General features: G+C 46.0%; 23 protein-coding genes, 2 long non-coding RNA genes and 1 pseudogene across 45 annotated transcripts in view; 16 read left to right on the plus strand and 10 right to left on the minus strand.

Annotated features, from left to right (window-relative positions):
• LOC101063067 (splicing factor, arginine/serine-rich 15-like) overlaps window positions 1-11,250 on the plus strand; it is a 12,658-nt gene extending 1,408 nt beyond the window's left edge. Inside the window, exons 3-18 of the mRNA XM_011608603.2 lie at window positions 24-68; window positions 171-332; window positions 410-524; window positions 610-728; window positions 809-943; window positions 1,034-1,107; window positions 1,235-1,298; window positions 1,487-1,567; window positions 2,255-2,328; window positions 2,738-2,910; window positions 3,029-3,129; window positions 3,226-3,339; window positions 3,504-3,660; window positions 3,745-3,830; window positions 10,107-10,245; window positions 10,336-11,250. Of these exons, the coding sequence (XP_011606905.2) occupies window positions 24-68; window positions 171-332; window positions 410-524; window positions 610-728; window positions 809-943; window positions 1,034-1,107; window positions 1,235-1,298; window positions 1,487-1,567; window positions 2,255-2,328; window positions 2,738-2,910; window positions 3,029-3,129; window positions 3,226-3,339; window positions 3,504-3,660; window positions 3,745-3,830; window positions 10,107-10,245; window positions 10,336-10,712 (2,016 nt within the window). The 3' untranslated portion in view covers window positions 10,713-11,250. The remainder of the gene's footprint in view (window positions 1-23; window positions 69-170; window positions 333-409; window positions 525-609; window positions 729-808; window positions 944-1,033; window positions 1,108-1,234; window positions 1,299-1,486; window positions 1,568-2,254; window positions 2,329-2,737; window positions 2,911-3,028; window positions 3,130-3,225; window positions 3,340-3,503; window positions 3,661-3,744; window positions 3,831-10,106; window positions 10,246-10,335) is intronic.
• Window positions 11,251-11,571: 321 nt separating this feature from the next.
• ppp1r13l (protein phosphatase 1, regulatory subunit 13 like) lies at window positions 11,572-20,273 on the plus strand. Of its 2 annotated transcripts, none has more exons than XM_011608605.2 (13): window positions 11,572-11,799; window positions 15,505-15,614; window positions 15,695-15,807; window positions 16,198-16,714; window positions 16,821-16,910; window positions 17,066-17,154; window positions 17,308-17,677; window positions 17,751-18,202; window positions 18,286-18,423; window positions 18,507-18,640; window positions 18,734-18,900; window positions 19,088-19,281; window positions 19,362-20,273. In XM_011608605.2, the coding sequence occupies exons 2-13, from the start codon at window positions 15,578-15,580 to the stop codon at window positions 19,395-19,397; spliced, it is 2,337 nt and encodes a 778-aa protein (XP_011606907.1). In that variant the 5' UTR covers window positions 11,572-11,799; window positions 15,505-15,577; the 3' UTR covers window positions 19,398-20,273. The 2 variants fall into 2 exon arrangements, with proteins under 2 accessions (XP_011606907.1, XP_011606908.1); XM_011608606.2 differs by having other exon boundaries at window positions 11,573-11,799; window positions 17,751-18,196.
• A 4,734-nt stretch (window positions 20,274-25,007) lies between these two features.
• tmem91 (transmembrane protein 91) lies at window positions 25,008-34,227 on the plus strand. Its single transcript, XM_011608694.2, has 4 exons — window positions 25,008-25,439; window positions 28,959-30,331; window positions 31,709-31,855; window positions 32,445-34,227. The coding sequence occupies exons 2-4, from the start codon at window positions 29,897-29,899 to the stop codon at window positions 32,598-32,600; spliced, it is 738 nt and encodes a 245-aa protein (XP_011606996.1). The 5' UTR covers window positions 25,008-25,439; window positions 28,959-29,896; the 3' UTR covers window positions 32,601-34,227.
• A 102-nt stretch (window positions 34,228-34,329) lies between these two features.
• On the minus strand, window positions 34,330-36,608 carry exosc5 (exosome component 5). Its single transcript, XM_003968578.3, has 6 exons — window positions 36,434-36,608; window positions 35,834-35,947; window positions 35,349-35,470; window positions 35,101-35,241; window positions 34,645-34,734; window positions 34,330-34,511 (listed from the first exon to the last, which is right to left on the minus strand). Exons 1-6 carry the CDS (start codon window positions 36,528-36,530, stop codon window positions 34,416-34,418), a joined length of 660 nt encoding a protein of 219 aa, XP_003968627.1. The 5' UTR covers window positions 36,531-36,608; the 3' UTR covers window positions 34,330-34,415.
• A 140-nt stretch (window positions 36,609-36,748) lies between these two features.
• Window positions 36,749-42,631, plus strand: LOC105417082 (uncharacterized). Its single transcript, XM_011608607.2, has 13 exons — window positions 36,749-36,923; window positions 37,375-37,553; window positions 37,648-39,267; window positions 39,361-39,500; window positions 39,584-39,758; window positions 39,871-39,975; window positions 40,062-40,251; window positions 40,340-40,872; window positions 40,965-41,100; window positions 41,202-41,433; window positions 41,657-41,785; window positions 41,928-41,978; window positions 42,050-42,631. The coding sequence occupies exons 1-13, from the start codon at window positions 36,853-36,855 to the stop codon at window positions 42,416-42,418; spliced, it is 3,930 nt and encodes a 1,309-aa protein (XP_011606909.2). The 5' UTR covers window positions 36,749-36,852; the 3' UTR covers window positions 42,419-42,631.
• Window positions 42,632-42,873: 242 nt separating this feature from the next.
• bckdha (branched chain keto acid dehydrogenase E1 subunit alpha) lies at window positions 42,874-46,060 on the plus strand. Of its 2 annotated transcripts, none has more exons than XM_003968579.3 (8): window positions 42,874-43,155; window positions 43,981-44,157; window positions 44,245-44,331; window positions 44,393-44,501; window positions 44,609-44,770; window positions 44,842-45,048; window positions 45,118-45,259; window positions 45,378-46,060. In XM_003968579.3, the coding sequence occupies exons 1-8, from the start codon at window positions 43,042-43,044 to the stop codon at window positions 45,718-45,720; spliced, it is 1,341 nt and encodes a 446-aa protein (XP_003968628.1). In that variant the 5' UTR covers window positions 42,874-43,041; the 3' UTR covers window positions 45,721-46,060. The 2 variants fall into 2 exon arrangements, with proteins under 2 accessions (XP_003968628.1, XP_029699703.1); XM_029843843.1 differs by having other exon boundaries at window positions 43,996-44,157.
• Window position 46,061: 1 nt separating this feature from the next.
• Window positions 46,062-47,979, minus strand: b3gnt2l (UDP-GlcNAc:betaGal beta-1,3-N-acetylglucosaminyltransferase 2, like). 2 transcript variants are annotated; one of them, XM_003968639.3, is made up of 2 exons: window positions 47,712-47,813; window positions 46,062-47,612 (listed from the first exon to the last, which is right to left on the minus strand). In XM_003968639.3, the coding sequence occupies exons 1-2, from the start codon at window positions 47,773-47,775 to the stop codon at window positions 46,249-46,251; spliced, it is 1,428 nt and encodes a 475-aa protein (XP_003968688.3). In that variant the 5' UTR covers window positions 47,776-47,813; the 3' UTR covers window positions 46,062-46,248. The 2 variants fall into 2 exon arrangements, with proteins under 2 accessions (XP_003968688.3, XP_011606910.1); XM_011608608.2 differs by lacking the exon at window positions 47,712-47,813 and adding an exon at window positions 47,822-47,979 and having other exon boundaries at window positions 46,148-47,612.
• Window positions 47,980-48,384: 405 nt separating this feature from the next.
• On the minus strand, window positions 48,385-53,350 carry napab (N-ethylmaleimide-sensitive factor attachment protein, alpha b). Of its 2 annotated transcripts, none has more exons than XM_003968640.3 (12): window positions 53,202-53,350; window positions 51,724-51,860; window positions 50,874-50,953; window positions 50,673-50,789; window positions 50,539-50,585; window positions 50,357-50,434; window positions 50,213-50,268; window positions 50,031-50,115; window positions 49,830-49,934; window positions 49,689-49,757; window positions 49,543-49,593; window positions 48,385-49,424 (listed from the first exon to the last, which is right to left on the minus strand). In XM_003968640.3, the coding sequence occupies exons 1-12, from the start codon at window positions 53,250-53,252 to the stop codon at window positions 49,323-49,325; spliced, it is 978 nt and encodes a 325-aa protein (XP_003968689.2). In that variant the 5' UTR covers window positions 53,253-53,350; the 3' UTR covers window positions 48,385-49,322. The 2 variants fall into 2 exon arrangements, with proteins under 2 accessions (XP_003968689.2, XP_029699704.1); XM_029843844.1 differs by lacking the exon at window positions 53,202-53,350 and adding an exon at window positions 51,953-51,976.
• Window positions 53,351-54,277: 927 nt separating this feature from the next.
• Window positions 54,278-61,493, plus strand: bicra (BRD4 interacting chromatin remodeling complex associated protein). The gene is made up of 13 exons (XM_029844158.1): window positions 54,278-54,318; window positions 54,421-54,466; window positions 55,149-55,214; window positions 55,452-57,527; window positions 59,853-60,039; window positions 60,124-60,197; window positions 60,306-60,440; window positions 60,516-60,562; window positions 60,657-60,805; window positions 60,886-60,980; window positions 61,081-61,183; window positions 61,287-61,366; window positions 61,434-61,493. Exons 1-13 carry the CDS (start codon window positions 54,278-54,280, stop codon window positions 61,491-61,493), a joined length of 3,159 nt encoding a protein of 1,052 aa, XP_029700018.1.
• A 453-nt stretch (window positions 61,494-61,946) lies between these two features.
• On the plus strand, window positions 61,947-64,140 carry LOC115251471 (BRD4-interacting chromatin-remodeling complex-associated protein-like; annotated as a pseudogene).
• A 325-nt stretch (window positions 64,141-64,465) lies between these two features.
• ehd2b (EH-domain containing 2b) lies at window positions 64,466-69,875 on the plus strand. The gene is made up of 7 exons (XM_003968580.3): window positions 64,466-64,948; window positions 65,864-66,334; window positions 66,411-66,587; window positions 67,491-67,588; window positions 67,892-68,304; window positions 68,384-68,548; window positions 68,705-69,875. Exons 2-7 carry the CDS (start codon window positions 66,114-66,116, stop codon window positions 69,248-69,250), a joined length of 1,620 nt encoding a protein of 539 aa, XP_003968629.1. The 5' UTR covers window positions 64,466-64,948; window positions 65,864-66,113; the 3' UTR covers window positions 69,251-69,875.
• Window positions 69,876-71,333: 1,458 nt separating this feature from the next.
• nup88 (nucleoporin 88) lies at window positions 71,334-73,754 on the minus strand. Its single transcript, XM_003968581.3, has one exon. It carries the CDS (start codon window positions 73,666-73,668, stop codon window positions 71,524-71,526), a length of 2,145 nt encoding a protein of 714 aa, XP_003968630.1. The 5' UTR covers window positions 73,669-73,754; the 3' UTR covers window positions 71,334-71,523.
• Window positions 73,755-74,040: 286 nt separating this feature from the next.
• psmd8 (proteasome 26S subunit, non-ATPase 8) lies at window positions 74,041-77,433 on the plus strand. The gene is made up of 8 exons (XM_003968641.3): window positions 74,041-74,055; window positions 74,588-74,779; window positions 75,268-75,340; window positions 75,446-75,548; window positions 75,641-75,806; window positions 76,029-76,129; window positions 76,712-76,823; window positions 77,172-77,433. Exons 1-8 carry the CDS (start codon window positions 74,041-74,043, stop codon window positions 77,307-77,309), a joined length of 900 nt encoding a protein of 299 aa, XP_003968690.2. The 3' UTR covers window positions 77,310-77,433.
• A 1,256-nt stretch (window positions 77,434-78,689) lies between these two features.
• Window positions 78,690-84,680, plus strand: spred3 (sprouty related EVH1 domain containing 3). 2 transcript variants are annotated; one of them, XM_029843961.1, is made up of 6 exons: window positions 78,690-78,945; window positions 80,352-80,517; window positions 80,669-80,837; window positions 80,916-80,977; window positions 81,107-81,265; window positions 81,377-84,680. In XM_029843961.1, the coding sequence occupies exons 1-6, from the start codon at window positions 78,935-78,937 to the stop codon at window positions 82,379-82,381; spliced, it is 1,572 nt and encodes a 523-aa protein (XP_029699821.1). In that variant the 5' UTR covers window positions 78,690-78,934; the 3' UTR covers window positions 82,382-84,680. The 2 variants fall into 2 exon arrangements, with proteins under 2 accessions (XP_029699821.1, XP_029699822.1); XM_029843962.1 differs by lacking the exon at window positions 78,690-78,945 and having other exon boundaries at window positions 80,358-80,525.
• A 226-nt stretch (window positions 84,681-84,906) lies between these two features.
• On the minus strand, window positions 84,907-90,815 carry dhx34 (DEAH (Asp-Glu-Ala-His) box polypeptide 34). The gene is made up of 16 exons (XM_011608611.2): window positions 89,832-90,815; window positions 89,416-89,727; window positions 88,939-89,193; window positions 88,735-88,837; window positions 88,364-88,581; window positions 88,103-88,277; window positions 87,811-88,004; window positions 87,588-87,689; window positions 87,238-87,498; window positions 86,934-87,107; window positions 86,747-86,852; window positions 86,337-86,443; window positions 85,896-86,162; window positions 85,511-85,702; window positions 85,221-85,362; window positions 84,907-85,130 (listed from the first exon to the last, which is right to left on the minus strand). The coding sequence occupies exons 1-16, from the start codon at window positions 90,525-90,527 to the stop codon at window positions 84,985-84,987; spliced, it is 3,450 nt and encodes a 1,149-aa protein (XP_011606913.1). The 5' UTR covers window positions 90,528-90,815; the 3' UTR covers window positions 84,907-84,984.
• A 326-nt stretch (window positions 90,816-91,141) lies between these two features.
• Window positions 91,142-98,477, minus strand: st14a (ST14 transmembrane serine protease matriptase a). Its single transcript, XM_011608613.2, has 19 exons — window positions 98,050-98,477; window positions 96,629-96,788; window positions 96,244-96,374; window positions 96,064-96,134; window positions 95,803-95,969; window positions 95,661-95,696; window positions 95,338-95,572; window positions 95,009-95,151; window positions 94,798-94,901; window positions 94,531-94,643; window positions 94,313-94,449; window positions 94,140-94,244; window positions 93,954-94,061; window positions 93,756-93,872; window positions 93,476-93,598; window positions 93,186-93,369; window positions 92,682-92,953; window positions 92,097-92,233; window positions 91,142-92,022 (listed from the first exon to the last, which is right to left on the minus strand). The coding sequence occupies exons 1-19, from the start codon at window positions 98,089-98,091 to the stop codon at window positions 91,864-91,866; spliced, it is 2,544 nt and encodes an 847-aa protein (XP_011606915.1). The 5' UTR covers window positions 98,092-98,477; the 3' UTR covers window positions 91,142-91,863.
• Window positions 98,478-99,976: 1,499 nt separating this feature from the next.
• aplp2 (amyloid beta (A4) precursor-like protein 2) lies at window positions 99,977-130,489 on the minus strand. Of its 4 annotated transcripts, XM_029843590.1 has the most exons (18): window positions 130,203-130,489; window positions 114,764-114,937; window positions 114,212-114,338; window positions 110,103-110,215; window positions 109,378-109,589; window positions 109,062-109,258; window positions 108,547-108,714; window positions 107,368-107,501; window positions 107,070-107,144; window positions 106,684-106,842; window positions 106,083-106,211; window positions 104,719-104,818; window positions 104,061-104,234; window positions 103,449-103,484; window positions 102,554-102,636; window positions 101,529-101,606; window positions 100,748-100,903; window positions 99,977-100,609 (listed from the first exon to the last, which is right to left on the minus strand). In XM_029843590.1, the coding sequence occupies exons 1-18, from the start codon at window positions 130,272-130,274 to the stop codon at window positions 100,508-100,510; spliced, it is 2,289 nt and encodes a 762-aa protein (XP_029699450.1). In that variant the 5' UTR covers window positions 130,275-130,489; the 3' UTR covers window positions 99,977-100,507. The 4 variants fall into 4 exon arrangements, with proteins under 4 accessions (XP_029699450.1, XP_029699451.1, XP_011606916.2 ...); XM_029843591.1 differs by lacking the exon at window positions 101,529-101,606; XM_011608614.2 differs by lacking the exon at window positions 103,449-103,484 and having other exon boundaries at window positions 130,203-130,488.
• A 1,728-nt stretch (window positions 130,490-132,217) lies between these two features.
• On the plus strand, window positions 132,218-140,194 carry prdm10 (PR domain containing 10). Of its 4 annotated transcripts, none has more exons than XM_029843885.1 (24): window positions 132,218-132,281; window positions 133,314-133,450; window positions 133,620-133,781; window positions 133,949-134,008; window positions 134,079-134,183; window positions 134,308-134,482; window positions 134,577-134,818; window positions 134,947-135,147; window positions 135,224-135,296; window positions 135,377-135,494; window positions 135,579-135,693; window positions 135,912-136,184; window positions 136,292-136,303; window positions 136,470-136,814; window positions 137,038-137,193; window positions 137,297-137,476; window positions 137,551-137,661; window positions 137,759-137,959; window positions 138,053-138,196; window positions 138,293-138,466; window positions 138,862-138,999; window positions 139,070-139,244; window positions 139,340-139,437; window positions 139,565-140,194. In XM_029843885.1, the coding sequence occupies exons 2-24, from the start codon at window positions 133,379-133,381 to the stop codon at window positions 139,751-139,753; spliced, it is 3,519 nt and encodes a 1,172-aa protein (XP_029699745.1). In that variant the 5' UTR covers window positions 132,218-132,281; window positions 133,314-133,378; the 3' UTR covers window positions 139,754-140,194. The 4 variants fall into 4 exon arrangements, with proteins under 4 accessions (XP_029699745.1, XP_029699747.1, XP_029699746.1 ...); XM_029843887.1 differs by having other exon boundaries at window positions 138,883-138,999; XM_029843886.1 differs by having other exon boundaries at window positions 135,915-136,184.
• A 107-nt stretch (window positions 140,195-140,301) lies between these two features.
• LOC105417084 (uncharacterized) lies at window positions 140,302-143,856 on the plus strand. 2 transcript variants are annotated; one of them, XM_011608618.2, is made up of 9 exons: window positions 140,302-141,183; window positions 141,301-141,556; window positions 141,638-141,708; window positions 141,869-142,007; window positions 142,285-142,376; window positions 142,462-142,642; window positions 142,726-142,809; window positions 142,885-142,989; window positions 143,055-143,856. In XM_011608618.2, the coding sequence occupies exons 1-9, from the start codon at window positions 141,056-141,058 to the stop codon at window positions 143,340-143,342; spliced, it is 1,344 nt and encodes a 447-aa protein (XP_011606920.2). In that variant the 5' UTR covers window positions 140,302-141,055; the 3' UTR covers window positions 143,343-143,856. The 2 variants fall into 2 exon arrangements, with proteins under 2 accessions (XP_011606920.2, XP_029699748.1); XM_029843888.1 differs by having other exon boundaries at window positions 141,304-141,556.
• A 19,711-nt stretch (window positions 143,857-163,567) lies between these two features.
• LOC115251478 (uncharacterized) lies at window positions 163,568-167,244 on the minus strand. Its single transcript, XR_003890031.1, has 3 exons — window positions 167,132-167,244; window positions 165,340-165,438; window positions 163,568-164,485 (listed from the first exon to the last, which is right to left on the minus strand). It is a non-coding gene; the product is annotated as an uncharacterized lncRNA (long non-coding RNA).
• Window positions 167,245-176,675: 9,431 nt separating this feature from the next.
• Window positions 176,676-178,145, minus strand: LOC115251441 (uncharacterized). Its single transcript, XR_003889998.1, has 2 exons — window positions 178,021-178,145; window positions 176,676-177,583 (listed from the first exon to the last, which is right to left on the minus strand). It is a non-coding gene; the product is annotated as an uncharacterized lncRNA (long non-coding RNA).
• cdon (cell adhesion associated, oncogene regulated) lies at window positions 177,036-199,994 on the plus strand. Its single transcript, XM_029843756.1, has 19 exons — window positions 177,036-177,475; window positions 187,837-187,975; window positions 188,503-188,781; window positions 189,093-189,239; window positions 189,798-189,941; window positions 190,016-190,306; window positions 190,383-190,655; window positions 192,661-192,929; window positions 193,204-193,378; window positions 194,063-194,179; window positions 194,684-194,887; window positions 195,166-195,347; window positions 195,751-195,856; window positions 197,017-197,139; window positions 197,387-197,578; window positions 197,663-197,943; window positions 198,035-198,114; window positions 198,989-199,248; window positions 199,354-199,994. Exons 2-19 carry the CDS (start codon window positions 187,903-187,905, stop codon window positions 199,506-199,508), a joined length of 3,351 nt encoding a protein of 1,116 aa, XP_029699616.1. The 5' UTR covers window positions 177,036-177,475; window positions 187,837-187,902; the 3' UTR covers window positions 199,509-199,994.
• Window positions 199,995-209,593: 9,599 nt separating this feature from the next.
• bcl9l (bcl9 like) lies at window positions 209,594-220,843 on the plus strand. Of its 4 annotated transcripts, XM_011608621.2 has the most exons (10): window positions 209,594-209,919; window positions 209,999-210,178; window positions 213,800-213,969; window positions 214,176-214,572; window positions 215,644-215,766; window positions 216,073-216,223; window positions 216,333-216,417; window positions 216,591-218,787; window positions 218,908-219,150; window positions 219,222-220,372. In XM_011608621.2, exons 4-10 carry the CDS (start codon window positions 214,251-214,253, stop codon window positions 220,370-220,372), a joined length of 4,272 nt encoding a protein of 1,423 aa, XP_011606923.2. In that variant the 5' UTR covers window positions 209,594-209,919; window positions 209,999-210,178; window positions 213,800-213,969; window positions 214,176-214,250. The 4 variants fall into 4 exon arrangements, with proteins under 4 accessions (XP_011606923.2, XP_011606922.2, XP_011606924.2 ...); XM_011608620.2 differs by having other exon boundaries at window positions 209,594-210,178; window positions 213,902-213,969; XM_011608622.2 differs by lacking the exon at window positions 209,999-210,178.
• On the minus strand, window positions 220,723-222,769 carry cxcr5 (chemokine (C-X-C motif) receptor 5). The gene is given in 2 exon segments (NM_001246300.1): window positions 220,723-221,918; window positions 222,665-222,769. Coding segments are annotated over 2 exon segments (1,095 nt in total). The 5' UTR covers window positions 222,695-222,769; the 3' UTR covers window positions 220,723-220,853.
• A 292-nt stretch (window positions 222,770-223,061) lies between these two features.
• On the plus strand, window positions 223,062-229,921 carry ddx6 (DEAD (Asp-Glu-Ala-Asp) box helicase 6). Its single transcript, XM_003968583.3, has 14 exons — window positions 223,062-223,218; window positions 223,935-224,484; window positions 224,563-224,626; window positions 224,741-224,845; window positions 224,990-225,119; window positions 225,238-225,384; window positions 225,492-225,586; window positions 225,660-225,782; window positions 225,865-225,993; window positions 226,212-226,328; window positions 226,402-226,465; window positions 226,536-226,637; window positions 226,712-226,891; window positions 226,962-229,921. Exons 2-13 carry the CDS (start codon window positions 224,288-224,290, stop codon window positions 226,885-226,887), a joined length of 1,449 nt encoding a protein of 482 aa, XP_003968632.1. The 5' UTR covers window positions 223,062-223,218; window positions 223,935-224,287; the 3' UTR covers window positions 226,888-226,891; window positions 226,962-229,921.
• Window positions 229,922-229,995: 74 nt separating this feature from the next.
• On the plus strand, window positions 229,996-233,124 carry treh (trehalase (brush-border membrane glycoprotein)). Of its 6 annotated transcripts, XM_003968648.3 has the most exons (15): window positions 229,996-230,130; window positions 230,226-230,326; window positions 230,387-230,513; window positions 230,581-230,668; window positions 230,767-230,867; window positions 230,949-231,041; window positions 231,116-231,232; window positions 231,328-231,450; window positions 231,526-231,575; window positions 231,653-231,853; window positions 231,943-232,160; window positions 232,357-232,468; window positions 232,546-232,658; window positions 232,732-232,785; window positions 232,920-233,124. In XM_003968648.3, the coding sequence occupies exons 1-15, from the start codon at window positions 230,054-230,056 to the stop codon at window positions 233,052-233,054; spliced, it is 1,710 nt and encodes a 569-aa protein (XP_003968697.1). In that variant the 5' UTR covers window positions 229,996-230,053; the 3' UTR covers window positions 233,055-233,124. The 6 variants fall into 6 exon arrangements, 2 of the variants coding, with proteins under 2 accessions (XP_003968697.1, XP_029700137.1); XR_003890107.1 differs by lacking the exon at window positions 232,920-233,124 and having other exon boundaries at window positions 232,305-232,468; XR_003890108.1 differs by lacking the exon at window positions 232,920-233,124 and having other exon boundaries at window positions 232,308-232,468.
• The last annotated feature ends 42,745 nt before the right edge of the window (window positions 233,125-275,869 follow it).

Below are 275,869 nucleotides of genomic sequence, written 5' to 3' on the forward strand. Positions count from 1 at the left end.
TTTTTGTGTGTGTCTTTCATCAGCTTTACAAACATGTTGTCCAGATTGTGGAAAAGTTTATCAAGAAGGTATGTACTGAGATGTTGTATGTACTTAACCTAAAGTTCAAAATACAGTCCAAATAGCCATTGTGTAAGGAAAATAATTATCAATTTTTTTTTTTTTTCTAGTGCAAGCCAGAATTAAAAGTCCCTGGGTTGTATGTGATTGATTCGATTGTTCGACAGTCACGGCATCAGTTTGGTGTCGACAAGGACGTGTTTGGCCCCAGATTCCTGAAGAACTTCACTGAGACTTTTCAAAACCTTTATCACTGCCAAGGGGAAGACAAGGTTTTCTATATTTGTGCAGCTAGAAATTTTATTGAATTTAACTGAATGTTGTGCTGAAACTCTCTAACGTTTTCCAGACCAAAATAGTCCGCGTGCTGAACCTGTGGCAGAAGAATGGGGTGTTTGACACAAATATACTCCAGTCTTTAGTAGACATGGCAAATGGAAATATTTCTCCTAATATAGTTGAGGGTAATTAAATGCACATATTCCTTTTATCACAGTGATTTAATACTCCCATGTACACACCTGATTTGCCTTGTTTTAACTGTCCCAGCTGCTCAGACACAGCTGCCCGTCACTAGTCCCACAGTTGTGTCCAGTGAGCCCCAGCTACCCACGACTGATGCCTTAGCTGCTGTGGCACAGCTGTTTCAGTCACAGCATGGACAGGAGGTAAGTTTATTTTTAAGTGCCCCTTTATTTTTTTTAATCTTGGCATTTCGGAAGCTTTAAATGAATCATCTATCTTCCAGCTGCAGAGAATACTCCAGAATTTCCAGCAGGCAGATAAGACTTTTGCAAACAACAGCCTGACCCCACCACATATGCCTGTGACCCCGCTCGGCTCCTACAATGCACACAAAGAAAAGAAAAGCTCTTTAGCAGAGGTAATTATTTGGTTATCTCAGCGTTATTACATTCATTTTGGGGCTCCTGTAAACTTGACATTTGTGTAACATGTAACTGTATTTCCTTAGAAACTCCTGGACCGATTTGAGTATGATGATGACCCAGAGGATGTAACTGCTAAAGAAGGAAATACTCAGCCACAGTGAGTACAAAAAATCTTTAAACTTTATAGTCTACTGGGTCTAAATTCTATATACAATCTTTTTTCATATATTTTTCTGATTTTCTTTATTTTTTGTAATACCTTCATACCTGTTTTCTAATTACAGAGGTATTTCTGAAAAACTGATACTTGAGAGTGTTCATATGTTGGCCCAAGCCAGTGGTATACAGGTACCAAATATAGCTTTTGTTTAATAATTCTTATTATGCACTTATTTTTCAATTATAGTTAATACTGTAGCTTTATCGAGTTTAAGTTTTAATTGTATCAATGTTTTGGTTTCATTCTGTAAAATCTCACCTATTTGATGGTGCAATGTTTATTTCTGGTTTATTGTTTTGTTTTTTGTTTTTTTCAGGATGGTAAAATGAGTCATGCTGAGCATCAAACACTACCAGACAGATACCATCCCATAAATGATGCTTATTCATACTGTGAGGTAAATCTTAAATACAAAGCTCTACTCTGCTATGTAACATTTACATATAATTTTAAGCTTAAAATGTGATCTTATGTGTAATAGTCAAACAATGCCTTGTACAGTTTCTGCCTCATATTGCAACACATCCCCTTATCGTTTCAAGAAATAATGGACAGCTGACTGTAGGTTGTTGAAGGTTGCATAGTGTTTATAGAAATATGTTAACTTAAATTAAATGGGTCACTTACTATGAAATCATCCTCATCGAATCTATCGTTGCGTAGTGCTACGAATGCCAGTTTTTTGGTCTTCACTCATGATTAATCTGATTATCGTTGTGAGGAAGTGACTGAAGTTTCCACTCGATAGCCTGAGAAAATCGAATAATTACCACTGGTAACAACATCTTTTTTCTGTAGGTATATTAATATAAGTATATATTAATGACATAGCCTGCAGATCTGTTATGTCTGTCTACCACAGATTAGCTGGCCTTTATAATAAGATGAATCTTACTATTACTTACTTACTGTTACTATTCAACATTATCTTTAAATTTGTAGATTACTGATTCTGTTTTCTAAAGATTGAGACATATGAGCGTGGTGATATATGTTTATTGTCAAACGGTGATCTTACTGTCTTTTTGCACTTAAATTTGTCAAAAACCTGCTGCACAGTCATTTTGCCATGTTGTCACTTTAGGGAAGTTCAAGAGAAGATTCGGGTTTTATTCAGGAAGGGAGACACAGAAGTTATAACAGGCGATCAGGTTCGAGGTAAGAATTTAGATTTACTTTAATGGTTGTAATGTTACTTCTGTAACCTTCTGGAGGGTAGTAAACCAGTGTTGTAAACAAGATGGAGCTAGGTCCAGCATGATTCAGTGATTTGAACAATAAAGCTCTCGATTTTCCTTTTGGTTGTATCTGGTGCAATAAATCCCGACAAAGATGAGGACTGTGTGTGTTATGTAAAAATAATGATTTCAGGACATGTCAGACATCCTCATTTCATTTTTTTCTCAGGGGTGAATGAATTTATACCTGATCTCACAGCATAACATTAAACTAATGATAAGAATCCTCAATGCTGTGTATTTATGTCTTCTTTTTCTGACTTTATTACAAAACTATTATATCATGTAGTGTTATTTTGTGACACCATGTCCAATATGGTGTGGTTCAGATCTCCAAGGAGAAGAAGATCAAGATCGTCATCCCGCTCCAGGAGGGGTAGGCCTGAGCATTCCCGACCCAGGGAAAGGCGTTGGAGGTCTCGTTCTGGTGACACAAGTGAGAGGGAAAACAGAGAGCGCAGACAGAAAGGTCTTCCTACCATAAAAAGCCACACTCTCAGCGGTATGTACCACTGCCAGCAGAGTCCAGTGTGTGAATGTATCATCCAGTCAGGTATCAAAGCTTTTTCGGATGCTGCCTCTTGGAAAATGTTGCTAATGCAGTTTTGTTTGATTTCTAGTTTGCAGTACTACACTATGGATTGGACAGCTGGACAAGAAAACCCAGCAGTCTGATGTGGTGTCCCTTTTAGAAGAGTTTGGCCAGATTGAGTCAATTAATGTGAGTTGGGGTGGTTCGTACGTCTGAGTGTCTGTGCTACTTCAGCCACGCAGCGTTAGGTATCTGGAGTTTAAACTTTGCTTTCTTTATATCCAGATGATCCCTCCGAGAGGCTGTGCTTATATCGTCATGGTTCACAGACAAGACGCCTACACAGCCTTGAACAAGCTCAGTCGGGGATCGTACAGAGTCAACCAGAAACCAGTGAAGGTACGTAAACTAGAGTTTATCTCCAGTTATTAGTGATTGAATGGAGTCTTTCACACATGCATTGACATCCTTGTCTGTTGAGTCTTGTCTGTTGCTTATTGTTAAAACCACCATAACTAAATATTCTATTCTAAATATTCTTTTCTAAATAATGTCTAATGTAGATCGCCTGGGCCTTGAACAAAGGTATAAAATCAACTCACAAAAAGTTCTGGGATGTAGAGCAAGGAGTTACCTACATCCCCTGGAGCAAGGTCAGAGTTGAGGATTTGGAGAGCTATCGGGAAGGTGGTACGCTCGATGCAGACACTTTAGATCCAGGTAAAAGTAACTACACTTAATCCCTCATGAAGACCATTGGCTGCAATCCCCTGATCTTTTCATTTCCCTTTCTATTGTCCACAGCCTGGAATATTGCCAATGACCTTAAAATGGTGGCTGCAAATGGAGCATTGGAAAGTATGTCAGTAGATGGAGTCTCGCAAGTTCAGGTAATGATAATGCAGACATTCAACACCTTAATTTTGATATTCCCAGTTCTTTCATTTAATTTGGTTTCATTCATATTGTATTGGAGGGTTCCAAATTATTGTAGAGTATGAATGGGAAAATGAAACGCATGAGCAGTGGAGCTTATCTGTTCTGCCTTCTTACTTTCTCTCTTCAATAAAGGTTCCTACAGAAAATCTATGCATGTAATTTTGAACTTCTCACCAGATGTGAGAAGACATTGTGGCAGCTTCTTTGGAGAAATACTTGCTCATTTATACACATTTCTTTAACCTTCATCCGCATCCTTACAAAAAACGAGTCCTTCCTTGGCATCCGAGAAACGGTAACTTGTCATGATTAACCGGTAATAAATGTCAATTTTCTATCAACATACCTCAAAGAGCAGCAGAAGGTGAAAATGAGAGCACTCTTAGGGTGTTTGCAGGCTGTGAAAGTGAGTCAGGAATTTAACACTAAAGACTTGACCAAACGGAAATCTTCTCAGTTAAGGTATGTGAACAAATGCGGTGTCTTAGGTTCTACTCCTTTTATTACCTGTATGTATATATATATTTTTTTTAAATAGCATAATTATTAATTAATGAGGTAATAGGCGATATTCACTTATTTGCCATGATCCATTAATTTCAGTTTCATCTATATAATAAACTTCCTGAAATAGAAATCCCATAAGCTCCTCTGCTGAGTCACATTCAGCCTCAGAAATGACTGTTGCTTTCTTCACTTCCTAAAAAAAAATGCATTTTCACTTACCTTGCACCCTGCAGTAACATATTCAAATAAAGTATGACAATAAGACAACCTACTGTGGTATATGTAGAGGGCACCTTTGTAAACCTTTCTTTGTTTCCAGGAACAGCCCATTCTTCAGAAAACTAGGATTTGGTCATTTGTATCGGTTCCCCCCTTTATTCTCAAATTCTGCTATCAACGGGCAACAGATAAGTTTATAACATCTGGGTGACGATGTGCAAACATACAAGCAGATGTGAGCCTTAATAGTCCAATCATTCCATGATAAAGACGCCTCATGAACAGCTGCTAAATAAAAGAAACTAGCTTCACGGTCATCCGGCCGCCTTTAGCTGGGAAAGTTGCACTCTTCAATGTGAATGGTTGCACACAAACTTTGAGCTCATGGGTACGTATTGGATGCCCATGGAATTTAAAGGCCACGATGGAAGCAAGTGTTTTCCAGTGACAAGGAAAAGGTAAGCCAGAATTCCGCCAATTATTCAACACGTCTCGCCAGAAAAATCAGAACCTGGACAGGCTGCAGTATCTGCTTTTCTTGTTCTTCACAAGAGGAATGTTGCCAGGTTGAGAATCTGTTAATGGATGGAGGGCAAGAAACCCAAGGAACATCCTTCATGCCGTAGAATCTATGATATCCTTTTCAACGGTGGTCTCTGGCTTCAGGTTCACCTGTAAGTTGTAACATTTTGTATAAATGTAACATTGGTGTACCTAACAGAAGCAGAAACAAGCCAAGAGACGTGTGAGGACTCAGTCCACTTGAGATAGATATTTATTACATTTATTTATTAATTAAATATTCCTGAGCACACCGTAAATGATCCTAAACCAATGTTACGAGAAGCAACATTCTTAAAGTTAAGCTCACTGCTGTGATGCTCTACAGTGATTTTAGTGTCACATTGGTTGGGGAACACGATCTTTATTAGGAACCGGCTTGTCGTCATGGCCACACGTCTCTACATGTCTTATAGGTTTTACTCTTGGCCTTCTCTTTAGATCTCAATGTAGTAGAAAATATCCCAGGGTTGACACTGAACAAAAGCTTTGACAACATTCTGGTGTTCCAAAATTTGCTCACTTTTTTGAGGTCTCTATTAGACATTTTGTCTAATAGGTGCAAATTTTAAAGGCCCTTATCTATATTTCCTGTGCATCAGAGATTCCGTGGCTCTTACCTGAATAAGTAGGTGCTGGTTACAAAATGATCCTTAACAGGTTTATCAGGGACTTCTATCCTGTGACATTCTGACTTTCACCATTCTATTTAAACCTTTTGCATTAATATAACTGAGTGAGACACCGCCAACTCCAACAGCTTTACGATACACGGGGAGAAGTTTCTATCTTTGTATTAATGTATATTCCACAGAAAGGTGACAGCTCCCTCTTTCATGACTTGGCTGGTTTGTTATTTGCCTGATGTGGCTGGCACACCTGGTCTGTGTCGGGGTGCAGATTTTTAAAAGGCTACATATCCAGGAAGTGTCACATTAAACCGATGAAGGTTCACTTGTGCTGCGGAGTGGAGCAGGGACATGGTCAAGAAAAGTGATAATGAGGCACGTGGATGGAACGCAAGGCAGAGTTTGGTGGATGCTTGAGTTGTTTTTGTCCAAAAAAAGGAAATGCAAGTTAACCATCCTATTTCAGAACCTGTTGCAGTATTAATCATGATCAGTCCCAACTGTTCAAAGATGATGTCCACCTGGGTGGGTTTCATTAGTTCTGAACAGCAGCCCTGTTAAATTATCTCAGTTATATGTAATGTGATAATCTGCAATTTTTATCATTACCTTTAAGACTGCGCCCTTATATTTGAAACCAAACGCCACCTATTGGACGAATGCTTTATTTGCTGATGATGTTTTGATGGGCAACGTCACACAATGAACATTCTGTGTGACAATTATTAAAATATGCACCGTACAGTTTGCAATATCTTAGAAACCATGATTTTTAGAGGTGCAGTGCTGCTCGTGGCTACACAAGGCTTTAACTGCTAAAATAAAACACGGCAAAGTAAAAAGCTACTGAACTTTGCCTGGTTAATGCCTTGTTTTTAAATCTGAAACACTTGTGAACTTAAATTATGAAGCACACTTAAAAATATCAATTATGAATTGCAAGTTGATGTTGCACCCTCCACACACACCAGCCAACATGCTTTATGTAATCTCCTCACTACCTTCAAATGCCTCTCATGACCGCAGTCTGTATAAAAAGCTGAATGCCAGCGGGGAGCCCATTTCACGGCAGCACACGGGCGTTAACTTTTCTGGCCAGTCCAAGTTTGTACATGCGGATCGTGGTGTCGCAGCTCGTTCTCGGGGTTGCCTCCCCAAGGGCGATGTGGGAGCGTTTGTATCCTGGATGTTATAGCTTCATTTCTGCACTGTGGGAGAAACGGCAACATCCGTATCTGTTGCATCTCATCTGGAAGCGGCATACTTGAGGTTTGTCAACACGTTCAGAGCGTATTTGATGGCAGATGAAAGGATCGCTTCAAGACTCCGGTTGACTCTTTTTTTTCTGTCTTTTAAGCGCGGCCCCTTTTTGGCCAAATGTTTAAAGCATTGCCTGCATCTGCTGCCTTAATACACTTTCACAGAAATGTCAGCGCTTTGATCAGCCTGAGAGCAATTTTTTCTGAATCTGCAAACACAAATATGCAGGCTTTTGCATTACAGGACTGCAGAAAAACCTTTAGAGTTCGCTGCATCTATATGTGATATAAACAAGGCCTGTTTGACCTCTGCAGCCCTCTGTGCTCAGGGGGATCTGGGATGGGTCCAGGCAGGGATGTGAGCACCAAGACGGCCAGAAAATTCGGTTTTCTCGGACGCCTTTATCTCCGAATGCATTTGGCAATAATGCATCAGTTTTAAAGTGCGTGTTTGTCATGGCATGAGGTGTCCTCCATTAACTGGAAATTGACGCCCATGTGAAGAAACAAACAGGTTCTGGAGCAGAATGTGCTGCTTTAAAACATCCTTTACTGGGGTGTATTTCAACATGACCACTGAAATACTGACAAGCTGACACTTTTTTATTATTTATTTATAATAAATAGTTACAGCAGCTTGCCCTGTCAGTGCCTGCAAACCTTTATGTTTTAAAACCCCAACATAAATATGAATTCCTTAACAGGAATGAAAGCTTTAAATGCCTGTTTTGTGTTCAAAATTAATCTACAGTGTCTAAAGTTCACCGTTCAGAACAACACTGTAACACGCGGTCCAAATTTAAATTTAAAAAAATCCAGCATGTCAGTTTTATTGTTAGAAGTCCTACTTTTAAGAAGCAACAAAACACATCTGGGGCAGTGAGGACCCATCTTTCAGTCGTCCCCATCTACCTCCAACACATCACTGTCTACGTCTCGTTGCTATTTTATACATTGATTATTCAGCACATTGGTTCATAGTGAACTCTCATATCCTGTAAATAAGCTGCATTTTTTTGTTTCTATCTCAGTAATGGAACAAGGAAGCATGCTTCAACAGCTTTACTGAACTGCATATATATATATATATATATATGTATATATGTCTGTGTGTGTGTGTGTGTGTGTGTATATGTATATATATAATGTGTGTGTATATGTATAGTTACATGTGAGATTGTCCTGTGCGGTCTCATGGGAACAAATGCTTTAGTCTTTTCCTCTGTTTTGATGCGAGGTCACTTTTCAAGGATATGAGGTCAAATTTTCAGTTGCCTCAAGTAATCCAACAGTGTTCTCAGTCCGCGCGTGGAGAACGTCAGACTAACACACGTCCTCACAAAGGTGAGTGTTCCACAGACGGTCTGACTGGACTGATTTGGGGTGCCCCCCCGCCCTATGTGTCACAGGTTCATGTTGATCTGAGCTGCCTTAATAAGAGGTAGTTTAAAGAAGTATGAGAAAAGAACTTAAATAAGCTTTTATTTAATCTACAATCTTTGATATTGTGCTTGATTCATGAACTTCCTGAGGATTTCCTTTAATAATGTCAGATATCTCTTATAATTTGCCTCCGCTCAGTATGCACAGATGGAATATAAACTATATGTTGTGTGAGTTAGTTATCAGCAATTAATAGACGTAATATAGCTCCAAATCTTGTCAGTTTGAAATTTCATATTTGGTAAAGAATGTGAGGAATCGGACATGTCTCCAGTAGTAAATACCCAGAAGAATTTCAACTATAAATGGAGTTGGATTAACATTCAAATTTTATGTCTTCAATGATGCCTTTATCTCTTATATCTAACAATAAGGAAACCCACAATAAGTTGCAATTTTGGCTCTTCAAACATGACTATTGATTTAGGTCATGGATGATTTTTTTAAAATAATTATGAAGATTTTTCTGTCATGTTTGAATAATGTGCAGTTCAGCTTTCATGTTTTAAATTTCTCTGAAAAACATTTGTATGAAGAAGATTATTTGTTTCTGTTCTCACGTTCTTGATAAACCAGTGTGGAGTCTGATTTTCTGAGCTCCCAAAGCGTGAGGTCAAAATATCTTTGCTGCCCCCTTGTGGATGAATGTGTATGTAATAGCCCCTTCCCCTCTCTAATTATTGAACAGCAATTTTAAAAAAGCATCCAATGCCAACAAAACCTTAAGCACCAATATTCTACCAAGGTTTATATTTTTATTAGTTTTCACCTGGTAGACGTGACAACATCATGACTGATGTACGACTAATCTGCTGGTCAGTGTTTGGATTGAAAGTCTAAAATAAATTTATTTTGCAATTTTATATTCTTCAAAAAAAGATTTATATAACATGCAAATATTGTGTTGATGTGTTTTATTGATATGTCCAGTTTACGTAGAACAAACCGCTCCACTGTGTTAATACTGTCAGTTAAGCTTATTAAACTGTATGATTATGAGCCTAATTTGTAAAACCTTCCACTAGAGGGAAAGTGTCCAGTTCTGTTCATAAATAGAACATTGACAGCGTTCTGTGCTAGGAACAGGAGTTCTTTTCTTTGGAGCATCTACCTTTATGACAGAATGGTTCTAAACGTTTATCTTTCACCATCTAGTGGACTTTGGCCTTTACTACATTTGACCGTGACTTTTTTAAACACTATCTGAAGCAAATCTAAAAAAAAAAAAAAGATAAGGCAACTGCAGGTACAGTACAGTTATCTCACTGACACATATTGACCGTTATATATAATCATAGCTTGTAAAGTCAGTGTTTTGATTATTAACTGTAGAATGTGCATGTGTGTGTCACAACTCCATAATCCACACTTTTACCTTTTTCTAGGGCCTATCAGGTATAAATGTTGTATTAAAAGGGGAAACACTAAAGTATGCATTGTTGTTCATGTGTTTTCTTTCATCTGAAGCCTTTTTCATTTTCTGCCAGCACTTGAAACTGGTGGAAATAATATAATCAGAAGCTGTTGATGCCGTTCTTTCCTTAATTTGACTGCTTTGTACTTAAGTTTCAACCCAATATCAATGATATTGTGCATCTTTGTCTTGCAGACACAGCCCCTTGATCAGGCAACACCCATCGGGAGTCCGCTTCGCTTCACTGGAGCCGTTGTCATGCCCCCTGCATCCATGCCCCCTGCAGAAACTGCTTTCATGCACGTGGAGATTGAGCGGACAGTGTTGCCACCAGGTAAGCCATTTTAACAGAGATTAGAAAAGATAACCTCCAATGCTCTACCAGAATATGTTTTTGAACCTCTCTCGACTTTTAACTCTGCAGGAAATGAAGAGGATAGTAAAGCAAACGATATCCTTCTCTCCATGCGTATGGTCAACCAGCTGGGGACTGTTTTGACCATTCCTGCTCCCCGGTCAGGTTTCCCTCATCTGCAGCCTCCTGCCAGCACCCCTGGGCCTTGCCCTTCGCCGTTTCTCTCCCCCCCATACATGCCACACTTACCGCCACAAATGATGCACAGGCGGCCCGTGTTCCCTCCCGGGAGGTACAGCGTGGCCGTGCCCTTCCCTCCCCGCGACCCTCTTTTTCATCAGCACCCTGCCATGGAACCAGAAGGCATGGATGATGGAGAAGTAAGGCATTTTGGAAATGGAAATCCAAGGTTTCCACATCCACGCTTCCACAGAGGGAGTTGGTAGATGCGATTCTTCTCTCTCTCTCTATTTTTTGAAAGCCAGGAATGGACATTGTCCTGAACCACTGTGACGCATAGTATCGTGGGCTACTGTCAACCAACTTTTTGGAGACATTTCTACCAGAATCATTTTTAAACTCAACATTCTGACATCTCAGGACTGGACAAGAAACTGTCCTGTATGTTCTGTAGTGGCTCGATATTGGTTGCTCTCATTTTGTACAGTGTATTTAAAGTATAGTGTCATTTGTCGCAGTCTGTAATCCTGACAGTTGGTGATGGATTCAAAGACAAAGTTTGTATTTTTTGCTGTTTTTGTCGATGAAGCCACCATAAAACTCTTTCATAAAGATTTCATATTTGATATTTAGAAGAATGTTAATTATTCCACACTTGTGCTTACATTTTCTTTCAGCAGAGAAGTCAGATATGTTTGTAGGAGAGAGAGTTTTGTCCTTTAATTAAAAGGCAGGGTAAATTTAACACGGACGGCCTCTGCTGCTGATGTACAATCTACTATATTAAAAACTGGTATAAACTAATATCATGGTGATTTTATTTTGTTGCGGTTAAAAAATATTGTGCACTTGGTTGATGAACACATTGTGTTACAAAACAGCTAAAATGTCTTTGTGCTAACTAATTGTTAATATCATGATAACCGCTAGCTTTGAATTAAATAAAAACGTACTGGCCAAAGCGATTACTAAAATATGAAAGTATTGCGTTAGGATAAAAAGAAATTAAGTCAATTCTTATTGGCGCCACCTGATTGGCTGACTACAATGAGTGGTAGCCTCCTAGTCCAATTAGATGACGTCCGGGAGGTTTGGCCCCGCCCCCACGGAGCGGAGAAGCGTCCTCTGTCAGTAACCTGTTCCAGCTGTGGCAGAACTCCTGGCTCAGGTTACAGCAGCGCACAGTTGCAGGGGCAGGATTCTGGTTCGGAACAACTCCAGTCAAGACGCAGCCGTGACTCCATGTCTGGAGAGGACGAGGCTGGAGACAGCTCTCGACTTCTGAGAGGAGGAAACAACTCCTGGACGAAATCTGGATGGAACGAAACTGCGACAGGACTTTAATCTGTTTGAGTAAGAGGCTTTAATGCATGCGATCTAGATGTCATAGTTCAGCCAATGCCTTCTAACATTAAGCCCTTGTAGGTGTCGGTGTCTGAAACCGTCAGCGTCTGATCACGTCTGATGTTTCACTTATTGCGCAATCGCCACTCGAAAAGTGTGTTTCATTCCCAGATTTCCGCGTTTGCTCCGACGGCAGCGACGGTTTCTAATCTTCCTTTTCCTTTTCCTTTTCCTTTTCCTTTTCCTTTCTTTTCCTTTTCTAATGAAAACCAGATGTTAACCACCATGTCCGTCTTGTATAGTCTGCAGCCACAGAAGGAGCCACATTATACACCATCATTCACCACCAACCGTGCAGAGACTAAAGGCGTGGGGCAATCATACATTAGATTTGAGCCATTCTGATCACATATCATGCACAGCCGGATCAATATTTATTTGCCACACTGTGACACAGTCATGACTTTGTAAATGTGTGTGAGTATTTGCCTGACTTTTTAGTCGAGCAGATCACTCAACAAACGCCAAGCAAACCAATCCTTCCTGTCAGAGCAGCTCGTAAGTTTCCAACATTGTTAGCCGTGTGGTCAGAACTAGACAAGCTGCATTGCGTGATGCACTTGCAGCAACCTGTTGGACCTATTTGTCCTGGTCGAAATGTCCCATCATGTGGTAGTGACGCTGCACATTGTGGCACAAGGAATTAAAAGTAAATTGTATCTTCCAAGTGTCCAAGCAGATAAAGTTCCCTGTCTTTGCTTCTCAAAATGAAAAAGAGGGGTCGTGGCTATCAAACAGAGCGTGTAACTTGTTGTGCAGGACTGTGAGATTCCTCAGTCACATGCTTTAGTGAGAGGAGTGTTGCCAAATGGAACTAACAACATTAAACAGTAAAAAACTGCATTAATGTAGTTCTTGGGTGGAGGTTTTGCATAGATTACAAATGACAAAGAGGATTCGAGGGGACTTCATGACTTCCAGAGAAGCCTGATTTAATTAGAAGCAACCAGTATTTCAGCCTGTGGCAATTTATAATCCATGAATTCAAAAATAGTCTCTAGATGGGGTATACAGATAGTTTCCAGTGGCTCTTTTTTGTGTGTACAGTTCCCATCATCATCTTTCTCACTCTTCTACCCAGAAATGGCAACAAACTCTTTCAAGCGTTTTTGTGGAAGAGTCACGAGTCAATGTAATGATTGCATCGGCTCTTATTTTTAGCAGTAGGCTCCTGGAACGAGCGTTCAACAAAGACGCCCAGGCAGCATATCGCCCAGCTCATTTGAAATGGCAGCTTTCTGGAGCTGCGGGACATTTATCTGCCACTGGAACACAATTTATGTCTCTATAATGGAAAAAGTAGCTGGAGCAGTTTCAGGGTTTTCATGCCCCACCATGACAAAAAAAAAAGAAAAAAGGCATGAAGAGAATGCTTGGTTGTGTCAGTGGAATTCCCTTCAAACCCCCATCGTGACCAAATTCCCGAACAAAGGAAAGGAAGGATGTGCCAGAAGTTATTGTGAAACATCATCCGAAACCAGTTCTGAAGGACATAAAAGGGAAACAGCAAAGGCCTGTATGTAGTTTTTGGTTAAACACACCCTGACATTGCCTACAATCCATAAAGGTTTTTTTTTTCCCACAAGATATTTGCTTTCCTAAGCTGCCAACTCCTATTCAGAGGCAGCCAGGGCTTTTGTGCACTAGTCTTGGCTTTTCTCCCGTAAAGAGCCAATTAATTGTAAAATGCTGGAACCAGTGGGCATTGTTGCGCCTTAAAAGAATCTGTGTGAGGGATTAAGAATTCAGCGGGCAGTCAAATGTCATCCAGAAAAGACAAATCCATCTAGTCCACAATTTGCTAGGTCAAACCTTAACTGTGGATGACGTTTACTGCAAATCTGGTAACATTGTGCGCATTCCTACTTTCAAACACAGAGAAAAATGCCAAAAATGATCCCATGAACCACAACAGATCCTCGATAAAGAGAAGGAGACAATCCAGTAAATCACGACAGGTTTGCCTGTTAAATATTACGAACAAATATTAAGTTAAATTAAACAATTTCATGGACTTGTTGAATTATTGACTGAACCACCTCTAAGAAAACGAGAGGAAATGACAGTGAAATCCAGTTTGCCACAAAATCAACAAAGAGCAGATGGAAAGTGCTACACTGGCACGTTGAAAACGATTATGGTGAGGCAACGGGCGGGGCGAAAGTGAAGCAACGGGCGGGGCGAAAGTGAAGCAACGGGCGGGGTGAAAGAATTCCTGGACAGTTTAATGTGTGAGTGATCAACCTGAACTTTGTGACAGTTTAATCTCATCTCCTGTCAGCCACTCTTGACCAAGATAAGAGTCCTAAGGAGTGTGAGTGAGAGGAGCGGAGAGGAATGTGAGCCTGTACCAGCCACTGCTAAACATGACAAATCCCAGTTACAGCAGCATGCAAACACACCACGTGGGGTGGACCATCATGCACCGCAGGCGGATTTAGACATAAAACTCCTCTCTCCTCTAAAACTCCTCTACATTAGTCACAACTAATGCTAAATGTTATATAAGAACAGATAGGTTGTCATTAAAAGGTATTTCTAGGTCTGCCAGCTATTTAATAAAGATGCGGATCAACAACAGTTCTGTTTACAAAGTGTTTCCTATGAAGAACTCACACTCAATTGTGAGCTAAAGCATTTTTCCCCAGAATTGCTGTGAGTCAATAACAGTTGATTCTTTGCTCCAGGCAAGGACTAACCTCACCCTCTGCATGTCTGCACCTCTTTGTCATTCAATTTTTCATACGCTCAACCACCTCAACATAGACAGTATGGGCGACTGTACATCATAGATTGTTACACACAAAATAATCAATCTCGATTTGAAAGATAATACAGAAAAATGCAAGAGGATGCCACCAGATATGCTAACATGCCCATTTATATATTAGTACTACTATTATATTTTATAAAAGACCTGAGTTCTTGTTCATTTCTTGCTCGAAATGTAAATATTGGATGTGCTTGGCAAGGCAGTGCACAGTGGTATTGGTGAGTTATGTCACCAATGGATACCAAAAACCACTAAATACGTACGACCACCCTTTTTCAGCATATTCCCTCAGGCTTTGAGACTGTTTCCAGTATTTCTGGCATTCCATTAGATATTTCTTTCGTTTCCTGCGTCGCTTAAATGGATACTGCTTTGGATTTTGTGAAACATCGCTGCAACATAAAATGATAAATGAACTTTGACCCAACGACGGGTTTTTCCTGTGACCACGAGCACATCCGTCTGCTGCTGGCATCCAGACAGACAGTGATATGTGTAAGAGGCATTCTCACCTGTGTTTTTGTCTCAGGAAATTAAACACTGGCATTTTTTTCTTTTTTCTTTATTTCTTTTTTGTGATATCATGTGGTAACAGACCTACAAGTGTTACATGCACTGCAATACAGCCATGGTATGAGGAAACTCACATGTTTGGGCATGTAGACAAACCAGGTGGTGTGTTTCTGGAGTGAGTAGGTAGAAAGGGAAGGGCTGAACTGATCTTTACGATGCAAAGCAGTTAGATCTGTTCTACAGTTCAACGGAAATTGAACTGAGAGCTCGAGCCAGTTCATAGAAACATTTATGCTCTTTTCTGTTGGATTTAAAATGTATAAAGTGCTGGCTGTGACTCTGTCTTCTTGGATTGTGAATATTCACAGGTGGATATGATGCCCTCCAGACGGCTGTGATGCATGTTCATACTTTCCAGAAGCAATAAATCACCTCACCGCCATGAGTTCCCAGACAAGTTTTGGCAGCAACATGCTGTGTAAGTTTTGCACAAATCTCATTTTGGTTCGTTTATTTGAGGAGAATGCAAGCAAATTTTTGTCTTTGTTTTCCCTGAAGTCCAGTCCATTAACGATGACCTGAACGCATCACTGGCCACAGCAGATGAGTTATCGAAAGAGTTCAACTCCCTGCTGAAGGAGGTGTCCTCGGAAGAAAAGACTGGAACACAGGTTCAGTACCGCTGTTCTCCTTGCAGCTCTTTTATTCTCTTTAGTGTCTGTGTGATTCTTTAAATATTATTTTAAAATAAACTAAAAAAAGGATGTGTTGCCACGAATGCCCTGTAAACATAATACATTTGAAGGGCCACATTAAAATACATTGTGATCATTTATTCATTATTGAATAATAGATGTTTCTTCAAAATTCACTTAGAATCATTATAATAGAATAATCTTAAAAAGATTCTCTTAGCAATTTCTCTCATACAACTCAGCTATATGTGTCAGTATTGATTCACTATCCACCTCGGTATCAATATTGTTATCTGACTAAAGTACAAAATCCCATTTGTTCCACAGAGATATTTTCACTTTAATCAGTCGTTTTTTCCCCATCAGACCAGCCCTCGAGTTTCCAGAGAGCAGCCTCGGTCCATCAGCCCCAAAGTTTCAAGCCCACAGCGGACAGGCAGTGATGGAAGCTCCAGCTCTCAGCCCTTCTCTTCAAACTCAACAACTTACTATTCCTCTGACTCCATCTCCAGCGCTAAAAATGTCCCATCCTCTCCGGTCTTTACCACAAGCCCGCTGGCTTCCCCCAAGAGCCAGAGGCACGCAGCTTCTCCACTGCCTCGGGCTGGGTCTGACAGCTACCAGCATGGCCAGTATAGCCCCATACAGGCTCCCCGTAGCCCGAGGCCGCGAGGCCCGAGTCCTTCTCTGAGCCCCACAGCTCTTTCCTTTGGCCAGTCCTCACGGTCTGCCACCTTCCACCCCTCCCCGAACTTGTTGAACCCATACGATAACACTCAGATGGGCCGCAGGTCACCCCGGCGGGAGAGAAGCCCCTCCCCTCTGTCTATGAACCATCCCATGTCCAGCACGCTGCCACGAAATTTTGGATATCGCGATCCGGGTAGGTGGCGTTACTGGCAGCCGGCTAGCTGCTGCCACGTTTGTCAGTGGAAAATGAATTACATATTCTCAACGGTAATCACTCCTTTTCTCTACCCCTCTCAAAGAGGGTGCACAGCAGCACAAGAGTCCCAGCAAATGGAACGAAACAGATCTGGATGTGTCCTATGAGAAGAAACCTCACCACACCTATGACAGTTGGTTGATTTTCTAGCTCAGCTCATCCACTCTTTTAACATCTGTACTGCACAGTAGGAGTTGTATAGTGACCCAAGGACAGACAATTGATTAACAGACCAAAGGAGCACCAGCCCTCGACTCTGTTTTCATAATGTAAACTTTTCTGTTCCAGAGACAGAGTGGGTCCGGCCGACTGTGCCAAGTAGCAGCTGGAGGGAATCTGACCTTGATGGCCCACCACCAGCTCCAAGCCCCAAAAAGGTATCATCACTTTTTGGGGTTTAAACACAAAGATTCGCCACCACTAAAACCATCTGCAGAATTGTAATAAGTGACTAGCATAAACTGATATAACGCAACCAGTATTAAGTGTCTTAGAAAAAATGTTATCTCTGTCTTTTCCTCCCGCTCCAGGATACTCGGGCTAAAGCTTTGCAGTTCTCCCCCAGCTCACTTCCCCGTAATGCACGAATATCAACACCTCCAGAGATTTTGTCTCCATCCCATTCCTCCTACACCGTCCAGCCCATCGTCTCCCGTATTTCCATTCCTCCGACCTCCATTCAGGCCCGCCAGCACAGGCCTATCCCTCTTTCTGTCATCATGCGTCTCCAAAATCCACACTGGGGGGCAATGTCAACCCGCCACCCCAGACTGGGAGGAGAAGGCGATATGGCAGCATATCAACCGGCTCCGCCCATGCCGAGGGAGTTCTTCAAAGAGCCCTTTTTCCAGCCTCAGAGGCATCCACCAGAGTTGAGGCAGCCAGCCGTGTACAGCGATGGTAAAACACGTCCACGAGACAAGTTTAGATGTCGGGTAACTTCAGCTAACACATGTGCTTTTTCTTTGTTTAGCGCTCAGCTCAGGGGATGTAGACGCTGAGTTGGAGCGGCTGGACTCGCCTCATAAAATGGCCGTGATTTCGGAGCATCCGTTCACCCAGTCTGAGCAGGCTGTAAGCCCAGCTCCCCGGCCTCTCAGCCCCACCAGGTTACAGCCAATGGTGGCTCCAGAGGCTCAGAGCCAAGAGATTCCTGACATAGAAGAGTTGCTCCGCATCCGGGCTGAAATTCCCCGGGCTTTGAAGAGACGGGGCTCCGTCGACCAATCGCAGCCCCTAAAAAAAACCTCACATTACCAGCCAAACCAGTACAAAACTCTAATCGACAAGCTGTTTAGGAAGAAGGAGCGCCGTTCGAGAGGAGAGCAAGGCAGTGACGCCAGCAGCTCTTCAGAAGGAGAGGAGTGCGCTATGCCTCCTTCTTTTACACCTAAAAAATCAACTGTGATCCCCCAGGAGGTCAGAGTAAGACATTCTCCCATGTAAGCATCTCAGTATAAATAAAAACGCCTGAAATTGTTGAAAGTCTGCTTCTGTTACGACTTCAGAGCTACAATTCCATACTCCGGAGGCCTAAAAAAGAACGTAAAAGTTCTGGGAAGCGAGCCCGGCTCAGTCCACACGTCCTGGCGTTAGATGGAGCACTGCACGGCGAACTGGAGACAGTGCAGAAAGCTGTGCAAGAGGTGCGTGCAGAGCTACTCTACACTAATCAGTGCCGCCTTCTTTCTGTCCTTGTTCCTAACTAAGCAAATCTGCTGTTCTGTAGATGACCGACCCGAGCCAACCCAACGACGAAGGCATCACCGCCCTTCACAATGCTATCTGCGGGGGTCACTACAACGTTGTGGACTTTCTGGTTCGCATCGGGGCCAATGTCAGTGCTCCAGACAGCCACGGCTGGTAAATATTCACATTCTTTCCGCCCGGTCATGTTGTCATTGCGATCGGCGACGGAGTCTCGATGCACGTTGGTGCTGACTCTTTGTCCCTCAGGACGCCGCTGCACTGCGCGGCCTCCTGCAACGACCGTCTTCTCTGTGAGTTTTTGGTGAGAAACGGCGGGGCGGTGATGGCCATGACGGAGAGTGACGGCGCCACTGCCTCCCAGAAATGTGACCCGTATGCTGTCAGCTTTGAGGAGTGCGAGAACTTTCTGAGAGGCGAGGAGTGCACACACACCTGCACACACACACACATGCCCTATGACATTGAAATGATTCTTGAAATGATATTTTGAAAGACAAGCAGGTCACGGTCGAAGTAACGCATCCTGTACAAACAGGGCGTCTACTTCTCTCTCCGGGACAATAAGACGTGCTTAAATATGTTGCATTCATGTGATTCCAGGTATGGAGGAGGCCATGGGTTTGGAAAACAGCGGGGTGCTGTATGCGCTGTGGAGCTACCCAGCTCAGGCGCCTGATGAGCTGAGCTTCAAAGATGGAGACATGGTCACCATCCTGCAGAAACCTGAGGGCTCAGACTGGTGGTGGGCCTCACTCTGTGGCAGAGAGGGCTTTGTGCCAAACAACTACTTTGGGGTAAGATGCAGCGATGATGTTTTAGACTATTTATCCCTCACTCCCTGCAAAAAACATTAATATAATTGTCTGTTTTTCAGCTTTTCCCAAAGGTTCGACCAAAGACTCTCTGCTAATCCATTTGTTAAAACTTAAATGACGACTTTGTATTCCAGCATGACAGAGTTGTTGAAATGAACTGTCTTTAGTATGATTATAGTTCTTCTGTGGGGCGGGTGAACAGTTTCTGATATTCCAGACAAGGAAATACTCAAGTTTTTGTGACAGAATATACTATTTGCAATGTATATGCTAAAAATTCTTTCCTGTAAAACTAAAACTAGACTTACATCGTGTATGTAAAGCCAAGGTCAGACTCTGCTTTTTAACAATGTTCCACGCATAAAGTCAACTTTTATATGTTAATGACAGATTAGAAATGAAATACTAAACTGTGGCTGTAGTGTTTAGTGTCCACTGCGTGTTGCTACATTTGCCAAACTGCTCTAAATGTTGGATCAAAAAAGAAAGGAAAAATAACAGGAATGATGGTCAGATGACATGAAACTGTATAGTTAGTACTGGCTTGAAGGGAAATGATGATTAAAGTTGTCCTCCAATGTGACTCTAGAATTTATTAGCGTATAATAAATATATTTTTAAAATGTGTTTGTCACGCGTGTGTGCATTTCCTCGTCAAGGGAATATTCACAGCAATATTCACAGCAATATTTAATCACCACGGGACCATTTTTCATCATAGGCCAGCAGGTGTCGCTGTAGTAATGTACAAAATGACAGATATTTGAAGACGGAGAGCAGATAAGATATTATTTATTGTTTGGCACCCGGTTTTGCTTTGTATTTGTTATTTTTTTATTGCTCTTTCTTCTTTGAAGATGATTGGTTTTGTCTTACATCACAAATGACCCAGATGATTTCTAAGATTTGTAATTAATCGTTTATTATTATGCATAAGGGTTATTACAATAAAAGCCTACTTACACAGTTAATATTTTTTAATGAAGTCTTTTGATCTGTAGCTCTCTATCCCACAGAAATTTAAGAAAACCAACAACTCTTGCGTCATCACAGTCCCTTATGCCTACGAGTGTCAAGGCTGCTTCATGCTGGTTTCCATTTTAACATTTTACTTATTTTAGTTTTAGGCAGATTATTAAAGAATAATCAGGATGTTAATGGGAATTCTTGTGAAAAAGAGAACTTAATTATACTGGTTCACATGTGGTAATCTTGTTCCGTGTCCAAACCTTTTCCGTTGAATAATCCAGCTGATTTCCACTGCCTGTAGCCTCATACATGATATTATGATTAAATTAGTCAAGAGTGCCAGATTTTGATTCATAAAAATCCTCTTATTTGCTTCTTAGATAAGTTAAAATGCTAAGATCTGCTAAACGAAAAAGATATTCCAAACTGAAAAACAAACAATGGCTTTAATCATTCTTTGTAAATTAGTTCTCAGAAATGAACCTTATATTCAGCTTACACAGGTGCTTGCTCTTGTTGTTCCTGGAGTGCAAGTGTTTGCAGCAGTTTCATATTTTTGGTGACGAGCAGTGACTGTGTTCAGGCCGAACTCATTTGATGGTTCATTGAAACCCCATTACGGCCTCCACCAAGCAAAATGAACTCTTATTGACACGAGCTGATGCCACTGAGTCCGAGGAGGGTGGGAGGAATCCGCCCTGCTTGGGAGACTTTTTAGTTTTTCTCCTTTTTTTTGTCTTATTCTCTTCCACTCACACTGATTTCAGAGATGTTGCTCTTTGCCCGTCAGGATCTGAAAATACTACCTGACCCAACAGGCCAGTGCTGCAATCAAGAAAACATGCAAGAGCAAATAAGAGAAGAGGGGATTTACAGACAGGAAAGGATGGAATGGAGGAGAAAAACACTCAAACTGTCACCAACCATAGTGCGATGAAGAGAAATAAAGAATACAAATGGAACAAATGCAACAAAAAGGATGTTTGTTTTCCCACCAACTGTCATCTCGAACCGTTGTGGTCATTAACAAGTGACTTCGGCGAGCAATGTTGTATGTTTTGGAAAACGTTCCTCTTGATGATACTTCTGAGGAGATTGGTTTTGTCAGCTTGGAGACATGAAAACGTACCACGGCGTAATCTGGGCACAAGAGGGCTCCATTATTTACACACAACAAAGAAGCCAATGCATTTTATCGCTACCACAAACAACTGGGTGAGATGAACGTCAGCATGGCGTACGATATGTGTGTCTGCGTTCCAACAGACTACAGCGGCCCTTTATTTGAGAGTATTGTATGTGACAGCCAGCAAACTGCCTTGAAGGAAGAGTGTGTGTGTGTGTGTGTGTGTGTGTGTGTGTGTGTGGGTGTGTGTGTGCGTGAGTGTGTGTGTGTGTGTGTGTGTGTGTGTGTGTGTTCTCTGCTCTTACACTAAGGTGAGCGGACAGATCTGTGACCCAGCAGAAGCTCTTCTGGAACCAGCCAGCTCTACATAAAGGGCACGCACCAAAAATGGTGAAACAACAAATACGGCAACATCTTACTGGACTTGTTCTGCTCCACCACTGCTAATTTCTTTCCCTCCTTCCTTGTTTTTTTTTTTTGTTAATTCAGATCCGTGCCGCCACTTTGCGCTCCCGTGGAGTGGTGAATAATAGAGGATGGCTCGTCCTCTCTCCTTTCCGTGGTTAATCAGAGCTCGCCTGGCCGACCCTTATCCGCCTCTCCTCACTTTAATAAATCATTCAGGCCTTGATGGGAGAAAAAAAAAAGCCCTTCATTGTAGGCTAAGCAGGGTTCTCTGGCACGAACCTTCCAACTCATCTCATTGTTAGACAGTCAACTTAAAACCAACCATGAGACCGTCAGCCACCTTCCTCTCCTCCTTCATCACTTTCAAAGGGGCTGGCTCTGGACCGCCCTCCTCTGGTTCCAAAGCATTTTAATAGTTATTTCATGCTGCCAACTAATGTGTGATGATGTCATTGCATCCATCTTCTGGATTTGGGGTCATTTTGGGATGATTTGAAAGCTTTTGCAGGAATCTTCTTTGGTTCCACATCCTTGAAAGCACTCCTTTCCTCCTCCTCTCATCTCATCCCCTCTGTCGATACATCTCAAGATCCACTCTGGGTTTTAGCACTTGTGAATACTCCTTCCTGTCCAGCCTGTGTATCCTGCTGTCTTTAAGTGGTTCACACACAGATGCCAAGCAGTGGTTGTTTTGGGTTTTTTTTTCTTAATCTGGCTACATTAACTTGCCTTCATCCTTCTTGGCAGAAGGATAGTAATCACTTTAATTGGCAAGAGACCCGAGCCCATCATCTTTCTTCCTCTCTCTAAATGTTTATCTTACTGTCTTACTCCAAATCTCCTTTTATTCAACATTGAACAGTAAAATGGACACTTTCCTAAGATTTCACAGAGCCTGAGCAGATGGAGGTAAAGTTATCAGAGAATATAAAAGTATAATCCCACCGGAGGCGTTTACACGATGGCAACCTCCTTTTTCACTTGTTGATCCCCAAAGTCACACTTGCTTTTTGTCCCCTCACAGCTCAGCGTGTAATCAATTTATCAGGACATTAATCTCTCTCTCCTCTGGAGAAAACATCACACATTCCCCCTTTCTCTCTCTTTTCCCAGTTGGTTTATGGCAATTGAATGGTGTGAGAGTGCGCGTGTAGTTTTGTGTGTGTGTGTTCACATAGATTTATGTAAACATTTCAGCATAAGTGTGTGGGTTGGAGGTGAGGCCTAAGATGTGAATGTGTGTGGGTGTGTTTGTGTATTTCACTCTAAGCTCTCTCCATTTCATTTGTCCTTGTATCCCTCAGCGTTTTCCCCTTATGTAAGATAAGTAATTCAAAGACAAAAAACCTGTCCGTGCATTGTCTTTGCAGGAGCACAAGGCTGCTTTCCCTTGAATTGGACCTGCCCCAGCCGGCCGCACCAGATCCAGCTGCTGCATTTGAACTTGATTCCGATTATTCGTAGGTTATTTTCTAATTTCTTTAAATCTACCCACAGGATCTGACACTTTCTAACATTAATTAATCTTTAAAACCCCAAAGTGATTTGATTTCCACTCCTCTGTGAGAATTAGATTAACTGTGTATTCCCTGCTGAGCTACCCCCCCCCCGGCTTTCTGCTAATGCTACCCTCCTCGGCCTGCACCATCCTCCTCCAACAGGGTTGTTGATGTGTCCATCCATGCATAAATGTTGCAACAACACTGGAGAAAAGTGCATGCCTAATTAAAACACGCCGACTAATTTGCACACAGCCTGCAATATATTAGAAGTGACCTAATTTTACATCGAGTAACATTCACTTAAAAAGCCACTGTACATGCACGTCTGTGCAAGAATAAGTTGCCGTCTTTTCACCTTTGTGCAAAATCCCCGGTTAGCTCATTACTCTTCAATCAGCTTGTGGGAAAAGGTCAACCTTTAAGGAGATAAAGGTCTTATGACACTTTGTTCAACACCGGGCACTGGCATTTACACATTATTAACCACAAAATGATTGATTAATTAGTCAAAGAATGGCTGGTCATTGGTAATGACTGAGGTCAGACGGCCTTGTTTGTGCTTGATATCTTGAAATGCTCAGTTTTGTATTTCAATGTACCAACAGGCCTGTGGCCAACACCAATCAAATCTGCTCAAGCAGACGACAGAGCTTATTATACTGTCTGGTCAACTGCTGTTCTTGAACAAAGACGTAAAGCCAGAGCGCAGGAGAGCAGAAAAGAGGGTAAATGTGCGACAGCAGGTGGATGTGCCCGGGCTAAAGAGAGATTATTGATCTTTGCTTCATGATGGAGTGAGAGGCTGCTGTCGCTCTGGCCGCAGGTTGACAAATGGAGCGTCGGATAGGCAGCTTTGTGATCGCGCGGACCAATTGGAGAAAGCCGAACGACAAGACGAAAACAAAAAGCAGCCTAAAGGTTAAACCATTTCTGGGAGATGGGGATTCTAGCTGAGAGCAGTGCACCTCATTAAATACTCAGCGTAAGCCCTGTGGATTTCATTGATTGCTGGTGTCCAGCGATGCCTGAGCTTTATCCCACGTACCCTCCAACGAAAGAAGAGAAATGAGCACGAGCCTGAAGCAGGGATGATTGTTTTTGCATCTTCTGACTGGAGATCGTAACGTGGCCTGGCTTGGTTGGCTAAACTGGGTCATATAGCAGAAATATAGGGGCTGACATGAGGTGGAGTCTTCCTCGCTGGGGGGCATCCAACTGCCTCCACTCTGTAATGGCACAGACAAATTCCCTTTGTAATACCACCCTCCCCTCCCTGCAACTCCCTGTTTTTTTCATCTTTTTTATTTATTTATTTTTTACTTTGACGTTTGTCCCACTTGTATTTTTGAATCCCTGGCATTGTTTTTCTTGCTTGCACCTAGCTGTGTGCGGTGGATATCGCATTTGCAGCTTGTCTGCTAGATGATCTGGCATCCCGTTGAACACCATAACAACCTTATATCCCTATAGTCTTAACCCCAATCCTTCAAACCTAAAATGACCCCTCTAATCCTCTTAAAGAAGTAAGAAAATGCAAAATGCCCTCACTTTGCATTCATTCTGTCCTTATGGGGACTTTAGAGTAATTAAAATATTAACCAGCACATGCTAGTGCACTAAGTAGAAGGCTTTAGGACCCAGTATTTCTGTCCTCCAGTAATCAGAGATGAGAGATGAAGGAGGGCGAGAGAGAGAGGAGAGGTTGAAGGGGGAGAGGACGAGTGGAATTTGGAAAGTCCTGTCAGGGAAGAGCTGGGGTGTCAGGGGAAAGTTGATACGTTGTGATTTATGCAGCAGTGAGGATTAATGGGAGAACGGACACGCAAGCGATGTGCTGGTTGAGGGGGGGTCAGTCACCGCACTCAGGTGTATTAGGAGCATCTGCGTATTTCCACATTCATCGACCCAGGAGTCCCTGCGAGGTCGGCCTTTGCGTTCTGCACCTCTGTCGACACGTGTAGGAGACACATATACAGGCGGACCTACCTTCTGCCCACACTCAGAGCAGGGTGGGGGGGCAACAGGAGCGGTGCGTGGAGCAGCCTTCATCCCTGAAGATGACTGCATTCCCGCATTCTCCCAAGCACCGTCCCACAGAAAGGACAGGACGGATCTGAGGTCCCAGCATAAAGGTGAGCTTGCGTTTTACTGACAGGACACCTTCAGCTGCAGGATCAGCGGGGGGACAAATAACGCCGAAACCACCGTGTTCGCCCCGCGCTGTTATGGGTCGATCATTATCGGCCAGCGCTGCAGAAACGTCGTTAAATATTTAGAGATAATTCTACTGTTATTGTTCCACCACCCCACCCCCACTCTTGCAGAAGAGCAATCTCTAATAGGGATCACGAAGCATATAAAGGTATTTAACATAATTCCTACCTCACTATGAGTGTGTGTATATATGCATATGCATTATTTAATAAATCGAACACTGGTTGTGTCAGAAGAACTGATTGTAAATAATATTGAGTAATATTAAGGAAATGTCTCATAAATAAGCACATGTGGTCTATTTTCTCTTGACGGGGTTAATATAAAAAATGTGTCTATGTCATTGTCAAGGCGATGCTCTGATAATGACCATCATTTGGCTCTAAGCTGCATGCACACCCTTGCACACAAACTTACTTATGGGAGCTGCATTGTTTCATATTTGCTCCACAGAGACTACATTATCTTGTCTTTTTCTGTATGCAGTTAAAAAAAAAGGGCTTTAAACGCAGACAGCATCTATCCACTAATCCAGGTTACCTGCTCCAGAAGCTCTTTTTGACATTTTTAACACTTTAATTGATGTGGTCTGTGTTCTGTGGAGATGCTGTTGCAATATCTGATTATCTACCAAATGATAATATAAAAAAATAGGGGTATGTAACATCTTTATGCATATGAATGTAGGATGTCTGTGTAGATGTAGATGTCTGTGATGATCTCAATGTAGACTCACTGCATGCCCATGTGGCCATTTTGTGTTTTAACCATTTTTTCAGTAACTAAGCTTACATCACCATGTCATATTGTGTCTGTACCAATATTAAGGTGAGCATACATGTAAGCCCAGAAAAATGGGGATGAGATTCAGGCACTGAGACAGGAATACAGGATACAAAAATGAGTACACAAACAAGGACTTTGAGAATTTAAGCTTGTAGTGGGTGTCCACAGCAGGGCAACTGAATAGGATGCACGGTGTACAATACATTTTGCACGAATACTGAATACAACATATTGCAGAATCTTATTCCTTAGGCCTCATTGCACTCAAGCCCCAGCTGTGCAAACAGTGTGTTTGTGTGTGTGTGTGTGTGTGTGTGTGTGTGTGTGTGTGTAGCGTCAGAGTGGGCATACAGTGAACTGTTTATTGAGTTGGCTCTGTAAAACACAAAGTCTGCAGAGGGCGTTCAAGTAAGGGCAGAGCTCATGTGTGCGTGTTCATTAATGTATGGAGTAATTCAGTGGAAATGATTCTCCCTCTGCTGTCTAATGTGACAGCAACACACTCTTCCTGGAAGGAACGGCTGGAATTATCCCATCCAGTTATTATCAAGCTGAGCAGAAGAACAATTCTGAAATGGCAAATTAGCCCCTGGTTCATTTATCCCACAGCGAGCGCTCCACTCCATGGTGAATTTGTTTCCATAGGAACAGGATGTTACTTTGGGCATCATAAGCTGTATAACACCCTCATGTAGCTGCCGTGTTTTTCTTTTTTGTCAGGGATCTTTTCTTCCTGTCAGGCACGGTGCAACAAGATAAATACAACAGGAGCATTTTTAGCAGCGATATTACCAGCTCAGATTTCCAGCAGCAACGATGCTATTTCCTTTCTCAAAATGCGCTGGGCAAAAAAAAAAAGAATAATAATACAGCAATTACTTCCAGCTCTGTGCACGACTGTGTTTATGCCAAATGGCAGAGAGTTACTGCGCACCGCGACGACTGCAGAGTAGCGGAAAATCTCTACAAGAGTCAGTAGCAACAGTTCTCTCCTTCTGAAACAGCACTATTGTATTTCACTTTGGCTGCACATTTCAAGCCCTGTTGTCAAGCAACAAGGACTGAAGGAAAATAAAGGGCCATATAAATAAATGGGCTGCATTCTATGGCAATGCAACAGCCCAAAAGGAAGATGAATGCAAAGGAGAAGCATGCGTGAAAGTGTTGATAAGCACTTGCAGTGTCCTTGCAGCCTTTCCGCCACCCGACTGGATGGTTTATGAACATTGTAGGTTTCCCGAAAAGGAGGTATAGCTGATAATACAGCCGACAGAAGTCTTTTTACGGTGGATGAGCAGAGGTGCAGGATGGAGGTGGTGTAGGGGTGGAGGGATGGATGCGTAATAAAGCTGAGTGCATCTCTCCTGCAATGGAGCCACAGCAAGTGGAGAGGACAGAAGGGGGGGGCGGGGGGGTGAAGTGTTACAAATGTAATGCCGGGGGTGAGTACAAGTGCGTGCGCATCGTCTGGCGTTTGTTCAGAAGTGTGCGCCTGTGTGAGTTCAATGGCAGTGGAGTTTGCTCAGAGCCGTTGCTGACGTCAGCAGCGGTCGCCCGGCTCGTTCAGCAGGAGAGGCACTCTCCTTCCATAAAGGGGTGTGTGCAGTGGGGAGGGGGGGCAAGGTCTGGGTTCCACACCACGGAGCGGTATCAGGGTACGAACGAGCATCTACCGGGGAAACCTGAAAGACGCCCAATTATTCCATTTAATTCTGTGCTGTGCAGCGAAGTGCGTGACAGTGAGTCACTGAATTGATCTGGAGCACTCTGCCAGGCAGGGTGAATACATACTGATGAGGTATTATGTCATTTACTTAAATTACACTCCCTGGCAAGCAAGGAGATACCCGTGGCACACCATGTAGTCTCAATGTTTCTTCACAGTGAGATTTCTCCAGCATTTATTTGCTCTTTCTTCGATTAATCCAGGTTGGATTACTCCATAATACTTAGCTCACCATGTAAAGTCACCTACCACTGAAATGGTATAGAGAATAACGTGTGTATGTCCAGCCTTTTACTCATTATTTTGATTTTATAAGCAGCTTATCCTGTGGGAGGCTGTTGAGACAAATCCTAACACGCATGAGGTGAGAAGAAGGCTGCCTGGATGGATGAACACTGTAAACACCTAAACAGCACACACAGTAATGCACAGTATACAAACATACATTAACCTAAATAACTCTTCATTTGCCTTGAGTTTTGCTTTTTTCATACTTACACTTTTTATATAAAGGCTATATCCAGCTGTGGTGTCGAGGTTCTGTCTTGTTTGTTAAAAATCCGATGTCTTTTCAAGTTTACTTTTATTTGTCAATTGTATGCATTTCAATGGGAACAAAAGATATTTAAGATATTCAATTTGATGTACAGAATGCAAAGCAAATGGTAGATAATACAGTGAGTCCCTTGTGTTCTCCCCTCAGTGTACCCATCAGATAAAATACCAAGCGACTGTTTTACAGTATCTCAGCACGTGGATGCAACCTCTTGTGAACTATATTTGCTTTTGTGTTACCAGTATCCGAACACTGTCTAATATAGACTGGTTGTACGGCGTTTGCTCAGAAGTGCAGCTCTCCTTGAGTGCAGAAAGCTGAGCTTACACATCCTAATGTTTTGCCTGACCTTGTCCCTTTACTTTACAGACTGCTTGCCCTCACTGGAGAGCTGAACAGAGTGCTGTCCACTGTCCGCCTTAAAGGAAACAGCGTGAAGGTGGACCCAGCGCATAAAAAATACACGTCCAGAGGGAACATCGCTGTGGCGAGCATCAACCTGCGTCCCTCAGACAACAGATTTCTTCATGATGACTTCATCTGGCAACAACTGACCTGCATGTGTGCACCATAGGATTCTATTTGTGGAACCTTATTGCTTTTACAGATTAACCAACTCCTAATATGGCCCAAATCTGTTCATTGGGCCACTAATTTGCCTGCAGTTAGACGTTCTGCATATTTAAGGACTTAAAAAGAATTGTGCCAACCCAGTAATTCCAAAGGTCGGTGACTTTGTCCTGTTTTATTGGGATTTGTTGCCATTTTTTTCCAATTATTCAAGAAAACCAACAATGATCCTTCAAGTCACAACAATCTGAAAGCCATTTTCTATTCATATTTGTTGGTTGCATCCAGGTTTACTCTGAACACATAATTTAACAGATTGTGCTGTACGGAGGAGAAATTCGCTTTTTTGCCTCTGCATCCGAGTTATTCATTTCATAGTATATGAGGGAGGAAGAGTCAACACTGACAGACTAATGTGGAACTGAAGACATGCGACAGGAGCCTTCAACTCTTAAAATAAATGACATCTGAACAGACAAGTAATCTAAGCATAGCTTTCGGACGCAAGCCGATGCCTACATCCCATATATTGCGGACACTTTAGTCACAAACCCAGCTGGTGTTGCTGCTCTTTGACTGAAGCCATATATTAACAGAAAGAATTAATGGGCGATCACTGAAACACAACAGTCAGCAGCTGCCTCGGCGCAACCCCACACTCTCTGCAGACTGATTCGTTGCTCACCTTCTATTTTTGATGCAGTGGTCTGTTGTGTGGTCATTGTCATTAGAGAGGGATGGAGAATCTAGATGAACTGGAACACCCTCTTCTGGAAGAAAGCCTCAATAGTAATCCTGCATCAGGCCAAGGACCGGGGCCTGGAATTGGACAGGCCCCCAGCGGACTATTCAAAGGCATCTTGGTTAAGTGTGAGGAGGACATAGCTTACCCACCGTTTGGTTGGAGAAGCCATTGCAGACCTCCTCCTGAGCTGCAGCAGCAGCAGCTGCTGGACCCTTGTTCCTTACCTTGCACACTGGAGTCCTTTTACCCATCAGCCCCTATTTGGGGCCATGGAGACACCATGCTCAGCAAAGACTACCTAGAGACCACGTTTGTGGACATTCGGCCCGGCTCCACGCTGGAGCGGAAGCTGTTGGCCGAGGCTCAGGACTTCCACAGTGTATCCTACAGCATGGACGACGAGGATGACCTGCTCCCTGATTCTGATGTAAGATACCCCATCCGTTGAGATTATTTAATGTAGTGACAATTAATATTTAAATGCTTCATGAAATCAAAAATTGTGAAATGGACTATGACAGTAAGAAGAAACAAGTTCTTCTAATAACAAATTATTAGGGGCCAAGAATGAAGAATAGTGAACATTCTTGCATGGACCAAGTTCTTAAGTCCAGATCTGTTTCAAGTAAAGAATATACAGTATGCAAAGGTTCCAACTGGCCAAAATGAAACTGAATTGGGAACTTTTCTGCATGACTTTCAATCAGACAAGCAATGAATATTAAATACCAGGCAATAAATATTTCCTGCTGTGTACCCTTTGCGGTGCAGTGAGTAAGCATGTGATATTTTGAGCACAAAATTCCTCAAAGAGGATCCTAAAATAGATGTATTTTAAGTTTCTAGAAATATCGCGTTTGTAGTGCTCAAAAGTTTTCCTGCTGCAGTGCAGATAGTGGCATCAGAATAATGACATATCACAGATTAGATAGTAAAGCTAACACTGGAGTGTTTAAATTAGCCTGAAGTCCCTCAGGAAACTGATGAACAATAGGCTCAAAAATTAGAAGCCGTACTAGGTTGTATAAATGGTTCCCCAAATGTCTTATTAAATGCTTCATTCTCTTACCTTATGTGAAGTTTGCTCTGAGAAAATAGGATTAAAATAACCCTGAACCTACTCTATACATGTAGTATTGCAGGGATATAAAGGCAGAGACCTCTGGGAATAAAAGAAAGGGGTTAATTTACCACCTAGTTAGTAGTTTGCATTCACAACAATAGTGCTCTCTTTAGATTGCCCCAATATTTCTCATAAATAAAACATGACTAAATAAATCATCAGGCAATCTGACAGTGGCTGAGTTGAGGAGGAAGTCGGACTGGATATGCAGATGTTTTAAAAAGATGCATGAGTCATGAATTGCCTGCAGCACAGCCAGCGCAATACAGACTAACCTCATTCAGTCACATTATCTCACAGGCACCAGCAAAGTTATGCAGCTGTGTGGAGGAAATCAACGCAACATAACGAATGAAACATTTCACAAGGTCCATCATAGTGAACCATAGAGTGTATTACAGTATATCTGTGTGTTAATGTAGGAATCTCTCATTCTCCTTTTTTCCACTTGAGTCATTGTGGACATTTGGCTGTTAGTGATCAAATCCCCAAAAGAAAATAAATGTTATTGTTTATTAAGCTTTTGGCAAATAAATGAAAAAGAAAACCTGAGAAATGCTTTCTGATGATGGTGAGTAATGCTAGCAAGACTAAACTAATTTTTATGAAAAAGAAACTGCCGTGCATTGGAAAGTTGCTGACCAAAGGTCAACCTCTCCCTGCATGCTGTGTGACTCTCAGGACTCATCCATCGAGGACTTTAGCGACACAGACAGCGAGAGCAACTTTCCTCTGATGATCCCTCAGGACTATCTGGGCTTGGCCTTTTTCTCAATGCTCTGCTGCTTCTGGCCTCTGGGCATCGCTGCCTTCTACCTTTCACAGAAGGTACTTTCAGTCTCACACACACCTGCGTTCCTTAGAAACTACTTGGCAGCATCATACGCCGCTTAACAACACCTCCAGTGTCTTGAATACAGGAGGGATTACATCTAGATTTACAGGATTATGCTGCAAAAGCTTTGAGACAAAGCCAGAGGAGGGACCCGAGAGGGTGTGCATTGTAGTGTTATTCATTAAGATGATTTAGAAATGACTATTGAAGGTCAAACCACTTTCTCGTTATTTACACAGAACCAAAACACAACCACCCACACATGCACTGATTTAAAGTGTTATTGTAAGGAAAATGTATTTAACGGCAGGTGTGACTTCTGAATGTAGTTAAATATACTCAAACACGTGCACAGGTGTGTGTCAGTATTGTTGTTATTGTTGTATTGGGGCAGGATGTCGACAGGACAGGTGTGATTCAGAGGTGGGACAAACTGTAATATGGGTTTAGAGTGTAATAAGTATGAGCACAGGTAAGTGGAGTCCAAGGAGGACCTCGACAAATGATGATGAATGTCTTCTCTTCTCTTCCTTCTGCCTCTAATTCCTATCTCCATCTGTTTTTTTCTCTTCCATCTCTCAGACCAACAAGGCGTCAGCTCAGGGAGATTATCAGGGGGCAAATGCGGCATCCCGCCAGGCGCTGTGGCTCTCAGTGCTCTCCATTGTGTTTGGCATCATAACATACATCTGCGCCATCGCGGCACTCATTTCATACCTGTCTGGAAAACCACCATAATGGGATCTGTTATGAAGATACACCTGCAACAAGCCACCCCATACCGCTAACATCACCTGTAAATATAAAATAACCTCAGTCTTTGTTTAAACAATCTCATTTAATACACAAGATTCGGTCTGTAAATGTGCTTTATTTTGCCAATGTGGACTTTAGACCTGTGCTGTAGCTGTCATCACATTATCCATTAATCTACTTTGTTTTAAAAAAAATGCAGTGCAGATGTTCTGATAATACTGTATAGAAAACACTGTCACAGCCAGCAAAAGAGTAATGGGTGTCAAGACAGGTGATGTGTGGCCTCATCTACCCAGGAGGAGCTACGTGGAGGCAGTGCACAGGGGTGGGATGTTCAGATTTATGAGAAGGTTGTAGCAAGGGCGTAGCAGCAGCGGAATCCTGATGGTCCTTGCTCATTGGGGGCCTAGGCCATCAGTGTCATTTGCTGGGTTAAAAGCTTTATTTTATCTTTTTTTTTGTAATGACAAAATAAGGGGCCAGAATACCCAGAATTTATTGCTCCACTCTCACCGCAGACCATCATGAATCCACATTCCACATCACCGATCGCTCACCTGCGTTGATATTTTTCAGTTAAATAAGTATCTCGAGGAATTTCTTGTAAATATGTTGTTCAGAAAGCGTCACATGAAATGCAAAGATGCAAAAATATTTAAACGCTCCTGCATATGTTGCACAGCGGTATGCAGACGTGCAAGTGCCAAAAAATACAGAAGTGGCTCAAAAGGATTATTCCATTAATAGAAGCAAGCAGGCTGCTGTACTTTGTGCACCCGATATATTCTTCTACCTCCTCAGTACGGGGAACTTAAATCCTTCAAGAGCTTGCTTTGTGCGGTATGACATGTTTTTAAGTTATCTTCTCAGACTGAGGTAAAGCAACAGAGATGAGCAGAGGTTAAAAATAGCCTGAGAAGACATCCAGTGCTCTCTGGTGTTATGCATGAGTCAGTAGTGTCTCCAACCTGCAACAGAAACCTGTCTGATAAATCGGCACCTCGTTGAATGCAGACTTTATCCACAATTTGGTTTTTAATTTAAAAATAAAGCTTTAGGAAAAAAAACACCATATTGGTTTGAAATGAAATGCGCAATCAACAAAACTGTGACAAACCATTTATTTATAACAAAGAAGGTGTAAATGTTGACATTTTCTATTTAGATATATAGTTTTTATAGTGCACAAGCAAACAAAGCCAGAGTTGTATCAAGACTACAGCGATAGATTCCAGTCACTCTACTGTATGTGGCAATTGTGGACACCAGTGATTTCTCAGCCTCTAACCTTTGTCAGTGATCACTGCTGATGTGCCGTGACGATGCTACTCACGCACCGTGTTGTGAAGTTCTGACAATCGTGACCTGTTCTTCCTCCTGGATATGCAAGCATTAACTGTGGGCTGCCTTGACTGCTGTGCTGGCCCTCAGTTAAAGGGCAGATTTGTCTCACTTTGTCTAACCTGCGTAAACAGCACCTGGACACAACAGCGCGAAACAATAGTCGATCAAAAAAGGCCCGTTGCTTCCCAGTGCACACCCTTGTATTACATGTACATTTTAGGCTAAAAAAAAGAAAGAATTGATGACAATAAATCCACGGTTTGACTTTAATCTCTCTCTTTTCTGTAGTTCATGCAGGGATTATATGTCCATCACCTCCCACCTCATTCACTTTGTCCACAGCACAGCTCAAGAACTGGAGCAAAAGTAGCCAAAGCAGGTGCTCATATTTTATTACACCAGGAATAGTCGACATAAAAACACAGTTAGAGAATAGAGAATTTAGCCTTTTCCTCAGAGGTTTTTGGAATATCGTCGCTGGACAGAGTCTCTGTAGAACTGGAAGATCTTCTCAGATGCTTTCTGACTGATTGCTATACACTGCTGCAGCTGTGGCAGGGGACAAAAAAAGTTTAAATAAAAAATAAAAGGCACACAAGGGTGATAATATTACTTCAGAATGAGCAGAAATGCATTTTTTCAGATTTTGCAGGGCAACATTTAGTCATTTAGATTTTCTCACTTCTTGAACTGAAAAGGATCCTTTGGTTGATGACATCATTACTCTGCATTTCTTACTGTCAATAGCAAAAGTCAGCAAAGCTCGACATTCCTGTTGAAAGAAAAGATTTAAGAAATACATTTTACAGAAAGCATAGCAGCACTGACATTCCAGTAATGTGTTTATTCAATATATTGAGTTTGATGGAGGAATTGCCACTTAGTCTTTTAAATCTCTCAATAATTTGATAATTTAATAATCCAGTTAAGTTAGTTTTTTTTTCTATTTTAGGATTTTCAGGGGGTATCGTAGCAACTAAAAATAAGAAAACTCTTCTTTCTTAGTTGATTTTATATTTCACTGCACAATATGCTTGTCCACCACCCATCCTGTTTAAAAATTAATTACACAAACAATATAATCATGTCACAATGCCTTAGAGTGATGTTTAATAGAAGATGTAAGCCTCAGAGTCACCTTCTCCTGGGCTGCAGTGGGGTCAGTGATGATTTCACCATCGACTGCAATAGCGCACGTTACTCCGCAGAACAGGCAGCTCATGGGCAGACCTGCGTCCATTAGGGCCATACAGGCAGCATTCAAAAAACAGGATAATAACTGAAGGGCCGGTCAAGAAAAACACAGCTCACCAGGTAACTCCATTTATAAAGTAGCAGAAATGAACAGCACACCATGACTGTAAGTTTTTTTTATCTGAAGGATACTGAACCATCATCATGTAACACCTGAAGAACAAGAGTGAGCGAGGAGCGAGGGTGAAGTGACAGGAGCAGAGATGCCTCACAGGTCTCTCGCACATTCTGCTCTTGTGATCGCTCCTTCACGCCTAGAAAATAAAGAAATAAATGTCCTTAGATCTGCCGTTCTTTTGAGGGTTGACAGGGTCTCACTATTCCACCATGTGGTGTGTTCCTGTATAACAGCTTTAACACAGCAGAAGTGGTGGAAGGTTAAAAGTGGTGGTTGCATGTTGCTTCTAAATGAAACAATAATGACATGAATATGCCACGATATATGGTGTACTATTTTAACCAAACTGAAAATCAACTTTTACCATAACAATAATATGACAATAGTGCTGGAAAGCAAGCATTATGAACACTTCAACATTCAATGGGAAAAAAAGACTGCCCCTGCAGTTTAAAAAAAAAAAAAAAAAATTATCTTGTTTATTTGGAAAACTGCTTACTTGGTAGTCCCACTTTAGGCTGTATCAACACCTCCAGTGTTGCACGGTCATAGATTTCTTTGCTGACTTTCACTTCAGCTGGTCCATACACCCCAGCCAACACACTTGTGTCCCCTTTGCGTGGAATTAAAAGATCATTAAAATAATAATAATAATAACAATAATGAAAGAACAAATGACTTCATCTTTTCAGTAAACGTAATCAATCCAAAACCAATACTAGATAGTTGCAAAAATGTAATGGCTGTTTATGTTTACACTGTACATAAAATACAGTGTGTGGCCCATTCAAGGTACTAGAATGTTGGACCATTAAGTTATTATGTAAAACTATTGTTTTGCTTTTGACTTTTCCACACAAATGTGTTATTTTCTGTTGGAATGCAAACCCTCGTAATGTAAGGTAGATGAAAAAACGACTTATATGTAACTAACTCAAGTAATAGAATTAAACGTCAAAAACACGATGCATTTGACATTTCTCGATGTGTATACCTGCGATGCACGAATGCAGAACAGTGGCACATTGGGGTAGCATGTTTGCAGAATAAACAGTCCCACACGGAGACACAATTTACTAAGACATATATGAATTTGTACCTTGCATAAATGACGATGAACCGTCAGGACGAGACAACAAACTCTGTTCACAACTAAAATCCCTGAGAGTAACATTTGAAATGCCGCACACTTCCATCACGCCACCAGAACGGCGAAAAATTCCAGTCGCTGATAAAATACGTCATCTATTTTTCTATTACGGACTCCTAATGATGACGAATGAGTATGTTTACACAGAAAATCATTAAATTTATATGAAGGCAGACAAAAATATAAAAATAAACATAAAAAGACGAAAAATAAAGAAGATTTTGTCTAATTGTCTTTTAGATTGTTAAAGGCAAAGTTTTTTCAATATTTTTAAACGTTGTTAAAAAAAGAGGCGTGTCTGACAGGCGTATCTCGAGACTGCAGAGTCTCCAACAACAGACGATCCACTTCTACAGTTACCAGACAAAATGGCGCAGCCTTTCGGGGCGTGTGGTGATACCAAGGCACCACGACAGCAGCTTTGTGGGCGTGTTGAAAGGTAAAAAAAAAAAGTCAGTAAATTAATTGATTTATATTTTTGCAACCTGCTCTAATAGATGGTTATAAATGGTCACGCTAGGATACCTAGGGCTAGCTTATTTAGCATTCGAATACGAGCCTCATGGCAAAGCTCTGCACTAATTTAGGCTTTGGGTGCGTGAGGTGTCCTCATTGTTTCCTTAAAAGAGACGACGATGATGAGGATTATGATTAATACGTATTTATTTCTGCAAAGACTAAAATAATCATTAATGCAGTGAACATATCCGTGTGACTTATTTTTATATCGACATTAAAAGAAATATCACATGTTGTTAAATCGATCAAAAAAGGCAAACAAAATCAAAGAAGTCACTCTAAACATTTTTATTGATGCCACTGTTACATTTCTACTCATTCTTGCAACTAAAGCGTACATTTTATTTTTGTTTTGGCATCTTTCTCTCAAGGGACCCAAGAGTCTCCATCCGCAGACAATCAGAAGGCCGGATAAATCTGGAGTTGTGCAAGAATTGCAGTCTGTACCACTGCCCCTTCTGTAAGACATCAGTCTACAAGCCAAAAGCAGACTATGGAAGTGTTTGGACACATATAGAAATCCACAGAATAAGAGCTGTTAAACATGGAGGTCAGAATATAAGAGCTTAAATGCAAACATTTATTTTGAATTAATATACAGCTGCTCTCTCATGTTAATGCACATTCATTTGTTTTTCTTGTAGAATTTAGCATCTATACTTGCAATTTGGAGTGCAGAGAGGAGCGTCATTTTCATTGCCCATACTGTGCAAAGACAATCACAACAAAGAGACAGTTTGAAATTCATCTGGGCAAATGTGCACAAAGTTCAACACACAGCAGCCATTGTCTCGCTCCACTTGACCGAGCTCATTTGCCTACTATGGCCGTTGGCAAACCTGCCCTCCTAATGCTCAATTTTACTCCCCTTGCCCAGCAAGTCGTTTCAACGGGACAGTCTTCTGATCTAACAAATTCTTCACCTGATCAGAATCCCGCTTCAACTATTGAACTGAAATCTACAGTAGACCAACAACAAAATTCAACTGCGTCCCCTGTTCACCCAAAATCCCCAGTAAACCAGCAGTGCATTCAAAATGGCCCCCCTGTTCAACTGAAAGCAATAGTAGACAAGCCACCTGCTTCATCCACCTCCCCCATTCAACCAAAACCAACAGTCGACCAACATCCAATGGCAACTTATTGCTTTGTTGAACCCACCGGTGTGTCTGACCAGCTCGCAGTCGCACTAGCAGTTCCAGTCCAGCCTGTAGCCCCAGTGGTTTACTCCTCTTCTTATCCAGCAAACACTGTCCAGCAAGCGCTTCAAATATCAGGTCGAGCAAAGCAAAAAATTAAGTGCTCAATATGCAACCTATACTTGCATAAAAAAAATCTAAGCAAGCACAAACTCAGAAAACACCTAATTTCAGACACAGACATAACAGCCAAAGATCATCTAAGAAGTCAGTGCATTGACTCTCATAACGGGGTGTACACTGTGTCCAAGTATTACAAAACCACTGCTGTTCCGGTCCACGTCATCAAAAAGAGATCAGCCGGTGTCGTCAAAATGCTATGTGAGGAAGATCGGTGTGAGGTCATCTTCCAGTTTAAAAAAAAAGGAGGTTTGCCATACAGCCAGTGTCCCCATTTACGCTCTGTCGATTTTTGTATAAGTCATGCAAGGCAGGAAGATGTGGACCCTTCTATACTGGAGGAACTGGTGACCAATAATTTAATTGGAAAGGAAATGATGGCCAAGTGCCAGAAGCATCGCGATCAGGCGGCTCAGAACTCGGCTCCTCTTGTTGCTCTTGTGGATCTTGGTGGAAATCATTGCCTGTATTTCTCTGTGTTTGAGCCCAAAGCGACGCACTACAGCAAGTTCGGAAGATTGTTTGTGACGTATAATATACGGGGAAAGTTCTGGCACTGTGACTGTTCTCAAGGGAGAATTTACTGCCTACACAAATGCATCGCTAAATGGTATCTCTTCCAGACCAATCAAAAGTTATTTTCCTCAAATGCTAAACAAGACACAGTGCTTGATGATGCTGAAACGATGGAAGGCACACCTGAAACCCTACTTCCGCCTGGAGATAAAAACCTAGAACAAATGGCAAAATATGTTTATCACCACAAGAAATTACCCTCTGCTCTTCCTGAAAATCTCACCCAGTTTGAGTCTGAAATCCAGTTTTCAAAGCACCTGATTCCAGCTGAAACTGTGTGCCAAGAGTGCCCAGGTCAGGTTTGCTTAACGGAGCCAGTGCTGGTTACTGACAAAGCCAGGGTCGTGACATCCAATGGAGTGATCCAAGGTGTGTATGCAAATGTGCCTGTTATATAATGTTGCATCTATCTTTGTGGTCTTTGTGGCAATCCTTGTAAAATTCTGCTTTTATATCTTTCAGACAATTCCACCTTTTTAAAAAAGTGTCCAAAATGTGATTTAATGTACCACTATCAGGAGTGGAGCGAGGGGCTGCACAATTACAACAGTCACATAATCCTCAGTTTGCAACTTTGCATGCTTCTGCAGAATTTGATTCAGGTTTTTGTGCTTCAGAAAATAAGTTAAATATTCCGTTTTCAGTGAAACGTGTTTGCTACCCCCCATTTTCTTTATGTTTCTAGAATCACAGTGCGGAGGATGGCCTGGCAGTGGTGCTAAAACAGACTGTAGGTGACATGTCTTCCTGTGGCATGGAAGTACTGCAGGCCTACCTGCACTTTGAAGCTCTTCGAAGCCACGAGTGTCCTTCTCTGCTCATGATAGATCTTTATCAAAAGGGGATTTTCAACATGGCAGGTGTGCACTTATGTGTGTGTGGTGACATTTAACGATTTCTCTCGGCAGCATAAGTGTAGGCTTTTGAAAATAGTTGATATTTCTCACAGTCAGGTGATTGCTTTTTTTGTAGGAATTGAGATCCACGGCATGCCCGAACCCTTAACAGGGGAAGTGAATGCAGAGGAAATCTGGGATTCGGTGTGCAAGGAGATAATAACAAGTGGCCTGAATGCGCGTAAGTGTGACCCGGACAGTTATGACCGACAGCGTTACAGGGCATTTTTCATTAATCATTTTTCTGTGCATCTTTCTTTAATATAGATGATATTGTATATGTTGAAACAAACAATGTCATCAAGGAAGCTGCAGTTTCTGCTGTGACAACCCCGTTCAAACTATCTGAAGGTAGGCGATTGAACAAAAAAAGAACGGAGCAGTGCCACAAGGCCGTGACCAGGTTTCTCGTAAAAACCCTGCAACCCTTGTCCACGGTGGAGTCTCCCTGGTTCAGGTGGGTTGCACTGATTCATGCATTCAATACACACATGGGATTATTTCCATCATCTTATGAGGCATTTTTGATCTCTGCTTTTCTTTAGAGATCTGACAAAAACGCTCAACCCAAAGTACCGACCACCTTCCATTGATGAGCTCAGGAAGACCTTCATACCTTCCTGGTACTCAGCGGAGAAGAAACGAGCTGTTGAAGAGCTGCTGGGAGTAACTGAGGCTGCACTGACTTGTGATTGGTGGTCAAATTCTGCTCATGACCATTACCTGACAGTTAATCTGCACTTTATTATGAAAGGGCAGATGATGCACAAAGTCCTTTGTACAAAGCCGGTGTACGATGCGTCTACAGCAGAAGCTCCACTGATATATCCCATACTGGAAGAATTTGGTGTCCGAGACAAAGTCGTTGCTGTGACAGTTGATAACATGGACATTTCCATCAACAGCTTACACATCAGGAAGTTGAAATGCTTTGCATGTATACTAAATCTTGCAGCACAGAAGGTGTTTACCTGCAGCAGCGTGGTCAGATGGGTATCAAAGATACAGGCTGTCCTTGCATGGATCAAATCTTCCCTCCCTGCTCAGAACATTCTCCAAGAACAACAGAAGATGCTTAGTAAGTGTCTAAAACTGTCTTTACATGGTGATCAGTAACAGGACAGACTGTAGGTCCCAGTGTAAGTGGCACACTTGTGTTTCATCTTTCAGTAATGAAGCAGCAGCTCCTCTTCCAGTCCAGTTGGGACTCATTGTATCTCATGGTGGAGCAGTTTGTGGAGCAGTTTGCTGCCGTCCAGGCCACTCTCACAGATCCGCAGGTCCGAGAGGCCATTGAGGAGAAAAGGTAATGTATCAGTATCAGAAGTAAAATGTCATTGTATTAATATTACAATAAAAACATTCTTTATGTTGTTTGGGGTGGGGTTGCATGAATTTGCCTGGAAGGTTGGAAATGCTCACTGAGAATGAGTACCAAGAAGCAGGGGAATTCATCCGGATCCTGAAGCCCCTGTACACATCTTCGCTTTGTGTCTCTGCCGAGAAGAGTCCAAACTGTAGTCAGATCTTTCCAATTCTGAAAAAACTGGAGGCGCACTTAGAAACCCAACATGAGGACACTCCGTTCACTAACACACTGAAGAGAACAATCTGGGGCGACCTGTCCACACATTATAAGGTACAAGTACGTTTATCCAGTATTTAGACAATGGAGCAGGCATCAGTGTGTTTAAGATTCGAATTTTAATTTGGCTATGGCGTTCTGTTAACATAACATCTATTTATAATTGCTGCTTTTAAAAAAAGTGTAAAAGTCTACATTTACGTTGTGTAAAAGTCTTGATTATACTCTGAGATTAAAAAGTTCAAATTTAACATTAACTTCATTTTACTGTTGACAGGATGGCGACACTTGGAATTTCCTACAGGAGGCGAGTGCCTTAGATCCAAGATTCAAGAACAGAATCGACTCAGATGAGATTTGGCAAAGGGTGCTAAGTGCTGCTTGTGATCTCCCAGTGACAGGAGAGGTACTGTAGGGTTCTACCTTTGGGTACCATACTAACAACCACCCACAAAAGCCACAAACTAGACATTGATGTTGGTTTTTCTAATACTCCTGTTCAATTGAATCTAAAGATATTCACATCTTTATGTGTATTTACCATACAGTTACCAAGCGATGCTGTTTCTGAGCACAATGATGCTGAGCATTCAGAAGAGGTAATCTAAACATTTTTAATGCTTGATTCAGGATTTCTTGATGACTTTCCCCCTTCGTTTTCATCTTCCAGGCTCCGTTTTCTAAAAGGCTGAGGTTATCTGCCCTGGAGGAGCTCTTTGAGGCAGAGGACAGAGCTCTGAAGAGTTGTGCAGATGCAAGCAGTAATGTTTCAATACCTACAAGACTCCTGCAGGAGATAGAGTTGTACAGAAAAATTCCTGCAATCCCCACATCAGAGGACCCCCTGGTGTGGTGGTGGGACAGACGGGACATGCTGCCTTTCCTCTATCAACTCTCCAACTCCTACCTGTGCATCCAGGCCTCGTCTACTCCACATGAGAGAGCTTTTTCCACGGAAGGGGACAAGCTCAGCCAAGAAAGGTCGCATGTTCTGCCTGAACAAGCAGACCTTTTAATTTTTCTACAGAAAAATTGTTAAAATATAGTGTCTCTCTTGTTATATTTTACTATTAAAATTCATTGGTAATTGTTAAAATGAAAGATTATTAGTTATGTTTCTGGTGCATTTGGAAGATTTTTTACTTTTTTTAAATCTTTGAGTCCACATGTAAATTGAATTGACTGGATATGAGTTGGGTACGAATATGGAAAAGAATAAAATCAGTCTTTCTTGAGTACAAGAGACACACTATACAGCGGCATTATCTTGGGGTTGACTGGGACATTTTAACTTTATAAATCTAAAAATTCCCCTATAAAATGATAAGGTTAACAATGTCAAATTTATTTTTGGGGAAGTAGCCAAAAAAACCCTCATCAAAGCAATATCTATTTCCTGATATTGCAGAGCTGGTTCCGTGTTCCACTGACATTGTGCAACACATCGAACACTGAAGTTTGTCCAAGTTGAGTTGCCGTAGGTTGTTGCCCAAGTCGACACACTTTTCTGCGCATGCGCAAAGGAAATCTGACAGTGCGAGGTAGTGCTTTAATTTTGTGCAGACACCAAACAGCCAGTATCGTGCTTGTTGCTTGCTGTTTTTGTGGGACTCTTCACATAAATTGTCCAAGTACCGGAGAGCCGGTTAAGTCGAAGCACAGATGGCGGCTCTGAAAACTATGAACAGAATGTATGAAGTGTGTTTCAACGCAGCCCGTCAGGCGGCAGGACTGAAGACGTCGAGACTAATTCAGCATCGATCCTTCAGGATCAGTGTGAGTTATGGGGAAATTACTCCAATATCCTGCTCGCATTAAGCTGTGTGCAATGGAAATGGGTTGGCGAATTTAAAGCTAAAGTTAATGCAAATACAACCTAACCCGTACGTTATTTATTAAGTTGCCCAACACAGTGGAATTAAGTATCCAGGTAAACAGGCAGCCAAGATGAAAAATACATTTGTGGGCTCGTCGAAGCTCCACATATCACCGTTGCAATCCTTGTGCAGACATGCAATCCGATCTTCGGCAATTAGCTAGCTAGCTAAGTTGACAACCTTGCTTATATTATGATCAAGGTCTTATATCGGTTATCGAGTTCTCTGACTCCGCAGTGTATGCTGCGAAGGGTTTCTGATATCTGCATGATATAGGTCAACTGTTGTTTGTTCTAAAAATAATTATTGACCCTGACGTAGTTGCACCTTGTGTTTGTTGTGATTGTTGACTGCTAGCTAGCAGGCTAAAGTATTTGATGGTTAGTTCCCATTGGTGGATCAAAGGGGCGTGAGGCGAAAACGTACCATCGGTGGTGACATCGAAATAATCGTCATGCGAAGTGGAAACCGGATTAAAACTTTAATTTTTCAACAGTTGATAAAATTAATATTGAAGTTTTATTGCTGGTAGTTGTGTAACATTGACCCTTGATGCCACATCGGTATGGAAGTGTATTGGCAACATCTATCAGAATCAGAATCAGAATCAGAAGCAGATTCTAAAGCCAGATTCTAAAATCAGAAGCAGATATCTAAAGCCAAACAGCCAATGACGACTTTAAATGTCATTTAAAATAAATAGAGCTTGTATTTAATTTCTTAGTCTGCAAAACTGCAGCAGCCCTTTGACTCATCGCTGGAGAAGCCGCAGTTTCCAGGAGCATCAGCCGAATTTGTGGACAACCTTGAGTTTATCCAGCCTAATGTTATCTCTGGAATCCCAATATACCGGGTCATGGATAGACAGGGAAATATCATCAACCCCTCCCAAGACCCTCAGGTACGCTCGACTCACTTCCCTTCCTGGTCACTTTAACACATCCAGTGTCCTAAAGCTTATTTTTTGTGTGTGTTTACTGCTCCTCAGCTTCCCAAAGAAACAGTTTTGAACTATTACCAGAAGATGACTCTGCTAAACACAATGGATCGCATTCTCTACGAATCGCAGAGACAGGTGAGTTTCTGCTCTTGGATCCTGGAAAAGCTGAAAAATGTTCTAAATATTTGCGTTGCAGGGCCGCATCTCCTTTTACATGACCAACTATGGTGAAGAGGGGACACATATTGGCAGTGCCTCTGCTCTCGACCCAAATGATTTAGTGTTTGGTCAATACAGAGAAGCTGGTAAGAATTTACTTAATTTCTTTCTACCTGATCATTTTCTTCTAAAGGTTTTTAAACCTTTTCCCTACCCCACGAGCAGTGTTGTAATTCTTGCCCTGGCCCTGCAGGGGTGCTGATGTACCGGGGCTTTCCTCTGGATTTGTTCATGGCTCAGTGCTATGCTAACGCCGATGACCTTGGGAAGGGCCGGCAGATGCCCGTCCACTATGGTTGCAAAGACCTGAACTTTGTCACCATTTCCTCCCCTCTGGCCACTCAGATTCCTCAGGGTGAGTTGTAACTCAAAGTTTGCTTGGCAGTAATTGACAGTCACACATGAAAATTTATTTTCATCTTCCAGCGGTTGGAGCTGCATATGCATTTAAGAGACAAAACATGAACCGTGCCGTCATCTGCTACTTCGGGGAGGGTGCGGCCAGCGAAGGAGACGCACACGCTGGCTTCAACTTCTCCGCCACCCTCGAGTGCCCGCTGATATTCTTCTGTCGTAACAATGGCTACGCTATTTCTACTCCCACCAATGAGCAGTACAGAGGAGATGGCATAGGTACCAAGCTTCAGAGATGACCCTCAGCTGCTCTCGTGAACACATTTAATTCACTGTCGTATTTCGCAGCTGCTCGCGGTCCGGGTTACGGCATGCTGTCTATCCGGGTCGATGGCAACGATGTGTTTGCTGTGTACAATGCCACGAAGGAGGCGCGCCGCAGGGCTGTGGCTGAAAACCAGCCTTTCCTCATTGAGGCTATGACCTACAGGTTAGTTGATGTTCTCTATATATGAAAATTAAGCAAACTGTTAACAGACTATAAATGGTTGGTCTGTAAAACATACTTTCGTGTTAATTAGCTTTATTTGTTTTCCCCATATCCTCAGGATTGGCCACCACAGCACCAGTGACGACAGCTCGGCTTACCGCTCGGTGGATGAGGTGAACTACTGGGACAAGCAGGATCACCCCATCTCGAGACTGAGGCATTACATGACAGCCCGTGGATGGTGGAGCGAAGACGACGAGAGGAGCTGGAGGAAGCAGTCCCGCAAGACTGTGATGGAAGCCTTTGAAAAAGCGGAGAAGCGCCTAAAGCCCAACCCTGAACTCCTTTTTACCGACGTGTACGACGAGATGACACCCACTCTGAACAAGCAGAAAGAATCCATGTGGAGGCACGTGCAGCAGTACAAAGAGCACTACCCTGTCGACCTGTATGAAAAGTAAGCCCTTAATGGAGGGTTTATTCTGGTGGTACTGGGATGAACTGTTGCTAACTGCATTTATAAAGTAGTTTCAGGTTTTCTGCACAAAACGGAGAGCAAAAAAATTGTAACATACTTGATAGATGGATTTTGGTGCCTTAAATACCTGTATTACTTCCATGTAAGCGTGAAAGAAGTCTGTTAAGTTTTTAAGGTCAGCCAGCAGATTCCAGCAGGTGTGTCCATTCTCCTTTCCACTCATGTTTGACAGATGCTGTAGGTGTTTTTGTTACACACTCCCTTAATCCCCAAATTTCTGTTACACGGTTGACATTTTGTGGAAAATAAACTATGAAAATTCAGTTGTTTTGCTTATTTTAATCGAAACTGAACTGAGTCGTGGTGACGGATTAGTTTGCAAGAATAAAAGGTGAAGTTTTGACTTTGACATTATCCTCAATATGAAAATGGAAAACAAATCCCAAACACCAGGTAAAAGACAGAAAAATAAACACCGCAGATTAAATGTTCCCATCTCATCCGGTCATTTTCAACAGGTCAGCAGGGGGTTGTGAATGCCGTTCCACAGCTTCTTTATCTGCTGTGGGGACCGCTGGTGAATCAGGATGAGGTTTTTGTACACGCACAGGTTCTCTCGGTCTTCCTCCTTGATATCGAAGGTCTTGAAGCCAGAGTTTTCCACAGGAGAAACTCCGACAGCCTGAAGGCACATACCTGTGTACACATCATCCATGGGAAACAGAGGGATGATGCGTGAAACAGAAGCCAGAGGCCGCAGCAGCTTTCCAGAGATGACAAAACCACCTCCGCCCACATAAGGAGGGTACGAGCCATCATAGAAGCTCAGGGGAACGTAGTATTTGTTTTTTGAGTCCCTGAAGGGGACTGACGCCTTTAGGACCTGTCCGACATATAGGTGAGAGGCTTTTGAAGGCTCCAGGGACTCCAGGAAGGTAAATAAAGCTGGAGAATTTACAAAAACATCATCATCCCCACTGAAGATGAAGGAGACCTGAGGACAGTGGTTCAGTGTCCACTCAAAAAAAGCATTCAGTTTGTGAGTCAGGTTGAGCAGGGATTCTTGTATGTCCCACAGCAGGAGGTCTCCAAAGTACTGGGATTCAAAAGACAACAGTGGGTCAAGGTCACCCTGAGAAGATTGGCCCAGGAGGAACAGCGTGTGCACCCTCAGGCCTTTCTGGAAAAGGCCCTCTTGGCCCCAAGTCTTCCTCACAGCCTGCCTCTGCTCAAAATTACCTGGAACCGATTTGATGCCAAAGAGAAGGAGGGTCTGGTTTTCGGCCTCTCTGCCACTGGTGCACTTGTTGGGCTGGTTGATCAACAGTGGGGGGGACCTGCAGTTCATAATCTGGAGAAAATCCTGCAGCATGGAAGAATACGAAAGGATGTCGTGAATGTTGGTTTTTAACAGCTCCTGGTTTGACTCCCTGCAGCGAGACCAGTCAGAGTCCCGGCTGAGTGGATTCTTTCCATTTTCCACTTGTTTGATGGTGGAGTAAAGCAGACGGTTCCAGTATGCCCCGTTCTGAGGGATGGCCTGTCTGAGCTTGTTGTAGATGGACAAACTCGGAGTAATTGAGACAGCGGCCATCGCCGGAGTAGAGGTTTTCACATCGCCTTCCTGGATCCAGAGCCTTCGGAACTGCTGCACATCCAACTTGCCCTTGTGGGTCCTCTCCAGGTACAAGGTGGAGTAGAAGATGAAGACAACTGTTACCAGGAAAGCTACAGCGGTGATGTTTTTTACGGGCTTCATTGGGGTGAAGGTTTGAAAAAATGAGCTCTGGTGGACTGTTTTATACTCAGCTGGACTCTTTAGTGCGTGGCACAAGAGGTCACTGCAGAGAAAACTACACAGACCAGAACCAGCATCTGCAAAACAATAATGGATCGTCACAATGAGCTTCAGAACATGTTGAAACGCCATCATTTCATTTTACATTGACAGAACAACGCAACAGAAGGCCTTACAACGTCCTTTCAAACGAGGCATCGTGTTGAGAAAACCCGTCGTTACCTCCTGCAACCATCTCATCAAATTGTCATAAAGACAAACATGTTTAGCAAAGGTCTTATCTCACCTGAGATGAAGGCACACCCGCCAGAAGCTCAACGCAACAAAATGGGATCGGGGACGCAGGTGCGCAAACCCGCATCATTTGGTTTTCCAGGCCCGGCTTTTTTTTTTAATGACGTCGGCTCGGTCGTGAGTGGAGCAGACACATGTGAAGGCAGGTGATGAGCTCGCACACCTCACACAACTTTTCACAAAATTTCCACCGATCTGCGGGTTCCGACAAGCGTCCTTCAAAACGGTACATACACCTATTTAAAAAGTTGATGTTAACTTCTTTCTATAGAGACAAATACGTTATTTGATGCATTTTCTGTAGGTGCATACCTAATACATCCTATTTATTATTCTCAGAAGTCGGCTTTAATCTCAGACCTCGATCCAGTTTAAGCATTTGAGTATCCACCGGTAGGGGGCGCCAAAGCAGAGCCTTTTTTCTTTACATCAATTTGATGTCTTTTCTGTTCCGTGTGTTTTTGGAAAGCACAATTTCCTTTTCTAAATCAAATGATGCAATCCTTGTATGCTTGACTTAGATTAAAACTCATAAGAGCTGGCATGTGATCCAGCTGCTGTGTCCAAGAGATTTATTTAAACATCTGACAGGAAACAAACACAAATGTACAAATGGTTTAAGACACACTCGCTGGTAAAAACATTATCAGGTGAGCACAGTGTTCAGATCTGTAAAGCTAATTTCTTTTTCTTATTGCATCCTATGTCGACTGAAAAGGTTTTTTCCAGCCTGAATTGGACAGAAACACAAGACAGACCAAATAATCACAACTAGTTGATAAGTAACTCGTCCACATCAGGGAAAATTTTGCTAAGTTTTTTCATTCACAACCATGCAAAGGCTAGACACTTGTTTAATAAAAGTAAAAGCACTTTGTACTGAAAATAAATGATGACATTTCTCAGTTTTAATTGTGTGAGTCAAATCTGGTCACTGTTCAGGTCCTGAGAGCCTTAAGGCAGATGAAACCTTGTTGAACCTCTGAAACTCCTTTTTCAGCCAGGATGATAATTAATTAGAGACGCCTCGCTGTGATCTCACACAAGCACCAAAACCAAATGGCAGTGCTCGTCTCTACGCAGGCATATATCATAACATCTGATCAAAGATGCTAATTATTTTCAAAAATAATTCTAATATTATTGAAAACAGGCTTAAAGTGTTGGCATCCTGAAATTCCAGAATTTCCTGAAATTAATATTTGGTACTGCACCCTTTTATTTAAATACACACCTGACCAGTGGCTCTATCATAAAATAAATGTAGTATTCTCTGGGCAGTGTGCACTAGTGTCCATATCTGCAGCACTGAGACATTAAATGGGTTCAAGAGACACATCTAACATATAGAAGGAGAGAAAACATGTCTGTGAATAATAATAATGGGGCCACTGGTCAGTTACAGATGGTGCTAAAATGGAATCGAGAGGCTCAAGGCAGAAAGAAGGATGCAAGACTTTTGCTGAGGGAATGAGGACAAGGATGGAAGAAAGTCAACAGAGATCGTTCTCTTCATCCTGTATGGTTTTCTTGATGCGCAGGAGCATTGTGGTGAGCCACTGGTCCAGCCGGGAAATGGTGTCATATTCCTTCACCTGCCAGCACAACAGGAGAAATACTAGTTATGGTGGAGGTGAGGTAATGGCTGTGTCAAATATTGCAAACAGTATAGGGTGCTGTTATTTTGATGAAAGTCGACTTATATGGACTGACCGCATCAGTGAAGGCATCCACGTTCTGCTCCTCGTAGGCATCTAGAAGTTTCTGTTGTAATGTGATAAATAGAACCCATTTTTACCAAGTCTATCCGTCCGTCGTTATCACTGTATATTTCATACTGAAGCAAAAACAAAGCGTACCTTCAACAGTTTGCATTCGCGAGAGTCCGAGAAGGCTGGAAACATTTCTGTATACTTCTGCTCTGCAAGCTTTTAAAGAGGGGAGTGAGAGTTAGACGTGTGGCTTCCATGAACACAGACAAAAGTTGTGTTATGGTTTACTTTTGCGTTCAGCATGTCTACACAGAAGTGACAGAGGGCTGCCTTGAAGAAGTAATCCTTGGCACTGTATTTGAGAAGTGTGCTGTCCATAGCGTAGGTTCCAACCTGAAATCACAGGTGGACACTCCTCAGTGAACAGGTGAATTCAGGCCGTATCACAACAACAACTGAGCCGATGTTTGCTGGTCAGCATCCTCACACCTGTTCAAAGATCTCGATGGCTTTTGGGTACTGCTCCAACTGTGCTGCATAAGTGGCTACTTTCAGGAGGCACTTGTTTGCTGAACTGAAAAGAAAAAAAAGAGACGCTATTCACAGTCCATGTTTTGACAACAGTGTGGCAAGGCGAGGAACACCTCATTAAAAATGCAAGAGAAAGTCACCTGATAGATTCTTCACCTTTGTAATAATCTCCTGCTTGTTCATAATGGGCAATGGCCTGTAAAGGAAGGAGGGGAGAAATATTACAGGACATGAACAGTGTTTTACTTTAGTCACAATTAGTTTTGTAGCAGAACTTTGCAGACCTTATCAACGTCAATCAGCTCTGTCTCATATATTTCAGCGATGTGCATATGATGTTTGGCTGCGATGACGAAGCGTCCCTAGAACCCAAAAATTATTAGAAATAAACAAAGGCATTGCATATACAGCTATAAAAATATATAGGCTTAAAAGGTTCCATGGCCAGTCTCACTGCTAGACTCACCATATCAGTGTATATCTCAATAGCTCTGTTTAGGCAGTTTATAGCTTCTGTTGATCAAAAAAAAAAAAAGTATATATATATATATAGGTAAAATATTCAGCCATAACGCCAGAATGGTGGTAAGTAGTCATTACCTTGTGGATCTGCTTTTTTGAAGGCATTTCCAGCATCTATGAAGTTAGTAGCAGCATCGTGTTTGCTCTGCATCTGAAGATGGAGCCGTGCAGCTTCAGAGAAGGCATTTCCCGCAGCTGGAAAACAAATTCTCATGTTTAGACCGTTGCACATAGATTATCACATATATTAACTCAGAGGGGGAAAAAAATTGTTCTTACCACACCAATTTTTGGCCATTTTGTACATGTTGGCTGCCCGCACATACAAGTCACAGGCCTCTTCCATCTTGGAGGATCCCCTGTACAAGAGGACTTTAATTACAACAGCATTCATGCCGATCATATAGGAAGGGCCACGCAGAATAACTTTGTGGGACAATGGATGTTCAGTCACTTCATAAAGCCATAAAATATTATTAATTACTATTAAGACATAAGGCTAAACAATAACAATGATTCCAGTGCAGTGACTTATACAATTTAAAAATTATATTGCTAAGAATTTTTACTTTTTTTATAGATGTTTATCTAATCTATGGTACATGAGTGAATCTTATAAACCTATTTAAACACACAAATCACACTTTAATAGTGTAAATATTTGAATTATTACGAAGGTTCTGATTGCTGTCTATACTCGTCAACCACTGGGTGGCGCTATATACACAACAATGTTGCTTATTATTCACTTTAGTACACTAAGGTTCATTAAATGTAACACGACTTGTGAAATAAGCCTCAGTCACAAAGTGATCCTATACACAATCAAGTATTGAGTAATTTGTTCGGTCTACATAGCTTTTTATGTTTATAAATTCACCAAAGTGTTTAGATGCCATCCAGAGCTCTATTGGCAACACAGCTAACTTACATCGAAGTAGCGGCGTCTGCGACATTAGCAGAACACATAATAGTGTAATGCTGCATGGTTTGACATAAAGGACCTAGTACAATCGAATTAAGACTGCATTTAACCTGTTTTATAATCTGTTTGGTTCTAAAATTATTCTGCCTGGTTGGCCCTTAGCTTGACAGAATCGTCAAAACAGTAACTCCATGATATGCTCACCCAAACAGTGCTCCAAAAAACGACTGTGACGATCTCATTTTCTTTTCTGCCTCAGCTATTAAAGCCATGGCCTCCTTTTCTTTGCCACTATTGTCCATTTTCTTTGCTCTGTGGTGATGTCTGGGAAGAGCGAAGAACTGCGAAAGTGAACAAACTCGCTTCAGTTGTGCTAACAGAAATGGGTTGGCTAGCCGTGTCACGTCATCAGCCGCAAAGCAGCCTGTCATACCCGTGTCATGTGACTCGGGAGCGACGAAAAGGATGCTGCGTTCAACGTTACTCTTACAAATAAACTCCGCACCTTTGCATAGTCGGCACAAAATAATAAACATGTTGATGACAGCGTTTGAAAACGAAAGAGGGGTGATTCGAAGTGAAAGTTAAACAACGATTTACTGTTATGATAAACACTTTCGCTCCCTTATGCGAGCATGTCAACATTAAATGTATTCGTGTATTGTCATTCGTTTTTAACTTAAACGTATTCTTGGTGGTTAGTAGTGAGCGTCTTATATTATCATTGCTGCAAATTCTTTCTTTTTTTGCTGTTCTGGTCATTAATTAATAAGCGTTGACAAAAATGTACGTTTTTAAAAACATTTGTTTTCGATTGCAGCTAAAGCCTTTTAATTGGCTTAGTTTATCAATTATATTGTGTTTTAGAATAACCATCGTTCAATAACCAAAAATGCATTAAAATCCCTTCTATCTTAGGTGAACAATTAGTACAAAAATAGATTTTGTACACCGTAAAAGAGGGAGTTTATGTGTTGACAACACACACGGATTTCATTCAGGCAAAAAGAAAGTCCCCCGTTTCCTGTCTGTAGTTGGGTCCTGTACAGCAGCCCGTGCGAGGCTGTCCTGGAGACCCCGCGCTGCCTGCACCTCTATCATCTCGGGTGAGTTTGTTACAATGTAGCAATTTCTCTATAAATCCGAATAACTGCGCAAACGCTGCAATATTCGCGTACTGCAATGAACCCGTGAAATGCACGCCTACTGCAATCGAAACGCCCCATTACTGTGCGACCTGGTAAACATAGTAATTTTCCAACGAATTCCCAAGCATACCCCCCTTATCCAAGAGTATTCCAACATTAACTCATATTTTGCTTGCAAGAAGAGATAGATAGCTCGCTACGCAGTCGCGTTTACACGTCTAACCAAAAATCGCCACACTGTCTTGGCTGAATTTTGCTGCCAATGTACCGTTTGATTGTTTAAATTTTGCCACACAGTGGTTTGTTTTGAATGTCAAATGCTCAAGCTAGCTATACGTCTTGTTGATAGCTGGTTGGCTAAGCAGGCTAGCAAGGCAGGGTAACGAAATCTAACCCAGTTGATCAAAAAAATCTCAAAGGAAAAGTGAAACTATGGTTTGAACCGACACGTTTTGTCACACCAGAGCCTTAAGTCACTAACAAAACTGTTATACATGATGTATTGTAAGGTGTCGACATAATATCCATGCAAACCTCTTTGAAAACAGCAGCTAGCATGTTGCAAGCCGCCTGCAGGGTCTCCATTCATATCCTGCGTACTGCTTCTGCGATCTCTGAGCAATGCCTATCATCCCTAGTCTTTTAGAGGTGGAAAATGATGTTCCTTCTCATAGGCACTTTTGGGTGTATGAGTGGAGATTGTTGCGTCGGTGGAGAGATGCACCACGCAGTCTCGCTTTCAGCAGCAAGCTTGCAGCGGATTCTTCCTAAACTGCGCGAAAACCGCGCTTTTTCAGTTTGTTGTCTGTTGCCATCCGCTGTTGGCCAAGTGCAGAAAACATAACATCACTTTACAATAGTCGTATTTAATGTGTCAAGGCATAGTGTATTATATGTGCGTGGCTTTGTATTTAACATTGATTATTGTTCAAGACGTTACACTTTCTGCAGTGTCACTTATTTAAGACCACAACATCCAGCAGTCTTTTTAAAATTTTCATACCCAAGAGCAATAATCTGTAATGTTTGAATCAGAACGAATAGCCGGAAAGCAGAGCTAAACGGTGTTTGGAAAATAATCCCAATCAGTTGAAATTAATTTATCAAAATTTGTTTGGCCAAATATCACTTTTTCCTGTACTATTTAACCTATAATTGTTAATTAAACGATGGTGTTATCGAACCCAGAATTTGAAGTGATTTTGTAATTATAATGACAGTATAAAGTAGAATGCATTATTACATATTTTATAATTACTACAAGGATATTTTGAGATTTCCTGAATTATTTCCGAAGTAAAGACTGATGTTTTAGAAACATGGCAGAACAATAATTGTAAAAACATGTTAATACTTTATAGCATGACAGCTAATATGGAATAGGACAGTCACGTATAAAATTAAAAATTCACTATGTCAAAATTTGAAAGTGACAGTCGTGTGGCTCTTGACATATATGATGAATATGGGGTTTAAACATTTTTATTTGTGTTGTGAGGGGAAAAGCTGTTATATTAAAGCATATGTTTGTAATTGTAATGTGGGAGGTGGTTGATTTATGTAAAGAATACATTGATGAAATGGAATTGTTTCTGTATCTAATAGTTGTCATGGATGATGAAGATGGCAGGTGCCTTCTAGATGTAATTTGGTAAGTCATCGCTGATACAGATGTCAGACACAATGGATTTTTGTTGGAACATTATTTTGTCAGTCATCTTTAGCACTAAATCAATATTACTTTCTTCTGCAGTGACCCAGAAGCTCTTAATGACTTTCTTCATGGATCTGAGACCCATGTGAGTATGAGAATCAAAAGCCTAATTGGCTTTACATGCCTCATTGTGAGTCTAAACGGTGCTGTTCCTCTCCCACGTAGTAGTGGCCATGTTATCCTCAAGCCTTTCCGTGTCAGTGGAGTTTATACCTCACGTCTTTGAGTTCCCCCATCATGCAAATTTCTAGTATTATGCGAAAATAGCTTCAGCAATGCTGAGCAAAGTGGCACAGCTATTTTGGAGAGTTGGCCACAGTTTAGGCTGCAGATAGAAGAATGTTCATATGTTTCTGAGCATGATGCTTTATGTATCCTCAAAAGGTTGAAAGTTGTGAATTGCAAGACACATTTTCATCAGCTATGATTGCAAGCAGAGGCACGGGTCACTTGATGGTTTCATTTACTTTGATTTTGCAACTTCTTTGGTTCCAATATTATGTTTTTTATGGCTGAGGCTTGCATTTTCTTTTTTATTTAGCTAAGATTTTAAATGCTCATACTAACACTTCCCCACCATTCTGTCGCTCCACTGTTGCTTATTTAGCGCTGGTTTCTGCGATCTAATTTCTATCGACTGTATTCTGTCCTTTCCTTGCCCTGCTCCTCTTTGATGGGTTGTGCGTCTTCTGTCCTGGTGGCTTTTGCCTGCTTGTTTGGGTGATTTTGATTTCTGTCTGTCCTGTCCTGGTTGGGTATGTCTGTAGTTGGACACTGACGACCTTTTGGATGGTTCGAGCGACCCCTCCAGCTCATTCTTCTCCACCACTGGGGTGAGTAACATCCCCCAAAACTCTTCCCTCTGTAGTCTCTGCGCCTCTGTAGCATGCATTTTCAAATAACCCCTTTTCTCACTAACATTATGATCCTCTACAAGCTTTGATTTGCTGTATTGATGTGGGGTTTCTTTGTCTGCGTTTAGCGTTCACAGGGTCACACTTCGCGGGCATGACACTGCTGTTTAGTCATTGAAATTTACTTTCCTATCTCGTTCCATCCTTTTCTTGAAGGGCCACGTTCCAGAGGTCCAGCCTGCGGTCCAACTGTCAGCAAATGAGCCTTCAGGCTTGCCAAGGGTCAGTGTTGACCTGGACTTTCTGGAAGATGAAGATATCCTTGGAGGATCCCCAGGTGGTGAAGGTGGGAGCAATGGCATTGGGACAAATCATGAGCCATGTGACATCCTGCAGCAAAGTCTGGCCGAAGCCAACATCACAGAACAAAGCCTCCAGGAAGCCGAAGCTGAATTGGACCTGGGCTCCTTTGGAATTCCAGGCCTTACGCAAGTCGTTCAGACACTGCCTGATGCCAGTATCCCTGGGGCAGAAAGCACTGCTGTTGGTGTAGGCATAGGTGTTGGTGTTGCAGGAGCAACAGCAATTTTCCCAGGGTCTACCCCAAGTGCCACCGCCACTCCTCCAAATGCTACTGCTGATATGCTGGGATCAGTGCTTGCTCAGCAGGGCCTTCAACTTCAACCCCAGGTCATGAACAAGGCCATTAGTGTTCAGCCATTTATGCAGCCTGTCGGCCTGGGAAATGTGACCCTTCAACCCATCTCGAGCCTTCAAGCTCTGCCGAACGGGAGTCAGTCTGGACATTTAGGTATCGGACAGATTCAGGTCGTGGGTCAACCTACAGTCATGACCATCAGTCAGTCCGGACAGCCGATCTTGGCTAAAGCTATGGGTGGTTACCAGCTGCACCAGAGTGGGCCCGAGGTATCAGCCGCTGGTTCTCAACCAGGGCTTGGAGGTTCAGGGGGTGGACTTTTGATACAAGGCCATAAAGCCACGTTGGGATCTCCAGCTTTAAATGGACCAGCTGTTTGTGTCAGCAGCACAAACAGTAGCAGTACAATGAGTGCTCCTACTGGAATTGTGGGTTTTGGTAGTACCCCAATAAGTTCTGGCATTGGACCCCAGACACAGACTCAAGGCCAAATAATGCAAAATGTTATCATTCAACGCACGCCAACACCAATTCAACCTAAACCTCCTCAGGGGGGAGCCATTCAACCGAAACTCTTCAAACCGCAGCAGCAGCCTCAGCCAGCATCCCAGCCCCTGCAAAACGATGCCCACAAGGCGCTAGGGCTGCAGCAAATTCCGGTTTCCACTGCTCAAAATGTAGCCTTTCTGACGGGAAAGCCTGGCTCCAACGTGGTCTTGAGTACTCAAGCAACGACACAAGGGCCTCAGTTCCAACAAGCCTTGTTTAAACAACAAGGAGCACAACCATCTGGCAAACCCCTCAGTGTACACTTGTTAAACCAAACAGGCAGCATTGTCATTCCTTCTCAGACAGTTCTACAAGGACAGAATCACCAGTTTCTTCTGCCGCAGTTACAGGCAGGTGGACAGATCCTGACCCAGCATCCAGGGGGTCACATCATTACAAGTCAGGGTCCTGGTGGACAGCTAATAGCAAACCAGATTTTAACTGCAAATCAGAATATTAATTTGGGACAGGTATTGACTTCACAGGGCCACCCCGGCGCCGCCCACATCCTCTCTGGACCCATCCAGCTCCAGCCTGGGCAAATGGGCACACCCACCCTTTTCCAAATGCCCGTCTCCTTGGCCCAGAATCAAAGCCAGACACAAACCCACACAGTATCAGGTCCTGCACAGACAGTAATACAGGGAATGCCAATCCAAAACTCCCTGACTATGCTTAGTCAGGTGGAGGGGCTGAGCCCTGCAGTCAGTCTTCAGCCAGCCCTACAACCCCAACCAGGTGGAGTCCCCAGCAACAGCAGTAACAGCAGTACAGGAGCGGTGACAATGGCTCAGAACCAGTCTGGAGAAGGTGTCACTGTGCTTGGGAGCTCCACAGACCAAGCTGCCCATCCTACTCCACAGCATGTACCACAATCCTCTATCCTTGCCATGCAACCACCTTCCTCTGTATCCACGGCCACTTCGGTACCCTCGTCTTCTCCATCCATGTCTGTGTCCACCTCTGTCACGACAGTGGGGCTGGTCCCCCCTCAGGCCCAGCACAGTCCAGGGAGGTTGCTCTTCACTAACCAGGGCTCCAGTATGATCCTGAGCCAAGAGTCTCTGCAGATGTTTCTGCAGCAGGTCAGTGTTCCATTTGTTGAATTACTTTGTGTACAGTTTACATTTTCTAAACAATGAATAACATGCATGGAGTGAAATCTTGGTCTGATCTTTTTTGGTTTACTATTTTACTCCCCCCTTCCCTCCATTCTCCTTCCTCCCTCCCCTCCTTATCCCGAAATGGTAAATAAACTCCTGTTAGGAGCAGCAGCACCACCAAACAGAGAATGAGTCCACCCCCTCTGTGGGCGTACCAGCATCTGTAATCGTCAGCAGCAACAGCATCACTGCTCCGGCCCCTGGCCATGACACTCAATTAACTGACTCCTGGGTGGGTCAGGGCAGCAACCCTTCCCCAGGCCCTTCTCACATGACAGCAGTGGTAAATCAGGTAGAAAATGCCCCTTCATGTCGATCCCCACCCACTTGTTGCTGCTGCTGTCACATTTTTTAGAGAATCTGACCTTTCCCCCTGCACTTTTCTGCATTAAGTATTCTTTCTCTGCCTCTCACATTTTCTATGCCTAAGCTGTAAATGTAATAATTTGCTTGCAATTCTATGTCTTTCATTATTTAAATGCATGGTCATTCCTGTAGTTCGTATAATTGAATTCTATATTAAGTGATTGCATGTCTGCAGTGCTTGAGTTGGGCAATCAGGAGCAAGTTTTTAACTTAACTGTTGAACTTACTCTGCATGTATGTTTCAATGCATTCTCATTTTAATTTTACACCACAATATTGAAGACCATGCTTGTAATTGAGACTGGAGCTGCCATGCTCCCAAATGCAGTTCACTCCTTTACTAACACCTACAGTTGAATGCATCACCTCACTTACCATGTTTGAGCCAACAGACTCACCTTCATCTTCTGCATTATTGACCAGTGACTGATCGATACACTTGCCCCTCTCAAAATTGCATTTCATTTTTATTCTTATGTGCTTACAGCACTTGTCCCGTGACCAAATTCATGATATCAATCCCACAAAATAATAATTACACATTCCCCTCACCCCAGTCCCCAGAGGCTTCAGAGCACCCTTTAGTTCACCATCACAGGCCTGAGGTCCCGTGCCCAGATTCTGACTTCTTGCTTTTGTGAACTTTCCATTTTTGTCCTTTTTAACTATGTGTCTATTCTTTACCTCAAATCAAGAAAATGAATCAGAAGGTTCTACGTCAAAGTTTCTCACTGTTTTGCTTCAATGTTGCTTTAACAATATCCTGTAATTGTATGTCGGCTTGGTTAATGATTCCATATCTTTTTCATATTATTCTTTTCACTGGAATTGTGTAATAATCGACTATCATCTATTTATGTATTTAAGTTATCTATAGTTTAAATGTTAAACAAGCAACTTTTGATCACCTCAAACATGATTAATATTTATTACTTAAAGTCTGATTTGTTATTACAACTAGATTATGCTTCTCTCAATTTCCTAAGCATTGAGTCACAATCACATTGAGTAGCTTTTATGCTGTGTGCATGCAGAATTATCTGAGTGGGTGTTAAGCTACTGGATTTAAATATTGTTGTATAACCATATTGATACACTGTGATTCTGCTTCTTCAGGTACCCTCTAGTGGACATAAACAGCCGATCAAGATCCAAGGCATGTCCCCCTCTCCAGCCTTGACCACTCATACCCCAGCACCCCCAGTGGCAGACAGTCCCCAGCCTTCCCAGTCTCCTGTCACATTGAGCCAGCAGATCCAATCACCGCACCAACAGCAGCAGCCCCATTCTTCTCAGCCACAGTCTCAAACTCCCTCCCGCTCAGGCACACCTTCATCTCACCCTCCGCTTTTTATTATCCATAATCAGATAACTGATCCTCCCCAAACGGCCACACAAGGCCAGCCACAGCAGACCCAGGCACAACAGGCACACATTCAAGTTCAGCCTCAGCCAAGGCCACCTTCTCAGCCCGCCCCTTTTCCACAAGAAATGCCTCCTGTGTCTCAGTCACCCAAGCCTCCCGCAGCATCAGCTGCACAGCACCAATTTACGGTTCCACCTGTGAGCACTTCTCCTGGTGTTGTCAAACCCCCAATTCCCATCCACTGCTTGACAGCAGAGCAGCAGCAGCACCTGCAATTAGTAGGAGCACAAATTCAAACCCTGTCTGGCATCACACAGCCTTCACCACAACAGAAACAGCTGCTGGATAAACTGCATCAGGTACCAGTACGCCACAAATGTCTTAATATGCAATGAAAGCTCGTTCTTAATCGGTGTACAAAATATGTCTCCCATCATCTGGGAAACAGTTGTTTTATTTGTCGAGAATAGATCCTTTAAAATACAGTATGTGTAAGACAGCTGATGTGTTTTAAGGCCCAGCAGAGCATCCTGCTGCAGGCCAAGCAACCTGCTCAGCCTCAGGCCACCAGTCAGTTCAGCTCCCAGCAAGATGTGCCTGCTGACAAAGTGGTGATTGCATCATCAGACAGCACCGGTACTCCTGCCCAGCTTCCCTCGGTGTTGCAGCCTACATCAGTGCTTGTGACAACTCCTGCTATAGGTTGGACAGTATTGTAATGCAAATGTCCGAACTTTTCAGAAGTCCCATCGTTTCCTGTCTGATTTGATCTGTTGACTTTTTCAGCCTCCAATGAATTGCAAATATTCTCAGGAGCCCAAGGGTCAGCTGGAACAATTGTGAATCAAACGGTCACTCCTGTAAGCCTTACACAGCCTACACAGGTGATTATTACCACATTCCTCCCTCACCCACTCCATAAATGTTTTAATGTCATCGCTCATATATAAATTGGCTGATTTCTGCAGGTTCAGCCAAAGCCAGGAGTCATCAGCTCAGTTGGAGGTCTGAGTCTAGGAAAAGGTGCTGTGCAGATACAGGTGTTGGGTGCAAATCTAACTCAGATATCTGCTCCACAGGCTCAACCCACATTACAAACTCAGGTAAATTTCACTGCATGTTAACAAAGAGCTCCTACTTCTTTGCACAGCACCTGAGGCAGTTTGTTTATGTTACAGACAACTATCAAGATGCCTTTTAGTGCCGAGCCCAGCAAAGAAGCCAGGTGTGTCTCGCATGCAATGAAGTGTATTCCTTATTTTACTTTCTTTTTTTCCCCCACAGTTGAGTTTTAAATTCTGCATTGTTTAACACTACAGGATGCTCGAACAGCTGAGGAAACAGCAGGGTTCTGTGCTACAGCCCAACTACAGTGCTCCTTTCCACTCTTTTGAGGACACATTACATCGACTGCTGCCTTACCATCTTTACCAGGGAACTGCCAACTCTCCTCAAGACTATCAAAGAGGTAAACTCAACAATCAAACTGCAGTCCAATGCTCCTTTAACATTTTCACATTCATAAACCATTTGCTTACTTTTACATAGTGGATGATGAATTTGAGAAGGTCTCCTGTCAGCTACTCAAAAGGACCCAGGCCATGCTGGACAAATACCGCTACCTGCTTTTTGCTGAGTCAAAAGTAAGTTTTAACACCCAGACAAAGTTCCTCTTTGTTGTTCTTATCTTTTTGAGTCGGATTGATTTTGAACTGATGGATTTGGTGTCTCGTACCCGAGCAGAGACTTGGCCCTTCAGCAGAGATGGTGATGATAGACCGGATGTTCATTCAGGAAGAAAAGATTGCTCTTAGTCAAGACAAAGTCTTGGCAAAGGAGAGACCAGGTACTCTCAACGTTTATGACATGTTTGTGCATGTTATTATTGTGCTCATCTTCAGTTAATGTAACTATGTTAGTTATAAATAATCCTGCTGATGTCTTTGCAGAGGAGTTTGTGGCAAATGTACGCATGTACGAGAGAGTAGTCGCATCCCATCAGAAAACATCTTCTCCTGAACCTGCTTCAGTGAGTGGAAGCGTGGGTACTATGGTCCCCGCGCCTGCTCCCGCTCCTGCACCCGATCCGGTTCCAGTTCCAGTACCTGCTCCAGTACCTGTATCTGCCCCTGCACCTGCCCCCGGACCTCATCTAAACAACACCCCAAATCCTCCTCCGGGTCCCACCCCAGCTCCACATCCACCATCCACTACCGCTCCGTGTGCTAACCCTTTTCCACCTACCAAACTAGTTATAAAGCAAGGCGGAGGTGGCGCCTCTGTGTCCTGGTCCAGCAGCTGTCCTCCACCTGCAGCTGCTGCAAGCAGGCCAGAACCAACTAATCAGAGCTCCTCTCTCAGTCAGTCATCCTCTACGTCCTCATCCTCTTTCAACTCTCGAGTGGTGGACGACGACGACGCTCTGCCACAGAGAACCAGCAAACCACCAATCAAGACCTACGAAGCTCGCAGGCGAATTGGCTTGAAACTCAAGATCAAGCAGGATCAAACGGGGTTCAGTAAAGTAGTTCATAACACTGCCTTAGACCCAATACATACACCTCAATCTCTGCAGAGCAGCCAGTCCATGTCCCAGACTCAGTTTGAAGTTGCTGCACCACAGTCAGAGTCCCATCGTGTATCATCGCCTCCTACAGTCATCAGAACTCAGTCCCCTGTATGTACTGCTTCTTCTGCCTCATCAGTCACCATGGTAACTACTCAGTGTAATCCAGCTATGAGAGGCAATGTCCCCCACAGTGGTGCTCCATCTTCCACTACCTCTCACAGCTGGCCATTGTCGTCCTCCACTACCACCACGACCACCACCACTTCCTCCTCATCCACCGCTCAAATGAATGGGACATTGGATCACGATGACGCGGGCGGGGTCAAACAGAACTCTGCCTCCAGTACTGCTCCCTCACAGAAAACGTGTCGTCTCCCCCTTCGAAAAACCTACCGAGAAAATGTTAGTCCCCGGGTCAGACCCGGTGTCCCAGGTGGAGGAGAGGAAAGTTTCTTGTACCCCAAAGCCACGCTGTCACCTACAAAACATAAAGCCTCGTCTCCTCCTTCAGAGCGGACAGTGATAGCAAGTGTGAAGGTGGAAAAGAGAGGCAGGGACTCTACGCACAAGGAGTCGAGCCACGAAATGGGCCGCTTAGGGAGCGCCATGAATAGGCTAGATGAAATGGATGAGATGTTTAGCTGTGGTATGAAAACCACACAGCATCACCTCCCGCAGCTCCTGAGTAGAGAAGTGGCCAAGGACAGAATGGAAGAACACGCAGACCAGGAAACAGATGTTAGCAAATACAAGCAGGCAAGTGCAAAAAATATACATCGGGCAGGTGGGACATTTAGAATGGACCAACATGCCCCCGGGCCACCTTCTCCTGAACCTTCCTTTATGCGAGACTCTTTGCTTCCCGCCAAACGCTGCAAGTCAGATTCCCCCGATATGGATAATGCTAGCTTTTCCAGCGGCAGTCCTCCAGACGACTCTCTGAATCAACACCTGCAGTGCGCCATCGACAGCATCCTAAACCTGCAGCAAGAGCCCACCGCCCGTGAGCATCACTTAAAAGGGGGTAGTAGCAGGTCCCACCAACACCAAAGTCAGCGCCCCGGAAGTTCTGCAGCCTCATCCCACAGATCTTCAATTCTTCCCTCTTCTGCATCGTCCTCTTTGGCCCAGCACCCTCAGGTTGGTGGCCGCGGCCACAACGGCAGCCTGGTGCCCCAAACTCAAAGCAGATAACAGCCCCTTCTCCCGGCTAAGAGACAGAAACGGAGGCAGGGCATCGGGGACACTGTGAAAAGGGACAACGATACTACTCTGCCTGACTGCATTGGCTTTGTTTGTCAATTTGAATTGTCTAAACATGCTTGTCAGTAATTTACAGCTTGGGGAGTTGGTGAAATGTTGTCTTTAAGATGGAGACATGACGATAAGCCAGTCACATGTCAGAATGAAATGCCAGAAAATGATGTCCACTTCTTGTTCACTTTTTGATACCTTGTTTGTAATTCAGTATTCACCCCCCTTTTTTTCTTTTCTTTTTGTCACGTGACCTGAGCACCTGTCTCCACAGAGGCCTTTCACAAAAGTACCTGTCCCCAGTTAAACATGTCGCAGTGAGCATCAGGCAGCTCTTCATACAGTTCATTTCTATTTGGGTAACAGTTACTTATGAAGCACCAGGTTTATACTGTAAAACATCATGTTATCCACTCTTATTCAAGAAGAAATCACCAACGCCAGGAATTAAATTCTTCAGAATTTATGCAGAAAAGATCTGAATAACCATGTTGAGGTATTTTGAGAGTTGTTTTCATTTGAAATTGACTTCAGGACATCAAAGAAATGCAAGGAAATTGGTTCTCATCCATCCTCTGTGTGTGAAGCTTTCATAAATCATGAAGATGAAATTATAAAACATTTATCCTCTATGAAGCCAGTTTAGGCAGGCGTTATCCATTTCAGTCAACAGGGGGCAGTCCAGTTTTAACTCTTCATTTTCTGTGTTCTCAGGCTGTTCGGTTCAACTTTTCTGCCACTGTATCCCTGCCTCCTGTGTGTTTATTGTGTTTTTAAATCCTGGTGGACAATTCAAACACAAACACAGCACAAGCAGTAAAATAGAAACGGAACAATGTACAAAAAGATCGTAAGAGAATTTGAAGTATAGTATTACAGATTAATTTTGTATTGTATTTATTGTGTATAATGACACTTTTTAAAAAGAAATGTACATTTAGTAAAACTGTAAATTAAACCTTGCTTCTTTTATGAAACACAGCATGCAATTTGGTTTTCATGGTGCATTTAGGGAGTCCACTGTTCAAGAGGAGGTGCCGAAGGTAACAAGGGAACGGTGGGGTGTGTTTGGACAACCAGCAGATGGTGCATGGAAGTGGAAAATAGTTCTGCCTTGTGTGTTCCTCTCCCTGGAAGGTTCAGGGTTTGGGAGGAGCAAAGGAGTTTAGGCTGATGAGGAGAACCGACATCTATATTTTTATAATGTATTACAGTAGACTCATCAGGAAAAAGAAGGAAAAAAGAGGCGGGCGATGCCAGTCGTGGCAGTCGGGGTTCGGGGTGTGGCATTTGAAGGCTGAAGTTGTTGGAAACATGTTTCCAACCAAATTATTTAATCAGAAACCACCCCCTCCCCACATCCACGCCCTCAAACCAAATGCAGATCATCCCTGTCCTGTGCAGGGTGTTAGTGTTGCCAAGCATCCCTGGAAGACCAGCAGAGCTCAGAAGGAAGACACTGGTGAGAAGAAAACCTGGTCTGCCTGTAGGTTTGGGTGGTTTTTTACTCTGCAAACAGAGTAAGAATAGTTTCCTGAGCTGAGGCTCTTCTGAAAAGCACTAAACTTGAGGAAACAGAGCTCCACTGTAATCTAGCTGCTCTCCACTCAGCCTTCCTATTTGCTGTCAGAGGTACACCCATGCATGTAGCAGCAGCTCCTCCAGACTGCCTCTGTTTTTGTCCTCTCAACTCAAAATATTTTCCAAGATCCCGAGGGCAAGACTGAAGGTAGGGAGTCATCAAGGTGTTTGAAGAAATCTGCTGTGCTTCTCACGACTAACGACTCGGTATGTACTTTTTAAAAAAAAAATAACTTTTAGAAACAAGATTTCAGGTCATATTACTCTGTGCAGTTAGATTGTGATAAACCAGCAGCTGCCACTTGCTATTACTAGACTTTAGTCTTTTTCCTGAATTAATTAATTTAGAGTACAACTTTGTTCCACTTGTGGGGAAAAAGGGGGATTTTCCACATTACTAAAATGTTTTAAGCTTGCTGCAGAGTGTTTACCACACATAAAAACAGTCTTTACTGGGCCAGCTGCACTGACACAATGCTTCACTGTGTAATGGCAGTCAAATCAGTTGATTTCTCTCTGTTGATCTTCAGGGCTCAACCATTTTTCACAAGGCTCTTTGCAGGCTGATCATATGATTTGTTTGGCCTGGGCCGGTTAATTTCCTCAGATTTTTTTTTAAAAGGATTTAAATTAAGTTTAGTTTCGCAAGAGAGAAGCTCACCGTAAAGACCCCACTGACACGTGTCTACCCAGAAGAACACTTTTTGTTGTCCCATCTTTCTGTTTTTTATATAGCTCTCTATAAATCGTCTAGTGATTTGAGGATTATAGTTGTTTTGGAGTTTCTTCTCCTCGGGAGCAAGTGAGCCATTCACATATTTCATTTTGGAGCAACGTGCGGGGGATAAAAAGAATGTCTCACTTATTGAGCTGGAAAGCTGAGCTGTGCCTGTGCAAACCCTGCCACAGGGCTGGGTTTGCAAGTTTTCCAGAGTGAATGCTAACTTTTTCCAGGCATGCACTGACAATGCTTGGCAGAGCTCTGCTGCAGAGTTACACACTCCACATCCTGAGTATCGCCCGGGCTGTACAGTTTACCGCAATTACCGTGTTTGTCATCTCGTCATCTCCTTTTTTTTTATTGCATCTTGCTCATCTCTGTCTGTCTCCTCTGCACATTAGGGGGTTCAAAGCTATCAGTTTGGCAGCTGCTTCTAGAGTTGAGGATCCAGACTTCAAAGAAAAACTCTGCCAGCTCTTCCTTCTTGGCATGTGCAGAGGAGGTTTCAAGGACAAGTGAACGACGGTCACATAAATACAGGAAACCCCAGAAGGTTTTTCCAAGGTTCAGTGACAGGAAAGAAGATCAAAAAAAAAAAAAAAAACCCACGTTTTTCTAAGGAGCTCCCTATTATCCCATAACTCTGTCGTCATGTCACGCTGGGGGCGGAAAGATGTGAAAAAGGCACCTGAGGTGATCCGCACCGTGACCGAAGGCCTCAAGTCCTTGTATCGAAAGAAGCTGCTGCCCCTGGAGCAGTACTATGGCTTCCATGACTTCCACTCTCCCAGTTTGGAGGATGCAGACTTTGACAATAAGCCAATGGTGTTAGTAGTGGGCCAATACTCCACTGGAAAGACTACTTTCATCAAGTAAGACTACCCATGTCTCATTTCATTCATCTGCTGTAGAAAAAAACCAAATTCACACTTTTTGTGTATGTGACAGGTATCTACTGGAGCAGGATATTCCTGGCAGCAGGGTGGGACCTGAACCAACCACTGACTGCTTTACTGCCATCATGCACGGGGAGGTGGAAAGTGTCATACCAGGGAATGCTCTCATTGTTGACCCCAACAAGCCTTTCCGCAAACTCAACCCTTTTGGAAACACCTTCCTCAATAGGTGAGAGCATGATATTAATTCACAGGGTGCTGTTGACTTCTCCGAGGTGGCCGAGGCTAAATCGTGCAGCGGGTGTGTGTGAGAGAGAAAGAGAGAGAGAGAGAGCAGAGAAGGAGAGATAACACAAAGTTCTCTGGAATTTCACGTTCTTGTGCCAAATTTCAGAGCAAGGAGGCACTTGCCTTATTTGTGGAAAAACAGAGAAAGGAAGCGATATCACAAGAGAGGGTAATGAAAGCCAGTGGTCTCAGACAGGAACTGCAAAGTACGCAGATTCAAAGGCGAGGTTAGAGGGCTGTGCGGCCTCATGGGGCAAAGACAAGTAAATGGCGTCACAGATTTAGTGGGACTTCTAGAACCCAGAGGGGAGAGGTTAGCAGACGTTCCTTCTTATATTACAGTAATGGATGGGCCGCAAGATCAGACGTAAACCACAAAATGGTCACCCTTTTTTCCAGTAATGTGGTACAAATGTGTCCATGCAACATGATGTCCCCTTGTCCCTCTACGGGCTTTGTTTGTGAGCGCATTTACGTCTGTCCTTATGCTTATGCTTCCTGTCCTGGGATCCGCTGGGCTCGTTAAGCTCATACGCCACAGGAAGCGGCTCTGTTGTTCTAAGGCACACATCGTTAGCAAACTTCATTGTTTAATCCTGGCAGTGATGGTCATTTTCCTTCAGGAAGCCAAGAGCAATGAGAGCCCTGCCTGCATACAATGGCAGCAGTGAGGCGGCTTTGGGTGCGGAGAGGGCCAATCTCCTCCTCCCATCACACAGACCTCTTTTATGAGAATCAAACATTTTTCACATGACCCTTTTGCGACAACACTGCGTCCGAACGTTCTTATCCCCATCTATCTGACATTTTTGTTTCAACCCAATGATGTTTTGATAAACCACAGGTTTCAGTGTGCCCAGATGTCCAACCAGGTGCTGGAGAGCATCAGCATCATCGACACGCCGGGAATCTTGTCTGGTGCTAAGCAGAGGGTGAGCCGAGGTGAGAGAGAGGTGACAACGGCGAGGAGAGGGCAAAGGAGGCCTACAGAGACACCCGCCTGACAATGACCACTCACAAACACATCTCTTTGGCATGCTGAGCTAACTCGTGACCAGTTTACACGGTCACATTAACAGCAAACAAGAACAGACACAGCGAGAACACCAAGATGTCATAAAATCTGAGTTAAACCAAATAAAAGAACGAAGGGCTTGGGTCCATGTGGACCATGTGGAGTGCATGTTCTGCTTGCAGGGTGCAGCATCTTGGCATCTCACCGCCGTTTCTCTTCTTTTTGAGCAGGCTACGACTTCCCGGCTGTGCTGCGCTGGTTTGCAGAGCGCGTGGATCGCATCATTCTGCTGTTCGATGCACATAAACTGGAGATATCGGACGAGTTCTCCGAGGCCATCGGCGCTCTAAAAGGCAACGAGGATAAGCTGCGCGTGGTGCTAAACAAAGCAGACATGGTGGGGACGCAGCAGCTCATGAGAGTGTACGGAGCGCTCATGTGGTCCCTGGGGAAAGTGTTTGGCACCCCGGAGGTTCTGCGCGTCTACATTGGCTCCTTCTGGTCCGAGCCTCTGATGGTGGCAGACAACCGTAAGCTGTTTGAGCTGGAGGAGGAAGACCTGTTCGCTGACATCCAAAACCTTCCTCGCAATGCAGCTTTACGCAAGCTCAACGATCTGGTCAAGCGCGCACGCCTGGTTAGGGTAGGTGGGGTTTGTTCCAAAGTTTACGTGAACTGGTTGCCTTTAGTCGTTGCGTGTTAAAAAACCTTTGCCCTCCCAGGTCCACGCCCACATCATCAGCTATCTGAAGCAGGAGATGCCCTCTGTCTTCAGAAAGGACAATAAAAAGAAGAGTCTGATCTGCCAGCTGCCGGTTATTTTCTCCAAAATCCAGCTGCAGCACAACATTTCTGCTGGAGACTTCCCAAATTGCGCTAAGATGCAGGTTTGTCTCAGAGTTTTCTCTCCTGAGCCCATCTGGAGGCACTTCAAAAGCGGTTTCTCTTTAAACATTTGGTCATATTTCTCAGGCCTGTCAGGAGTGTCTTTGAATTCACTTTACTCACGTTTTTTTTTTTTAACCATTCCCCCCCTTTTCAAGGAGCAACTGATGGTTCACGACTTTACCAAGTTCAAAACTTTGAAGCCTAATCTGATGACGGCTTTGGATGAGCTGCTGTCAGGCGACATCGCCAAGCTGATGCCCCTCCTGCGGCAGGAGGAGCTGGAGGCTGGCGAGCTGGGGGTGCAGGGCGGCGCCTTCCTGGGGACCCGCGGCGGACCATTCGGGGAAGGCGACCCCTTCGCCGACGAGAATGAAGAGAGATGCGAGGAGGAGGAAGATTGGGTGGTGACAAAAGATAAACCCAAATACGATGAAATCTTCTACAACCTCGCTCCCAACGAGGGGAAGCTGAGCGGCACCAAGGCTAAGGACTGGATGGTCAGCTCCCGCCTGCCCAACTCTGTGCTGGGCCGCATTTGGAAGCTCTCAGATTTGGACCACGATGGGATGCTGGATGATGAAGAATTCGCTCTGGCCAGCCACTTGATCGAGGTCAAGTTAGAGGGCCACGGTCTTCCTCCAGAGCTTCCGGCACGTCTGATCCCGCCATCCAAACGCAGACAAAAGGGTTCTGATGCATAGACGGGTTTCAAAGTCCTGCAGAGACTGTCCTCTACTGGCTGTCACGCTTATGCTACTGTTTGTATTGGCGCTCACTTAGATGCATTTGACACTGATTTTAGTCTTACACAATGGAACTTGTATCAAAATTCAAGGAAATCCTTTGTGACCTTCAGGCTCACTGCAAAAGACTTTATACTCAGAGTCACGCTGGTCTGGTTGCTTCTTCCCTTCAGCTCTTAAAGGTTAGCTTTAACTTTAAATACATATCTACTTGGTTTTACAGTGCTGAAAGACATAAAGTATTTAGCTTTTAATGCGACAGAATACAGAGTGAAGAATATTACTGTATTCCCTCAGTGACTAGACTGCAGTATTATCGAGGCCATTATTTTCGGGATTTTTCCACCGTTTAGTCATGTCCATGAGAGATTTATGTTGCACAAAAGCAGCAAAACTCAAACTGATAGCACCGATCAAACATATTTCACTTTGGTGCTTTTCAGGACATGGTTTTCATCTGTTATATATATTTTTATTTTTTTTTAAAAAGGAAATGCATTTCAGCTAAAGTGGAAGACACATTACTGACTACTGTACACAGCTTTATGACTTTAATATAACCAAATAAAATTCCACAACTGTGCCTGGTCTGTTATTGGATGATTTCTACGGTAGAAAATATCGATTTTAAACTCTAATGTCCACAGGCTGTGACATCAAATGTAGAAAATGTACATTTAATTAGCTGTGCGTAAAAGTTTTTCCTTTTTGTCCACTTGGTCTCTATGTGCAGACCAGATAAACAGTGACTCATGTTCTCCGCTGCCAAGTCGCAGCACCACTATTTTCCAAGCTTCCTCCCCCCTTCATGATTCGAAGCCTTTTTTCCCCCTACTATGTTATGCGAAAGTTCGGCTAATTTAAAGCCCATTTCGCTCATTTATTTTCAGTTGCACATTTGCCCCGTTCGTCATCCATCAGAAAGTATCAGCTCAACCCTGTCCAGGTTACAGCAGGACTCCAGGGTGAGAGGAGTGGTCTTGCCTCTCTGTTCCACTCCTCCATGGAAAGAAACACAAATGAGAAGCAGAGGCAGCAGAGCGCTCCTCTCTCCGCTCCCTGACTCAAGTATAAAGAATGTGGTGGGTTGGCTTAGGAGTTATTAATAACCCTTTTCTTTGGGTCCACTAAGTTTCCTCAGGCTCATGCACAGGATTCAGACACTGTACCTTTATGAAAGACTTCACATCCCCTATTTGGAGAATTCCTGAGCTGAACCTGCGGCACACCACACCCTCCTCTGCTTTAGGCAAAAAAGGGGCAACGCTCGAAAAGTACAGTCAAATTCAGACAGATGTTGAAAACATTGCCACTAACATGATTTATATAGCTTATTAATCCCTCGTTGCCACTGAAAAAAAAAATGTAAGCAATGCACATCTGTTCCATGTTCCAGCTGCTCCGAGCAGCTCCCCATCTGTTGGCCAATTGTAGTGATGCCACCGGGATGAAGAAACAGCCGCAGGGCCGAGCAGCAGCGGACCATCCTGACTACCAACATCAGGCATCCCCAGATGTGGGATATACGTCACTCTGTGGTTGATGGGGGAATTCCTCATTCGCAAATGCGCCAAAGGAGACAGTGTGATGACCAAGACGCGGCTGACATCTGCTGGTCACAGAAATATGAGAAACCTCCACCGAAGCTGCACTAATAATGTTCGACGCTAGGTGGCATCGTAGAGTCGGAGTATTAAAGTGTAACCAGAGGTAACGTAAAATGGGATTTAAAATATATTACGCTTAAATTTATTATTAAATTTACTTCTAATTGCTCCTGATATTTTGTACTCTAAAATGTTGATTATTGTGATTTTTTTCCTATTTAATAAAAAAACGTGTCAGTATTTTAACAGCACTAATATTTAGCCTTTTACAGTGGCTCCGATACTTGTGTATAAAAATACTTTCAATTTATTTATAGATCTAAATTTTAAGTAGCAGAATGTATGAACTAACTTTGATTGGTTCATAGAAATAGATTTAAATAAGAGAAAATAGATTCAAATAATGGCAATGAATCAAAATAAATGAGAAAAGCCAGAGGAAAGGTGATCTTTATTGACAACCCTGGTGAACATGTGAAACATATCTACTCAAGATACTCAGAACGTTTGTGCTACATGTCAAGATATTCCGCTTCAACGACACTGGTGATATAAAATTTTGAGATAAGTTGAACAGAAGAAAACAAACTAAATGGCCTCCATTTGAATCGTTTCAGCAGAAACTCAGAAGTCGAAGTTATTTTTGACGTCTTTGATCTGTTTCATGGCGTCACCGATCTGCTGCCCCTGCTCCCGGAGGATGTCCTGAATGACCTTCTTCTGCTGGGCGTTGAGTAACAACTTTGATCTGGACGCAGGTGCATCTTTGTCCACCTGTGTCTTCTGGTACTCCATCTTCATGTTCACCTGTTTGATGCAGTTGTCCAGGTGTTTCAGCTGATTGCTGATGGTCTGCAGCTCCTTCTTCATGTCCCTTTCACTGTGGGACAGAATGGGCAGCTGGTTCTGCAAACTCCCCAGGATCTGTTTCATTCTGCCCAGGATGAGGTCCTGGCGGTACTTTGCATCTTCATACTTGTCAGCCAACATCTCCGCAGTCTTTCTTAAGCCGAGCCTCTCCTCTTTGCACAGGCCCAGCTCTTCCACCTGCTTGCTCTTCTGACCCTTGAGGAGTTTCACTCTTCGTTCCATCTCTTCGTGGGCCATGTCCTGTTTGAGGATGTACTCCTCCCTGAAGACCTGAGTGGCTCTGCTGAGGAGCTGCAGGCACTCCGTTGGCGGCGGTGACGTTTCTTTGTCTGCAGCTTTAATCAGGAGAGGGTTGGTGGAGCTGCGCGCCAGGATGTTCCGGATGTGCTGCTCGAAGGTGTTGTCGGCGAACCTGCGAAGGGGGGAGCTCCCCGAGCTGGGACCGGGATGGGAGCAGAGCAGAGGTGGGGACGGAGGCCGGATGGAGCTCAGCAAAGGCAACAACATGCATTCATAAGTGCTTGTGATGCAAATCATGGTAGCACCCAAGGACAGATCAGACAAAATCAAAAAGCCTCGAACTGGGAAAGACCGACTGGTGGGGAGCGGTCTGGTACAGATGATGTGTTCGACAATGCATTGCTTCTCGGCAGCCAGCTCCTGGAGACTGTCCTTGTTTTCCTCCACCGACTGGAGAAAATTCTGCAGTCTATTGACCCAGATGAGGCCCACACTGTGCACCCCTGCTTCATGGGTACAGTGATATCTGTGTGGACACAGGGGGTCCACGTGGAGCTTGATTGGGCACGTGAAATCAACTTCTTGAGGCTCCTCATCCTCCCCAGTGGCGACTTTAAGGGTGAGCTCGAGCTCCACACACTCAAAGACATAGAGAGCTGGTGCTGCCTCTGTCCCACGGATCCAAGCTTCCACCGTTTCCGTCTCGTCCTCCTCTTCCGACTCCAACACCACGCAGTGATACAACGTGCCCGTTTCTGTTGCGATGACCAAGGTACTCGGTACAGTGGGTAAGCAGAGAATGGCACAGGCATCGTAGCCATAATTATCTTCTGCGGCAGGATGCATCGGCAGGGGTCCACTGGGTTTGGATGCAGTCACCCCGTTTGTCTGGGATGTGTAGCTCAGATACGTCTCCCCGTTTCCGTAGAGGATGTATAAAGGATAAACAGGTCGTTCAGTTGAGCGCCTTGACAATTTCCGTGTGGATGACAAGGGTCCAAAGTCAAAGGCTACAGCTATCTCTCCAAGGGATGCTGCGTATGAACGGGCTTGAGGATACACGATGCTGTCATCTTCAGACTGCGACAAGGAAAGGATTTTGGACAATGTTTGGGGCGACTTTAAGCTGTAGAATCTGATGTTGTTGTCGGATGTGAGGAGCACCAAATGAGGATCTCCGGCCTCGCTGGGGTACCAGGTCGCCTGTCGCAGGGTGACCGAAGGGGAGCTGGTGAAGAAGCGCTCCGCCACCGGTGTAGTTTTGCAGTTGATTTTGCATTTGCCACCTTCGAACTCTGACCGCTTTCCCCACCGCTGGGGAAGTTCCAACACAGACACCCCTCGCTGTCCTATGAGGGCGACGTGAAGCTGCGATGGACTCAGCAACACCTGGTGCACCTCGAAAAGAGGAGGGTTGATGCACAGCAACTTTTGATAGCTTCCGCTCTCCTCTGAATTTAGTTGCCGCAAGTTGGTCGTGTAAAAAACGCGGTCCGTCTCGTCCCAAACGAAGAAGTCCCCGCCTAAACAAAATATTAGGCTCTTGGTGGCATTTTCTTCATTCCTAGGCGGCTCCGAATTTAATTTTTCGCGTATCTGTTTGAAAATGCCATGGTTTGGTAAGCCTTCCAGCCAACGATCTGCGATTGTTGCCGCCATCTTGATCAACTACGTCAGTGCCGAGAGGCGCCGAACACGAGCTAACCCTAACCCAACCCTGTTCGCTTCTGCGCATGCGGAGAACATGTACGCACGCGCAGTCGTTCTCATGGCATGATTTTTTTTGCCCCCCAATCTTTATTTATATCAAAACAATGGGCAAGACAAAAGACAACATAAGACGTCAGCCAATATTGTAAAAAGTCATTATACATTTTTAATCGAAGCAAGAGAAGAAATTAACTTGAAAAAATAACTATAAATTAATATGCAATAAACAATCAATAATTCATCACAAAACAAAATGGCAATTGAAAAATAGACGCAACATTTCAGTGCACACCTCTGCAAGTACGTACATATTTAACAGTGATGATCAAAGTCAAAGTTTCTCCGGAAACTGGAACATCACCAAAAATCAATGAGCTCTTTCTTGGCCTCTTATCAACATTTTCTGAAATTTTTATTTAAAATCCGTCCATAAATTTTCGAGTTAATTAGCTAACAGACAGGCAAAGGCTGTTAACCTGGTAATAACGAAAATAAAGAGGTTGACTATGACATTACCCTTAGGAAGAGGAATTTTTCCCAATATTTGTCATCAAAGCAATACTGTTTTAGTTTTGTAGAATAGAAAATTCTTTCCAAAACAGCGCAAAAAGCGGACAATAAATAGACGGATAAGACTTTCAGTCTCATTTCTACAAAAGCGAAACTCTTTTAGAAACGTAACAATGTGTCGGATGGATATTGAGAAACAATTTGAGATTTGGTTCTTTAACTTTATTTAACAAGACAGACAGAGTACTTTGTCATGGAACAAGGAACAAGTCACGATCTTGGTTTGTAATTCGTAAATCTAATCACATTTAAATTAGTACTATACATTTACCGTGCATCACCGACGCATGCGCCGTAGTTGACAGCGGTAAAGTGTGACTTTTACGACACCTTGCGTCTTTTAACGTATTACGTTGCTTGGTGTCGTAGATTTTGCAGAATCACCATGGCGTTGAAAGAGACTACGGGGCTTTATGAAACACTCAAAGCAGAATGGAACAAGAAAAACCCAAACTTAAACAAATGCGGGGATATTCTGAGCAAACTTAAGGTAGAGTGCCATATGGATTGAGGTTTTATTTCGTTGAGGGAACTGTTAGACACTTAAAAACGTTTGAGGTGCTAGCAAGCGTGCTAATTTCGGCTAACCTAATGTAGGTTTACTACTTTTTGATGCACAATGTTAATGTAATTGATATGAAAGGTAGTTGGTTAAATTTACACCAGTAACGGTTAGTTGAGTAATCAACTAAAGCAAAAATCAGCTCAAATACATTGATACAGTAAATCCCTGTCGCATCTTGCATTTGCAGTTCATTGGTCAACTAAATACAACAAATTTTAAGATATATGCCATTAACCGAAGTTCATAACATCTTCTGATAAAACATGTTTACCATCAGCGTTCGTTGCATATATTAGTATTATATAGTTTATCAGTGTTGTGGATGGTGAATGCCATCGTTTTAGGTTGACATACACGATGTACTGAGTCGTGTTGAAAATAGCAATTTTTAAACTTGAGCATTTTCCTTACAGGTGTCACTGTTGGAGTTAAACTTTTTACCAACAACTGGGTCAGCGCTCACCAAGCCACAGCTTATTTTAGCTCGTGAGTATTTTTTTTAAATTAAAGTCAAGCCTGTGCGTTGACATTAATGATCATGGTCTAAGTTATAAAGAGGATATTGTTAGTTGAGTTGTTTGTGTGTTTCAGGTGATGTCCTGGAAATTGGAGCATTATGGAGTATCCTCAAAAAGGACATCCCATCCTTTGAGAGATATATGGCGCAGCTCAAGTGTTACTACTTTGATTACAAGTAATGTGATGTTGCTTTTCTAAATTGAATACGTAGTTGGATCGTCGGATCTTGTGACCCGTTTAACATGACATGTTTATTGCCTTCACAAGGGAGGAATTGCCAGAAGCTGCCTACATGCACCAGCTACTGGGACTGAATCTGCTCTTCCTGCTATCCCAAAACCGCGTTTCTGAGTTTCACACAGAACTTGAGAGGTTGAGTGCACGAGACATTCAAACCAATGTCTACATCAGACATCCAGTGTCCTTAGAGCAGGTAAATACTTTTATACTTTTAAATACTTTTAAATTTAGGGGTTTGATATTTCTTTGTTTTGTTTATTTGCATGGCCACATGTAATACATTGTTTACAGCGCTTATTTACAGATATAAATTAATTCTTACACCACTTAAAATGGGTATTTTTTTTCTCTATTTTATGTATGAAGTTCTGTTTTGTTCTAAACCATCTTTAATCTATCATGACATTTTTTTCAGTACTTGATGGAGGGAAGTTATAACAAGGTTTTTCTCGCCAAAGGCAACATCCCTGCAGAAAGTTACACCTTTTTTATAGATATTCTGCTCGACACAATTCGGTAAGCATCAGCCCTGACGCATTATATTTATATAGTGAGTTGTTTTTTCTTCCGTTAAACTTAAGTTTTCAATCTTAAATGCATGTTTTGTAGGTTTAGTTTCATGTAAGTAGTCATCCAAAAAATATTCCCAAGTTAGGGTAACTTATGGGTGGAATACAGACACAAGGATTTTAGAAAACTCAGCATTCAACCAAACACAAAAACTGTATCTTCCCAAACGATCTATTGTCTATTGATCTATTGTATTGGATTAACAGCAGATTATTTAGCCCAAGAAAGTTATGCCATAAAAGCACTCTAAAAATTGTAAATTTGAATTTTTAGGAAATGTTGACAATGAGCCAAGGAACAAATGATTAAATTTTAGTGAATTCTGAAAGGAATTTGACCTTTTGTTCTTTCAAATCAAGCCAAGGGGCTTCTTTGATCTGTACCGTTGTAGCTCTTCCAGTGCTTTTTCTGTAGTTATGTTATAAAACTACTGTTGAAATGTTTAATACAATCTAAATCAGGAAGAACTGTCAAATGAAAATGTTTTTATGATGAGTCAAACCGCAACTGTGACGTTTTTGATTTCAGAGATGAGATTGCAGGTTGCATCGAGAAAGCATACGAGCAGATCCAGTTCAGTGAAGCTACCCGCGTGCTATTCTTCAGTTCCAAAAAAGAAATGACTGAGTATGCCAAGAAGGTATGTTCATTTCCCATTGTGGCATTAAGCAATCGTGAAGTACATAAGATGAACTGGTATTAAAGTAATGCTGCAAGGCTGCATCTTGGTCTCCTTTTTCTGATTTTTAGTCTTCTAAAAAAAAAAAAAAAAAAAATCTTTCCCTTGTCCTTTTCCCCCTGCCTGGTTTCTTTATCTTCAACATCTAGTCTATCCTTATCCCTCTGGAAAATTCCAGTCTCAAACTGTCCTCTAGTCAATTTTACTGACCTCAGAATTGATAAACACCCTCAACATCATGGAAAATGAAATAGTCATTTTAATGGCAAAATATAATTAAGAGTTGATTTCAAACCTATGTAATTTCAGAGGGGATGGATTTTGAGTCCAGACGGCTACTACTCCTTCACCAGTCAGCAGCAACGTACAGAAGAGGTCACCATTCCCTCTACAGAGCTTGCACAACAAGTCATCGAGTATGCGCGGCAGCTGGAAATGATTGTGTAACCTGCTCTGAGGACCAAAACTCCATGTACAGACACTCGGCTCGCTGGTCTAATCCAGTCACCTCAAATGCAATTTTAAAGCAAAAGAGGATTTCATTCAATAAAATTTTTTCCCAATCCTTCACAAATGTTTTTCTACTGTGTTCGTATATTGTTATTTTTCTGTCTGTCCGCTTTTGTTTTTAAAGTAGGGGGAGTAAACTACCAGAAAAAAACATCTTGTAGAGCGATATGAATAGAGACAACAAACATTTCTCCCAAATCAAGCAACTCCTTTGTGAACACATTAAACCTTCTCCCTAAAAGACCCTTTTTTTTTGTCCTACTTGTGAGAATTACCATTAATAATTGTCAGGGTTTCCTGCTGGCACTGCCTCTTCTGTCTGAGATGGTTTGTTATCTGGTTGAGGTTTTTTTTTTTTTTTTTTTACCATATTTGTCAATAAAAAATAAATCCAGACCATTCTGACTTTTCTGGCAAAGAAATAATTTACCATTTAAAGAAACCAAATATTTATTACAAAGGATCTGTGCTGCGGAAAATTCAAAAATCCACCTTGGCTAACCATGAGGGAAAGTCAAATTTTATCACCAGGTTTTCCCAAAGTTGTCAAAGCCATTTGTATTAATGTTCCTGGCTAGATTTCAAAGTGACTGCCTTTACCATCACTGCAATAGAAGAGTCGGAAAATTTGGTGAACACACTTGGGGCTCATCCGGGATTTGAACTCCTCACCCTAAACGAGAATCATACACCTAGAACAACGAGCCACCTCCATTTCGCCTCCATTCCATCCTAATTCTACAATTAGAGCCATAGGAGTTACTGGTTACCTCAAAATGTATTAAATGCCTAAAAGTGAGCTTTGAGGCTTTCAGCAGCAGGGGCTCCTTCCACCGACCTCCCCACCCAAATAAGACCGGCCCCGCCGCTGCTGTCCATGGTGCTGAAACGTCTCTGCCGCCGGGATAGTTTCAGTCCAAACTCAAGGTTTATGAATGAGGGGGGAAAGGTCTGAAAGCTCGCTTGAAATGTGCACAAACGCAGATAGATGTGACCATCGTTCTGCTCCTCGCGAAAATAATGTATATGCGACTTTCCTGGTTTTATTTAAACGACTGCTACAATTCTTGTCCCGGATGTTTGCTCTGTGACATCCAGGGGATCGTCCGGAGGTCATTGATGGTTTACTTTGGTGTTCATTCACCACGCCAGACTCTCCAGGAACTCGTGATTTCAATTTTAAACCACATGGCAAATCGGATAACTACTATGATGTCGATGATTAGTGTGGATGTGCTGGCACAGTGGCAGGCGGACTAAAAACGGGAATAGATGGAAAGAGAGAGAGGGAGGGAGAGAGAGGGAGGGAGGGAGGATGCTGCCAGCGGAAAATGGCTGCTGCAACCTCAAGCCTATCCTGATACACCGAAACGACATCAAGGTTGAGAGAGAGAGAGAGAGCAAGAGAGGGAGGACGAGAAAGATTAGGAAAATGAGGGGAGATGGAGAGAGAATGTAAGTCTTTGGGCTTTTCCTGAAAGGAGGATAAAGAGAGAGAGAGAGGGAGAGAGAGAGAGGAGACCCTGGGGTGGGCTGCTGCAAGCGGCGGGCAACACCGAGCCATGGAGGGCGAGTAAGTCCTTACATTTTCATTTTTAACATTGCACATATTCAGCCATCCGCCAAAACGGATAGAGAGATGAGCACCGCCATCAATGTTACACCAACCCAGCATCATGCACGAGTGTCACAGTCGGTGCTACTGTAGCCGCTGCCGAGAATAAAAACACCATTACGTAGTCTTGAATCAACAGCATACACCCCGTTTCTGATATATCCACGACAATATGTGGTAAATGATGGTGAATGTGGATCTGTGGTTCAGGTGGGGGGATCGACAAACACTCCTCGCAGACACCGGAGGCACATAAGCACGTTGGGGGGGAAATGTAACATCGGCCGTGCATTAATTCAAAAGTAAATGCGTGGTTAGCGATTGGTAAAAACAGTCACGAAATCAGTCAATGAGTAAAATACATGGCTAAAAAGGACATTTACGGCGAGTTTTTGGTCCAGCGTCGCGTCATTCAGTTCATGGCTACAGTAAATCGAAGGAGGGATGGAGGCGTTGTGATTTTTATCAACGTGTCTCGGGGTTTCATTATGATTTTTTAAAGCCAAACTTTATGAATGAAATGTGATTTTTCTCTCTCTCCCTCTCTTTCTCGCTCTCCTTCCTCACCCCTCCTCCCTTCCTTCCTTCCCAACCGCCCCCCTCCCCCTACCTCTCGTTTTCTCTCATTCTCTCACCCACTCGTTCCCCTTTCCCTTCCTTTTTTCACGCGCGATTGCGTTGCGTTCAGGGCCTGGTATGATTTCTGTCACATAATAACATCAGTTGCAGCGCGGTGTCGAATGTGGCCCCGCGCTGTCCCATTCATAAAAATATAACATAACACCGAGGTGTGTTAATGAGTGCGTACAGCAGGGGCGGAATTCACCAAACCAACGGCTAAGTAAATAATTGCAGCCACGAAAACTCAGTGTGATTGTGATTGCAATAAAAACGACGCCCGCATGCCTTCCGTGCACACAAACTGCAGTGCTGAATAATTCAGCCGAACGGCGAGGGCAGAGCTTTTTTAGCCAGGATGCCGGGGCCTCTGATGGCGAATGGGTGCGTTCATTGATACATCTAACTGGGAAACATTCATTCTCCCTCCCTCCTCCCGTTTAGACGGTTCTCTCAGCGCTGCCTCTCTCTTCAGTCCGTTTGTTCTTTCATCCTCGGTGCCCGCAGTCGCTAGTTTAACACCTAGGTTCACTTATCCTCGCCATTTTTGTGGCATTTGTCATAATAACTGTCATCAGCTGCTGATTAAAAATGATCTCTTGACTGACATGAGAAGAGATGATTAAACCTGCGTGACTTGAACGTCCTGAATTGTCTTCTGCAGCCATGCAACGATTTTCTTTTATGCTGAATGAGTGCGTGTGTGTTTAATCAGCCTCCGCTCACTCTCTTGGCTTCCCTGACAGTGTGCGTGTTCGTGCAGTGGTGATGACACGTGACGACTCCAGTGGCGGTTGGGTGCCCCTTGGAGGTGGCGGCCTCAGTCATGTGGTCATATGTAAGAGGAGGAGCCAGGACAGCAGGGGGCGGAGAGAATACATCATATGTGGAGAACGGCTGCGAGATCGAGCAGTGAGTGTGTGCGTGTGTTATGGCGGTCTTTGGTGCCACAACGCTTCCCAACACCATGACGAGGCTATAGATTCATGAAATGAGAGGGCATGAGGATGCGGGCTGCGAGGTGTGTTTTAATGGACGCTGGGGCGGCTGTTTGTGTCTCCAGCCGGTGTTGGAGTGTGCAGTGCAGAGAGGGTTGGTGTACAACAAGGTGAACCCCATCTTCCATCACTGGCGGGTCGAGGATCGAAAGTTTGGCCTTACGTTCCAGAGTCCTGCCGACGCCATCTCCTTCGAGAAAGGGCTGCAGACTGTCATAGACAAGCTGGACAGAGGTATTTCATCAGCCACGGTTCAATCTACTCGAAAATGATTGTGGAAAACCTCAAAACCTCCTTCTTCATCTGATCCAGGTTCTGACTCACCCTCGTCCTCCACACCAGAGGAGGCTGACACAGAGGATGACGGACAAGCTGTGAGTATGACTTTTCCCCGCTTCCTGTCTTTATTTTCCTCTGTACAAATGGGACGCCAATGTTGATGTCACACTCTAAATCATCATATTAATATCTCAACTTGGGGGATAACATGCAGTCTTTGCCAGTCTCATACAGGAAGCGAGTCGTCATCCAACAGCAGAAAGGAGATGCTTCCAAAACCGATCACCATAGTAACGAGTGAGTCGTCATCCACCTGCTTTGTGAGATCAGAGGAATTTACTTTTGGATCCAGCCATGCTGTCACTACTCAGACACCTGCTCAGGTATCACGACGCCGCCATTTTGATTTTGATTTTGAAATGAAAGGCGGGCTAATTTGTGATTGCCAGTCTAACTTAACACACTTAGTCTGTAATTCCTCACCTTCTCCGCAGATCCACACCAGAGCAGGGCAGCACCAGCTTTCACAAATGACGACCGTGCTGAATCCACCTGCGCCCCCGCCACCGCCTCCCGCCCCGCCTACCCCCCCTGTGGGCCCCCCAGCCTCATCGCCTCTCTCACCGCTGTCACCCACGATTTCCCTGTTAGAGGAAGGGGACCTGCGCAGCGTGGACCCTTGCAAAGACCTGTGGGGTTCCCGTGGCTATGAGGACTACCGACGAGCGGGCGCCACGAGGACTATGGTCGGGGGCCTGACTGGAGGTGTAGTTGTGGGCAGCGGAGGGAGTCTGCAGGATAAGTCGGAGCTGTGTGTGGTCCGCTTCAAGAAAGACCTGGGGGGAGTAGGGACGGCGGGCTGCGATGTGACAGTGACTCTGGACAGCAAAGCCACCCAGCGTCTGTCGTCATCCTCGCCCACGTGTATGTCCATGCCCAATGCTGTGTCAGCTGCATCCTCAGGTGCCGGCTCACCCCAGGAGATGGGCAAAGGCTCACTCTCTCCATGCTGCATCCACACCTCACTGGCCACGCCCCGGTCGCGGACTCGTAAAAGAGGAGGAGGGGCCAGCAGCATTGGTGACCCAGGGGCAATCTCACCGGATGATGACAGTCCGTGTCCTCAAGCCTCGTCATCCTGCTCGTCTCGCTGTGTGTACTGCCGCTCTGTGTTCAGCGCTTCGGAGAACGGGCGGGGCCGCTGCAGAGATGCCCCAGACCCGGCCCTGCACTGCCTACGCCAGTGGACCTGTGTGTGGTGCGCGGAGAGTCTACTGTACCACTGTATGTCGGACTCTGAGGGAGAGTTCTGGGAGCCCTGCTCCTGTGATGACTCGATGGGGGGATACCCACACCCCCTGTGCTGTGCCCGCTGGTTGGCCCTCCTGGCCCTGTCGCTCTTTGTGCCCTGCATGTGCTGCTACCTGCCTTTGCGCGCCTGCTTGCGGTGTGGGGAGAGATGTGGCTGCTGTGGGGGAAAGCACAAGGCGGTCCGATGAGGCCAGGTGTGGGGCAAAGGAGGGATTCCTTGGACTGGGGACCTTTGGATGCTGAGAAGGGAGAACACCTGTAAAAGGGGGATCTTGGCAGGAAGGGAACAGTGTTCTTAGAAGACCCAGATTTCTGATGAGGCCCTCCAAAGCCCTACAACGTTCCACTGCATTCCGCTTTTTCACTTTTCAATTTGGGGCCTTCCGCACTGGTCTGTGTCTGTCGAAGGTGCACTCAGACCAGACGTTTGGGAGCCATCCAGAGCCTTTACAGTGGATTTACTGAGGTTTGGTCAGTCTCGAGGAAGAGATCAGAGACTTTTTGACTGAGGGAAAAGCAGAGGCAACAATGGTGTGTACACAGTTTCAAATGTCTGTTTTCTTTTTTTTAATTCAGAAAGAAAAACACACAAAAAAAAATCAAAAGATGTTTATATATTATTGCTATAATTTTAATTGGTATATTTTATTAAATGGAAAACATTTTGACAGAATCCCCCAACGGCACATCTTGATCACATCTTCACAAACATTCGATCTTGGGGATGTTGTGTTTCACTTCCGTCTGTTTGTCAGTCAGACAAACAGGCGTCACCCTTTACCTCTAAGTTTACCTCATATGTTTGTCAGACTCTGGTGAGGAAGTGACAAAGAGAAGGAGAAAAGAGGTTTGGTGAGCGAGCACGACACAATCAGAGTTGTCTTTTGCTTAAAATAGAAGGCAGTAGAGACAATTAAGGGATGTTGCAATGACAACCACGGAGACTTAAAAGTCTTAATGTGATCCATTACGGTCCTTTTTAACCAAATACTCTTTTAGTTTTTGTTGTCTTTAAAAAGTGATCAAGGACGTGTGTCTGACACTCTCCCCAAGTTTATACCTTTGGTCATCTTTGCGTGTATTTTGGATATCAATCATAGAAATGATCACATTCCACAGCTGCACTTTCTGAACAAGTCAAGGTGCTGACTACTGAGGCTTCTGAGTGAGTCTATTCTACCTAATGCACACACTGAAATTACAATCCCAACCCCAAAGAAAAACAAAAAGAGGACCCCGTGCTAACGTTGATTAGCCTTAGAATGAAACAAAAAGAAGTGCAATGAAAGGCCTGAAGAGTATTTTTCTACCAGTTGTTCATGTCAAGTAAAACAGAAGAGAAGTCAACGTGTTGGATATGAAAACAGTTGTGTTTTTGTGTTTATTTTCATGCAGAAAAGGTCAACACAAATTAAACTCTGATCACAAGCACGTGGTATTGACCTTTGACCCCGTGGTACGATAGGAAATGCGTTCTGATTGGAAACGATGAACGGCAGTTGGGAACAGCTGGGATTAAAAAGATGCATTTACCCTGAGACGGTTTGAAAATCAGCAGGTGATGCACCTTTGCATTACGAAATTCAACTATGTTTCGCTTTAAGAGGTGACTGACTGAACAATTAAGGCTAATGCTTGTTCTCATTCACGAAGATGGAGTTCACACCTTTAACAGGGTTGAAGGAACTCGAGTTGTGCTTGGCGGAATGTCATAAAATAAATTCACAAGCAAATATTGTAAAAGGAAAAGAAATTCACTGGGTATCACATCAGCACGTGTGCGCGTGCGAGTTCTCTCGTCAACCTAGTGGTGTGAGGGAAGTCAGCGTCTTGTGTCCTGAACCCAGGGTAGTCTGGAAGATGCTGAACCATAACAGAATGAACCTTTCAGAAGCTTCACCAGGTTTACATTTTACGTTTAGCCAAGAAACTTTTCCAAAGTGGCTTAAAGTGAGTGGACCAGCAGTCGGGCTCAGCCAGGTGTCACATGACTGCTGATAAACATGGCCCTTGACCTTTCTGTTACAGGATGGCGGTCTGCACTACTAGACCAGCCTGCCAACAGTGTTTTGTCCACTTATGGGAAAAAAAAGAAAAGAAAAAAAAGACACCCTGTCACACTGGCAGGAAATATCGTTCACGAACCGACCACAGATTCTGCACTGCACACACCTGCACAGACACACGCACTCAGTGGTGCAAACAAACTAGTAAAGCCATCGCACTGTTCACTATTTTTGGTTCAGAAATGGTGTTAAAGTACAGTAACGACAGTCATGCGATCACAGTTGCAGGCCCCATTCTTACATGTGCCTTTTGATTTGAGTAATCAATTAACTTATGATTTTAAGTAACTGTGTTAAGTACTATTTCCTTTTTGGACAATTGATTTTTGCCAGTGTGCATATTTCAAATATATGTATTTATTAGTTTGAAAGTAATTAATGAGATATTACCTGTTTATTTATTGAGATATTTATTCTGATTCTTTATTTTTTTGAGACAGGTTTTTATCTTCCTTGCTGTCTTACTTCTGACTTTGTGCCAATGTGCTGCTTTGAGGTGTTACATATCGTGGGTTTGTATCATTATTAAACCCTCACTCTATATTTTAAATGAGTCTCTCGTGTGTGCATGTCTTTCCCCCCCCTGTGGATTTTCAGAAACATTGTCCTTGAACTCTGGTGTCCTCATACAAAAACAAAGAGAGACATTACATTAGATGGAAACTTTAATCTATAAACTCGTTAAGGGACAGAAGCAATCATCTCATATGTTTCAGATGTTCTGGTCAGTTATTTGCAGAATACATGTGCTGCCTTTTATGTTTGAGGATCTCCGTAGAGGTGAGAGTCAGGTCTTTGTTACATATGTCACAGTGATAAACTCTACTAAGGCTGGACATTCCTGAGGAGCTCTTCTGCCCACTTTCTGGCTCTGAAACCACAAAACATTTAAAGATGATTAATTTATCCAATGATAGCTTCATATAAATACATATACACATTGGTAAATATAAATCCGGACCTGCTTCCTGCTGCTGTTCTCCAGCTGGCCTGCAGGAGGTCTCATGCTGCATGCGTTCTAGTGGCGTCAGAGGCATGTAGAGGTCACAGTTAGGGCAGGCCCAAAAGGTGCGCAAACACTCGCTGTAGAGGTCCCTGGAATCCTGCACATCAAAGAGAACCAGCAAATGATTTATCCGTCAGTGTCACTGATAACGTTGTGACTACAAATGTGAAATAAAAGTCAATCCGCAAGCTTTTTACAGAAGCTGCAGCTTTAAGAAAATGTGCTTCATTCTCAGAAAAACTCACAGCCAAACAGTTGTAGGTGAAAAAACTGGTGACTTGAAGACCTCCTTTAATGGGATCAGGCTTGGCCTCGGTTCCTGGAGACAGCGAACCGAGACCTGGCGATTTTAGGTTAGACAGCCCCGACTCTGTCTGTGGGCCGATATACAGGTTTTGCATCTGCAAAGCTGTGATTCGCCGCAGGCTGTAAATGACCTGTGAGGGGAGGTATTAAGGAAATAGAAAAAAGCCAACAGTTATGCTGAACAGAGGGTAAAAAAAACAATATAGGTATCAAAAATGTCCAGAACACCCAAGATAAACATTGACTTTTTTTTTCCTGCATGTTTGTCTAAAATGACATTTTGCATTTAAGTATGGATTTAGTGGTAGATCCTTCTGTGGGTACCTCAGTGTACATCAGATAGCGAACCAGGCCTTCGCTTAGCTTCTCTGTGGTTTTGCGGGACACTCCCTGGGTTGACTCCCCCCTCGATGTGTTATGATCCAGCTGGGCCAACAGGAGGCGCTCCCACTCAGCCCTGAGGGTTAGTGCTGAAGAGAGCACTTTCAGAGCCTCCTCTGGATTTCTCAGCTCCAACTCCAACCAACCATCCACCACCAGACGTGTACAGTCAGCATTACTGTCGATAGTGTTCGCCACCAGCAGCAAAGTCTAACGAACAAGTGAAACATCAAATTACAATCTGTTTAACATAATCACAACACAAGCCACTAAATAACACGCTGACACAAAATATTTAAGTCTCTATTTACTGCCACTTCCACTTTTTATTTAAAAACACTATTTACTTTAATAAACACTGTTACGGTCACACTGTCCACCAACCTGCAGTGCAGGAACCCGAACACAGTTGGTCAAATATGGTCTGTTGGTCTCCAGTAAAGTGACAAAAGCTAGCAGCTGGTGTCTGCTGCTCTCTCTCTTATTAGCCTCTTCAGACGGGAAACAGAGTCAAAGCGGGAGGAACGGATGAGACGTGACAAAACACATGCACCATCGAAAAAAAGTTACAAATCAGGCTCTTTGAGACACAGAACATGCAATATGTGAAGTTCAATGTATAGCATCTGAGAATCAAAACAATGAATCACAGAAACACCATTTTAGTGAGATGGATGTTGATATGAAAACTTTAAGAGAAAGTACAGAGTGAAAGACTGAAATATTAGCGAATTCATCAACAGCAAAGCAGGTTTGATCTCCTCATTATAGAAAGTGTGTCGAAATGACATTACCTGTGTCTCTGCTCTCCTCCTCAGGCACTAGTAACACCTCTGGGTCAGTGGCAAACACACTGGTTGGATGCATTACCACTCCCTGCTTGTTCTTTGTATGAAACACCTACTCCATTTAAATAAAAATAACATTTACTCATCGTATGTTTGCTATATCAATCAGAATGGCTGCTGGAGAAGGGCCGACCTGGTCAGAGTCTTTGCGGGAGGTGTTGTGTTCGTCTGGCAGTGCCATTTGAGGATAGAGGCCTCTGCAGAGCAGGAGCTTCAGCAAAGCCTGCTGTCGGGAGGATAAGTCCTGACTGACACTGACCGCATCCTGCAGCTCTGACATGTTGTGGCGCAGCTTGAACTTCACCTCCTGTTTTACAGAGAAGAGTCCAACACAGATGTATCCACCTCAAACATACAGGTCAATACTTTAATAGCAGATGCAAACAGCAGCATGTACCTAACATAATGTAGGGAAAAACTTTTTCGACTGAATTCACCTGTATGTCCACATTTGATCCTGATCCCTTCTTGTCTTTTTTGCCCCTGCCTGTTTTCTCCGTATCTGATCCAGATGAGAATTCATCTTGACCTTCGTTCATTTTCAAGACCTTCCGCTTGGTGCTCTCATGCTGCTCGTGGTCCCTCTTCATCTGATGTAGCTTCTTCCTCTCTGTGAGCCTCTCCCTACGTTGTCCGCGGTCACCATCAGAGGAAGTGCTGAAATTTGATTCCAGCAGGCCGTGGTCCTTCAGCAAATCCTATGAGGCAGAGAGGATGTTAGTGAAATAATGTAATGGTATGAAAAAATACCAATACTTGACATTATAATTAAACTAAGATGCTATGCCTTGAACTGCCTGCGTAGGTTGACCATTTCATAAAGTCGCTGCTCTTCCAAGCCCCTCCTCCTGCACCACTTCCTTGATCCACCGCCTCGCTCTCCTTTTATCTAGTCAGATCATAATGAACAATATGTTTATTGACAATTATGAACATCCTATTCCCTTTATTTTACAGCAATTAATATACTAGAGGCAAAAGGCCTCAGACACACTATATCACTTGCTAACCTCCACCCAGGCATTGAAGGTGTTGAGCAATGTGAAGGGGTCTCCCTGGTTGCTGTGCAGAGATTGGCGAGCAGTGGCACAGTCTGGGTTATGTTGTGAACTCCGCAGAAACGGTGACTGAACACTGAGGGCTGCTGCTACGGTCAACACTGACTCCACCAGGTTAAACAGGGAACCCAGGACTAACATCTTCCCTGAAAAAAACAAACAAAAATGAGTACTTATTAAACAATCAATGGCATCTAAAAATATATATAGGATAATTCTGAAGTCTTCCTGCAGGGACTTTTACCTATGACCACATCCACAGGGAGTTGCGCAAGCAAACTACCAATAGAGGTCAGTTCACCACGCCTGTCCAGTGCCCCCTGTTCTTTTAGGTAAGTAATTGCAGTCTGAATACTCGCAGCTGGAGGAGGATCAATAAAGACAAAAGAAAGCGGGTCTCCAAGATCCATACTTTTCATCTGAGGAAACAAAATAACATTCATAAAGTTGAGGAGTACCCATAGAAACTCCACCATTATCACAAGGTTCTATAGGGTCTTGATACCTGCAGAATGAGGGAATCCAGCGACACCCTGTGGATTTCAGGCACAGGATAAGGTGCAAAGGCGTCGTAGTCTGACTCCGCATACAAGCGGTAACACACTCCCGGGCCTGTGCGGCCCGCTCGACCTTTCCTCTGCTCAGAGCTCGCACGACTGATCCAGAACTCCTGCAAACGTTGCATCTTGGCTTTAGGGTCAAAACTCATTTCCTTCACCTTTCCTGGTAAAAATAAAAAACTTAATGAATATCTTTAGGACATTTTAGAGAGCTCTATTACATCTGATTCCACAGAATTATATAAAGGATTGAGTGACTTGCAGATCCAGAAAATTTCAAAATGTAATCACAATATATACGTAAAGTGTTCTTTACCCGAGTCTACTACAAAGCGCACACCGTCTATCGTAACCGAGGTCTCAGCAATGTTGGTCGAGATGATGCATTTTCTCACCCCAGTAGGAGAAATGTCAAACACCTAACAAATAACAAGAGGAAGTAATTACATCTGAAAAACACATACAGTGTGTATGAAATTTAAACAAAGTATGACTATTTTGATCCATAATGTGACTGTGCCTTGTCCTGCTGGGCTAGGGACAGAGTGCTGTGCAACGGTAAGACTATCCAGCGACGTGTGTGTGTGGCATAAATCTGACAGGCCTCCTGGATGGTGGAGATCTCTGCCAAACCACTGAGAAAAATCAGCAGATCACCCCGTTCCTCAGGAGGGTAACGCTGATCTATACCCTGCAGGATCCGCAGATATGGTCTGGGATCCATTTTCTCTGAACGTGAGGCCTGCTCTTCAGGTGGAATGGGCTGGTATGTGACCTGGTAAGGGAAAAAAAAGATGGGCTTCTGACAATTAAACAGAACAGAAAGGCATATTTGTATTTATATATTTGTACTGTAATCAGCAAATTTGAATGAATTATAACTCAAACTTTTTAAAAGAAACCTCTGTGAATGAGAGTCTATTACTCTCAAGCCTTTCACGGGGACTGAGTGAAAGCAGAACGTAAACCTTGTTTTTTTGCTACGTTCTCTACTAACCTGAATAGGAAACAGCCTGCCAGGTACCTGCAGCACAGGAGCACTGCGAAAATAGTCTGAGAAAAGTTTAATGTTGATGGTGGCTGACATGAGGATGAGACGCAGATCAGGACGCTCGGCCACCAACGTACGCAATACGCCAAGCAGGAAGTCACAATGGAGGTGTCTCTCGTGGACCTCGTCTACTATCACCACCTGATATTGAGCCAGTGTCCTGTCATGCTGGATCTGTCGAAGCAGCAGCCCCTCCGTCAGAAACAACAATTTGGTGGCCTTTGTCCTGGTGGTCTCAAAGCGTATCTGGTGCCCCACCTGCAATATTTTGATTGAGTTTGGTAAGCTCTACAGCTTTGATTACTAATATACATTTTCTAACCAAGCAATTAAATATCGCTATCTGATCTGTCAGTACAAACCTTTGAGCCAAACTGATTGAGACTCTCAAAGCTAACCCTCTTTGCAAGGGATATGCAGGCAATACGTCGAGGCTGAGTGCAGGCTATATGGCTGAAACCAGCTGACAGAAGATACTGAGGTACTTGGGTGGATTTCCCGCAGCCTGTGTCCCCGGCCACCACCACAACGGGGTGAAGTCGTATCAGGTCTACGATCTTGTCCCGGTACTGGAAGATTGGCAAGTTCTTCTGGTCTCTGCGAAGCTTGGCCAGTTTGATAAAACTCTGCCTTTGGGTGAAGTCCAGAAAATGTAGCAGGGCCACACGACAGTCTGAGATCTCCTGGTTACCTGGACCAGAGGATCTGTGTCTGCTTGCGTGCTTTGACACCCCCAAACGCTCCTCGACATCTCGAGTGCACACAGACAGATTAATCCGATACCGGGCATCGTATTCCTTTGGAAGGCCAAGATCCACTGTTTCAGAAGAAATCTTCCTGCGCCGGTCTTCTCGACTCATTTCATCTCGACTGGTTGCTAACCCAGACATATCCCTCTTCATTTTAAAACTCTGAAAGCGGTCAAAGAAAGCCCAGAACTCTCTGTGTTCTGGGCTGCCAGCCTGGATGTAGTCATGTCGTCGGAAAAAGACCTCGTCCAATTGAGCTCGGCAATTTGAACTGTCCCAGTCCCAATTCCGATTGTCGTCTGAATCCATATCCACCCCAGTTCAATAGATTACTCGACCATAACGTTGTGTCCACATGAGTTTAAGTTTACTGGCTTGTACCCCTCGTTCGAACTGGTGGCTATTACTGACTGAATAGCTATCCCAACTGACCAATGCAAACAACACCTAATCCTGTTTGAAACTAAATGTCATGTTTTGGAATCAAACCCCCCCCCCCCCCTCGAATCAAGAGTTTTACACAGTAAAATAGATTAGTTTAAAAAACAAAACGCTCTACAGCGACTGATAATAGGGGAACAATAATACTGTAGCACATTTCCGTTCCGTTGTTATAAAGTATCCGTTATAATTCTAACGTTCCGGTTTAAATAGAAAGTAAAGTTTTATTTGAATTTCAAATGAATAAATCTACATGTTTTGTCTTGAAAATAAGACACAACTTTGGATAACCAATTACTCAATTCACATTAAAAGAACTGTGTGACGCAATGCATGATATGCATCATGTTATAGTTTTTCAGATATTACAACCCATCCCCAGTCTGTACTGTAAACTTTTAAGTGATTTATGTTATTTAAAGGGTTTCTTTAAAAAAAAAAACGTATGAGTGAAATATATGACAATGTATAAAACTGGAAAGTTAAAGATAGTTTTGAAATTTTATTAAAAACATTGTTGTAAAAACACATTTACACAGGTAATTTCAATTGCTGAGAGTGATTGTTTGCGGGCAACACAGTAACAGTTAAAATTTTACTCACACAAAACCTACTAATTTGGTTAGAAAGAAATGAGATAAATGAAATGCATCTGCAATTATAAAGTTATTGCTTTTTTAAAAAAAAAGTAAATTCATTAGAAATTAGAAACATTTCTATTGAGCCAGAAAATCAGCAATAAACATCTATAAATACCAAACCATAGGAGGTAGATTACAGTGGTATTGCTGGCATGTCTGTTTCATTATTATTTTTTTATGTATTCTGATGGTAAATTATTTTCATCGCAATTAGCAGATAAAATGACTACACAGTACAAAGATGCACATTTCTTGGGAACAGTAACATTCACATTAAATATTTTTTGTGAAGTACGTAACTAACAAAAAAATTTGGTAAAACAGGAAAAAAACAAAAATAAAATGTTTATTTACAGTTAAAATCATTTCATTTAACAAACACTAGTATCAGTGTACATAAAAAAGTGTTAAAACTACATTTCATCCAAACAGTATAGTGCATTTTCGCTGCGGCTGCAACATAGAATGTCAGAGTTTTAATAAAGCAAAAATCTATACTGCATCTATCATAAGTCCATATTTATGTCCATGCCCTGGGCCTTATTTGACCAGTTTCCTGGACATTACACTCCTGTCTTCTCTTTGATCCATGCACGGTATTTGGTAACTGTTGTGTAGATGCCAGGCTTGTTCCTGCGGGCACAGCCATCACCCCAGCTGACAACTCCAGCCAGGAACATACGACTCCCAGATGGACTGGACAGAGGACCACCAGAATCGCCCTGACAAAGGGACACGGTTAGTATAGAGGTTCTGAAACTTGTATTACCCACCAGGCTTTAAGGCCTTTTCTTACCTGGCAAGCATCAACTCCTCCACTCAGTACCCCAGCACACAACATTCGAGATGTGATCTGGCCTCCCATCAGACTATTACAAGTGTCATGGTTGATGATTCGGACCTGAGCCTTTTGGAGCACCGTTGCTGCAAATCCTGAATGAAAACATACAGAATGTTTCTTTTTAAATATAGCTTCCTCATGTTTGAAGTGATCCTTGTAAAAGTTCACTCTGCAGATGCAAAGAAAATGAATATATTACCCTATCAGCAAAATTTGTGGCATTTCATTATTTTGATAACTAATAAAAGGTTAAAATATTTTTACGATCACTATCAGAAATAAATCTTTGAAAAATCCACTTGACCACTGGGCGGTGCAATTGCACCACTTTTGGAATGAGGACTGGCTACAGTTACTGCCGTTGTATTGCTGCATGAATGCAGGTTATCTTGGACAGAAATTACTCAATTAATATACTAATATAATAACTGTTTATCTTGAGAATTGGCCTATGTTTGGACCAGAATACTTCCATTAACATTTGGGGGATTCAATTGTTCATTAAACCAACAAATAAAGCTTAAATGACTGGAAACTCACCTCCTTCTCGTGTAGCTCCCCATCCAGTGATCCACACTGTGTTACCCATTGGAAAGTCATGCTGGGCAGCCGGCAAACAGATAGGCCTGATGTGATCAGAGAACTTAACAGGACTGTCCAGCTCCATCAAGGCGATGTCATTGTCAAAATTGTACGGGTTGTAGTTTGGATGGGGGATGATCTTCTTCAGGTACTTCTTCACGACGGTACTCCCAATGTTTCGCTGGATGTGAAGACCGAGGTAAACTTCCCATGTCCCAGGCTGTGAGAATCTGATGATACACACCGTGTTTATTATGAAACTGTAGAATTAATTTCCTTAGAGATAATTGAGGAAATGCACAGCTGCCTCCAGAACCATCAAAATATGCAATGCATCTTTTGTCTCTTCAAAACACAACTGAGCTGGGACACTTTCAAAATAACTTTCTCCCTTTCAACATTGGTTTCAATCCCTCTCTTCCAACACAATGAACTCACACCATGAATGAAAACAAATGCTACCTTGTCTTGCCGTCATCCTGCACGCAGTGAGCAGCAGTGACCAGCCAGAGGGGGCTGATGATGGACGCTCCACAGACGTGACCATAATTTTTTATGTGGAGGCTGACCTGCCAGGGAAACTCTCCCTCTTCTGCATCCTGACCACCGACAATACGCGATGTTTTGAACATGCTCCTCCCACAGTCTGCAAAGTATCACAGGACCAAAAGGTGGCATGTCCAGGTCTGCTTTATCACACAATGCTATCAATTTGTGATCCGAGAGTAAATCTTGGGATTATGCCGACGTACCACAGTTGGCCTCGTCAGATCCGTCCTCACAGTCAGGAGTTCCGTCACATTCTGGGTTCACTTTAGAGATGCATTTATTGTCTGAGCACTTGTACGTCAAGTCTGTGCACCTTGTATCAGAATCTAGAGAAAGGCAAAAGAAAACTAATTCAAACAGGTGTTCAAACACTTTACACACGTACAGATACGGCTGAAGCAACCTCTTGAGGAAATTAGTTTCATCCCTTTCATCCAACAATGGATTATAACAAACGCTGGACGCAATTGAACTTTTTCTTACGTCTTCCACAGTCAAGCTCATCCGACCCATCGCCACAGTTGTCTGTGCCGTCACAACGGTTCTTCTCTGACACACACTTCTTGTTCTTGCACATAATTTGGCCAGTTGCACATCCGCCTTTGGGAAAATAAAGGAATTGTGAGCAACACCTTCAGCTGCTTGCGTTAAATATTTTCTCCTTCGCTATCAGAGTCTCACCGCAGTTTTGCTCGTCCGTGTTGTCCCCACAGTCATCCACCCCATCACACTTCCAGAACATTGGCTTGCAGAACCCGTTTTTACATGCGATGTCTTTTGAACTGCAGCCTGGGTAGTAAACGCATTGAAATGAGTGTTCAATTGAAGCAAGTATCTAAAACCAGCGGCAGTGTGAACAGCACTCACTGCAGTTGACTTCGTCGCTCATGTCTCCGCAGTCGTTCCAGCCGTCGCATTTGAGCTCCTGTTTGATGCAACGCTGATTTCTGCACTGGAATTTCTTTGGACAGGCTGTGGATGACAGGATTTCAGAAGCCTGCTTCTCAAAGGACATTAGCGGCCGAAAGGGAGTCACTTACGGTCGCTGGCATCAACGGCCTGAAACTCTGCGTCAAACCCTCGGTCCACGTAGGAAGAGTCGGAGAAGAACACCACTTCCATCGTGTTGGTGCTGCTGGTTTCCGTCACTGTTCCCTCACGTTTTTCTCCACACACTCTGGTTGGGAGGATACACTGTCAATAACGCAGCCACTCACTCACTTCAGTGGCGTTAAACCGCTTTTTCTTTGGGGCTTACTTTTTTCCATCGATGCTCACGTAGTCTTTGGGGCAGTTCTGAATGTTTTCCTGGCCAGGCTCAAACAAGAGGAACTTTTTGAACGTCACCTTCACTACTTTTCCAGCAGGGACCTTGATGATGAGAGGGGATCGGTAGGAATGAAAATGAAACTGTTCCTTCAGCCCATCCAAATATCAGTCATACTTTAAGCTCTGACACGTGACATAATTTAAACTTCAGATTTTGGTGTGATAATTATTTTTTTTGTTTTTCTAGTAAGCTCACCTTGATCGACCAGTGGCAGTTTATTCGGGGAGGGTAATAATTTGGGAAGTTGGGCGAAGTGAACTTGCCATTTTCCCCTGACAGCTGGCCTCCACACATGGTCTCTGTATAAACAACAACACGTCAGTGATTGAATGAATTATCAGACATGTACTGTGAACAACGATAGGGTTGAGCTTCGTTCATCACTCAGTGAAGAAGCCCGTCTTACCTGGACTGCCACGTTTGACTTGTGAGACCTGTGCCCTGAAGCCAGGGTAGTTTTTCTCGTCATTTGTAGCCATGGTTACCAGCATGACATTCCCCGATGACAGAAAGGCCAGTGGTTCGCTGGGCGAGTGGTACCCACATAACCTAGAGGAAAATGTTGCAGTGTCAAGTCGGTCATTTATACGGTAAATTAGGAATATTTCAGCTCTTTTTTTGGCAAATTCAACGAATTTCTGTTGTTTTCCCCAGTGCATGGTTTGGTTGGGAGACAACATTTCCAATTGCAAATGCGCTTGCCTCGGCATGAGCTTCCACGGCTTCGTAACTTACTCGTCCACAATGCGACTTTCGATGGACACCAGCGAGTCGTAGATTCTGATGAAGTCGTTCTTGCAGTCCTCTTCCAGATTCATCGTATCAAAGTTAAGTTTGATGATGTAGTTGGGGTCTGCCCGCAGGCTCCACCGCATGAAGCTGTTGGGGGAGTAGGGATGGTTGGGGAAGCCAGGAGACTGGATCTGTCCGATGTGGTTGGACCTGGCATGCTCGTCAAACTGAAAATATCCTGAAACAGAATCAACAAATGATTAAACCAAAACACTGTACAGCGGCAGCGAAACACATAGATAATTCTACCAGACGCAATCACTTACGGCTGAACGACGATGAAGTAAACCGGTCGTCAAGAGCTGGAAAAAAAAATCTCATTTTAAAAGCGGAAGCAGAAAATCCACAACCAGACAAGTGGCTACCATCAACACAGCCTGACTGGCGTGTCAGCAGCCGGGACTCTACCTGAAGACACGACATCGTCGAACAGCAGGGAGTTCCCTGCTCTGAATATGTTCCGCTGCTCCTTGTCCACCAGTTTGTCCATTGCGGCCATGGCTTTGTCGACAGCGGCCTCCTGGCCTGTAGGGACGTGGAACTCAGACAGGTAGTAGGCAATAACGCTACCTTCGCTGAGAGAGGCGAGACAGGGGCAATTTCATCTCTGCGACTCTTCAATGGGAACAATAAAATAAACATTTGAGATCTGCAGCTCCACTCACTCACCTGAAAGCCTGAACGGTGGAACCCACGTAGTATTTGGCCAGCTGAGGACTTTTGGAATAGATGCTTTTGAGCTGGAAAGTACAAGAGAATGACACTATTTAACAAAAACACACTATACACACAATACAAGTGTGTGTGTGTGTGTGTGTTATATAGGTGGTGCCAGTGGAGCAGCCTCACCTGAGAAACCACCTGCTTTGCCAGAGCTTTGAACTCAGTGCTGTTGGAGTTCTCATATGCATTTTCAAACACTTGGTTGGTGATCCGCATGGAGCCGGTGTAAATCCTCTTGACCCGGACGTCTTTCCTGACTGCAGAAATGCAAAGACAAGGCTGAAGACCAGCACCCACGCACAACAAGGAGGGAATGAATCTTTCCTTTTTCGGAAACAGTCAGCCAGCACCCATTAATCGAAGGTTGCTGATAAACCACAATGAGCAATAAGTATGATTTTGTTTTTAATTTTATTTCTTTAACTTTCAGCCAATGAGGGCCTTGTGCTCCGTCCTATTTTTTCGACAGATTGATGTGAATGCTGATTTGAAAGGGACGTGTGACACTCACACTGGAAATGCCAGACCAGCAGCCCGATCATAAGAGCAACGACGAGAGCAAAGATCACCACGCCGATCACCGCTCCAATTTTCCTGGGTCCCTTTTTCTTCTCGAGTTTTTTGTTGTCCGAAGCGGGCAAAAACTGGACAGAAGACTCCCATTCTTTGTCCTGGAAGACAGTCGCCAGAGGAAATGAATGAATAAAAAACTAAGGGGTCAATTACGCTGACATTTGGCAATAGATGACAGCAGTAATAGACTTTATGGGTGTAAGGCTCGGTGAATTGGTTTTAACCTCGAGGCAAAACGAAAGCGGCTGACATTTCTGTCGCCGAAGACAGGAAACAACCAGCAGAGGACAACTTGCTGCTTTTACATTTAAAGGAGTCAAAAGCACAGGTCTGCAGTTTGAAAAACATTTTTATATGAATTCTATTTAAGGTTTCAAGAAATCTAAATGCTTTCTTGGAACTAGAACATTCCAGCTTTGTGATTAGGTTCAGTAGGTGAGGCGGGGGGGGGAGGAGTACAAAGGTTTCACCATGTGAAATCCTGTTAAACCTGCTGGGAGCCACAGCCTGCACAGCTGAAGCTGCACTCACAAAACAAGTTTGTTTGAGCGGCGGCTGTGTTGCATAAGGAAGGTTAGAAAGCAAACTGTAAAACACTCAGTAAAAACTCTTCTTAGAAACTGCAAACGTGAAATTTCCCCAAATATTTTATTCACCTGGTCACTTGTTAAGCAAAGCGAACAAACCTGAACACTTGTAAATGCTTGTAAATGTATCATTTTGATCTGTTTCTTTTCATAAAGCCGTGTGTTTGTCATGCTGTACTGTGATGCTGTGCAGGATATTAGCTGGTATCTGTGGAGACGCACTCCAAGGAACAAGTCATAACAGGGATGAAGCACCTGGTGGAATTCTGCCTGTTTACCACAAACAGTTGCAAATAACTTTTGAACACAAGCAAATTCAATGGAAAACTTCAATAAATAACAGTTAATCACCAATATATAGATTGTGAGTCCGCCCCCGTTGCCAAATACCATAATAAAATCCTTGAACAGCCCGTAATTTTTAAAAATAAAAATGAACCTAAATGTTGATTAATGCAGAGATTATTTATATACTCGTTGATATCGTACAAACTCAATTTGGCAAAGTCGATTAATTGTGATTAAAATTGAATAAACGTCATTTTAGAACGTCAATAAATGCCATTTATTCATGTTTACCGTATTTGTGATAAAGCGCCACAATTACTTTTTTGGATAATTTCAATTAAACATGCAATATTTCAATCTCTTTCACGGTACAAGTATCGAGATCATTTGTGTCATTTTACTAGAAAACCAGCCCGTTTCAGATAATTTCACATGATAAAGCAACTTTGCTGTTTCCGTGTGTGTGTCTGTAACATTTTCTTACTGTTTTAGGTGTGTATCTCAGCCCACTGTCCATGTAATCCATCAGCCGGAACTACAAATCTAACAATAAAAGTTTAGTTTCACTACCAATACCTTCTTCCCTCGCAAATTTCCTCTTTTCTCTCTTTAAATTTAGCTCCTGGTTTTGTCACGCAAGGTTGATTGTGACCCTGCAGGCCCGTCGCCGACAGGTGATTCTCCAACAATTACACTCGTGCTACAACAAAACCCCTCAAAAGAAGCTTTATGTCACAGAAAATGTCCTCTATTCCCAATAATATTAGTTTAGAGCTCCACTCTGATCGATTAAATAGTACAGATTGAGCAAAAAGCGTCGCATATCTGTGGTTCACACGACACACGAAGCAGAGGAAGAAAAAAACCCTCTTTTTTCCGGCAGCTTCAGGTTTCTGTGGGCGTGTCCCCCCACCTGAACCCGCTTCCTGTTTACCTGTCACAGGTAAAGGCGCGTTCTAACGTCGCTTTAAGGTCAATCTTCTCCAAACATTTAAAAGAATGTGAAGCGAATTTAGTTCTTTAATTACCGTATGTCACATCAGGTCATTAGATTAATTTAGAAGTGATTTTTGTTTAGGAGGTCGCTTTCAGTCACGTGACCTTCCCCCCAGCCTCCGTGTTTGACTAATGTACAGAAACTCATGAGTCAATGTTTTTGCGTCACCTTCACGATACAAAAACCAACCCACTAAACAAACAAACAAAAAAAAAGTTGACAGGAAAGTCCCGAAAATTATGATATCGTGATATGACTCATTAGTTCCAATTTTAGCTCTTCGAGATTGTTATAATACTGAAACCGATGGGATTGATATCAATTGACAGAAATGTATACTTGTCAATTTTTAACAATTGACCAAACAAAATTAAATAAACCTTGAAAAAAGGGATGGACGCAATAGTAGTTCTTTATTTTTCTCCATGTGTGCTGACAATTATAATTCAATAAATTCTATCTATCTATCTATCTATCTATCTATCTATCTATCTATGAAGATGTGAATTGATTGATATGTACCCCCCTCCCTCCCCCATCCATCAACCAGTGTCAATAATTTTTAAAATCACTAATATGTATATTTTATTAGTTGCCAGTCCCCCTCCCCCACAATCAAGCAGGCAGTTACAAGGTCAAAGCCAGTTGGGTGCATAGTGAGACAGCCACATACAGAGATACTGTCACAGAAGGGGAAAAAAAATAGAAAACTTAAAAATATATTTTTTTATCATTTCATAAAAGAACAATGCACACCACAGGTAATCCGCTGGGGGGGAAAGCCACAGTTGCAATATCAATACAGGCATACAGGGACGAAAGTAAGAGAGAGGCATTCTGGAAATGGAGGATATTTGATTTCCCTGTATACACACACTTGTTTCAGGAAGCAGCTCTCCTGTCTGTCTTTCCGTCTGTGTCTGCCTGCATGGCCCTCCAGCTTCACCATGTCTCCTGCACACCCTCACCCGGGGGATCTTGGTACATCTAATTAGCGCCAAACACACCAGTTTCTTATTCGTTTTGAGGGTCCTAATGGGCAACTGCTGCAGTTTCGCAGTGGCTACGCCGTTTGCTGGGCTACAGAACACAGAAACAAAAGCTTCCTAAACACAGCACATTCATTTACGCATTCAGTAGGCATCATTTATCATCCTGCATCCCCATTTAAGAACGGGTTGTGTGAATGGGGGGATCACATTCACATGAGTGGGTCGATATGTTCGAGCTGCGGGTCTGTGCACACGTTCTTCTTTCACTCAGTGCACCTGCAAACAGTTTAGCTGTCAATCAAACCCTAAAGCCAACTTCCTGTAGAATGAGGTGGAATAAAACATCTACTTTCCTTTATATATATTTATATATATTCATCATGTAAATGTATCTTGTGTCTCTTATAAAGAACAAAAGTAAATAACTCATGATTTTATTTTATTTTATGTGTTGTTTCACTATACAATTTAATCATTTAAAAAGAACCTTCATATACAAGCCATCTATTAAGAGGGGGGGAAGAGAACAAAATAAAACAAGTTATTTCAGAATCTGCAATAATGACACTTGATGGAAAACTAAGGATAGTGTCTGGTCCAGTTTTTAATATAGCTATTAAAAAACATTTAAGTCTTACTTGATTTGCATTTCACTTTCAAAAAATAAAATGTCTGAAAGAAAGTTACATCTTGATCTGGAATAGCTGTATATGCAATCACAGAGAAATCACATCTTCCATAATGTAAAATGGCAGATACATCACTTTTTCAAAAGAAACATGATCAAAAGTAGCTCTATATTACAATAGTAGCAGTAGTAGAAGTAGTAGCATTATTTAAGGATTGTTCTGAACAGACCAGTAAAAGGAGTTTGAATGATGCTCTTTATCAATAGCATAGGTTATTGGTCAGTAGTATAATTCTCCACAGTTGCTGCCCCCTGTCGGCGCCACTTAGATCTGCATTTGCTCCAGGTATTTGTAGGTGGGGTTTTCATAGCCGTGGTTCTGCATCTTGCTGAGATGGCGTTCCTCCGGCGACAGCATTGGGTCAACCTGGGGGAGAGGGGGGGGCAGACACAGAGCACTGACATTCAACAACCATTCAACTCCAGCAGGTAAATCACGCTGTATGCGTCTTGTTTGATGTTTGCTTGTGTCTGAGGGGTACATTGAAGTCAGTGGCTGGCTCACCTCCACGATGCCATGACTGATGGTACCGTACTGTCTCTTCCTCAAAAGCACCAGACTGATTACAATCACAGTCGCTATGGCGACTGCAATCACCAGCAGGCCAATCAGCGCACTGCTCCCAAAGCTGAAGTCCTCTCCCAGGGGGCGGTAGGACTCCTACCACACATGTTAGGGGTGAAGAGTTAGAGAAACACAAGAATTTTAAATCCAAACAAATTGGTTTTAGAGTATAAGCCACAAAGAAAAATAAAAGAGATCAATCTTCATAGAAGTGGCTTTAAAATGGTGATTTATAAAGCAGAAGGTCTCTCCCGGAGGACAACCTGTAACACACGACTGGCTTGCATACGTGTCCACACATGCATGAAATGTGACTTTGTGTAATATCTCAACCAGCTGCACAACACAGTCCAGTCATCTCCACACTCACCTTCACAATGTTAGTTGGCACATATGACACAAACTGATCATATGCTGTAGGGGGTTTATTTTCGTTTGCTCACATAAACTGAGCACGCTCAGTTTGTGTGGACTCACAAGTCAATGCTTAGATTTCCAAAGTGTGGTGCATTCTTTAACATTCACATAACAAACATGCTACCATGCCAAAATAACCAAAAGCTATTAGCCTGAACCACCATTAAAGGCACCGGAGAGGACTGGGATTCATTCCCAGAGCTTTTCGTCAATTCTCTCTGCACACTCCCTCCTTCCTTCACCTCCTCCCCACAGATAACTACAGTTCCCCAGAGAGGCCTGTGGAGGGCGCTGCTGTACTCACCAGCTCATCATCATGTATAACGCTGACTCTCTCTGCACTGTAAACCACTTCCTTTACATCCAGAGACTCATCAATCACCTGACAACACAGACAGGGGAGCCCAGGTTACACTCACCACAATGAGTGTGAGAATGTGTGTGTTAGAGACAGAGAGAGACAGAAAGAGAGAGAGCGAGAGAGGGAATGGATGTACAACAAAATTAAGTTTAAGGATTATCTGTGTGTGGCTGATGATACACTTGGAGTTGTCTGTCTGTAGAAAGTGGAAGGAGAGAGGGAGGGGTTTTGCACGCATCAACATAGTTAGCGTTCTGGTAGCGCCTCATTTCTGAGAGCTCTATTTAAAGGAGACGAAGCGCTGCGAGTGGAAGTGGCTGTGTTCAGGCAGCAGAGACAAAACCTCCTGCTTGTAGAGACAGAGCAGTCCCCAGTCAGGATCCCATCATAAAATAATCCTGAGCGACACTTTAGCCCTCAGCGGCATTTGGAATTTTTAAACCTCGGACTGCTCTGTCCAAGAAGACCACCATGCTAGCATGCGTACATTCAAGAGTTTGCATGTCTGCAATTCATACGCACGCAAACAAATGCAGTTTTTGGGTTAGAGTGTGAAAAGCAGATCGCATTCAACAGCCGGAGTGTCATTAGTAACTCCACGGCCGGGTGTGGGGAGAAAAGAAAAGAAGCATGCATGTCTGCTGATCCAACTGTGACATTGATCAGAGACCACAGAGACACAGAAATAGCCCAGTAAGTGACAGCTGTAGCTATGACAACGCAGTTACTGGTAAATCAGACTCGTTAAGAGCTGAACTTAAGGGGCGCTTTGTGAAAGCATCTGTGTGTCTTCAGCAACAGAAACTGCAGCGATAAACCTGAAGGCAAATGTCTCTTTTTGCATATTTAAGAGGACAGAATTCAGGAGCGGCTGTCCTGCTGTGTTCAAGCTTTCACAAAGCCGCCCTTAGTTCAGGCCCTGAGTGCGGCAGGAATGCTCTGCGACGGAGGCTGAGATTCCCTCTTACCGTGTTCCCGTTGATCTTGGTTTTGCTGTTAATAATTCTCTCCTCGGCACCTATCAGTCCGTCTACTCCCGACATGGCAGAGCCTGCGGGAGGAGAAGCAGCACAGTCAACAACAGCAGGACAGGGGTGGGTGCATTAATGGGGACGGCCGCACGTCGCCGTCAGGCTCTCGCCGTGCACCCGTGACAACAAAGCTCTTTCTTCCATTCAGCAGGGCGACCGATGCTTGCCAGCGTGACAATAGCTTTACTTTTCTCCACACATCTTTCCTTTGACGTCATAACAGATGGTCATTTTTTAATCAAAGGTACCAGAAATTGGGCCATGATGTCATAAATGTGTCCTAGACTGATGATTTATGAACAGGCCAGAGGATCTATTAATAAACCCACATGAATAACTCAACAGGGAACCGTAGCGAGGCAGCGGGGCCACAGTCCTGAACAATGGACCTGTCTGATAGCTCTGGCTCTTATTGTCCACTTCTAGCTCAGTGCAATTGCTGATGTAAGTTGATTGAAATGCTGGACAGTAGCCCAGGCATCACGAGCAGTGACGTCAACACGGTTGAATAAAAAGGACTTTATATTGATTCCATATCTATAATTGTTGTACAAACTATCAATTATAATTTTTTTTAACTGTATGCCATTTCTGCAGATAGATACTTTATTTATACTGTATTTATTTCCAAGAAACCCCCTAAAACCAAGATGGATGGATAAAACTGGTAATAACTGTGCTAGAGTCAGAACGGAGCAGGTTTATGTAGATTATCAACACAGCAACCAAACAGCCTGAAGAGCTCACCATCAAAAGTAGAAAAGGGGGAGCAAAACAGTAGATGGGAGATGAAGAGTAGGGGAGAGAAACGAGATGCAACAAAGGCACCAACCTTTTTTGAAGGCACGCGGGGAGTCTGATAGATCGCCTTGGTGTTAGGAATGAGCAACGAAAAAAGAAATAAAACAGAAAAAGGGAAGGAAGAGAGAAGAGAGAACTTAAGTGAGGAGAGAAATAGACAGGATTAACAAGCTGCGTTAACTAGAATTCAAAAGAGACCAGAAAGGAAGAGACATGACCAAACTTAAAAAGGCAGCCATTTCAGACGTGGCTCTTTCTAAGTCCTCTGCTGTGTTAGCATGTAAATGAGATGTTCCTCGGGGTTTTGCTCATGAAAATGTTCCATCCATCACTTTTTCCCCCCCTTTCCTTAAGGATTCAGTTTTCTGTTTGGCATCAGTGAAAAGCGTTCAGCTGCAGTTCAGTACCAAAGCCTGAGGCATCCTGCCTGCCTGGCTGCTGCAGGCTCGGCCACGAGGGAGACACGGATTAATTTGAACCCGTGGATCCGCAGCACATCTGCATTCGCACTAAAAAGTACTGAAAACCTCTTGAACTTTTTTTTTTCTTCTGCAACTGTTTTGTCACACTTTATCCCTCAAATCGTTCGTAGAGGCTTCTCCTCTCAACGGCGGACAGTGAGGATGCTGTTGGTGACTCTCACCCTCTGGCTCTGAGTGGGAGCCCACTGAGGCGACCTGGAACGGCCGGTAGGGTTTGCCCTCGGACACGGAGACCTCCACGCTCTCCTCTGACGACACGGTGATGTCTGGCTGGGATTCAGAGATGGAGGCCAGGAACTGGTCCATGTCCGTTTTCTGCTCCTGGAGAAGCTCGTCTGGGGCGAGAAACACAAATTGCCACCCAGTCAGTTAGTCTGGCACGTGGCCGCAAGGTGGAAAGTGAGAATTTCAATTACCGGGAACAGCCAGAGCATCTGTTCCCATTTCTGCTAACAACCAATTAGTATATTTCTGTGAGCTATTTTCTCTGTAAATCTACACATCTCCCAACAGGATAGTGCATGCTGAAAGCTGTGACCCAGTTCTGTCACCGCACCACTCCACTTTAATCTGTGCTGCTCCGTGCAGCACGGTTTCTTTAAACAAGCCGGAGCAAACAAAAGAACATTATTGCGATGAGCGGTGTCTGTCTCGCCTTGTGCTACTGGAGATGAATACCGGGGGTTCTGAAATAGTTTCCCGATGAAGAGAGCAGAGAAACACGAATTCATGGGGAGAAAATGATCCCAGTCGCTGTCTGGGTTCCATCTCTGCTTTCATTTCAAGTTCAAGGCACCTTGAGTTTTCTGACAGACTCACCAATTTCATCCTGGATCTCATCGGCCACATAGGGAACTTTGTAGAGCAGAGACAGGCTCTGGTTCATCCTCTCCTCGATCACACGCAGGTGGGTCATCACCTGAAGAGAGAGGTAAAGAAAGGGCCACAGATCTTTTTTTAGCGCTCAATCACAAGGCTGCACAACACGGCTGTATTCCACTTTATTAAGGCTCGTGTGTTTTTTCTTCGTGAAGCTGACATAATAAACAAGATGAATGCATTCCTGGTAAAACCCAATAGAAATTCAGACACAAAACTCGAGTCTTTGCGCGGATTCTTCCTCCTCCCATCATACATTGTGAGAATTACTGTTGGTTTAATTCATATATATTCAAAAAGGTATTGGAAACATTTAAACAGTAATGTTTTTCTAGTACAATGTGTGTTTTCTAGTGATTTTCAGTGATAAAGGAGCAGTGTTGAAGGCTGTTTTCATGCAAAAATGTGAATACATTTCAGCCCATTTCTACTTATTCACGCACAAAAAAAATGTAGCATTCTAAGAATGTGTTCAAATTCTCTGCATGCGAGTCGGTGCTAACTAAGGAGATGCCAATGTGGGCAGAATATGAAAAGCTACCTGCCACTGACAAATCTGATCAGTTCTTGGCATTTGGATGTTTATTTCCTCCTGTGAAGTCCGCTGAAGTAATGCAGCATCTGGTTGCAGTGCCTCATAATCACCGACAGATGGCAACAATGCACCTTTAGCTTTAAAGCCTATCTGGAGCCCTGCTGTTGACAAATAACCCTCACAACGAAGATTACATTCTAGAGTCTTAGAGTGGAGATTTTGATGCATTAGACAACCTCTCCTATGCTTAGCATGGGTGCTTATTGCCTTACAAATAAATCAAGCACACTGGGCATGTTTTTAAGTTAAATATAAAACAAATAAAGAGCAGAAAATATATTTAAGCTCGCTGCAATTTTTCTGGGAGACAAGATACTGGCTATTAGGCAGCAAAGACGTGCACCCATATCATCTAATTAATGTATGCATCCAGCTTGTCCTCTTTCTCATTATTGACTGATTACCAAAAATGATGTAGAAGGGTACTGGAACATGCAGACAAGCACAATTAAGAGGCAAATTGTCAGCCGAATCCCTCTGCCATGACTTCTACTTCCTACACTTAAATGGGGCAGAGCAGAATGAGACACCACCATCTGTCTGAGCAGGATAGGGAGTGGTTTAGCATCGACTGTAGTGACACAATATGTGTTCACTGCCTAAAGGAGCCCAGGAGACACCAAACCGAACCATAGAGACTTATTATAATACACAGAGGATTTATTATGAGCAGATGAACCAAGTGAGGATTGGGATTCTAAAAACTGACCTGTGACTTCATCTGAGCAGCCTTCTCGGGATCCACAGCCAGGACGTGCTGGTAGTGGCGGATGGTGTGTTGGCGGTCCTTATTCTCAGCACGCACGTACCTTCTCAGGGCCTGCAGGATGCGATGGGGCTGAAGGAGACAGCATGCCCATACTGTCACAACATTTCTGTCTTTTAACACAAGTCTCGTGACAGCAATTATACAATGAAGCTAAACCGTCTAAAATTATTTTATGCTGGGGACATTTCACTGTTTTTGGACGGAAGCCCAACACCAAGCAGGTAAAAATGTTATCAGCACCTTGTGACACAGAGACAAAGTGTGCGCTGCCAAAAGGAGCAGGGAAATATTAGATAAGAGGCATTAAATAAATGACACAGGGATTATTACTGGAGCTTCTAACGTAACCGAGTTATTGCTCAAGCAGGAAATCTTTGTCTCTGTGATGAGATGAGATTTGGCAGAAGACACTGTCAGCTTAAGGCGCAGTAGGAGGCACGGCTCTCCGTATCCTCGTAAACCCGCTTGTGTTCACACATTTAGCGGGGATGAAACATTCAGACAGGTCAGGACAAAAAGATGCCCTTGTCTGGGAATTTACCCTGGGAGGGTCTGCCTGCAGGGCAGCAAGGTAATTCTCCAGCGCCAGTCGGCGGCGGTCGTTCAGCATGGCTTCCACCCGGGCCAAGTGGGTCTCCACCAACTGCTGCTTCTCGCTGGCCGTTTCTTCCTCCAGAGATTCCACCATGGCCTGGAAGTGCTGTAAACAAAAATCACACTCAATAATGTATACCTTCCTGAACAGAAGATGGGGGGGGGGGACTTCTCTGTCAGACTGTCCTAATTTAGTCTTAGTGTTTTAAAGATAGGGCAGCCAGGGAAAAGAGATCTTAAATGGCACAGGGAACATGGGACAGTAAAAGTTACGTCTCACGCAAACACAGGAACAAAGGGAACGCTCACACAGGTCGAGGATCGGTGTCTTACTTGGATCAGAGTCTGCCTCTCAGCCTTTGGAAGGTTCTTAGCCTGACGATCAGCTTCTTCCCACTCTTTTCTTACCTACAGACGACCGGAAATCAGGATAAAAAGCCTTTGATTTCACTGATAAGAGGCACTTAAAATACAGGTTTATTCTTTTTCCACTTCTTTCTGGTGCTGAATTCAGATGCAGAATCTTTTGTTTTCTAATGCTTGAAATTTGAAAGGATGGCAAATGGCAGACTGATCAGCATGAGGACAACCCTAAAAGGCTTCTTCAAGGCAGGACAAAACACATCCTCACCCTCTCCATGCGACTGCGGTGCCTGATCTCCAGCTGCTCCTTGGCCCTTTGGAAGCGACTGTGCTCCTTGTCGTCGGCGGGGGTCTCGAAGTAAATGTCAACATCGTCGGTGGGCTGGGGAGTCAGCAGGGTGACTGCCAATATTTGAACACATATGGTGAGTGATGTCGGCTAAAAACAACAGCTGGATCAAGAAATTCCAAAGCAGAACACAGCGTGCTGCTGCACAAAGGACCCAAAAGGACTCTTCACATTTCTGTTCCACTTCTGATAAATTTAAACCCATCCGACAGTCCTTCTTTTCTAGTTTGTTTCATCTTCCCGTCGGCTTTCTGCTGACACGTCTGTTTGACGTCCGGGTCATCCAGAGCCAAAGGACTCTCGGCTTCACGAGGTCCCCTTGCTGACTGGAGACGTCAAAAACATCATCTCAACCTCCAAAGAGGAGGCGCGGGGTTAAAAGTAAGCAAAAGTCCCTTGTAAGCCCTTTACTGCTTCATCTTCTAAAGGTCATGAATTGCATTAGAAAAGGCTGTGATGTCATTTTCTAACTCTACTGATAAAACAAAGAATCTATTTGACAGGTTACAGATCATTACCCAGAAAACAGGCTGCCTCTAGACTTGATTTTTATCTATTTTTGCAACCTTAAGGTGCACTTAAAAATCTAAAATTTTCTCCAAAATGGACGGGGCACCTTATAATGTGGTGCGCCTTATGTGTGCAACGACTTCCAAGATCTGTAAATGCTTTTCGGCTTTCGCAAAAGCCATTTGGGATTCATTTCGTTCATTTCTGATACAGAAGATGACGTACATGAGTAAATTGCTAACGTACACGTGTTAAGCTAGCGTACCGGTATGTTTCACCATGCTGGCGAAATAGCACCCGTAACTGAGACTGCGCCTTTTAATACGGTACCCCTTATGGTTGCGAAACTACGGTAGTTCGACTGTCAATGGATATATTTGGATTTTAAACACAAGATTGTAGCAATTAGCTCCAGGAAAAACCAACCCCCATCAACTCATTAATGAGACGCAGCAGAGAGAATTTAAACACATCAGGGAAGAAACAATAGGCGATGAGCGACAGGTAACAGGCGTTCAGCTTCCACCTGAGTGACAGACTTCATGGCAGAAGTTTGTCCAATGTGGCCCTCTGTCATGTGACACTTACTCAGGCGCTTGCACACAGCCATGCAGTACTCCTCCGAGTCGAAATTGTTGCGGTTGCCGGCGCAGCCGCCGTAGATGAAGCGCACGCATTTCTTCTGGTCCACATCGAAGTGCCAACGGGGCATGGAGGCGCGGCAGGGGCCCGTCTCAGGCTCCAGGGTGCACACCTCTGTGAGGGGACAGCATGCTACATCATCAGGCCGCTAACGCTGATCACAAACACAACGTGATAACTGCAGGATTGACCTGCTACATCCACTTAAACACCCTTCTGAAGCACGATGAACTGGAGTTATCAGCAGCTTGTCAAAGAAAGAGCAGGGTGATGTATTGTTACTGTGCTCTGATAAAGCAGCAGAGGGCACATCTGCCATTAGCTCAAGGAAAAAGCACTTGTTACTGCACAAGCTTATCTAATTACTGGCTTCAGGAGTTAAAAAGGTTTGATAATATTTGAGTGGTAGGCAAAGTGCCACTAAAGAAGAAAAGCAAAGGTAGCAGCGAGACGATCATAACCTTTCAGTTCCTGCAGAGTCTTGTCCTCTTGGCTCTCTGGCATTTTGTTCTCTTTTTTGTCATCCTCGTCCCCCTTTACTGCCTCCTCATCCTCGTAGACATAGTGGTACTCCTCCTCATCTTCCTCCTCCTCATCATCTTTGTAGTCATCCGCTGAATCTTCCTTTGCTGTGGGCTGCTCCTCAGCTGGTGTCTCACTGTGGAGGTGGGGGGGGTGGGGGGTGATGAGTTAAGGGAGGACTAATTCATCTGGGTGGACGATGGTGCCTGTCCTCCTCAGAAGAGGAAACAAACAGACTTTTTTTTTTGCCTTCACCTGGTTTCCTCCTCCATCAGATCGGCCTCGTCGATCTCCTCGTCCTCCATTTCCTCATCCTCGTCATCCTCTTGGGAGGGTGGGGGCGCGGGGGAGTTGTTGCCGGCGTGAGTGGAGGGGCAGCAGACGTATTCTGTGCCGTGGAACTTGTCAATGCCGCAGGGGAGCAGCATGCCATAGCTGTGCAGCACCATGGTGCTTTTGGAACAAGCCTGTCAGCACAGAAAGTGTCAGTTTTACTCCGTGAAACATTACAAAGCGAAGAAATTGCTCATTTTTAAACAGCCGTGAACACATGAATGGTGTGTAGAGACTCCAGCTCTTCATTAAACGTTACGTCTTCAGTATGTTTATATGGAAGAGAGGAGGCTTTGTTTTGGTGAGTTCCTCCTCCTCGTGCTGCTCTGGTCAAAGCGGTTCCTAAAGATGAGCTGTGGGACTGCCCGGGGGGGGATTAGCTGCATTGCAGTCATAACACTAATCTGATTAGGAGCTGAGACATGAGGATTCCCTGTCAGGCTGTGATCAGAGAGCCTCGGAGACCCGCAGAGACACGGGGAAAGGTATTATCGAAGAGAGAGCAAAGATCAGAAAGTAATGCAAGGGTGACCAGGATTATTAGGTTTAAAATTTGTTTGATTAACTGTGTAATAGTTTGGGGGGAGTTCTTCCCGAAGGCTCTGCAGGGAGGCTGTCTCAAGCTTTAAGCTAATCCTTTTCCATACCTCTTTGGCAACACCATGCCACTGCTGATGGCTAACACACAGGTCCATACGCTCCTTGTGGAAGAACTTGCACTTCTCTGGCACCAGAAGAACGTCGCTCACAAATTCCCCCACTGCAAAAACCAAACACAGACATGCAAACTGTCAGCATTGTGCACCAATTCTAAATATACTGCTGCCCCTAGTGAGGAAGGGGGGGGGGGAGGAATGGACGGATTAACAGAATAATTCACAGTGGCCTTCTCCGTTAGATTTCCATTACAGAAATGGCACCTGACAGCTGAACATCTGTCCCTGCACCTAAAGCCAGGAGTGGATACATCCCCTCTCTTGCATCCATAACCGCTAACTTAAAATGGCAGCGGAGAGAATCACTTTTCACAGTCTTTATAAGTACTCTGGAATCCTTCGGCAAGTCAATTAGCTTGAAAAGGCCTTTGAAAGATGTTTAATTCATAGACAAATCTGACAGCAGAAAGATACGCAGTTATGAAAAAGCACAATGTGATAAATATGAAATGTTTTGGCATAAAAACTGTTTTGCAATCATATCTTGCAGGGAAGATTACAAAAGACTGGCTGTTGCCTGGCGGTAAAGGTAGATGAACAGAAGGTTTGGGGCAAAGTCCAGCTGAGGAAGGGTGCACTAAGAAGGCAAACATGAAGGTCTAGTGGTGCCAGCACGCTGGCTGGGCTCTGTCCTGTAACTGTTCATTTAGTGGTTTTCGAAGCCCTCGTCCTGAGGCAGCGACACTGGAGCACGTCAAGAAGGAGGCGAGGCAGTTAAAAAAAAAAAAAAAAAAAAGCAGTGTTTTGGAAAATGAGAGGGTAGGAGAGGAAGACGAGACAGCTGGAAATAGCTGACGACCCAGCAGCTGCTTCTCATCTCCACCCAGGAGGTACAGTAGAGCCCCCTCAGCCACCAAGACCCCCTGCTTCTCTGGTTTGTGTGAGGAAAGTAACTGAACACCAAAGTACAGGGATATAGTTTGAATGAAAAGCGAATATATTTTGTTTTGGACACCAGCTGAGAGGAAGATTCCACTTCTTACACTGTTTAAATGTCTGGTCTGCTTCATGAAAAGGGCATCTGCCTCACTTCCTGTACTGGCAAGACAGCTCGACTCCCAGCAGAGCGGATGCTGACTGATTCATCCTTCAACGCTCACTTCTATCACATTTACACTCCACTGCTCTGCTGAGAGGTGCAGGAGGTTTCAAATGTACCCTCGAAGTATTCACTGCGAGGTGTGATGCAAGGTGGAGTTTGGAGAGCAGCGCTGTGTGTGAGTGTGTGGGCATATATTCCCCTCCCCCTGTGAACGGCGTTCCAACTGCCTTATTCATCCGCCTTTTCTTACTTTTCCTGTTAAGTATGTCAGATAACCTGGATCACACCCGCTGATTGTACCCAGACAGTGGAAGGAAGACACGTGCAACCAATAGAACAGAAATGTTCAGCACTGAGAGGAGGTGAAGAAAATCATAAGGAATAATTCATCCATCATGCTGTGCTATATGCTTTATTCATATAGAGAAAATATTGGTGTCTGGCATTAATTCTGTCAGGTTACATTCATTAATTCCTGGTTGGCTGTGTTGTACCCTGTTACATTTGCATCATATTTGGACCCTACATGATATCATTTGACTGCGTGACTAAAACCCGGATGTAAATTGTGATTAAACATTTGCATGCACGTCCAACATTTAAACTCATGCAAAGAGTATTAACGTTGGTGTTATCGGTGCCCAACCATTCCATAAAGCTGCAAAATATCACATTTTAGGATTACTTCTTCCTGTTTCTCAAACCATGAGTGGAAAGAGGTGTGTGGCTCTGAAACAGGCATGAGTGTTATTGACTGAAATATCCACAAGACTGATTAAATCAGGATTTGTCACTGGGTGCCTCGCCCTCTCCTAAATAAACACGCCGAGTCAACAGGAAAGGCGAAGGCACTTCTGATGATTGCAATAAGTCTTTTAATTCCATGTTAATTCATCAACTTTCTCTTTTTTCTTTAAAAAAAGCCTTATAATCATTGTTTATTCAGGAATAAAAGAATACAGGATTCTTTAATCGTATTCTTTTTTTCCACTGGATTATTTTTTCTAAAAACATTCTCACACAAAGTCCTCAGTAAACACTGCCCAGCATGCATTTGCCAATGATTAATCTGCAAAAACAAAATCCCAAAAATGAATTTGCTAAAATAATCACCTGCTTTTTGACAAAGGCATCACTGTGGAGGGGATTAGAGTGCCTTGGAACCAAAATCACATTTGCTGGCATACTTTGGCGTCAGAGGCCTCGCGAATCCCCTCAGAAATGTTCCCCTATTATTCTGAGGGAGCGAATATAAGGTAGAATACTGGGAGGAATTTCCTCATACATATTCTGCGCTGGTGAAAAATTCAAACACTACAGGTTGACTCGTGGTGGGACTGACAAATAACCTGCAGACGTATGCAGAGGCATGCTGGGGCTTGTAGCATATGATCACAGCCTCCAATTAAGCTCTTATCACGCTCCATTACATAATTGCACACAAACGCTTTCAATAACCTCCTCCTTGCCAACACCTTGTGTTTATCTGGCCTCCATCTGTCGCCCCCCCCGGTTCTCTCGCATCAGACACCTTTCCAAAGCCAGAAGGCCTGCTCTCATAATCTGATGGGGCTCCAAATCTTGGGCGCTGGTGACACGTGTGAGGACAAGCGATGAAGACCCGTAATGATATTAGAAGTGGTTACAGTGAGATGCTTCTAATTAAAATCCTGTGGTGGAATCATTTTGAGGTATAAAAATACAGCCCCTGACCGTGAAGGCAAGCACAGGAGAGTCTAGAGAAAGGGGCACACACTCATCTGTGGTCGTGTCTCAGTCCCTGTGTGGCCACTCCAGTCGTGGTTTTTGATGTACCATGAATTTTCTTAAAGGTTCCTTTGTGCATTTGCCAAAAATGCTCTTGAATGGTGGCTCATTTCACAGTCCAGCGGAACTGCTAATAGCTTTTCATCCCGGAAAGCAACTCAACTCAATCAGCACGAGTCGGCTGGACAGAGGAAGGGCGTCGGGAAGTGTTTGCCACAAATGTGATGAGGTTTCATTTCTGTATTCGTCGACAGCTTTTAATTGCTAATGACGGTGGACAAATCAGGGCTGCCATGAAAATTCGAAAAGTCGTATGCCCAAGTGTGACATCTCATCTCCAATGAGCCATGCTGGTCCATGAGGTCCCTCTGATCACCATCAATACATTAAAAGATCATTTTCTACAGAAATTCTTGAGCCTGATACTGGAGGTTTAGAGAAATGCTATTAATGGCAATAGCTGGTACATGTTAAATGACATTAAGATATTTAGACAATGGAAGATAAGGAAGTGCTTGTTTGGCAGTGGATGAGGCAGCTTTGCCGTTGGGGAGGTAGCTCATTCGCTCTGAGTGCTACTTTTCTCTGGTTCATCTGCAGTGTTAAGATGGCTCCATAACTGCCTGACCAATGCATTTGCCTAGAGTACAGCCACTCACTGATGATCTCGAGTCACATGGCTAATTATAGTGTATTATCAGTGGGGTGCAAAATTAACTCCACAGTGAGGATTCCGTTAGGAAAACTCGGCAGTTGTCACAGACGGATGGATAATAGTTCCAGAACGTGTAATCCTCAATGGCAGAGAGCACAGAAGCGTGTGGCTCAAACTATCTGGGACTCTGTTCGACATCTAAATCAACTGTGCTAATGCCGTGTCGCTGCCGCTGATCAGCGAACAAAGATGAGGTGGGGAGGGATGTGCGGGTTGAATGGTAAAAAGGGAAGTAATACTGCAATCCTCCCCAAGCTTCAAAAGCTGCACCCCTCAACTATCCAGTCTTAAAGACATTAGCCCGCCTGGATCTGCTCAGTCTGCAGCTCAAGGCCAGGATTAGTCAACTGAATCAAGGCTCCAATATCACTATGTCACCTCTGCCTGTGGCAAAGATGTATCATAATCTTTTCTTTTTTCCATCTACGGGCAGTATGAAGGACTGTGAAGAACCACTCTGAGCCCTCTAATTGGTTTCCCCGAGCCCTTGACCTATTTATTAATGTACAGGCTTACCTAAGCATTTATAAGGCACCACGATGTGGGCATGGCCTTTGCACGCCTTCTTCTTCTTGCACCAGTTTTCAATACGAATTTGCTGGTCGGCTTCGACCACGTTTGTGATTTGGAACTCAGGATACATCTGTTGGAAGATAAGGAAGCAGAGAATGCATATTAAAGAAGTGTGTCTGAGTGTGTGTGCGCGCGTGTGTGTGTGCAGCGAGCATGACGCTTTGATGCACATTTTATATTCTCCTGATCGCATCAGCCATGAATGAGCGTGGAGATTTTTCTCTTTTCCCACATGCCATCAAAATGTCATCAATAAATACAACGAAGGCTTTAAGGGGGGGGGGCTGCTGAAAATTTTAAGAATAATTTCAGGAAAAAGGGAAGTGGGGAAAAGAAAAGCCCGACTCAAAACAAAAGGATGGGGAAATTAGGCTCATTAGAACAAGTAAGGCAACACTCTTTTTTCCTTCTCATACAATTATAATTAGCTCCATTTACTATCTATACATATCTATTAACTTTCCTGCATTATAAATGAGCATTGTAATGACTCACCTCCTGGCAATACTGCAGCACCCCCTCTTTGGTTCCTACACAGCTCTTGGTTCCGGATGGGTCGGGCTCCCAGCGGCCTGTCTGAATGTTAACGTGCATGTTGAGTTTCCCACAGAACATGGCCACCTGGGGCTCAGCTACAGCAAACCCTGTGCCGGCATTGGCTGCTAGTGCCTGCAAAAATGGAGAAGAGAACAAGGACGGCAATTAATGCAACCCCGAAAGCTGGAGAATAGCGGGGGCGACGGCCCGGCTCGTCTTTAAACTTTGTTAGACTTGAAAAGATGAAGAAGCCCGAGTGTGGACACATTACGCTGATTCAGCTAATTTACTGTGATGCAAAATTATACCCAAAGTGATGGTGCAAACGCCTGGCCGCTGCTGAATGCAATGCTGCAGTGCTGAAAAAACAGAGGGGCCGACTTCAAACACGAATCAAACGCACCTCAGGAAGTCTTTTCTAAGGTTGAACAGCTACGAGGTGACTGAATCTGAGGACAAGCTTTGTTTTGATGCCCATGATTGAAGGGATACAAAGAGAGAGCAGAGGGGTGTGGGGTGTGTGTGTGTGTGGGGGGGGGGGGGCACTGTGAGAGTCTGTCAGCTCTCACAAACCAGGACATCCCTCATAAGAGCAGAGTTTTGATCGCTTATGCCTCCCGTGACTATAAACAGGATGGATAATTTATTCAAGGTGCCCTGACAGCTTGCCGCAAAAAGCAACATATATGGGATGGTGATACCAAGGATTCAAAGATATATTTAGAAATATCCTGCGAGTTCCCTGTTTTTGTACCTCCCATCCCTCGGAACATCAGAGGAAATCTGATATCTTTTGTCCCCGCTGTCCTTCCTGTCATCATTCCTGAACCAGGCAGCTCATCCTTCAGCAAACAGGCTGCAGAACATGGAGTGCCATTGAGCCTCATCGCGTTTAAAAAAATAAAACCCAAAAAATAATTTACCAACTATTTGAGTCCAGGAGAATTGCAGCGTGGCAAACTGGAAAGACTCAATGAGACGATGTGGCTCTGTATGCAAAACCATCACTAAACACACACCAGGGAGCCTCCAGACAGGAAGTGGAATGGAACTGATCCCCACTTGATTGTCATAATGTCATCAAGCCGAGTAAACAGGCTTCAACCCAGGAGGGAGATTGAGGGAATGAGCACGGCCTCAAATGTCTGACTGTTTGCCGTGTTCTGAGCCTGCGAGCAGAGACCCCCATGAGGAAACGGCTGAAAGGAAAACTTTAGTAACAGCATGTTAAAGGCTAAGCTCTGCCTCCAATTCTGCGTCCGCTGCCAGGCTGATAATAGGCTGGGAGCTGTGCAAAGCGAGGACAATACAAGTGGCACGTAATCAGCAGTCAGCTGTAAAGTTTGATGGGCTGCAGAGATCCCCAGGGCTGAATCCGCACACGCACACGCACACACACACACACACACACACACACACACTCGTACTTTTAGAGCCAAAATATACAGGCTGAACTGTTTTGGTCTCATGGGCAGAAATGTTCAGATTCAACCTCTTCCTGCGTCTCTACAGCTTTTTTCTGCTCCACTCTTTCTTCACCGTAGGTTTGTTTGCCCTCCTGCCTCTCGCTCCTTTGTGAGGCTGGCCCAGGGGTGAACGCCAACTGTGGTGGGGAGGAAATGGAGGATGTAGAGAGGCATATTTGAGATCGCAGGAGGCAAAGCCTGACTACTCTGACCACTCTGTGGCTGCCGAGAATCGAGCGCCGGGTCTGCCTCATCGCCTTTCTGACTTCACTTTAATGACAAATTCTCTTTTAACCACGACGGTGGAGGTGTTTTATACCTCTGCAGTGCAGTAATGCGCCAGCAGTAGAGGAGATCTGACCAAACACAGACGGTTTCAGCCACGTCTCGGCACCAATGCCTCATCCTCACAGATTAGCGGCCTCAGGAAATCAGGCTATTCAATGTTTAAGTCTCTTTTGCCATTTGGCAACAAAAACAGTGACAAAAATTCAGAGAAACCACACAGAAAGAAGAGAAGATTCAGACCGGAGCCGAATTTCTGCGGAAGCCAGTTGGGGCCTCGTTAATCTGGTTTCCAAATGTGATTTATCTGAACTCCTCCCACTGTCGGTAACTCGATTCCACAGTTTATCGTGTCAGTACATGAAGTGAGAGGAAGGAGCCCAGATTAAAGAGTGCAAAACCCACACCTAGAAACCAAACAACCCTGATCCCTTTTTACTGTCAGGCAATGTTCTAGAATTGAGGCCTGGGTGCAGCCACCATTGAAAAAAGGAAATAAAGATGCACAAACAGCCATGGGGTAATTCACCTGACATACGGTGTGTATCAGCCGTGACTCACTGTTATATGGCGTTTAAGCATGAACGCCTGCTGCCACGTTGAAGCGACTAATTAACAAGAGGTGGTGGAAGTTTGCAAAAGGGAACCGCTTTGACACAGATGGCGTTTTAAAGGTGAAAACAGGGAATGTGATTGGCTTATATCCTGATCCAACAAGTTATTAATAACTGAAGACAGATGGGGAAGAGAATGGCGTGAGGTGCCTGAACACAGGAGAGACAGGCCTGCCACAACAGATGCTTGTCAAATTCTGTGTGGGCCGAGGATCATTTAACTCATTTTCACGCTAGCCTGCAAACACACATGGGTCTGTTATTGCTTTTTTCCACTCCACAACACACACACACACACATACACACACACGCAAACACACACCCTGACATAGCTGTCCATTAAGATTTTATTTTGTTATATTTTGGGAATTGAAGGACCAGGAAGAGTTTGCATGTGTGTGAGATTTTCCATGTGCTATTTCATAACATGCTTGTCTTTGCTTGTTACACAAAACCTGGCATGGAACAGGCAAGCTCCAATAAAATGTGTGTGTGAGTGAAGGAAAGAGAGCGAGAGAGAGAGAGAGAGAGCGAGAGAGAGAGAGAGAGCATGCTCGGGTCAACTTAAGAGCACGATCAGCAGTCTGTAATCTCAGGAGGAGACACACACCACGCGCCTTCAAGTTTAAAACAACTGCACACAGAGTTCCTCCCATGAAAGACCCCCGATAAACAAGTTAGACTATATGACCTTCCAAATTTCATGTCTGCTAACTGCCTGTGTTGCATATAAAAATAGTTCCAACCGCCACTGGTCCAGAAACTTTAAAGGGGCCAGTGAGCTCGGCAACTCGTCTAATTTTGGCCCGGTGAAGGCGTCGTCACAGTCCTGCCTTTTTAAAAAGCAGCAGTTGGTTCCCAGAAAGCTTCGCGTCCATGTGACTCTGCACAGTAACGCTCAACATTGCTAATCCACCTAATCCTTCCCTGTGGCCACCAAACACTTTAACAAGATGGACAGTAATGAGAAGGCCACACACACACACACACACACACACACACACGCACGCAAGCACGCACACACACACGTGTGGAAATTACAAAAAGGGATGTTTACTGGTTTCATTGATTATCTTTTAATTTCCTGCAATGAGAAGTGTGAAGTGAATATAATTTTATTAAGCAGCCTATTCATGCTTAATGTTCTTTTAATGTGTTTTAGTGGATTTTTTTTAATGATTAAGTTTCCCTGTGGAGTATAGTCACGGTTTTCATTATTTTCCTTGAAAAAAACACAAGCTAATTCAAGAGCTATGCAGAAGTACTGTTGCTGTAGCTTTTTTGTTTTTCTTTTTACAAATATTCTTTGTTCAACACTATAACAATATAATAAAACATTGCATTCTTCTATTATAGATGACAGTACCAGCTGATAATACTGCTATTTGAGGTATTTTGGTTCATTCTGGTTTATTCTAGCATGCAGGAAGTTGCCAACATAGATCTAGGTTGCTAAGCTACAGCAGCGCTAAGGTCTGAAACACGTCGGCATGATGGAGAAAGAAAGGTTCAGCAATGCCACCAAAACCAGTGGAGCATTTTCAGCCACAATGAGACATAGGTGACATTTCCCAACTGACCAAACACCCTTGCTTCCACTCTCCAAAGCAGAAACAGAACAATATAAAAACGGAAGATGTCACATTATTGGGCTCTGAACCAGAGGACAATCCCTCAATTCAATGCAAATTAGGAAAAAGGGAAGTCCAGGAAGGGAGAGAGGGATCCTGCCAGGTTCAAAGGCATTTAAGTGAAATGCTCAGTGAAATGGATTTATTAGCAAGCCTGAGCAAGTTCCTTGTGTTCCAATCTGGTCCCTGGACAGGACCAGGCAGGAAAGGAGAGTCTGCTGCCATCCTGTTCCGTCACATGAGAGCAGAAAAACACAGCACACCTTACTCCCACGGCAGAGCCCAATGAGTCGGACATGACGTGCCAGTACCAGTCTGGTTAAGGCGGTAAGCCGAGTTATGATCCTTTCTGCAAAATGTGTGCTTGATTAAACATGCCCGTGATAACGTGACCCTGTGAATGCCTGGTTATATTCTGTCTTAAACGGGAAGGAACGAAGAAAGGAAGAAAGGAAGGAAGGAAGAAAGGAAGGAAGGATGTTCTGTCTGGGTGAATGAGTTTGCATTTCTTGTTAAAAAGAGGAGTGTTTCTCCTCTAAGGGGTGATGGGGGATGGATGGAGCGGTTCTGTATTAACTACAAAATAAACTGCACCCAACAATGATTCACTAGTGTTAATGATCTATACGTCACACCCATTATTGAGCTGTGACTTGATTCCGTTAGCGCCGCTGTGCTCGCTAGAGGGGAGGAACGACAGCAAGATGTGTTCATAATGAAGGTCCAGCCAGCAAATGTGCAGCAGCGCTCTGGTTTGTTGGATAACAGTTGTCCTGAGTTGCACATGCCTGCGTCTGTGTGTCGGGGGGAGTCAGCATGGCCTCCTTCCAGTTTACAGCCAACGGACAAGAATGACGACTTGTTCAAATGGCCCATCACTATGGAAACCCTTTACAAAAGCATCCCAGCTATTCACACAGAAGAGGGAAAAGGCAGAGGGAGAGACAGACAGACTGGAGAGGACGGAAAAGAAAGGCCTGGAGATAAACAGTCAGAAGCTCTCAGCCACAGAGAAGGATGATGGGAGGGAGGGAAAAAGAGGAGGACTTGGAAAAGAAGAGACTGGCATATGAAACACTGATGGCTGCACGAGAAGAACGGTGGACAGCATAAAAGCTGCTCTGTCTCGACAACAGCGTGCAACAAATAATCAACATGCAGCATCGCATCAGCAGCTCAAAGTTCCCTATAGGACAATTAAAAGAGTCAGTACTCAGTCCCCTGTGTCAGTTCCAAGCTTCCGTAGCAGTGAGTCATGACTTAAGTATTCAGCAACTCTGATATTTATCTGAAACACAGAAACCCATCAAAGTCTCTAATCCATCAGGTTCTCTGATGCAGGGCTGAGTCACGCAGCGGGAGCCTGGTTAGTGGGCTTTCAGTTGCTCAACGTTCTGGGTCAAAGTCTGAAAATCAATCTCTTGGAGAAGAAGCTTGTAGCACCAGCTCCCTGTTCATTTAGAAGAGTGTTGAGTCCCACTCGCTGTAGCCCCGGGGCTCCTTCATATCAAGATCTCATGTTTATTCTGTACAGGTTTAAAGCAGCAAATCAAATGGAGTTGACTCTGCCTTGTAGGTATGTCTGTAAGAGAATCAGAGAAAACCACTTATCTTGTGACATTTTCATTCAAGAGAAGGTGCCTCTGGGTCATTTATGACAAAAAAAGCTCAGGTCGGTCGTCAGTAGGGTCTTTTTTTGCCAACTTGGCATTTGAATACACTCACGAGGCCGTATTGTTGGGCTGAAGTGGTGCTATCCTTATAAAACCATTCATGTGAAGAGCTTTGAGTGGTGTTCAAGGTGAAATATATTTTGAAATAATAAAAAGGGAGCCATACGTAAAAAGGCCATTTATTCCGCCTGAAATTACTGATTTAAAGTGTGCAGTGGGCCACGCTGGGCTGTCATTGAGAGTTTGGTTCCTCTCATGTGGCCAAATACGTGTTACTTTAGTTAAAAGACAGGCTGAGAGTTCAAATAGTTTCAAAGCATAACCAGCATGGTCATGTCTGAAGCTTGGCCGGTCAGTATTGCTGCTCTCTGGGTCCAGAGTTAATAGGTAAAGACTTCTCATAAATTCCTTCGGAGACAAACTGGAGCACTCATTAACTCCTGTAAAGTGCAACCGAGACGTTAGAATGTAGGCCGACCTCACCAAAGGGCAGCCAGGGCCGGGAACAATCGTCCACTGGTGCTGACGGACAGAAAAGATTCTCTCTGACACCTCATGCAAAGATCTTCACTTCAACTCTTCAGTTCACTGTTGGGTACTTTCTCTGACAGCCAGTCTTCCCGATTCTGAGCGCTCTCAGTGTTTTTAACTCAGCTGAGCAGACTTGCGCAGACACACATGGCTGCTGCTCGGAGGCCACTTTCAGAAACACGTGCAGCATCCGTTACGGCCAGCATCGGGATGCCTGCTACACTTGTGCTCCATTCTTCTTCTACTCAGAGGACAGGGGCTTCCAGTGAAGCGGGGAGAGTAGGAGCATGAGGCCAATTGCCCCTCCTGGCTCCTCCTGACACAGATTTCGGGCAGCACAGTCCTCCCTGGATTATTAGTCCTCTTGCGGAATTTATCCCCATCAATCACAACACTGCATTTAATTGTCCCTCCATATCAGATTAAACAGACTGAGTTTTAGCTGACTGAGGGGGGAGGAAATGGGGGAGTCAAATTGTTTCGATCCAGCGTTGGCTAGTGCAGTATACGTTGTCAAATTTAGGAAGAGACATGTCAGATGAGAGCACAGGCCGGAGTACAGCATCCTCGTTAGTCCAATCACTGTCACGGGAAGTTGGGAAGAGCCAAACAACCGGAGAAGCGTGTGTGTGTGTGTGTGGGGGGGGGGGGGGGGGGGGGGGGGGGGGGGGGGGGGACCAGAAGTTTGGATTATTATTACAGTAAAACAGAAAGGGTTTGATCTTGTTTTGCTGCCTATTTGCTGGGAGTTATGAACTGGAGATATGATGGGCCGAGCAAATGTCTGGTGTCTTTGATAATTGGAAAGTTATTTTGTCACATCCCAATGAAGCATTGAGGGAAGTGTTCATGCACTTTAATCCCACAAACCAGAGAGTTCCGGAGATGAGCTGACATGAAAACAGTAGATGAAATCATCTGTGGAAATGATCTGTGATGAGGGCTGAGGAACATACTAGCACATGAAATTGGCCTGTTGTGTTTGTTTTTCAGGGGAAAATAGAATGCACATTAAAGTCTGAGAGACGCTGAATATGTTGTGGCAATATTGAGTTAATTACCCAGAACTGTTCTGTTGCTAAGTTACGCAGGTGTATTATTGCATAAACATGGGGGCTGGAGTGTAATAAGTGTTTATTGCATGGAAAAGATAATGAATTTCTGTTTTATATTAATGACTCGGGGACCATGATGTCTTCGCTGCAACCCCACGGCCCAAACATTGGAGCTCGCCCGGCGCTCCTGCAGAGCCGCTGTCATGACGGTCAGTCGTTCTCCCCCTTCTGCCCACTAACAGCCCCCTGCATCAACAACCCCCTCGATCCCGCATCCCTTTTAATCCCTGCACACTCTGGGAAACTCTTTATGCTCCCAGTTCCTCTGACGTCGACCACACCTGGTGCATTTTCCTCGCCACCTGTTTCTCCCTCCCTCTCTCAATCCCGCTCTGGCTGGTGACCCTCTCACTCCTCTCTATCTGGGCTTACATCCACGTGACCGTGAGCGGATTACACTCCTGACATCACTCAGCCAGATGTTGATGACAAAAATAGACGGAACGTCAAACCCCCACATAGTCACATAATGCTTTTTGCAAAACCCCCAAAAAGTGATGGTAGATTCTTTAGTTAGAAATAAATATTCTTTTCTGCACCAGAGATTGATTTAGTTTCCCTTTTTCGGCTTACACTGTTCACGCTCTTCACGCTGGCGACGCTCTCAGTAATTTGGACTATTGACATTCGCTGGGTCACTCGTGAGAGGATTACAGTTCATTGGGGAATTTCCCCGACCCCTGCACTGAATCGACTGTCTTTCTTATCTTCACTTGATATTTGCTTCCATTTTCCATTCTTCCTCCTGCAGCAGCAGAGTGCAGATCAAATAGCAGATAAGTCACCCGCTGTAACATCCACATTAGCCTGATTAAATTGGCTGATGGCTGCCATTTATTAAAAGCCTCTCTGCACTGAGCATCCATCCAGCCTGTGTGTGCTGATGGACATGAACATGATATGTATGACAGTCACTGTGGAGGAATGCTTCCATCACATAGAAAACATTTTGAGAAGCGAGAGCTGACTGGGAAAATGTGTGCGGTGGGCTCGGCTCTGGCACCGACCGCACGGCACATTTGGAGCTGAAGTGATTGTTAGACGGGGCTTGTTTTGAACCCCCCTTGTCTGTGTTTTTCAGTGGGCTGCTTTATGCGGATGCTGACTCTTTCCCCACTTTGTATTGCACGCTCAGCAATTTAAAAGGAGGAGGATTAAACACTGGCACGTGCCTCTGCTCTGTGGAGGAGCAGAGTGGTTTAATCTCTCCGAGGACAAGGGGATTTAGGAAAAAATGACCTGTGCTCACTTCACTTTGCTTCTTTTCCACACTCAACGTTTGCTAAAAAAATATTGTTGCAACCCTCCTCTCCTCATTCTTTCTGTCACCCCCACCTCTGCTTCTTCAGTTTTCTGCTAACTGACTTTAGCATGCAGCACCATGCAGGTGAAGGACGCAGACGGGCAGGCAGACAGGCGCTTCAATAAAGGAACGATAACCTCAGCAAGGCCACCAGCACTGAGACATCAACGACATCTCGCTCAGCTGCCTCGACTCTGTTGGTTAATGGCTGTGTAATTGTTGAGCAGGGAATGCAGGAAATGGGAAAGCGAGAGGGAAACAGCCGTAAGGGGAGGGGAGAGAGAGGACACTGTGGCACAGTAAGAAGTAGGAAATAAAATATCCAATTTTTCTGCACGTGTGTAGTGAGGTGCTGACAAGAGTGGGACCGCTGTGTCTATATCATGTGGGACTGCAGGGGGGCTCAGCGGGAGCTGACATTGCAGGCGAGGGAAAGCCATTTCAAGGACAACATGGAAATATCACATTCGGGCTTCACATGACAGCTATGAGTTGTGTTGAGGGTGTGCAGGAGCCAAAGATGGGCTTGCGAAACGCAGGCCAAGGAATGAGATCAAGGACAAAAGTGATGTTTCCAACAGACCTGACAGCATGAAAGAGTAGGAAGGCTCCTGTGTGAGGAATGTTAACCAGAGAGGCGGTGACATGACGCGAGTTGGCATGGCTGCAGGTGTATCACTTTAATGCCATCACTAATTTTAACATGCCCAGACTCCCAATAAGAGCTCATTAATCAGGAAAAACACCTAGCATCCTTCTGCAATATATGAAGAGAGGTTTGTTTTTATTTTGGTCATTAGCCTGTTTTAACCTTTTATTGTAAAGATGTAATGTATGTTTTTTTCTTTAATGTAACGCATTAAACATATTAAATAAATATTAAATCCTCAACCTTTAGGTTTTGGTTACAGTAAAAACTTTTACACCGACACAGTGGTGGTGAAACAGCAGCTAAGTCTGATTCCAGCCTCACCAGGTCTCCCACGGCCACCCAGGTTGATTTGAAATGAATCTGCGCTCTGACCTCAGAGGTGTAGGTTCCTGTATCACCCCTGCAGACTCAAAACATCAATCTAGTGACGGCCCACAGGACACAAGATTAGCCTGCTATGCTCTGGGCCAAATTCTACCAAGTGACATTTGTAACATAGATGTGTTTAGCTGTCACTGAGTCCTCAGGAGGGTGAGTGTTTTCAATCATCTATCCTACGATGCAACATCAATCAGACACCTCTGTCCTGCAGAAACCTTTGCCCTGAACACTTCAGAACCCAAGTGAAGGCTTATTGGCAGCGGCGAGACAGACTGATGACTGAGCTGCCGTGTCCAGCTGTCGGCCTCAGGCACTGAAAATAATGGAGCAATGATGCTAAACGGGCTGCCAGTGCCGAGACACGACGACAGGACGTGATGATGAGCGACTGCAGCAGTCGAACGGAAGGTGGAGTCCGGTGAAGCTGCACAGAAGCCTCTATAATTAGCTGCAGGAGATCAAATGACTCTTAATGGGTTTGTCTGAAAACAGCAGACGAGTACAGATTTGCGCTTCCAGCTACAATCGTATCTCATCAAACTGATTCTCCAGAGTGCTTGATTGGTTTTTATCTCAGATCAAAATGGATGACGGGAGGTGCATGGCCGCAATGTTCAGGAGCTGCAGTTTTGTCGTGAAAAAGTCATTAAACGAAAGTGGGGTGGGCGTAAAAACACGCTTTAATAGGTTGCTTGAAGTAAGGATGGAATCTTCCTGGAAGGGTGTGTTCTGTCTGCATCCCCAGCTGAACATCCTACAGAGCTTCAGCCTGTCCTTGACTACCTCCTTGAGAAAGTGCTGTATCAGACCAGCTACCGGCTAACAGGGCCGTCATATAACCGAAGCACTGGCGTCTGCAGCAGCAGCACAGGCCTCTCCGTGGGGGTATATCGTTACATCGCGCCGCTTCTATCTCTTACCGCTTTGACATTTTCATTTCCCCCCGAACGTCTCCCGAGGAAAAAAAAGATAAAACATAAAAAAGACGATGCCCCGCACGCTTCCGTTCTTGGCTAGATGTTAATATGTTCATGACAGACAAGAGAGGAGAAGAAACCTCAGTAAGCAGGAAAGAGGGGGGCGGGAGCTAACACGCTCTGTTTTCGCCAGCAGCAAATGGACTATTTGTGCGGCGCTGCTCAACAACACAGAGCAGCATCGCATCCTGCCACTCATGCAGTGTAAAGTTCCTTAAGTCTTCACTGTAGAGGAGAACCACATCAGGCTAAACTTTTCATTGCTCTCAAAGTTAACGCAGAACAAAAAAAATTTAGCACTGCGGCAGCCCTCAAACCTGACACCACACAGAGACACAAACACATAAAAAGATGACTTCCAGGGAGTCGCCTGTGTATCAGGAGAAAACGGGAACATCAATGTGCAAAAGACACACAAACAGAAAGACACAGGCGGAGATAGACGCGCCCACACACACTCGCAGAGATGAATATACAACAACAAATAAACAAAGCTCAAAAGAATCGGCGCTGAAGTTAAGAAGAACTGGTCTGATGTGGATGCGGATGCTCGACGGGAGACGCGAAGGATTCAACTGAAGATGAGTTCAAATCCGAGTAAAGAAGAAAAACAGCCCCCGAGTAATTTATGCTCTTGTAAGTTTCTGGTGCGGTTGAACTTGCAAACAGTAGGAACGGTTTCTGGCACAGATAAACCGCCTCTTTGATTGTGCCTCCATTCTGTTTTACAGTGCGTGGAAGAAAAACACTGACAAATCTGTGCACGGGCCACGCGTGAGTCTGGGGAAAACAGCACCTGAGAGACACAGGGGGGTGCACATCTGGGCTATCTCCCACACCGACAGGGATTGAGAGGGGGACGCAGATGGGACCAACAGGCAGAGGTATGAGTCCATCAGAAGTCACAGATAGCAAAAGATATTTTATTCATAGGAAGAAAAATCTAACAGCGAGAGTGACTCAGTGAGCCGCAGGAACACACGCGAGTCACCCCAGCAGAGGGGTGACGGGGTTTAACCCTCCTCCAGTGACTGGCTTCTCAATTTAAATCAGGCTCTGCATTAAAAAATAATGTCCCTTCAGCACAATGTTTTTTGTCTGCTGGACTCACTCTCATGCTGCTATCAGAGGAGAGGAGCCACTCGCGGCACAATAGTGAGCGCCGTTTCACTCCGGGCTATGCATTCCTCGCCGAGCCCGCTCAGGTGTGGCGGCGTTCGCGCCGAGTGCATCTGCACAAGGGTGAGACTGTAATTTGGCCTGCGTGTGGCAGGAGGGCTGGACGCCAATTAAATGATGTGCAGCCATCGGTGTGCTAGCGGCAAGCTCAGTCACTGTGGCTAAATTCTTGGTGGAAGAAAACACTAAATATGTTATGAGCTGAAGTGTATGAAGACTCCAGCATGCAAACATGCATTCGCGTAATTTTGTGGTAAACAGAAACACACAAACATGAATTTACAGTTGTGTAAGAGGAGGGGGGGGATTCAGTTGAGATAATTGGAGGCTAGACTGGGAGCTAATGCTAAATTTGTGAGAACAAAGCTTGCCCCTTGGGACCTCTCTATATTTAAATCCTCCGGATGAGTTCATAGCGTGTGCATGTTTTGCTCCAGGAGACACGCAGGAAGAGCTCTTTGATGAGACTAGAGGACACGGGGTTACGTTTCAATCAATCACACATCTCTTTCTTCCATTATTCATGCATACACGTATGAATGTCACTGGGATTGCACACAGGTGACTCACTCGGTGCGGTGCCACTTTGTAGTCAAGGCTTGGAAATGAGTGTTGTCTGCAGGTGTGGGCGGGTGGGGGAGGGGGAGCGAGCAAGAGTATCGGTGGGAAGACTAGAGGAGGGTGAGCTCTGGGATTAGTACCTTTCCCTTTGCGCATCCATAAGCACCATGTGTTTCTTCCCCGTAAGAGGATTCAGGGGATGTAGGGGGGGGGCTATCCTAACAATTGAAAGCAAGGGTTTAGGTGCTAATCTACCAATCCAAGGGTGAGTGAGGCCGATCCTTGTCTGATGGTGCACACGCCATGGCCTTTAACTTGATTGACATGGCAAAGTGGGGAGGTCAAGAAAGCAGCCTTGACAGCTTAGACGCAAGAGAGGAAACACTCAGGGGGCTTTATGGATGCCACCAGCCACAAAGACGCGTTGAAAGATCAAATCAGATGACTGTTTTTTAAGTCTTGCCCAGGCGTGAAATGTCCATCTTTTCTTTTGCTTCTGCTCGGTATCTTGATCACCTCTGTATGGTTACAACAGCCTGGGCTTTCCCAGCTATTCAGAGCCACACAAAAGCCCCTCATAGGGATCCATTCAGCCCTGCAACCAGACAGCTCTACAGCACCCACCCTGACAATAACAGCCAGCCGAGGGCATTCATTCTCAGGCTATTGTGCACTAGAAACAGCCCCTATCCACAGCCAACACAAGTGAAAGTACACAGGACCTCCACATTAATATCGACACACACAAATCCTGCTTTTTGATTTCCCCTTCTTGATTTTCTCCTTATTTCTGGGTGGACACTTTTTATTTGACATCACTGACATTAGCAATAACAATTTTTCAGCATCCAGGAGAGCACCAACCGGACGATTGGCTGTTTAATTTCAGCATAGCAGAGCAAGAGAAGGGACACCGGATTCACAAAGTTTAAAACATGCGATGGTGCGTTCAATGACATGCAGGAACATATCTGTTAGAAGAAACTAAAGCTTTCATATGTAATAGTACAACGCTGCATTGGTGTGACTATAGCCTTCCTGAATAGTGTACACAGACTAGTGCCCCCTACTGGCATGGAGGCTTTGTTAATCTGCGGGAGTTTTAAGTGGATGTCTGCTCTTTGCGGCGTGGTTCAAAGCAAATTTTTCTGAGGAAGGATTTTCTCATTCAGTGCATTGATAATCTCTGCTTAACTCAGCAGAGAATAAAATGTACTGAAGGCAGCTGTCCTAGATATTCCCTATTAAATTAATCCAGTAAAACCCTTAGTGTGATGCAATTCAAACAGGCACAGATTTTTTTTATTTTTTTTTTTACAATAGCTGCTATATACCTGTTTACTGTGGATAAGAAGCGGGATGAGATACATGAGCTAGATGAGATAAAAACTGAACTAAAGAGCAGGAAATTAGCAGGGAAAAGCCTCTGGTGACACAAATGTGTTTAGAAGAGAAGGGACACACAGCTGAAGAAACAGAAATCAGAATCTGACCTATGTGCCAAAACAAAAGCGTTTACACAGCTGAAGCTGCCATCTAAACACAGAGAGGAAGAATCTGCACCACAAAGAGAGCCAACGGCTCACCGACGCCCAGGTTATCACACCCGGAGAGGAGCCGACCAAGGACAGGGTTGGAAATAATCAACCGTCCCCAAGTGTGTCTCTCAGGAGCCCTCAACGGTGAGCAAAGTCAAGCTCAAGGTCCAGGGGATCAAGTGCAGCCAGCACGTCAACACAGCAGTATCTGCCTCAGCGGCGGGTGCGTGAGCTCACCGACTGGGCCGGGCCTGCACGCACCAGCGGCCCGAAACACAAACAACGGCAAGATGGTTTTTGTTTGATGCGATTCGAGTAATTGAGAATTTGCAAAAGCTCTGACCATCTGTTTTAAGGTTTCTCTTCATTGGCCCAAAGAATTGTCAGCACGAAGCAGACAGAAGCCAGCTCAGGTTAACCTGGACGACTGATCAGGAAAATGCATCGAATCCATCCATTAATCATGTGGTGGGAGTCTGTGCGGTATTGATCAGCACGTCTGTGCGGTAAGGGGGGCCGACTGAGGAGCCGATCACTGATCAGCAGTTTGTTGGGGACATCGTCATTATTTGCCCCTTTGCAGCAGCAGCCAATTCTGCCCCAAAATGGCTGAATTCCCAAAGTCCCAAACAAGAGACAGAAATATTCCCCCTTTAACCCACCTGCCTATACCCGGCACCACCAAGAAGCATCATCCTGTGTTTTGTCATGGCTGTTTTAACACTGAGCAGGAACCCTTGTGTTTACCCTTTCGGTGGGCTCGGAGGGGAGGGATGGGGGGATGCATTCAAAATGGTGCCATTGTTAACCGAGACCGGTATGGTATGGAGTCGAGGGACAATGACTGCTGGCCAGCCAGTAAAACAGGACATCAGGTATGCTGTGTGTGTGTGTGTGTGTGTGTTGGGGGGAAACAATTGGGACTGCGGGGAGCTGGTTTTATACTGTTCCAGAAGAAAATTAAAGAAAAACCTCACATTAAAAAGGAAGCATTAACAAACACACAGAGCAAGAGGCGTGTGCGCGTTAAATTGAGGGTAAATGATTAGGTGAGGGCTCAAACAGGTTTGAGGTGAGAACAGGTTGTGTTTGTGGTTCCATGTGTCCCCACAGGCCCGATGAAAACACACTTTCTTTCACTTCTCCGCAGCGAGCAGATTTGAGTCTTATTTCAAACACCCTCAGCTCTGAACCACGACTGCAATCAGTGCTCCACAGTGTTTACGCACGTAACTTCACCATTATTAGGACGTTTTGGACCATTTTTAAAGGTTCAATCCGCAGGTAGCCTTCAGCGCTTGTAAATTATTATACTCGCTTAAGGATTTTACAGTACATATGGATCAAATTCTGGGATCGTTAGCGGGGTTTACATAAAGTAACAGCTGCGCGTAAAGCGCAACACCAGGCCAAAATAATCCTCGCCTACACTTCGTGTTGATGCGGGTTTAATCTGGCCCGGAATAAATCGCAAAACATCGCATTACCTACCTCAATATAACCGGCCAACGCTGGCACCACAATGCCAAGAACGAGGACAGATATCGCCGAGACCGGACCCATTTTTCTGCGGTTCTGCGACTCTGAATAAACTTGTATCCCGACAGCTGAACGGCGATACTCTGGAGAATAAAGTCCTGCAGAAGCGCTTCCACAGAGCGGAAGGACTCCCGCTCGGCTTGTTTTGTTACCCGAGCTGGAGAGAAGGACGTTGGTGGGAGACTGAATGCGGGTCTCCTCTGGAAGTGTGGATCCGACCGAGTGTGTCAGTGCTGCCGTTGCTCCGCTGCCTCCTCCTCCTCCTCCCATCAATGTGGGAGGCACACGGCGCAAGCGACATCTGGTGGACACATGTGGTAAAGGCACCCAGGACGAACGTGCGCACACAGTGCACATCATTCGGTAAAATGCTTTTGTTACAATAAGGATAATCCCTGCAGAATGACACCATATTTTCTGCAAATGAGATTAGAACCCCAGGGTACGTTCTCCAAATTACGCTACCATGACAATTTTGTTGTAATTTCATCAAAAATATATATGGAACCGAGCTACATCGTTATAGGCTACAAAACCCAAACGAGCCAGCAGGGACACTAGTGTTTTAAATGGTTTTTTTTCAAATTGACCCCTATTATGTCCCTAAGCAACATACACTAAACATCCCGTTGTGGCGATCAGCTGTCAAGCGCGTTACTGGACCGGAAATTACGTCTTCGCGATGGTGACGTCACCTACACATAACCATAGGGAAAGACTGTTCCAAATATTATATAAGCAATTAAATATTGAATTGATGTTGAATTGATGTTTCTGCAAATTTTATCCAGTTTATATGAATAAAGTTAAATAAAATAGGAAATAAAGATTGTTTTTGATACCAAAGGTAACTTCCAACATATTTGACATTTCCAGAGCTTTAAGTTCATGTCCTATATTAGTAATTGAATCCGTTCTGACCAACTTAATGAAATAAAAATGAATAAATAAAAGACTCATTAATGCTATTAAGATGAAAAATACGGTGTATTTTTTGTATAGAAAAAGAATATATCTACACCAGAAACATCAGATTGTATTTCAAATATGACTGGAATTTTGTTTATCACATCCTCACAGGCCATAAATGACCACTATCTCAGCCCCTCTCTCTATTGTTGCTGCTACAATGTTGTTGTTGTTGTTTTAATATGGATCAAGAACGAAACACAAACTTCAATTTACTGTCTGGTTAAAAAAAAAAAGACAATACTTTTCAGAACCAGTATCGCCTAAAAAAAAGGTCCTGATTGCACCTTACTTTAGTTTTTCTCGATTTTTTTTATCACAAATTTGAGAAATAATTATGATGTCCATGTAACCATACACTACAAGGTAGACAAAACCTATCAAATCTAAGAAATCGTAAATATCAAAATTAACCCCAAGACTGAATCGTGATTGTTGCTGTTCCTCACGGTGACCACTAGGTAGCAACGTTGGGCAGGAGAATTGAAATATTGAATTTTACTTTAAAACGCAATCCTCAAAGAATAGATCTTTTATTTGAGGCAGTCTGTAGATTTTTTAAAAAAAAAAAGATATTTATTTTTACACAAATCTAGTACAATCAAAACACGCATTTTAATTCGGACGAGTAAAGTTTATTGCGCTTGACCACATCTTTTTCTCCCATATGTGTGTATTTCGACGCAGATAAGAACAATATAAATGCAGTTCCTACTATTAAAACTGTTAAAAGACGGCACTAAAAGACGGGCTACGGGTTTAATTCAATTGGATGACTCCGATATCTTTTTTCTGATTGGCCACTGACATTGTTAAGGCTTACTCGATTTAACACGTTTTCCAACATAAGGAGGAATACTTCTCTGAAATGCAATTTAATTATATTTTTGCACACACACATGTATATATACACGAGCCACTTTTTTACTAAACGAAAGATTAAAACTATTAGATCGTTTCCCCCATGGAGTAAATAACGACCAATCAGATAGCTCCGTCCTGTTACTAGGCAGATTATGTTAATATATGCAATGTAGCCATCTCTGCAGCTACCATTTTGAGGTAAGAACAACTTATACGCCTCTCTTAAAATGTAAAAATCTGTTGACTGCTCATCGGCCACTTCCACAGCCCAGTTGCTCGCTCGTCTTTTATTTCGGATAAAGTAATTGTACGTGTTATCGTAGCTCTGTTACACCCGCGTCAAAACTATATTTTTTCCGTCGGTCTCTTCGGATGCGGTTGTTGTTGGTAGTCCCACCCAAAATGGAGCCCGTTCTTCCTTATTCACTGTAGACTTGAAGGGCTGGGCTCATCTAGATTGAAGAGACGGGTGGGTCTAACCAACTTCTTCTGCTTTATAGTGCACAAAAAACACGTATGGCAAAAATCACAAAACCAGTAAACTTCCCGAAGCATGATAAGACACACCTCGGTGCTGGGTAGGCCCTACATTGACAATATGTGGCCGTAAGGCTAATGGTGCGGTGCAGCGAATGCCCGGGTTTCTATGCCGTTGTTTTTTGTGGTATGGTCCAGTTGGGACCGGGAACCTGCAGGTGGAAATAGGGGGAAATGTATTTATTAATAATTTTCCGAAATACGTTTCGGAAGTAATTGAGAGTGGCGGTGTTGCACGGCGGGTTTTGTGTGGATGTGGGGTTATATTTAGATGCTGTTTCCCGGGCGGCCTGACGAGCAAACGGGGGCCGCGTTTTTTTGGTCCCCCTGCTGAGTCCTGTGTGGCCGCTGCACTCGGTGACATGCTGCTTTATTTTGGAGCTCATGTCCTGTCAAATGTTACCGAAAACCCACAATATCTGCAGCGGCCACGTGAAGGTTGAAACTTTCTTAAAATGGCTGCTGCGCTGCTTTTTGTTCCAATCAGCCACAAACGGTGCAATTATATGATTTTGATTGAGTTAGCCGGTAAACATTTACGTCATTTCAGATCATACATATTTAGGTTGCAGGTTTTTTTTCCCCCCCTTTTTCATAGTATCACGACACAGCAAGTCGCAGAACTAACAGCTTTTCACTCCCCATTACTGACATGAAAACTACCCAATTCCTCTTGGCTTTTGTGCATTACAGGCGTCCCTATCAACAGATTGAAGTGATAGGTGAAGTGGTTGGCTTCTGCTTGGCACTCGGTTGCCATGGAGACCAAACAGGAACCGTCTGCTGTGTGGAACACGACTGCTAACAGTGATTCAGACAATGGCACACAGGTCTGCTGGAGTATCTCAACAGTTGATGCACAACCAAAGAATTATATGGAGTGTTGCATCATAGATCATTAAGCCTTTAGCAAATTATGTCTATAGTAACATTATCCATGGACACAAGTCCATCCAAATTAGACTATATCAGGAGCTAATCTGTGTATGTGTGTGGCAGGTGCATTTTGAAGGTGGCACAGTTGCCCAGATCGTCTACAGTGGCGAACAGGCAGATCGGGGACAGCAGCAGGTGGTTTACACCGCAGATGGGAACTCTTTTACCTCTGTAGAGTCTGGAGAACATACATTAGTCTACATACATCCTGCTGATAGCACTCAGGTAAGGAAGGGGTTTACAAGAATTGGCTCATAAGTCATAACTAAAATGTAATTTAAATTAGTTTCAAATGTGTGAGCTGTATATAAATATGTAGAATTATAGACCTGTGGACAATGACCTGCAGGGTCAGCTAATACTACCATATTTAACCTTTTTTTTTTGTTCAGGCAGTATTTACTGATCAGCCACAGGTGGCATACATTCAGCAGGATGGTACAACCCAACAGGTAACTTACCACTTTACTCATGTGTCTGCTGGTATTTCTGAAAATTAACATTATCTAAACTTCTCTTCAGGTCACAGTTTTGCTGCCCAGTGGACAGAACATGAATGCTGCCAATTTACATGTTCTGAGCAATGTTACAGATGCTCCACAAGCTCTCCTGGAGCCAGTTTCCCAGGTGAAAGACGTCTGTTTTAGTTACACATTTGACTCCATGGTAGTGTGTCTGACAATGGAGCAAAAAATAAAGATAATTAGATAAGATGTTTGAGTGTCAACTTTGTGAAATGATACACATTCAGGAGCCGCTGGCTGTGTCTAATTCACTCCCCTCCATGGTTAATATGGAAGATCCCCCCAACTGTCCGCTCAGCGCCGCAGACACTACAGATGATTCTGAGGAAGATGAGGAGGAGGATTCGGAGATGGATGACTGGGAACCTCGAGAGCCTCAGTCATTCAACCCTCACAGCCTCTGTGAGTAATTAGCCAAAATTCACTCACAATAACTCTTTAACATTTATGAGAAGGAATAATGCTGCAAATTCAACTCTTTTTTGTGGATTTTCAGGGTGTGAAGAGTGTAATGTTGCCAACCCGTCTGTGTGTTTGAAACACGGACCTCTGCACCCCATACTAAACCGGCCGGTGATGACCAAGGCCCGAGCCAGTCTCCCTCTGGTCCTCTACATTGATCGTTTCCTTGGTGGGGTGTTCTCCAAGAGACGCATTCCAAAGCGTACGCAGTTTGGTCCTGTAGAGGGGCCCCTGGTCCCTCAGAGTGAACTGCAGGAACACTACATTCATCTGAAAGTAAATCGCTGTTCATTATTTCTTATCTTAGACATATTGATTGTGTCAAACATCTATTTTCAAATTACTTTCTTGAATCTGTATTTATTTTTTACATCTGAGTAGTCTGGCTTTCCTTCCTTCGTCAGCTTTGCGAGCTGGATGTAGAAAAAGACATCGAGAAGTCCAACGACCTGTGGTTGGAGCTTTCTGACGAGGAACGTTGCAACTGGATGATGTTTGTGAGGCCTGCTCAGAATCATCTTGAACAGAATCTGGTAGCCTATCAGTATGGCTCAGAGATATTTTACACAACCATTAAGAACATCCAACCCAAGGAGGAGCTCAAGGTCAGTATCAACACCTCTGAAACACTGATGAAGTTTGTACTACTCATGCATTCCCTCATGGTATCGCCTTCTGCAGGTGTGGTACGCAGCGTCCTACGCTGAGTTTGTCAATCAGAAGATCCATGATGTTACAGAAGAAGAGAGAAAAGGTTTCTGTCTGCATTATCCAGAATTTAATTTTCAGCTGCTGTGATCGCTTATTTCCCTTTAACAAGTGCCCTTCTTTCAGTACTGCGGGAGCAGGAGAAGAATTGGCCGTGTTATGAGTGTAATCGGCGCTTTGTGAGCTCGGAACAACTGCAGCTACATCTCAACATGCACGATGAAAAGTTAAACTCGATTACCAAGTAAAACATTGTTTTTTTCTCTCTGATTACTTATTTCCGGTCATGTCAGGGTTCGCGTAATGACTGTGCTCTCTCCTCTCCCAGATCCAGAGGAAGAGGAAGAGGAAGGCGGAGATTTGGGACCGGAAGAAGACCCGGACGTCCTCCTAAATTTCTATGCTTGGATCCACCGTTAGAACCTAGTGGGGACAAAACGGCAGTAAGGGCAATTTGGGTGATACTTGGATGATGATGATTTACCACATTATTGCCCAAGAGTTAGCCAAGGGGCATTAGCTACACTTATTTTAGAATAAAACAATTTTGAAGAATATTTTTAGTTAAGACAAACTGAAGAGCTGCCATAATGTGGCAGGCAAACAAGACAGATTATGCTAAATATGCTAAAATATTTTTTCTTTATTACCCATTTTCAAGCAGGAGACACTGGAGTTGCCTGAGAAGCCACTGGAGGAGCAGGTAGAGGGGTCAAAGAATGGACCAAAAGTGGTAGAGATGGAGCCGGAGGTCCAGGCGGTGGCAGAGGTGGAGAGCCAGCTTATACCAGCTGAAGGGGTACCGGTCCCAGAGTCGGTCACCCTGCTCGCTGACACAGATTTGCAAGTTCCTATGAAGGAGGACCCTGCACAGAGCAGCCAGTCAGAGTCCCAGCTCACATCTCAGGATATACGCCGTGCCAAGAGGATACGGGTGAGTTCCCAGTTCAATATTACAGACCTGTTACCATGTCTCGGAGGAGCCTCAGATATGCTTTACAACAGTGTGTCTCTCTTCCTCAATCTGTGCTTCCTTCAAAGATGGATGTGCAGGTAGGTGGGGTGGCAGCAACATGTAGTTAACAAATCTCAGTTTGATATTGCTCATGTGAAATGCATCTAACCACGCACTGGGCACGACTTCTTCCTATGTTTCAAATATGTGTCAAGCCATCGTTTTTATTCTCTCAACAACTCTTTGTTGTCTTTTGTGTAACAGAATGCAGCCCTCCAGCACCTTTTCATCAGGAAGTGCTTCCGTCCATTTAAGTGTACGCACTGTGGAAAGGCCTTCCGTGACAAGGACAGGCTGGATCAGCACCTGCGCGTGCACGGCAGGGACGCTTACACCCTTTCCTGCCACATCTGCAGCAAGAGCTTCATCAGTGACTCGGCCCTAGAGGACCATCTGTTGGTGCACACAGACAGCCGCTCCTATTCCTGCATCTTGTGCCCGGAAACCTTCGAAAAGCTGGAAATGCTAAAAGATCACGTAGGGGTGCATGCGGTGGACGGCTGCTTTGGTTGTCCGATCTGCAAGAAGACATTTACTGACTTTATGCAGGTTAGTAATGCAGTCGTTCATGGTACCGATTGATCCAGGTCCTGTGTATCTGTGGATCGGGGTTTTGGTCAGCTTACTTTTGTCTTACATCTGCTTCCAATTACTCCAAAGTTTTACACCCACTTCAAGATCAAAGAAGATTTTCTGTAGTTATTTGTCGAATGTTGTTTAAGAGTGCAAATTAAGATAGTACTCATCATTTTGACGGTGCTGTCTTCCTCAGGTTAAGAAACATATGCGCTGCTTCCATTCAGAGAAGATCTTCCAGTGTCCACACTGTGAAAAGGCCTTCTGCAGACCAGACAAACTGCGATTACACATGCTTCGCCACTCTGACCGTAAAGACTTCCTGTGTTCAACATGTGGCAAACAATTCAAGGTAATGCCAAGTGAGATGTTAAAAAATGTAAAAAACAAAACAAAACAAAAAAAAAAGTATTTTTATTGACTTTTGTTTTATTCCTTTCTTTTGTGGTGCTAAGAGGAAAGATAAGCTACGGGAGCACATGCAGCGCATGCACAATCCTGACAGGGAGGCTAAGAAAGCCGACCGAGTCCACCGCTCCAAAGCCCTGAAATTGAAGACCCCTGCCACCGACTTTGAGAGCTTTGTGTTCAAATGCAGATTATGCATGATGGGATTCAGACGCAGAGGAATGCTGGTGAGTGGAATGGCAAGGTTTGGTTATTCCGAGGGGATCGCAGCACGCTTACTTTAAATACCTCCCCGTCACAGGTCAATCATTTGTCGAAGCGTCATCCAGAGATGCGTATTGACGATGTCCCTGAGTTAACAATGCCAATTATCAAGCCTAACAGGGACTACTTCTGCCAGTATTGTGACAAGGTTTGTGTTTTTGATTTGCTCTGAGGGTATAAATGGTTTATCTAGTCCATAATTCAACTTATTTAATAAAACCGAGGCCCACATTCTTCTTGCACAGGTGTATAAGAGCGCCAGCAAGAGGAAAGCCCACATACTGAAGAATCACCCCGGTGCAGAATTGCCTCCCAGCATCCGTAAACTGCGTCCAGCTGCTCCCGGTGAGCCTGACCCCATGTTAAGCACGCACACCCAGCTGACCGGAACAATCGCCACGGCACCCGTCTGTTGTCCACATTGTGCCAAACAGTACAGCAGCAAGGTTAGCGCCCAGCCGCCTAATCCCAACCGGTCTAAACCTAAATGCAGCGCTGTTTGCTGTATTTCATTTTGCCGTCTTGTTTTCTTGGGTTAGACCAAGATGGTTCAACACATCAGAAAGAAGCACCCAGAGCTTGCCCCTCTCGCCAACACCATCCATACCCCGCTGACTACAGCTGTGATCAGCAGTACTCCTGCGGTCATTAGTGCTGACGGCACCACCGCTGAGGCCGTAGTGGTAAGAAAAATGGACAATTGCACATATAGCAAATGGAAAATCAAAGGTTATTTTATCTCCACCAGCTGTATTAACTCCAGATTATTCCCTCCACAGACCACAGACCTGCTGACCCAGGCTATGACGGAGCTTTCACAGACCCTGACCACAGACTATCGCACGGCACAGGGAGATTACCAGAGGATCCAGTACATTCCTGTGTCACAGGCAGCAGGCAGCAGCCTGTCCCAGCCACAACACATTCAGCTGCAGGTGGTGCAGGTGGCTCCGGTTAGTTTTCAAGATCTAATCTTTAAAGGCTCCATGTTGCTTTTTTAGCACCACGCTTCCTGAATTAGATTTAATCGGAAAAGATCTTTCTCAAATATTTGAATTTGCCTGCAGGTGTGATGTGTCTTTCCTTTTCCGACCAAAGAAAACTACAACCATCTTATCAGAGGAGATTTTGCCTTTGACAGTTCTGTTGTCGGCCAGATTAAACTTTCTTTCGTAACAGGATTTGTTGAGCCTGGTCCTGCTTAAGGTTTCTTCCTGGTAGTGGAGGTTCTCTTTGACACTGCTGCTTGTCGGGGGGGGGGGGCATGCTCTGGATTTGTGTAAAGTGCCTAGAGACAATTTTGGCTGTAATTTATGCTATATAAATAAAGTTGAATTGAATTGAACAGGCTTCCTCACCGCCCTCCCAGCATCCAACAGTAGATGTGAGCCAGCTACAGGACCCTCATGGATACAGTCAGCACTCCATTCAGGTGCAACAGATCCAGGTCACAGAGCCCCCTGGTCCTGGACAAGGGTCCACTCAGGTAAATCCTCACACTGACCGTGATTTAATGATTTAGAAGAATATTTGCGTGACCATCTCTTCACTGTCAGTGCTCAGGTCAGGATTTAAGCCCCACTTCCCAGCAGCCAAATCAGGAGTTGAGCCCCTCCCAGCTGACGCCTGTGACTTTAGCTCAAAGCCACAATCTGCAGAGCAGCAGCACCCAGCAGCAGGGCACGGTGCAGCATGCATACATACCTGGAAACTGGAACTATCGGGGCTACCGTGAGTCTTACACTGCACAAAAGCCCACATCGGGCTGTTGATGACTGCAGGATGTGTTGGTGCCGTGCTGATATGCTCACTCCACACTGTTGCAGCGTCTGAAGTCCAGATGATGACTCTACCTCACACACAGTATGTAATAGCTGAGGCAAGCACACCTGTGTCTGGAGTCAACAGCAGCCAGGTGAAAACGGTGAGTAAAAATAAACGTCTTTGCCTTTAAAAAAAACTTTTTTTTAAAAATCTTCCTCTACACAAAAGTCAACCCGGTGTATTACAAATGCATCGCACTTAAAGTGTGTTTATCCCTTTGATGGCAGACGCACTACGTGATCTCTGAGGGTCAGACCGAACTGGAGACGAAGCAGAATGTTGCCCAGAACACGACGCAGGCCCATGCTGAACATCTGGAGGAGCAGACGACCAGTCAACCAACCACCACTCAGTACATTATCACAACGACCACCAACGGCAGCGGCGCGAGCGAAGTTCATATCACGAAACCTTGAAATGTGCAGGGAGAGTGTGCAGAGCCTCAGACACACCCTTCATGTAGACCTCAGCAGCTTGTACGCATAAATATGCACATGGTTACACACTGGTTACTCCAGAAGGACGATAGACAACATTAGAGCTCTGGATGGGCCGCCCCCACACCAGAACATATCAAATCTCCCAAAGATGGTTTCTGACTTTGTAGTATATCCAATATTTATTTTTCTGTCAGAGTAAACATGGAAAATATCAATGGCTGATGACATCACCAGGCTCTCCAGCAGTGACTAATGTCCATCTTTGTACTGTAGGGAGACGTGATCTCCTTTTTATGCTACGTGTAAATAAGAGACTTGTGGCCGCACGGAGATGAACTAATACAGATCAGCACAGTTTTATGTGTTACAGTAAGTGTATTGTTTTCATTGAGAAAATAAAGACAGTACAGAGGTAAATGCAATGTTGGGGTTTTTGACCACAAAAATGACAAATGACACTGTAAACATACTCCAAAACATCTGTATCAGAAACGCCTAAAAAAGAAGGTAAGCAGACTAGAGCTTAACCCACCGATGATATTTGTAAGCAGTTGATGCAGGCTGTATTAACTATTAATATGCATTACTCTCCCCTGTTTCTGAAGTTTTGCTTCCACCTACTGCTTAAAATTGGCCAATTTACAATTGTGGCTATAACAGCTGAAAGCTATTTAAAGCCACAGTGTTCAACTACTAGGATAAAAACTTGAACATTGTGTAAAATATTTGACTGCTAATCCTAAAATACCTTGGGCTAAATCGATGTTATTTAGCTAATGCGATTATTTGAGATTTGGCAAATGATACAGTGTAACATTTGTGTTGTAAACCAAGAAGAAAGGAGGCTTTGCTCAATTTTGGATTTAAGTTCTGGGTGAAATTCCTCCTCTGGCTGTTAGATGGCAGCATTGTTCCAGTTAAGACAAGTACAGACTTCCAGGAACGAGACTGACAGCAGCCATAATTGTAATGCTGTGATTCCAGTCTCAGTCATATCTGAGCCGTCAGGATTAGAAATAAGCTCATTTTTTGGAGGCATTTAGCTGTATTTAAACAGCAGCAGGCAGTCATCATACAGTCGGTGATGAAGTGACTGTTGCTGGGGTGTTGCTGCAGGGCTCCTCCTCAACACCTTTGTGTATCATTCCTACTAAAAAAATGGCAAATCCAGTTTGACAAGCCCGTCGTGTTGGAGGAAACATCAGTCACTATGTACGCTGAATCATCCAACTGAGTGCTTTCTGTTGCAGTTTCAGCAAACATGTCTGTGCCGCTCAGATGCTTCGTAAGAGTCTAGTCAGTCCCAAGTGTGAGGGGGGTCCGGGCCGGGAGGGGCGGGGTGGCTCGGAGTTCAACTCTGAATGGATGGAGGAGTTTGAACCTGCAGGAAGGCACCAACTACAAAGGTAGGCTGATCTGGGATTACATTTGGAGAGATCTGCGCTCTCTTTCCTTTTATGTCCCACATCTGTTTCTCATTCTTCTTTCACTAATCACGCTTCTACCTGTACGTGCCCCTTCAGTAGTGCCCACCAAACACTGGCGGTTCCCCAGCCACAGGAAACGTCTTGGCCACACACCCTCAGCTCGCTGCCACCCTGGAAGGAATGGCACCATTTTGCCCTGGTGGTTGTGGTGTGGTCGGTGTTTCAGGCGGAGGCACCTCTGCAGCCCTCTCTGCTGCTGCTCTACGTGTGCTGGAGGCTCCTCGTGATGTGTTTGCTGTGGTTGGGGCTGGGAGGCTGCGTGTACTTCCTGAAGTGCTGCTTCCAGAAGCAGGTCAGTGCGGCCACAAACTGGGCCGAGAGCTGCCGCGGCTTTTCTCCATGAAGTGTGATTTATTCTGTGACTTTGCTTCAGTTCACAGGAGCGCCTCCAGTGAGGCAGCAGCAGGAGGATGAGAGTGGAAACAGGAAAGACCAGTTTCTACGGTGAGGCTTCACCTCTATGCGCTCATTCATACGTGCCTCACTTTGATATTTTCAGTAGCTACGGTGCAGATCTGATTTTGAGGTTTCCAATAAAGGCCGCTTCGCTCAGGTACTGTTTGTGTGCGAGCTAACACACAGCGTCACCTCTTTCTCCCTCCAGGACGTCCCTGTCAAAGCGCCCAGACCACAGCATTCCTCTGGCCCTCGCTCTGGCTGACAGCCTGCTTCTGTGTGTGCTTCAGGAACCTCTGCCAGACCCCGGCGTGTCCCACATAAAGGCTCTCCTCTCTAGGCTCCAAGTGAGTCTCCATGTAGATCCACGCATGCAATCCCATCCTCTCTTTTCACACAACAATGTCGGTTTTTAGTGGCTTCATACGACCATCCAAACTATTTTTCCATGAATTCAACGGCAAAACAGGACAGAGACAAAGCTGCTTCTGTATCTGTGTAGTTGTGTTGTTATTCTGTGTTGGTGCTGGGCTAACTAACCCTTACAATTATACCTTCATTTCTATGGAAACCAAGTGCTGCTGAGATGTCTCTCTGATCCGATCCCTTTGCGTCCGTCTGCAGGCCGTGTCCTCTCCGCTGGAGTTCGCTGAAATGGACCGTAACTCTGCAGCAGCAGACAAAGTGCAGCTCATCCGCGGCTACCTGCAGCAGAGGTGAGGTCAGCAGCCTGTGACTGCTTTTCCTGGGAACTAAACACTGAACTACGGTAATAATCTCTCTCACACTCCTCTCTGACAGGACAGATTCCCTTGTTAGTCTCCTCCAGGTTCAGGCGGACTTTGAGGCCAGTGTGAAGGACATGCTGGAAGGACTCGATGGCCTGTGGGCTCGGCTGGAGCTGCTGCACACGGGAGTGACGCTCAGCAAACAAGAGAACCGAGGACACAAGGACCTGGCATCGGCCGGCACTGACGCAGAGGTGAGCAGGCTGAGTGTTGTCTTTACCAGAAAGGGATCGTCATGGCAGCTAACGCAGTATCTATCATCCCGTATTTGGGGAAGACTCTGTCCACCGTCATGTGTCACTATGGGAAAAGACTTCAGAGCTGCCAGACTCACCTGAACGACAGCACCCAGCTGCTGCAGGTAAGCACCTCCTGTGACCACTCTTAACCCCTGATGCTCTCTGAACCAGCAGCTGAGTCAGCGGTCTTTCCGCAGGAGCTCACCTGGAGCCACACTCACATCAGCAACCACATGAGCTGGAGCTGCAGCAGCGCCGAGTCAGTGTGGCCCGAGCTGCTGCTTCAGTCCAACATCGAGCAGGTAAGTGGCAAAATGAGCGCCCAGGAGGCAAAATCAGCAGAAGTGACACACCTCTGTCCCTGCAGTTTGACAAGGTGCAGGAGAGTTTCCTCTCCCTGGAACAACAGATCTCCACATTCCAGGCCCACCTGGAAGGCCTTGGAAAAGCCATTCTGGACGGGTCTGCAGGAAAATTCGCTCATGCTAAAACGACCCGCGTTGCCAGTTTAAAGACAGGCGAATCGCCAGCGGAGGCCCAGAACTCGACCTCTGCACCTGCATCCGCTCCTGCCACAGACGCAGACGCCCCGAGGTCACCTCTGTCCTTTTCCTCCACCATCGGACGACTGCATAAATCTGGAAGGAAGAAATGATGTTCATCAGGCTAAAAATGAGGTGTTTGGGGAGACGGAACATTTTCAAATGTTGATCATTTGCTGGTTATCTGTAGACCTACAAGTATTATTGCTTTTTGTCACGAGCAGTATTCCTGGAATGGAGATCTGGAATAACAACATATATGTTGTTGGGTTGACTGGTATTTCATAATGTCATAATTCTGTTGTTGTTTTTAATTTCTTTTTATAATTTGTTAAATCCATCACTTTTATTTGTTTAGATATAAAAAGTGCCTCTTTTTACCTAATTTAGCTTGTTTTAGTAGTTAATAAATAGAAAAAAAAATTCAAAACTTTGGAAAACGTCAGTTTATAGGAGACATTACATCCAACAGCAGGTGGCGCTCTTTTACCAAATATTACAATCAGGGCTTAACTACGGTTCAATGAAAATGTTTGCGTTTGTGTATTGATTTCAGGTATTCAATAACCACAGCTGGCGATATAACAATATCTTTGAAGCTGTGGGTAATAAAGTATTTCAATTCATTGATTTGGCCAAAGTTTAAGTGAATATCAAAAGGTAAAAACCACTGCACTTTTGCCCCGTCTGTCAAGAGATGATACTCAACCCTGCATCAGCCTTGCAGTGTGTATACACTTTTGTCAGATAACTGTTGATAACTGGTCACCCTAAATGTGCCTGCAGGGACTTACAGGTGAAGGTCAAACGGGCCGTTGGGTAGCCTCCGTAGCAACAGAGGAGGCCACAGGACCTTCTTCCTGAACGTTCTGGTCAGAGCTCATATCGCTGAGGAGGAGAATTGATTTACTCTGCTGTCAGTTGCTTCTTGCAGGGAGTCTGCTCAGTCTGCATGATGTCATAGGACCATGATCTGCCAGATCCTGCATCTGTCTGATTCCATCACACTGGCACAGGGACCCGGACGGGCAAATCTGGACCCTGGGGGATCTGGAATGAAGAGAAGGATTCAAGCATTTATGAGCATTTATAAATACATTTTTAATTATTGCTCTTATTATTATTAGTAGTAGTAGTAGTAGTTTCAGACAGACATCCAATTAAAATGATAGATCGACAGATATAAATAAATAGATAGATATTCAGTGGAGTTAATAACTGAGGAAACGAGCTCAAGTTTCTGAGTTGAGTCTGTTCCTGTCCAGATCAACTCGTGCCTCACATTGCTCGCCTGTGATGTCATAGCCAACTGAAAGAACGCGTCTGGGGGGGTTACCATATCTGCACGCTGAGGACATAAGAGAGTGCTAATGAAATTAGCACGGGCTTTGTTTGGTTACACTAAAACGTTGATGACGGGCTTCCTCACAGGCCGCTCCCGTCCTGAAGGGGGAGGCTATTTTAAAGCTAGCTAGAGTGTTGTTTCAGAAAATATGGTTCATGGCGAGGTCAATCCCTCGCCTTAGCCGGACAATTACTCAAGATCGAGTTTCAGTGGTGTACGCGGTCGCACTGATCCCTCCTCTGATGGCACGGCGCAGACACCGTGTAGCGGTGGGGCTGGAGGTTATCTGATATACACAAACACAAAAAGACTTGTCGCTGAGATTTTACGAGCACGCGCTTAAACAACCTACATCCATTTCCCATCGAGATTTAAAACGACTTCTGCCAAAGCAAACCAACAGTAGACGAAGGCACACAAGGTCAAAGAGGATTTTAATCAATGTGCTAACAAGCGGGAATAACAGCGCCACCGATGTGAAAATGGATATTAGGACACCTGAATGCATCGTCTATAGTGAGTCCAGCTGGAGACGGATGGTGCCGCCGTCATTAACCTCTGGACTCGATGGCGGTGATATTTGACGAATGGCAGCGGCCTCATTAAAAGACAATGTTTTACTCCGAGGACGTGAGCGGTGTGACAAAGACGATCCAACAGCGCCAAAGACGAGAGGTGACCTATTAGCTCGATGATCTGAAAACTCAAATCTGTCCTGGAATCTCACCAGATGTTGCACCAATTCGATAGGCGCTGCGTGAAAGGACAAAGCAGCTTCACAAATGATGCATAATCGGGCTACTGGGGGGTAGCAAACCTGGGTCACAAAATACCGTCAGTTTCTTTCTCTCTCATAAAAAACTTCCATCGTTAACAGGAGGTCGAAGGTCGACATACACCAAACCGGCTCTACATTAAATTAGCTTAAAAGTAGCTACTTGTTAAGGTCTGCAGGAAGCTGGAGGTGCACCCTGACATCCCCGATGAAGAATATCTGCGCTCCTGCTAAGTTATTTTAAGAATTTTCCCCTTCGTACCCGTCTGCACGGCTCCATTTAAGGTATGATAACTTTAGCCAGAGGCTGCTGGAAATGAAACGGACAGCTGCAATTGAAGCTAAACTTCAAAAACACTAGCCACAGATGCACGCAATTAGCAACATGGTAGACATTTGGGGAGCAAAGGTCCATAAACTAGCTACCTATTATGGTGCGTCCAACCTTGCTGGAGGGAAGCCTCGACTCCATTAATAGGTGACTGCTTGGGTATTTGTCTGTGAGTTTACATTCATGAAGCTTTTGTTCGTTGTAATGCCGCCATGCCACCGTGCCTCCGGGAACGAGTGTTTCCAATAATTAGGAAATTCAAAACCTCCTGTTTGTGCAAATATTTTCTTATTTTGTTTTGCCAGGGAGCAGGGGCACAATATCAAACCTGACCTCTCTGACCTCCTGTTTCCTACTTATCAATGGCAGCTTCTGCATGGACACCGCTGAGGCCAGAGGCAGGAACCTGCCATGACCTGTTACTGGCTTATGGGAAAGGTTATTCAGGAATGGCTGGAGTCGCCAAAGGTCACGGGGAACAGCCATTTACGGCGATGGGGAACAGCTGTGGTGCAGTAAAGTTAACGTTTTACAGTAAAGACAAAACACGTTTCAGGTTGTCTCATGAACTGTTGAACCGCTTTGAGCGCTGATAAAGTTGCAGCGCAGACAGACAGTGGTGCTCAACAGCTCCGTGGTAGTTTCAGACGCTGTTACACCGAGTCTTTGGTTCCAGCTCTCATTTAATATCGTGGATGTATAAGAAGTCTTGATCTTCAGCTGCAGCCTGCGGGCCACATCTGGTCGGCTAAAGCTTCACATCCGTCCTGCAGAATATTGAAATAAGGAAATCTAATAGTTGCAGGGGCCCAGTTTGTCCCGAGAGTGATCATAAATTAGCTTGCCAACCCCTGGCAACAAGCTGAACCAACCCTTTGTTTTAGAACTGGACGATGTAGGTGTGCAAACAGTCTAAATATAGCTAAAACATATGCCAGCGTACATATTTATAATGAATGAATGATTATATTGTCTGTATGGGGGGGGGGGGGGGGGGGGGTTGATTTCAGTTTGTATGGCAAAATGCCACCTAATGACAGTAATGTTCACAACAAAATCAAAGGGAACAAACTAGATTTTGCCGTCATTTCTAGATGGGAAAAGTCATTTTAGTTGCTTCATTTTTCATCCCCAGTATTTGCATTGAAGTATTCTGGATGTTTGTGTGTTTTTGCTCTCACGGCATCTCAGGCATCTCACGCCATGTCCACCGTGCGCGACCGTGACGCCGTCACTGGCGTGATCCGAAATCCGCTTCCACTTCCTGCTCAGCCCTCAGAGTCTCGGCTGCTCTCGTCGTTCTTCCGTATGATGTGCGAAGTATTTCTGCGAGGAAAGGCTAAACAAACAGGCCGGCCCAAGAGTCTGCCACTCAGGGACATGTGGCAGCAACCCCCCGCCCCAAAACACCCTTCAGCTCTCGACCCCTCACACTCCCACCATTCCACACATCCACAAAGTCTGAGCCAAGCGAAGGAAAGGTGGAGGCTTGGATGGGGGGGGGTTCTGATTTCTATTCAGTGAATGTCACCACCTCACAAAGGGAACCGCATGACACTGCCACTAAATCAGAGTTAATGGACTCCTTTCTCACTCCCGTGAACATGACAGGGGGCGTGTGTGTGAGAGCGAGGGGGTGTGGGAGCAGAACGGGGGCTGGCGAGGGCGCCTGATTGCCCCACTGAGGGGGCACCGGGGCCAACGAGCCCCGTGTGTAACAACAAGAGGGAAGCGTGTTTTCCAGGGGAATTAACTTCTGGACTCACGTCCTGCCCTTGTGCACGTTTGAGCCGTCTGTAACACGCTCATTCAAACTTTGTCTCATGGTATTCAAATAAAAAAGAGCCTTTTCATCACATTCAAAGTGATTAGAATTCATTTTTGGCAAACATACCCGGCTGGTGTCACTTTCCGAGTGATGTGATGGTGAACAACACCCCTCGGGCTTGTGGCCTGATTGTGGATTTGCATGTGAACGCTTCCAAGGTAGTTTTCTCTGTCAACTGGACTGGGTTTCTTCTCTTGAAGACGTTTCGCCTTCTATCCAGAAGGCTTCTTCAGTTCTGAAATCGCTTGGGAGAGAGCTTGAAAATATATAGCCCCTGTGGACCATTTGCATGCTAATGATCCGGGTGGTCACCTGAGAGTCGTTAGCAGGGTCGTTGGTCGGGTCGTTCACCTAGTTTCTGTTGAGGTGTCTCCCCTTTGTCTGCTGGGTCACATGGTGATGAGTCACTGGGTCTCCTGGAAAGACTTTGCTCAAAAAGTCGTTGGACTCACACTACTTCCAGAAGAGACTATGGTATCTTATGATGTCACGTCACTCTTCACGTGCATCCCCACCGCCAGCGCCATAGACACCATCCACAAGCACCTTCTATTGGACAAGAACCTTACAGAAAGAACCACCTTAACACCGGCCCAAATCTGCACCATGCTGGACCTGTGTTTGAACACCACTTATTTCCAGTACAGAGAAGGCTTCTACAGGCAGAAACATGGCTGTGCCATGGGCTCACCAGTATCCCCTATAGTTGCCAACCTATACATGGAGAAGGTGGAATCCCAGGCCCTGACATCCTTCACAGGAACTGCGCCAAGCCACTGGTTCAGGTATGTTGATGACACCTGGGTCAAAATTCAAACACAAGAATTGGAAGCTTTCTCCGATCACCTCAACGAAACAGACGAACATGTAAAATTCACCCGGGAAGATGTAAAAGGAAACAGTCTGGCCTTTCTGGACTGCGCGGTCAAGATCACTGAGGACAGAAATCTCACCATCGAAGTCTACAGAAAACCTACACATACTGACCAGTACCTCCAGTTTGACTCTCACCATCCACTGGAACACAAGTTGGGAGTGATCAGAACCCTCCAACACCGGGCCAGAGAAATACCCACCACATCCCAAGGCAGAAAGAAGGAACAGGACCACATTAAGACAGCTCTCAAAACATGTGGCTACCCAGACTGGGCCTTCACCAGGACCTCAAGAAAGCGAGACCTCAGCGAAGGAGAGGAGGAGAGAAACAAACGTCGCAGCGTTTCCATCCCCTACCTGTCTGGAGTCTCGGAGAAGTTTAGGAGGATCCTCCAGAAACACGACATACCGGTTCATTTCAAACCCAGCAACACTCTCAGACAGAGGTTAGTACACCCAAAGGACAAGACACCAAGACCCAAACAAAGTAATGTTGTCTATGCTGTACAGTGCCAGGAGGAATGCAAGGAACTGTACATTGGGGAAACCAAACAACCTCTCCACAGAAGAATGGCACAACACAGACGTGCCACCTCTTCGGGTCAGGATTCAGCAGTCCACTTACACTTAAAGGAGAGTGGGCACTCCTTCGAGGACAGCCAAGTAAGGATACTGGCCAGAGAAGACCGCTGGTTTGAAAGGGGGGTTAAGGAAGCTATCCATGTTAAATTGGAGAAACCATCCTTGAACAGAGGTGGTGGCCTGAGGCACTTCCTATCACCCACATACAATGCAGTCCTCCACTCCTTCCAACAGCAAAACAAACATTCACACCATTCCAGGAGACCCAGTGACTCATCACCATGTGACCCAGCAGACAAAGGGGAGACACCTCAACAGAAACTAGGTGAACGACCCGACCAACGACCCTGCTAACGACTCTCAGGTGACCACCCGGATCATTAGCATGCAAATGGTCCACAGGGGCTATATATTTTCAAGCTCTCTCCCAAGCGATTTCAGAACTGAAGAAGCCTTCTGGATAGAAGGCGAAACGTCTTCAAGAGAAGAAACCCAGTCCAGTTGACAGAGAAAACTACCTTGGATACAATGACCTGGATGACTGAGAATTTACACAGACATCATGTGAACGCTGTTTCGACAGCGAGGAGCCAGACTGGGGAGCAGCAATTTCGGAGCCATTTGTTATCTTCCCCACAGGGCAGAAACTAATATGAGTAACGCCGCTCACCCGGCAACCGCGCAATCCATCCTTGGGTTGAGATAACTGAAGATGGTGTCACCGGTCAGGCATTCGCAGATAATGCGCCCCCCCCCGCATCAATTGTGCGGTGAAGAGTGGAGAAAGAGAGGCGGAGAGACGCTGATCCCCAGGTACCGACCTCATTAGCAGATAAAAGCAACCTTACCCTGCGACCCCCTGACCTGAGAGGTTGCCATGGAGCCTTCCAGTCGGGCAGTAGATGCGGCATGCTGGGATTGCTCACAGCAGGGTGGGGTGAATATAGGCTGCTGTGAGAATTATTAAGCCCCCTCTGTTCCCCCCACCGCTCCTTTCTCGTGAGCAAATCCATATTTGTCCACTTCATGCTTTCCTGAACTTGCTTCTTGCAGCTCACGCGCTTCTCCGGCCCGCTTCCTGCTCGGTTTCTGCCCAGTCGTCCTAATACCAGTCAAACAGTTAAGCTCATTACATCCCCCTGCTCACCTTTGATGTGCAGGAAGGAAGGAAAGAGGGTTTACATAAGGAGAGGAATGAAAAGAGCCGGCCACCGCTGTTTCTGCCGCTTAACGCTTGTTCCCAAACACCGTGATAGCAGAGCGCCTTTATTTATGCTCAGTCCTAACGTGTGTGTGTCTGTTTGCAGGTGTGTGTTATGTGTTTGGTGGAAAATCAGGTGGTGGTTGTGGTGGTGGTGGTGGTGGGGGGGGGGGGGGGGGGGGGGGGGGGGGGTTATATCTTGGTCATGCTGACTGCGTTTCATAAGCTGTGGCTAACCCTGCTCCCCACAGCTGACTGAATATTAAATAAACAGAGGAAAGTGGATGAATCCAGAGTGAGCGCTCCGGCTGGAGAAGCACTACTTCACCAGCAACTGGCCTCCCCCCGCGGGGGCCCCAGCATTAGCCTGTCTTATTTTTGGCAGCCGTGGTGGAGAGATGCAGCCTATGGGCCCAGCCTGTACGGCGTGATGTGTTTCAGGGCTCCACGTAAGGGGGAATCGCCCCGGGAAGACGGGGGAAGGGGGGTGGATGGAAAGGAAAGTTGGATAGGGGGGAAGAAGTGGAGCAACACAAGTAAACAGACCATCAACACGAGTGAATTCCACTTTGCTGCTTCAGTTTTGGAGTTCTGATGGACTTTTGCGTAATATATTTTGCCTTGTCGCAGCTACTGAAACCACCCATGGTGTCATCCCTCCTCTGCCTGCATCTTTCTGCCACATGCACAGATGCAGTACACACTAACACAGAGTCACACGCACCCTCCAAATGTGCGGAACACACAAAGATGGTTCTGATACCCAAAACTGAGCCTCTGAGATCAAGAATTCGGAGCTGAGTGAATAAAAATTGTTTGATATCAAGCTTGATTTATAAGACGCTGCCACATGAAAGCTATTGGATGTCAGTGAGCATCTGGGAAGTTCATGGGAGCCATTTTCCTACGTGAGCTGCGCTGCGTAAACACAGCTGTCAGTCTTGGGTCTGCTGTCGTGGCCAGCTCTTGTGTTTTATTCTCTCATTATTTCAGTTTGAGGGCCGAGCAGGTGGAACGCCTCCTGTCAGCATCCTGCTTTGCTGCTGTTGGATGTGGAGTAGTTTGGCTTTTTCTATTTACACACTCGAAGAAGAAATATATGCGGAATGCTCGTCCCTGTTTGTGGAGAAATCTCTGCCTGGAACAAATGTTGCTGCAAAAACACGGCTGTAATGATTCACACCAAAAACCTCCGAAGATCCATTAGTTCAGCTAATTGAATCCAGCGTCTTCGGATGAATCTCTGTCCACTCTGTCCTCCGTCCCGCACTGTAGACCTCCCACAATCATCTAAGGAGACACACTTTCATTCACAGCGGAGCAGGTAGAGGCTATCATCGGGGGAACGGCGTTTCATCCTGACCCCAGGAAGTCAAGGGTCGACAAAAACGGAAACATGGAGCTGGAAAGTGATAGAGAGAATTCACATTTATGTACAGTATGAAGTGGAGGATGGCGGATTAGGGAAAGTGAGCCAATTGCCTTGTGGGTTTCCCTCTCCTGCAGCCCCATGCAGGTCGGCTATCCCTCCGCTCTTCCTGTGTGGTCCAGAACTTCGAGTCATTCCCAAACAATCGGCATTAATCCAGGGACTGAGAGGCCCGGAGCACAGCGCTGCCAGAGAACCCTCACCCTGGCCCGTACTGACGCACGCTACACTAGACACACTGTACACTCGCTGACGCACTAATAGAGTCATGCAGCCTTTAATTGGGCATGATGGTGTGTTTTATTACAGCTTACAATATGGCCCCCGGCAAAGAGCAACATCACACATCCTGTCAGACATGTACGCTCCAGATGAGCCTCGGCAGGCTTTTACCAAGCGAGTGATCAAAATACAATAATAAGATGATTATCACACCAGTATTAATCTCTAAATCCATGTTTTACTTGATTTTATCTGTTTAATCACCAAAGTCGGTCACACATTTTAGGGTTCCCCTACCTTTGCCACCATGTTTCCGTGTGTTTTACTGGTGTACTCTGTTCAACATTACCAGAAGTATTTCATAAAGGCCGAGGAGAAATTTCATATCCTGTCATCTGAGAGACCCTGTTTTTCCCAGCGTATTTTTTTTGCTCTTGTTGTGAAAGACTCAATGACCACAACCTACATATCAACCCCCCCCTACACACACACACCCCTAGACCCCTATACACAACTTCAGACATCTGGGATTAGCTTACCCTGCGTGCTGTGGTCTGGAATGTGCTGTATATTCCTGGCAGCGTTCACGCTAAATTGCTGTAATCAGCCATTACTCTAATTCAGTCATTTACCTGACTTTACACATTCATCATTTTCCTATGTGTCACAGCATGATGATGAATTGGAGCGTTTGTGCCCCCCTCCCGCTCCCAATTTTCACCCCACCTGCTGTAACTGCCCAGAAACACAACACAAGTCTCACTGGGGACCCAGCGTCTTACAACTGAATTACCAACTCTGACCAAGCATCAGTCAGTCAGGCCAGACAACATGTCCTGGACCCCATTTCCACATCACCTTACTCCCCAGCGCAAAGACAGACGGTGGGCGTGCTGCGTGGAGGTCCAATAGAATTACATCAAGGAACAAGGTCACTGGCTCCCTTATGGCCATTACTGTAATCATAGTTGGCACTGTTAATTGTTTTTTTGTTTTTTTGCTGGGACTAATGATGTGGAGGGCCAGCACAACGCAATTAGGGAGGCCAAAGGAGGTGGCGGGGTGAGGAAGTTTCAGGGAGAGAGGGCGGGCGGGGAAGGGAGCGGGCGATGGACTGCGGGATTGAATTGTCAGTCCAGGTTATGATTAGGAGGTGCAGAGGCGGCCATGTGAGAAATGAATTTCATGCCTCTTGAGTCTGAGATTTCTTCTGGAATGTAGGGGCGTTGCTGCGGAGAGAAGGGTGGAGAGACGGGGGAGACAGAAGACTAACTTACTCTGACAGTTGGATAAAAGGGTGGGGAAGGAAAGTGCGTAAACAAGGATTCGTCATCCAGGAAGTTAAGCTTCGATTTAGCAAAATATGCCACTGGAGCGGTTGCATGGTCTGGCAAACAGAAACATACAGTTATTAGAGCATTAAAATCAGTTCAGTATGTTTCTCTTGACATTATTCCCAAAAATGCCGAGAGGTCGCAGCTTAAGTGATGCAATAACTGAACTGGGATGTGATATTTAACGGCAATGCCACATTAATGCGTTGCAGCTATAGATCGGTTGGGATTAAAGGAAGATGTGTGTGCAGGAGGAGAAGAGCAGCGGGCAGGAGTGTATGCGTGGAGGCGGCCTGCCAGGAACTGTTTAAGTGGGCCGCACCAGCTGTGGACATCAGCCCGCGACCAGCTGCCAGCCTGGCATATCAGCCCACGTTAGCCTCCCTCCCAGCTCCCCAATGAACTGCAGGACCAGGAGATGGAGGCCAGGTTTTCACCAAAATACAGCACACTCTTTGTTTTAGGCGGTATTTGCAAATTTTTCACATGCGTTGAGGTGGCGCACATGTCGTTACCGTGTGTCACCCACTCCAGTCTGGACCTGGAATGGTGGAAAACACGCAGAGCTCAGCCTGTGCCGCGATGGAAAAGTCTTCTGCAGCCCTGTCAGAAACACGTTCGCGTCCCTCCGAAGGCGTTCACACCTTCCCTGTAGACCAGCGCACTTCACAGGGGCAGTAGTGGATTCAGGCTACTCCACGTGAGTGTGCACGGACGCCTATTTGCTCCTCTCGTGTGCTGAGTTTGTTAATGACGGAGTATAATTGGATTTTTTTTTGTGTAGTAGCACTGAGGAGAAGGTTGAGCCTTGTCAAACCCCCCGAGGAGAGAGGAGATGAGGGGACAAACCACAATCTGGATTACCACAGTGGCCTTTTCTCTCATTCTGCCTTTCCAAGGTGGGGATTATTGTCAGAATGAGGAGCAAAGCTGGTGAAAAGGAACTTCAGGAGTGCCGGTTGTCGGGATAAAGGCATAAGGTTCATAAGGCCATAAATTTGATTAGAAGTTAATTGTCCCACGGATGCTCTAGTGTCGAGCACGTCAATCAACTTGTGTAGAGTCATGTCAAAGGGGAAATTGCAGAAAACGGGAACCATTCTTCAAATTTGTTCATTTCCCTCTTGTGTGTTTGTCGTCCATTCTGCCATTAAAAGTTCTGGCCTACTTTTATTTGGAAAACCTGTATTTTTCCCAGCAGTCCAAAAGGAAATAGGGACTTTCTGTAGTTTTTCCCCCAACAAGAAAAACAGTGAAATAATAAGGGTGACATAATACAGGTCTGCTGTCCGCTCCCTCCCAACCTCCCTTGTTCTCTGTCCCTGCACTGGCACATTGTCCTCTGGGACTGGAGTAGTTCCCGATTGCTGCAAACAGGATTAGGAGCACCCGTGGCTCCGGTCATTCTCTGTGGATTTGGGAGTGTTACTGCAGCCTGGCTGATCTATGGTCCTTTAATTACCCCACCACCAGGTGTCCTCAGAGGGGCCTGGAGAGTAACATGCAGAGAGCAGAGGAAAATCATCTGATTAAACATGGGAATAATTCCAGAGGCCACATCAGATGATAGGATTGGACACGAATATGCATATGTTCACATACTGTAAAGCTGCCTCCGGAGGTGCATCTTATACTTCAAAAGCAGACTTTTCTCCTCCAGCAGAGGCAACTGTGCAACCAAAACTGAACAGTTTAACAATCTCAATCGAGCCAAATGTTTAAGAGTGAAATTAGTGCCGAGCGATGCCAACATCTGGGCCCGGCTTAATGTCACTGGCTGCTGTGTGCGTGCTTGAATCTGCAGAGACGGAGGCAGAGTGCGGACACAGACAAAGGTAAGTCTGTGTGCCCCCTCCACTGTTGACCTGTGGAAAATTCCCCGTCAGTGGCGAGCCAAGATGCCTGAGTGTACGGGGGGGGGGGGGCATTTATGCTGGATGTATGAGGCAGATGCGAACCAGCCTGCCAACATTCATGCTTACAGACATAAAGTGGTATGTTTTTTAATTTAAAGAAAGAACATTAAATCCAAATGTTCGATTTTTTACTGGAGCTGGGGTGGTCTCAGTGGTCCTAATCTCATCCTTTCTTCTCAAAAATTAAATCTCACCTGTGTTTCTGCCTTTTTCAGGTCAGTCTGGACTGGATGTGCCTTTTTACCCACCTCGCCTTTCATGAAGCACGTGTACAGGAACAGAAAGATACATGCTCTTGAACTGAGCACCTGCTGAGCGTCAGGGATGGAGCACGTAAGACAGAGTGTACCACAGGAGTGCCTGAGCGGTCTTCTAGCGCACAGAACTGTTTGCTGTTGTTTTCATGGTGTTGTTGGGGTTGCAGGGAGGAAATTGCACTCCTAGCGCAGCCTCCTTTGGGGCTACTGGGGCTCCTTCAGCCAGAGCCCAGAGCCACCAAGATCTTTGCATCTGGTCCTGCTTAATCAGTCCTCAGCCTCAGAATAACGCAATCACTTGCATTTGCTGCAGTTTACCTTCGTAGATTAGTTGCAGAGTGTTACATCAACATATACAACCGGGTGTGTTCTTCCACTGTGCAACCAATGATGCAAAAACTTCAGTCAGGGCTGGGTGGAACCAATGCACAAAGAGATAAACACACATATGGAGACTTATATGCACAGTAGAAGGAGAGAAAAAAGACACCATTGCTTTGCCCCCACCTCTGCAGACATTCCTGAAGCACCTGCACTCACTTAATATTTTGGCAGAAGTAGGAAAAAAAAAAGCTCCTCTGCTCAGCGCCTGTCATGTTTGTTCACTGAAGGAAACAAAGTTTGGTTCTAATTAGAGCCCCTGCCAAGAGCTGAGGTAATTGCCACTTTCTTTTTGATTTTTTTTTTCTTTTCCCTATATATATTTTAAAACCAATGCTTGTAGGACAAAAACGTGTTAATACATCTGCGGGTGGACCCATGCTGGGAAGAGAGGAGAAACACAGAAGTTCAGCGACCCCTGAGTGTAGCCAGACATGTACTCATTAGTTTCACCGGACAGAGCGCATACAGTGAGGAACATACGCATTAGGATAATTGCCGTGTTCATCAAAAACCAACCGTGTGTCTGTGTGTAATGCTCAAGGTGTTCTTTGGCCCAGAAAAAGGCTCTGTCCTCCAGGGGTCCGCTCTTATTTAAGCTACAGTTCTCCACCTGTAACACAGCTGCAGCTCTGTGCAGCTCATTAAAACTTTCCAAGGAATTATTCTTAGTTGAATAAATAAATTAAATCCAAGACGCCACCGTTATTACCAGACATCCTGACCAGTAAAACCGGATCAGCTGGGGTTTGTTATCATTTAAACGAAAGGTTTATGGTATTTTATACCGCTAGGACACTCCTGGAGATCAGTTCTTTTCCGTCCATCCCAGCATGCAAGCCCCAAACACGGGCTTGTTGCTCATCCTGTTGCCCTGCTGTGCTTCATCATTCCTCATGCAAACACACATTCTTAAGGTGGAGGGAGGATCCATCTCTGATTTGTCTGTCTGTCAATAAGAAGATGGGAATCAGGGATGTTTTTTCTTTCTCTTTTTTTTTCTCAACGGGGCCTCAAATGACTTGAGCACATGCTGGGCCTTTCAGAACGGCTTTTATTTTGATTTGCACCAGCAGGGGATAGAATGGAGCTGCCTTGGTCTCTCTTCACCAGAGGCCCCGTGGACCAGTCGGAGCCTCGCTCGGCTCCGGCGAAGAGACGCCACGGCGCTGATTTACTATTCAGGGGTTATTCTTCGCCTGTGGATTTAAAGACAATTGAATTATGTTGTTTGAGGAGCCAAGGTTGTGACTGAGCCGTTCAGGACAGATTAGTTGCATTAAGCAGGACAGAGAGTGAAGATAGACAGGCTGAGATGTGTGCTCTCCTGAGCTGGTTGGTACACATGCGTTCAGTACAAGCTGATAATAAACAGCCATCCAGGAGAAGCTGTATGCCTGGAACCAGTCAGTTAAGTCTAAACTATATATAGATCTATGTAAAGCTGAGCTGTTTATTAATACATTTATAAACATTAAAAACAAAGGCCAGCCAGTTTTGTTCATGATATCCAATATTAATAATAAAGCAACTCTAAACCACATATTTTCAACCACATTAGTCACACGCATTGTCTCACATTTGGTTGGAGCCCTTGTTTAGACATAAGCTGGGGAAACATGAGGTTCCCATTTAATGGACACCGTGTCACACCTGCAAAGCATCCAAAAAAAATACCCTCAAACTTTTGCGAAGGAGGAAAGAATGCTGTCACGTCTGAAAAGTCACGGGTTCGGTGCCAGGCTGTAAATCTGTGTCCTTCCCCCTGATGACATCATACTGTTAGCGTTGACCTGCTAATAGGTCAGGCAGGCGAACATTCTCTGACCGACCGGTTGCACTCTCAGTCGTGTCTCAGGTGAAACAAGACCGCAGCGGTTTCCTTCTGCGTCCCTTTTAATTGCTGCTGGGGAAACGTCCGGGCCAGGTTTTGGCAGGACATCCCCCCCCCCATCCTGTCTTTGAAGGACAGAGCTGGTTTACCCATTTCCCATCATGCACGCATAATTCTTAATATCAAATTGAAAATGCACATTGGAACCCCGGGACACACACACAGGTTGCATGGAATTTCCAAAACACCAACAAATGGAGGCAAAACACATTTAACAGCGTGGCTCTCTGTATTCAGAAGTCCAATGGGTGGCCTTTGCTCAGGGGGTGGCCCGCTGTGGCGTGTCATGGCTGTTGATTGTATACAGTATAAGCGTGATTGTACCGCCCCTTCCTCTGTTCGCCAAGTGGAACATAGCGCTCCATGGCCTTCACCTCCCAGGAAATAGAAGGTGAGCTGGAGCAAAGCCTAGATAAACTAAACGTTTGATCCAGCTGGGGTTGTGTCAGGATCTACTGGGCAGCGTGGACAGACCCGTCTTTGTCCAGCGGGAGCTGTGTGTGGTTCAGTATCTTAAGAGAGCCATAATCACATCACTGATCGGGGTGTTAACAGGCCCCTACAGCTGTCAGAGAGTGATGCACCCTGGGAATGCATGACGAAGGAGCCACTGGGCCCCAGCTGGTTGCAGTGTGTGTTTGTGCTTGTATGTATGTGCAGACATATGCTACTCCGAGGTTATATGGGTGGACGCCTCATTTCTTTTCCAACAGCTATAGTGGCACATCCACAACAACTGAAGAAATTCGCATCTTAAAATGGTTGGTTAGATTAAGGAAGGGATTCCAGTTCAGGTCCTGCGCTCTGTGGGAAGATACCTCCTGTCCAGGCCTGATTCATGAGACAGCCCTTCAGAGTCGACCACTTTTAGCAGCTGTTAGTGCCTTTAAGGTAGTCCCGCTGAATCACAGAAGCCAGAGAACAAGGAGGCTTTTGCCCTCAAGAACCCCAACGTGCGAGGCACCGGGAGGACCCCTACGACGACACTGCCGGCAGGGGGGCGCGCAGGGATATGGCAGCGTGAGTGCCAGGATGGCTCCAGGCTGGCAGGCAAGGTGGTCCAGTCGTGTTTACTCCTACGGGCTTGTTTAAACAGAGTGGATGCCTTTCTAAGCTAACTCTCAGCTCACAGACGTCATCGAGCAGGAGTGTGTTGATGAGAAGGGGAGAGAGAGATGTGACTATTATGACATATGGAACAAAAGCATGTTGATCTCAATACTTTCGGGGGAGTCGTAGTGAAGCTAGCAAAGTAATGGATCACGGAAATGCTTGAAAGTACGTAGAAAAATGGCACAGTTTTTATTCATTTCCCTCCTAATGGCGCCGCACAGGTGTTTTAGTTCTTCCGAGTTGAAAAAGAATTACTGTAAAAAAAAAGTTTGAGGAAATGACGCAAATCTAATAAGAATAAGTAGGTTTAAATGCTTTTTACTGGTTACAGGCTGCCAATATCGTTCTTAGTTTTGGATGAAACCTGAATCTCTAGTTTGTGGGAAAACTCTACACACCAGGTGTTTTCAATGATGTTCTCCCCCGTTTCACTGAAAACAGAGACATTACAGACATTACTTGTATGTAATCGTCATGGAGACACACAAGAGGTGGGAGAAAAAAGGTGATAAATAACATTTTCACTTCACACGGACTAAATGTCCCCAAAAAAGGATTTTTATTGGTTCTGCTGTGTCTGAAAACCTCATCAAATGTGTCACAAAACTAAAACAAAACTTCCAGGAACAAAGAACAACAACAAAAAACACAATTAAACCTGATGTTCAATTCAAAATGGCTCATATAGAATTTAACTTATGAACTCTTCTGTTAGAACGGAATTAAGGAATTTTAAAAATGCCATTAGTCTCCCCTACACATAGATAAGCCTAATAGTTACCAATTTGTATGCTTGAGAAACATTAACAAGTCTATATTTGCCTTTTAAAGGTGCTCTGAGACGTTGCAGTGTGCCTCACACGACGTGGACCTGAAACAGTACACCGGGATTGCGCCAAAAACCTTTCCAGTGAGGAATTTTAACTGCTCAGCCTCCGTATGGCGCAGGATTGACAGTGATACCAGGATTCGTCCGCATGACTCACGAGCATCTGAACGAGGCCTCTGAGTTCCCACATTATCTTTAATCAAAGCGCTTCGTCTCATAACGACAGCTGATAGAGTGCAACAAGCTGTGCTATCTGAGCGCTTTGATCAGGCCTGTCGTCCATCACCCTTTTGGCCCCGCGTTGCCCCGGATGGCCTCGGGTTCTAATCCTTGCCTGGTCCGTGGGGACAGAATTCGGAGAAGGTGGCTATCACAGATGTCCCCCCCCCCTCTCTTCTCCAGCACATGAAAGCTAACAGAGGCCATGCTGGTTTGATCCCAACCCCTGACATGAATTTTTGATCAATGGCTGGTGCCTCTGAAGGGGTGTTTCCGACAGTGCTCCTCTCACCAGCCTCCTTGCCCCTGGTGTCTTTCCCTCTCCCTCCCCTGTGCACACACACTCACACACACACACACACACACACACACACATGCACGCGCGCCTTTTCCTCTCACTCTAAAGCTTGGGCAACTCCAAATGTCACTGATGTTAGTTTACCCATTGTACACGGCTGGCCGCATTTGAATGGATGACTTGTCCCCAGGCCGCCCCCCTACAATGGCTTCCTTTCTTACTCTGACTTGTTCTGAGCATTTTGCCCCTTTAGTGAGGAGAAGGTCTCCCTCTCTTTCTCTCTCTCTCTCTCTTGGTCTTTGGTTCCTGGAGCCTTAAAGTGGGAGAGATGGTGCAAGTAATGAAGAGAGAGGGTGTAAAGGGGGAATGGAGACTGGAAGGTCGGTGTGGAGGTGGACCATGACAGAGCAGTAACTTTCATAACCACAGCTGTAAGCATGCACTCTACCAATGATTACCAGCATAGAGCGGAGGTAAACCAGGGCTTCACACACCAGTTAAGCACGTTAGTGTGCCTAATCAGACAGTTAAGGAGTGTGTTGTGCAGATCAAAGCTTTGGGAGACTGAGAAAATGTGCCCTCGTGTCCTTAATGAAGAGTGACAGGAAGGAGACGGTGCACAGGGCATTGCAAGAGAAAAAAGAGAGAGAAAAAAGTCATATGTGCATGTTGGATTGCAGATCTGGATGAGCTGAAATTCCTCATATGTGTGTGAGAAAAATAAGTAAAAGTGACAGAGTGGACTGATGTGAAGCTGCAGGGCAGGAGGGATTATGGGGAGAGTGTCAACAGAAAGAAACAAGAACAAACTGGAGAACTTTCATTTGGGCTGCAAATGTTTGAGAGGCGAGCTGTTGTGCAGCTGATACTGCTGGTGGAGGCCAGGGGAGGTTTCAGGTTCTTCCTCTGGGATGAGTTTTGACTTTGCGCTTTCAGACTTGTGAAACCAGGTGTTTATTGGTTTATTAAGAAATCAAAGTTAGTTTGTCTCAAATGTACCACGATTACGTTGGTTGGAAAAGGTACAAATAGCAGTGAAACTTAAATAATCTCATCAAACTTTGCTTTACATGTTTAAGTTGCCAAAAATTAGCTAAAAAAAACATTAGCTATACAATTAGCTTTTAGTTAATAACTAAAAATAAATGACTCTTTCACAACCTTATGTGCTGCCCTCTAGTGAGAACTGAACAGAATTGCTTTTGATGTTTTGCTGTCTGGTGCTCTTTGGAGTGCACATCTGGACGGCACATGCCTCCTGAGACAGATGTCTGAGGGGTCAGGGGTCACAAGGACCCTTTAATGCAGATTAAAGAAGAAAAGTCAAGAGCAACAGAGATGGACAAACCTCTGAAGTAGATCCAAAAAGAGAGAAGAGCATCATCAATCAGGTATGCGTGCTGATAGTTGTGTTGTTTGCACATGTTCGAGCTCGAACCACAAACGCGTCTCAATTATTGCTGCTAAATCTGATTCAGGGCGGTTTGAAATAAACACGCACGGGTCACAGTCTTCTTTAGATGTAGACGTGTTGTGTGTGGGGCTTCTTACGTCGAGTCTTTGTTCCCTCCGCTCTCCTTCTACTAACTCTGCTCAGACATGTTTCGCTCTCCCTCCCCTAAATTCCCTTCTTTCAGGGAGAGATCAGAGGTCAGGGACTCTGACCTGCCCCGAGGGTGGGTGAAGGACTCCCCAACACCCCCTCCTTCATGAGAGATGTGCTGCCCCCCATTCTCTGTATTTTGTATACACCTGAGTTTCTTATTCTCCCTTGGATCACCTGACAATGTGCAGAAAGACTCGCGGTATTCAGTTTCCGCCTCTATTTTGGACTGTTCGGCAGGACCAGTACTTATCCTGCATCAAGTTGTATGCAGTCATTGTGTGGGAAAACAAAGGTAAAAACCCAACTTTCTTTTCTGAAAAGTGATTTTGATTCCACGAGGTGAATAACCTTGAAAATAACCTTCTAAAGTCTCTTCTATCACCTTTCAACATATAAGTACAACATATAAGTACAAAATATAGGAATTATGATCATATCTGCCCGGCAGAGGTTTGATTTTGTCTGTGTCCACGTGTTTTGATGGACCCCCTCCCTCCTCCGCTACCCCCTGCTTCTCCTTGGCACCAGTCCTGCAAGTATTGGCTTAGGGGAATTTTCTGGAGGCTGCAGGAGAAATGAGTTGCATTACACGCCACTATCTCGCGCTTGCCCACTCCAAGACAAAGTTTTGCTAGCCCTGTCTGTGCTTGTGCTTCTCAAACAGGTCTGAAACAGCTCACCTCAGCCCCCCCCCCCCCCTCCACACACACACACACCTTCTTCATTCCACATTTGACAAGCCAGACAAGTGAAATGTTTGGGATTAAGGAAGCTCAAATCCTGCGTCTTGTCATGCTGCCTCCGGTAATCTGGATGATTTTACCAGGAATTTTTAATGGAACTCTTATGCTGGTAACGTGCCTGGAGCCAGTTTTATATACAAATGTTAATGTCGTAAAGCTAATTTGATTTTTTACGCTCCGTGCTCGGTTTTTCCCACGTCATCTCTCTTCTCAAATCATTTCTTGTTTAAACTGCTGTTTAAGTGATATTTTGTGTGCTTTGAGTGAATCCATATACCTCGGACAATGTGCTGAGCCAAAATAAAAGCAATAACCTGCAGAATTGAAAGTTGGTTTCTATGGGATATGAGATTCTGCCCTTAAGCTGCTGGCATTCCTTTGTTCCCCAAATACAATTATCTTTTCCCATTTGTCTGTTTTTGGTTTCTCTGCCCTTCTGCCTTATACTAATTTCCTGTTTTGAGCTACACCCGGCTTTTAACCCCCTCCTCATCCCTCTCATAAGAATAAAAGCATATCTGTTATTTACAGCCCCCAGGGGCTACCTGTCATTCTCACTGCTCCATTGTGAATGGCCACGGTGACACCAGAATTCCACAGAGTGCAGGTCCCGACCCCCACCCACTCCACCATAAAGCCCTGACCCCTCACCTCCACACCTGGGGAGGCAGGTTACAAAACCTTTTGCAGCTGATTAGAGAGGAGCTGTAAGAGGAGGCGTCTATTTAATCACAAATTCATTATTTTTTGAGTATCTCTTCACCTCTAAAATGGAGATCCAGAGGACAGCGAACAGCGAACAGATGGCTGCATGTGCTGAAGCTTGGAAGAAGAAAGCAGCCAGATGCCTAATTTTAGCCATTGTAGCAGCTTTTGTTAGCTGATAGCCATTTTTCTACGCTGCCAGGAAGCTACAGAAACTGAGCCAACTCCTTGCACGACCACAGATGTAATAAAATAAAATTGCCAATTGTGGGTCAGGTGATTCGCTCAAAGGTGCCAATGCGAATGTAGCTCAATTCTCTGCTGACTCCTCCGTGGCTAAACTGTCGGTAAATCAAAAACCATAGCAAAACGTCGTCGTATGTCTGTATTTTTTTAATATTGGAATATTTTAGACTTAACTTATGGGTCAGAACTCATAAAGGAAAACCGCTCCCGTGCACAGGCACCATCGTGTTATATGAAGTCGGGTGGATTAACCAGTCACCCTTGAGCTGTCTTGCTGACTCATATTTATCCCTGAGTTTCCCCTGCAAATGTTTTTGTCCGGCTATGACGTGCATCCTGTGTAGCCTGTGTCGGCCTTCTGGTGGCGCTGTGTCTGATGTTACCGTCAGTAGGGGCATCAGTGGACCTCCCTCGCTCTTTAAGCAACAGTGCCAGCTCCTCGACGTCCATCTGGCTGGCAGCGTTTGTGTCCTCGGAGGTGCCCACTGCTGAGTCGACCACAACCATCTGTCCTGCGTCTGCTTCCTGTCCTCCGCGTATCAGTGTGAATCCAGTGAAGACCTCAGGAGTTCTGCTGGAACCCTGGCGCTCTGGCACACTCCCTCATTGTATCTGGGATTCAAGGAGGGAAAGTTTGACGGAAACTCTACTGTAGGAGAAATTCACTCCCTGGGAGTCCATCAGAGCAGAGCAGGATGTGAGGTCAGAGGGCCCGATTCACTTGTTGTAGAAACCAGAGAACACGTGCTCACAGCCCCCTACTCTTCTCTCATTATAGTGCCTGTTGATTTCAACTGTTTGAGGTTTTTTTTGACAAGAACGATGTGTTTCACCGTTCTGTATTTCTCCATATTCACGAACAATTCTATATCTTAAACCCTCTCGGACCGCATCACGCTTTTCCTCCACCATCCACGTTCTCCTCTCATCTCTTGTCTTTCTTTGAAAATAGCTTTCAGTTTCCCGGGTAGCTATCTTCAAAGGACGCGGGCAGGGGGCGAGGGGCCGAGGAGGATGCCAGAGGCTCTGTGACAGCTGGGAGGCAGGAGACTCCGAGGACCAGATCAGAGGGTTCGAGTTTCTGTCCGCTGCTGACACACTGTCATTCTCTGAGCTCCTGCCCCTGCTGTTTACACACACACGCACACACACACACACACACACACACACACACACAAAGAGTTTCAATAAATTTATGTCATATCCTATTAATAGCACACATAGAATGCAAGAAAGAAGAAAGAGAGAGAGTTGAAAGTGCAGATGTGTTTCGGGGCTGCACTGTGGGTTGCAATATCCAGAGTTTAGTCCCAGATGATGATTTAAGGTGGGAGGGTAGAGCAAAAAAATTTGGTAATCTTGTTCAATTTTCATAATGTGTTGACTTTGGCACCGGTGCTATTGTGCTGGACCTTCTCAATGGCAGCTCCCCTTCCCAACACATTTTAGTGATTAATGCTCTCAAATCGTCTTTATAGTTGCAGCGCAGAACTCCTGTCTCCCCCTTTTGGGATTGATGGTAATTACACCGGCACTGACAATGTGCTTTTGATTCCATTCATGCACCTTCCGTAGCCGGTCCTGTCAACGGGTTTGAGTTCCGTGCAGTTTCATGAATGTAACAGATGTTGGTATCCCCACAGCTCAGTTCGAAGGTGTGTCATATGTGGTAGTTGCCAGGTAATGGGAACTAGCACGCAACAGTGCCCTACAAGAGCACTAAATGAACTAGCAGCATATTAAAGCAGCATTTTCAGTACAAAAAGCGACCTTCTGAGCTTTATAAAGGAGATTAATTAAATCCTGATTGGGCACCAGTTTGTCATGTTGCTGCCTAACATGTGGCCTGGCGATGCGCGCAACCCCGGGAGGAAAGTGACATCAGCAGCCACAGAGCTGCTGTTTGCACACGAGCAGGCAGTGGGGAGTAAACCGAGGATTTGTTTGGAAAAGTTCACTGATGCTTTCTTTAAGTCTCACCTCAAAAACCAGAGTGTTGACTGCTCTCGTGTTCCAAAGGCATCGTACACTTGGAAGAAAATATACGCACGGAATGGTGTAGAGAGAGATTGGGGACTCCTGTGAAGGGGGAGCACAGACAGAGGGAGAAGGGGGAATAGTCTTTGTTAATCCCCCCACATCTGGCTCCTATTAGGATGTGGGGGCCGCTAAAATAATGTTTTTCACCCTACAAGCCTTTCTGTGCTATAAATTACCCACCAGCCACTGTGTCTTCCTGACTGAAACTCTTCTCAGCAAGCCAGTTTTCATTTTCAAGGCGATTGACGCAACTTCACCCCCTCCTCTTTCTTGTTCTCGTTCTCTCTGCTTTCCCCCTTTCAAAACTCCCTCCTGCAGCAGTGAAATCAGGCTTCTCTTCCTGTTAACTTAGCACACTTCCTGTCTATGACTCTGGACTTTATAACTTCGCTGATTGCACAAACTCTGTCCTCTTGAGTGCATTACTAATACACGGAGAAAACTAAAAACACAACCAAGTCAAGGTGGGGGTGCAAAGGAAACAGATTTCGTCAAAGAAATAGAGCAAAGTGGCTACCTCTGAAACATGCAATCATCTAGCTCAAATCTTAGCGGTCGTATTGACGATATTTGTTCCATTTGTCTCGTGGTAAGAGTCCTCAACAGATCTTTAAGCAGCTCATCACCACCAGGGGTTAAGCAGAGTTCAGTATACAAAGATGCAAGTGAGCTTCCATGGCGCTGGAGGCCCAATGACTGGGGCACAGCCCGGTGGAGAAGTAGTGAGTCTGGTGAGAGGGGTGAAGGGCGCCAGATCAGTACCTCTTCACCAGTAATACCAATTAGATGAATAGGAGCTGACAGCTCGGAGGATGAAAAGGAAAAGGTCGACTAATGCACGAACACAAGTGGTCATGATGAACTGACTGAACCTGATTTTATAGCCATTAGACACCTGTTTGAGGAGGGCAGCTGGTCCTGCCAGGAGGCCGAGGCTCCTCCAGGTGATTTCTAATACCACAGCACATCTGCTCTGAAACCAGAGCCGAGCAGACAGTAGCCAGCTCCTTTGATTGTGAAAGAGATCCTCCGCCACATCAAACCAAATACAGTAAACTAGAAATCCTGCACATTTGCTGCGAGTCGCGCTCACTCCCTTTTGCTTGGAAGATCAAATCAGTTGGCCTAAATCAAATAAGACTGTGGAATATCTTGTTTCCCACTTTAGTGAGATCTGTCTGGGACTGAACCTGAGAGCTGCTGTCCCCCCCACCCACCCCCTGCGTCCCCACTGTTTGCAGTGTCTGGCAGCGTGTGCTGCCTTGGTCTGTTTTGATATGTTCTGCACTGTTGACAAAGTTTTGGCCATCAGGGAAGAGATCATTTGGGAAAAGCTCATCGCTGTCCAATCCAAGTTGTGTCTATGAGACCGATCTGCATGCAGTAAGTTATTTATCGCACAAAACCAACCACTCTGTTCTGGGAGATTATCACCTGATCATCAAACATGTCAACGGGTTTGTTGCGAGTCTGTATCCCCATTAGTCCATCCCATAATTACCCTCTGGACATCACTCAGTGAAACCAATCCTTCCTTCGTCCGACTGCCAATTCCTCAGATGTTTCTGGGGCGCTGAGCTAGCCCGCTGACATGGGCTGGCCAGATCAACTGTCTAGACCTTTCTGACTGAGCTGTCTGCTTCAGTTCCACCGGCTCTTCCTGTTTCCACAAAGAACAAGGAACGCTGGCCTTCCCAGCAACTCCGCATCATCGGGGATTTCATTTTCTTACCTAAGAATCCCTGTGATCTCACACTGGAAGACCTCTGTTGCTCCACACCTGAGCGTGCTTTGGAAGAAGAAGATGAGAGATAAACACTCAGCAATGCAGAGAGGAAAAGCCAAAGAAGACCCTCAAATTCCAGCATGGGAATGTCCCGGCTTATCCAAAGGCTAATGAAAGAAAAAACACAAAACAACCTTTCAGTGGATGTATGTGAACCGTTCTCATGAGATTAAACCCTCTGTCATTTTTCTGTCATGATCCATGGGATTACTTGCATTGAGGTGGGGAGAGCTGGTATGAGCGGAGGAGACCGTTCCTCCACGCAGGGGTCTAACGTATCAAAGCCAGGAGGCCGTGGGGAGGATGGAGAGGGTGGATGCAACAGGAGCGTTTCTGGGGTGCTGGAGTTTGGCTTTTGTTCCAAGTCCTCCAGCAGGATTCCCTGAAAAGATTACCGAGTTGGCTGATTTGTCACGGCCCCTGGCTCTACGCTCTGATTGGTCACCGCGGGCAGGCAGATGTTGGAGCTGCAGCAGGGGGTTCAGATGACTCCAACACATCATTCTCACACCGCAGGACCATCTCACAGCACCAGCAGCTCTCAAACACAACCCCACCAGACCAGGGGCCCCTCTGGCTCACGACACAAACACACGCACACACACACACTCGACACTCGCTCGAATGCTTCTCAAAGACGAAGACACACTCAACAATGCTTCATCATCAAAGATGAACACGAGGCTTCCCCCTAAACCATGTTTGCTGCTGAAATGCATTATGGACGTTAACTGACCGTGTATGAATCCACTTCAGAATCCTATTGAAAAACAAAAGACTCGCTGGCGTCTTGTAGTGGAATGCCAGCTTTATTTGTCCTTAAAACATATTAAAATGTGGAAAAATCAGTCACGAGAATTCTAAGAATTCCCTCATTAATGACCACATTTAAGCCAGGATGATGTTACACTGATGTTTGTGCTCTTTATAAGAACATCAGGAGGAAATGACATATGTATTTGGGCTTCTCGTGGCATCTGTTAATACCACTCTTCCTCCTTAATCACGCTGCTTATAGTCTAATGAAAAATAAAAAGCGGATATCTACAACAAAAGAAGGACTTCCTCATGAGGCTGAACACACTGCAGAAGTCAAGAAACCATTATAATCAGGATGACGGCTACATTTCAAGGGTACTATCTTCTTATTCCACTTATCTTTAAGTGCTAATTAAGCCAGAATAAAGGAAAAAGATGCTTTCCTGCATAAATTCAAAGCCACCCTTCCCTTGAGCAAACTAATTAGTGCGATTAGAGTGGTAATTACTTCTCGGTGTGTCACTGAAATGACTTGTTTTCCCATTCTGATAGCAATGTGAGTTCTTAATCTCTATCCTTGGTTTCTTAGCGACACTAGATAAGCAGACGGTTGTCTCGGGATTGTGATTGTGAGGCTGAGGATAGCAACGGTAATTGCTCTGCTTTGCATCAGCAGGCTGATTCCTGGTCCGGGTCTCACACACAAACCCCTTTCTGGTACAGTTTAAGAGGCAGATATGCTATCTGGGAAAATCTACAGTCTTTGAAAGCATTCCCATACTGTCCCTCCTCAGCCTGGCTAAAGTTACACAGTTTAAGGCAACTCTGCAGCTTTTCCATTACTCATAATGACACAACAACAACACGTACAACACAAAGAATAAAAAAAATGAGTCACCAGCAAACAAAGAAAGATAAAGTAACCTCATGAAAAAGTCAAATGGGCTCGTAAGTTGTAGATTTATATAAGTTACGGTAGGTCTAATAAATCTTTACAGAGCACTTTTAATTTCTGCTGTAAGACTGTGCAGCTCCAGTTTCAGGGATCTGCTTTTATAGGTCTGGCAGGAGGTCATCTCCAGAAGATGGATGCAACAGCAAACACTGTGTCCAGAAAGGCAGCATAAAACTATCAGTGGACATTTAAAAAAAAAAAACAACCTGGATTACACACAATCAGATGCTTTGGGCCATTTTACTGGCTTTATTTTTTAAAGCCACACTGACTGGATTTACCTTTTTGTGGCATCCTAAAGTTACATTTTTCTCTTTTTACTGCCTCACTTTCGTCCATTTTGCCTTGCATGGTTTTAATTTTATGAACCATGGAGAGAACAGCAGCTAATGCCAAGTGACCGAAAGCAGGAGGCGCAAACAGGAAGGGGGGTTCCTCATTGACTGAAATAATGAGCTAGCCTGTCACAGGTAAAGCCAAAAAGGTCAAAGGGCAATGCTTCTCCGAGAACAGACAGGAATTGTCTTATCCGCTCTGAAATCAGTGCACTGTGGATCTGTTACGTGTGCTAGTTTGCCGTCTTTGAAGCTTGGCGTTCCCGTAGGAATAGCATGGCGTGACATGAGCCAAACAGGGCGAGTAACCCTATGAGGGGAGATGTTCTGGTTGTGGTTATCGGTGCGCTATGCTGGCATCCAGGCAGCAAAGTATGTTGGGGCGATAACAGGTCTTCGGGATGACGGGTGGTGGGTGCTGAGGGAGCATCAGAGCGTCCACCTTTTAACACAATCTGACCAGGCCTTCACCCACGTTGTGGACAACTGAAGTCTGAGCCAGTAATGCACATCTGTGCCTTATTTCATTGCTGTTCAACTTTGCTTCGGTATGTGCAGAGGGCAACAAACAAAGCACAGTTCCACCTTGTTCCCATATCCCTGCTTCTCCCCCTCTGCCTTCCTTCCTCCCCCCTTGCAGTGCACCAGTTTGGACATTAGAGAGAATGCAGAGGTGCAGATCTTATATTGAAGTAGCATTCCAGTGTAACCCCCACAGGGCAGATGACAGGATTTTACTTAAAAGAGAAACGGCTTGCAGGGGAGACTGCAAGTCTGAAGAGGATATTAGAAAAATACATTGAAAATAGTCCCCTCCGGCATTTTTTTTTTCACTTTCAGAAACAATTTCGTACCTTTCCTTCAGAGTGGAGAGCGTGCTCATTGGAGAGAGGGCAGGGGGGAGGGAAGGCTACAGGTTTTTTTAATGTTGGTCTGAAGTGCAAAGGATGTAATTGAAACCAACTGGCAGGCCGTCAATATCTATCTATTCTGCTGCAGGACAGCATCGACATGAAGAAGAAAAACAGACCCTCTCTTAATCCAGCCGGGCCTGCCTTTCTCCTCCCCCCTCGCTGTTTCACTTTCAAGACACAAAACAGTGCTCAGACCGAGATTGTGCTTTCCAAACCTGCGAGGGGGCCGATGATGTGAGATGATCTGTACGCGCGGAAGTCCGAAGAGTTTGCGGGTCTTCGGACATCAGCGCAGGCTTTGTTACTGCGAGGGCAGCTTAATCAGTTCTGACACCACCAATTTATCGGGCGGACTTGGCCAACAGTGTTTTCTGTTAGGCAACACGTCTGCTGCGTCCCACCTGACTGCGCACTGAAAGCGGTCTTTGGGTCATTTCGGGAGTTTGTCCTGCAGACGGGGGGTGGGGGGCAGTCTGAGGGCGATAACACTCTGAAGGCAGCTCTTTCACACCCACGCCACTTCCTAATCCACGCCGCGCCACCCAAACCACCAAGCCTAATATTAGCCTTCCCGCAGCTGCTCAGTCAGGTAATGAACATGAGCACATTTGCTTCAGGGTGTTAGTGGCCCCGATAGTTTTGCCTAATTTCGTCCCCTTGTTGTGGCTGCTAGTTTGGGCTGAAAGCAGTTTCAGTATTCAGCCGCTGCCTGCTTGATAGTGTGTCAAGATGTTAACAAAAGCCAACAGTATTTGCATTTGATGACACAGTTTGTGTTTTTTTTAATGATCAAACTTGGTCAGCAATTTTGTCAGCAAAACAAAACTTCCTTTTTTCCAAAATTCTGCTGTCCTTTGCTTACTCAGGCGTACCTGTGTCCTATCAACAAATCAGGAATATTCCCTCATGCTCAGTCTGCTGATAGCCAGAATTTCACACCTGGAAATTGTACATTTAACTGAAAATACCCGCTTAAACTTAAAACATAAAATCTATATGAAACTGCAATTATGAACGTGAGACGGGGGCACTGTGGTGCCCATTGTTGCTGTGGAACATTTCTGACCTGTGCTCTGCCATTAAATGTTTGTTAACACCCCATCTACCCTTTTTCCTAATTGACAGTCATTAGCAAAGACCAACAGTCTCCTCTCGTTAAGCGGTCCAGGCTGACGGCTATGAGAGCCTTTCATTCTCTTCACATTTCTTATTGCCTGTTTTAATGAGCACTTAAGACCGTCACCTCCACTCTCTGATTTACTGCACTTGTAGCGGAGATCAGAGGCCCTCGCCTGTTGCGCATTTCTGAGGCCTTTTCCCGACACCCCGTGCTAGTGTGTGTACTGGGGGGACACAGCTGGGCCCAACATGGCATGAGGCGTGAACCCCCCGGGCCTAATGAGCTGATGGAAGAGGCGGATTACAGAAGGGGTCAGAGGTGATGGGACCTGGGCTGCATAGCCGGGTCTTAATATCCATGAGCCAGATTAAAATAGATGAGATTAACTCCATCATTGTGCACCGCCAGAGAAATCCTCTGGCCCAAAATAGTCATTTTGGAACAAGTTCACATGTAACCTGTGTATACCACCTTCAGTGAAGTGGACATGAAGGAACATAAGGAGGATACAAGTCCCGAATTAGTTGCCTAAAGAGTCCTTTTAGTTTGCCTTTAACACAGCCGTGAAGCACCTTTCGGTGGAGGCCACATGCACACCGACACATCGGTCCTGTCACGCTGGCTGGGACCTGAGCGGCTGTTGACACCACTGAAACAGGATAGAGGAAGTCGAAACAAATTTAACTTCAAGGGAACTTTTGTCCAGCAGGCCTAATTTGAAACAGGAGCCCAGTCAGACAGCTCTATCTCACCGCCACTTGTCTTCCCATCGCCCCCACGGGATGTGCGATTTATGGAACAGAGCGCGCAGCACAGCCTGCAGGATGGAGCGGATTGTCCACGGGTCTAGCTTTTCGCTAGCTCTCCGGCATGACGGGCAGAAAAAGGACGAGGAAGCAAAGCTGGCTGAGGGAATGACTTAGAGGGCTAAAGACGAAATCATGATGAAGACGTCAGTCTTCACATTACATCTGTGCAACATTTCTCAACAGCCCATTCATCCTGTGCTGGGACTGATCCGGTCCCCTGAGGTTCCTTTGGTCCAACAAATTTCTTCAAATAATGTCTGCCTTGACCAAAATAGGAAAAAAGATGCACCCATGCAGCTGCAATTAAAGTCAGGGAAATGTATGTACTGTACAACACACACACACACACACACACACACACACACACACACACACACACACACACACACACACACACACACACATACTTTCTTTGTTTACTCTTGCTACATTTCCCTGTGGCTCCACAGAGATTATCTGCTGATATACTGCAGTGATTATGCGTCTAGAGGCCAGTGGGGGCTGTGAGGCTCGGCATCTGAAAAAAAGCGGAAAACAGATAGATGGTATCTGCGTTGGCGGTGTGTCTGACCGGCGCAGCGTACAAACACGAGCACATCTCGTCCTGACTCTCTGTTTGTGAAATCGCCGCAGCTCAAACAAACAAGCACGGATGACGTCGCTGAGGCTCAGCCTGTGACACTTGCTGATGCCAAAGTCCTCCGTTACACACGCGCATGCCAGGAACGTGCATGGGCGGCCATTTGGGGATAAGTTTAAGCATCAAAACTTTTTGGGCATGCACTGTCCTCGTGGTTGACAAATGTGCTCTGCAAAAGCTGCATCAGGAATGTGTGCTGACAGCTTCATGGCCTTTTCTAAAATGAAGCCGGCATGATGGATGGTGTCCTTCTTGTCCCTGCCAGCTGGTAGATGTTTGCATATTTGCATATTGACATCTATATCTGTGTGTGTGTGTGTGTGTGTGTGTGTGAGCTCTGTGAAAACATTCCATTTCTTATCCGCTCTGTCCTTGCCTTCAACTCCAATGCAGAATTCTAAATAGTCGGAATAATCGTCTGACTCGGCAAAAGGTTTGATGTTGATTTTCTTCCTGTCAATGATTTTCAGTCTCCAGTTAAATGTTGTATTTGTTTTTTTAAATTCCTTTTACACATGCTCAATGTGTGAACATGGACTTTTACCCCAGCTTTTTGGCAAAAAACAAAAAACAAAACTTGTTTTTCAAAAGCCTCTGAAACTGTAATCTGAGAATCACGACAAGAATAAAAATATCCAAAAGCGATGATGGAATTTGGAGGCTGATTAACAGAACTTTGAAGACGTTGCCCAGCGTTTCATATTTGTGAACGTGCCTGATGCGGTGAACTCTCCTCATGTGTGCCGCACGTGTGAACAGACAAAGTTCCTGAGCACTTCTGGAAGATCTTCCACTCCTGCATCAAAAAGACAAGTTCTCGGAAGACAATCATTAAATCAGAATGCTCATTTTATGGCCTGAATGCACTGTAGCAGGATAAAAGATGAGCAGCCCTGTCGTCTTGCAGAACAAAACAATGAAAAGTGTTCCCTGAAAAAACTGACTAGAGAGGCTACTTGACTGTGAAGAAACACTCTGAATGTGGAACTCAGGCTCGATTTGCGTGTGGGGAGGTTATATGACCAGACGGCGAGTGAGTGAAAGAGAGTGTGGTGACCTGTAACAGCTCTGTGACTTCAGTCTGGGGCTTTAAAATCCACATGCTGGGGTCCTGGAGTGAACCCACTGCAGACCTCACGTCAGTATGGACAAGTCAGCCCCAATGGGAAACTGATTGTTTATTTAACTACTGTTTTATGGAATACCTAGTGACAGGAAGTCCTTAAAACAGCAGCAGTTACTATTTATATAGTCCCTTCTTTCAGAGTAAACACACTTGCTCGCCCCTCCTCCTCCAAGACACCCTGCCATTGAGGAATGCACCCATTCACAAGCTGGTCGCCATCTTGGAAGCTTGCCTCTCACTTCCTGTTTCCATGGCTACACTCCAGCACTACGGGAGACGATAAGGGCAGGCGTTCTCGGGCTTTAATCCCCCTCCTCGAGCTCGTTTTCTACATCACTTCATGCCATTCAAAACGAGCCGCGGCAGCCAGTTAGCCGCAACAAATGTCACGTTTTTACGCACGTCAACCCGGCATTCAAGGACAGAAACACACAAGAGGACCTGAAAGAGGAGCCGTCATTTCTGCTCAACAGGTGGAAAAATGATTCAGTCCAAAGCCGCCCTGGTTTGATTCCAGATTTAGGCCAGCGGCGGCGATGACATGTGAGCGAGCCTGGTACGGGAGCGTTCATGTGCACACGTATTGTTACGCGCTCCTCTGATGCCGCAGCATAAATCACCAAGGTCACCGCGAGCATGTGGGACCAGAGGAAACATCGGCGATAAACCCGACTCCCCTGATGGCCGCTACAGCGAGCTGCTCCACGCCACATGCTCACGTCGGTGCTGGTATGAGGACCAGTGGAACAATTTGTACTGTTTAGGAGCCTGCTGTAAATCTGAGCCGCTGAGAGTGGAGGAGTGGAGAGGAGCAGCATCAGAGATTGTGTTCCGACGCGAAAATAATTCGATTCACAGACGTTGTGAGTGTTTTACAGAGTCAAAGTAAAAACACAGAATCCTTATGCAGGTACAGTAACTGTGGTTGTCTTGTTCCAAACACTGTTTCCAGGGGTAAAGATCTTTAGTTCGTGACCCTTCACCCCTCCCCAAAGCCTGGAATTTACGTCGCGTTGCGTCATCTGCTCAGCTCATCTGAGACTGATCTGTGACTGATGTGAGATCCCTGTATCTGAACATGCAGCCGGGAGATGAGAGAGTGACCAATAGCTAATGAGCTCGGCTCCAGAATAAGCAGAAAAAGTTGTTGCTGGTGCTGCTTCACCCTCAAAGCTGCATCTAGTGGACTTATTGTAACCTTGTGCAGAACCCAGTAACTGGTATCACGGCATCTCAGCTGCTCACTGGTGTTTACTTTAATTCATTTTTTTTAATGCTATTCTCCGCTATCATGAGTTGGAATTTCCCAATAATTTGAACGGTGATTCCAGACGAATGCTTTTGTGGTTCCTGACCGGTCCTCCAACATCCTGACTGCACGGCTGTTATCTGAAAATGCTTCTTGAGCTGTGGGAGTCAGACATTCCACAGACCCCTGATGACAAAGTCCACGCAGCCTCGGCCAGATTTGCTGCTCATAAACACCTTGTTGACAGTGGTCAGCGGCCGATTATCCGCCAAGTGAAGGACAACAAGCTGGAAGTATCGAATCCAAAGAATCCCAGACCTATGAGCCATGATGTAGTGGCTCTCCTGCCATTTCCTCCATCAAACGCCATCAAGGCGGCATGGAAGTAAATGAAGGAGGGGGATTATATTGGTTTATGACAGGCTGTGACCGAGGACAGCAGCATTTTACCCGTGTATTCTGGGACAGAGGTCAGCGCCATTTGGTATCTGCTTGTGCTCGTTCAGAGGGAGCCGCCGCGGGTCAGCAGCGCCCAGAGCTGGCAGGTCAGTGCAGATGTGCCCCAGGGGGCCAGAGACAGACTGGTCCACAGTGGATGAGCAGTGTCTGTCCTGTCAGCTTCGGTTCCCAGCGTGGCCTCCTCTCCTCAAACACCCCTCCCAGCCCCCGCCCCTGGCCCTTTGTATGTCGACCCTGCTCCCTGTGGACTCGCCGCTCTCTGGCCTTTCACATGCGACTGTGTCCAATCACTCTGCTCACCCCCCTCGAACCCAGAGAGTCGGTCCCCATCTTCTGCCCGCTCCACAAGACGGCCGGGGGGGGGGGGGGTATACACATCTGAATCTTTCTCACTTCAAAACAGAAGCAATTTACTGCAAATATGGACACTCTAAAAATTCAATATTTATCAATATTGAACTTTTCGTTTGACGTTCACCTGCAAAATTTAGCTTGTTGGATGTTTCTAGCCGGAGATAATTCAGGCTAATTGCAATAAAGTTGAGTTGTCTCTGAAAATACATGAATGTTTTGTGACGTTTATCCCCCGAGAGCCGATGCTGAACTTCAAAGTAAAGAAGAGGGGGGAAAAAAAACAGTGACTGAAGACACTTTGTGACAGGAAGACGACAGAATGGCGACAGAGCCGTCCAACTCCCGCGGCTGTCATTCATCAGCCTTGTCTCCGCCACCTCCTCCGTGTTGTTTTCGTGACAGGGGCTTCGCTCGTTTGTTGGCTTTGGCTCTTCTGGAGGGCTCCGTCGGGTCGACCCTGCCTCTGGAGGGTTGGATCACACCTTCCATGAGAGTCAGCTGTCAGGTGGCGAGCTGCACCTGCTGTCTGAGGCAGGGTGGGCCCAAGAAAACCGCCTGGCCCGAGCTGGGGCACATAATTACTGCCTCAGAAATTATTATGCTGTTTACTTATGCCCATACGCATAACAGATGACTGTTCCACACCCAGCTCCCACCCCCGATGTTTTCTTTGCTTTTCCAACTCTGGCTTTATTGCTTTTGAACATGTTCCTGTTCAACTAACTTTAATCCCATTCGACTCCTGTGGGCAGGTACAAGGACCAAGTAAATACGAATAAGCTCCAGTTTTATTACAATAAAACATGAACACAGTAACAGTAACAGTTGCAACATATATCTAAAATGTGTCCTGGATCAATCAGCAGTACATTTATTTTGTTATATTTTAATCTATAATTTGCAGTGATAGGAGGTTGTTTGTTTTTTTAATCATATTAGTGATCAACAGGTGTTCAGTCGATTCTTATTATTTCCAGCAGGTTAAGCGCTGAGGAGGACGGAGGAAGGGTTTTCTTTTCTTTCTTTTCAGATTGTAAAAGTTAATGCACAGTATGTATGGGCTACACCCACTCCGCACCCTCCTCTCCATGCAGGAGCCGTAAGGAGCTGTGGGGCTGGGACATTCCTGCAGCTCCGCCGCTGCCATGATTTGCTGAGCTATTCGACACTGCGCGCTTCAAAGATGCGTGTGCGGAGGACGCAGCGGCAGACAGAGCTCACGCACAGCCCCCTCTGACGGATTAGACTGGCTGGGAGAAGACTGGAACTTACGCTTTCTCCCCAAACGCAGCGCTCTCCGGTCCCTGCAGGAGACAACTCCGCGCTACCTCCAGCACAGCCACACCGGGAGGGGGGACCCCTCGCACCTTGGACGCGAAGCCAGCGCTGCTGCGCGGGTCTGAAAACTCTCCTTCTCTCGTCACCTCCGCCCGTTTTCATGTTCCTCCCGTCGTCCTGCCCTTTGAGCCCGCGTCTACTGGAGGGCCCCGTACGGATTTCCCTTCAGAAGAATGCGTGTTGCTCCTAATTCATCGGACAGCTCGCAGCTTTCAACCCTCCGGTACCAGAGGTAAGGACGGGCAGCAGGGGCGTCCCGGGCCGGCTGCTCTGCGTGCCTGCCCGGTGAGGGTGAGGAGGGGGGGTAGCCTACGGTGTTTTCCAGGACAGCGGGGCCAGTCTGGAAACAGCAAAAGCAAACGTGACGCTCAAAGAAGCCGATTGAATTAGTTCTCCGAACATTGGCGTCTTTTCTTTTGTCGGTGTCGGTGAAAGCGGAGAAGCGGCGGCTCTGTGCTGAGCGGGGGCGCCCATGTTCGGACACGGAGCTCACTGTGGATCAGTGTGGAGTGTACACATTACACATTACACATCACACATCACACATACGTGCACATTTACTGTGACTTTACCCCTCCGCAACGCCTATAACCCGCATTAAAACGGGGCCACTATTTTATACAGACAATATTCCTGACTTGTGTTGACTTCTCTCGCTTCAGATTACAAATCTGACTTTTTAAAATGCATTTTAATAGTTTTTAACCAAAGAAAGTTGTATCTTTAGTAGTCTCCTCCCTGTGAAATCAAAAGAAAAGACAGTAACACTTCACTTACTTCAATAATTTACATCCGGGCTGCATTTCTGTTCTGATGGATTGACTTTTTAAAATACTGAGTCTCCTCCATCACAGATGTATGTTGATGTCTGTTGAGTTGTTGAGCTACAACTCTGCTGTGATTGTGCATCTGTTTAAAGAGCCAGTCTTGTGCTACCTTTCCCACCGTCCAGAAGCAAGTCTGGTCCAAAGAGCCTTTATTGTTGAAACAAATTCACAGAAGATGTCGTAGATGTGGCGCAAATTGCTCATCGGTGCAGAACATTTCCCTGGATTTCACCTGCTTGCTCCAGTCAGATTGATATTAAAAATAGTGAATTAAGTAGATTTCCCTTGTCTCAAACGCACGAACACAGGTGGCAAAGGGAGATCGCTGCAGGTGTTGATCAGTCTCCTGCTGTAAAGTGGAAAGTTTACGGCAAACAAGAGGCTCAGTTTTCCACAGATATTTTTGGTTTTCAGTGATACTTTTGTACATTTTGAAAAAAACAGTATTAATCCAGGTGAAACTTTTACACCTTCTAGTAAATTAATGTAACGTCATGGCTGCAGAGAGCAGCTCAGGTCCATTTTTCCACTCCTGAAATAATTCTCGCTGTCTGATCTTCCCCCTCTATCATCGGGACTTTACAGGGACTTTTGTTACTCGGGGGTAATTCTCAGAAAATGGAACACTTAAGAGTTATTGGGAACAAAGCATCAGATCCTTCTCCAATGCATGACATCCAGTCAGAGGGACACACATGGCTGATCTGCGATAAAACACCTCAAGTTCAAACAGTTGCTCGTGTATTGTTGTATCGGCGGGGGACAAGAAGACACTTCCGATGCCTTTCAGATCCTTTCAGAGCTGCCTGATATTGGGGTGGCTTTCGCCAGGGCCGGAGAGAGATCGGCTCTTTGTGCTGGGGCTGAGACACCCACGGCATTTAAAGCACTGGACGGCAAAATGGCGTCATTTTAAGGCTCCTTTTACAGTATAAATCATATTTTGCACAACAAATGAGGCTGCAGCACCTGCTGCATTGTATACCCGATACCCCTGTGGGTTACTTTTATTTCCAGTTTCCACTTAAGTGTGGGAGTTTCTCTATGTTGGGTATGAAATAGATGGGAGAATTCTCCCTAAACCATTAGTGACCTGGCTCTTATCATACAGACCAAAACAGCACACAGCTACACCATTAGGAGAGTTTGAATAATGTTTGAGCCATTAACATGCTCGCTAATGATGAACACATGTTGCTGCTGAAGAACTATGCTAAGTGGGCAATTTGGATGTAAGCGTGTGTAATGATACCAGCCTCTGCTCTCATAATGGCTCTCTTGATTTTTCTGATCTGTTCTAATCACACCGACCGCTAACGAGGACACACATGACTGCCGAATGGTGGCAGACGAGGCAACGGGGTCATAAAAGTCTGCGAAATGAAGAAAATCCTCCATTAGTTGTTAGAAAGTGAATCCATGAACTGACCAAGGCTCCTTTTTTTGACCCGTTTCAACGGCAGAATATATATTAAGCAGGAATCAATAACAGCTAGCATTTGTTCTGTTTCAAGGATGAGTCAATGTTTGATGAGGGTGTGTCTCCGTGGGTCACCGAGGCTCAAAACTCCTCAGTTTTGTGGACAGACAGACTTGAAAACAGACATTTTGTTTTCACGCCACAGGCGGTTATTTTATTGCTCAGCATATATGCACGCATTCATCATCATCGCAGTATAAACATATATTGTGCAAGTATTTTATGGCTTAAAAAAGATGCCTTAAACCGTGTCGCTTACAAAGAGTTAAAGTTTCACTATTCCAGATTCAACAGTGTTATCTTATCATATCAAGCAACAATTTACTGCGATTGTTCTCTGAACATATGAATTATGAGCTGTAAAAACTCTTAATGTTTTCAATCTGGAGTCCAGCGCCAGAGTTTATCAGAGCAGAATTTACTGGACTGACTGCGGAAGGTTGAATTTTTAATCTCCGTCCAGCTTCTCCCAAACTAAAACCTGGCTTGTTCTGAACTTTTGACACATCGCCCGGCTCCGACGCTCATTGCTCCGGGACTGAGTCATCCCGCAGCAGGCCCACTAACGCTGGCCTTTACCCTGCAAACCCCGGCGTCCATTCACAGAGGACGGGCCCACAACTCAGAGCTCATTAGATGGACAGGCGGGAGTTTTGGGCAGCGTGCCAGAAGAGCCCTCATGTTCAAGGGGTTGGGACGGTGTGGGTGTGGGGGCGGGGGGGTGCTGATTGACAACGCCCAGCAGCCATGAGCAGGGGGTCAATGGGAAAGATGGGCAGGCCAGAGAAGGCGTTTGAGTCCTTGTGACTGCTGGGTTTGGTCGGTGCGCCCTGCAGCTGCAGCGCTCACCCAAAAAAAAAAAAAAAAAGACCCCACTTTTCTGCCTCCGTCTAAATTTATTCCCAGGAAAAGCCGCGAGCGGAATCAAATAACACGGCGCCGCGATGTAGACGCGGTAGCCGAGGTTGTCGCTCGCGTTTATACCGATCTGTCCTCTTATCTGCTCGGGGTTCACGCCTTCATTACTTAAACACCACAACGCTCGGTCTCAAGCCACCCCCGCCTCCCCACCCCCTGACAGATGATCCGCGCTGCCCGGCACTAACCGACAAGCATGCTCCTGCAGCAGGCAGCAGATAGGCCGCATGCTTCTGCAGCACGCCTCTTCCCAAATGTCAGAGGTGAAAGGGCCTCAGCTGATGTGTACACCAGCTTTCAACAGGCGCACGGATTAAGTTGCTAAAAATTCAGAACCTTGAAAGAGCTGAAAATGGATAATGGCTTTTCGAGAGACTGGAGGAATGAAATGGGAAACATCGGCGCTTAATTGTTAAAACAAACAAACAGTTTTTAGAACAGCAGAAACAGATGTTCCAGCCAGCCACCGAACTGCAGAGCGTGCTGGCGAGAGATGGGCAGCAAGAGGAAAGGAGGTCTGCTTCTTCTCTGAGGATGCTTCTTTTTCTGTTATTGTGATGGAAAAGGCAGGCCTCCCCTAAATATACATACATGCCTGTGTTCTCGGCGTGATAAGAGAATGTAAACCAGCAGCACTAGCCGCTCCGAACAGACACACACTGTCCATCTGACTGAAGCTCATGAAAATTCTTGGGCAGCAGATGGTTTCATTTGTGTGAAGCAAAAAGACGCGTTCTGAGTGAGATCACAGATGAAACCCTATACGTAGCTGCTCAACGCGATGAAAAGAGGGAAAGCTGGGAGGAGGTTTAAGTCTTTTTGTATGTTGCCCGAGTGAATATTAATAGCCTGCAGAGGCATCACAGTCATTCTAATTCATCCACCATTTTTGTTTTTCCTCTCCTTGTGCCAAAAACAACTGATTTTTCCCCACAATTGTGGTGTAAATGCTGATAAGATCCTCTGTTCCGCAGCCCTCTGAAGCTTTCTCAGGCCTGATTTTGGACGATGACGGCTCCCACAGCAAAAAGGAGATTTATTTTGCATCCTCTGCAACTTTCTTTTTGCTTGAAGAATCCCTTTTCCCTTTCCTGAAATGACAAAACCAAATATGCTCGAGTTCCTCCTAAGCGCGGGCCCCTGGAGTTAGCACTCCTCACTGAAACGACCACAGCTTTCTATTTCAAATGCTCAACCAATAAGTCATTTCTGACATGGTTTTTTTTTTTTTTTTTTTTTTTTGGGGCCCAGAATGTGAACGCTGTTAAAAAGCCAGAGCAAGGATCAGCAGGACTATATTAAGGCAAAGCTAGCGGCTGGCACTCCCCTCTGCCTGACAAACAGCCTGCTTGTTTGAAGGCCTGTTTTCCTCCCAGATCAGAGCGAGGCAGTGCGGGTACTCCTGCCGCCGCTTGCCTCCAGGCCTGTGGTTGCGGGTGCCATTTTGGGCCTGGCCTGCTCCACAATGTTGCCCCCTTTAGGAGGAGTTGAAGCCCTTATTATTATTATTTTTTTTAGAGAAGCAGAGGAAGTTAAGTCACACACGATGCGTTCAGCCTCCTGCATTGTTCTGGGAATGTTTCGAGATTCTATCTGATGGTCGGCATACTGCAGGAAGTTATTTTTTTCCCAATAGATGAAAGCGCATTTCTGGTTTGGCTGGCTCTAATCAAGTAAAATAACTCACCGCCGTCTCTCTGTGGGACACTTACACAGTAGCAAACGCACATAAACTTGCACAAAGGCAGCACTGAGCTAGCATAAACCAGGGTTCCTATATTATGGTTCTGCTGTACTCTTGTCATGAGGTTTTGTTTCTCTTGGCGAAAAAATGAACTACGTCACGAGCGGGTTGTTGTTCTCGCCTCTGTCGCTGCAGCCGTCAGGAGATCCTAAATATGGTGGGGAGGTTTTCACGACTTGAGCGATAGCCAGAAACGGAAAATCGGATGACTGGTGTGTTGATGTGTCAGCACCCAGTTTGCTTCACAATCGCTCAATTTGTTGCAAAACAGTGTAAATCTTTGGAATGTTGTCTGCGGGAGTGTGTATTTGTCTCTTCAAATTTGTATGTCTAAGGGGGGCTGGTTTGTTTGTTTGGGCTTTCGCAGCCTTTTGGACGTGGCAAAGAAGACAAATTATGTTTTGACCTCTCTACACGTGTTTGTTTTTCTTGGCTGAGGAGTTTTTGCAGACGAGACGTTCTGTCCTCCCCCCGCTGCCCGAGCATTCGGCCAGTTAGACGGTCTGTCAGCCTCAGCCTCACCGCCTTCGTGTAATTTGTCTTGACAAATCCAGCAAATACTTCTGATCGTCTTTTTGGGTCTCGCTCTACGAAACCTTTATTTATTTTTGAAATAACAGCAATTGATGTGTGTTTTATTTTGAAATTGCTCTTGGTCAGCAGCCAGCGAACCATCAGGAGGATGCTGAACAGAAACTGTTGTCTGCGTCTTTGCTCCTTGTTGCTATAGAGACACAGGCAATGACGGAATCCAGGAGAGTTTGGGGGAGAGTTGGGAGGCTGCGCTGAGGCGAAAGGCGACGGAACGGACGGGTCAGATCGTGGCGTACCCATATTTTAGAGTGCACATTAAAAAACAAAAACAGAGATGAGGTCTCGGCTTCCCTAACAGGAAGTGACGTCTCAGTTCTGCACTTAACTTAATAATAAATGATTAGATTGTGCCATATATTTTCCATGCGGGCTCATCGTTTGGGATCAGAATGCCTCGTCCCCTGCTCTGCTGCCACAATAGCGGCACAGACATGCCCCCCCCCCTCTCTGGGGTGAGGATTCAGGCTGTTGGCACATGTCGCAGATCAGCGTTGTAACAGCCTGGGGGCAAGATGGCCTTCTTGTGCATTCCTCCTTTCCATTAGAATTACCTTTTCGTCCGAGCAGACGCTCCCCTGTGGGCTGAAAGCCTGTGAAATCAGCCGGAAGGGCCCAGCGAGCTTCTACAATAGGCAGGGTTGTTAGTTACATGCGCTTTGCAAAAGGTCTCAAGGTGGCCTTGTATGGTGGTGATACCCGGGGATCTGTTTCCAGTGTCCGAGGCTGCTATTGAGTTTCGCCCCTGTGGTTAATCCCGCTGTTCATGACCTTGGGAAACAGCCTTAGCACACCACCCTCCTGTCTGTCCCCCTGTGTCCCCCTTACAGATTCCCAGGAAAAACAAGACGCCGTGGAACAATCTCCAATTAAGATGGGTCTTACATATTGTACCATTCAGTCCTTCTCACTCCCTCCCTTTCGCTTCCATCTCAGCCAACAGGCCCAAGGGTAGAATTAGTCTCACAGGTTCCTGCCCAGGCACTTTCGAAGGGTCGGGCTTTGCTGAACGGACATAATGCGGGGGAGGTGAAGGGGTGTGTGTGTGTGTCCTTGGTAAACAGGGCTTTGTGGGATGTGACTGTCTGATCCCAGGGGGCCTCTCTTTTCATTCTTTCTCACATGTGATCCCACAACATGGCGCCGTCGTCGGGCCTTCAGCATATCTGGGTTCTGGGACCTGTTTATCCCAACAATCACCCTACGCCCCTTGGATCCCGACTACTGAGTCCTCCTCCAGGGATGGAGGAGGACTGGGAGCGCTGTCTGCAGAAGGAGGCTGTCCTTGTGTCCTCTGTCTCACTCCAGTTAAACGGGGGCTTGAGTGCAGACGTTGCATTATGGATCCACTAAGCTGCCTTGAATGTGGTTTAATTCTTCTCCTAATTCCCATATTTGATTCCTAATCATGTCTCTCATTTTCTTTTTCTTTCCCATCCTTTCGCTCTCTTTCTCTGCCCCACTTTTAATAATGTCTGAGTCTTTAATCAGACAGAATACGGCCGTACTGGAGGCCCAGTCTTTCCACTCATTAGTTCTCTCTGTGGCCCCGGGCTGCCTCAGTGGACTCACTCAGAACATAGAAACCCATAATGGTCCCATAGAGTCTACTCTGGGCTTTTTTGGAGTTTCTGGGCCAACCTGAATGCAGTTAAGCTGAATCATCCTTCAGTTTTTGGCACACGCTGAGGCCCGAGCATCAATTATCTGTATTTTTCTCTCTCCGAGACAAATTGTGCGGGAGTAGAATGGTGCTGTGTACAAATTGGGCTAGAGTTCAGAATATTCTACTGTAAACTGCTGCACTATAAACATGCTGATGTATTGGTTTGCACTCCTCTAAAGACAGTTGTGTTTCTGGGGCAGAATAAGTTTGACTTCCTGGTTAAAAACAAGAATGATGTTTAAACAGTAAAATGCACCACTGAACTAGATTTGGTCATTTTGAGGACTGATGCCACATCGCCACAGGAAATATCCCAATAATCGTGTTTTTTTTCCCCCTACATTTCACCTCCCACTCACTGTTTCTCCAGTTTAAACCCCCATATTCCTTCACCTTCCCCCAATGCCTCATCTTCGTGTTTGGAATTATCTCCCATCTGCGATTGTCTCATTGAGTCCATCACACTCTGACTGCGGAGCTGAGGTATGTGCGCTTCAGATCCTCTGTCCGTGAGATGTGGGGCGTGTGCAGACAGGTTTAGGGTCTAACGCGTGAATCAGACACTGAACGCAGAGCAGATTAGTCCATCATTTGGAAGTCTTCCAGAAATGTTTCAGTCTTTTTTTTTTTGCATTTCTTTCTTATTGATTGCTGGATGCTTCCTGATTGTCTCTGTTCCTGAACTGAGCACAGAGCGGCTTCTTGATGTTTGCCCTCAGCTTTTGTTCATCTGAAGCATAAAAGCTTCAGTCAGCAGCACCAGTTGTGACCTGTTCTGGCCTCCAGGGCTTTGATGCTGCGCCACATTTCTTTTCTCCCTGTTTACCCAATCTGACAAGGATATGGGCCAGCCCCACATGTGGGCAGAAGGGGCCTTTAAGTAGTTCCTGCAGAGGCCTCGAAGAAATGCAGGTGCTAACCCCCCCTAGAACTCAAACCACTTTCCTTTCCCTGAGGGTAGCCTGACAGTGTGTTTATTTTCTCCAGTGCCATCACCGGGGAACTCTTTTGTCCCAGCAGGGGGTGTATGACGCTCCTGCTCGGCCTGGTTTGCTTTCAAGATGAGCAAATAAAGGTGCTGCCTGTCACTGGCATATCCACTGTGGTTTCCTCTGGAAGGAACCTTGACAGATTCAAACCCCAAGTGAGGGACAGGAGGCGTCTTTAAAAAGCCTGGGTCAGCCCCACACACCCAGAAAAACAGGAACTTTTCCACTTGAACCCACTGGCCCTTACCTCATTTATTTTCATAAACTGCCTCTCTCCGGCTTCAGTGGAGGAGTTTGTTTTATGCTCGAGGTGTCTCTGCAGTGTATGCATGGCTGATTCATCTGAAATGGTTGCCTTACATCTACAAGGTGCAGAAGTGCAGCAACAGGGCGACGGATCACATCTGGGACAAGCGAAGGAAATCTGCAATGTTGTTTCTATCTTACATAGCAAAATGAGGAGTTTAGAGAAGAATAATGGACTTTCTTTGTAGGCCATTTAGAGACAAATTGTCACTGGACCAGAGGAGACCATTCCTCATATGTCAGCTGCTTCCCCTTTTTTATCAGGGCGTTTGCTCAGGAGGAAGCAGGACTCTGCTTTCCATGCGGCCGGAGCTGCCAGCATCAGGATAACTCCCTGATATCCTCGCCGAGCCTGTCTCCATTGAAGCGGCCACATGGTGGCGGATGTCAAAGGAAAGCCAAACAGATAAGAAGCAGGAATGATGCCCCTGTGTTTCCTCGTTACTTCAGATCAAACGGAGAGATAGCAGACTCAGTGTGTGTGTATGTGTTTGTTTACACAAGACGCCCAGTAGGAGTTGTTGTACCTGAGTGTTACTCTCAGCTGGAGGAAGTAACCAGATAAAACAAGAGAGCGAATACATTGTGACACAGCTCTGTTTTCCCATCATATCCTGTGTCAATATGCCCCCACTTGGCAGTGTATTTTCATCCTGCTGTTGCTGTTATTGAAATTATATATCATTATTATGGTAGAGAGGAAAAGATAGTTTCCACTGATGACAATGATGAAGGCAGCATGCAGGGCCTGTCGCAACTCGTGGAATGGAGAAATGCTAGCTTGCACAATGTGGACTTGATCTGCCTGAAAGAGCATATGCAGACTAAAGCCTGAGATCCATCATGTGCATTCAAGTCAAAATTGCAGGCTGCTTTTATTGTTGCTCTTTCTGTGAAAATGTGAGCTACCAAGAAAGCAGCAGAAAACCTTGCAACCACTTTGACTGGGAAGCGTGCGCGGTTTTGTGTGGAAAAAACTATTAACACACTGAAAGCCGGAGCCAGAGGTGACCTTTGGGGGCTGGTCCAGGGCCACTAGACACCCGCTGGTTCACCATCTCTCTCTGCTCCCTGCTGACCTTTGGCTGGAGTGTGAGAAGGGGGCGGGGCCAGGAGCTGGAAGGGTTTATTATTTCCTGGTTCTCCTCTCCTGCTCTTCATTCTGAGGGACAAAAATGAAGACAGCAAAATCAATATGCAAATAAATTATCTGTCACTTGAAACAAACACGAGTTGCATTTACATTTTTTACCTTAATATTAAATAACGTCTCAAACAAATGGCATTTTCTGCAGCCCCTGACGTGCAGGGTGGGCGACAAAAGAAACAGTGTTCAGGTTGGAGCACAAGGTTAAAAACCTGTTCAGCTCCACCAATCCCACCTAGACATCATCCTTTTAATTTGGGCCACCCTTCAGCCCCGGTTGGACCTTCCGCTAACGTCTGTGAGCCACTGAAGCGCCAGTGTGAATGTCACAGCTGGACAGCCATTGTCCCTCTGGCCTCAGGCTCAAACCCTGGATACCAACCAGGAACCCCGGATCAAAGCTTCCCTGGATTATTTTAAGAAAAAGGAGTAGGAGGTGCCACAGTTGGAGGGGGTCAGGTTGAAAAGGATTGAGGAATGCTCCTAATTACGTGCCCTCCAGTGTGTCTGTGTCTGCACTTCAGGCTACAGTGAACCTATGAGGAAGCAACACGGTGTGACAAGAGAGTGATATTGAGAGCGAGGCGAGAGTCTCTCCAAAGCCACTCCATTAGCGGGAGACCTCAGCGGCCCAGCGGGAAAGAGAGGCAGGGGGGAGAAGGAGCTGGACATTCCAGCCTCTGTGGAGACTCAGAAGTGGGCGAGAAGAGGGGTCAGAGGAGACGGTGGAACGTGGAGATCAAGGAGTGTGTAAAGAGGATGTGTCATGAAGCTTAGCTTTGACGTATAGGATTCTTTTGGAAACAAACTGCTAAATACTGCTCGTCCGTCTTTTCAGATTCACATATTATGATCCATTTCCTGTTGCGTTTCCATTTGGAGCTCATTTGGGATATGTGTTCTTTCTCTTCCCCCATCATTGCAGGTTTGCTGAACAGACCAGTGCGTGTGGGTTGGACGACACGGCTGCTGGCAGGGGCTAAAGTGCACCATGGACAGTGGCCTGAGGGTCCTCCTGTCCACTGTGCTGTGTCTCAGCCAGTCTCTGCTCATCAGCTGCTCTCGTAAGTTGCCATCTCTGCGAGCTTAACGAGCGGTGAGGGACCTTTACGGAGTGTGAAAGGTGCCCCAGATAGTACAGACGGCACAAAGACCGCTCATTCAATCCATTTTCGCTTGCATGCATGGTTTCATCAGATATAAAATACCCGTTAAAAATCCATGGAAATGGGCAGGAAAACAGTTGTGGCTTTCAGAAATGTAAATCTGGCACCGTCCAATCCTCTGAAACTCAACTGATTCCAAGGGTCAAAGGTCAAGAGCATTCCATCCTCATCAAACTTCTTTAATATTATAGTTACCAAAGCTCTTTTGATCTTTAATGTCCTACGTAAGTGTTTCTGATTTGACATTTTCCCTGGAGTCATTAATGCCAGAATAATGCTATTCAACATTTTAATTAATCATACACTTGAAAACCCTGACAACTTGTGTCTGTAGAGATGTTTCCTTTAGACTTGGACTCTTTGGTTTGATTTGTATCAGGATGAATTTCATACATGATTTTGAACTTCTTTTGTCTTTTCCTCAGCTCACTCCTTGTCTTTCCTGTCTGAGCCCGTCTCTCTGGTTCAGAGTCGCGGTTCTGTCGCCCGTCTGCACTGCTCAGCGAGTCCTCCGTCGGCCGTGGTTTCCTGGCATTTCAGAGGTCTTCCCTTGGACAAAGCCACGCTGCCTGGCCTGGAGATCACCAAGGACTCCCTCATTATCTCCACCCTTAGCTCCGAACATGTTGGCGTCTACCAGTGTGTGGCACGTTCAGATCGTGGGTCAGCCATCGCCAGCCGCCCTGCACATGTTGCTATAGCAGGTACTTATGCAGATAAATACCCCATTGTGCAAACTTGCCCTGTAATCAGCACAGCAGTGATAAGAAATAGAGGAAAAGGAACACTTTCTCGTCCTTGGTCGCCTGCTGCTGAGTGGTGGAGGAGAAGGAAGCAGGTTTTTACTCAGGCATCCTTCCAGTCACCTATTGACCTTAATGAGCATGGAGCTTTCCTGTGTGCTGTGTTATTCTACGTCTTGCTAGAATCTACACTCAGATGGCCAGAGCAGGTTTCTTTCTTTACTATGCCCGTGCTCAGCATCACCTTCCTCTCTCTCTTTTTAAAAAAAAAGAAATATCTGAATACGAAGACGGCCGACGCCGTTCGCTGTTGGTGCAGGAAGGTAGCACCGTTCTACTAGAATGTCCTCTACCTCACAGCATCCCTCCTGCTCTGCCCAAGCTGAAAGTACGAGGGGAGCGACTGGAAGAATCAAAAGGTTTGTTTGACACCAGCAAAGTCGTCTGAATTTATGACCTGGCATCAGCAGAAGTTGGTGATCGGGAGCGTTGTCACGGTCCTGGAATTTCTTATCGGATATGATATTGTGGAGATTTCACTGTTATTTATGACACCAGAAGGAATAAAAGTCAGTTCAGTGATTAATTGTTACCATTTCCAGACATACACACAGAGGCATGAAGGAATTAAACATAATAAAAAACAGATGGATCAAAAATAAATCTATTGGTTAAAAAAATAATTAAACCCCTTAGATTGACAGAATCTTTGCTTTTAATTAATTATTATAATTATCGGAGTTATTGTCAAAAGACTGATCGTGGCAGCTTTGCTCTAGATGCTTAAATTTGATTTAAAAAGCCATTACATGGTATTTTACAACACTGGATGGAGACCACTAGGAGACAGAATGGACGGATTAATGGACAAGGAATATTTGTCCCTATGTTAGTTAATCCTTCCACAAATATAAAATCATCACTTCAATAAATGACACATTTGTTTGTGCTTTGTTTTTTTCTCCTCTTTTTTCCAGATGAGTATTTAGTTCTTCCATCTGGAAACCTCCAGATTGTCTCTGTATCAGCGCAGCATCAGGGCATGTACAAATGTGGTGCCTTCAACCCTGTTACCGGGGAAACCGTCTTTCAGTCTCATGGTACTAAGCTGTTAGTGAAAAGTAAGTCTGAAAACAAACATTGGCGCCTGCTGTTTTTGTTCTCTCCCTCTTATGCTTCTCACCTGTGTGTTCAGATTTAGGCTCCTCCCCCCCAGTGCGCATCATTTACCCCACCATGCCAGTGACTGTTTCAGTGCAGCGCTCGCAGCTGCTCCTGTTGGAGTGCGTCGTGTCGGGTAGTCCTGCAGCAGCAGCCAAGTGGTCAAGAAACGGTAAAGAGGTCACGCCGGGACCTTTTCACCATCTGCAGCATAACAACCTGGCCTTTGTTGCCGTGACAACGAGTGATGCAGGGACCTACAGCTGTACGGCCGAGGCGACCCAGGGGCCCGTCATCAGCGCCAGCTATACTGTGAACGTTCTTGGTAAGAACAGGCCCAGAAGGGTGGTGATGATGTCAAACTCGGGTGCGAAATTGATTTGTCTGCCGCTCCTCCACAGAGCCGGTGTCTGTCGTAGAGGGCCCCAACGACCTGGTCGTCACCGCCGGCTCTTCCGCTCACTTCACCTGCGCAGCCAAAGGGAACCCTTCCCCAAATGTCACCTGGCTGTTCAACGCTGACCCCATCCCGTCATCGTCGCGTCGCTTTCAGATCTCAGGATCCTCACTTGTTGTTACACAGGTAGCACCAGAGGATGAGGGCGTGTTCCAGTGTCTGCTGGACAACGGGGTCGGCACGGCAACATCATACGGGATGCTTACAGTACAGTCAGGTTTGCAAAGATTCATCTGATTTTTTAACATTTTCAAACTTGATGTGAGATAAAGATCAGGGAGGAATCATTTAAACCCTGACACAGAGACCTCAACTGACACGTAAGTGCAGTTTGGTCCAGAATCTTGCTGGCCCTGGAAAGCCCTGATGCCGATCAGCCAGGACCAGTGAAGGCCTGCACATACAGTATCAACAGGGAGCCTTCGCTCATTGAGTGTGTTTCTGAGGACTGGTAGGAGGCTTAGCCAAGGCCGCCCTCCTCCTGAGCCTTGAACTGAGCTTGAGCGTGAGAGTGAGCTTTGTGCACGCTGTCGGGGATAAGCTCCCAAACGCTGGAATGTAAGGAGTAGCCATGCAGGGTTAGGACGAGGAGCAGACCACCCAGCTGTCAACATCATACACAACTGCTTTTTATTTATGAACGCATCACAACCTCCCCCTTCTTCTACTCCCCTCCTCTCTCCCTCTTTCTCTCTCTCCCTTCACACCACGGCCCCATTCCTTGGCTCGGTCCTCCATCTGGTGATTAATACGGCAACGTGTGGCATATAGGGAGTGCAAATCAGCCGAGCTTGCTGGAAAACATTCGTTCTCCTTCCACAGAAGAATGAGGTCCCTACACAAACAGTGAACAGGATAAGATGATTGGTTCTCCCAACAGGAGTAAACACTTTTTTAAACGTACCAGGCACGAGAATGAGTCCAACAGCAATTTAGGCAGGGTTATCTGGAAGATCAATCTTTAACTACAGTAAACGATGTGCTTTTACCACAGCCTGGGATGAACCACATGGGACTAATTCTTATTAACAACCACTCTGCCCACAGTCTTCGTCAGCATGGATGATTAATTATGTCTGGCAGTTCCTTCCTAACAAATATATTTAGAATTGTTGGATACGATGTTATAACTATCCAAACTGTGGCTATGGGCTGCATGTGTAGCTCTTCAGATGCTCCTCTTTAATGGGTTGACCTTTGAACCCTAGCAGCAAACCTTTGACCAGGCAGAGCAGCACTTAGTCAGGATACAGCGCTCTGCACCGTCAGGATGGCCGTGGACGCTGCGGTCGTAATTGCCTCATGCTGCTTGTTGGCGGAGGATCCTTGGCTGTGGTTACTGCCGTGACTCATAGCTGTGGAGGGCAGGGAGGGAACAGGCAGGAGAGTGTGCGCTGCTGGATGTGGCGGCGGGGTCCGATTCTCTCCGGTATTTTAATGGCCGGTGTGTGGAATGTGTGGCAGCTGGTTGCAGTCCCGGGATCAGATCTAGTGTTACCAGCGGCGGGCCTGCTCAGGAAACTGCCGCTGCACACAACCCGGCGTAAACCCGGATCCCGGATCAAGGAGTCTGCAGACTCCTTCGACTTCACGTGTTTGGGTTTTAATACGTAATGACGGAGCTGTTTAACTTTAGAGGGGTAGCTTGGAGTCTCAGTGTCCTCTCTGTGTCCTCCAAAAAATTCCGGGCCAGGCTCTGCCAAAATAGTGTCAGCCATAATAAGGCTCCCAGCTCGCATGATTTGTCCAGGTGGAGTGCTCCGGTGCAGATTTAATAATAAAAAAAACAAACAAAGTGCTGTTATGCAGTGGCGCAGAGATCCAGGTTTTCCTTGTTATTTTATGTAGATTGGAAGGCTCGGTCCAAATGTAACACTTTCCAGCACATCTCGTCCTCGGAGGACACGAACGGCCACTCTTTCAGGCACTGACTGACTCCCATTGTTCCCATTGCTTCACCGTTTATTACATTATGTTTTCTCCGGTGAGGGGATTTCAAAACTCAAATTAGATCCAGGTTTTAGAGAAGAAATGGAAAAATGAAAATACTGAAGACCATTGTTTCTGTGGTATATTCAATATGTGATGTTATATTGTGAAATTAAAGGAAGTTACCATTAGAGTCCTGTAAATTGATTCTGATTGTATGTTTACTTATTTTTCATTGAAGCTGCTGCCTGAAACTAAAATGCACGTGACCTTTGACCTCTGTTATTTGACAGATCCTCAGCCGGGCTCCACGGGCACCACGCCAGAGGTCTCGCCGTCACTTCACCCCATGCAAAGCGATGAGGGCCACGAACTCTTGCCGGAAGATGAAGGCGACGCGCTCGACCCGCAACCCGACAGAGGGGGTGACCGTCCCGTCCCCGAGGCCCCCATCATCATCAGCCCTCCACAGACTCACAAGCCGGATTTGTACGATCTGGAGTGGAGAGCGGGACGTGATGGGGGGAGTCCAATCAACGCCTATTTTGTCAAATATCGCAAGGTGAGGTTAGGGTGTTGAAAATGGGTAAACACAGTTTATGTTTTAATAATAATAAAAATAATGTGTTGAGCAGAAATGAGCCAAAGATTTTCCTGTTTGCATCATTAATCTTTGTCTGACTATTAAAAAAAACAACATAGTCACCGAGGAAACTATGACAAACTCTCAGAGGGACGGTTGAATCCACTCCCTGTTAGTCAGACATACAAATAAACCAAATTTTGGTTTATGACAGACTAATGACTCCATTTCCCCAATTTTTACTGTTTGTCAGGTTGATGACATGGGAACGGTGGTGGGGAACTGGCATACGGTCCGCGTCCCTGGCAGCGAGAATACCTTACGTCTGTCGGACCTGGAGTCCTCCAGTCTCTACGAGGTGCTGATGGTGGCTCGGAATTCTGCAGGCGAGGGCCAGCCGGCCATGCTCACCTTCCGCACCGGCAAGGGTCAGTCTGCTCAAGATAAAGCGACACAGATAATTCTCCAGCCACCATTATAACACGATGGAGCTTCATCGTGGTTCTAAAGACTTTAAACCACCTCAGTGTACGACGACTGCCGTCCATATGATTTATAGCGTGATCAAATTGCTGCAACAGAGTTTGAATGACTTCAACTTGTCCAAAAACGGCCAAAAATGCTTTGCCACAGCAGCACTGACATAAATGTTCCCTGGTCAGAAATATGTACCATACTGCCAACATCCAGAGGTTATTACTTCCCAAGAGTCTTTTACAAAATGATCCTGGACTGCAAAATGCCAACTGCAGCCCAGACTCCCCAGAACAATGACTGCTCAGTGTGGAGTCTGTGATTTATCCCCAGTCTTTGCGATTTTATTCATTCACTTGCCATAAATGACTGCATCTTACAACACGTCTTCTTTAACCCCCCAATCTGTGATCTATGCCGCAGGAATGTAGATATCCCAAATTGAATCTAATCATAGGAATATTACACCAAGGTGATGGACAAAAATCTGTCTTTAGTATAATATCGAACCTTTCTCTCTCTCTCTCTCAAGCACACACACACACACACACATGCACACACCACAGAAAATCATGGCATCTTCTGGGATTATACCCCTGCTGGACACTGCATTCTTATGCCTCTCTTCCACCCCCCAGAAAAGACCATCACCTCCAACAAGAACCCGTCCAAGCCGCCCGTCATCTCTGTGCCCCCCAAAGCCCCAGAAGACAAAACCACCAACACACACTTTGGTGTGGTCATACATGACCGAGGTAAGCGTGGCTCAGCGCCGGCCACCTACTGTATTCCCGCTCAGATCGGGATTATGGGATGTGTACGCCGCCCCACTCAGATCTCGTGTTAGTGTTTAGCTGTGCTCTGCTTTGTTTCGTTCTGCTGAAAAGTCCAAACAGTGAAAGTGTGGCTGACACCTTGTTGTGACTGTGTGATGAAGGATGCACAGAGCTGTGAGCTTGTTTTATGCTCAGCTGTGTGTGTGTGTGTGTGTGTGTGTGTGTGTGTGTGTGTTATTGGCCATCCTGCAGGCCTACCTTGCTGAAACTAACACTGGTCTTTCACTAACTCTCTCTTCTCCCTCTCTTACTCTCTCCGGCCTCTCTCACTCTGTGGGCTAAGAGCCCAGGCAGTAAGTACACATAACTCAGCACGCTCGCTCACTGCGCTTTGTTTACTTTTGCAATACTCACGAATTGCGATGCGACGATGGCGACCGTCGGTTCGCTGCTGCATGACTCACTTTGAACTGTTTGCCGCAGTTCCAGAGGCCCCCGATCGCCCCACCATCTCCATGGCGACCGAGAGTTCGGTGTATGTCACCTGGGTCCCGAGAGCGAACGGCGGGTCTCCGATCACGGCGTTCCGTGTGGAGTACAGACGCGGCCGCAGCGCCGAGTGGATCGTCGCGGCGGATAATATCTCCCCTCTAAAGCTGTCGGTGGAAGTTCGCAATCTGGAGCCAGGTGAGGTTTCTAAGTGTGGAGAAAACGTTTGTTTAAATTTGAGGAGATTAATTTAAGGTTCGGAGGGTTTCATCTGCCCGGCTGAAACCCGCCATGCAACGCTTTGCTAATTTTTAAAGCATTTAAAGTTTTTCCTGTGTGTCTTTTAACTATTTCATTAGCAGAACCACCTGGGATTTCTATTTCAAAGTAACAGAAATGGCAGCGTTTGCTGGAATTAATTCTCCGATCGGTGGCATTTCCCCAACTGCACTGACGCATTCCTTCTCTTTCCTCAGCCTCCACCTACAAGTTTCGCGTCGTCGCCATGAACATGTACGGCGAGAGCCCGCACAGCATTCCCTCCAAACTGTACCAAGTGCCCCAGGCCAGCCCGCGTATCACAGAGCGACCTGTGGTCGGACCCCACATCTTATCTACGGACGCCATCAGCGACACGCAGATCATGCTGCGCTGGACTGTAAGTTAGCCTTCCGTCTGATCCCGAGTTGAAGATGCTGCGTGTGTTTCACACGTTTCAGCTGTTGTGTTCCCGCCGCCCTTTAATTGAGCAGCAGCGCTGATTGGAGCCCTTCTGCCGGAGATTAAGTCGACGTTTTGTTTCCATTCTGTGAAGCGGTTTGCCGTCCTCGCAACAGTTTGCAGATGGACGCTGAGAGCTCCCCACATTTTCTTAACCTCAAGCGGTCCCATTATTGCCTCGACTTCAAACGTTGCAATCACAGTCTCGCTTCCAGTGCTGCACATCTGCTGATAACAAACCACCTCCACTTACTTGCTGGAAAATTCCCTCTCTCTGTGTAATAATTGCCTCCCAGATCGCGCTACCCCAACTTAATCTGTTTTTTCCGCCCCCCCCCCAGTACAATCCCTCGAGTAACAACAACACTCCGATCCAAGGCTTCTACATTTACTACCGGCCCACAGACAGCGACAACGACGGCGACTACAAAAGAGATGTGGTGGAAGGTGAGGAAACTTTAACGCTTTTGGCCTCCTGTAAGCGAAACTCTTGCTCTGCAGATGAACTCGGGAGTTCGCAGGCTTGCGGTTTCTCGGAGTCAGGCGCGAGGAGTCGTGAGGAGTTGCGTTTCTTGCCGTTTGATTTACAGAGTGCTGTCTGTGTGCAGCAGGGCTTTCTGAAATGTGTTTTTAATAAATGGTAGCCAGAGCTGAAATACAAGCCCGGCTGGAGGAGCACGGCTCAGGTTGCCGCGTGGAATGCTAATAGTGGAGCCTGGTACAGAATTGGAGGCGGGACGTCCTGTCACTCTGCCCAAAATCCAAACATCTACATCTTAACACGCTGCTCATTGCCTCGGCCTTTTGTCACATCAAAAGTTTATGTAAATTTATGATCTAATGCCACTGTTTTTAATTTTTTTTTAAACTGAGAAGAAAGAAATGAGATTGAATTATAACAAATCATTCCAGTTTTTAGTAGCAGTAGGTGTTTAGATCCAGTTCCTTCACTTCTCTGTTCTCTTATTTTCTACTATCAGGTATCTGATAGTTAAATGAGTGTATTTTCGCAGAATCTGGGCTCTGCTTTTACATTGAACATCTGCTCTAAGCGTCTGATTCACAGAATGCTGCAGATTCAGCTTTTTCTCATTATTCCTGCATAAAGTGTTAACTCTGGGCAGATGCAGCACATCTGCATCGGCCTGTTCCAGCTCATATTGAACCAGAAAAAAGCAAAAACCAATAACCTCAGCTGTTGGAAATGTAGCATTTCCACTTTCTAGATTGACATGTCATCAGAGAGTGTGTTAGGACTGGTAGCGGCATTGTGTGTGTGTGTGTGTGTGTGTGTGTGTGTGAATATTGGACACAGGCCAGGACAAATATGAAGCTGCCGTATATGGAACTCATGTAGCGTAAAGCAACTGTCTGGAAACTCATGGGACCAGCAATGTAAGTGGGGGGGGGGGTGCATGGAGAGGAATGGAGTTGTGCAAAGTAGAGAGCGTGAGGCAACATGACTTCCGTGAATGTGTGAGACATAAAAAGAAGGTGCAGAAAGGAGTTTATTCAGGATATGGACTGATGTGTGTCAACACCGGCACCTGGAGGAAGACACGCCTCACCTTTGTCTCCCCTCCTCCCTCGCTTTCACATCTCCTCAGGGTTGAAACACTGGCACATGATTGGACACCTGCAGTCCGAGACCTCCTACGACATAAAGATGCAGTGCTTTAATGACGGGGGAGAGAGCGAGTACAGCAACGTCATGATCTGTGAGACCAGAGGTAAGAAAAACAGCAGAAATGAGTCACGTCAGGCAGACGGCCACTTTATCTTGACTCCCAGGCATGTTTCTGCGAAGGCTGCAGCTTTAATGGCGGGTACGAGTACCATAATTACACATAAATGCAGCGAGCTTTATGAGGTCAACAACAATGGATTGCATTTTACAGTCTGGTACTCTGTTATTTGCCTTTGTTGCTGGCAGCTGAAGAGCTTTTCCTCATGTCCCCTCTTCCCCCTCTGCCGCAGCACGTCAGTCCCCGGGGTCGCCCAGCCAGCACCCTGTCACCCCACCTGGCCCCCACCCTCAGGAACCACCCAGCCCGCCTGGATGGCTGTTGTACACCATTGTGGGCTGTATTTTGGGAGTGATGGTGCTCATCCTGCTGGCTTTTATCGCCATGTGTCTGTGGAGGAATCGCCAGCAGAGCAACATGCACAGTGAGTCATTTTTGTGTGTGTGTGGGGGGGGGGGGCTGGTCATTTAGCAACTTCAGAACTGACAAAATTCCATTTTTCTCCTAGAGTACAACCCTCCGGGGTACCTGTACCAGCCGACTGAAATGAACGGCCATGTTCTCGAGTACGCCACGCTGTCCGGCTCTGGCCACATCAATGGCGGCATCCCTGGGGGGTACAGCCATGGTGCCCTCATTCCCCAAGGATGCCACCACCTCCACCACAAACTCCCCAATGGCCTGACGCTGCTCAACGGCACCGGCAGCCTCTACTCACGCGGCCACGATGGCACCCTGGCCCACGGCAACCGCGACTGCGAGCACTCGCACCCGCACCACCACCACAACGTGAGTCTGTTGAGTCACCCACAACTGGAGGCGCAGCAGCACCAAAGGTGGGAGAGTGCTGGATCTAAATTGGTTTCTGTCCTGTCACCAGGGTGGGGGCATGTACACAGCACTTCCCCAGACAGAGTCATCGGACTGTATGAGCTGTCAGAACCTCTGCAACAACAACAGGTACAGAGTTGGTACCGCTTTCAGGACACGTCAACGCAGAAACGCACATTTAAAGTGCTCGTAAATATCTTATGAGTTGGTGTGAATTTTGGAGCTCCATTTCATATTTTCAAGTTTAAAAAAAAAGGCCAGAATGACAAAAATGATGCAGAACACCCTCTAAATTAATTTAGAAGAGTGTTTTTGCATGTTGGGATATAAAATCTTACCACTCACACACACACATTCTTGTACTTCTATTATTGAGAGGACTTTCATTGACATAATGCATTAGCCAGCCCCTTACCCTAACCCTCCCAGCTAACAGCCTGAGCCTGCCCCTAACCTAAGCCCAATCCTAACCCTAACCTCAAAACCATGTCTTAACCTTCAAGCAGTCCTCTGAATTTGTGAGGACCAGCCAAAATGTCCTCACTTTAGCAGTAAAATGCAGATTTTGGTACTAGGTTTGTAGCAGGGATTGGAGCACACACACAAATACACACATATAACCCAGCTAGTCTTGTTTATATACTTACAGGTCTCCAGCATCACAGTTTATACTGTGTGCACCCAGCCAGGAGACCTAATGAGCCTTGAGTTTTACCTCTGGCAATGGGGAAAAAGAGGGGGGGGGGTCACAATCCAGTTAGAGTGATGGGAAGCTGCACATGGAAACAATATGCACCTGTTTGTCTGCAGCTTTGTAGCATCACCGTCATTTAGAGGCAGAAAGACTGGAGATTTAATCTCTAGTACATCTGTTAATGATGATTTTTTTTTGCTGTGTTTGAGTCACATTAGAGTGATTTTAGAGTTTGTGCATGCAGAGGGAGAAGCAGAACGCCCCGCTCAGATCCTAAAGGAATCTCTCCACTGCCTTCTTTTTATACAGATGTTACAAGGCCAATGGCACTTTTCCTGGTGGCACTCTCCCTCTAATGCACCGCGTGGCTCCGTGCCAGCAGGACGGGCTGGAGATGGTGCCTCTGGGCCAGGTTACGTCTCAGTGCCTCGGTCCTGACGGTCAGATGCACCTCGGCGATCGGGGGGCCGAAGCCGGACAGAACCCAGAAGAGCAGAGGGAGTCTTCACCCTCGCAGCACTCCTGCTGTCTGGTCGGGAACAGCGAAAGATATCCGATGGAAAACACTGGTGAGCTTGGTTACTTCACACGTGTAAAATGAAAAGAAGCCAAGGATTAAAAGATTTATACAGCAGGTTGTAGATCGTAAATCCACCCTCCGCGTGTGTTTACAGCTGAGACGGAGGTGGAATACACGGACAGGGATGGGCCTGTGGTGTGCTGGGACAGTCTCGGCCTGCCAGACTTGGACTGTGACCAAAAGCCTGTTTGGATTTCCAGCAGCAGCCTGGCAGGAGAGCTGATCCAGGCCGGCCCACAGGAGGTCTGAACAAGGTCTGAGCAGGAGCAGAGCGCCCTGCAGTGAGCGGGACTTAGACAAACCGGGAGGACGAGAAGAAAGGCAGACGAAGGAAGGACAGCGGAGGACGTCAGAGACACTGTAGACTACGGTGACAAGGACAAAGACAAGGACAAGAATCTGTTGCTGGACTGAGCTGAGACCAGCTCTAAACTACAGTGGGTCTGAGTGAGGACAGAGAAGATCCTCAAAGACAGAAACTGTGTCCCACTGAAGGGAAAAAAACTCTTTAGATGACTTATTTATTTTTTGTAGTAGTAAAATATTATTTCATATGAATGTATCTGTTTTAAGGACAAACATTTGTCTTTTATATTATTTATGCCTTTCGGATGAGAAATACTTTTTATTTTTTTTGTTTTGTCTCTGTTTTCCACACAAGGGTGGAGATTAGAAATTGTCTGTAAAGTTTTGTAATAATATAAAGAGATGATATGGAAGAGTACGCAAAAGAAACTTGTTTTCAGCTTCATTCCTCCTCCTCCTCCTCATCTTCCTCCTGTATGCACGGAGCCCGATGAAGGCTTGTGAGGCATGAATTTCCCGGCCTCGGTCCAAAGCCATCGATATTTCTGGCAGGTCTTTGATGCGGTTTTGTGATGGACCATCCCGCTGCACTGACCCCTGAACTGCACACACACACACACACACACACACACACACACACACACAGTAGTTGCTCTCATGGCCTTGGTCTGGAACAGAAGAGGGATTTGCACCAAACAGAAGTATATCTGAAACCAGTCAGCTTTCCTTTAAAAATGTGAAGCAAAAACCTCCATGTCAGGTGTCTGTATGTGTGTGTGTGTGTGTGTGTGTGTGTGGGTGTGGGTGTGGGTGTGGGTGCATCAGCAGTGAAGATGTCTGCAGAGAACACATTCATAAAATGTGCTGTGTGTTGCTCCTCTGAAGCCTCAGGCTGCATTAGCCACCAGCGGGTTTAAAAGAATCGCCGTGACGTGCCGGTTGATTGGAGTTGACGGTGCCGCAGAGGGTGGATGACATGGCTCGGTGTGTGTTCCACTGAGGATGATGGTGCCTGTCTGCTCAGATTTGGGCCAGAGTCAGATGGCAGTCCTCGGGCTCAGGCTCGCCTGGCATCTCTCCTCCCTGTGATGGCATACGGGAAATTCCTGGTATCCAGAGTCTCCTGCTTTTAAAGTAGGTGTGGCATCTCCAGGCTTATTTTTAGTTTGATGGTAACACTTAGGTTGGCCGAACCGGCTTGCTGTGGCTTTCAATTATGCTTTACTCAGGAAAAGTGAGTGGAAAAACTCGGCCCATTGTGAGCTGCGCCCAGAACAGAGGGGAACAAAGCGACCAGTAGGAAGTGAAGTCGCAAAGGGGGCGGGGGACGGATTACTGACAGATGTCGGCTGGGATAATGAGGAGAAGATAAGGGCAGGACTGTCTCCAAATGAGCTGATTCTTCATCTCCCACGTCTATCAGTCGCCACTTCTCCTTCAGCGCCTCCCTGCACCCTCTGCCCACGCAGCTACATCCCTTCATTAAGGAGCCCATGGGAACAAGAAAGCTCATTGTCCTCACTGGAATTCCTGCCTCTCGCTGCAGAGTCGACCTGTTAACGCCGGTCCCTTTTCCCCCCGCCCGCTATTCTTCCTTTCTTCATTACTAGATGAATGAATTAAGCCGTGCAGTTACCTCACTTCATTCTCCCTCAGGAGGCTGGTTTTCTGCTTGAGATGGCATAAAACCACCAGCGAGGCAAATTTTTGGCTGGATGAATTCCTGCAACACTTCCTGGAAATGAGCTTGTGTGTGTGCGTGCGTGCATGTGTGTGTGTGTGTCCTCGTGGTGTTGCCAGCTGTATGTTTGTGGTCAGGCTCAGGCATCGAGCCAGGTGTCCAAATTGAATTCATGGTTAATTCATGCATATTGCTTTTAAGATAACTATCTGAATTAAGTGGGAAAAACGCAACCATCTTAATGGCAATTTTTTAATCAGTATAACAACAAACCAGGAAGACATCAGATTGTTGGTCCAAGTGTACTAAAATTAGAAACAATCTAGTCTGAAAGCTAAATTCATCTGTCATGAAGTGACCTCAGATGATGAGACTGCTGTAAACACAGAAAGTAACCATCAGTCCTCCTCCACATCCAGCCGGGTGAAGTAGAACATCACCCGAGCCCCCTGGTCTGAGTCATACAGCGCCTGGCAGGTGTACATCCCCTCTGCGTCCTTCCTGAGCTGCTCCAAGACTAAAGCGGACGTGTTGACGGGCACGCTCACGTGGCCCAGACCGCCAGACTGAGCCTGGAGCTTTGACCCTCCACCGTAGTTGTAAGCCACTGCTACATTATTGTCAGTTCCCGGTTTGGTGAAGCCCCAGATAAAGATGGAGGGCACGCTGGCGCCGCAGGCCAAGGTGACCGAGCCCCCCACTCTGGCTGTAACATTGGAGCGAACGTATTCCACCTCCTCTGGGTCGTGTATCTCCAGAGCTGTAATTCAATACAGATGGTGTCACTTACAGATCATCTCAAATGGCCTAAAACAGACGCTATTGGTGCAGTTTCAATAACAAATATGGTTTTAAAAAAAGACCTCACAGTTTGTTGGGAATGGACTGTGTCAGCACTGGAGAACGAGCACCACATAATTAAACACACTCATGGTTTATCTGCCTCTGGCCTGTTTGATGAAAATTTACGGCCTCCTCGCTGGCTGTGCGTTGCAAATTCACATGATAATGACAGCAATTTGTGCTGAACAGAAGGTCGACTCGCTCTAACTTGTCCTCGGCTCAATCTCTCCATTGTTCAAGTGCAATCAGTCATTACCTTGCAGGGGAAGAGCCACCAAGAAGAGCAGGGAAGAGCAAAGTCTCATTGTTCGGGTCCCTGTTCTCTCGAAATGCAGTCTAAGATAAAAAAAAAAAATACTGCCTGCGTGCTGTACACACCGCGTCTGCTTGCAATCTGCACTGAACGTACTTTCAATTATTCATCAGGTCTGACGGCTTTCTTCATTTATTATTGAAAGACTGCTGCAGATCGCCTCGACTGAGGTCATCAAAATGAGACCGGGGTCACTGAAACATACTGAACCAGCTTTAAAGGGAGCACCGTTAGCAGAGCACACTGCAGCTGCCTGTAAAAACTCTGATCTTTGGGGCCTGCTGGCTTTCCAAAGATGGGACGAACTGTGCTGCGAGCAGCCCATAAACCTGCTGTGACTAGAGGCAGCCTCAGACTGGGGAGAAGGCTCTAATTAGTAGGGACGTAGCATCTTTTGGTGGGGAAGAGAAGTGCTATATTCAGCAGGCATCTGGAAGGCAAACAGATGTAATAAATTGTTGTTGCTTTTTTTTAAAAAAACAGCGTGGGTTTTGGGGGAAGAGTGGGCTGGAAGATGAACTCCTAAGATCTGTCGGCCCAATAGTTTCGATACAACTGCACGATGGAAGACAAAGGAGGTATAAAGATTTAACCTTAAAAGCCTGCAGCGTCTAGTTTTCCTGAAGTTTTCCTTCTTCCGCTTATCCAACTGGGAAACAGCAGTGATACCCAGATTTCCCTCACCCTCGCACGGGCCAACTGAGAGACATGGTCTCTCCAGTGTTTCCTGGGTCTACCCTGGGGCCTACTTCTGGTGGGACAGGTCTGGAACACCTCCCTAGGGAGGCGACCAGGGGGCATCTGAAACAGGTGCCCTCAGCCGACTCCTCTCAGCAAGATGGAGCAGCGGCTCTGCTCCGAGCTCCTCTGGAGTGACTGAGCTTCACTTGAGGCAGGACTTCTCCACCAACCTGGAGACAGCAGGCCACCCTTTTCAGGTCCGTGAACCATGGCCTCGGCCTTGGAGGCGCTGATTCTCATCCCAGCCGCTTCCCACTCGGCTGCAAGCCGCCCCAGTACACGCCGAAGGTCCTGGCTTGATGAAGCCAACAGGACATTATCTGCAGATGCTTTTTTTAAAGACCTGAACAAATAAAATGTTCTTCATTTAAAATATCTGCTACATCGCCTGGCTGTCTGCCTGATGGTACAAAGGCAACTGGAAAATGTTCCCCATTTTAGAATAGAGGACCCTGGATGGTGGTCCATGTGGAGCAGACTCAAACACAGACGAGAAGTTATCTGGACTCTCTTAGCCCTCTAAAAGCTTTCAGGTGCGGCGGCTGATTGAGGGGATCCAGCAGAGCTGAGCTTCAGCCCCTTTTCTTAAAGTTTCTGGCAGCCGATCAAAGGGCAGAATCAGATCCAGATAGCTGTAACTGTACACAGTGATCTGGAGGATACATCACTGCCACCCCCATGTGTGCCACCCGCCCAGATGGAGCACATGGCAACGCTGCACTTTAGCAGGTGGGTCTCTGTAAACGTGCGCTGTGATTAAATCAGTCAGCTGGCACTGTTGAAGACCAGCTCAGCACTTATCGCAGAGGACCACCTGTAGAGCAGCGTGTTACAGTAGATGATTCACCCTGTGGACGAGGACAATCCTCTACGCTGGCAATCAGAGAACACACTCATTCCCATTGGTTGGCTAACACTGTCTGATCTCAAGCAAATGTCCCATTTTTCTTCTTTAAAATGGCAACATTTACTTTTCAGGAGGGATTTTCCACCAAACTGTGGAGCTCAGGGGTCTGTGTTTGCCCTCTCCTTTGTCTGGTTTGCTTCTCTGCGTCCTTGCAGCTGCACTTCCAGCTGATACCTGTGTGAAAGGTCACCTGATATCAGAACAGGCTTTAAAAATCTAACAGTCATCCAGGGAAAGACAGCGTTTGCTCCTCTAAATCTCTGGTCTGGGGTGCTTTGGCGAGTTCAAGACCCGGCTGATGCAAAACAGATTTCCGCCATCTTGAAACATTGTTGATCTCTGAGCTTGTCCGCTTTATTTCCACTCGTCATCGGCAAAATCTTCTGATATGCAACGTTGTCTAGTTGTGCCCTAATCTTGAAATTGGCTGCAGCTGGGAGGCTTCTTCCTCCTCCTCCTCCTCCTCGCTGTGTTTTCTTCATCTGACATTTATGTCAGGGACCACACATTGGGGAGGTGGAGCGAGTCCGTCGTGCTCCTCTGTTGGACAGACTTATGTATATTAGCCCAGCGACAATTTATTTGGACTTTATCGTCATTTATCTTCACGACAGACAGAACGGAGGCAACCGAGGCTGCACGGAAGCTTGTGTTGATACAACACCTCCACCCTGACCTTCCACAGGTTCCCGATGCTCACTCGTCTGATAAACCTACACGAAATGGTGCACAGGACCGTGTGGGACCGTGAGATGGATCTCAGACCGCTTGGAGTGCACAGAAAATGTTTTACAGACGGAACCTCTATTAAAGGTTGTATTTAGCATGTTAGCTCGTCTCTGGTGATATATATGTATACATTTTTTTACAGTGCAACGAGCCCGCGACGTGAATGGCAGCGGCGCGGCCGGACCGCCACTCGCCATTGTTGAGAGGAACAAAGCAGGTCCGTGTCAGGGAGCGCGCGCAGCCCTGAATGAACTGACCTGGAAAGAACCAGATGGTTATTGGTGTTTAACTGCCACACAGGCCTTCCGCAAACAGCATATGGAAAGGCTTTGACGCCTAATGTAGCGTGGAGTATTTATGAACCGGGCGCCGACCTGAGCCCTGTCCAGCGCTGAGGCAGATATGTTACATGCAGCCACGTGTTCCAGGAGAGCTGACCGACGCCTCCTCCTCCTCCGGGCTTCCTCCCAGCGGGACCCTCAGGCAGCTCCTCATTCAGCTGTTTAGTGTACAGTAGCTCATCGACACACAATCCTCTGTGAGCAGGTGGTCCATCATTGGCCACTTTGTTTCCCAGAGTCTCCCCAGCAGCTGAAAACAGAGCTGGAGGGGAACGGCTTTATTTAGGCCCCAAACCATCACATCAAATGTGGAAAAGCGATGGTGACACATGCTGAGTTTTATGAAGATTCAAATGCGCAAACAGGGCTCAGTCCTGATTTTGTGGTTGAAACGCTGGGATGCATCATGGAAACATGTTTAAAAAAAGAGTAAAGAATGTGCGCTTTAGACACGTCGCTGGCTAGCTGTTAGCCGCAAAGCAAAGAGATGGTTGGAGCATAAAAGTTGGTTAAACCCCTTTAAATCAGCAGCAGCAGTGTTTTGAATGTGACTAGCACTGATGTTATGGACACGTGGGGAGAAAAATGTTGGTTTAACCTTGCAGAAAGTCTCTAAATTGCTTTGGTCGGATGCTAACTAACGCCGCTGTATGTCGACGGCTCGGGAGTTGAGATGTTCCCCATAAACCAAAAATTAGATGCAAAAAATGGTCCCAGAGTGACAGTAAAATTACTGCTTTGTCTCTGCTGCTGTAATGGAGTTGTCAGACATGATTTGGCTCCTCAGAGCTGTTTAAGTTTAAGAAATGAAACGACATAGTCATCATTGTCGACCAACCTCAGTTCTGAGGATTTTGTGGAACTTATGCACAACAAACACCAATATCAACTACCCCTTTGGGACAAAGAGTATCACGATGGCTGTACATCCAGGCTAGCTGGTTAGCTTAAACCCCCGCTGCTTTCTTTCCATGTCAGATAAATTGATGATGACAACAGAAATTCTGTTGCTTGGAAACAACATGTTTTGATCGTTTAAAGGCCTGCGCACACGCACGCACGCACACACACACACACACACACACACACACACACACACACACACACACCGGTTCATATTTTACAGCCTTTTCAGGCCAAGAACGCTAGACGAGATCAGGATGAACGATACGGTGCTGTTTTCACTTTTATGATTGTACTGTAAGTAAATAACTTTCAAAATGAGAAAGACTGCCTGATTTATTGCGCGTTGGCGGCTGAATGAATGGAGTATTGTTCCTTAAAACCTGGCCACAGAATAACTATATATTTCCACCGTTGCTCCCTGGATGACGGGACGCTGTAAAGAGCATGTTTAATGAACAACAAACCTTGATGCAAACTTTTATGACTTGGCAGGAACGTCCGTTGTAATCCCAGATATGGTGCAACATAACATGAGGCAGATGTAAAACAAAGGTGAACTCCACACCCACCTCCACCCCCGGCGCTGAGTTCCTTTTTTTTCCCTGCTGGGAAATAATATCAGTGATGGAATGAATTCACCGTCGTTCAATTTGCACACTTATGACAGATAAAAATGTTTTCTCTTAAGAAATCTGTCCACAAAAATGTTCCAGAAGCTCACGCTGTCCACAAGGCCTGACCACTGTCTCCAGCGCGCGATGGCTTGTTTCCATTCACACAGGCAGCAGTCACGTAAACAACAACAACAACAAGCAACAGCCACACGGTCGGCCCGGTGCCGACTTCTGGCTGCGTCTTTTTTGGAAGGTAAAAAACATTAAAGCATTAGTTTTTTTTTGTTTTTTTGTCAAATCCAAACTTGAACCCTGGAGTTCCTTCCCCATCTGGAAACAGTAGAGGGCTTGTCTGGAAGATAGAAACGATATGAATCGCTGCTGGCAACTCCGATGTCCAGTCTGGGATCAATTACAGAGACAGGAGAAAGAGCAGATTCTATATCATGGTCTGGTTTAGCAGAGGCATGCAGCCCGTACACACACACACACACACACACTCACACACACACACACACACACATGCTAAACAAACTATGACCTGCGAGCCTGTGTGCACTCCCCAGTATCTGGGTCTGGATTGGCTGGGACGGCAGGCTGAAACCTCCCTGCCCCTCTTACACTCTGCATTTAACAAGGGACTGATGGCAGTTCCAGATGAGACCGCTCTCCCCCAGCTGCTCTGTCATGTGGGTGTGTGTGTGTGTGTGGGGGGGGGGGGGGTGAAGATTCCCCCAGGATCAATAAAGGGTGCCACTTGTGTCCTTTCTGCAGTGTTTGGGGGTAGTTGCCAAGACTCACACCTAAGTTGGTCTCACTTATTTTTTAAAAACCTAAATCTTCTGTCTGAAAACATCTGTGCGGCAGTTCCATCCGAATGCATTATGGGATGCATGATACAGAGGGGTGGAGGGTGGAAATGGAATGAATATGAAAGTAAAAACAGACCAAAAATGGGGGAACGGATTAACAGGAGGATTTTAATATAACCCAGACTGTTTGGAGGTCTCTCTTTTTCAAAAAGACGCCGCCATATGTAGCAGCGGCGGACGTAGCGGACGCAGTGGGCCAGTCCAGGGCCCTCTAAACTTTAAGAAAGGTCACAGCAACACCTCCAGTCCCCATAACCTCCTTAGGGTCAAGCTTCCATTTACAAATAGAGTAGGACCTCACCTCATGTGGCCCTATTAAACCGCAGAGGCCTGGTCTGCTCTGGCTCGTGTTACCCTCACAGAGGGTCTCACACACACACACACGGTGGCATGTTTACCTTTTAACATAGCGTCAGACTTTTAACACTCACTGGAATTTATTTATTTTTCAAAGTGATCAGTTCATTTGAATGGCTGGATTGCAAATATTTACAGCCCTACTACCAAACTCAGCCACTTCCTACTGAAGCCACCCATATGGATGTTTAGGCATTAATAATATTTCTTTTGAAACTCGCCTGGCTGGAGTGACATCTGAAGTGAAACGCTTCCGTTTCTTCCTCCAGAAGATGACTCAATCGGGACTCTGTTCTTCATGACGCCGACTCTGGCGCCATCTAGTGTCCATTTTTGGCGGAACAGTCAGACGTGACAAAGATCGACTCGCAGGACTCAATAAAATAGCATTCATTTAAATTTTCGGCGCTCTGACTTCTTCCTGTATACCCTTTGAGTCTTTATCTGGTAATTGTTGTTTTTTTTACTGCAATCTCCTAAATGTTTCTCCAATTACGGCAGTGGCACGTAAGAGCGGTCCTGATGGATGGATGCTCCTGCTCCCCTTCGAGCCTCTCACGCTCTATTACTGCATCCTGTTTAATTGTAGGGAGATGTGAGATCTTGATTTATTGTGGGACAAATATAATCTCTAATGTTGTTGATTCTGCCATCCTCGCTCTTCCTGCTGCCATGAAAGGAAAAGTGAGGTTTCATACCTCTTTGTGAAAGAACTGCCGCATGTTCAAGTGGAGAGCGTGGAGAAAGAAAAGGTCCTGACATCCTGCAACGCTACACAAAACTCCAGGTCTCCTGTGTGTGTGTGTCGTCATGGAAACGATTCCTTCCTTGGCAACATTTTTCCTCAGCTTTAATCAACTCTTCAGTTCTGGTGAAATGACGGGAACCTCGCAGGTGAAGGACAGAGACAACAAAAACAGACTTGGGCCGGTCAGACCCGCACGCTCCACGACGCCCAGGTCACGGGGTCACGTCACATCTGCATTGCAGCCTCTCGCCCTCAACACATCAAGATTTATCTGATTTATATGACCCCCCCTCCCTTCCATTTAAGGTAAATAGATTTATTCATGTTTGTTCTTCCCATTCATCCCAGTTTCCATGACAACACATTTCACTTTTCCCTTTTGTCGCACTGGCTCTAACACTCATTCTATCCTCTGCAGCTCCTCTTATGTTCTCTTGACCTCTGATATAACCCCCCCCCCCCCCCCCCCCCCCTTCAAATTCCTCCGCTCATCTCATTTCTTTGTCTAATTCAGCTGAAATTTTTAAATTATAGAAAATTACAGCAGCAACAGTCGCTGTTTCGGGCTGTTTTAAGTCCTCTGGTGAGTCCAGGACCCGGACCCTGATCACTTTAAGCATCAGAGGCGTCTCCAGAACCCTTTTAACGAACCCCTGCACGCATTTGAAATCAGACCCAGAGTGTGTTCCGCTTCCAACAGAAATGATGAATCCATCTATAATTGTGGATCTATTATACACATCTGCGACGTTCGTGGAACGAGGATGTAGAAGGTGCCAAAAGTTTGAGGCCAGCAGAGGGAGTGCGTAACTATTTTTTTTTTTTGTTAAAAATAAAAGCTATTCAAATGTTAAGAGATGAAATGGTCCTTTTCAACAAGGCCAATTAGACCGCTGATCCGCCTCTGATATGGCAACTTGTGATTTGTTGGATCAGACAGATCAGGCTGCGAATATGACGCAAGAAAACACATCCTGTTGAATATTAGACTCGCTGGATTCCAGCGGCTGCAGGTTATCGCCTTCATCTCCATTTTATTTCATTTTATTCCTGCTGCCAGGCGAGCGGCTTGTCATTCTGCGGCGATGCCATCACCAGTGTGATCTCTTTGCCTCGGTATTTTATTTTTATTTTTTTTTATTATTATTATTATTTCCGGCAGATAAAGATGCCCAGTGTGACACATGAATGCGGTGACATACGGATGCCCGTGCGGCCGCAGTCCTGACTGGGATCGGCTGGGAGTGATATGGACGTCCTGCCTTCTGCAGCCCAACTGTGGGAGTCATGAACCGCTGCAAGGTGACGCGTCCTCCGCTTCCACACCAAACTTCAGTCTAGACACGCAGTTGTCATTTATCACAGTCTGAACATCCTCCAGACTCAATCGGCTGCGTTCAGGGGGGAAAAAAAGCGAGAAAAAGAACCAAAACCCGATCTAACGTAAAGATCGGGGACATCTTCCGCAGTGGTTACGGCGAAGGGATCGAGCGGTGTCGGTGGCCGCTCCGGGAAATGACCGCCGCTGACATCGGCCTCTTCGGAGCCCAGACGCCAGCAGGTAGAGAACGGAGCGTTTTCTAAACACTGTCGCTGACCAAACATGCTAACTCACGGCACATTTCGCAGCTGGCGCCGTGTGCGTGGGTAACTCCGGTAACTTTCCCCTCTTTTTACCAAGTTTCCGGGTCGCTAGCCAGCCGATACCAAAGTTTAATCCGTTAGCTAGCCGTCGTTGGCTCGCGGCTGTGCTACGTCAATGTAGGATTATGAACAAGTAGCCTAGCCGGGACCAAAATTAGCATGCTAAGTTAGCCCGCGGAGCAGGCTGGCGCAGCAACTAGTCCCCCCGCTCCGGAGCGGAGGTTCACAGCCATGAGTCCTTTAATCCTCCCCGCTGAGCACCTCGCTGGACCCCCGGGTAGACCCCCCCCCGCCCCGTCTAAGATGCTCGTCGGAGCTTTCTGCCTCATCGCCGAGCTAATTTGTGCGGAGCAGCATTCAAACGAGTTTGCTTCTGTGACACAAGCTGTCACTTTAAACACATGTGCAAACCGACATGCTTAAAACTGCTGCCCACGTCCTTAAAAACCCGCATTTAACCCGACATTTTCAGCACATGGCCGCCCCCCCCAGTCCAGGTTAATGTTTAGCTGAACGGAGAGCTCCAGGTCAAGATAGTGTCAAATTGTGTGGATCACTCGTATTTAGTCCTGCTTTTGTGTGTCACTTCTGTCAGTGTGTTACGACACCATCTCTTGACGTGTTTGTGTGTCTTCTTGTTACAGAATACACATGACAGCCCATAATCCTGCTCCTCCAGCCTGTTGAATGTGCTCTCTCCCTCACTCTCTCACCCTGTGCGTGTGTGTCTGTGTGCGTGTGTGTGTGTTTCTGTGCACAGGCTTTTCACACTGTTTGTGTATCTACAATATCCTGGTGCGCTATATATAGCTGCTAACAGAGTTTGCAACTTGATCTGAATTGTCTTCCAGGGCCACTCTGCCCTCCGTGTGCAGCTCTGCAGCTCCCTTATCACCGGATCTTATATTTCTTTATTTCTTTATCTATTTGTGCGTCGCTCCTCTGTGTGGAAATGTTTCTTTAACCAGTAAAAAATGTGCTTTGCTTAAAAAAAAAAAAGGAAATTGTGTAACTGTCCCTGAACTAATGAAAGACAATAAAGCAGTGTGTGAGAGATTAATATACCAAATCTAATTAACTGCCCCCCCCCTCCTGTTTTACGAACAGAATGGAGGCTGCAGTCTGAGCGTGAGTGCGCGTGTGCGTGCACGGGGGCTGATGAACGGGGACTAATCTTACAGTAAAGTCGTCATAATGGTTCAGGGCTGATTCCAGTATTAATGATGTGTCCACGCTCGGCCGTGGGGACCCGTTTGGCGAGGCGCTGCCGACGAAGCGTTCCTTATCGGGTCAGGTGAGCTGCGGTGAGCGTTGCTCGAGTGATCTGTACAAGAATAATGTGACATTGAGGCGGTGAACAAAGCCCCCAGTTTCGGCCTCCTCCGTCGGGAAATGTGGTCGAGCCACATGTGTCTCGCTGTGACTTCATTCCCGGGGGACTATTGTTTACAGCGTTCTGAAACTTGGGTGTGAAATCGGCGACTCGAATGGGAACGTGCGAGAGAGCAACCTGTGGAGTGATCGAAACGCGTGTAGGAGTCGGAGAGCCTGCCGGTCCCCTCCGCAGAGATCCTCTGGATCTGGTCGATCCAGCTGGATTTGCTAGAAGTGGAAATGCTTTGAGTGGGCAAACAGAAACGGAAGAATCCTGTGGGTCATTTATTCTGGGACGTTCAGGCTGATGGCGTGAAAGGCTGCGGATGGTTCCTCGTGGCGTTCCTCACAGGTCACGGTCGGTGGTCCTGTGGCTCTGGGAGTCACTGTGGTGGCTGCTGTCATTTAGTTAAAACAAGACCTTTTTTTTGACCTTGAAAACAAGCCCAGCCCTTATTTCCTCGTTCAGCAGGTCGGAGAGAAGCTCTCGACGGTGCTCGGCCTCCATGGGCGGCAAATTGGGGAAGTATTTGTCAGCGTTTACTTGAAATGATCGGAAAATTGTCTAAACGGGCCTCAGGCTGGTGTTAAAAGGTCTCCAACGTCTTGATCTGGAACCTCCACTGAAATAACCCCCACCCTGCGCCTCTATTAAAGGTCAGAGGTCGACTCTTTCCAGATTCTTGAGATAATATAATAATTCTATATGTTGTTGATTCTTCTTTTTTTCTTCTTGGTTGGGATCTCCAGAACATGTATGTGCACTTCAGGGCCCTGAAAGATGTGAACATGGGACCCACCGCGCTGCGTTCACTGACCTTTGCTAACCCGTTGATTCGAGTGTGTGTGTGTGTGTTCTGTGTCATAAACACTTTAAATTCATCTGCTCCGTTAAAGACTTGGACCTCGGTGTTTACTGCTGTGGGCCCTCCTGGAACCAGATTAGTTTTATTTGTCACCGCTGGCTCCCCGGGACTCCCCGGGTCTATAAACACCAGCTTGCCCAGTGGGATCCACTGGGAGGAACCTGGAGCTTTTACTGCCAGCAGACCCGCACAGGTCGGCTCCTCGCTTTTGCACAAACAAGCTCACAGCCAATGGAAGATCAATATTTTTCTAAGAATAATATTAATATAATATTAATATATTTTGGCGCATTTAGTAAAATAAGTAATCAGGACTAACTGGAAACCACCATGTTATAGTCACACGTAGACGTGGTTTTGGGATGGCTGAATCCCTTTTATGGTCTAATTTGAAGCAGATTTTTGGAAAACATTTTTAAAGATCAGCTCTCCTGTCTGTTCAGTGTTATACAAATACACTTTTTTTGCTGGGGGGGTTGGGGGGGGTGCCTTTTGTTTGTGGGATGTGACTGTACAATGGTGGAGTTAAACATTAACCTGCTAATCAAAATTCACGCCAGGTCACGTAGGAAACGTTGGAGAATCGCTGCGGGTCGCCTCAACGACACCTCCTGGGGGCACTGAGGGGAGGGGGAGGCGGTCACATGACGGAGAGTTTGGTGGGTCCTGCCTCTGGGACCTGTCTGCTCAGAGGTCAACGACTCGCTCTGTAACTAGTCCGTCTCCACTCTGCAACACAAAGCGTGGTCACACTTTGTAAACAGGAGCAATGTCTGACTGTCCCCGCTCGAGTTAATGACTGATCAAGTCCTCCGCCAGTCAACAAGGCGTCTTTCTGCGCCGCTCGTTTCGTTAATGACTAATTCCAGCTCCGGCTGTAGCTTCACCTGTCCAGGTGGGCGAGTTAAAGACGGATCAACAGGAGTTCAGAAGCGGCGAGAAGCTGAAACTGAACATTTCGCACCGCGAGGCAGGTTTCAGCTGCATCCGGGTGCAAACGCGTCAACAGGGAGCTGATAAGATGAATAAAGTAGTTGTGTAGGAACACAGAATGAGTCTGTGCGTGGAGGTGTTGCGACAGACGGCGTAGTGGAATGTGTGCCGAATTTTTCTGCGGTGTATCAGAGGGAGGAACTTAAAACACTTGAGCTATTTCTGAGTTGCAGGTTCCTCCTGCGGCTCAAAGCCAGGCTCTGCTCTATTTCCCTTAAAGGAGCAGTTGCCTGTTATTGTCGTCCCCCTTGATCTCCTCACTGTTATCAGCCCTCTGACATCTTCTTTTTGTCTTTGCTCATTAGGCTGAAGTTGACCCACCTGCGGACTCGGGACAGATAAGCTCGAGTGTGACTGTTGCTGTGTGGCGGCACTGATGTTGTTTCTCCCTCGGCGTCCCCCCCCAGGTCCGCGTGTGGTCACCGAAGGGCCCGAGCATGACATAGTATAGGTTCATCAGCTGGGTGAGAACGAGGTGAGTGTTCAGACTGAAACACAAGGGAAGCTGGGTCTCCTTTTTCAGTATATGACCTAAGCTAGACTTCACGTGTGTGTGTGTGTGTGTGTGCGTGCGTGCGCGTGTGCGTGTGTGTGTTGCTGCGCTTCCTCCAGTAGCTCTGTTGTATTTCTGAATTTCTGTGTGTAAAATTAGCGCTGGCTAATCCAGACTTTTCCCCGCAGTGGTGGCTTTCCAGAGATGTGAACCCCACAGATAAACTGTCAGGACTAAACTTCACCAGCTTATCAACCGACCAAATGCACACTGATAACAAACTGACCAATCATGGCAAAGAGGTCACCAATGACAGACGATCGCAGGTACCCAGTGTGAACCAGTCGGCCCAGCTTCAGGGAGCCACTGGGACCCTGGGCCCCAAGAACACTGGCGCCGGGAGCCATGGAGTTAAGTCCACCCAGGTTTCTCCTTGTACCGCCGGGGCAAAGGCTCCTGGTCAAGTGGCGAGCGCTGTCGGAGGGATGCTGAAGACTAAATGCAAGCGGGAGCGGAGCATCGGCGCCGACGGCGGCGAGACGAGAAACGCCACCAGTTCGGCTTCCGACAGTGACGCCAAAGGAGGTGAGTCCCGCCCGTGCAGAGGAACTCGCTTCAGAAACGCGCACACGTCCTGTGAAGTTGAACTTCCTCTCAGTCAAACCTGAACCAGACTCGCCAGCGTGTGCGCAGCGGCCTCTTTCTCAGCCGGAAGCGAGCGTCAGGCCTGAGAGGACACAAAAGTTCATGTTCTTGCTGAAATGCCCTGACATTTAACTGAAGCAGCAGAATTCCCCCCCCCTCCCCGGCCTTTGATGCTTTCAGGCCTCGGCTGGGGTTTAGAATTTCGAGCGATAAGTCAGGAGCTTCTGAAAATCTGGTCATTCAGAAAGCAAGAGGGCGAGTCTGCTTTGAAAGACCTGAAAGTCTCTTTGGTCGCGGTGATGCTGTGCTTCACTCAGACGTGCTGGAGGTTCATTTGTAGCAGCGTTCCCGAGTCCTGCCAGCGTCTCTCTGGCGGCGCCGAGTGCGTTTTTGCAACTCCCATCTGATCCTCACCAACACGACCGGCCCCTCCTTATGCAAGCAAACACGCACCACACATTCTTCCCTCTCTGCCTCTCGTCTTATGACTTCATTTCTTTGTGCGGACAGGATTCCATTGAGATTAACCTCGACTCTCCCCTCACACTAAAATAACAGACAGAAGCTCAAAAGTTGACCTTTTTGTTACATTTATCCACCTGGCCAGAGACGGGATCACTGGAAATGACTTTGAGGTGTTCCCGTAGTCCAAAATCTCAAGCTTTTCCCGTAATTATCAGATGTTTATCTCCGGGGAGACTGTGTAAATGTGTGGGAGGGAGCGTTCTTGCTGTCTCCATCTTGAATGGACGCAAAATGTTGCATTTAGGTGTCAGGAGATGGTTGGGTCCCTTCTACATGTTAACAGGTTAATTTATAACAAATGATAATGTGACGATTGGGCACACAACGGCCTCAATCGAAAGGCTGGGCCTATTGAGCAAAGTTCACCACTTTGTTAAACAGGGTAGGATAAAGATAATACCATGGCAACGGGCCTTTCAAACATTGTAAAGATGTTTTCCTCGCCATCTTGAGTCATCCAAGTATCGACACCTTTGTGTTCCTCAGCGAGCGTCCTGCGCAGTAAGCGCCGCTGCGTCCTGGAGAAGAAGCAGCCGTACAGTGGAGACGAGTGGTGCTCCGGACCTGAGACGGAGGAAGATGACGATAAGCCGCGTACTGCGATGCACCGTGAGTTGGACGACCGTTGCTGTCATTGTGACCTCGCGTGTGAGACCAAAAGCATGCGGTTCTTTTCACGCTTTCCGTTTGGTGCTGCTGTGAAAGCGAGAGATTAAATGTTCATCTTCAAATCTAAATCCTTTCTCATGTTATGATGGAAACCTGTAATGAAATGTCTGCCTTTGCTGCTGTGATGGCCTTGACTATTGATATCTGATGCGCTCTGGCGCCATCTACTGGTGGATATTTGTCATGAAAAGTTGGGCTGACATTCCAAAAAAAGTGTCAGGCGGTTAAAGAGGTTTTTCTTTTCAGGAGGCGGTTCACTGGCAGATTCCGTGAAAGGACCCTCTGATCATATGTCCTCTGGACCTTTACCTGATCCTGAAGGTTCAGGGCCAAAAACAGAGCCGCCTCAGCCCTCCCAACAGTTGGTGTATGTTTTTACAACCAGCCTAGCCAACAGGTGAGAACTGTGTTCGGATAAAATTCGAAAAATGCTGAAGATATTTTTTTATCTAAGTTTGAATCCAGCGATGAGACACACATTAAATTCCACTGCATTTATTCTGCAGGGCTGCTGAGGCGATAGTGAAAGGACAGAGCAACTGTATAATCCTCTTTCACCAGCAAAATGTTCCACGTTCTAAGCCGAATCAGGTCAGTGATCAGGCGTGAAGCATGTGGAAGTTAGAGTTTCTTATTTTAAACTCTGCTCCTTTATCCTCCTCGTGTCGGTTCTGCTGTGACATCGGAACTCGGAATGTTTCTGTAGCTCCAACTTCAATATCATCGTGAAGCTACTTTAACTTTAGCTCCTTGTTTTGCCACAGAGCCATCTATCGGAGAGGTTTAACAGCGTATCGGAGAAGATCAACTCTCCAGTCGCTTCCAACGCAAAATTGCAAAGCGGAACTCCTCAGCCGTCCTCGGCAGGACTCGGAGGCCGCGCCGATGGATCCTCTCAGAGCAGAACTGCTGGAGTCTCCAGCAACAGTAGCATAGATGGAGCAGGCTGTCTGTCCCTTCCTGTTGGTACCGTCTCTCCCTCGGGAAGTCCATCCATTCTGTCTGCTCACCTGCAGAGTGATGCAGGTCAAAGAAATGGCTCCGAGAACTCCTATGGCCTCTCCAAAGAGCAGCTGGAACGCCGGGAACGCTCTTTGCAAACTCTAAGAGATCTAGAAAGACTGTTTCTGAGAAGTGGGGCCAGCGAAGGCCACGGACACCCTCCTGGTTTTAACTCCTCTCTGATTAATAATAATAATAATCCGGACAGGAGTGCTCTACTTGAAAACAGTAATAATGGTACTAACTCTGGAAACGGCAGCTGTGGGAATCTGCGATTGCCGGCTCTGGCTTCAGTTGGACGGATGAAGAGATACGAAGAGCCCCTCCAGTTCATTTCTCAAGTGGAGACGCTTGGTGGGCCCGCTCTCCACAGCCTTCAGCTGGATGCGCATCAGAACCTGCCCCAGCATCCCCAACAGCAGCTGTCCTCGCCCGGGGTCGACATGGGCCCCTTCCTTGGACCAGAAGGCCTGACCCCGGAACAGATGGTGTGGAGGAAACTACAAGAGGAATTCTACCTAGAGAAGAGACGACACCAGGAAATGCAAGTGCACAAACACCCCCAGCACTTCAGAATGATGTCGGAGATGAACATGCACGGGGGCGCCATGATGATGAGAGGCCCCCCTCCTCCCTATCACAGTAAACCTGGAGAGCAGCAGTGGGGTCCTGCCAATATGATGGGAGGGGGAATGAGTGGCAATGCACAGATGATGAGCATGCAGCAAGAGGGACCCCCAAGGTTCCTCGGACAGATGCAGAGGGGAGCGCTCGGAAGACGTGGATTTCCTGGCGCAGGGGGGGAGTTATCGATGGAGTGTCCCGGACCGCAAAAGATCGCGAGGCCAGGAATGATTTGGCTGGATGATATTCCAAACAACGTCGGCGGTGGGGGGCGCTTTCATGGCTATCCCGGTGGGCCGGAGCATTTCCAGGGTGACCCGGAACAGGCGTTAACTCAAGAAGAAATGTTTTGCCTGATGCAGAAGCGGGAGATGCAGGGGCTTCCCAGGCTGGAACTCGACAGATTAGCTAAACTGCAGCAACACGGCAACTTTGACCCGAAGGTTCCGGGTAACGCGGGAGAGCCACACTTCTCTCACTTGGTCATGGGTCAGAGCCATCCCTCCGCTCATCCCTCCGTGGGCTTTACTGGCTCGCAGCAGATGATGCCCTCTCCGGGGGGGGGGCATTCGAGGAGAGACTTGGTAGAGTCTGTTCTGAGGAGCAATCTCACAATAAACCCACAGATGAATGTTCAGCAGCAGCAAATGTCCCAGAAGCTGCGAGAAGGTCCCGGAGGCAGTGGACCTCTGGGTGAAATGTTCAGCCACGCAGAGATTTCCCAGATTAAGGCCGCGCAGAACGCAAGAGGGAACCGACTGATGGTGTCTGGACCCGACGGCTGCTTCGATTTTCCCAACCAAGGCTTGTTTACTGGAGGACAGATGGAGCGGACCCATCTTCACCAATCCGGCCCTGGAATGTTTCGAGCTGAGCAGCAAAGTCCTCATCAAAAAGGAGCCACGTCCCGGCTTTGTCATCTGTCCATGGCTGGACGGCTGAGTGCTGCAGACCTCAGTCCCAGACATCGCTCTGACCCGTCTCTTAGCATCGACCTCCTGACCTCACCGTCCATGCCTCCCCCCCATCAGCTGAAGTCCCCGTCCCTCAACCAGGAACCTTCTCCTTGTCTCGCTTCTCCCTCTGTCCCTGGGTTGAAGTCTCCTGCTCAGGTCCCCTCTGCAGGGCCTCAGCCTCCTCCTCCTCCTGCTTCGGGTGCAGGTACTCCTTCCTCTTCATCCATAAAGTCCCCCCAGATGCCAGGTTCTTCCACCCTTGTACTGCACTCTCCATCGGCCTCTCCCGGTCATCTCAAGTCCCCAGCTGTGACCATGGGTTCTCCAGGGTGGGCATCACCTAAAACCGCTCTCTCAAGTCCAGCCGGGCCAACTAGCGGTAAGCTACTGGGCAATGGAGGAAGTTTTTCCACTGAGAATCACGTCACCTTTAACAGGATTTTCTTGTTGCGTTATAACAACATCACTCTTTGTGTGTGTGTGTTTTTTTCTTTTGCAGGCCAGTCCCTCCCTCCCAGGAGTTCCAGCTCTACCCCCATTAGCCAGCCAGGATCTATGAATCCATTTACTTCTTCCCCTAATTCTCTTCCTCCTCCAAACCCCTTGTCTCTCATGTCTCAGATGTCCAAGTATGCCATACCCAGTTCCACGCCTCTCTATCACGACGCAGTTAAAACTATCGCCTCCTCTGATGACGAGATGCTGCCAGAGCAGCCTCTGCTAGCTGGCGTCAACGTCGGAGGTAGGAAAACCGGAGCGCCAGCGCCATTCAATCGATAAAAACCTCACATCTATGTGTTTTTGTGTTTCCAGGAACTATGGGGAACCCACAGAGCTCCCAGGTGGGCCCACACAGTGACCCCCAAAGCCCCATGGGTATCCGGCAAAGTCAGCAGCACCTGTCCCACGAGCCCTCAGGACCTGCACTCCCCTCCCCAAATCACATGGGAATGGTAGCCATGAATCCCTCCATTATGGGGGAGGGAAAACCTGAAGGGATGGGGCCCTGTCACGTTTCGCCCGTACCCCACAGCCAGGTGGCGGGCTTCCCTCGCATCCAGCAGCCTCCTCACGGGCCCGTGCACTCGCCGATCGGCAGAATGCCGCAGAATTTCCCTCAGCCTGACGAGGATAACGTGCCGGCCCAGCACCTGCACCTGCTCAGCAAGCCCCATCCCGCCCAGCGCCCGCCTCATCGCCCCGAATCCTTCGCTCCTTTGCCCCTGCAGGACGGCCCCGACCTCAGTGAGGTCATACGGCCGTCTCACACCGGGATCCCCGAGTTCGACCTCTCGCGCATCATTCCCTCCGATAAGCCCAGCAGCACCCTTCAGTACTTCCCAAAGAGTGAGCCTCATCCGAACCCACACCGGGGACCGGCGTCCCAGCAGCCTGCTCCACAGCACCTTCTGAAGCAGATGTCCTCTGGCCCCGCCCACGTGAGCGTCACCTCATCCAATCCCCATTTGGCGAACTTGCAGAACATGATGGCCGAACAGCAGCTGCCGACTCACCCAGCCCACGTCGGGATGCGTCCCACTTTGGGCATTCCTCAGATGGGCTCCAGGAATGTGGCTCCTTGTGGGGGCCCCATGTGTCCGCCCGGATACATGATGGGGAGGACAGGTCTGGCACCCCAGCAGCAGCAGCAAGCTTTGATGGCAAACAACTTCCTCCACCACCCGCCTGGTCCGTACCCGGGCATGATGTCCTCCCAGCAGCCCCCCCACCCCCTGATGGGGCAGCAGAACATGGCGATGATGCAGGCTAAACAGCGGAGCATGTCCATTCCCGGGGACCATTTTGGCTCGGAGGATCCTCTGATATCCCCTCAGGGGCTCATGATGGCCCCCCCCCACCCGCAGGCTGGCATGGTGGGTGCCCACCCGCTCAGACAGCGCGGCCTCTCTCTGGACAGTCCGGTGGGCTACGGGCCGGGAGGGATGGCCAATATGCCCTTTTGAGCGTCGGTCACGGACTTCACGTTTAGTTGAATTAAAAATGATTTAAACTATTTAAAAGGCAGCGAGAGACGCTTAAAGGATCCGAACCTATTTTCTATTGTGAGATATGTACAGCATATTTGAAAAGTGTGTGTATTTGTGGGAACCGTGTGGCATTCGCTGCCTCAGCTATGAAGTGTGTGTGCGAGTGTGTGTGTGTGTGTGTGTGTGTTAAAGGCTGTATATGAGCTGCTCTTGTGACTGTCTGAAGCTGCTTCGTTGAACTGTGTTTTCATAGAAGTCTAAAATTATACTCATAAATGTGATTCTCAATATCGTGGCGTGATGTCATTGATGATCCTGAAAGCGTCGGTTTTATACGTCAAATCTTTAATAAATTCGGTTCCAGCGAGGCCAGAATGCTCAAACGTGATGAATGTAGTTGTCACATCTGTATCAACCTGAAGATCTGATTAAAAGCATCCATATTTACTGCTGCCTCTCATTGGTAAAGTCTGTGTCGGACGGTGGACGTGGACGTGGCTTCCGAGCAGGACGTCCCGTTCTGGACTCCGCTCAGCGGGGGGCAGACGCGGCCGCAGCCCGCCTTGGACAGCAGGCGGAGCAGCTCCCGGCGGAAGCGCACGCCGACGAAGGCGTAGAGGAACGGGTTGAGGCAGCAGTGGGAGAAGCCCAGACTCTTGGTCACCACCAGAGCCGCTTGCAGGAGGAGGACGGACTCGCAGCTCCTGGACGGGTCGGTGCTCAGGTTGTCCCTGGTCTGCAGGACCGAGGCCACGTTGTAGGGCAACCAGCAGACGCAGAAGACCAGGGTGATGAGCAGAGCCAGCTTGATGGCGCCCAGCTGCGTTTGGCCCCTGGCGCTCTTGAGCAGGGTCCCGACCACGGCGGCGTAGCAGCTTCCCATGATGGCCAGCGGCAGGAAGAAGCACACGTGCTCCAGGACCCTCATGGTCAGGGCCCAGTTGTTGGCGTGGATGCCGTAGTCGTCGAAGGAGCAGGAGAGGCGGGAGGAGTTGACGTCCCCCGTCACGGTGAGGAACACCAGATTGGGCGCCGATATGGCCAGGCAGACCATCCACAACGCCGTGCACGTCAGGTGCACCGTCCTGCGCCGCTGACGCTGCAGGCTGGCGACGGCGTGCACGATGGCCAGGTAGCGATCGACGCTGATGCACGCCAGCAGGAAGCTGCCGCACAGCAGGTTGAGCTGCCTCGCCAGGCCCACCAGCTTGCAGAGGAATTCTCCGAATATCCAACCGGTGGCGTTCTCCAGGATGCTGAAGGGGAAGGTGGCGAGGAGCAGCAGGTCGCTGACGGCCAGGTGGAGCAGGTAGACCTCGCTGACGCGCAGGAGGCGCCAGCGGCTCAGGAGGACCATCACCATCAGGCCGTTCCCCAGCACACCCAGCAGGAGGAGGCAGCTGTAGAAGAGGCTCTCAAAGGTGGCCCTGAAGCTCTGCAGGCTGCCGGCGTCGTCGCCGCAGTAGCTCAGGTTGTCTCTGGGGTAAATGTAGTCGGGCTCCCCAGTGGCTGCGTCCCGGAGCTGCACAAGAGACAGAAAAGTCAAGTTCTGCACCGCTGCTCGGGCACGGCGGCCGCCATTTGGATCCGCTTTGATGCGCAACAGCGATTAAAACAACGGAGCAATCTTAATAAACTCCTCGTGCATCTTAAATTATTTTATCCCTTCAAATGTGGAATTCAAAGACAGAGGAGTTGTCTGGCCACGCGAAGGCGTACGCGAGTGGCACAACTTCAAAGCAAAGTAGCTGAAGCATCAAAGCAACTGAGAATAAGTTTCAAATAGAAAAGGGTGGGGGAATAATTTCAGATTTTAAAGTGCAGGGGTGCCGTAATGCGCGCTGCAGGCAGAATGAAGCTCACATCTCCACATCTGGCACAAATGGGATGTTTGGCTCAACTCGTCGTCCTTCTCCAACTTGTTTCAGAATAATAAAAAGAGACCCAAGGTAGTTTTCTCTGTCAACTGGACTGGGTTTCTTCTCTTGAAGACGTTTCGCCTTCTATCCAGAAGGCTTCTGAAGAAGCCTGAAGAAGCCTTCTGGATAGAAGGCGAAACGTCTTCAAGAGAAGAAACCCAGTCCAGTTGACAGAGAAAACTACCTTGGATACAATGACCTGGATGACTGAGAATTTACACAGACAATAAAAAGAGACTTGTTCAAGACTTGGGCCGCATCTTTTTGCGCGAATGCAGCTGAAAGTTTGGGCACCAACATTAAGAAAAGAAGTGTTTAAAAGCAAATACACCAGGAAATAACTTCTTACCTCAAAGTCTGAAAATCGGAATACCTCCATGCTGTAATCCGACTCGATAGACTGTATTTTAATGGCAAATCTGCAAATGTCTCAATCCTCTTTTTGCAGCTGTCTGTTTCTGGGTGGAGATTCTTGAGACTTAATGAAGTCAGAACAGACCAAAACTTTATGCCTGGCTGCTATGCAAATCAGCACTTCAGATTTTCACCACCAAAACACTGATTTTGATTTTGATTCTGATAATGCTGCAGATTTGGATGAATTTGACGGTGACAACAGATGATTTTATATAGATCACAAATACGCGCCGGCGGCTTTGGAAATATGTGGATTTTTTTAGTTGATTTTTTTGCTTGCCACCCCCCGGTAGGTGCATTTATTTTGCACCGTTTAGGGCCGAAGGTGGTGAGGAGAAAACATTGATTTAAAATGAAATCAGGTGATTCGCCTGCTGGAGGTGGGCTCAAATACGAGCGGAAGCCATCTTGGACGTTTGGTTGACGAGGCTCGTAATCTGCTAAGAATCGGTGTATGTTAGAATCAGCACTTTTTGGGGTTTCAAGGTAAATACGTGCGCGCTGGGGCCGCTTCTGTCGACGGCTCTTTCTCAACGGGATGTCTCATTTTCCGTTTGCGACGTTGCCTTTTTCCATTTATGCGTGATTTCACTATTGTTAGCGGGGTTTTGTTAGCCTGTTAGCGGACCTGACACGGCATTTGCTAGTCTATTTGCAGCCACTAGCCGCAGTTTTCTTACACCTATTTGTAAGGACGGTGATAATAATAACATGGGAAAATACGGTTTTACCAGCTGTATCATTTATCGGCAAATTTAAATTTGCTCCAAACTGGTTAAATCGGTATTGGCCATCTCAAATGTAACACAAGCGTTCATGTGCTAGTTGTCGGCGACAAGCACGGAGTTGTTAGGTTGTTTGCTTCGTAGTTACTTCAAATAAAGTCGAAAATTCGCCGTGTTATGTTATACATTTGGGAATTACTTTTAATCGACCATTCAGCAACACGGCCTAGGTAATTGTAGATAAAATTGTCACGCTGAGTTGACGTTTAGGCTTCTGCGTCAACAACGCTTTTAACGTCTCACTCCGCTGTTGTGTTGGCTAACTTTTGACGCCAGGCCTGCTGTGTTAATGATTGGTTCCGGCTTGTTGCTAAATGACACAGCGGAGTTCCTTTAGCGGCTCCAAGTTAACAATTGTAAGTTGTCATTGTATTTGTCGGAGTGGTTGTTTCTAACTGTGAACATTGTTCCTTTCAGGATCGGAAGAAACAGCGGCTCTGCTATGCTACACAAGGCTGCTAGCTAAACAGTCGGACAGTGCTTGAACGCTAGCGTAGCCTTCCTGGTGTGGGGCTTTCAGAAAGAAACAACAACTTGTACAATACAGCTATATTTACTAGTAATTCTAAAATCTGTGCTCATAGAGGTGTCTAATTTGTTATTTTGAAGAAGTCTAATACAAGAGATTTGAAATTAAATCTGGATATTTATTGAGAGATACGTTTTAAGTGAAGGACAATCTTTGAGTTCCGAGTAGTCCAAGAGACGTGGACTCGCTTTATCCAATTCCTGGGAGGAGTGATAACGTTAAAGGTACAGAAAGACTAAATATGAGTACTGCCAGGACGGAGAACCCGGTGATTTTGGGCTTGTCCAACCAGAATGGACAGATCAGGGGCTCGGTGAAGCCTGCTGGAGCCCCGGGTGGGGGGGGAGGAGGTCCTCAACAGCACCAGGTCAACCAGATGAAGGGTGCCATCAACAATGGCAACTTCCAGCCCGCCCCAACGACAAACGCCGTCATCAAGTAAGAGATCTGCCCCTGCCGCAGCCACTTTCGCCCCCGTTGAGTCTCGCGTTGCTGACATGTTGCGACCTTCCGCAGGCCTGGTGATGACTGGAAGAAGAATCTGAAATTGCCCCCTAAAGACATGAGGATGAAAACTTCGGTTGGTGCATTTGTCCTTAATTGGCAGCGCTCAGCAGCCTTGTGGCTGTAATCCGTGTGTGTGATGCTGCTAGCCTAAAGTTTTAGTACTAATGGAGCCTTTCTGTCGCCACAGGATGTGACTGCAACAAAAGGCAACGAGTTTGAGGATTATTGCCTAAAGAGGGAGCTGCTCATGGGAATCTTTGAGATGGGCTGGGAAAAGCCATCTCCCATCCAGGTACTTCCAGACCCACGCACGCCTTCCCGTGACTGAATTATTCCAGTTAGCTTTTATTTGAGTGGCTTTGGAGCGAGGACACGCGACCCTGGATGCACATGTGATGGCCAGTGTGGTTTTCTTTGTCTTTTTCTTCTTCTTTAGGAGGAAAGTATTCCCATTGCACTATCTGGAAGGGACATCTTGGCCAGAGCCAAGAACGGCACAGGGAAGAGTGGAGCCTACCTCATTCCCTTACTTGAACGCATTGACCTGAAAAGAGACTGCATACAAGGTAGTTTCTCTATTCTGCTGCCCTTCTTGTGGGTCTCCAGGCAGCCCCCCCCCACCCCCACCCCCACCCCCGGGCGTGCTTCTGGTCCGCTCAGTTTGTTGGTGCTTCGCTTTTCCAGCTGTGGTCATCGTTCCCACCAGAGAACTGGCTCTGCAAGTGAGCCAAATCTGCATCCAGGTCAGCAAACACATGGGCGGAGTCAAGGTGATGGCGACCACAGGTGGCACCAACCTCCGCGATGACATCATGAGACTGGATGAGACGGGTAAGCTGGATCGGACCCACGCGGGGCCCACAGACGCTGGAGATCGCTGTCACTGTAAACGTGCGTCAGGTGGTGCCGGCTCGTTCAGTTCCTCGTTTCTGCTACAGTTCACGTGATCATCGCCACTCCGGGCAGGATTCTGGACCTCATCAAAAAGGGCGTGGCCAAAGTCAGCCAAGTGCAGATGATCGTTCTGGATGAAGTGAGTTTGTTGCACGCCCACTTTCAGAAGCAGCTGTTCCAGCTTCTCACTCGCTCTCCGTCCTGCCCGTCAGGCTGACAAACTGCTGTCTCAGGACTTTGTGGGTATGATGGAAGAGATGCTGGGCTTCCTGTCCAAGCAGAGGCAGATCCTGCTCTATTCTGCCACGTTCCCCCTCAGCGTGCAGAAGTTTATGGTACATATGAGCTTCTCCTGTGATCTAATCTTCATACGCTCAATCAGAAATGCCCACAGCAGCTTTTATCTTCTTTCTTTAGACTTCACATCTGCAGAAACCTTACGAGATCAACCTGATGGAGGAGCTCACGCTGAAAGGTGTCACTCAGTATTACGCTTATGTCACCGAGCGGCAGAAGGTCCATTGCCTCAACACCTTATTTTCCAGGGTGAGTGACGCTCCTGAAGGTGAGCTCTGATACAGCCGAGCGTATTTTCCTCCCGTCTTCTGGAGTCGGCTAAAGAGCATCGGCGGTATCGTGAAGCGTGAAGCCAGTCGGTGCCAGGCGCGCGTTCTTCACGCTTCAGCAGATTTACTGTGCTTGAGCGCCAACAGGTGTTTCCTCAAACGTCACCAATGATCCAAAATGTCTGCTTTTGTGTTTAGCTCCAGATCAACCAGTCCATAATCTTCTGCAACTCCTCTCAAAGAGTGGAGCTCCTCGCCAAGAAGATCTCCCAGCTGGGATACTCCTGCTTCTACATTCACGCCAAGATGAGACAGGTCAGCTTCTCTAAATGTCCCCGCCGCGGCTGATTGTGAGCCCGTTCCCACCGTTTGCTCTGCTGCCCCACAGGAGCATCGGAACCGCGTGTTCCATGACTTCAGAAATGGCCTCTGCAGGAATCTGGTCTGCACTGGTGAGTAGAAAGGTCCCGGGTCCAGAAAACGTCGACAGTGGTGAAACTGGGCCAATCGTGTCTCTTTCAGACTTGTTCACGAGGGGAATCGATATCCAGGCTGTGAATGTCGTGATCAACTTTGACTTCCCCAAACTGGGAGAAACGTACCTTCATCGTATCGGGAGATCTGGTAAGTGTGCGAGCGGACGCTGATCCCGGCGGAACCTTCTGCCGAAGCGGCTCCACCACTGTGGCTGTGTGCAGGGCGCTTCGGACACCTGGGCCTCGCCATCAACCTCATCACCTACGACGACCGCTTCAACCTGAAGGGGATCGAGGAGCAGCTGGGAACAGAGATCAAGCCCATCCCAGGCATCATCGACAAGAGCCTGTACGTGGCGGAATATCACAGCGAGAGCGGAGAAGAAGTCAAGCCATGAGCCAGTGAGTAACCCCGCACGGCACCGCGGCCACCGGCGAGCTGGCGCTAACGGCGACGCTCTTCTCCCCGCAGATCAGTCCATCCTCGTTCCCCTCCGTTCCTTCTCCCACCCCCTGTCTTGGAGTTAGTTTTTTTTTATGTACAGTTTCCGTCTTCCTCATTTGGACGCCACCATAAGGAATGTGTGTTTTGATGGACTTCTCTTCACGCGGCGAGGGCTCGGCCGCGTTCCCACGCTCTGAAGACACAAGCACTGGGAGGAAAGCACGGGACCGAGGATAGTGCACAACCTGAGCAGCGCACGGCCAGAACCTACAGACCAAAGGATGACGCCCTCCTTTCTCCACCTGTTATTTTAGGAGTTTCTATCAAGTGCCTTAACAAGCAGTTCTTTCCTCCTCCGTAATAACTTCATCTCCCATCTCAGTTCACACCGCAGCCGTGATTAAATCCATCTCATCTGTTCGGTCCCGTCACATAAAATGATTCCCAACTTCTTTTTATTTTTATTTTTTTTGTTGTGGTGGTGGGGTGGGGGGGGGTCATCTGTTCCACAAGTCGTCGATCAGGAGTGAGCAGGGTCTGGAGGACCTTCCCTGGCTCTTCTGCTCGTCTGTCTGGCTGAACGAGGACACACTTGGATTTTCCACGGACAGAGATGCTGGATTCATTTGTTTTTCCAAGAGCCGGCCAGACGCAGAAGTCTGCGCTCTAAAGACCCAGAACCTTTCCTCCATCTTCAGCCTTCAAACACTAAAAGCGAGCGTGCGGCCTGTCGGTGCGAGTCCTGAGGACTTTTCTCGGTGAAATGTACTTGTAAACACTTTTTGTTCCCCCCTTTGTCCCGCGTTTCACTCCCCTGGGTGGCCATACTCACTTCTGAGACGTGCGGCCCGTGGCTGGGCTGCCCCTCACACCTTGTGTATATAGCTTCATTTTAAGATTGTTTTAAACAAGTTCTAAAGGCTGGCTGACAACAAAATTAGTTCCCCTCTTCTCTCGTTAGCACTGGAGACTGTTTCCCTGGTAGCCAGTCGGATCTGCAATATTGGCCTGTGAATTTATTTATAATTTTAGAAATTGCAGAATTTACCGTCATCGAAAGAAAATCCGAAGAGTTGAAATGATCTTGTGCATGAATTGTTTTTTGTTTGTTTTTTTTTGTTTTCTCTTGGAGGCAGAACGCGGCGCCGCTTTTTTCCGGCCCCTCCGAGTTGGTCCGTGCAATTCTTCCACGCTGCACTTCAAGGTTTAACCCGCTGCCCATATTCTGCTCCCACCAGTGTTAACAAGTGTTCGGTCTTCGTTCAGCTCGGCCAGCGGAGTCGCCAACCCGTCACCAGCCTTAACTTGTCAAATTGACTCCCGAGAAACTCGTCTAGACCTTTTTTAAAAACGAGCGTCGTTGCTGGAAGAGAAAGGCTCATCCTATTATGTAGTAGTGCTACGCGCTGCAGTGCAGCCCAATTGGCAGTTTCTTTTCTTTTGTGTTTTTTACGGGGGGAGGGGGGTAATGGCCTGTTGCGCCTGTGCCCTCGAGCACGGCTCCACCATCTCCCAAATGTCCCAGAATCTTTTTCCGATCCCCCTTTAGAACGTCAGCCAATTGCATCAATATCTGACCTAAAATGTAGCAAGAGCTCAATCTGCGTATGCTAACGTGACCGACGCCATGGAAACGGGCCGGGCTGAGACTGGTTCACGCAATAACACTGAGCGCACGGCTTCTTGTGAGCATGGAAACCAAACAGGCATTTTAGGTGGTGGTGGGGGGGGGGGTGATAAGAGGTGAAAGTGCTTGTCTGAACCAGAGGTGCAGCTCAGGCTGCCGAGCTTTTGGCTCGTTTCTCTGCCCTTCGTTGCTTTGGATATTTGGGGTTTTCGGTAATGTAATTTTTTGCAGTTTTGTGCAACCAAACCTTATCTTGCAGTAAGGTCTCTGAACCACGTGGGGGGGGGGGTGTAACCATCTTCCCCACGTCATGGCGAGATGCTCTCCTGACCGTTCCGACCGCTGAGAATCGCCGCATCATTAGTTGAATCCAGTCACCCGCGTTTCTCACGGTGGGAACCGGGATCCCCGTTCTCCCGCCTGCTGCACGGCCCCCCGGGAACTTGCACTTAGAATTCGACTCATTCGTGATGGGGGAGGGTTTGAAAAGATCCAAATTTCAGCGGGAGGCGGTTGAACGGGGACCCAGACGCACAGACAATCGGCAGCTGTCTGTTTCCTGTCGGCTCGGCTGCTGTAACCTCCTCAAAGTCGACTTTGAGCTGCGTTACTGCCGCTGGATGCAAGCAGAACCTTTAAGACTGAGACAAGAGCATCTTGCCCCAGGTTGGGTCACAAATTGGGCTTTCTTTTTTTCTTTTTGGTGGTAAATTGTCTCATTCTTGAAGGTGAATTTAAATTTTGGGTGGGTGTTGAATTGGTTCTGTTGCTGCCCTGATGCATTTGATCTCTTATCCTAAAGCCCCGTCTTCCAGGGCCGCGACCCAACCGGGTTTTCTGAGCGCCCACCTGGCTCCCCACTCGCCTCCATGAAAGCAGTTTTCCTGACCGGGAGGACGGAAAACCCGGCTGGATCGCGGCTCCTCGAGGACTGGGTTTATACGACCGCACCGTTTTGGTGCACCATTTGGCCCTGTGGTCCGAGAGCCATTCTAACCCTTTGTGCCGATGCATCAGTGAATCCAGGGGGGAGGGGGCCCTCTGGGCATGACAAATTTGATCTCGACCAACTACTGTGGGAATTTGGTATTTGAAAAAAGAAGAAAAAAAAAAAGGTTGTAAGTTGCCCTTAAATTTGGAATTTTTGTTTTCTCAAGTGTTTGACACGACCTCATTTAAAAGTTTCCAAATTTAAGTGAGAATAAAAGTTTGAGTTCCATTTTATTTCCCAAAAAAATTGGTCTTTATTTAATTGGCCGTTATTTTCGGTGATGCTGATTTTACGACTCATTTGAGTTTGAAACCTGTCGGAATTGAACGGTTTTGGAGTTTTGTTGGAAATAAAGCTCACTGAAATTTCTCCTGCATCAGCGCTTTTCCTTTGACCTCCCGCCGCTCCCACGGCCCCTCCCTCCCTCGGCGCCACCCTTCAGCTCAGGTCTGTTTGGGACCTGGCGAACGCTCCTGTACTCTGGAGTCGCCTTTGGTCCAAATGCACGTGCGTGCGCTCGTCTGCGTGCTGCTGCTTCCCAGCTGGGGAGCCGCTGCTGCCCCCCCACCCTGTGACAGGTGAGTGACTTCCTCGGATCGGTCATCTATGAGGTTGAAGCCCGTTTTCGATGATTTGAGAGCGTCACTCTTGCCTGCGTTGCCGTGGTAACCAGTGGGATCTACTGCACCGGGCCCATCTTGCACCGAGTCCAGACGGCCAAACTTTTTGATGACGACAAACACTTCGTGGACATGAAGCTGCGGCGGCCTCCGGGTAGGTTCCGCCCCGCGATTCTGCCGCCGGCCCGCGTGATTTGACGCGTTTTCCCTGCAGATGTGGTTCTGGCCGCGTTCCACAACCTGTCGGCGGCCGACGCCGAGCTGCGGCACTTTTTGGACGTCTACTTTGACAAACCAGGGACGGAGTTGGAGCCGTGGACGCCGCTGGACTGGCATGAAAAGTAAGGCTGGTTTTTAAAGAGGGCCGTGATAATGTTTGACTATTTATAATAAATGATATTGTATCAGGCCAAAGTTCCTTGAAGGAATATCTGATAAAGATTTCCGCGCCTGGGCCGAAGAGCTGCATCAAAGCTGGAAGTCTCTGTCCAGAAAGGTGACTAAAGTTCAATTGTTTGGCTGTAAAAGTTTCCATAAATGGGCACATAAATGAGTTTATGGCTCATAAACTTGATCCCCCCCCCCCCTCCCAAGATCCGCGCCGACGTGAAGGACCGCCCAGAGTTCTACTCGCAGATATACACCCCCCATCCTGTCGTCATACCCGGGGGCCGCTTCAGGGAGCTCTACTACTGGTGAGTGAATAATGAGGTGTCCTCTGGCCGGAATCGGAGCCTGGCGCCGAGAGTGACGGGCGGCGCCGTGTACCCCCACAGGGACACTTACTGGGTGATCAACGGGCTCCTGCTGGCAGAGATGAAAGACACGGCCCTGGGGATGATCCAGAACTTCATCTACCTGGTCAACAGGTGACACCCGCCTCTACTTCAGCCCTGTCTCCTGCTGCAGGTGATTCGAGGCGTTCCTGTCCCCCCTCCCGCAGGTTCGGCTTTGTTCCCAACGGTGGGCGGGTTTACTACGAGCGCCGCAGCCAGCCGCCGTTCCTCCCTCTGATGGTGGGGAGCTATTATCAGGCCACCGGGGACAAAGAGTTCCTCAGGTCATTTGGGTGTTTCAGGGACCTTTTACAATAAAATACGAGCGATCCAAACGCTCGCAGCTCGGATGAAAAATCGCCCTCTTCCCTCTTTATAGAGAGGCTCTGCCGGCTCTGGAGAGGGAGTACCGGTTCTGGATGCAGAACCGTTCCGTGTCCCTGGAAAGAAATGGGAAGAAACACGTGCTGAACCGATATAACGTCCAGGTGAACTTCCCCAGGTACGTGCGAGATCAATAAAAACTGGGAAGGAAACCGGCAGAATTCCACACAGGTGATGCTTGAAATGCTTCCAGGCCCGAGTCCTACACAGACGATCTGGAATTGGCTGAAGGACTCTCTGAGGGTAAAGAAATAGTTCCTGCATGTCCCTGGTGTTCCGAGTCATAGACCTGTCTGAGCTGCTTTTCCTTCCCTCTTCAGAACAAAAGGAGCAGCTGTGGGCTGATCTGAAGGCGGGGGCAGAGTCCGGCTGGGACTTTACATCCCGCTGGTATATAGACGGTTCTGGTCAAAACAACGGCACCCTCAGAGAGACCCGCACCAGTCAGATCCTGCCGACCGACCTCAACGCTCTGCTGTGCCACTGCGAGAGGAACCTCGCTTCATTTCACAGGGTTCTGGGTGAGCGTGCAGGAACTTCCCCGTCTGGGCTCAGCTCAGGCCGCACAAAGCTGCTGGTTGCGTAACGCTGACAAGCTGCTTCCTGACAGGTGACGGGGAGGCGGCGGCGGCGTACGAGCGCGCCGCGGCTCTGAGGCTGGAGGCCATCGAGTCCGTGCTCTGGGATGCCGAGAGGGGGGCCTGGTTTGACTACAGCCTGGTGACGCACTCCAGACATTTGGACTTTTACGCCTCCAACCTGGCTCCCCTGTGGGCCCAGTGTTATTCTCAGCCTGAGATGGGGGAGAAGGCCGTGCAGTACCTGAAGGTTGGTGGGTAAATCCTGGCGTCCAGGAAGGCGCAAACTGTAGTTTGTGGTTATTGTTGCTTAAAAACCGGTGGCTTCTGCTGCTCGAGAGCCCTTTAAAGGAGGTGAAGCAGAGGTTTCCCCAACTCTGCCCCTCTCCACCAGCAGAGGGCAGAGACGAGCTACGCTGTTTTCACTCAAGCTTCCTGTCACTCAGAGGAGCGGCGCTCTTCAGTACCCCGGTGGAATTCCCACGTCGCTGAAGGAGTCCGGGCAGCAGTGGGACTACCCCAACGCCTGGCCTCCTTTGCAGCACATGCTCATCGAGGGTAGGTGCCGCCCCCCCCAGGTGGACCGCCTGTATTTGAAAGGCAACATGCAGTCAACCTTCCGGTGTCGTTCCCAGGTTTATCCAATGTGGCGTCCGAGGAGGCTAAACAGCTGGCCTCTGAGCTGGCTCAGCGGTGGATCAGGAGTAACTGGCTGGCCTACACGAAACACAAAGCCATGTTTGAGAAGGTGACTTTTCTGCAGCGTTAGGCTGCCCCAATTCATGTCCTCCCACAATAACGCCTCGCCACATCTGTCACAGTACGACGTGCGCCAAGAAGGCGAACCGGGTGCTGGAGGGGAGTATAATGTGCAGGTAAGATGCCAACGGGACACCGACGTTCCTCTGGAACCTGTTTGTGGTGTCCCTTTAGGAGCTTTTCTCTTGTTTGTAAGCTTCTCTGCCGATGGGCGGTTTTAAATGACGACGTTCTTCTCGTTCCGATGCAGCTGGGCTTCGGCTGGACCAACGGCGTGGCCCTGCAGCTCCTGGACCGGTACGGAGCCACTCTGACATCGGGAAGCGGCTCGGGCCGTCTCTCGGCCTTCCTCCTCTGCCTGGTCGTCGCTCCTCTGCTCCTGTGAATGCAGCGTGGCAAATGAGCACAAGTTAATACCTTTTTCAAAAAAAAAAAAATTATTTTGGCGTTCTCATCCTCGGCAGTAAACGATCTCTCCTGATATCAAAGGGTGCAGATGCAATTATGCGGGCTGTCACTCCCGGCGCCGCCACTCGGATCGCGACATTAAATTGAACTGACATAATAATTATTCACCTAAATCAATTCCAACTTTTACTGCCAAACGGAAGCTTTTTTTTTTTTTTGCATGCGCACGGCGGGTGAAATGAAAACAAGCTTTTGTGTTGAATAAAATATGAAGTGAAGGCATTAATAAGACATAATGTTGTTTAAACTGTTGACTCTATTTTTGCCAAAGAGTTTAAGATGAGATTGCAGGTTTATCCCAGCGATCAGGTCCCGGCGAGGGAGATGTCTTTGAAAGCTTTAAAGGGGTTCGGATCTTTCAATTCATACTGGGAAGGAAAACCAGGTCTGAAAGTGCAGCATGTTGGGAAGAAATAAATCGGATGGCGTCAGTGTTCAGAGCCATTTCTCCCTCCAGATCTCAGAACATTAAACCCCATTTACATCAAAATGGAGAAACAGGGCTGCGGCAGTTGTGGGGGAAGGAGCAGTACAAAGTTCTGGTTGGTAAAGAACAAAATTGTTCCTTTTCGTGCCCGAGAAAACCATCTCCAAGAGCTAAAAACCCACTTCAGAACTGTTGGACAGGATGGTGGATGCTTCCATCTGAATGCTTGAAAGCAAAACTGAGGTTTTGAGCCAATCGGGACTCAGACGTGAGACGGAACCCAAAATAAACCCGGCTGGTTAATCTTTTGCTGAATGGAGTTTAAATGTCAAAATCGGGACGTCTCGTTGAACCCAAATGACCTGCTCTAGCGTCCTCAGTCAGAGGAAAGCTGCACGGCAGAAACCAAACGCATCACGTCTTTTTGCCTTTTGTTTGTTTCCTTCAGTCTTCACTTCATATCTGTGATGAAATGCAAGTCAACCATGAAATTGCATCCGTATAGATATTCAAATGGGTGTCGGTGCGCCGATAAAGGAAATGTGCTCTTAAAAGAAAGAAATCCCCCTTGGATGCGAGGCTCAGGCAGGGGAATCTCAGGGCATCGGCGCGGCCGCGCACCACAGATTAATGATGTGGCGCCGACGGCTGGGGGCCGATGGGCGCAGCCGCCCGTGCACACCCGGCCATCGCCCTCCATCTACAAGTCACACGTGCCCCCTCACGCGTAGCTTTGACATCATCCCTGCGCACGTGGAGCTTGATGCGGTTTCCAGTCCGAACTGGCAGCGACAACCGGAGGAGCACCTGCCACAAACCCTCGGCTTAATGAGGAGGAGCAGTCCTGCTGCGGCGTGTTTGTGCTCGCACGTGCACGCGCATGCTAATTACAGGAGTCTGGAGGCGACGCGTGTCCTACATGATGTTTCGGGCACAAAGGTCAACGTGCTTCACCTCTGCACGTCACCCAATGAGCAGCATACAAATATCTTCGACTGCTGGTTTCAAAGATGTCTGTTGAATTTAGGCTTGAGTTGGTTGGGGGGGGGGGTCCAGTCTTCTCTGGCCCCTGAAGCTCAGCTATGACTCCCTGAGTCCTCGTGGCGTCCCTCAGGGTCCCGCAGGAACGGCGCTCTATCAGAGCGGTCCCCACAGATGGAGGCGTTCCGATGGTGAATCCATAGAAGCAGTCCTGGCTCCTCAGCTGCCTCCCTGTCAATCAGCCCTCATCAATAACTCATTAACAGGCCTTTGCTTGTCTTCCCTCTCATATAATCTCTCTTTAGAACCGTGACCTCCTCCCCCGGCTCTGCGGCCGAATGCATCGAAGTTTTCCTTCAGCTCTTTGACCCCCCAAGTGTAAGCATTGGCTAACTGCAGGCATTAGAGCCAAAGATATGAGATAGCTTAGTGCTATTGATCCTGCACTGTGTGCTGATATCAGGCTTTCGTGATCAATAAGTTCCTCGGATTTTTCCATATCCAATCTGGACAAGGAAATGTTATCAGTGAGAAGGAAAGCCACATTGTTTCAAGTTGGGGGGGGGGGGGGGGGGGGAAGCTTTGTCTCAGGCTTAGTTGGCCCCCCATGCTTTCTATATGAGGTGGTAGAGCTGCTCAAATGGAGCTGTTTTATGGAGAGAGTGACGGATGCGCAGAAATAAAATTCTACCGAATTGATGAGAAAACCTTGTTACCATGACATCTCAGGAGATGTGGAGCCATCAAACCCTCCACTGGGGTCTGGTGCCCACGTGGACCACAGTGAGGCGGTAGAGCTCTTCGGTTCTGATGCTTCCCTTCCTCCTCGAGGTGTTTGGCTCGGTCAATATGGACTTATCACCTCTAACGGCGTGGCGCCGAGCCCCTCGAAGGCACTTTACACAGTTAAAGGAGCCTCGCTGTCTCTCTTGAGTTGTGCTCGGATCACACGCTGCATGAGAGTCACTCAGAAGCTCACACGGCCTTTTTCATCATCCGGCTGATGCAGAGGGTGTTTCAGCCTTCAGCTTTGGTGTGTCCCCGGTGTTTTGGGTCATGCTGGAGTAATTGGGACTTGTCATCTGTCTTGCAGCACCCACGGTGCCTTCACTGACACGATAGCAGAGCTGGGCGGCGGTGAAGCGGGTCATGAACGCACCAGCACCATCGAGAGGAACAAACGGGTCGGATGCAGAGGGGAGGATCCGCAGTCGGGAGGTAAAGGAGCACAAGAGGAGTCCCGCACTTCCAGGTGCACAGATGGTGAAGCAGATGAAGAGGGAGGGATGGAGGGAGGGAGGGGAATGACACGAGGCCACATGTCTGCAGCGCCCGATTGGAAAAGTTCCAAAGAAAACACTTCAATATTTATTGTTCAGTAGCTGGTTGCAAACTTAGCAGGAAAGTATGCGGAGATGCCTGTGAAATATTTATTCCATGGGAGATAAATGTGATGATGCTGAATGAAGGAAAATGACAACTAGAGAGAGAGAGAGAGAGAGAGAGAGAGAGAGAGAGAGAGAGAGAGAGAGAGAGAGAGAGAGAGAAAGAGAGAGAGAGAGAGAGAGAGAAAGAGCACTCCCAGATCTGGAGAGGAGCAAGAAGCGGGCTGGAGAAAAGGAAGGTGGAATATTAAATTATTAGGAGGAGCTCATGAGTCTGCATTTGCAAGGCAGCAGATCTGAAGAGTCTAGACTTTGTGCTTGCTAAGCTTTTATTCCAGGCACGAATATTAACTTCTCCGTGCGTCTGCCAGTGATGAATGCGGAGGTAATCGGGAAGATGTAGCAGCAGAGGGCGTTTCACAGGTTACACTTTTCAATTAATGCATTTAAAATATATATTTCCATTGGGATTCCGCATGATAAAAAGGTTTACAGGGGGAAATATTTCGATTGCATTTGGGAAACTTCAATAGGGTTAGGGTTAGGTGTACACAGTCGTCCTGTCGGAGTCCCGGAGCGTCATACTTAATATGCAATTTCTTTCACTCTGATGGATTTCGATTTTTTTCATTTATGAAGGCCGGATGTCAAGAATCTAAAACACTAACATGAGCAGAAAGCCAGAAAGGCGTCCAGTCAGCAGCCCTAAAGCAGGTTATCTTTACAGAAAATGCATCAAAACTCCAATTAGTGACCTTGAAATCTGAGCTGCAGAGTTTAAAGTCTGTCTCTTCATCCCAGTGCTGACATCCCACTAAACGGACGAGCGTTGGGGGGAAAAAGCAGACAAAGGTTTTATCAGGCTACCACCAAGACTACAAAAGTCCCAAGATCACAAATTGATTTCTTTGCTATTTACAGCATTTAATAAACTCGAATCCTCTCTGAGTTCAAACGCTTCATGCACGACTCCCACGGTGAAGATTTCAGCAAAAAAAACAACAAAAAAACAAACTCACAGAAATACCATTTCAAAGGCGTCGAAGCCCCCGGAGACTTTGACGAGGGCAGAAAAGTTGCTCGCTGAAATTTTGCCTTGTTCTGAACATTATCTGAAGATCCAGAGAAGTTTTGAAGAGTGACGTCACGTAAACCAAGTGTGTCGCCCCCTAGTGGTATACAGCACAATTACACACTCTACGTTAGTGGACAGGCAACAGATGTGCTATGGTGTGTCCACCTTTCTCCCCTGTCTTCTATGGTCCAAGGTCCTGATTAGTTATGCACAACAGCAGAATATTTAAGAAGGTCGGGTTAAGACCGCCTTTGTCCGTCGGGGCCCTCCTGTGGTTTCTCCGGCAGAGAATAATGAAGGAACCAATCACATCATCTTTGACAAAATGCATTTAATCAGAAAAATCCTGGCAAAACGCCTTTCACGGGGAATGAAAAGTGAAGTTTTATCTTAAGGAAAAACTAGAGCCACGCTAGGTTTGCTTTTATCGCCTTTGATTGTCATCTACTGGAAAGGAAAATCGGACATTTTAATGACGCATTATAACGCCGCATATTATTCATTACTGCTGCTTTATATGGTTGTACCGGTCAGAGTGAAAGAGTTCTGCCTTTCCTTTCATCCACTTTAATATCTGATAAAAGAAGAAAAGCAGATAAAAGAAGAAAAGCGGTGCATTCTTATTGGACGTCACCTTCGCACTTCAAATATGGGAGCGAAATGAATTTTAATGATCATCATCATCTCGCGCTGGGTGGATAGATTATTTTTTTTTGATTTTTTTTTTTTGTCACTGTTGCAAGGCAGGATTTTCCCTCCCGGGGTGAACCTGAAAAGAAGCGCGGATGCCCTCCCATGTGTTGCTTCTACAGAAGCCCGGGATGCAGCGATAATGCATTCCCCAGGCGTCAGCGCTGCCTTTGAAAAGCCCCGGTGCTGGTAGAAGAAGATGGCCTTGCAGATGCTCTGATATTCCAGCGGGGGTTTAGCTGCGGGGTCTCGGAGCTGCTCTCTGCCTGGCAGGGGGACGTTCTGGTGAGTCACGCCTGCGCGGCTCTGCGGGAAATAGAAGGCAATGAGCAGAGATGCGCCCCCTCTCCTGCTGCGCCTGAAAAAAGATGCTGCAACATCTTTTTTTTTTTAACTTTTCACCTTGCGGAGAAGCAGACGAACGTCAGTATTTTGCCGCCGCTCACATGAAAGTGAAATGAGAACTCCGGTTGGTTAAAGACCATAGTGTGTTTTTGTGAAGATGAGGACTTCCAAGTCTGGTCTCCTGAAAGTGTTACGTCTGATTTTGTCCCTTCCTTTTTCTTAATTCTCATCTATCACGCAAAATGTCCGTAGTTGTTGTCGGTAATCACGAAAGACACACTTTATCACAGCCTGCAAGTGAATCTGGGGACTTTAAAACAACAGAAATGGCCTCTAAACGTACCACAACAGCAATTGTCCCGTGTTCTCCCTAACTCGGTTCTTACCAGAGCCACATGTGCTGGCAGCCTCTCCGGCGTTTATACAATCACACCTTCAAGTGAAATACCAAGACTTAATCCATTTTCAGTAAATGGTATTCAGATGTTAAGCTAGTCCCTTTTTCTAATCCTCTTAAGGGTTTCTTCCCCTTCTTTTGCTGGTTGTGTTACTGTGGTATTTCTGGTGTTACAGTTGTTCACTGGGTTCAGGAAGCTATCATCAATATTTGCACGGAGAAATAAATACAAGGAGTGCAACAAATACAGGGTTTGCAGCCAGCGTGGGGATGTCTCACATTTGTCCAACACAATGATTCTGTTTTTAGGTTTGCTTGTTTTTTTGTTTTTGTAGGAGAAACCACAGCCAGATAAATTTGGCAACTACCTGGTGAATGTAGCTCTGCGTCTGGCTGATAACAAGACAAGTGTTCCCCCCTGAGGAGGAGCTGAAAATTCACAGTTTACCAGCTAAAAACACAAAAACACAACTCTTTCACGGCGCTAATTGTGTTTAAAAAAACGACACGAGCAGCAACGAACCCCCTGACTGCAGATGTTTCAGTGTCCCTGCTCGTTTCCAGTCCCAGTGGAAGCCGTCAGGGACACGTGGCCAGTAACACACTGGTTTGGACTGGTTCTCGGAGGGGAAAAGTCCACGCTCGGTGACTCTCCAACACTCAGATTCAACAGTTGAGTTTATCACTCCTAATGAGAGCCTCTGCAGCCGGCCACACTCCATTACACCGGAGCCAGATGATAAATTACATCACCCTCCATGACTCCTTGACCTCAAGGGATGTTTAATTAATCACCGGCTGAACATGGCCGCCATTAGCGGCGGGAAGAGTGGCTGGAGCCGCCGCGGATGCATCCTTGCTCCCACACATCATTATTCCACCGTCTTTCCAGCTCCTTCATCATGGCAGGTTTGAATTTATAGAACCAGAAAAGGCGTGGGGGGAGACACGGTGACCTCTCGGGGGCTGTTACCAATGCTAACTGCTGTTTAAATGCGCGGCTCAATCAGGTCCTCACTTGAATAATTGATGCCTACATATTCACAGCCAGCGGGCCAGGTTGGGAAGGTGTACAGGCGTAGGAGCAGCTACTCAGGTGGGATCTGAGGACCCCCTGAAGGAGTGGAATGGCCACAGTGGTATTAACTGGTGGGAAATAATAGGTGATGAAGTTTTCTTCGGCGATTTGGAGTCAGGATATTCGCTTTTATCTCCGCGGATGCAGCCTGACCCAGACATCCCATCACATCCTTTCTTGCACGAGCCGGAGCTGCTTAATGAGCTCCAATCAACTCAGCCAAAGTTGGCACTTGGATTAATATGCGATTAGGCCCTCCTTTGATCTCCGGAGAAAAGCTTCCTCTGTTTTCTGGTTCAGTCTTCGGTGCTGCCTTCCCTGATTTGAGACGCTCTTCAGCAACACCGAACCAGCCCCAAAAGCAAAAATAAAGGCTTTCACAAATTCAACGACCACTCAAATCAATAATAAATCAACGGAAATCATTCAGTCTTGGGAATACCAAAGTTTTTATGACATATTTTAGTCAAACCAACTCTGTATTATTGGTTCTCTTGTGAGGGTCAGACGTTCTAGAAAGTTATTTTTGTTGCCTTTAGTACAAACAAATTGCTGGATTATTCATATTTGCATTTTTCTTTTAACATATTGTGTGTGTGTGTGTGTGTCTGTGGGGGGAGGGGGTCTATTTCTCCCCTGCAGCACCAAAGATGTCACATTTAATCACTCCCATCCGGCCTTGAACAGAAAACTTGCTGCCTTGCTCATGTTTTTGGCTTGAAAAGCTTCAAAAAGGTTAGAAGGGAATTGTCCTTGGCTGAGGCAATGATTGCAACGACTTCCATCCTATAATGCCATTTCAGTAGCCCACGCTGAATACAAAAGACCGACTTTGTGACAGGGGACCGGGAACGGCCGCGTCAAGCAGCCCTCCCTCAGTCAGAGGTGGGAATGTGCTGTTTGAGCTGCTGTTTGTGTTTTCTCTCCGCACTATTTGTCTTTACTAAACACTGGCCGGTGTCCCAATGACACAGGCGCCGCTGCGCTTTGACATTGATAGGGGCAAATAGCTGCTCCCATATTCCTCCCTCTCGTTCCCGTTTCAGTTAGAATCATGCTCTCCGCGGAGTGGACGCGTCCTCGGAATTTCACCGCCAACCTGCTTATTGAAATTTAAATGCAGCTCGTGAAAGGTCACCGAGCCTGAAACACGGCCGCCCGGGGGTGTCACATTCCAACTGGGGCTCCATTAAAATTGAAGATATACTGGCTGAGCTGAGATCAGCTCACAGCTGATGAAGGTCATGTGATGCTTCGCTCGAGTCACCCCTTGGTGCCGCGTGTGATCAGCTATTCAAATATTTACCTGCACGGTAGCGAATCCCTGCGAGCGTTGCTGGTGCAGGTGGCCGAGGGACCGGTTCCCCTCGCACGTTTCCAGCTTGGCCTGCTCTGCATGAACCCCCCCCCCCCCCCGGCTGAGCCGCTGCGTCTCATCCGCTCACTGTGAGCCGAGCGCCGTCCAATCTGGCCCCGAGCGTTGGAACGCCGGCCGCTCTCGGTGTCAGCTCTTCTCAGGGTTGTCAGAAGTCCTCTGTCATATCCCCCCACCGGCTGTCCCAGCAGGCTCCCAGTAAATCAACCGGACCGGGCCCGGACCGGAGCGTGGCCATGCCCCCGCCCCCCCCCACACACACACACCCCATCTGCTGCAGCAGAGATCCTCTTCCACCATCCTGCTGGTCTTAACCTTAGCATGATGTCAGAAGAAAATCAGAGCGCGATGCTTTATTATTGGATGGAAATACCGGGTACATCAGAACGCTCTGCCCGTTCCCATCCGACACGTGTTGTCGTGCGCGTCCGGTTCAGAGATGATGGAAACCACCCGCCGCCGTCATCCATCTTTGCCTTCTCCTCCGTCGCCGTGCCGACGCAGAACACCGCAGAAGGAGCGTCTGAAAGCGAAATGATCCCTATATTGAATATTTGTCACTTTTAAAGCAAATCCTGTTTATAGAAACGCCAGAAGACAACAAGACCATCTGAAGCCATCAGGAGAGTGTGGGAAACTTCATTTCCAACAACCAGCAGGAACTTCTGAACACAACGTTCTGGCCACTGTGAAGCAAACCCCATCCTCCTGAAGAGCCAGCGTGATGCTCGCCGCCTCTTATAGCTGGAATAAAGATAAGTGGGTTTAATCACAAGCGGTTTCAGCTGAACAAAAGTGGTGAATCGATTCCGCCGCCACGCACGCCGCGCCGCCATCGACTGGCTCCTGCACGGACCAGAGGAAAAAGAGCTGACGCTAAATGCTCGACGCTCCTCGGCGATGTTTGGGCCGAAGCGGCAGGAGGTGGCGCCGATCCGTCGCCTCCCTTTAAAGCGTCTTCTCACGTTGGCTGTGTTGTGGGACAGGAGCGACGCAAAGTCGCGGCGCCGTCGTTCCCGTCAATTAGCCGTCGTCGGTGTTGTGAAGGATGCAGCGGAGGGTGAAAGTGCTGCTTACCATAATTACTGTGATAGCATCAGAGTTAGAACAAGGGGCTCTTTTTCAGGAGCTTAACAAACACAGCTGCTAAAGCCTCTGCGGAGGATAGAAGCAGAGTTCCGGTTTCAGAGGGCCCCACGTCCGTCTTTTCGCCGCTCTTCTGCCGCTCTTCTTCACAGGAAATTCTAAATGGAAGTTTCTCCGTGGGCTTCTCAGCGTGCTCCTCTTCCTTCCAGCGGCTTGGAGAAGCTTTTCCACTGATTACCACCAAAGTGAATTTCAATAATGACGACGGAAAGAGGCGAGGGGGACGGAGGGAGAGCTGGGTTTGATCTTGAAGCGGGTGAAGGGCGTGGGAGTCCTGGGGGGGTCGGCTCCTTTCAAGGTGCTTGTAGCCTCCGGGGAAGCTCTGTGCATGTCTACATCTTCATCTCCCACCAACCTCTGTGACTCAAGATCAATTATGATTGACAAGAGGCTTGGCAGAGGGCTTATATTGCTTGATCTACATCTATCATCCTCCACCACACACACGCACATGCACAGACACACACAGACACACAGACACACGCCCACACACACACACTCATCTTCATCCTGTCTTCACAGTCTTCAGTAATTCAGTGGGGTTTTATGCACATCTCCAAACCGCCAGCCTCGTCTTAAAGCATCTCTGCAAGCTTCTTTTTGTTGTAATGATGTTGTTTAGTGTTCACTGTGATTAAACTCTGCTGATGAGGATGATTAAATCACACATGGATTAATGAGTTCACCGTCCTCACAAGTATAGTAAAGTAGTTTGAGACAATGGAAACGGTTCTACAGTGGTAAATGAAGACACGCCTGCTTATTTGCTCTTCTTCGGCAGAACTCGCCATCAGGTCCACACACTGACCATTAAAAGCTGGTTAAGTCATGCCGGCTTTTCTCTGAACCCACAAGTGTGAAATTAGCTTCAATAAGAACACTAATAGTGCATCCTTAATCTTCTGTGACTGACTTTCTATTTGTGCACTTCATTATTTCCCCTCTTTGCTGCTACTGGAACAAATTTATTGGGGCAAATAAGCCTGAGACGACCAAATTAACTCCAAGCAGAAGACAGAAGTGCTGCCAGTTTGGTCTTTCTTCTGATCCCATTCATGTCGGTGGTTTGGAGGAAATTCCAGGCAAACCTCCACTTTAATCATTGATTTAATCTTGTTTCGACTGGTTTAGAATGAAAACAAGTTGTCACTGCAGTTAAAGCGTTGGGTGCGAGACGGAAAACACATTTGTCGACGCTAATATTGATATTAAGCACATCTCTGGAAGGGTTGGGAGTGGGAACGAGGAGCCGCTGATTGGTTCCCGTTCCTAAAAAGCGCGGCGGAGAGGCAATTTCACTTCTTGTCCTCCTCTCTTTCTGGGAGACTTTGTGTGATTTCATATTCGTGCTTTTCCTCCCCAAAAATGTCAACACGACGTCGCCGGCGCCGAGCACATTCTCTGCTGTGACAGATATCAGCTGACCCCAATTTATGTAAGGCACAGGAGAGACGCGTCCCCGTCGCATGATATGAATACATTATCCCCCCCGACATGTAATGGATTCAGCATTTGGGAATCTGAGGCCTCACTTAAGGAAGAGAAATCCCACCATTTGGAAGTGTCAAGAAGAAAGAGCTCATAAATACTCTCAACACACACACACACACACACACACACACACACACACCTCAGTCTTCGGATCGAGCGAAGGCGTCAAACAAAGCGACGCATCAAAAACGAAAAGGGGGAAAAAAAACCCCCCGAGATGAATGAAAATGACAAGTTTCTGGGCTGGAATTCCATCTCCCTGCTGACGCTCCTGACACGCAGACGTTCCCGCCTCCGCCTTTCGCACGTGCGACAGCCAGGCTCCGATATTAGCTCTGCGTGGAAGAAGCCCTGTTGTCTCAGTCGGAGACGAGCAGAGGAGGGAGGGAGGGAAAAAAGCCCTCGGCTAATGGCCGCGAAGGCTGACACGCGGGTCACGGCCCAGAGCTTCCACTGAGCAAATCGCTGCTTTGGCCACTGACGACAACGTGCACCCAGCCGCGCGCGCGCACACACAAATTGCATTGAAAAGGCATCTGCCATCATGTGACCAGGAGGCATTCAGAGCCTTCCTTTCAATGAATATAAAGTATAAACACTTCTCCCAATTTTCCACCCCTGGCCCCTATTTCAGCCCATTATCTTGGAATAATAAACATATTAGCTTCCCCCCTGCCAAAGATGAATCTTTCCCACCATATAAAATAATTTGCCAACATTATACGTGCTGATGAATAATTCATGAGGCTTCGCGGAACGTTTCAGGCCTGCGCGAAGGCTGGCAGCTCTGGCTGACAGCCACGCAGCTCCGACCGTCGAGGCAACAAACTGGAAGGATGAAAAATGAGGCTCGGTGACTTATTTGTTGTGAAAAGTAATCATTCACAGAGGCGCCGAGGCAGTTAGAGCAAATAGGCAGGATTGGTTTAAATCTAGGGTGGTTTCAAATGATTTTTGAAGTGTTGTCTGGTTCCTCCCTTCCTTAACGAGTCTGCTAACCTCCTGTCTCTGTGGCTACACGGCAACATTCCCCCACTTCTGCACCTAAAGCTGCCCAGCAGGTTGGATTTTCCAGAATGACCCTAAAGTTTCTGGAAAATCTCCTTGTTTGCCATCAGAACTCACTAAAAGGCTGTTTTGGGTTGAGTGTTTCTCTCCCGCCGATGCAGTGTTTGGCATTTAGAATCTGATTGTGTTGCAAGAACTCCTTATCCCAGTTAGATTTATGGATCATCACTCGTGTTATGATTGATTCAATCCTGCAAATGTTGCCCCTCATTTCACCATTTATAAATATTCCACACCTATTAATGTGATAGAATGTCTCCTTATCAGTGCTAGCAGATGCTAGCAGCAATGACCTCATATCTATACCGTAGGAGTGCTGATGGCCCCAGCAGCCTGGCCCCCCTCGTCCTTCCTGGACAGCTGCTCAACGCTCGTCGCCGTACTCACAGCCGCCGTCTCCGTGTTTTGTATGTATGTATATATTTAAAGAGGCACTAAACTAGAGGACATATGCGACCCGAGTGTCTCGACGAGCACGTTTCCTCGCAGATTTTTATGTTTATCACCCAAAAATATACCAGCAATCCCCTCCTGTCTAAAGTGGGTCTGTTTCCATTTAATAAGAAATATGTGAATATTCATGCGTGGTGTCGGCACTCAGCCTGTGATTTACCGTCAAAACCGAGGACTAACAGTCCACGAGTCCACGAACTCACTCTAGTAATACGTAACACATGCAGGGACGATGAACTGCACCAAATTTGGAATGTTAATTGGTGACTTTGCAGCCTACAGCTCCCTAAAAAGCCACAATAAGATGTGAGTCGCCTGTTGTCTCTGCCTGAGCAGAAATGAGGTCAGCCTCCTCTGCATTAACACTGACGCCCAACCCGGCTCCGCCGATCATTAGCGCCACACAATCCTGATGTTTTTACACCGAATAATCAGAAATAAGATCATCTGCGTGCTCAACTGGAGGGAAAGTGGAAGCTTGCTTTTCCACTGAGGGTCAACCCTTTGGATGGAATCCAGACAAATGAAAAAGGCCATTAGCATAAAACGGTCTGACCTCGGGTTCAGGCGCTAACGACTCTGTTGGCGTGGAGCTACGATGACCAGAAACTGCCGTGAACTGTGACGTGTTTGGGAAATGCTGGGACAGACAATGAATCGGGACACTGACATGTTCCACAGCCGACGTGCTGAAGTAACCCTCAAATTCCGTTTTTTTCAGACACCCACCCAAGTCTATTCTCATTTAGCGAGGGTTTGAATCTCAGAAGGGTTGCAGGCAACATCTGTCCATCTTTAAAAAGCCATCTGCACGGAGAGAGACACTCGGGCAGCATGTGCCATTTTATCCCCTGCGTCCCCAAACTTTATTTGTTTCCATATCAAATCTGCTCCATTTTATCTCTCATGGATCAGGCGCCCGTGAAAGCTTCATAAAGTGCACTTTGTGAGCGCGCTGTGCGCCAGGCGGCGTTTGCACGAGGTGTAATAGGGCCATTCTGACAGTCGAATTATATGGACTTAGTGGAGCAAGAGAAGTGGCTCTAATTTGCCGTCGAACGCTCCTGAAAATGGGATTATTGCTTCAGCAGAGGCCTTCAAACAACAGCGGCCACAACAACACACTCCGATGCTCTAAAAGAGCTCACATCTGACCTCATCACTGAGGAGGATCTGAGTAACTCTCCTACGGGGGCGTCGCATCACCAGCGTTGATGGTGGCGGTCAGCAGGACGGCGGCGTTCCTGCTGGCTCTGTGTGAAGCCGATGACTCCTGCCTTCAGATGTGTTCCCGCTAACGGGTCCATGCGGCGTGTTCCCACGCGACTCAACGACGGGGCGATTCCCGCCATTGTCGGTGCGGGAACGTCAGTTTCTGCTTTACCTGATAGAAACAGGTCAATCTTCTCCTTCATTAGATGGTAGCATGCTGTGGAATTCACTGGGATGGATTTTTGTTTATTTTGTATGAAGATGGGCGTGAAAAGGAAGGAAGATGCCCCCCAGTGTTTCCAGGGGATAATCTCATCCTGTAAGAGCAGAATCCCTGATGACCTGCTGCGTGAATTCGTCCTTATTCATGTTGTATGTGGAAAAAACAACAACAACAACAACTAAGAGAAGGAACAAATCCCCATCGGATCAATTCCGAAGCAGTAAAATCAAGACTTCCCCATTCGAGCAGCTTTGCCAACAGTGACGGCAGGAGATGTCGGCAGAGATTAAGAGTTAGCATTTCTCCAGCAAACGCAGTGAGGGTAAGTCATCATTAGCGCTATGTTTTGTTTCTGATGTTACCCCCTATCGGCACCACAGAAAAGACCGAAAACTGCTTTTACATTAGTGCAACACACTAATGTAAAAGCCGTAATGTGAAACCGTCCAAACACAGTTACTGACAGTGTTTCCTCTGCTTTGCTTTTAACATTTTAACTCATATTTGTGTTAAAAGTAAGTTGTGAGAGGACTGGCTTTCCCAGAAGTGCCGTTTCATGCACACTGGTGTTGGTTAGCATGAGCGAGGTAACTCTGTGTGAGCGCCAATCAGAGACACTTTAACTTTGAGAGTCTTGGAAATGCTGTAATTGTAATATATATATTTTTTTACAGTCCTTTCTTTTCCAGGATTGAAGTGGACAATAACAGTTATTGTTATGTTATTAAATATTATAGAAGAACGCAGCGGAACACCCGAACTTGAAAAGCTTAAGTGCTACAACAGCTCAAAATTGGCTCTTTCCCCCCCGACTTTAAAGCTGGAATTGAATATTCTGTGACCAGTCGTTCTTTTGGTGGCCAGATTAGATGATCAGGAACACAAGGACAACCGGGAGCTCGTGCTACACCCTGCGTTTGTCCTCAGGATGTGACAAAACTACTTGGAGATGATGAGCTGCAGTTCCACCGGGAGATATGTTGATGTAGTAACGACATCAGTGATTAAAGATGTTGCCGCCTGATAAGCAGTAATAAGCTGTCAGTGTATTATCTGGTGTCAGGGAAGGGGGCGTCAGCGAGGTTGGGCAGTGCCACCCACACTTCCTCTTTTCCTCAGGCCGGTCGGGTTATTTCATAAAAGCACATTTGCTGGAGAAAACGTCAGTGAACTCCAAAACTCCACCGCTGGTGACGGTGGTGCACCAGCACACGCCTGTTATGGTGCTGTCATCCCATTAACACTGTTATTTATCTGCCACGGTTATCTGCTAAAGCTTTTTTCTGCGGCTGGTGGGTGTCTGGCTTGTTTCTGCTGCAGAGACGTGAACTTGCAGCAGCCAGAAAGAGACACACTGATCTGGTGGATGTCTGTAACATCTATAGCAAGGACGAGAAACTGTTTCTGCCCGTCTAAGACTTTATTTGGATGGTCTAGAATTGTGTTTTTGAAACAAGAAGGCCGCATTTGTTCTTCATGTTTCTTCAGATCAAACCTTCTGACCCCGGACAACAAAGCGAGAAGGTGAGAAAAGAATCAAGCGCCGAGGCAACAGCTCCAAACTCCTTCAAAGTAAAGTTTGATCCCAGGTTTTTTTCTTCCTTTAGTGAAGGCCAAGCGGTGTGAACACAGTTTAATACGTCCTCTGTTTGATCAGCGTCTGTGAGCTGAGCAGAGAAGTCCCAGAAGGCTTTTGCATGTATGGGCTGTGGAATTCTGCAAGGATATCAACTAACATCAGCCTGGTTTTGGACAAGCTTTCACAGCCCAGTAAAATAATAGACACACACTTGCAGCGTGCAGGCAGAGACGTGGTCGGAGATGTTTCATGGACATTTACCAAATACTGCTGCAAGTTTTGATCCTGAAACTGCAAAGACTCCCCCCCCCCTTCCCATCTTTAAACATACTCAAGTTACTGTTACTGGGAAACACAAGGGGATTTTTCTCTATTTTTATCATTATTATGGTGCTTTATTTAATCAGAATTACTTATTTAATTACCACAGCCTTCTTTCTCCAAAGCAAAATTACAATGTTGTGACATTTCTGCGCGTTGCCATGGTGAGATGGAAAATAATCAAATGTAGACTTGATGGTTCCAGTGCATCAAAATCATCGTGTCAAAGGATTTTTCCATCTGCCTTTGGATCAAGTGCCAGGGAAGATGCGGAACAAGGTCACACACAATTCATGACAATGGCTGTAAAACCATTAACCATCTTGCAAGAAGATGCAGTGGGAGGCAGCTGAGCTAGCAGAAGCAACGCTCCAGTCTGCTTTTTTCTCTTTTACAACCCATATTGTCAGCATGTTGTAATTTGCTTGTTCTGTCTCTATTTAAGTGCCGTGCAGGCTTTAATAGTACAGTGCAAATGCTGTTGGTCCATCTACAATTTTCAACCCCCAGAGGCATTCACGAGGAACACTTAGTAATAGTTTTCCCTTTGCAATGTATTGATTTACTAAAAAATGTACAGTTATGGCCTCTAAACCAATGTATATTCCAAGCCTGTGTTTATGACTACAATGCTAATGCTAATAAAGAGGGGAAGTTGCAGAGCATAGCAAAACGAACGACACCCAAAGTTACATTGGAATCTGCATAAAAGCAAGAAGAAGAAGCAAGCTTTCAATAAAGGAGAATAAAATGGACGCTTCTGGCGATGCACAGGGATCCGTCAACAGCTGCAGAGCAAAAAACATTTAAAAAAAAAAAGAAAAATCAGAGACTACAAAAATAGCTGTGAATCAAGAGGAGCAATCAGCCGACCGCACGTTCCGTGGAAACAAGCGGGGTGCTGATTACCTACAGTCGCTTCCCTCTGGAAGCCTGATGCTTAATCAGTTCAACAAGAGGCACCTTTTCAGACTCGCGGTGGTCTCCGCATCCAGAGGAAATCTGCAGAGCCTTCAGAAAATGTGTTTTCTCAGATTCCACCGCTTAGGTCTCGGTGTTTGTTACACGATTTGTCACGGGAACATTTCATTTCAGCTAAACACGCCTAAAAGTTCAATCAAGTAAAGTGCATTCACAGTTGATGTCAAAGATTTTGACACTGGAGCACTCACAATTTTAAAAAAAGCTTTGTAGCAACATGGCTAATAGCTCCTAAATTTTCTCTGTCAGTTAAGAGAAGCAGGCTAACAATCTCAACTGTGTGTACCGTTGACGTTAGCTCCATTGCTACTAACTTAACACCTGCAAACACAAACATTATCATTTTTGAACGTAATTCAATATTCACACGCTCACTGTTAGCTGCGAGTTCGGTCTGTGCCGATTCCTCAGGGAAATATTGGGCTCTTTAGCTTCTAATTGATCCGTTGTTCCACCGTGCTCACCAGTTAGCTGCTGTCTGCGTCGGCAGTCTTCCCATTGAGCAAGTATGAGAGCTAGTTGTCAGAAAATTGCTGCCTTGAGATTGAAGAAAATCGTATTATAACAGAGAGGAGCTGCGTTGGCGGCAGGAACAGCCTGTTTTTCCTGAACCATTCCAACCATTTATACTCAAAGACCTTCCTAGGGAACGCTAGGTTGCTATCAGCTGTTCAACACCAGTCATGAATCGGTCAGAGGTTCCAATCAGGTCACTCAAATCAAATAATTCTGGTGTTTGAGGACCATAAACCAGAGGATGAACAGGGCCTTCTCCTCCTCCTCATGGTTCTATTGATCCATCTATTGGTTTGGCCCAGATTTTGGTTGGCCCGGGCTTTTTGTTTGAACTGGGCAAATGATGGATTCCAGCAAACGGATTCTCGTTGGCTGCGTCAGAGAAGCTCCTGCTACATAAAATAAAGCAAAAATAAATACAACCCCCCCTCAATGTTCTCACAGTGACAGAGGTACCAGCTGATGGAAAACACAATCAATTCCAAAGTCCAAACTCTGGCTCCTGTGTGGCCACTTTAAACTCTTGTGTATTTTTCAATTTGCTTGATAGCAAGTAAATATCAAGGGTGTCAAAATGGAAGTGTGAGGGTAACCTGAGGGCACGCTTGTTCCATCTGGAAACACACTGAGCCCAGCGTGGCGCTGTCTCAGTCCACAGGAGCTGCAGACTGATTGATGGTTAGAGCTTCTTGCTCGGTGGAGGGCGGGGCGGGGAGAGAACGGGGCGCATTAAAGAGAGATAAAAGGAAAAGAGGACCCATATTGAGCGTGAAATGAACACGGGAGTCTCATTAAAAATCTCCTTGTGACTTGCCGATGTTTAACTTTATGACGGACAACTGATCTCTGCAGTGTGCGGTTGGTGCCGAGGGCGGCGGCGGGGAAAAGCACCCCCGGCTAAATCAACGGGACAGGTATGAGATTAGACGAGAAAAGCCCCCCCCCCACTGGCCATCCTGGGAGACGGCGGGGCAGCGTGTGGTCCGTGGCGATACAGGTGGACGAGTCAGGGGGTCCTGTGACGGGTGACCTCAGCTTCCCCCGCACCTGTCGGGCCTGTTCCCCGCTTATCGCTCCTCGCCACAGGCCGAATTAAGGGGCTTCCAAGAGGCAGGCGCAGGGTCCGTCTATCAAGGTGAGCTGTGGAATAAAAGCCTCAGACCACAGCCAGTTAATTCTAATATAATTAGAAATGCTGGAATTCACAGCAGAATTCCTTTCCGCTCCCTGCCGTTGACTCCTGGAGGCTCTGCGTGATACCTGGGACACGGACACCCCTCCGGTCAGTAATGAGGAGGTCCGTTTGCTCAGAGGTCGCAGCCACATCAGGGCTTTGGTTTCTTTTACACGTGTAAACGAGGTGGCGATCTAAATCCTTCCAAAAGGAGCAATGAACGCCATCTCCTGGAGCGCCGCACCACCAGAGCGCCTCTGCACTGAACTGAGAACCTTTAAAGTTCACGTCTTCATTCCTCTCTGAAAAACGGATCGTGAGTCGCGGCTCTGCTGCACTCGCCGACCTTTCCGTGCGATGCAAAGATCACATTTGTCTCAATCCCCGGAGACTCTAAACAACACCAGAAAAAGATGAAAAACAGCGCAGAGGAGGAGAAATCTGGCTGTAAAGAGTTCAGAAGCCTTTTAGCTGCTCGCCTGTCTCGAAAACCAGAATTCAAATTCTGTGTCGTGTCACACTCCCCCCCCCCCCCCTTTGTGGCTGGGAGGCCGGTGCGTTGTGTGATGCCACAGGAGGAGTCACATATTTATAGTTGATTTCAATCCCCTGTCTTTCATCCGACACTGGCCTCATTTCCCCACATAGCCCTCAACCTGACCCCCGCCCAGCGATAATGGCCCCCGCAGCTCCTGAGGGGCGGTTTTCACACCTCGGCTGCAATCTCCTGCCCAGCGTTTCACCTCCTACCCAAGCTGTCACCTGCATTTCACCAACCTGTTACCACCCCCCACTACGCCCCCGCCACGCTCTCCCAAATGCCATTTGTCACCCGGTTTGGACAACCGAGCCCTCGTCTCCCACCCCCCCTCCCTCCCACCCCCTCCGCCTTCCTGTGGCTAAAGCATGATTTCTAATTAAACCCTCTAACTGTGAGGTTAAGAGCCAATTTCATGCACCTTACTCCTGATAAAGAGGCAGCGTCTCCCCACCCGTCTGTTGTCGCCAACGTTTAGCCTGCTCCCGTCCTCTGATTCCCACCACGCTGAGCTTCATCTGCGCTAACATGTTTAGCAAATATCGACAAATCCGAGTGGCAGGATGATTAGGCCACCGATAAAAAATACGTCAAAGCTCGTCCATACATTGATCCACCCCCTTCCTATTGCAACTACTTTGTGTGCGACTGTTACTGTTTAGGTTTCTCTGGGTTCTACTGGATGAAATGTAGAAAATGGCCCCTCATTTTCTGAAAATCCAAGAATAAGCAGAGACATTGATCAGGGCCATTGACGAGTAGTCACGCCCTAAAGGCTCCGCGGGACCGAGGATTAATTACTATCTTTGCTCTGGAAAAGGAAACATTGATCTGAGCGAGTGAAGAAAAAGAGGATTAATGACAGGCGGCTTTATGATGATTAAGATGAAGAGAGACAGAGAGACGGCGTTGGATTCGGACGCCTGAGACGTCACAGGGAGCTTCTAAAGGCGGCGTATATGAAGGAGACCAATCTTTAAATTGACTGGATAACTCCTATAGCTTCCTGTAAAGCTGATATGAAAAGTCCTGCTTGTCTTAAGTAGAAGTAAATTTTTTTAGCTTCACAAAGAAACTGAATAAATATCATTAAAACCTGATCAATTGAAATAATTCCTTCAATTTCCCTGGAACATTCCTCTGTTCCCATCCTAGACTGGTGTTGCTTTGGGGACAAGAACTCACACTGGTGATTTGGCTCCACCAACAAGATCAAGAACAGCTTTCAGTCATAAGGTTCTTCTCCGAAAGGCATCAGGAAAAGACTCAATCGTTTAATTTTATTATAACGTAGGTGGTGTTTGAGCAATACCGCGGCCCACCACCAGGGGCAGTGCTGAGGCTTTGATTTGACGTTTCTAGTAACTTGCTCTTTTGTTTTTCTGTCAGTAACCCAAATGTATCTTAGTCTGTTAATTCAGCTTTAGCTAAATTACATGCAGAGTGCGCTGGATGCGAGCAGCAGACCGACTTTTTTATGTGACCGCATCAGCGCACATCAGTCAGATCCATTTGAAACTGTCGTGCATGCCATTACGCAGTGTGCATTTGTGTTAATAACACACCAGGCCTCAACGCGGCTGCTGGGTGAAGCTCATAAAACAGTTTGTGTGTAGATGTGAACCGCTGCTAAATCACAGCGAGTTCTTTCTTCTTCTTCTTTTCCTTTGCTGGGTCGCGGGACGGCGTGCTGGAGCCCATCCCAGCTGAGTTCAGGCGAAGGCAGGGCACACCCCTGCAGGAGCACCCCTGAGCATTTGGGAGTTTGCTACCTTGCTCAACGGTAACTTGGCCGGGCTCTGAAGGTGTCCTGGCACCACTCCTGCTACCAGCGCTCCCCTTTCCAACTTTGGTCCACAACCGGGGCTTGACCCAAGAACCCTCCCCTATTTTCCTCAAATCGGGACCTCAGAGAGGTTTTATTTATTCTGTTTCTCCCTGTTTTGCATCGAAAGGTTCACTTTAAAGGTCAGCGCGACTCATTTGCATCAACCGCCAGTGAAGAACATGTTCAATTTAATACAGTCAGTAATGAGAGGCTTTGGAAATCTCCCCACAATAGGCCGAGGATGAAAATCAATCTGAAGTTGCAGCCAGCAGCCGCTCTTCAGTAAGTCTCTAGAAGCTCAACAGTCAAGGAAAATCCTTCCACGGCTCTCTGTCAATTGGCAAAGAGAGGAGTCACAAGTAGCAGATAATGGCAGAGTGTATTTAGGAGGATCATTGTGAAATCTGTCATGGGAGGGACGGAGAAAAGCTGCGACCTACAGATTTGTCTATGTAGTGGCGTTCCCTCTGCCAGCTCCGCAGAGGAATCGCAAACTGGATCCGCCCGGGAAACTGACTCGCAATCAGTTTCTCCGAAAATAAATGACACAAGTAGAAAGAGCAACACCCAAGAAATGCAAACTCAGCAGGAACGGATGAGAAGCAACAACAGCAAAAACACAGCGGACGAAGACAACCCTGGTTCATCCGTCAGGCTCATCTGCCGTTCATCCTCCTGGTAAAATACTTTGGAAGCGAGGCCTTTCCTTCCCTCCACCTGGGGAGGACTTCCATTCACACACTGATCTGACCCGCTTCTGAAAATCAATCACTAACGTTCAACAAACGCAGCTTTAAAGAGGCAAACAAACGGCTGGATGCCTTTAAAATCGACGGAATCCAGGTTTACGTGATGTTATTTAAAGGAGGCGAGATGGAAAATACGGCCGGAATCACCGCAAATGAAAGTGGACTTTAGCGAAGTGATCCCAAAAGACGTGTGAGATTGGGATGTAAAGCTCCGGGCGGGAAGAACCTGAGAAAGAACTTAAGTTGGAATCTCATCTGATCATTTCTGCCAATCTTTTCAGACCCTTTTGTAGGTCAGAAGAGACGGTTGATAGTGAATGCCAAATTAATATTCCAGTGCCTGAACTCCCTGCAGTTATTTCCATAATCTGGGTCGACATGCAAGCGCTGTTTTCCTGTTGCTTAGTTGCTGTAACAACAAGCGCAGAGGGGATGATAAGGTCGCGCTGAAGCGACAGCAGGTCTGACGAGCTGCTCCGTGGCGTCAGGCCGCTATTTACCAGCATTTCTGCGGCTCTCTCGCACCGGATGAGTCCAGGCTTTAGCCGAGTGGCTGATTGAAATTCTTGTCAGCAGCCGCTTTATTTGCGCATCATTACGCGGCGAGTGCTAGCCCCAGATTAGCGGCAGGCTCACACTGGCCTTGCGCTGCTTTGTTTGCTTGTTCATTTAGCGATAATAGCCGAACCTCGGCGGCACTGATGTCCGTTTAGGAAGCTAACACACAAATTGAGGCAGCACGAGAGCAGCACATCCAGTGCCCGGCGAGCTTTAGTATACACCCACGCCATGCTGCCGACATGTAGCATGTTAATTTGGGACGCTTAATGTTGTGTGACTCTCTAGCAGAGGCTAACATCAGGAGAGGAGGGCGGAGACACGCCGCTTCCACTTTAAATACATACAGTATGGTCACGGTCACGGTGAAGTGAACATTCACCCCTGAGAAGTCGGCACACGGGGACTTTACGACAGCTTCTGGGCCTCGGGGGAACATCTGGCACCGCCCACAGTCTGGAGTTACCCTCCGCTGTGTTGGAGGAGCGTGTAAAATCATCACATGGTGAGTTTTTCCTTGGTTGACCCTTGGTGAACCTCTGCGGAGGTGTTTGCACACAGTTTTGCGTATAGAGCACCGCAGCAGATATGCAAATACATGCAAATACATCTGCTTTGCACAGATGGGTAATTGCTGAATTCATTAGCAAAGTCTGATTTATGAGCGCTTCACTGACAATTCTTTAACATTTTTCTGCAGCCTGTCATGAGATGGCGACATTAACCGTTAACCAAATGTTCCTAATGCTGAAAAAACCTCTTTTAGGAATATTTACAAAATCTATCTGTGCAGAAGTCCGGGTTATTTTGGACACGTAGTCCCATAAACATCACTTCAGACACGGTCACCGTCCTTGGGCCGGTGGGACTCTCACACCAGGACCGAGAGTACAGGAGATTGATATGAAGCGGCTGGCCAGATCTCAAGTTCCCCGGAACAACTGTACACTAGAGCAAATCCAAGACACTCCGCAAGCCCCAAACTTCTGATTCACAACACTCCAAAGATCTGGGCAGCACAGGAACACACGTCACGACTTAATGGCCCTTTCACATATGAAGGACTGCTCCGAAGTTCTGACAAGTTCCTGGAAGTATATGGTCCTTCATGCACCCGCAGCTGCAGAAACTGGGTTCCATTTCTGCTGCCAGCAATGTGAAAGCGCACGCCGTTTGGCCCACATCGCGGCAATCAAGCCAAAGCACATCTCTCCCTGTAAGATGGTTGCAGATGAAATGGCTGGGTAACCTTTAGAGAGACGCCAATTCCATTTGGTGCAGACACTCGGGCCTCCTCTGGGATTGATCATTACAATTAAGCAATCGTAATTATCAGCTCTTTTGTTCATCTGATGGATGAAAAGATGATGATTGGTTGTATGATAGAATGCCAGGAAATGTGCGGTCTGATGCTAATTAGCTCAAATGCTGATTTAGGCTGGTGTGTAAAGTAAATGTTTGCCTATCAGTCATCAGCCGCGCACCTATGAATTATTATCGTCTGTTTCATTGTAATTATTTTCTCTTCCAGTATCGGCTGATCTGTTGGCAACCATAACGGAGAGCTGATAAAAGTGATTACGCACCTCCAGAAGGCTTACCAATGCAATTTTAAATAGTCAGGACGAGATAATGGATTATCTGTGTCAACAGGAAGGTGAAACAGTAAACACTCTGTCAAATTACCAAGTGATCAGCTCACCAGAGGAGCGGGAGGAGCCGAGGAGGGAGACGGAGCGGAGACGTGCACAATCACATGTGCTTCACAGACAGAGAACATGAGCAAAAACAAGGCAACAGGAGGAGAGATGCTGCTTCCTAAAGGGCTCTGGGGAATGAGTGGGAGGAAAAAAGCCGATGGAGGAATTCTGCAATGGAATTAGGGATCTACAGGTGGCACGGTAGGAGAATTAGAGGGTCCAAAGATGGTCTTTTGTGTGTGTGTAGGGTTGAAAGGAATGACAGCTCAGAGTGCAAGAAAGTAGATAAAGGAAAGTAAAGTTGGTGGTTTATACAGCTGAAGGGGGGGTTGGCCCGGATGGACTCCTGACGTGCTGTGCGCTACGCCCCAGTAAAAGCTCCGACTGACACCACTTGGTTGCACTGACACTCTGACTCGGGGGAGGGTGGAAGATATTGTCCATAATAAACGTGGTTTTCTCCACCGCTGCCCCCGTGAGTCGGCTTCATCCCTTCAGCTGGACCAGATTTTCTCCGCTCCCAAACAACCTGTTTGGAAAGGTCTCGCCTGATAGCCTGAGATGACGCCGACAGACGGCCCAAACTCAGTTAGCTTAACGCATCTTAGGCAGGGATGGGATTCGTGCTGAAAACAGCTGGGTTTGTTTGATCAACGGGAAATAATTTGTGTGGAAAAGATCACATAAAGACACACGTGGAACTGTGGTCACGGGGGCTACGGAGACATTTAATCATCGCAAATGTTGCCCGCTTGTGTTGCTGACTAACTGGAACTTTCATTTGTTTAAATGAAAATGAATGAAAAAGATGTTTAAATAAAATTACACACGTAGCTTAAAAGCTCAAACATGGCTGAGGCCACATGCCAGGGGAGTAACGGATGCTCCGGCTTTCGTCAGATCATTTGTCTCCCGAACAAATGTGTGAGCTAAGCTAATTAGCGCCAGGCATCTTTTATCATGATCCAGTTATCAGCTGAGTTTACTTCTTACATCTTTGTTTCTGGTTAATCAGACATTATTAGAACGCCGCTAAAGCGCCTTTGTTTGGTTCCTCGTGTTTGTTCAGTTGGGTTTTTTTTACATTAATCCCTTTAAATTGCTCTTGATCACTTGTAATTTCTCTTTTCCGTTGGAGTGTATTTTATGTTTCCTCCCTTTGTGTGTGGCTTCTCCCTATAAGTTAAACAAGACATTAAAACAGGTTCATTCTGGCATTATTTTCATCATATAACTATAATAGGAATTAGCACCTGTGTGCAGCACACTGTAAAAGAAATCCACCGAGCGACTCGCTTTTGTTCCTCAGTGCAGAAAACTGCTGCAGTGATGCTGCACTGTTGACAGTCAGACAACAAAATTGAGCATTTATCCCTGAAGAAGAGCTCTGTGTCCGCGAGGCCTGAAGTATACTCTTGAAAATGTGTCCGGTAAGTGATTTTTTAAATTAGTCTCATGTGGTTCTCCATCTCGGAGGCTGGATAAGTGCTGGGAGGAATGAACCTTCTTTACATGGAGATCTGTAATCAGGGAGCGCTTCCCCTCTCAAAAATCTACCACCAGAGGTGAAAATGACCATGTTGGAACCAGCGGGTTTGCAGATGGATTCATGAAAAAGCTTCACGTGCATCAGTGAGCAGTTTGAGTCTTCCGCACTGGGACGCAGGATCGACTCCGCTCCATCAGCGCCACAGCTCCGCAGCAGCATCGTTTCAGGCCCAGAACTGGGCCGAACATCTCAGAGTAGCAAAAGCATTGTCATTACTGTGGCGTCTCCTCACGCAGAAACCCTCCGGTTGGGGTCAAAGGGCACGCACAACACGTTTCCCCGTGCATTCGGAAATATTTCCAGTTAGGTCTCGTTTGCTGCCCCACAAGTCGTTTATTTTCACATGCAAATGTCTCCGACTCGTTTGCCCGCGTTAGCGGGATCATTCCAGTGAATTTCTCATGTCTTGCACATGTTACAAAACGCCAGAGAGACTAAAATCACATATTAATGTGTGTCGTTAGGCAAAGAACATCCACTTGGACCAAAGGTCAGGTAGAGCGGGGTGATAAAGGTTTTTCATGGATGTAAATTAAAATCCCAGTGTAACATTGTTAGTCGGTGACTCCAATCAGGTCACAGTTGTTTGTGAATTCTGGAAGGTTGCAGTTTCCATAGTTACAGTTGTGCCTTAATGTCTTTTATTCCAATGCATGAAATGGCAGAACGTCATTACCATATATTATAGTTCACGTAATGGACAGACACTGTCAATCTCCGTCTGTCACACGTTGGGTCTTCTTAGCTACACTTCATCTGCTTTAATGCAACCAGGTGCTAGCAGATCGGAGATCAACGTGAGCTCATTCTCACCCGCGATGATGAACTTTACAAGCGGAGGGTTGCGGCTTATCTGTGCTGTTGTGACAGAACATGCACGCAAGTGCTCTTTTTTCTGAGCAAGTGGGCAGATTGTGTGACAGGTGACGCCGGAAGCGTGTGACCGGTGCGTGATGAGTGTGTGGCGTCTCCACGGAGGCCAGAAACAGACAGCAAACGGGGGATCATCCTTGCGGTAAATGTAAAGTGGTAAAGGGTTTACGCAGAAATGACAAGGCCAGAGGGAGCCAAAAATACACAGCACCATTAAAAAAGTCCCTGTCTTTGTACTTGGGTCAGGTTTTCACTTTGTAGGATCCAGATCCAAGAGCTCGTCTAAAATAAAAATAAAGCAAACAAATGATAGGAATTGCTCAGTGAATTCTGTAAAAACAAACAACAAAGAAGATAACTTATAATCATCACAGTGTAACTCCAAGACACTCATATTTCCTTCCAGGTAGGAAGCAGAGATATGTGTTATCTGATTTACTACCAGGAAGAAAGGGAGTGAGTGACACCACAATAAATGGGTTCACAGGTGGACACAGATCAACTCCCCTGTCCTCATCAGTTCTGGCTGATTTTTTGGCTAGTTTGTTTCTCTAGTCTACTGACATTGCTCCTGAACGTGCTGTGGAGACGATAGCGGGATGCGAGCCTCAGACCCTCGGGATCCCACAGCAGGTCCAAGAGCCAAGGAGACCCTAAGAGAGGTGCGGGGCGCTTGTGATCACGCCAAAAGCAACTTTACGAAGGTGTTTTAGGTTTTAATGTTTCAGATGGTAACCCGCCCTGTCACTCCTCGGTGCTGCATTCAGGAGTCAACACCTGAACGCAGCACTTTTTTTTTCTGTTGTTTGCCACCGAGGGTCACTGTTGCAGCGCAGTGCTGCAGCCTCTTCCTCTCCCTTCATCTGCACGGAGGTAGAGAGACACAAACTGACAGAGAGGGAGAGCGAGGCAGCTGCTGGGCAGATTATCACGCTGTCTCCTACTGCAGTTGTTTTCCTCTTCTTCCTCCTCCTCCTCATCTCCCCACCGCTCATTTTCTCTCCCTTGCCTCCACCTGCCCCAGAAACAAGGTAGTTCCATTTAATTGCTCTAATGGCGCCACATCCTCATTAGAATCTTGACCTTGACGGTGCGTGATAAGAACGGGTCACCGTGGATTAGAAGCAGCCCCACAGGTCTCATCCATCGGCCCAGTGAGGAGTCAATACCTATGACTAAATTTACTTAGCCTGAAGAATCGCACGTGTTTCTGATTCTGCTGGTCGTGGGCTGCGTTTGACCCCCAGGGTGCCTCAGGAGGGTTCCTTTGCAGTGCTACCTGTTACAGCACGTACGTGGAATTTCTTTACGACCTGCAGATGCATTCTGGGACTACAAACAGGAGAGACAGGCAAGCTTTCTTTTTATTACAATTGAGCCAGTGATCTATATTACAGGGGTCTGTTGGTTCCTGTTCATTAGTGACGTGCTTGTGTACTCAAGTCTTTTTCACACGTCGTTGAGAATCAAGCTAGCGGCTAACCTCACCCATACAGAATCAATGTCATTACTTATCAACCCGGAAATAAACCTGAACATTTTACAAATTGCAGGACCATTTGGGAGGCTGGGCGCCATTTTCAAGTGAATCACTTGTGCTGATGTTGAAGGGTTGAAATCTCATATAATGAATGTGGTTCTAGCAGCAAATTATAATCATTATTAAACCGATTTGCCGGCGGGAGGCAACAGCGGCTTGGTGTGATGTTCTTATGTAGCCCTGCAGTGGAGGTCGAGAGAGGCAGCGACAGGCAGCGAACGTGCGCTCCACAGATACGTGGAAGACGGCAACAGGTGGACATGCTGGGGGAGGACACGTGCGTCCCTCTGCAGTTGTTTAACCTGGAAAGAATTGCTGATCGCCAAAGAGCTGTACGTGCAGTTCATTAAATCTAAAAGGACTTCATCAAGTCATACAACGCAAATATATCCTAACTCATTTCTTTTAAGAGGTGCGCAGCCGCCAGTTCACTGTAAATCATCTCAATATGAAGATCTCTGGACAGGATGGGGCTCCGACCAAAACATGGCCCAAGGAGGGTTTTATAGAAGGTTGGACAAATAATGGAACCTCAGCTTTTTCCAAAAGATAGAAAGAATGCACGGGGAGACGAGAGCAACGGCGACCTTCACAAATCTGAAATCAAGTCTCAGACGCATGGAAGAGGTAAGAAAACACGTCCTGGTGGTAGAGCAGGCTGTGGGAAATTATGTTCACCCAATATATTTCAGAACTTCCCCCAGCTGGAATTCTGATTGGATTTGAGGGATAAAACAGGCAGGCAGGCAGCCGGGCAGCCGGGTAGAAGGACAGACAGACAGACAGACAGACAGACAGACAGACAGACAGACAGACAGACAGACAGACAGACAGACAGACAGACAGACAGACAGACAGACAGACAGCTAGCTAGCTGTAGGCTCTCAGGATGAAAACATAATAGCTCCAGGAAAATGGCTCTGAATCCATAAGAACTCCTCATATTCACCTTCTACACACAAGCAGGCAGAGCTTTTTGGGTAGAAATGACACCTCGTTCTATCTCAGCTTCTCTGTGTGTGTGTGTGTGTGTGTGTATGTGTAGCCTGCACGCGGGCAACTACAATAGATGAGCGAGGCTGTGGCTAATGAGAGCGAAGCAAAGGCAGCGACACAAAGGCAGGCAGAAACACTGAGGCACTGAGATGGAACGGGATTGCATCAAAAGAGCCCAGCATCACTTTCATCCGGGCAAATTATATCCGTCAGACTGCCTCACAATCTCACAAGCACTTCCTGTTTGCAGGAGACCCCCGTTAAAAACACAAAAGTCCCAGCAGTGGGGAGAGAGTGGGCGTCTGGGAGGTCCTTGTAGCCTTTAGCTATCATCCTGTTATGGCTGACCCCTCTTTTCTGGAGCAACGATGGTAAACTGCATCGATTCTGAAGTATAAAAGGCACAAAAGTGGAAGAAAAAACTGCAATTAAGAACACAAAAGGCAATTTGTGTGCTGAATGACCACAAATAGATCACTTTGACTGGTCCTACATTGTGATGTTTGACTTGAAATGCCTCTAAAATGGTCTGAAACAGCCCTTAACACGCTCCTCCTACAACTTTATTCTGTTTTGAGTCATTTATTTTTACATTTAGTTGTCAAAATCATAGTAACTAATTTCCCTACCAATCTATAAAATTAAATACGCTTGTGTCTCCCGCTGTACTTTCCTTATTATTTCTGCATTTGATTAAACATGCATTTGTCCGCTTTCTGTTTTTTTGTTTCTTCTTCTTTTTTTGGCGGGGGATGGGGGGGGGGGGGGGGGGGGGGCATCTGGAGCAAAAGCAGAACGCTCCACTGGTTCAAACAAACAATGCCACGACTCATTATGTCAAATCAACGGGGAACAAAACCGAGTAAATTACATTTCAGCAGAAATGCCATGAAAAAAAGGAAAAAACCTCCATAACAAAAAAAGAAATAAATAAAAAAAAGAGGGAGTGAGAGGATTATCACTGATATCAGAGTGTATCAGAGCAGGGGCGAATCCGTTTGCGCCAGACTTTATGGCAACAACCCGTGAAGCGACGTGATCATTTGTACAAAGAAAATCAATTTGAGCCGAAGTGATGGGAGTGAAGGATACCTTCACTGAGGAGATTCTCCATCCCTCATGATTGCTGTTTTAGCCTGTCTGACACGCTCAGGTGACACAGGATCCCCTCCAGCCATGAAGTCATTCCTGAAACGGGAATGAAGACGTTTGTGGACGGGAGGAAGTGGACACAAAGAGATTTTTTTTACAGATAAACACCCAACATTTAAAGCCAAATGCCAAAACTCAGGTCTGGATGAGAGGCAGAAGAGTTTGTCCTATAAAAAAATGAAACTGTTGTCTCAGCTCCACAAAGCAAGCTCTCTTTTTCTTTCTTAACCTGCGACAAAATGTTCTTTCCACCCCCCAAAAGTGGAGGCGAACAACCTCCATGAGCTGCGGAGCATTTCTCCTAGTATTGGTATTACTTTAGCCTTGAAGCTCCGTGGGTTTTATGACAGCAGGGGCCATAAACCCAGCCAACACCTGGTAAAAATACCTTTGGTTGATTACTGAAGAACTTATGGGTGTGTACTTCTGTGGAAGTGGCTGTTGTGAGTGTGTTCGTTCAGGCCTGCCTGTGTGCGGCGGCGAGATGGAAAACGCAGGGGTTGTTTGTCTGAGCTGACAGAAACCATTTACAGGACTGCTAAATACAAAGCAGGGACTGCGTGCAGAGACAGAGGAACGGGAACCAAAGAAAACTGGGTGAGGTGAGCGGGGTCGATTAGATCTGTAATCCTTTAGTGATGCCTGACTGATCCGGAGCATCGCTCAAGTGATGCTCCTGTTTGTTTGACCTCTGTTGGAAAGGAAAGGATGTCAGGATTCTGATTGTTTTGCACGCATGCAGAAAAGAGGAGACAAGGAGGAGACGGGCGTAACAATGGAGGAGGAAACAGGATGTTAGCATTAGCATTTTACTTTGCGACTCCATCAGCTACATCTTTATTTCACTTTCATGAATATTAAAATGGATGAGCTCAATCTAAAGACCTCCACATAAAATCTACACAGAAATACGGACTTCCTGATGACATTCTATCCACTTCCTGTGTCTGACCTCCTACATCGAAACATCATTTTTAGGTTATTTGCGGTATCAGACAGTTAAAGATTACATGCAGACATGTTGTTGCCTCCATAAATCGCTGAATAAAATGAAACATCCTCCGTGAGGGATATTTCTGCCTGAAAAGTGTCTGTTTGATGTTGTCGTCCCCTGCAGTTTTTCCTCCGGCGGCGAAAAACAGCGTTTTACAGTCTGGTCAGCAGGGTGCCAACAGGTCAGGTCAATGGAGAGAAAACAAAGATCTGCAGGAAAACGGCAAAGAAGTCCGCGAGTGGCCTCAATTTAGAGTGAATAATTGCTTCATTTTTGCAGAAAAGCCCATTTGCACAGCTGCATTTGCATAATAATTTGCTGGAGGGGAAACCTGACTGTGGGAGGTAAAGCTTCCCGTTTTGAGTCATTCGATGGAGGCAGGCGTGCTGTAAAGAAAGCTGTATATTTAATTTTTCTTACAGGCATCCTGAAGCTTTAATGCTAATGTGATTATGAGAATGGTGAGGTAGACCCACTGGATGTCATGTTAATGTTAATCTAATTATGCTGCTTCAATTAGGCCCAGAACATTAATACCACCAAGTGATGTCACGCGTTGTGGTTTATTGAGCGCTCTATTTATTCACAGGGAGCCACATTCATCATTTACTTTGCCCACAAGTTGGTGCAAACCGGTCCAACAGAGGCTGGGCTGTTCGCTTTAAGAACACGGTAAACTTCGAAAGAACGATTGTTTTCCGAAGTGATTGGGCACATCTTTTCCACCCGAACCAGCAGCGCGGCAGAACAGAGCAGCTAGCATGGTCTCAGGGTGCCTCTGAAACAGTCTAAAACATGCGAGCGAGTGTGGTTGTGGCAGATGGCGAACGTCTGGAGGACAAAGTGTACAATTACTGTTAATGCTCCTGTTTAATTATAGCCCACAGAAAACATCTTGACAGGTTTCTGGGGGTAGAACATCGGCAGCTACTATTGTTCCCGCGTTCGCGAGCGTCTGTGTGAGCTGTGAGGACCCACGCGTTGATGAGCATTTGTTGTAATCACGTGGACGTCAGTGGCCTGACATTGTTGATACAGGAGGAAGGAGGGCGATAAAAGCTTTCTCTCAGATCTGCAGTTCTATTTTTGCAGGAAGCCCTCACACAGCTCTGCCCCCGTGCACTCAGGGGCAATATTCGAAAGGAAAGGGAGGGGTTAGAGCAGTCAAAACCAAATAAACCAAAACCGTCTGATTTTAGTGTTTTCATTTGAACTGTTCATTCCAAATGTTACTGGCTTATATGAGAATGATTAATGAAGCCATGTGATGTGTCTCTGGATCAGTGGTAATTAGAAAATAGATCACCACATCAGAGGGAACCTGCAGGAACTGAAATTCATCTACGTTTGCTGCCGAGCTTTTGGTGGAAACACGTGCGGAGGGAAGCTTCAGAACGCTGCCATCACACACATGCAACTGTCAAATGCCTCCGTTAGCATTCCTACTCTGGCACCTCATTTTTCTGCGATAATGAAGCTAAGCTGCGGCTAAAGGAAGCAATAATAACTCTGAAATAACGTCAATTCCCCGAACAGATATGCGGTGGTGAGTGCGTGGAAGCGTCAGGCGAACCGGCCGTGGTTACCTACAGACCCATTAAAATACTGAGTCACCGAAGAAGTTCAGGGACGGACTGATAGCACAACAGGAAAAAGAGAAAAATGTCTTTTTTTCCTTTCAAAAAAGAAAAAAAAAAGATGGATGAAGGGAAAACAACTCCAGTCGGTGACTGCATCTCAGCCAATATCGAGGCAATTTCAGATCAAATTCAAACTGCCCACTTGTCCCATTTCCATGAGGCAGATAGAATCTGAGAGCAGCGACTGGGAGAAAAGGTCACAGATAAGATGTGGCACTCAGAGGATACACGCTGGCAGCTAGCAGCAATCCAAACCTTTTTCTTCTCTAAACTGATGTGACAGAAAATGCCAATCCACCCTGATTAATAAACCAAATCTGAATGAAACGTAGAAACCAGCTCTGTGTGGCATTTTCATCCCTGTCATCATGATTTAAGCAGAAAGAGACAGATCCAAATGCAATCTTTTATTCCGCAGCTTTATTGTGATAAAGTCACAAACACTGAACAAATCAATAGACTGCCATTTAAAGGAGGCAGCAAACTGAAAGTCGCACGCAAATCCAAAAGGAAAATAAGATCCATTTTGCTCAATCTATAAAAAACAACAAGCATTTTGAGACCACTGAGCAACAATCTGCGGCAACAATGGAAACAGAACCAATCAGGCAAAAGTTGTTTTAGCAAAGCGGCATCTGTAGAAGTTATAAAACCACCTAATGGACGCCGAGCCGAGCCAATCGATGGAAAAGTACTGTCAAGAAGGGGCCACTCACTGGGTTTGAGTGGTGGAGAGATGGAAGGAGCTGTTCATAAGGAAGTGGTGCTTTGGACAAGCAGCAGGAGTTTGAAGCACCATCCCAGCGCTCGGCGTGCTCCCGTAGGGGCTTTTAGTTCTGCAAGGCCTCCCTTAATGTATAGAAGTTTTTGACAGAGAGGAGCCGCAGCTGCCAGCGTAACACCCACGGCAGCGCGTCTGTCGGTAAAGACGGCGGAGAACGTTCTCATTCATCTGGCGGCCCTCTTAGCGCCCCCACATTCGCTGTAGATATTTTACAGCCACACCTTTGGGTGTAAAGTCTTACGTCCAGGTGCAGACTGAGCTGCCGTCAGGATGCAGAGGGAGACGCTCCCGGGCGAGCTTCCGTCTCTGAGCCTCGGCGGGACCAACAGCCATCAAACAAAACCAATCACTTTGTAAATGAGATGAGTGGGACGCAGCGGTGCTAATCTGTCTGCGTCACAGTCCCAGCGTGGGCCCTCCAAATGTTTTCTCATCTCCTTCCAGTAAACAGCAGGCACCTGCGAGGAGGAGCGGCCATGTTGTTGCTGGTTTCGGATCAGCTCTGATGGACGGGAAATCGCCTGCAGCTCTTTTGTATTTTCTCTCTCAATGCGTGTCGAAGACAGAGCGGCACCGATTTACTGAACTGCCAATTCCAGCTGTACTCGAAAGTGTGCTGATTGGCCAGAAAGTGCATCATCACGCTGTGGAGCTCATCTTGTCTCTCAGGAAGTGAAAGTAATACAGCTTTCATTTCTGGCCCGACCAGCTTTACTTTCTAAAAAATACACAGAAATCATCAGCTGCGTTATCTGCTAATTAGGGAAAAATTAGCTTTGATTAGGTCCTTCTCGTGGTTATGGAAGATTCATTTGCATTACATCACTCTGTCACCAGGGCGGCGCTCTATGCCGAGGAGGGATCACGAGTCCTTATCTGTCAGATGTCTCCCACTGGACAGCGGGGGTCCGTAAGGTTCCCTGAATCTTTGACAACGTGCAAGGTCACAGCACCAACTTAACAGGAGGTGAATAAGATGGAGTTAGTTACCCAGGCAACAGGTGGTCATGGCTGCTGAATATTTTACAGAGCAGCGCGTCTCAGCTGGAGCTGCTCTTCTTTTACCATGTTTACTTGTAAGTCGCAATATTTTGATATTAGCGCTCAGATTTTGGGACAGAAACGGTGTTATTTGTATTCAGGTCCACGTTGTCCTCACTGAGATGTCGCTATCGTTAAAGAGTTCCAGGTATAAAATCTCATCTTTATGCAAATACAAACCTGGAGAAGTGTCAATGCGAACCCCTAAAATCTCGCTCTAATTCCGATGACGTTTCTAATTGGTTCCTCCTCAAACAGCTGCGTTCGTCATGCAGTAACCTGATTACAACCATCATTTTTCATTTTTACCCTCAATGTGTATCCAATTCCGTAAAAAACGAAAATCCAGAACCCGAGATTCTGACCTCCGTGAGGTTTTATCGAAGGACAATACTGACAATTAGGAAGTAATTATCGACAAAGGAGGAAATAAGGCGGTGAAGGTGACATTCAAACGCACAAATATCCTCTTTAAAAATTGCAGGTGATTTTCGAAAAGGCAGAAAAGCGCCATTGAAATTCCAGTCTAATGTATGTAAATGTCATCCGTAGTCAGTCCCACCTCTCAATTAAGAAAGGTCATCAGGTTCCAGGTTCTTGCAGTGTCCCCAATATTTACTTTCATCAAAGGGACCAAATGTCAGGAGGAATAATTCCATCCTGGAGCTGAGTGGCAGAAGCACCACATTAATCCCAGAAGGGGTCCATTTCCCTTTCAGATGGACCAGTCTGACCAGTCTTGACTGGACTCGGTTTTAATAAAGATTATTTTAGTCCCATCTCGCCTGGTTTTACTGGTCATTTTTTGATGAAATGACTGCGGTCTTGACGGGGAAGCGTCATTTGTCTCCCCCCTATTCTTGTTTTTCTCCTCCATCATTAAATTAATTGGTCTACTGTCCTCTGTCCAGCTACAAAACACTGAAATATCTTCCAGGAGTGTGAAACGAATGTCAACAAAGAGCCGCCACCGGGCTCTGACAACCACTTATTAGTGATATTCACAGCTTTCTGATCCCAGGGCAGAAATAATTGATTTCTATTTTCATGAATTTAGCTGTAACTATACTTTGCCGAGGTTGCTGAGTGATTTGATTATATATATATATATTATTTTATCATAAAAAGAGTCTCTGCTCTGTCTGATGTCGATCAATAACAACAAGATTTTTCTCACTTTTCTTCATCCTGAAACAACCTTTTAACCATACAAATATTAATCCTGTTTTCATTGGCATCAAACTTTAATGGACACATGGTAGAAATGACCTCCTTGACATGCAGAGAGGAATGTGTTGACATGTTGACTTTAGCTCTAAAATATTTAGGAGAGCACTCTTTGATGGTGTTCCTGATGTTCCACACCTCCAGAGACTTTGGTGGGGTAACTGAAACAGTCAGGCCTTTAAATGACGAAACGCTGGTGAGCATGTTTGTGATTAGACTAATTCCTCCTGTTTAGAGATGGGGGCGCGCCAGCTTTTGTCAGATCTGCTCACTCCGAGCCCCCCCGAGACATCATTTTCTGCAGCCGCCGAACAGCAGCCGGCGACGCGCCTCAGCTCTGCAGAGCGAAATGAAAGTTGGTCGTCATATTTACAGACTTTTGCAGCTCATCAAACAAGACGGAGACACTTGTTTGGCTCTGAGCGGCTCATCATAAAACAAAAAAGCTCAAATCCAAACAGCAGCCATTCCTCACCCAATGAACAAAGCAAATTGATCTGTGTCTGATCTAAATGAGCCGCCAACAAGGGCTCAACAGTTGTCATGGAAATCCCATTCATTATTCTGGGATCAACGCAGGAGCTGGATCAGGACATCACACGCAGAGGGGTCAAAGATGCTGGAGTCACCGTCGTCAGCGGAGGGACGGCGACGGCTGGTGTTTTCTGTGCGCCCGTGACCTGCGCGCTCCTGACGCGGCTCCGCGCTGGATCATCCGTGGGTGACACGAGCCCCCGGCTGAGGTGACGGAGCAGAATCGATCTCCACCCGGTTATTAGAGCCAGCGTGGGCTCTGATTGTAATCACACGTCCGGGCCCCATCTCAACCAACCATCTCTGCAATTTGCAGTCAGATGTGGAATTACGAGGCCGCCGCGCACGAGAGGGAGAGATCAGCCCGACCTCAGTGTTTTCTTTGCTATTGTGATTATGTTTCACACGCTACACAATCATGTCAGAGGCCTGAAGATGACGACCTTCGACCGTGACCTTCCCGTCTTGGATCTTCGGTATTACCTTCACCTGCTTCCGTCCAACTGTGGAAATATGGTGGCTTGTTTATCTATTTCACAGTGCATTAAACACTAGTTTTGGAGGTTTTATGCTCATTTTCAACCCCAAAATCAACATTTAAGCAGCCAATACATGAGCAACTAGTGAAAACCGGCTTTTCTTGCCTTTGCATATTTGATTTTTTGATTTTCATTTTTAAATAAAAATAAGTTGTGTTGCTTGATTACTTTCTGACTGTATAACTGTAAAGCTGATTTATGTTGACCTTAAAGGCCAAAATATCATTGCGTTTTGCTGACATTTCTCAGTATTGAGGGGGCGCTTTTGCTATAAACCTTCACATAATTGTTTTAATTACTCTCAAAATCGGTTCATTCTCCACTGTTGTGACTCTGCCGCTGAACACATTCACTTTTATTAATTCTGTTTAAAAAAAGGAAAAAAACCGGGAGCATTTGATGCGCCACTTACGGGCCGCCTCATTTAATTAAAGGTTAAAGAAAGGTTAAACAAAAGTAATCTAACAAACTTATTATCGTTTCATTGGAGGGGCGCTCAATTTTACAGGGTCCTCTGAAACTGTCACAGCGTGATGGACTCATTTTGTCTCGTCCGCACCCCCACCTTCCCCGTTGCTATTTTTGAGGGATGTCCCATCTGGTTCCTCTTCACAATAATATTAGCGGCAAATGAACTTTCATTTCCTCCGTTGTTAAATAGAAATGAATCTGCTCTCCATCTCAGGTGGGAGGCAAACTTAATTGACTCGTGTTAACATCGTCTTTTGCCGCGTACACCTGCTCTCTTTCGAGACGCGCCTTTTAACAATGCATCTCATTCCGGCCTCCTGATTTGACAGGTAGCCCCTTGATGGACATTTAAATCCCATGGACATTCTGATCTTCTGATTCCTGGGCAGCTTAAGTAATGCATTACTCCAGTCTTTGCATTAGTGAAGCTATCCGGGCCCAAGCACGATCGACGGGTAAATAGGGAACGGTGAAATTGCTCTGCTGCCAAATGATGAGCTTTTATTAGAAATATCACCACATTCAAGAGGCTTAAAAGACTCAAAATGAAACATTGTCTCGTGTGTGTAGCCAGAGTTGAGTCCGGTTGTATTTGTTGGAATGTCAACGGATCTCATTAGAAAGCAGCAATGGAAAGGAGCTGGTTCACAATGACATGTTCACACGCTTATTTTAAGAGCATCCCACGTCCTCTCCTAATGCCAGATAAAAAAAAAGCGTGTGTGTGTGTGTGTGTGTTTGTGGGGGCGGGGGGCAGATTAATTGGAATTTGACTGTGCTCATGGATTCATTTTGTGATTACATTTACTCAAATCAGCAGTTCTCTGCAAAGAAGCAGTGAATTATTCCAAAGGGATTCTTCTTTAGTGAGTATTCCTCCTTAGGTGCAGGCTGATTGTTGCCACACACACACACACACACACACACACACACACACACACACACACACACACACTACCCACATCAATCTATAGTTCAACAAAAAAGGAAAGAAATAAAAGCCGTGGCTACAATGAACAAGGTCGTCAATGACTCAGTCCTTGAAGACAATTTGGTCGGTGAGGATGTTCACCGTTAAGCTCTAATAAAAATGGCTCTGACATGTACTGTATGCTGAACATGCCGGGGGTGCGCGACGTTGGCGTTTGCCTGCACGGATGCCTCAGATGGACGATCATTAGGCTGGCTGGAGTAGTTCGCTGTGTGCTCTGTGATTACGCTCTAAAAACAAACCATGTGGGAGGACTAATACGGAGAGAGAGTGGAGCGGCGCCTTTGATGAGCCGCGATGCTGACTATAGTGATTTGCTGCACCCACAAACCCTTTGAAGACCCCCTCCACCCACCCCCGCTGAAATGATGGGCCCAGTCATTCCCCTTGATTTTTTTAAAAGTTTATTTTATTTTTTAGCAAAGACCTTCTGCTTCCCGACTGTTTGAATAATAATCAGCTGAAATCAGAGCATGATTTTTTTTTTCTTTGTGCCAGCAGGAAGAGTTTTGTTGCCGAAAATTGGAGCCAGAGGAGGCGTCCTGTTCACGTCCCTTCAGGGTGGGACATTTGGGACAACTCAAAGGGACAACGCTTGCAGTTCTTTGGCTGAGTGTATTGTGTTAGTGTTGGGTAGGAGAAAACCCATCCGCCCTAATATTGTGGTTATTTTGTGCTGATTGTTTTGAGCCACAGACACAAGCTATCGATATTTTAGTGCAATCTTTATTCATGAATGTTTCCTGTATCATAGCAACAAAAACCCACTTCTCTATGATGTTTGCTGGGGCAGCCGGCGCCGAAACTCCCAAACAAGAAAAGTAGCCCCAGTTGCAGATGAATAGCTGATGAGGATTCGATATGGAAATGAACTTTAATGTCTGGAGGCTGGAATTTGACTGGGCGGATTTTCCCAGAAACCCATTTGTGGCCCTGATTCACACATGAAACCAACCTGGAGCTGGGCTGCATGTGTGAGCGGAGCCACAGTGGGTCTTTATCAGATCGCCCCGCCGATGGGTGTCGCCCACACGGGAATAAATGTCAACCATAAATCCAAACATAACATTTGTGTGTAAACTGAACCTGGTGTGCACAAACACGTGTGCATCCTGCGTGCGTGTTTCTTCTGTAGGCCTTCGCGCCGCCTTGCAGCAGTCGAGGGGGATGAGTCATTGATGAAACGCGGCGTTCTCAGATGTGTGATTCAAAGTTGGCTCTCCTGGTCCCTTGCCAGCGTGTTTCCTACATCATGCTGCCTCCATGTGTTTTTCTTGAGCAACTATAGAGCTGTGAAGTCTGTGGATTTATGGGTTTTTGGACCAAGAACGCGAAGCGCGCCTGGAGTGTTAAAGGCACACGGTGGGCCGGTGCCGAGGAGCATGGGAGGAACTCTTTTATGTGAGAAATAAATCATCTGGGCTAATATTAATCTGAGCGTACGGGGACCAAACCTGAGCTTCTTAGACAAAGATGTTAGAGACAGGAGCTAAAACTCAAATATTTGATTTGTTTTTTTGGGGGGGGGGGGTTTGCGTTCTTAAAGGAGTGAACAGATTGGTTTCCAGAGCAGAAGCTCCTCTCAGGGATGTTCTCCAGCTTTATGTGGTTGATGCACCAGCCAGTGTTTGTTGTTAAATTGTAGTTATAAGACCTAATTCAGTGCTGTCTTGGTGATCCCAGTGGGGGTCCACAGCCATATTTCACATAAACCTTTTGTGTGAGTCAGGTGCTTCTCCCAGACCCGTCCCGTCCCCCCTGGAGGAGGGTAAAAGAGGACATATGGCTGCCAGCACTGATCTCTTCTGTAATCGAACCCGACATTCAGCCACGGTTACCTCCCGCTGAGCAGTCAAATGAGGCACTTCTAGGAAAAGAATGATCTCGCTTCTATGCAAAATACAGGGAGGGAAGGCAGAAGTGGATCACAGCAATACGGGAGACAAGGGCTCCATCAAAGCATGCAAGGCTGTAACCCAGCTTTTCTATACATGCTGAGCTTCAGTATGCCTCTTTGTGGCTTTTTGCAACTGTACCCTCAGATGATTCAAGGAGAAATCAGCTTGGCATTGTTAGTGGCTCCTGAATAAATGTTGAATGCACTCATGGACTGAAATCACCTTTTTCTTCATGGTCGCATGGCCAGTTATGCCACAGGAGGATTGATAAACGGGGCTTTATCAAAGATGAACCGGTCATCTTGCTTTGGTCTTGTTTACTTATTACATTTTCCACAAGGACTCGAGTATTGACTTTGGGTTTCTTGGAGTTGATAATTAGCTTTTATCTTGAATCGCGTGCTGCACCAAGGTCCAATTAACTAATTGACTTACTATTAAATGCTGTTAGAAGTTGTGAGGGCTCTGCAGGGGGAGCCACTCTGTTACTTATCTGTCCTTTAAGCGGATCAAATGCGATATTTTTAAGGCATCAGTTAAATGAGTTCCGACCCTGAAGACTCCAAATGAACTTTAAAATGTGGGAACTTCCTTCATTCCCCCAGGATTGCCATGCTTTTACAACAGCCATAAAGAGCAGCACATGAATGAAAGCATAAGAAATGCAGGCACATGGGAACGCTCCAAGATATCTCTTATGCGCTTTTTAAGCCTTAAGCCTGCTGCCTACGCTTGATGTGTAGGTGTGCATCAGTGTGAAATATGCTTTGCTGCCATGGCACGAGATCCACATTGTTCCAACAGGAAGGAAGAAGCCGATTCAGGAGAGGAAAATTCTGCGTAAACATCGTATCGTAACGATTTTATGGTTGTGAAGATTCCATCATCCAGACGTGAGGATGTCTTGACTGTAGGGCCGACGAACGTGCAGGAGCATCTAGGGAAGAAATAAATCAATGCTGCTCTCAGTCTGGGTCAAATTACTGGTTCATTTCATTACTGAGATCCCAAAATCATTTAAAAGTGGAGCAGTCATATGAACCGTGTGCAGCACGTGCGTGCGGGTATAAATCCACCTGGAGCTTCTTTAGAAGCGGAAGCACTGGCTCTGAAGCGCCACAGGCGGGATCAACCCCCAACCCTCCAACAGAGGACTTCCTCCTCATTTCCAAGCTCTTTCCCTCTAACCACAGATCGTTTGAGTACATCGGAACTCTTCCTCTCCAGTCTAGCGTGTCCTGATTCCCACCTGTGTTGCTGGTAATTGGAAGCAAAAACATGAATATGAGATGGATGATGATGGGCTGAGCATTTAAGAGCTCTGATAGGCTGTCGAGAAAGTGCACTAGATCAACATTAGTCTGTGCTGGAAATAATAAAACTAAAGTACAAAGAATCATCCGCTGTTTTATATTACTGTCTTTCCCATGAATCATATCTGCTTAAAGTTCTTCAACAAATGAGATCCCCGCTCTTATATCGGATCAAGTTAAATGAAATCCATAGATCACGCTAACGTTGTGCTTCTGCCGAGGAGAAAAATCTGTTCATGTCTGGGAAATTAATGCTTCCCTTGGAAGAACGATGGCAAATGCTTTTAGTTTGGATGCGGTTGTCTCAGGTTTCTACGCAAAGCGCCACACGTGTAGAGCAATTAAAAGATGCAGATCGACAGTGAACGCACCAGCAAACAGACAAATACGTTTTGGAAGAGGGTTTGATAAATGGCTACAACTGAATGAGTTTTGGGTTTTAGATGTCAGCAGCTAAAGAATAAATAATAAAAAAAAAAGTGAGCGAAGCATCAAATTCAAAAAGGCGACGTTACGCTTGTAAAGTGAACACAGCTTAGAGTGACAGAAACAGCACAAGGTCAGGCAGATATACAAGCCAAGCGATGATTGTCATGTGGGGCCTGTGTGAGTCTGTACCAACGACAGGAATAATAAAAACAGGGAGTTCCAAGGGAATATTGTCGGGGGGTAGACCAAGCATCGGAGCAAAACAGAAGCTTTCAGAGAAGAGCCCTGCAGGGCTGTGGGTCCAGGTGCTCCAAGACACTTCACACAAGTGAAGGAGGGACCTCTGGACATGTCATTTCTAGTTTGCCACTCTGAGACATTCTCCCATCATCAGCTGAGAGCCTGTTGTGCTGCAGGTCGATGTATTTAAATGATTTCTGGTGATGTGTTTGCTCTGCTGCTGTCGCTGCCCCACTGTAGATAAGCCGTGCCTGATTGTAGATATTATTATTATTTTTAATAAAAGAGGACGAGGCGGCAGCTGATCGAGGCTGATGAACATAAGTTACCTCAATGGGAGCGGTCTCATTATGGTTTCAGCAGAAATGCACACACACACACACACACACACACACACACACACGCAGCCTTGTGTGCAGCCTTCATGTCCTCTGCCAACAAAATAAAATGCCAACAGAATAAAAGGAGTGGATAAATGATGTATGTGGTACCTACAGCTTACAACAACAGCGGGCACTTGGACTGGTTTGAACCCAGTAAAAACCCGAGTGAAACTATAAAGAACTACCTCTATTATATTCACATTCAATTTTGTGTCCGTTGGAGAGAAGTCATCAAAAAAAAATGACACAATGAAAGCACAGTTAATAAGAAATTATTATAATAAGAAGAAGTGGAGAGTAAAAAGGGGCAGACTGTTTAATTTTACATGACATGATGATGGTGATTTATGACAGTATAGATCCTCCTCGTTGCCCTGACCCCCCCCCCAACCACCCCCCACCCACACACACACATCTCGGTGCAGAAACACGTTCTTTCTAATATCCTCAGCAGACGGAAACGTTGCTCCGGCGTCGCTCTGACCAAACCCTGCTGGAGCTGCTGTGAATTACACGCTGATGTTTCTGCTCCTCCACAGAAATTTCCTGTCTGTTTTCATCAGCCGCTTTGACGTGACGGGCAAGAGCAAATTTGGCAGGCGGACTCATGCGGAGCCCTCGGAGAGGGCTGGCTGCGAGGTTAATTGGCAATGGGAATAATTGGCCACTAGGCTCGATTTCTCTGATGGGATGAATTGGAAACCAATCTTACTGTCTGTTTGGAAACCGTCCATCTAATCCCAGGACGGATGCATCATCAGCCGACGCTCTGCAGCCGAAGCTTGGCCTCTAAACTCAGCAGTCCGGGAAAATCCTGACTTAAAAATCTAGATATTACAGTAGCGATC

Source organism: Takifugu rubripes, chromosome 11 (genome assembly GCF_901000725.2).
Source record: "Takifugu rubripes chromosome 11, fTakRub1.2, whole genome shotgun sequence".
Lineage (NCBI taxonomy): Eukaryota > Metazoa > Chordata > Actinopteri > Tetraodontiformes > Tetraodontidae > Takifugu > Takifugu rubripes.

What these genes read in the sequence shown, in the direction of transcription:
- nup88 (XM_003968581.3), bottom strand. Translation starts at nt 73,668, where the DNA reads ATGGCGGCAACAATCGCAGATCGTTGGCTGGAAGGCTTACCAAACCAT.
- exosc5 (XM_003968578.3), bottom strand. Translation starts at nt 36,530, where the DNA reads ATGGAAGTGTGCGGCATTTCAAATGTTACTCTCAGGGATTTTAGTTGT. An exon ending in GCCTAAAGTGGGACTACCAA is followed by an intron (nt 35,471 to 35,833) that starts GTAAGCAGTTTT and finishes TTTATTTTCTAG; the next exon opens with GCGTGAAGGAGCGATCACAA. An exon ending in CCACTGCAGCCCAGGAGAAG is followed by an intron (nt 34,735 to 35,100) that starts GTGACTCTGAGG and finishes TTCTTTCAACAG; the next exon opens with GAATGTCGAGCTTTGCTGAC.
- treh (XM_003968648.3), top strand. Translation starts at nt 230,054, where the DNA reads ATGCACGTGCGTGCGCTCGTCTGCGTGCTGCTGCTTCCCAGCTGGGGA. An exon ending in GAAGCTGCGGCGGCCTCCGG is followed by an intron (nt 230,327 to 230,386) that starts GTAGGTTCCGCC and finishes TTTTCCCTGCAG; the next exon opens with ATGTGGTTCTGGCCGCGTTC. An exon ending in GGGGACAAAGAGTTCCTCAG is followed by an intron (nt 231,233 to 231,327) that starts GTCATTTGGGTG and finishes CCCTCTTTATAG; the next exon opens with AGAGGCTCTGCCGGCTCTGG.
- tmem91 (XM_011608694.2), top strand. Translation starts at nt 29,897, where the DNA reads ATGGAGAATCTAGATGAACTGGAACACCCTCTTCTGGAAGAAAGCCTC. An exon ending in ACCTGCTCCCTGATTCTGAT is followed by an intron (nt 30,332 to 31,708) that starts GTAAGATACCCC and finishes TGTGACTCTCAG; the next exon opens with GACTCATCCATCGAGGACTT. An exon ending in CCTTCTACCTTTCACAGAAG is followed by an intron (nt 31,856 to 32,444) that starts GTACTTTCAGTC and finishes TCCATCTCTCAG; the next exon opens with ACCAACAAGGCGTCAGCTCA.
- bicra (XM_029844158.1), top strand. Translation starts at nt 54,278, where the DNA reads ATGGATGATGAAGATGGCAGGTGCCTTCTAGATGTAATTTG. An exon ending in TCCTCAAGACTATCAAAGAG is followed by an intron (nt 60,806 to 60,885) that starts GTAAACTCAACA and finishes ACTTTTACATAG; the next exon opens with TGGATGATGAATTTGAGAAG. An exon ending in TGCTTTTTGCTGAGTCAAAA is followed by an intron (nt 60,981 to 61,080) that starts GTAAGTTTTAAC and finishes GTACCCGAGCAG; the next exon opens with AGACTTGGCCCTTCAGCAGA.
- ddx6 (XM_003968583.3), top strand. Translation starts at nt 224,288, where the DNA reads ATGAGTACTGCCAGGACGGAGAACCCGGTGATTTTGGGCTTGTCCAAC. An exon ending in ACGACAAACGCCGTCATCAA is followed by an intron (nt 224,485 to 224,562) that starts GTAAGAGATCTG and finishes GACCTTCCGCAG; the next exon opens with GCCTGGTGATGACTGGAAGA. An exon ending in TTCACGCCAAGATGAGACAG is followed by an intron (nt 226,329 to 226,401) that starts GTCAGCTTCTCT and finishes GCTGCCCCACAG; the next exon opens with GAGCATCGGAACCGCGTGTT.
- LOC105417082 (XM_011608607.2), top strand. Translation starts at nt 36,853, where the DNA reads ATGGCGCAGCCTTTCGGGGCGTGTGGTGATACCAAGGCACCACGACAG. An exon ending in AGAACAACAGAAGATGCTTA is followed by an intron (nt 40,873 to 40,964) that starts GTAAGTGTCTAA and finishes TTCATCTTTCAG; the next exon opens with TAATGAAGCAGCAGCTCCTC. An exon ending in ATGCTGAGCATTCAGAAGAG is followed by an intron (nt 41,979 to 42,049) that starts GTAATCTAAACA and finishes TTCATCTTCCAG; the next exon opens with GCTCCGTTTTCTAAAAGGCT.
- LOC105417084 (XM_011608618.2), top strand. Translation starts at nt 141,056, where the DNA reads ATGCTTCGTAAGAGTCTAGTCAGTCCCAAGTGTGAGGGGGGTCCGGGC. An exon ending in AGTGCTGCTTCCAGAAGCAG is followed by an intron (nt 141,557 to 141,637) that starts GTCAGTGCGGCC and finishes ACTTTGCTTCAG; the next exon opens with TTCACAGGAGCGCCTCCAGT. An exon ending in CGGCCGGCACTGACGCAGAG is followed by an intron (nt 142,643 to 142,725) that starts GTGAGCAGGCTG and finishes TATTTGGGGAAG; the next exon opens with ACTCTGTCCACCGTCATGTG.
- dhx34 (XM_011608611.2), bottom strand. Translation starts at nt 90,527, where the DNA reads ATGGATTCAGACGACAATCGGAATTGGGACTGGGACAGTTCAAATTGC. An exon ending in TGGATTCCCTCATTCTGCAG is followed by an intron (nt 88,278 to 88,363) that starts GTATCAAGACCC and finishes TTGTTTCCTCAG; the next exon opens with ATGAAAAGTATGGATCTTGG. An exon ending in GGAGGAGAGCAGAGACACAG is followed by an intron (nt 86,444 to 86,746) that starts GTAATGTCATTT and finishes TCCCGTCTGAAG; the next exon opens with AGGCTAATAAGAGAGAGAGC.
- bcl9l (XM_011608620.2), top strand. Translation starts at nt 214,251, where the DNA reads ATGCACACTGATAACAAACTGACCAATCATGGCAAAGAGGTCACCAAT. An exon ending in GCCGCGTACTGCGATGCACC is followed by an intron (nt 215,767 to 216,072) that starts GTGAGTTGGACG and finishes TTTTCTTTTCAG; the next exon opens with GAGGCGGTTCACTGGCAGAT. An exon ending in CACGTTCTAAGCCGAATCAG is followed by an intron (nt 216,418 to 216,590) that starts GTCAGTGATCAG and finishes GTTTTGCCACAG; the next exon opens with AGCCATCTATCGGAGAGGTT.
- napab (XM_003968640.3), bottom strand. Translation starts at nt 53,252, where the DNA reads ATGGAGACCCTGCAGGCGGCTTGCAACATGCTAGCTGCTGTTTTCAAA. An exon ending in AGCTGATTGACGTTGATAAG is followed by an intron (nt 50,269 to 50,356) that starts GTCTGCAAAGTT and finishes CTTCCTTTACAG; the next exon opens with GCCATTGCCCATTATGAACA. An exon ending in TGGATGCCTTCACTGATGCG is followed by an intron (nt 49,425 to 49,542) that starts GTCAGTCCATAT and finishes TTGTGCTGGCAG; the next exon opens with GTGAAGGAATATGACACCAT.
- ppp1r13l (XM_011608605.2), top strand. Translation starts at nt 15,578, where the DNA reads ATGAGTTCCCAGACAAGTTTTGGCAGCAACATGCTGT. An exon ending in TTTTGGATATCGCGATCCGG is followed by an intron (nt 16,715 to 16,820) that starts GTAGGTGGCGTT and finishes CCCCTCTCAAAG; the next exon opens with AGGGTGCACAGCAGCACAAG. An exon ending in GCTCCAGACAGCCACGGCTG is followed by an intron (nt 18,641 to 18,733) that starts GTAAATATTCAC and finishes TTTGTCCCTCAG; the next exon opens with GACGCCGCTGCACTGCGCGG.
- prdm10 (XM_029843885.1), top strand. Translation starts at nt 133,379, where the DNA reads ATGGAGACCAAACAGGAACCGTCTGCTGTGTGGAACACGACTGCTAAC. An exon ending in AACACTACATTCATCTGAAA is followed by an intron (nt 134,819 to 134,946) that starts GTAAATCGCTGT and finishes TTCCTTCGTCAG; the next exon opens with CTTTGCGAGCTGGATGTAGA. An exon ending in CTAGTGGGGACAAAACGGCA is followed by an intron (nt 135,694 to 135,911) that starts GTAAGGGCAATT and finishes CCCATTTTCAAG; the next exon opens with CAGGAGACACTGGAGTTGCC.
- cdon (XM_029843756.1), top strand. Translation starts at nt 187,903, where the DNA reads ATGGACAGTGGCCTGAGGGTCCTCCTGTCCACTGTGCTGTGTCTCAGC. An exon ending in TCTGCTCATCAGCTGCTCTC is followed by an intron (nt 187,976 to 188,502) that starts GTAAGTTGCCAT and finishes TCTTTTCCTCAG; the next exon opens with CTCACTCCTTGTCTTTCCTG. An exon ending in TGCACATGTTGCTATAGCAG is followed by an intron (nt 188,782 to 189,092) that starts GTACTTATGCAG and finishes TTAAAAAAAAAG; the next exon opens with AAATATCTGAATACGAAGAC.
- bckdha (XM_003968579.3), top strand. Translation starts at nt 43,042, where the DNA reads ATGGCGGCTCTGAAAACTATGAACAGAATGTATGAAGTGTGTTTCAAC. An exon ending in ACCCCTCCCAAGACCCTCAG is followed by an intron (nt 44,158 to 44,244) that starts GTACGCTCGACT and finishes ACTGCTCCTCAG; the next exon opens with CTTCCCAAAGAAACAGTTTT. An exon ending in TCTACGAATCGCAGAGACAG is followed by an intron (nt 44,332 to 44,392) that starts GTGAGTTTCTGC and finishes TTTGCGTTGCAG; the next exon opens with GGCCGCATCTCCTTTTACAT.
- spred3 (XM_029843961.1), top strand. An exon ending in AACGGCTGCGAGATCGAGCA is followed by an intron (nt 80,518 to 80,668) that starts GTGAGTGTGTGC and finishes TTGTGTCTCCAG; the next exon opens with CCGGTGTTGGAGTGTGCAGT. An exon ending in CAGAGGATGACGGACAAGCT is followed by an intron (nt 80,978 to 81,106) that starts GTGAGTATGACT and finishes AGTCTTTGCCAG; the next exon opens with TCTCATACAGGAAGCGAGTC.
- b3gnt2l (XM_003968639.3), bottom strand. Translation starts at nt 47,775, where the DNA reads ATGAGATGGTTGCAGGAGGTAACGACGGGTTTTCTCAACACGATGCCT. An exon ending in GCCTCGTTTGAAAGGACGTT is followed by an intron (nt 47,613 to 47,711) that starts GTAAGGCCTTCT and finishes ATTGTTTTGCAG; the next exon opens with ATGCTGGTTCTGGTCTGTGT.
- st14a (XM_011608613.2), bottom strand. Translation starts at nt 98,091, where the DNA reads ATGGATTACATGGACAGTGGGCTGAGATACACACCTAAAACA. An exon ending in CAAAGCAGGTGGTTTCTCAG is followed by an intron (nt 96,135 to 96,243) that starts GTGAGGCTGCTC and finishes TGTACTTTCCAG; the next exon opens with CTCAAAAGCATCTATTCCAA. An exon ending in ATCTGACGAGGCCAACTGTG is followed by an intron (nt 93,370 to 93,475) that starts GTACGTCGGCAT and finishes GATACTTTGCAG; the next exon opens with ACTGTGGGAGGAGCATGTTC.
- psmd8 (XM_003968641.3), top strand. An exon ending in GCCACAGCTTATTTTAGCTC is followed by an intron (nt 75,341 to 75,445) that starts GTGAGTATTTTT and finishes TGTGTGTTTCAG; the next exon opens with GTGATGTCCTGGAAATTGGA. An exon ending in TGACTGAGTATGCCAAGAAG is followed by an intron (nt 76,824 to 77,171) that starts GTATGTTCATTT and finishes ATGTAATTTCAG; the next exon opens with AGGGGATGGATTTTGAGTCC.
- ehd2b (XM_003968580.3), top strand. Translation starts at nt 66,114, where the DNA reads ATGTCACGCTGGGGGCGGAAAGATGTGAAAAAGGCACCTGAGGTGATC. An exon ending in GGAAACACCTTCCTCAATAG is followed by an intron (nt 66,588 to 67,490) that starts GTGAGAGCATGA and finishes GATAAACCACAG; the next exon opens with GTTTCAGTGTGCCCAGATGT. An exon ending in CAAATTGCGCTAAGATGCAG is followed by an intron (nt 68,549 to 68,704) that starts GTTTGTCTCAGA and finishes CCCCTTTTCAAG; the next exon opens with GAGCAACTGATGGTTCACGA.
- aplp2 (XM_029843590.1), bottom strand. Translation starts at nt 130,274, where the DNA reads ATGGGTCCGGTCTCGGCGATATCTGTCCTCGTTCTTGGCATTGTGGTG. An exon ending in AGAGGCAGACTCTGATCCAA is followed by an intron (nt 106,843 to 107,069) that starts GTAAGACACCGA and finishes TTTTGTTTACAG; the next exon opens with CACTTCCAGGCCATGGTGGA. An exon ending in TTATACATGATGATGAGCTG is followed by an intron (nt 100,904 to 101,528) that starts GTGAGTACAGCA and finishes CATGTGTGGTAG; the next exon opens with GAGTCCTACCGCCCCCTGGG.